Source organism: Astatotilapia calliptera, chromosome 23, assembly GCF_964374335.1.
Source record: "Astatotilapia calliptera chromosome 23, fAstCal68.1, whole genome shotgun sequence".
In the NCBI taxonomy this organism is placed as follows: domain Eukaryota; kingdom Metazoa; phylum Chordata; class Actinopteri; order Cichliformes; family Cichlidae; genus Astatotilapia; species Astatotilapia calliptera.
In genome coordinates this window covers 34,439,052-34,659,051 of record NC_137443.1, presented here as the reverse complement: position 1 = coordinate 34,659,051, position 220,000 = coordinate 34,439,052, and the positions used below count along the sequence as shown (strand labels likewise).

Genomic DNA, 220,000 nt, shown 5'->3' with positions numbered 1-220,000 from the left:
AAAAAGAAAAAAGTGTGCAGCTAACCTATCTGATGCTAAAAATAACAATTACAGTTTTAATTTTGTAATACAAATCCCTGTGTAAGAAAAAAAAAGACATAAGTGCTGATTATTTCTTTGTGCATCTAACAGTCTTTGGTATCACTCATATACAGGAAGCACAGATGGACCCCTGACACACCCTCATGTAAAGTGAACAACTGGCATAGAAAGCTACTGTGAGGAATTATCTGTAATTCAACAAATTAATATTATTGTACCAATTCAGATTTAAAATTCAGGTTTTGGCATACTTGGGCAAAAAAACAAAAACAAACAAAAAAAAAGACAACCACAGAACACCAGATAAAGAAAACTGAAGGTTAATCACAATTAAATCTTTGTCACAGCTGAATTAAATGAGCTAGTGGCTCCCTCTGCTGTTAAAAATGTAACAGCACACAACTTCAAACAACATTACCAAAGAAAAATGGAAAGAAAAGATAAATGAAAGTAGTCAGTAGCTTTTGTCTCTTCTTTGAGAATAATAATAATATCAGACTCATTGTTACCGTCTTCCCACCAAAGACTTCGCCAATATTTCCCCAAAATTTCACAGCTAATCACCACTGGCTTCTTGTCACATGTTCAAGTCCAAGGATTTTTAACAGCAGTAACATTATGAAGACTCAGTAACAACAACAGAATATAGCATTACCCACAGCTGTATTTATACCAGTGCACGGGATCTGCAGACCTGAGGCCTGTATTATTAAGCTAGTTTTCCACACCGGGGATGTCTTTTCATTATCTGGGTTCACTAAACCCGACCTCTGTAATCAGGCTTAGCAGTCACACAAACGTTGTTATCCACGGATTCCCAGTCTAGCTGTGAGCGGATTTTGGAACATAAGACCAATCACCAACGTGGACAGGAAGCAGAGCGGCATATTTTACAATCATAATACCAGACAATTAAAGAGAGGTTAAACATAATACAGGCTAAACTGTTAATGCAGTAGGGAGTGTGTGTAATAAGAAAAGTGCCATGTTTAGTTATGGTATAAAAAGTCCACTCTTGGCCATTTCCTGCATGTCACTACCACTCTGTCTCCCAGCTTTCCTTTCTAGTCTGCACCGTCCCTGGAAAATGTGACTCCTGGATTGAAACCGTTGGCAGCGACCCCGTTCTCACCACCAGCAATGATCTTCCAAGTTCAAATGGTTTGTTGACATCGTCGGAAAGGGACTCTTACAGCATGATCTGAAAGTAGCCAGGCTGGAAGCTGTGTGAACATGCTTGACATTATAATCTTTAAAGGAAAAAAAAAAAGATCTCTGGTAAGGTTCTGAGTCTGTTCGCTGAACTCTGAACTCCCTCATATGTTTCTGTCTTTAACCTTTATGTGCTCCCAAGAGCAAAGCCTGGGGAGCAGCTGAAAGACTAGCATGACATATTTATGTCTCATAACACAATCACGTGATAAACTGCACAATTGTACTCTCTTTGCATAATGATGGGGAAGTAAGTAACAGGCCTACTAAATTATACAGATTGCATTTCCTTCCAGGCTTTAGTTGAAGCAGCTTCTTGCTTGCTTTTAGCCTGGATTACATTTTTACATTCTTGTTTTGGGTTGCATTGTGGTCTGCTCTTGATAAATGTGTGGTTCTAAACCTGTTTGCGACACAGTTGGTTTACTCCAACAAGGGGTCGTCGTCATCATCATCATAGTCGACCTGCAGCCTCCGGAAAGGCCGAGGCCCTGATTGGCGGCGAGTGCTCAGAGACCTGAACAAAACTGAGGAGGAGAAAAAAGAAAACAAATCATAGCTTGTTCATCTAATGGAAAGGCTGAGAAAATGTTGGGGGGTTCCACAGGGTTCAAATCTGGGTCCCCTTTTTTCCCCCCACATCAACACAATACAACAAGAAGACACGTTATTCTTACTCACCAGTGATTGTAGTGAGTACCAGCAGGACACCCACCACCAGGCCGATAACCAGGGGAAGATCTACGCAGGCCTCAGCGGCCAACAGGCACCGAGCCTGGGTCAGGGTGCCATTGTTGGGCTGCGCAGGCACTGACAGCAGGCGGCACATGAGTGCATAAACATCCACAGTTTCTAAGCTGTTCAGCTGATAACCCTGACGGAAGCCAGGCCCAGTCGCTGCCAGGAAAGGATGCATGCTGGGAAGAGCATTGTCATAGCCATGATCGCCCACTAAAAGTAAACAGGAGTAACAGGAGGATTACCAGGCATTAATATTGTAGGCAGTTAATTCATTGTGCTTTGGCTTTTGTCTTTTAGTCTTAACATGTCAAAAACTCAACATTATTAAAAAAATAAATTAAAATAAAAAAGCACGTACATCTCGGCAACTTGTTCCCCTTCTTCACTATGGTCCAGCCTTCGTCAGCAATCAGTATGATTGGCTGGATGCGCACATTGTTCTGGTAGTGCAGCCTATCAGGAATGGACTTCTTCAAGTATGCCGTCATGTGGGGGTGGCACTTACTTAGCGCATTGAAGACAGCATCAGCTTGATCACCTGGGCAGCAGACACATGGAAAATTGCAACTGGGAGCTCAATGCACAGAATAACAGAGACAAGTTTCATTATGTAATATGAGATGAGCTTAGCACAGTTACTTTGATTTGGGAAGAGCGCCGCCACAGGTGTGAGGTCCACCAGTGTGTAGTTGTCTTCAGGGAGGCACTCGTCCAGCCGTATGAGGCGATCGGCTGAGCACTGGGCCATCCCGTGGTCGCTCGTTATCACCACGTTGATGCGACCCCAGAGGCCAGTCCGATTTAGCTCAGATATCAGCAGGCCGATGTTGTCGTCAACCTAATCGCACACAAGCAGACACAAATGTCTGCATCAAGTAAAAAAAAAAAAAAAAAAAAAAAGACTTGCACCACTGGAACTAGTCTTTCATTTTAGTGGAGAGACAGTATATCAGAATATTGGTCTGGAGCTCCAGGCAAGATGTGGTGAGGATGATCAAGAGAAAGGTCTCGGATCAGTCCAAAACTACATGGGAGGAGCTTGTTAATGATAACGCACCAGCCTGCATTTGATTGAAATCTTGTTGTGCCTCTGCTCAGAGAAGCCACATGTACAGCTCCGTCTGAAGTTTACCAGTGAACATTTCACTGATTTAGAGAAGGACTGGGAGAAAGCTGTGGTTAGACAAAACCAAAATCAAGCTCTTTGGCATCGACTCAATCCGCCGTGTTTAGAGTAAGAGAAATGTGACCCAATGAATACCAGCCCTACAGTAAAGCGCGGAAATGGAAACATTATGGATTGGGTCTGTTTTTCTGCTGAGAGTGCAGGATGGCTTCACTGCATGTAGGGGCCAATGAATGGGGCCATAAAAAGTGCATGAGTACCTCCTTCCCTCAGCCAGAACACAAAGGATAGGTCATGGATGGGTCTTCCAGCATGACAATGACCCAAAACATTACACCAAGGCCACAAAGGAGTGGCTAAAGAACCACATTAGGGTCATGGAGTGGCCTAGCTGGTCTCCAGACCTCAGTCGTGCTGCCACTTATAAACTTAAAACTAAAGCTTTAAGTTTATAAGTGGCAGCCAAGAAACCTAAAAGATTTAGAGAGTTTTTGGAAATAATGTGTGTACTCCTAATGTGTGTCCAAACATGGTGACCAACTACAAGAAACGTCTTACAGCTGTGCTTGCTAACAAGGGTTTCTCCTCCAATAATATCAAATTTTTCTGCTTGGTAGCCAATTATTTCACTCATCAGTTTATAACTTTTATGTATTAGGTTTCAGGATTTTTGGCTGATATTTTGTCTTTCTGCATTAAAATGAAACGACCACAAAAATTACAGACTCTTCATTTGTTTTTAAGTGAGCAAACTTACAAATTCAACAGAGGACCCAGTAATTATTTCCTCCACTGTACATGCAGGTTTGCTGTAGCAGTATGACAACCTAGTAAGCTTGTTTGAGCATTTGAATATAACCAAATGACTGTACCTCCTTCAGCGCTTTGCCCATGGCGGTGGTGTTGTCAGGGCCGAACGTGTGACCTGATTTGTCCGGCTCCTCCCAGTAGAGAGCTGCAAACTTCACTCGTTGTTCCTGGTGGGATTATAAAAATCATAAACAATGTCAAACCTTCCAGCTTTTCCAAATTAGACCATCTCCACAAAGCGCCACAAATAGGAACGTAGAGACATGATATTTCTACCGTTGCATTTCCTAACAGCCAGTTTGTCACATTCCCCAGTCGTTCCTGGAATGTTACATGGCGGTTGTAGGGAAAGAAGTGTGTAGGTGTGCGGTTCCTGATGGTCACGTCGGAGCCGGGCCACATCATGGCTGCAGTGCTGTAGCCGGAGTCCAGCGCGGTGATCCAGAGGGGCTCCGCCCCATTCCACCACAGCGGGTCGGTGTCGTTGCTAACGCTGAAGTGCTTCTTGCTGATGGGATCATACATTCTACTGGCCAGGATACCATGAGACTCTGCATAAAGCCCTGTAACCTGCAGAGGTAACAATAATAAAAACAATAATATTATACTGTCTATGTGATTTTGTTCTATTATCTAGCTTTAAGAGACTTGATTACTCAAGCATGAAAAGCAGCTTCCAAAATGTTAAAAGGTGAATGCAATGATGAAAGTTTTGGGAACCCAGTTAACTGAATTTTGATTTGATTTGAATGTCTGCACCATCAGAATGCAAAGAGCTTGTTCCTAGAAGTGGATCTTGATGCATTGCTTGGAAGTCTTTAGCAATAGGACAAGTGGTATAAACCAAGAACAAATCATATGCAAAGAATGATGTGCAGCCAAGCAACAAAACTGCACTGAAAATACAGTCCCCAGTTTAATTTAGCACTAGGTTTTTATACAGCTCCTTACCTGGATATGAAAGCAGTGTTATGCTTACTTCACAGTGCAATAAAAACATTTTTGTCCAAAAAAATAAATGAATGATCATGACAAATAGCCATCATCACAGTACTGATCAAAAACAATCGTGTAGCACTAATATCACACTTTGAAATTGATTTTTTTTTTTTATATTTCCTTTTAAATCTGACGGACAGTAACAAACTTCAATGACAATATCACATTTACAAGGCTTTTACGGGAAAATTGAAAATCTTGTGTGATTTAAAAAAAATAAATATATAAAAGACCCAGTGAAACATTTTGCAGCTAATGACATTAATTAATAATTAGAATAATTATTAAAAAAAAGACCCAACTCTTAAACCTGCGTTCTTGCTGTTGGCCACCTGGGGGCAACCCATATGGTAGAATAATAGCCCTCTTAATTGTGTTCTTTATTTGTAATCAGAAAGGCAGATTAAAAGGAGTTTACTCATCAGCTAATGACTTGTCAATCACAGGTGTTCAGCATCTCCCAACTCAAGTCACTATGTCCATCTTTTATATACAGTCTATGGTTCTGACCAAGTCAATGTTTTGGTGTAACTTTTCACTCTAGAGATACTCCAGCTCAACAAAAGCTCTGGGGCCCGTTCTTCGTACGTCGCTCACTACATCCAAGATCAAATGACACATCCAAGACCAAACCATCGCGCTAACCGTGAGCTCGCTAATCCGGTTCCCCGAACATACCTGTTGTTGACGATTAGTACAGCTGGACGCAGTAATGTGACATCACTGGGTGTCGTAAAAGGGGCTACGCATCGATAGTAGAAACATTGATCGGCAACCCGCTGATTGGTCGGCGAAAATGTCGAAGGGGCGCGCTCGGTATTTTCCGGCAGCAGAGCAAGAACTCTTGATTGAGGGATTTCAGGAGTTTCAGAGTTTAATTAAAACGCAAGGGAACACTGCAAAGGCTGCAAAAGCAAGGAGAGAGGGCTGGCAGAAAGTTGCTGACAAATCAAACTCATAAGTAATTCAATAATAACAATAATAATGGAGTGGATTTATATAGCGCTTTTCAAGGCACCCAAAGCGCATGACAATACCACTATTCAGTCACTTTATTATTTATTCATAGATTTATTATATTACACTATATTATCCAATATTATATTACATTATATTATATTGTTATATTATATCCTCTTTCACATTAGAGCCACAACAGGACCCACTAGAACATGGGAACAAGTAAAAGTGAAATATAAGAATATTCTACAGAATGGTAATATTTATCACTTATACTGCTTTTCGTCTCTTGGAAAGAGACCCTGGAATAATCTATTTGTTTGTTCATAAAAGCAACCAAGAAAAGGGCAGAGCAAAAAAAAGACAGGTGGTGGTCCTGCACCCCCTCGTCAACAAGTTGGTTAAGTGAATAATACCCTCACGGGAAAATCGATATCTCTCAATGAGCACACTGTCACGTTGAGCTAAAGGATCCTATCTGTCCCGCAATATATGCTGAATTCTGAGGACTCTCCTTATCAATCTTGCACCTTCCGCAATGGGTTGCTCGCGTATACGGACAGGATATGACTGCGACAGACTTCCCAAATCCACCTTCGCTTTTATAGCCGTGGTCTCTCATCTTGATTACACGAAGTAATTTACAATTACTACTCTGAAATATGAATTACATCTGTAATAATCACATACATGTAATAGAATGTTAATAGTACATTTCCCTTTTTTAGGAAATGACCTGTATGTATCTGTGTGACATCAATAAAAGGACCAAGTGCTGCATTATCTTTAGTTACATTGATGTTATTTATTTATGGTGAAACAGTGGTGGAATATCGCTGTTGCTTTCGTATAAATGAAGCGGACATACCTGCATGGCCGCGATCTAATCCTGTTTACATAAAGTAAGCCTGCTCCCGAGCAGGTTTACGCTTACGGCTCTGTTGCTATGACAGCAAGTCCCGGATGAGCTTCGGGGAACCGAACGATCCAAGATCACGCGAAATCGTCAACAATCTAATCCAGCTAACTTACTTAGCGAGGTACGAAGAACAGGCCCCTGGGCCCTATTTCAGGAAGCCGGTTTAGTGCAAACTCTGAGTAAGTATACCCTGAGTTAACGAAAACTCTGGGTTTTCGGTTTCACAAAGCGAGTTTAGATTAATTCTGAGCGAGTTACTATGACGACACACCCCGTGAAGCTAACCTGCCCCCTAGCAGGTTTACTTCAACTAACCCTAACTTTCTCCGCCTCTTTGTCGGAAACCTGACTGTAGGAAGTGTCGGACATGGCGTGTCCCGTCCTTGAAGAGCCAGTAGATGTTGAAGCCCAAATTCTCCGCAGAGCTCTCCGCCGGGAGAGAGTGATTAGAGCGCGTTCGGACATTTTATCATTTCCTGATGATTTCCTGTGTGAACGTTACCGTTTTTCAGCACAATCTATAATTTATTTGAATAACATCCTCAGGCCTAATATTGCTCATGTGACACATCGCGGACATTCTCTCAGTTCATTGCATATTATTTGTATCGCACTTCGGTTTTTTGCAAACGGGAGCTTTCTGTATAATATTGGTGACGCTGAGCACGTTTCCAAGGCTACCGTCTGTCGGGCAGTCAGGAATGTTACAGTTGCACTGAAACGTCTCCTGTACTCGTTTGTGGTGTTCCCCGGTCATAGACCCACAAGATTTATCAAAGAGGGATTCCACAAAATTGCAGGTAGCAGGATGAACGAAACTTAATTCATGATGTGGTGATACTTGAACTACTACTTAAATTTTACATTTATTCTCACGGTTCCCAGGCGTGATTGGCTGTATAGATGGCACTCACATTCCAATCATTGCTCCTTCAGTAAATGAAGGAGACTATGTGAACAGGAAGTCTTTCCACAGCATTAATGTGCAGGTACATAGTTCCCTGTAGCATTTCAAACTAACAAATTATTTCATTATAGTAATGGATGCTAATTTGTGTTCTCTGCACTGTGAAGATCATATGTGATGCTGCCAACATTATCACAAATGTGGAAGCCAACTGCTCAGCCTCTGTGAGTGGTGGTGGAGGAGGACCCCCACCTGTTTTTCAGGCCTCCGCTTTTTTTCTGTTGGCTATAACGGGTCGCATATGAGCATACAGAGTAAGCAAATATGTACTTGTAATGTGCTCAGATAATTTCAATAAGTGCTTACAGAGGGGAAATTAATGTAGCCTCTAACTGCAATCGATTTACATCGGACAAACAGACCAAGCACTATGGCTCATAATACAATTACACCTTACCTGTTTGGACTATATTTTTATATTTCATTTTTACTTGCTGCCAGGAACGTTTGGGGCCTGTTGGGTTGCACCTGCGCTCACATCACATCACAAAATAAAATGTATGAAATAAAAAATAAAATAAAATATAATAAAATAACGTGTTAAATGGGTGGAAATCCCTAGATCAATGTTTAAATTAACACTCACGCATTGACTCTGTCGGCTATGTTTTGCCATGCATGCTCCCTTTCTTTTGCAGCTGAGGCTGTGTTACTTTTTTTCCGCAAAATTTGCATGTTATCGCCCACCCCCGTGACATCACGCTCCAAAGCCCTATACTGCCATCAGAATTTCGGCCTCAAGCGCTGTAAAATACATTGACCGCGCCTTCTTTCCCTCCGTCTCCATGGTGACTCGCTTAATCTGTGCTCCACTAATCAGGGCTTTATGCATCCCCGTGCGCGCGCTTAACTTGGGGTTAAAGCAACTCCACGTTGATTGAACTAATTGTTATCAGCCTTTCTGAAACCGAATATTCCGAGTTGGACAGTTCGGGGTTACTCAACCCTGAGTATCGTTTTTCACTCTGAGTTTTCTAAACCGGCTTCCTGAAATAGGGCCCTGTTCTTTCTTTTTAATGCATGCTTACAGACTAAATAAACAGGAGGAAACGACTAGTGAATCTGATGAAAGATGAAAGCAGTGAGGCTTTTGGTTTTTTTCTTGGAAATCCTGAGTGCTGTCGCCTCTGGGTTAAACGGTAGCGAAAGAAAGGCTGTGGGTTTTGAGGCAACGTGTTTTTCAGAGAAGAACCTGCTTATTTCTTGCATCAAATTCAAAGGAAGGAAATGTTTTCAGACCAGAATTAGACACAGCTATCAGACAGATCATCTTCCAAACACACACGCACACAAACAAAAGCAGGCTTACCAGACTGTAATGGTTTGGAAACGTCTTGGTGATGAAGACATTAGTGAGCTGCTCCACCAGGACCCCCTGGCTGTACAGGAGCTTCAGGTTCGGCATGGGGAACCTCTTCAGGTAGTCAGCTCGAAACCCATCAAATGACACCAGCAGCAGCGGCGGCGGTTCCTGCTGGGTGGTGGTATTTTCTGTGGCCCAAACGCCAACACCACAAAGGAAAGCCAGCACCAATTGAAACAACATCCTGAAAATGTGTCAGACAAAAAACAGAAACCTGAAATACTCGAACCAAGCTGAGAGGGGTTTTAATTTCACATTGCTAAGCTAAAGGTTACAGTGTGCCAGCTTGAAAATCCCACCTGCAGGAAATTAATCTGCTTTCAGGATAAAGATACAAAAAAGGCTAAATAAATGAGATCGGCTTACACCGGGTATGATTTCCCTAGGTGTAAGTCTCACATAGATAAAGAAAATGAATATTCTCAAAATACCAGAATCATTCTTTGGCCCTTCACTTTTACTTTATAGGAAGTGAAACTTATAGTTGTTGGCTTTGCAGTCAAAGAAAGCCGGAAAACTCCAACCAGCTACAAATACCAGTCGCCAGAAACCGTAAGAATCTTTTAACACGCTGTGACCACGGTCTAAACCAGCTTTAAGCTGGAAGGTTTGTTCTTCCTGCAAGTTTGCACGCGGATAAACAGGATGTGTTTTGTGCAAACAAAGTCAATAAGTGGCTCAAGTGACATAAGAGTATGTCACAGTGGTGGAAGAACTGGCTTGAACAGAGGCTCAGAGTGAGCCAAGTGAGGGGTGAGGATTATTTCTGCATGTATACAGTTACATTGGTGGATGCTCATAATGGACAAGGCCAAATTTTTAATGAATGACGAGTAGAAGTGATCACTGAGAGTCAGAAGCTCAGGTTGTAGCCTGCCATAAGCTCTTCACTTTAGACAGTTTGTTTTGGGGGGTTTGCAACCCAATTTTGGTCTGTATGACATCAATAAGAGCAGATACCACAAATAAGGCCATCTTTCACACCACCCACCTGCTTCATCTGTTTAGGCACAGGTAACCATCAGAACATCGGCCTAAAGAACAGCTCGTTTCAGACAGAAGATAAACTGTCTGAAACAAGCTCAGAATCACACAAACAAGGATTATTTTGAACGGTTACTCATGAGTCTCCTCACTGGGACCAGTTTCTCCGGTGCTTTCTTCCTATTCACAACTTTGCCATTTACGTTCGATTTTATTTTATCAGTGCATGGAGTAGTGCGGCAAAGACAACACAATTAATAAATTTATAAAAATAAAATTATACCTTATTCATTAATTTAACTATTTATTTTAAAGACATTTTGTTTTATTCATACGCTACCTAGTTACATTTCATATACGTGTTGGAGGAAGTACTGAAGTGACACCAAGGACTTCCAGCGAAAAGCCTTGGCTTTCACAGTCTGAGAAATAAACACAACAAGGAAGTCGCCGTTCTTAAAGGGAAAATATCGACACAGCTCTACTTATAACACAGCGAATAAACACTGAAAATCATGCAAAAACTCGTGTTTTCTAGTGGCAGATTGGAAATACAAAAAGTCTTGGGTCACCCGACCAAGAAAATTTTTATTTTCACTTTCCGCAGGGCGCGTGTTAGCAGTTCGTATACCAAGTTAGCTTGCCAATGTCACAGCGTTCCCCCAACAACAGTCCGTTTAAACACGTTACCTGCCCTGGCAGAGCTGACGGATAATTGTGCTCCAAACAGCGCCTCTGAACACCTTTCCCCCTATCTTCGCAGCAACATCACCGGTGGACTTTCACAAAACACACAAACAAACGCTGCTGAGACGCTGTCTAGTTGGCTAATATCAATCTCACTCAGTTCCGGTGAGAAATTCCAAAATAAATCGCGGCTCTAACGGCGATATAAAAAAAAATGCAATTCTTTGGCGTCTGGTAGTTTCGTTTGCTATTTTAATGCCAACTTAATTGCTTTTTTATAATTAATAAATGCTATATTTGCACAAATTGGTTTATTCATAGAGCGTTAAAATGTAGTGCTTTAATTTTGAAATAAACCTTTCGCTATTTGCTTTTGTTGTAGCAAACTTGACGTACCGGTCGATTGATGCCATGACCAGGGAAAAATTACACATCTTCTCTTCTTTCGGCTACTACCTATAGGGATCGCTAAAGAGGAACATCTGCTTAGTGGCGTGCAATGCTGCAATTTTTGGTATCGATTCACTTTCAAATATTGCAGATACTAACACAGATACCAATATTTTAAAGGCAGCTTATGATAATATAGATCAATCAAGTGGACCAATATGGCATTGCCATAATTTCTCCACTTAAAAAATAAATCTGTTGGGCATCTTTCCTTCCCTTCTGACAACAGTTCTGATTGCTAAAGTACTGAACGGGACAGGCAAGAAAAATAAATAAATAAAATAAAAATAAAGGATATATGTAGGAAAGAGTGGTGTGTCATGACTTATGAGATGAATCTGAACACATTATATTGACCACTAAATTACTGTGAACTTTATTTTTTTCAGAATAAGTAGGTAACATGGTAAAACAAGTTCATGGTGTTGTCACAATAGAGAATTTCCTGCAGATCAAAAAGAAGAGTGGCCCAAGTTGTATGCAGTTTTTAGTAAATCTGTTTAAAAAAAACAACTGAGATAATATTTTCCAACATGATGCCCCTCAAGGTAACATTTTAGCCGTGCGTTGGAATTTCCCTTGACATTTCTGATGATGGAAATTCCCTGTTTGGACCGTTAAACCCACAAAGAAAGCCGTGTAGATTTGTATACACAAATTTGTGCATATCAGAGTGGAAAAAAGTAGGTTGTACACCAGTTTTAGTGAGATGAGAGTTTGAAAGTTAAACCAAAAAAAGTGTAATCTTTCATTTAACAGGTGAAATTATGAGAGTTTATAGGATCCAGTTTACTTTTTTGTCCTGCAGGTTTCACCTAAAATATTATTTGATATTAAATCTAAAACACACTTTTGCTTTAAGCAGCTGGGTAAAAAGTATTTTAAAATAAATAAAATTCAATTTTTTTCCATCACCAATGTGATCCATAAGCTGAAAATTTGGCCTATCTCAGCCCGGTGCGCAATGTGTCCTTAAGAAATTTAAGGAAACTAAGTGGATGAGAAAAGAAGAAGTGGCGGATCTATAAATGTATCTACAGCAAATGATGAGTATCTGACAGTCATATCCTTAAGACCCAACAAATGCATCTGGCCCTAGTTACTCTTCACCGAAGCCACATGAGAAATGTCTTCAGCAGTGTTACTTTAGATTAGTAACTTAGTTACATTACTAGTTACTTCTATCAAAAGTAACTCAGTTACTTCAAGTTACTCGTTACTTTCAGAGTAACTAGTTACTAGGGAAAGTAACTTTGGTTTAACTCAGAATTCTCTTGTTAATGTGTTGCTTCCGTAACTGGATACCCAGCAAGATTGCCAGTCTTCTAGCTTGCTTACTTGCCACAAGTGCACTGTGCCACCTACCAATAGAAAGGAAAAAATAATGTGCACATTTCCACGAGAGAAATCCCACGCCTGATTCTATCCTAGCCATTCTATCCTCGCTTTTTACATCCAACACAAAAACTGCAGTCGTGGTGCTTTCAATTGTACTCAGAACTCGGAAATTCTGCCTTCTGAATAGGAAGATGTAGGTAACACCAGACTGCAGATGAGCTGCTTACAGGGCTGGACAAGGACAAAAAAATCGTCCCGGGCATTTTGACTAGAGACCGGCTGCCATTATAGGAAAAATCATAAAGCCTTTGAATGAAAACAAACACAGTTGTGACAGTGATGTTCACTGTTCTGATGGTATATATGTATCAATCTATCAATCGTTTGTTGTAAGACTCAGATAATTATTTTTTTAAAAGCTAGATATTTTAAATGAGAATAAGAAAGTATTTCCTTGTGCCCCCCTTTCCCTTTTAATGCCCTACATGGTCCCCTGGCAACACTTTGCTAGATCCGCCCCTGCACAGTTAACAGCTGTCAGCTACTTAGAAAAAGGATCCTGGGGTTATTTGTCTCTCAGAAACAGTTCATAACTTCCCTTCAACTCATTCATGTCACCTAAAAGGTAAACCTGTTTCTCCATCACCTGTTCAGCTCTGATGATTCAGTAAGGACATCTCCTGGTTTCATCTTCATGTTTCCCTCTCATCACATATTCAAACCGATATCATGACCAGCAGCTTTACAGCTGTGGCTCCAGCAAACATCAGCTGATACTAGAAATTAATATTAAATACATTCTAACAACAGCTGATCAAGCTTAAACGTAGTGCTGTTGTTTAGCGCGACATCCGCTGGTTTCCTCTTTCTGGCGCAAAGTGAGCGATAAACAAACAAGAGAGAAAAGCCGATCAGCTGATCATTGATCAGTTTCATGATTGAAGTAGATACAGGAGAGGGAGGGGGAGAGAATGAGAGAAGAAGAGGCAGCTGTGCAGCGTAAACACAGAATAACTCCAGCTTTGTGCCTTTTTCATTGTAGCTGAAGTCCGGGACAAACTGTTCCTTTTCACCTAAATACGAAACGCGTAATATTTTCTCTGAATACGAGACGATTCCGTTTTTTACAGGACGGTTGGAAACTCTAATAATTAACCTTATGAACAAAATCAAGTTCAACATTAGTAACATAGCACCCACCCAGCTGTATAGAAACTCCGTCATGCTAGCTAGCACGCAGTAGAAAAAGTCAGCATAACTAAAATAAACTCCACCTAAACTTGGTTCATATCTGACCCAGATGGACTGCAGGTCATAACTTCTTGCCTGAAGTTCAGTTCACCTGACACTCTCGGACCAGCGGCCGCTTCGGGTCTCTCCTCTTGCCTCCCTTTTCCTTCATCCACCTGCTGGCCTCCACCACTTGCTAATGTTACTGAATCTGTGGAAGCTCCGCGATAGCCACAACACGAAGTAACGAATAACGAGCCTATCTAAATCCCAGTAACGAGTAACGCGTTCCCGGTTTTGGCATAATAACTAGTTACTGTGCTCGTTACCACAATAATAACGTAGTTACTGTAACGCGTTACTTAATAACGCGTTAGTCCCAACACTGGTCTTCAGTAGAAGGGTGGCTGCCAAGAAGCCATTTTTGGCATCATGGTGATCCACACCATAAAACAGAGTGGAGGCTCTGTTATGGTTACGGGCTCCTTTTTAACCAGCACTGTTGAGGATCTATCGATGGAATTATGAATACAGAAAAGGATCAACAGTGTTGGATCATGTGATACCGCTTGGCTTGACTTTTCGGCATGAAAATGATCCAGAGCAAACTGCCAATATAGTAAAAGCATATCAGGATAGAAAGCATACAATGGGACACTATCGGTCATGGATTGGTCTCCCCGGAGCACAGAACTCAACATTACCTAAGCAGCATGAGATCACCATGACAGAGAACAGAAGAAAAAGCAGACAACATCCTTAAAAGAGCCTTGGAATGTCCTCCAAGAAGCATTTAGAGTTATTCCTAAAGACTACTTAAGGAAATTACATAAAAGCTAACAGAGGTCGTGTTGTGTTGCGAAAATACAGTTGGTCCCATGGTTTTGAGGTGGTTTAGGGTTCCTTCGTTGCCTTCCTAGTGTTTTTCCCTTCAGGTGGCCATGAGTGGATTGTCTGCCCAATGTTTGAGCCATCTCAGTTGCCACTCCTCACCAAGGACTAGCTCAAGACACAACTGTCTGTCAGATCGACATGGTAATCAAGATCTCTGGTCTCTCTGTGGAGCCCTGGTCAGTCCATTCCTGTCCCACCATTGCTTCCCAAGAAACATCAAGGAAGAACTTAATCCAGTTAAGACACTCCATCCTCATAATAGCTCTAGCTTCCACTGACCTTTCTCTCCTTTCCTGACAGAATTTCTGCTTGAACCGAGTCCTGAAAAAACCATGGCGTTTGACCGCGGCATCAAGTCTTTGCTCCTTACTAAGAGAGCCTTGTGTTAATACAGTTTTTGAACAGCACTGTGTCACTTGTTGGGTTGTGCTTTAGAGTGTGAAACATTTTTAGCCAACTTTGATTTATGGCAGGCAGTCATACAAAATATTAACTTCTAAGCTCTCTAGAATTCTACAAGCTCTTTCTCTTATATGCTGGATTTCCATGTGTGTCTACACGTTCTTTTAAACCTTGACTTGTGCTTCAGTTGTGACAAAGCTATTATGACAAATTGTCCATGCTGATAACCCAACTGACAAAACATTTCTCTGTGCAATTTTAGTTTATATGTCTTGTTGCGTTCCCTACCTAGCTTTCTCCAAATCATAAAAAATGTAATAACCTCAACATTACCGTGGACAATTACAATCTGTCAAAAGAGTTCTGCCGCATCTGAAGTACAGTTTAGATATGTGTTCAGCTGACATAGACAGTGTGAACATAATTTTGGAATGAATGGACCCTCATATATATTTTTTAAACATGCTCATATTGTGTTTATAGACACTAAGACAGTAATAACATGCAGTATACTGACTTACTGCAGTTCCCCTTGGCCCAGCCTTTCGGCCATCCCTGTCCAAAGTCCTGATTGGGCATCTTCTGATAAGATAGGCCCTGTTGCGATTGCCCTCACTCTGCTTTACACCTTGGCACGCTCCACCATCTCTGTTTGATTTCTCCAACCAGGATGGATCATTCTGAGGGGAATGTGTACGAGAACCCAGAGCCGGCCTACCGGAACCAGTCGTCAGGTGAATATGAATTGCCCTACGAGGCCCCATACGAAGATCTTTCGCATCTGACTCCTGAGTATGAAAACACCAAAGTGGCCTCAAGAAGAATACCAGCTCCTCCTTCGATCCCGGCGCCTGAGCCTCCCGCAGAGGGGAGGCGAGGGAGCACGTCCTCTTCCTCATCCTCCTCATCGTCTTCTTCTTCTTCTCATGAGAAAGAAGAGGAGAAAGTGGAGCTGGCGAGTTCCAGTGGGGAGGAGGAGGTAGAGGAAGAAAAAGTAGAAAAAGAGGAAGAAGAGGAGAACACACAGATAGAGCCGTTGAATGAGTTAAACTGGGAGATGGAGGTGGACAAATCACGCAGATCCTCATCCTCATCATCATCTTCATCAGCCTCTGAGAAGGAAACAGCTAAGGAGAAGCCAGTGCCTGACAAAGATGGACCAAAGGTCGTACTCTTTGTTAAGGTAGGAAAGAGAAAGGCTCAGATCAGATGAATGTAAAATATATTGTGGCTCTACAGGACACGCACACACATACATACACGCCGTCTTCTCTTTCTTTGAACTAACTTATAGCGTCCATAAATTTCAGTCATGATTAGGTTCATATCATCGTGGTGTACAAGGTCGGTGACTATCTATAGTGTGTGAATTTATGTGGAATGTGATAAAGCCACATTTGAACCTTATGCCTCTTCAGTACAAACGTCCTTCTATTAATAGGCCATATTATTTAGTCATTTCTCTGCACATGTGTTGATGTGTGCTGGAGCGAGATACTCTGATTCTAAATATAAGCTCAGTTGAACTGACGGGAATGTTCGGAGTCAGTGCCGGGATAGTTGGGGACGGTCCCTGTCAAATGACCATGTGAAGAGTGGTATGTGCATGTGTGTTACGTATACAGTGAGAGTGTGTCCATGTTCATTCGTCTATCGAGCTTATATTAGCGATAAGCATTCTAAATCCACACATGTGCTATTACACAATCAGCACATTCCACACTAAAGTCCAGTATCACTCAAGTACACAGGGATCATAAATGTTACACATTGACACTAAAGCAGCACATAGCAATATAACCCAGAGGCCACTGCAGCAGAATTAGAGAGGCCAAAGTCTGCTGCAGGCAACAACAAAGAGCCCGCAAACTAATCCCAGGTTCTCTGAACTCTTTCATTGTGAATATCCTGATTCATTTAAACTCATCCGTTTAATGCCACTTTCTCTTAGACTCATTCTAAAACCTCTAAATTAAAACATCTGAAACACGTACCTCTGGTTAGATTCAGTTTTATAATCTTTTATCTTTTGCCTGCAAAGCAGTTTGAATAACTTCTAAGGTCTGATAAGGTGCTGTCTAAATTACCTTGCACTTACATTAGCCTTGCGTTATCTTGGGAACCAAACTTAAGTCACTAGATAGCTATACACATTTAATATACAGACACAGCTAGCTAACTCTGGTTACTGTGTACACTGCTATACTCTACATTCACTTAAACCTGACTAGCTAGCATCAGTTGCTATGATTTGACAGCTAGTAAGCTAAACATTCGATACTCATTTCTAAAGAGCACCTTTATAAAGATAACATGATAAATGATTTATTCCTTTTTTATTTTGGAAATTATTGGGTTACAGACTTTAGCATACTAATACTACTAATAATAAAAATAATAATAATAGAAGAAACTATTTTCAGTTGCTTCCTTATTCACAAAGGGTCACCACAGTGAGTGACTCCACATGTTTGATTTCCTGACAGGGGAAGCTCCCTTGTGAAATAATAATAATGATAATAGTAACAATAATAATAATATAGATGCTCATCTGTAATTAGCTATATTAAAGGCTACATCATTGCTTTGACAGAGCAGTGGAAGTACAACGAGATAGAGTTCTCTTTATCCTTTACCTCCTGGAACATGTCCACAGGTCGTTTGGAAAACTCTACATACTAATTACAAATGCTCATTTGGCAGAATAGTGTGAGGGTGTTTCCTTAATGATTTATTAGCCTGTATGATGTACAAACTTTCTGTGAGAGACCAGTCATATAGTAAAGAACGTAATGCTTAGTGTAGAAATACACTCATATTTGTCTTTCTTTTGTCAGCTGTACATTATGATTGTATACACCTTATTATTTGTGTAAAGTGCATAAGTACCAACTCCTTACAGGGTTGCCACTTATGCAAAATGTTCAAAACAGGATACACTAGTGTGACAAAAGTTTTGAATGTAAAAATAATTTACCGGTAGTTTGAAAATAAAATCTGAAATATGCCAAAAACTATTATTGTAAAAATGCCTTAAATTGGATAAAATATACATCTGGTGTTATTCAGGTTGCACTTCTTAGTTCTATAGACATATCAAATGAGAAATAATTTTTTTGTATGTTTTTCATTTTACACTGCTGCCTAAAAATATCCCCATAGCACCACTATGCTTCACTTTAGGGATGGTAATGGCCAGGTTATGAGCAGTGCCTTGTTTCCTCCAGACAAGACTTTTGGCATTTAGTCCAAAGAGTTCAGTCTTTTCTATTACAGTCCTTTAGGTGTCTTTTGACAAACTCTAGGCGGGCTATCATGTGCCTTTTACCAAGAAGTCTCACCATCTGCCATCAGGCCTGATTAGTCCAGCAGATATGGCTGTCCTCCTAGAAAGTTTCTCCTATCTCCACCCAGAAACCCTGGAGCTTTGTCAAAATGATTACCAGGTTCTCGGTCACCTCCCTTCTAGTCCCATTGCTCAGATTGCTCAGATAAAACCTGCAGGACACCAGCCCTCGAGGCCTGGACTTCCTGCTAAAATGGAGTTTTTCCTTCCCACTGTTGCCAAGTTGCTCATGGGGGGGGGGGAGTCATCTGATTGTTGTGGTTTTCTTTCTATTATGGTAAGATCTTTACCTTACAATATAAAGTGCACTGATGCAACTGGTGTTGTCATTCGGCACTACATAAATGAACTGAACTGGAATAGAAGTTTAAGCTTGTGTGCAGTCCCACTATAATGTAATATCATCTGTATTAAAGGGTTATATCACAGGGCAAAAAATACAATTATGCCTAATGTTTTCTACATCAACTTTGTACACTGTATTTAGTTATCATGTTTCTTGTTCCTGATCCCCTTTAAAACATCTTGGTCACAGGGATGAACAGCACTGATATAGGGTGCAAAACAAACCATGCACTGTGTGAGAAGCTCTCTGAATGTTTGACATCACCTTGCTGCCATGCTGACACAGACACCATGAGACCTATGGGTGGTGATGTCTGAGTCACCACAAGTCTGAGATGGTAACGATGACTCGTGGTGATTCAGAATCACCCAGCTGTTGTCCATCAAAACTGTAAGAGGTGCGAGGGGCCAGGGCACCCTTGCTCTGCTCTTTCCCTACTTACTGTATTAGTACTTTCACTAACACCCCCACCCCTCCACAGAGGGGTTATTTTTGCTCAGCAATGTCACGCCCCCACGGCTAAGAACTCAGGTAGAAAACTGAGCCCCTTACAAACACACACACCACCCCCTCCACCTTCTTCCCCTCTCTCTCTCTTCGTCACTCATCCTCAGCTGACACTCTGACAGAGCTGCTGTGGGACTGAGCTGACTTTACCGAATGGACCCGGAGGAGAATCTGCTGAAAACTGAGCTGGCTCACTAACATATACACACAAACAAATACAACTGCACTGTGGAAATAAAACACGCAAACAAAGCCAGTCTTTCTTGACCATGACGGATACTGCCACCGAGGAGGACAAAGACCCTGATATTGAGCTGTTTGTCAAGGTGGGGGTCTAAATGTGTGCATTTTGGTGTGAGTACATCAACATTTGACTAACATCAAACTAATATTCGATCATTTCTTGTCTCACTTCTGAATCTAATGTTGCTGCACATTTGTTTGCATGCTGTTGATAATGTTTTTTGTTTTTTGTATGACAAGTAACATTTAAGTTCAGTATGCACACATTATTATCACCTAAATAGCGAGTGTTTGGAATAGTGTTTGGTAAGGTGGGGGGTTAGCGGCTTCTTCAAGCGTGTGCATGCCATGTTGTTGTTGTTGTAGCGTGCTGATTTTCCGTGTGTTAACCTGACACCCACGTGCACAAACAATCTCTCTCTTGCTCTCTCCCACTGAATTATTACTGGGGTCCTTTCAGTATTGAGAGCAGCAGCTTTTAATAGCTGAAGGTTAAGCCACAATATCTGTTGGCATGTGGCGTAATACGCTAATGCATAACATGTATCCTTGCTAGGTATACTAAGTAATACACTTTCAGCCAGAAACCCTTTAACCAACTGAGATCAAAGTTGTTGACGACTACAAACCCTAACCATAACTCTAAAAGTAACCAATCAGAATATTTACATTTTACAGTCCTCACAATCAGCAGTCAAGGAAATTATGAATTATTAAACTGTTCATGAATTTGATTCTACCTAACAGAAATAAAAATATTTTAGTATTTTTTTTCCAAAAAGTCTGTTTTTCTATTCTTCAGAATAAGAGTCATCACTAGTGATGATGAGATGACTCTAAGGCAAATTCCTCCCACTTTACAAGTTACTGACATATCTGTAAAGAGAACATTCATTTCCTTTCTGAAATGAGACCATAACATGAATGTATAACCTTTCAAGTAGTTTTCATTGTGTTACTTTACTGTTTTTTATTCCTTTATTCTATTTTTGTGAACACTTGAACATATATGCCGAGTTAAGAATAATAGAAAAAAGGAGACATTAGCTAGCCATGTAAGCTAGCACATCTCTCATCATCTCTAGAGTCCACAAATTAACATATTCATTTCATTTGTTTGAATTAACCGAGTGTCATTGTTTCTTAATTTTGTTTGATTAGTCTCTATCCAAACTGAGTCTCTAACAGATCCAGACAAACTGTTTTCCTTATTTCTGGTCTTTATGCTAAAATGAACTGACTGGCTAACTAGTAAACTTTAAGCTATCTGGTTTAACTTTTAGCTTGTTTTGAGACTGTTAGTGGATTTAAAAAATAATAATTTTATATATATATATATATATATATATATATATATATATATATATATATATGTATATATATATATATATATTTTTTTTTTTTTTTTTTTTTTAAATTGAGGTTTTGCAGAACTGTGACGATTGACCACTTGGCGTTAATCATTTTTATTGTCAGTCGTGGTGCTGCTAAAGGATCAGTTGAAAAAGCAACCACCAGTCGTGAGGGGAAAAAAAGAGTATTCCCTAACTGGCTGTGAGTGTTCTCTGCAGCCGCTGAGAAATTTACCACTAAAGTCACAGTTAGGCAAGTCTACAGACTGGTCAGTGAACTTTCCCTTTGCTAGCTGCAGCAATCAACAAGGGCAGGAAGAGAATCCTGCTTTTTGTTACTTTCTTGCTGGTTTTGATAGAAGAAGAGGTTGGATTGGAGAAGTGAATCGGAAACAATGGTAGCTTACTGTATACAGTAGATGCAGTGAGCATTTAATTACCAATTACCACAAATCACATGCAAATATGATTTAAGTGGCATATAAGTCAGGTTCTTCACATTCCAACTGATTAAAATGTATATATTATGCAACATTCAGCGCTTCAGTGTCTTATGTACTGTACCTGAATGGATGGCAACAGCAATGAGAAAATTCTTGAAACACTATAAGCTTTATACAGTACATTTTTGGCTAAAATGGGTTTTCTTGTCTTAAAATAAGATTGAAAAATATTTTAGGTGAAGTATGAGTGTTTCCTCGGCTCGACAGTGACCGCTGTTGTATGATTTGATACACACTGCTGCAGTAGGTAGGGACCAGAAGTCCAAACAGGCAGTGAAGCATGTAATGGAAGCAGCGTGGATTATTCATGTTAGACCTGGTGTCTCGTTACAGTGTCCTGTTGCAGCTTTGCATTCACGCACACACTGAAGAACACATGTACACAAACATACACACTTTCTATTTTGATAATATACACACAAGCCCAACTGCAAAACCCCCGCTTCACACTATAAAGCACTGATTCTTTGTCTTTCACTGTGCCAGTGAGCTGATTAATTGATAGCTCATCGGGACTGCATGCATTGTGTGCAAGTGTGTGAATCAGTGTATGTGTGTAAATGTGTCTGTCAGTGGATTCTTGCATGCATTAAAAGAAGAGTAAGTCAGCATTCATCTCTATGTATTACAAATGCACATTCTGTTTTGTACTCAGCTCTAAACTATATTACAGGCTGGGAGTGATGGCGAGAGCATTGGAAACTGTCCTTTCTCCCAGCGCCTCTTCATGATCCTGTGGTTGAAAGGTGTTGTCTTCAACGTCACCACTGTTGACCTAAAGAGGTAATAACTAAATGTTATTGTGTTAAATGATAACACAGTGTTGTGCTGTCAAGTTACAGTTCACAATCAAGCCATTTACATATTATAAAGTATATAAAATATCTCAACTGGTGTTTTTTGTTGTTTGGGTTGGGGTTTTTTGTGCCTGTTTTTATTTGAGCCCCAAAATTCATATAAATTCTTCTCTTGGTTGCGTTACTTGTAAAAATAAATAAATAAATTAATTAATTAATAGATACACAATGTAATGCAAATAAAGCTTTGTCACAATATTAGTATTACGTTTAGATCTGTATTTTCAGCTGCACAGTTGTAGGAACAGGAATTCTGTCTGTTTTGCTCTTTGTTAAAGTAAGGCAAGGCAAGTTTATTTATATAGCACAATTCAACAACAATTGGTGATTTGGGTGTCCAAATTCATAGACTCTTCCAAATGGTCCTCCTTCTTCCCAGATTTGAAGCAGAGGTCGGGTGTATCCTTCGTGGCCCAACCTATCCCAGAATTCATAGCGTGGCCCAGCCAATTCCAGTTTCCAACAATACTTAGTTTTACTCTTATTACTCTTTCTGAGTCACAAAATAAACTTTTACGATATTTTCAGGCGAGAACGTAGCTGCGTAAACTTCAAATATCTGTTCGGTTTATCAAGGTATCACATATTTCCAAAAGTGCTCCGATGTTTTCGGAGACATTTGTTTCCCAGCTCGATAGCTAGCCAGCAAGAACACCGGACTCCAGGCACATTGTTTTCATACCGCCTGCGGTCTTTCGTTACTCAGGTTAAACATGATATATAAGGCTACGTCCACACGTTTGAAAACACAGATTTTTCTATGTGTTTGCACCTTTCGTCCAGACATAAACGGCGTTTTTGGTCACTGAAAACTGAGGCTACGTCCACACGTACCCTGGTATTTTTGAAAACGCAGATTTTTCTATGCGTTTGCACCTTTCGTCCACACGTAAACGGCGTTTTCAGTCACTGAAAACGGAGATTTCTAAAAACGCCAGCCAGGGTGGATATTTTCTAAAACTCCGTTTTTGCATTTACGTGTGGACGAGAAAAACGGAAGAAACGCAGCGTCAAAGGTGTGCGCCTTTTTTGACGTCACACTGTGCGCCACGTTATTGTTTCGATGAAATGAATTTCTACAATACTGTTACTGTTAATTCTACTCTCTGCAGTGTTTGAATGCTTACATATACACACAGTTACTGTCCCTCCACACATAGGACTCTGTTCTGCTTCTACGCCCCAGCTTTGTACTTTTTCCCACCGAGGCTTCTAGACTTCTGATTGGCCAACATTTCTGCACGGTTAGGAATCTAGCGCCCCCTGCTGCTTTGGCATGTTCATAGCAGTGTTTTCCTTCATTTCTGCCTTTACGTGTGGACAGGATTATTTTTTAAAATGAAAACGGAAAATCTCCGTTTTCAAAAATATCCGTGTATCTGTGGACGTAGCCTAAGTCACTTAGATAACTTAAACAGTTATTGTTTGGCTTTTTTCAGTGTTTTATTTGTTTGTGAGTAAATCAGTTTGGCTGAGATTAAAGTTATAGTTTCTACACAGCTGAAAAAACGTTAAACAGAAAAACTGATTAAACAGAAGTGTGAGATGGTCGAGAATTTACGGCAGTGTCCTGTTATATTTTAGATAGCAAGGAGCAGGCGGCTGAGTTTATTAAACTCCACAGAGACAGCGGTGATGCAAATCTGAAGGCTAGACCGTCCCATTTCACAGCTGCTCACTTCCAGCCTACACGGCCTTCGGAGGACCCGACCCACGTAGACCGCAAAAGCCGGGTCCTAAGGAGGATGCAGCCTCTGAATTTGGACACAGCTTAGATGTAGCGTTTTATTGAAACGTGTAAACATACTACGAAATGTATTACATTGTATATTGTATGACTATCTTTTTAACATTCTTTTATAAGCTTTATTGGAATTTCTTTAAGCAGTCTTTGAGAATAGTTCCTAGTTCTGTGACTCGAAACAGCCATAAAACAAACATTGTTAAATAAGAAAAACAAAAAAAAAAAGTTTGATATTGTTGCAGTATTACACAAACCTAATTAACATTTTCTTTTATCGACAAAAGTTAAAAAATGGCTTTCAGAGGTCTATTTAATTACGCTCTGGCTCCAAGTGCTGCTCTGAGATATACATGACGGTAATAAACAAAATCTCTGAGGGTCGCAATTAAGTTTTAAGAGCCTCATTACTACATTATCAGTGTTATTACATATTTGACATATTTATTGAAGAGGGTGTAAAAATGATTCCACTCTAATCAGGAAACCAGCTGATCTTCACAACCTGGCTCCTGGGACACACCCGCCCTTCCTCACTTTCGAAGGGGAAGTTTACTCTGATGTCAACAAAATAGAGGAATTCCTGGAGGGAAAGCTGGCTCCACCGAAGTAGGTCTCACACACAGACAAAAAGAGATTGGTAAATAGGCCAGGTAACAACCCGAAACAATGTTCTGCTGCTTTTTCAGGTACCCCAAACTTGCAGCAAAGAATCGTGAATCCAACACAGCAGGAAATGACATATTTGCCAGATTTTCAGCTTTTGTCAAAAACACAAAACCGGATAAAAATCGAGGTGAGCATGCAGCACCCAATATGTCTGTAATTGGGTTTGTCGTCTTTTAAAATCCTATGGTAATGCTTCCTGTGTGTTTTAGCTTTAGAGGCCAATCTAAACAAGGCCCTGGCTAAGCTGGACGAGTACCTGATTAGTCCTCTCCCTGATGAGGCAGATGAGGGAGAATCCACCCGCAAGTTCCTGGACGGAAATGAACTGACACTTGCTGACTGCAACCTTCTACCAAAGCTTCATGTCGTTAAGGTAGCCTCCGCCGGAGTGGTTTCTTTATCTTCAGCTACTTTAATCATTTAACTTTGGCTTTTAGCAGTGTCGAAATAACTTGCGCTTTTACAGGTGGTTGCAAAGAAATACAGAAACTATGAGATCCCGTCAGAGTTCAAAGGTTTGTGGCGGTACCTCGGAAATGCTTACAAACAGGACGAATTCATCAACACCTGTGCAGCTGATGTGGAAATCGAGCTAGCCTATAAGGATGTCGCCAGGAGGCTGGGGAAATGAATGCATCACAAGCACCCACGAACCTTTTTATCTTTTATTGAGAAATTTCTAATAAATCGCTTCTTTTTTTGAAAACCATTACATACACTTTTGGCACAGTGTGTGTCACTTGTAATAGTAATATAGTAAATATGTTTAACTGTAGCACACTGGTGTGATGTTTCAGAGAAGGTGCTAAAAATCATGAATAGTGTTTGTAATGGTACTGTGTAGCAGCAGATGTCTGACGCATCAAACGATGCTTGCAAACTAAAGAGGCTGAAAATAGTTTCATAATGATTACATTGCAATCATTTTTCAAAAAAGATTCAATGAGGAAAAATGTATGAAGTTTGCAGCTCAGTGTTTAGTATAGTAAATCCCTGCCTTAAGCAACAACTGTCCAGTCATCGGTGATTAATGAACTGACAGCAGGTGAACTAAGTAAAATTGCCTGGGGAGTGTAGTTCACACTACATTCAAACACAATGATCAAAGCGAAAATTTACAAGTAGGAAAAAACTGTAGCATTAAAATCAAATGCCAGCAAAAAAAATTTAAAAAAGAAAGACAAACAAACAAAAAACATTCCGTTAAATTTAGCGCAAATGAAAAAAAACAAATCCCTTTTTGTTTACAGGTCATGCAAATATAACACACCCTACTATTCGTAGTCAAGTGCAAGGAAGGACTGCTTTGCTTTGTACAGATAGTTTTGTGGTGGTATTGTACCAAGCAACATTACATCATTAGCCTCTAGAAACATTATGTGTTAATAAACACTAATAATTAAATAAGTAGCAATAGCTGACACCTCGCATACTCAATTTTACTTTTACAACTTCATATTAAACATATTAAAAACTACCGATAGGCAGATAGTTTCACAGCTGGGAAACCTTTTAAATCACAAAACCGTCCCAGTATTCTTTTATGGTTTACATGGGTCAGATTCTCTGCATATATTGGTCATTCTTTTAGCCTTTCTTGGGTAAATAAACAAATAATAATAAAATAATAATAATAGAATAATAAAAAAAAATAAAGAAACTGTTGTATTTGTTGTTTTTTGCTTTAACTTTTGCCAAGTTAGCCTTAATTTGCTAATTGGCTAGCTTTTTCTTCAAGGCTCATAGACAGGGGCGCCTCCGAGAGGGGGCCACTGAGAAGGGGGGGGGGGGGGCGGTGGTGTCAAGAGAAAGGAAGACCATACAATAATACAATAAGGTGAAACATTAACTTTTATTCCGGCATATATAATATTTGTCATTCGTATTTCCTGTTGTGACTCCCACCCCGCACAATATTTTTCAAGTAACCTATATTTGACAACAGCATAACAAAACGTAAGTTCGGTTTTTGGTGTGCCACCCCAATATTTTTAGTGGCCACCCCTACGGAAAAAAAATTCTGGAGGCGCCCCTGCTCATAGATGCAACATTTGGCAGCATAGCTGCCTAAGCAACACACACATTTAGCATAATTGCCTATGTTGCTTCAGCTAACGATGCTCTAAAGTTGATGTTAACAGTCATTCAAACCAAGGTGTCAAAAGTGTAGGAAAAATTTTTGTAAAAATTTGCACTCGACAGATCCCCAAACAGCCAGTGAGTGTTAGGAGGTTAAGATGTGTTTATCCCAATTTCTACTAAAGTATTATCTCCTTACTAATTAAAATCATATTTTTAGTGTCATAAATGTCTTGGATATTGGTTAATCTAACTGTTCTGTTTGTTTGTTTCTTTTTTTTCCCTGTTGATTTTGATATGATTTTGTGTTTTCCAGTTTTCCTGAGTGTTTGAGGAAAGCACTGCTAAAAACGTGTCTCAGCCAAAGCAGTTTGTCTTTTACTGGTGCAGCGTCAGCGCTGTGATGGCCTTCCTTTTTCTAACAAGGCAATTAACCATTTATTTGATCAGTTATATACAGAGTACAAGACAGATTTTCTTAAAAAGTTACAAATCTTTGTTTTTCTTTTGTTAATATAGTTTTCTTGTTATATTGCCTCACACTGTAGTTTACAGCAAATACTTACTCTGTAGCCCTTTTTTAATAGGTTACAGTCTTGTTTTCAACAATAACTTTCTTTTTCTAATTAACAAACAACAATGCTCTCAGTCTGGGAAATCAGCCTGTAATAAAAAGATCATACATGACAGTAACCACCTAAATAAACCAAATTTAGCTAGTTCTTTTATGCACACTGATGGTAGAGGATTTAATCACGGGTGCCTTAGTGAGAATCAAGTCACCTCAGCCTTCGGCTCTATGTCTGTACAGTAATTTATGCATGTTTGAATATGATAGGAATGTGAATTTTTCATGTCATCTCTGTAGAGCTGCTGGGAAAAAAACCTAAACTTCATATGTCTGTAAATGATCAACTACTATATTTGTCTTCTCTCTGATGATTGCAAGCCACTGTGTAGTCTGTCTTGCTTATTTGAATATTAAATCTATTTTCTCAGAGGCTGACCTTGGGGCTCGTGGTTTTTCACTGGAAACTGTTTCATCACGCATGCTGCGGTCTAGTCATACAAAAGATCAGTGAACAATTGACAGCACTGACGTTCCCAGTAAAACACAAAACAGGTTTTCTCTGATTTGTTTATGGAAATACATTTCGTCATATTCCACGACAGCACAACCACCCACTTTATTTCCACTCAGGCTGAAAATGCCTTTCTCTGGAGGTGATGAATACAGCTTTCTCGCAAGCTTTAGATCAAAATTCTCTGTTTTCATGGGTCAGTTAAAAGTGTAATTTATTTGCATTGCAGTATTTTTTAAATTTAAATTTCCTGAATTCTGATATCAGTATCTGCTCGAAGGTATGATCCCGGTTGAATGAGAAAATGCACTGTATATGTAACAGCAGGACAGATGTGCAAAAAGGACCGTGAAGGAGCAGCAATTGACAGTAATGATGACTGAGTGCTTTACAGTCCAGATATGAACAGTCTGTGGCATCTACCAGCCAGCAGATGGCAGCAAACACAAAGTTTTATTGCTCTGTAACAGAGCGTATATAAAGCAAAGGAGCATGCAGTTAGGGACCGTCTTAATATAGGTGTCTTCTTTCTGTTAAACAGTCACATTTAAAGGGAATTGCCACCTGTCATAAATGTCATTAAAAACAAACAAAAAAGATAATTGTGGTATAAAATCATATCATGTTTCTTTGAAGCAAGATCATCTGTTGTGCTAATCACTATCAGAAAAGATAGATAAAAAGCAGCATTGATGTGTATTGACATTTTGTTCACTATAGATCCTTCTCTGTATTATACGTAATATAATAATAATAATAATTATTATTATTATTATTAGTAGTAGTAGCGGTGGTGATGGTATTAGTATAAGTATTATTAGCATATTAGCAGTAGTATTATTATTAGCAGCAGTATTAATAGTAGCGATACAGTTTTATGGTTATGTGCGTTTTTCCGCGGACTGGTAACACGCGGACGGCCCCTGAGCGCTTATTCGCCTTGCAAGTGGGCAGAGCGAACACAGAGGCTCGTGCGCTGTGCCCAGAATCTCTCTGGTATATTCAACATAACGACGTCTCCGCACGCTCAATGTGGGGTCTCAAGCCTTAAAACCATCTCGTAGCATCACGGCGGGCTGCCGACAGAAACCACTGCAAAGGTGAGACCCGTCTTTCCCCACAGCAACGGCTTCGGGGCTCGCTTTCTGCCCCCCGTAGTTAGGGTTATATCGCTGGAAGAAGAGGCGCAGTGTTTTGCCTTGTGTGCTCGGGAGTGGGCGACTTGTCATTGCGGCTGTTTTGTTGTGAAATGTGTGGTGGTCGTAGCTAGGAAGCTAGACAGCTAGGCATCTCCCTATTCCAAAGCAAAGCTAGGATAGCCTGATAGCTGGCACGAAAGGCAGCTGGATGTGTAAAAGGCGAGCCCAGTGGTGGGTAACAGAGCTGAATAGCTAACGTGAACGCTAGCTGATTTTTCGAGCCAGTTGGGGAGTCAGGACGTTAATCGCCGCAGCGAGCAGGGGGTCCCATTGTTATTACACTGCCGGTTTAGCTAGCTTATAACTAAAACTACAGTAACGCGGTGTTACAGTGAAGGCGGCGATGGCTGCTCTTTTTGCCCGAATGGCATCACTACGGAGAACAGGCTGTTCAGGAATAACAAAAAGCCCAACTCTCAGGTCATTGTAACATGTCTCGGTCAAGGACAGTTTATTTAAGCAGCCTCGGAGCAGCTGTCTGCACTTCACCAGGAGAGCTCCGTGTTGATTCACTCCACGGAGCTGTTAACCGGACAAAGGTGAGTCGTTAACATTCCGCGGTGTGTGGCTGACAGACGACCTTGTTCTTCTCGCACTGTGTTGCACTTCCTCGTGTTTTTTAAGAGCACTTTCTTAACTCGGTGAAACAGTAACCAGGCATTCCAGCTTGTTAGACACGAGCGAGGGAGACGCGTCTGCTCCGAGGTGATGTTGCGTTTTGGTGACACAGGCTGATATAGCAGGCTGTGGAAGTTAATCGTGTTAATTCTTGCCCCGTGGGCCCCCCCGGCGTTTTCTCTGGAAGAACCTGCGTTTTTGATCAGCTGCCCGGAAAAGGACCGGTGTTTGAAAATGAAAGGAAATGCCTGGAAAAAATACCAGGGCAGGCAAAGCTGGTCATACCTGGTAACAAGGACATACAGAGAGTGAGAGATTCTTTGTGTGCTCATTGCTCAAGCACTCAGCTCGCCAGAGCAGGCCACTCATTTCAGCGTGCACCCATTAGTAGCCTCATGTAATCAGGTTATGACACACTGATTTGATCATATGAAATGCATCCTGCTTTATTATCATGCAGGCCCCAAATGTGATTGTATTGTCTACACAAAAGATGTAAAGATGTCTTTAAACATGTGTGGTGGTAAAAGTTTGGCGGTTTCCCCCCAGAATGGGAGGAAATCCTGTATTATTAGACGCGACCCAGCAAAACCTCACCTCCTTCCTGCTTATGATCTCGACTGTACGCTGTGAGCTAATGCTGGGAGTAGTGTCCATCCAGAGGTGAGCCACTGACTGCCCTCTGGCTTTATAAAGAGCTCTTTGAGTTGCTTTTTTTTGCTGCTGGAGCCTTTGGGATTATAAATCCTGAGGAAAAGGAGCTTTGCTTCAGTGGCATGCTTCACTGGCAAGAAATCGTTGGAGAGTGCGTGTGTGCAAGTGTGAGGGGAGGGTGTGCTCTGGTGGGCTCCAGTGGAGAGCCAGCAGAAGCAGCAGAGGGGTGAGGAAGGAGGGACTGAAGATGGAGGGATTGAGGCACTGTGGTGATGATGGAAACCACACAGGGAAAATAGAACACTTGGCTTTTCTGTGATTAAAAGGCTCCTGTTTCTCTTAGGACAAACACACCTGTGTTTCTGCTGTGTGCCAGCTTTCTGGCTACTGATCGCTGAGCTAAAAAAATCAGTATGGTAAAAGCCAGAGATCTCTGAAAGTGATTGGATTTACAACAGGGATGTACCAATATCCAGGATCGTTTTTGGCTGCTTGTGGCCCTTTTGACTGACATCGGTCAATGTTCAGTTAAGCTGTCAATAGACAAAATTGAAGTATTTCCATATATTTCAGTAAGACTTGAAAGCAATACATTTGTAGTAGGTTGCACCAATATACCCTGCATATATTCATATTGGTTGATGGCTCTGTGGTTGACTGACATCAGTTAATCACAAACACGGTATGAAAGATGGACCTAACTTCCAGGTTGGAAAAATAAAGCCAGCATGGAAGTGCCTTAAGCCTGAATTGTATTTGAAGGCCACCAGATGGCGATAGCAATTATTATTATTTGTAAATAATAGAAACCATCCATCCATTCGCTTCCGCTTATCCTTTTCAGGGTCGCTGGAGCCTATCCCAGCTGTCATAGGGCGAAAGGCGGGGTACACCCTGGACAGGTTGCCAGTCTGTCGCAGGGCTAACACACAGGGACAGACAACCATTCACACTCACACCTAGTGGCAATTTGGATTATCCAATTAACCTATCCTCACAAGCTGCATGTCTTTGGACGGTGGGAGGAAGCCGGAGTACCCGGAGAGAACCCACGCAAACACGGAGAGAACATGCAAACTCCACACAGAAAGACCCCGGCCTGATGGTAGAATTGAACTCAGGACCTTCTTGCTGTGCGGCAACAGTGCTAACCACCGTGCTAATAGAAACCTTGTCTATAAATTTCTTTGTTGCACTTTGTTGCATAGTTCAATGGCTACAAAGGTCGGGGCCACTTTGCATTGCTAATTGTTATTTACCAGTCACTGAGCTCATCAACTTTCTCTAGTCTCTTATCTCCTTTCCTCGGAACAAATGCGGCAATAATAAAACTGAAAATAGAAAAAAGAAAAAGAAAATTGGCATGGGCTGTTGGTCATATTGTTATGTTGTTTCGTTGTATTAGTATTGGCCCAGAATTTTGCGATCCCTAATTTCCAATTGTATTAAATGACATTTTCATATTATATTATCAGCTTTTTTGCTATTTCCTCTCTGAACTGGTTCTTTCCCACAGTGCAGTCACTTCTTTACAGGTGGTGAAAGGGCTGGTGTAAGCTCTGCTGATTCATAACCCTCCCCTGTTTTGTCAAACCTGGAATTATAAAAGTAGTGCACCATGGTCCAGAGAATCTGGTTTTACCTGTCTGTCAACATAAATGTCACTGCTGGAGCTTTAATGAGAGGAAGGGGGGACATTTTGCCACTTGTGACATCTTTAAAGGGTTTTAGAGGATTTGGCCGTGCATTAAGAGTGAAGAGCAGAAAAAGGATTAGTTTTATGTTGGGGAAAGTGAAGTGTTACGGTTTAGAGCTTTAATGTAGTCAGTGAAAGTCGGTACAGGCGTGTTAGTGTATGTATGTCATGCTGGAACATTGCCCTTAAATGCTGCACTTGATTTATAGAACAGCTAAGTCAGCTGAGGATAATTTGCCCATGTGTAAAATTTAAGGTGTGTGTTTCCATGTTTTTCTCACTTTAATGTTTTCGTGTGCCATGTTTTTGTAATCATTAACAACAACAAAAAAGCTTGTATGCATCACGAACAGGAAGAAGGAAGAGCTTTGTGTAGCTTCAGCACCCCACCTGTGGTTACCATACATGTAGGTCATGTTGTGGCCTGTTGAACCTGTCCTTCCTGGTCTGTAGTGCCCACAAAGAGCAGTTCCTGTAAAGTCAGCCCTGCAGGTTCTGGGTATTCACAGGTCGAGTTTGGGTTCTGGCATCATCTTTCTGCTGCTGTGTTTACCACGTACTTGTGGTGTTAGTGTTTTTTTTTTTCAGGTATTGTTAAACAATACTAGGGTTCGATGTAACCGCTGTCTCTATAGCCAAAAGTCTGTCGGGCAAGTTGATTGGTCGGCTGCTGGCTTGTTTGGGCCAGCAACAGTGTTTCCACCAAGCGCAGATATGACTTCACCTTTTTTGTTGTTGGTGATGTGGGGCTGGACGCAGAGAACAATTACTAAAAGAACATATGCAATGACTGTAAAATATATTTAGAGACACAGAGTACGCACACAAAGTGTGTGCATACAAAGTATTGCCAGATTTAGCCCGGTCAGCCTCCATTTTTGACATCGCAACAACAGCTAAGATGGTGCTGTTATGGTTTATGATGCAGCAAAAACACACAACAAGGTAACCCAGGTGTTTCCTGACCATGTTTCCTCACATACAAGGTCTTGAATAATCAGGCACCATCTTATCTTAAAGACTTCATACTACTGTATCACCCCAGTAGTGCACTGGGAGCACTCTCAGACTGCTGGTTAATTTGTCGTTTCTAGGATATTTAGAAGAAGAATGGGAGACGGAGCCTTCATCTTTCATGCCCCTCTTTGGATTCGGGATACAGACAGCCTCTTGGTCAGCCAAGCCACTGAAGAGATTTTTAATCTCAAGAGTTTCACTTCTTCGTTAAATAAAGTAAATAAATAAAACAGCCAAACTGGGTTTCTGCTGGGTTTTGCCACCGTATTACTACCATCCTGCTGATCTTAATTACTCTGACTTTTTTCCTCCTCTTTTTAAGCACATCTGTGGCTCACCACCTACTTCTTTTCCTTAAGTCTGTGTGAGAGCCACTGTGTTCCCTTTTGGGAGGCCAGTCTGATTCTCAGTCTCAGCTGACGGTCCTCCCAGCCGTCCATGCTGCCTATGATCACAGTTGATTGGATTTAGACTTCTGTGCTGGACCTAGATTTCTCAGTGTGGAGATAAAGGTTTAAGGTCAGGCACACTGTTCAAAGCTCTGAATAAATATGGCTGAGGGAGCTGTCACCAAGCTCGATCCCTTCCTGTAAAGATAACCCGATGGTGCTTAACGGCACTCTGGTGTTTCTTTTCAAACATTTTCTTGTTATTCAGCATTTCGTCTGTATCTTTATTGAATTCAAATTGTGTGTCATATTAGCAGATTGTGTAATTGTATCTATCGGTATCAACATCTTTGGCGATACCAATGGCTTGTTTTGTCTGATTAACAGAAAAATCCAAATATGTCTTATTTGTAAAGATGGAAAAGAGTGAAGAGCGGTACATGCTGACATAAGTAAGAACTCCAGCTTCTTCTGACAATCCACAGACATGCATGGATTAGGTAAAGTTGGTATTGTAAATTGGCCGTAGGTGTTCGCTGCAACCCCTGAATTGGATAAGTGGAAGAAAATGGGTGGATGGGAAATGATGGGTCAGCGGTGGTAGTGCTGGTAGACGAGCAGTTCGCCGGTAGCTACGGGCTGCCTGTCTGCTTACAGAGAGTGCTTGTCTGTTCTGTCTGGTCAACATGATGTCAGCTGATAAAAATGTTACACCTGGAACTCGTCTGTTTACAGCACCAACAAAATAAAGTACTGACAGTGTGGGTCGTTGTTACTGACAGACTGTTGTTTCATCTGGCTGAAAATAACGGGGTGTCTATAGAAGACCAGCAGTTTGAGAGGACTACTCAAGCTAAAGCCACGTTCGTAATGACTAGCTACCCCTGGCGGAGGTCAGGTGGGGCTTCTGTGCACACAGCCAAAGACGTGTTCTTGAGATGACCATAGTTGGGATACCTGCTCTCACTGTCATTGTACTCTTTACAGAGAGTAGGAAAAAACTGTCTGAGCTCATTATTTAAAACAGTTTCCAAGGTAAATATGAATATTCACTACGGTAACTTATTACATTTAAATATAATATATCAGAAGATAATGAAAAGCATAAACAGCTAATTTAAACTGAGCAAAAGAAATGTATCTAATTAGCATTTTTATTATTCACTTCTACAGTTTAGTCACTCATTCATGTGTAAATATGCAGATTAGAATAGGCCTACATTGCTGAAATTACTCATTGCACTTAGCTAGTAAATATGTGACTAATATCTTATTGTATATGTAGGTATGGGTAAATAATATTTCAAGCAATACTGAAAATAAAACAATGGAGATGGTTGTGTTCACACATCTTATCAGCAGATCCACTGGAAGCTCAATCAAATATGGAAAAATAATCACTTTCTCTTTTCTCTCTACTTCTATGGTGGCCTCACTGTCACCATCTCAAGCCTGTTGAAGTTTTGTCTTATTAAATCTGATCCTTGTTTATTCATGAAGGTGGGTTTTTTCTTCTAAAGAAAAAAAAGTGACTGAATGGAGATCTCATTAACATTGATCTGGGTGCCTAGATAAACTTCCCGCCCGACTCCCAAGCCCAGGATTGGCTGCTGATATCTGGTTCCAAGCTGGATTCACACCAGTAAGGTGACAAAGCCGCAGCATGGTCTGTTTCTCTGGAGGGCCCATATGAATAATTAAGAGGTGGAGCTTATGTGAAGGAGTCAGTTAAGATGCAGAGTCACAGTGGTCTCCATGGTAGCAGGATCATATTATCAGGATCACGTCTCCTTTGGCCAGGTGACAGTCGAAATAGGACTGTGTTAGGCTGAGAGAGATTGGCCTGGAAGGAGGATTTTTATTTCAACTGGATCGTTTCACAACATCCGTGAGTCAAAACTTTGGTTTAGATTCATTATTTTGTGGTCAAAGTTGTGCAGCTGTTCATATTTCATTACTTTTCCATGACTGGGTCCGTGGTGTTTTTCACCCAGCTGAAACCAAATAAGGAAACTGCAGGTGGAAGTGACCCTCAGGCTGGTGCTACGTTAGGTTCCAGCAGTTCCTGGCTGCATTAGAGCTGTCAGCAATAACTACACCCCCCCCCCCCCCCCCCCCCCAAGCAAAAAACAAAACAAAGACACAGGGTCAGATCATTCAAATATTGCATTATAATCCACAAGAGAACCAAAAATCATAATAACTGCTTTGATAAGTAGTTATAGTTCAGCATAAACATGTTTATACCTTACCTACACATTAGAAGGGCTGCAGTTCCCTGTTGTGGTCTGTGGCTTTGTAATATCCTGGCTGGCAACTGGCACTGTGCATTAAATACATTCATTTGACCGACTAGCCCAACCGATACAGGCTTTTTAAACTTGATACAGATACCAATATTTCATGCCTTTAAAGGCTGATATTCTGATACATGAGCCGATATTTCTTTTGTAATGGTTTTCTTTTTTCATTCCAAACATGTTTGTTGCTAACAATGGAGCTGCGTAGTGTGTTCTGGTAGAAATGCTTTGCATTTTCAGTCGCCATTGAGGACGTTTCTCTCAAGTTGAATCTACCCCCAGTGTCTTCAAAGGGAAACTCAACAACCCCACACTGCTTGCATCAGTACTGCTTTCCCTCATTTGTTTCATTTTCACTATTGAATGTTTTTTTCTTTCAACATTTAGTTATACAATTGAATTTGGCATATTTGTTGACAGTGCTCGTCTGCAGGAAGGAAAGGCTAGAAAGTCAAAGGGACAAGAAGAGCTTCAGCTAAGTTGTGTGTGTGCAGGTTTTTCTGGAATTTCAGTTAGTTTTTAGGTGCTTAATCATAATAAACACGAACACTAATTCTGTCTTTGGACGATAGCATTAATCCTAAAAGAATGTGTATCGCAAAAGTCAGACAAAGTAAGGCTGTTGGTTGTCACCACCTGAGAGCTCTGCGGTCACCTGGATGTGAGAAGTCAAGACCCTATTTATATTCACGGGGAAAATGGATCCTTTTTCAAAGCTGATCAATAATTGATGGCTGAGGCTACATCTAGAGCATATTTCACTACTTTTTGTGCTTATGCAACAAGCTCTTAGTGTATGCTTTTTTTTCAGTTCAGTTGAATTCTCTTTATTTTAGGCCTGAAGCAATGCAGTGGAATTAATCTAGATCTCCCTGAGTCTGCTTCACCTTTATGAAACATCCCCTAAACTGCACTTTAAAGGAAGTTATTTTCAGCTCTAATCTCAGATGTGGAGGAAATGGATGGAGCCTGTATCTCGCTTTGCAGCATGTCCTGTTCATAATCGTATGAGGGCAAAGGTTATGTGATTGGGACTCCTGTGGAAGGATAGTGAAGCCAGAGATGATTGACAATGATGAGATATAATTTTTTTTACTCTTAATCCCTGTGACTTTACAGAGAATGCAGGGAAAATAAACCTCCTGGCCATGATTGCACCAGGCTAGACTGATAGCACTGATTGTAAGCAATTGTATTTGATACTGCTATGACCTAGAGCCAGTGTTGGGAAGGTTACTTTTAAAATGTATTCCATTACAGATTACAGAATACATGCCCCAAAATGTAAATGGTAAATGGCCTGTATTTATATAGCGCTTTTTACTAGTCCCTAAGGACCCCAAAGCGCTTTACATATCCAGTCATCCACCCATTCACACACTGGTGATGGTAAGCTACATTGTAGCCACAGCCACCCTGGGGCGCACTGACAGAGGCGAGGCTGCCGGACACTGGCGCCACCGGGCCCTCTGACCACCACCAGTAGGCAACGGGTGAAGTGTCTTGCCCAAGGACACAACGACCGAGACTGTCCGAGCCGGGGCTCGAACCGGCAACCTTCCGATTACAAGGCGAACTCCCAACTCTTGAGCCACGATCGCCCCTCTTTTTGATACTTGTAAGGTTTAAGTTCGGGGCCATTGAAGCAGGGTTATTATAGTGAACTAGAACAAAAAGATTTTCTGAAAAGCTGAAACAAGAAAAAAACATTCTGAAAATGAACTGTAACTAAATTGAATTAAGACAAATATTGAAAATGAATCCCAAAATACAATTGAATAACAAAATGCTAAACTATAACAACTCTGGTTTGAAGTGTGTCCAAGATACATGCGGTCCAGGTTCTATTCCTCTGTTACTTAGCACTTGCTGTATATGCACATTACTAATTAAGCTTGCTAACATTAGCTGGGAACTGCCGAGCATCTCTAAATATGGCCATGGCCTCAAAAAAACATGACAGTTGACATAATGCTAACATTGAAACTTCAAGATCCGGAGTTTTGAAACCACTGGGTAAGGTAACAGTGGCTACACCTATCTTTTATTTACGGTTTTTACTCTGACAGTAAAACACACACACACACACCCTTAAGACATCTCCCTCAAAGAAAAACCTCATGGTCTGTGTTTGCCAGTGTTGTTGTTGTTGTTGTTGTTGTTGATCACTGTCTTTTTTTAGATTATAATCTTTCCTCACGACTTGAATTTCAGCAGTGGCCTTAAGGCTATTGGACAGAATTCAATGCATGCCTTCAGATGTAGTTGGAAATTCCCCGCATATTTACAGCGATCTAATTGTTTTTATAACAGTTGCACTACTGTGGAATTGGGGAAGAAGCGCTGCACACACAGACTGAATACTGACCTGGGCAGCATTTGATGCATAGCTAGACTCGTTTCAAACATATTTAAAGTATGTAAATGTGGCTCTGACGAAGAACACTTTCTGGGGGAAAGATGCCAAACAGCAGTTCCAGTTGATGTTAACACTGTTAATCTTCAGACAGAAAGCAGAAACCTTATCAAGTAAGGGGACAGAAATTATAAAACACAATCTATATTTATGTTTGCCTAATGCGTAAATGGTCCTGGGTTTGAGACTGGGAGGAAATACTCCTCCCTCAAGGGAGCGGCCAAAAAAGGCCTCTTTCTATCGTGGGAAATCCTATTTTTATGGAAATGTGAGTTTTAGTCCTCATCCTTTTAACACAAAGTTTTAATTCCAGCTAGACAACTAGAAGTTTGCCTTGGATGCTTGTTTTCTGTCATCGGCACCATCATACTCTTAGCTGTTACAGTTCACCCTCTCTGTCGATGTGAAACTTGCTGCTATTGTTGCAGCTATGCAGAAATGCCACCACAGAAACTGCATTTGAAAGTCTAATATTAGTGCCAGGTCTACCTGGAGCACATAGGGTTAATCCACACTGCTTTAAGCTCAACAGCTGAAGCTTAAATTTCACTGCTTTTGTCCCAGCAGGATAAAAAACTTTGCCACTGCTCTGGGAGGACACTGATTTCTGTCAGAACTGAATGATTCAGTTGTTTTTATCTTTACCGTCGCCTCTTGAACCTTCAGAGTTTGATGCACTGCCATTTCTTCCAACAATGAAATGGCCATTCAGCAGGTAGTTATGTCATCATCTCAAGTTGCCACGGATCATATTTTCTGCTACCGTAGCCGGCTGTCATCACACCGAGTTTCAGTAGGCTGTTGCTGGTGAGAGCCAGGGGGCTCCCTGCCAGACTAATTAAGATCCTGAATTAGAAACCAGAAGGCAACTGAGAGGCAATATATGCACCACTGGGGGCTGAATGGTTGCATTGCTCCTTTCTCTAGGGATCACAGGACATCAGAAAGCCTCCTAACAAAGGGGTTATGGATTTCAGAGTTAAATAAGATGGATAGATGCAGGAAATCAGGTCAGACGAGAGAGCTGGCACCAACTGGGACTATGTGTGTTTTCAGAAACCGAAGCGGTTGAGTCAGTGTTCTGTGTAGGTTTTGGCTCGTGCATCTTACAGCGATGTACCACGGGGTTGTCTGAGCAGCGTTCCTTTCTGATAAACAGCCCCAAAGCTTCCCATGCTTGTCAGCGCCCAACTAGAGAGCACTGCCAGCCTTTTTTCGTGCCCTCCTCCAACAGAGTCCCGAGCAGCGAGAGACATCCGATGTTATCAGCACTGCAGATTTGCCAGCGCTGCTGCCAAAGGCTTGTCTTATGAATTCACAGTGAAGTACTGAGATTTTTCTTTCTTGCCTTTTTTTTATTGTTGTTCCCGTTATGCACACATCACAAAGCAAATTGGACTAGTAAATGTCCGAAAGACAGAATACAAAATTGGCTTAATTTCTGACAATGTCATATTTGTACAAATGTATAAAACCATTTCTGTGCACGCAAAAAGCAAAAACAGGCCTTCGTCCTAAATGACTGAACATTTATGGTGTGTCATAACCTGCAGTGAGATTCCAGCCCTGCTGGAAGCTGCTCGCAGCTGTCTCTGACCTATTTATGAAGCTGATGGATGGAAGGTGAAAAGAGCCTTTGTGTGGCTGCCTTTTGTGTTTCTTGGGAAGGTGCTGATGATTTCCTTTCGGAACTTAATTGCTGGCGTATCCAACTTTGCTGTGCTTTAGATCCAGGACGAATATTCCTCTGTAAATGTTCAACAAATTCAGTAATTCTGATATAGGCAGGAGCATGTGGTGTTGTAGTTAAGAGTATTGGGGTTTTTCAAAGTGTTGCATTCATGCAAGCGGCTGTGGTTTTGACCTGGTTAGAGCTGCTCTAAAAGGGTCTAAGAAAGACGCAGTTCAGAAGCAAGGCTGCAGAAATCCTCTCCTCACACTTACCCTCGTTTACAGCAGCAGCGGCTGAATGCAGATGACATCACATCTTTTTTCTTTTGGCTTGACTGCGTGCTGTAAAGTTTTTTTTTTGTTTGCTTGTTTTGTTTGGGTTTTTTTTTATGTTGTTGTTGCTGTGGCATAATGCTTAAAGCCAGAGGCATTTATTTAGCTTAGCAGAAATTGCCTAGAGGTCGTCAGTTAATACTTGTTGAACTATTTAACAGCTCCAAAAAGTGCTGCAGGGCAGCCTCATTTTACATTATGGGCAAAAGCTTGATGGTTAAAGCCAAATTTGCTGATAATGGCGCAGTTATGTTCAGCTAGCTATAAAGCCAGGGAGTGCAGCAAATTAGAGTTGAATGTTTATGCTGATTAGCCTGGTGAGGTTTTCTCTACAAGAAGCTGATCGCACGGCAGAGAACAGAACAATGCGTTATAATCAGAAAAGGGATGTTTGTTTCGGTTTCATTCATGTGGTCAGGCATGCACGCAAATGCTGGTTAATAAGATATCTGGTAGCTGCTTGTTTACAGCACACACAGGCACCAGCATAGATTAATATTAATGATGTGTGTTTCTGATAAACGTTATTTCCTGTTGCTGTAAATAATAATCGGGGTATTCAGTACTCTCATCAAGTATATTCTGCTAAGATTAGCGCGGGAGTTGCAGGTTAAAGGTGACCTGTTATTCTTGTTATGGCTCCATTCTGTTATCTTTTCTTTAATATAACTCAGCATATGGCTTCGGTGTAGAGCTATTCAATATAACGATATATATCGGATGACGATATGAAAACGTCTATCGTTTCATCTTACGCTTTCGTTTGTTTCATGGTGTCGCAAAATAAACTGTTCACGGCAATATTTTTTCATGGTTTTGATGGTCGCTTTAGTGGCTATATTATTTCTTAAAGTTCTCCCTTTCTCTTATATTTAAAATATCTACACTACTGATGGTCAAGTGACTGTTTTTATGCATTGTCGTTAGCAACAATGACGGTAAAACCAGCGTGTGGCTCCGTCATCCGCTTGTTTATTTTCCACATAAACCTTTCACAATAAAGCTGAAGATCCTGTTGAGATTTTTTAAAATAAACTGAGATGATGGCAAACAGAAAGACCAGTCAAAACAAATCCAGGACCTTATTCCTAAACGAGGGGCTCCCTCTGTAGCATGGACATGGTTTGGTTATGAAAAGTCTGACACGGACCAGAAGATTGTACTATGGAAATTATGCAGGAAACTGGACCCCATATCAGACTCAAACACAGCAAACCTGTTCTACCACATACACAAGAATCACGTGAAAGAGTGTGGAGAGAGTTTACGGATGAGAAGCAAAGAAGAGTCGTCAGGTGCTCCAAATAAACCTTAGACTCAAACGTTAAAACAGGCTTTTCCCAGCAGCACGCCGCGTAATAAATAATCACAAAGAAAATGGCAGCCATTACAACTTGCATCTTAAAATGTATAGTTTTAAGCATCGCTCAAAACTAGACTCCAGGTACACGACGCCCAGGAAAACACGTCACGCAAGTCGAGTTGCCCGAGATTTACAGATTTGACAGAAAATGTAAAATTTTTGTGATATATATCATTGTCGGGCTGATAAATGTCTTATATCGGGATAACAGTCTTGTAACCTGCTTAGCTCGGAGGTTCCATGCGATTTAAATCTCACAAAATGAGCGATACTACAAGCACAGCAGAAGGGCGGTTTGATGCAAGAAGCATATACAGGCTGCTGACTGGACAGATTACACGTGCTATGTGCAAACCTGCATTCCAGCTATTCATCAAGGTACGATGCCACATGTGTACAACTTCTGCTGACTGGATTTCAGTGATGGGCTTTTGATATTCTTCATCGGGCATGCTCTAAAAACTTAAAACGAGAAGAAATAGTTCTAAAAACTCTCTTTTCCTGTGACTTGAAAAGATTCAAAGTCTGTGTCCCCCAAACTCCGGTGTGAATTTATTCTGAATAGTAGACTTTTTTCTTTCTTTTTTTTTTTTTAAACGAATATCAACAACTGAGCTTAAAAAAAAAGTGTAGTTCATTTAGTACAGCACCACAAACAGCTGCTGAAAAGGCAAGACTGTCTCAGACTGTTGGAAGTTGTAGACAATTATTAAACAACTGGTTGATTAATAATTTAAATGTTAGTGAAACCCAGGCCCCGTATTAACTGATGAATTAATTGTAGCTCAGCTTGTCTCGCCTTACTGTGTTTACCTGTACGCCTCAAACTCACGTACTGCTGTCCGACCCCACACGCAGACCAAGTCTGAGCCCCTCTCTAAACGTGTTGCGAACATGAGAGTGCAATGACAAAAAGTGAAAGGGTTTAAAATTCTGTTTGTGTTCAAGTCAAGTCAAGTCAAGTCAACTTTATTTGTCAATTCTGCCACATGTACAGGACATACACAGAATAGAAATTGCGTTACTCTCAAACCCTAGTGATTAGAAAAATGCAAATAAAATAATTAAAAAGTAAAAATTTAAATAAATACAATACAATTTTACGTATAACAAAAAAAAGCTATGCAATATACAATATACAATATTCAAGTAAGAAGGCATAGTGGTGCAAAATAGGCAAATAGTGCAAATGGGGATTTAGTAGTGTACGGTAAGAGATAGTGTAACAACAAAGTCTTATGAGGTCCAATGCTTAAGCAGTCCAATGCTCCACAAAGTGACTGGAGCAGGCCAGTGAGTGCGTCAGAGAGTGAGTGTGTGTGTGTGACAGAGTTCAGTGAGACCGTGGTGGAGAATGGCCTGGTAAATGGCCTGTATTTATATAGCGCTTTACTAGTCCCTAAGGACCCCAAAGTGCTTTACATATCCAGTCATCCACCCATTCACACACACATTCACACACTGGTGATGGCAGCTACATTGTAGCCACAGCCACCCTGGGGCGCACTGACAGAGGCGAGGCTGCCGGACACTGGCGCCACCGGGCCCTCTGACCACCACCAGTAGGCAACGGGTGAAGTGTCTTGCCCAAGGACACAACGACCGAGACTGTCCAAGCCGGGGCTCGAACCGGCAACCTTCCGATTACAAGGTGAACTCCTAACTCTTGAGCCACGATCGGGGGAGAGGGGAGAGGGGGGCAGAATCGGGAGGGAGTTTAGCTTCCTGACAGCCTGATGGATGAAGCTGTCCTTCAGTCTGCTGGTCCTGGCCTGGAGACTCCGCAGTCTCCTCCCTGACGGCAGCAGCTTGAAGAAGCTTTGCATTGGGTGCGTGGGATCAGCCGCTATGCAAAGGGCTTTTTTAGTGAGACGGGTGCTGTAAATGTCCTGGAGGGACATCACCTGTCAGCGAGGAAGATAAATTGTAAGCTATTCAAATGTTTTTATTTCAGGGACAGTATACACCCTTTTGCTTAAACATTCACACAGCAACATCAGTCACACACGATACTATCTGGATTAAACAAGACTGCTTCTGTTTCAAGAGTCGCAGAAGCATTAAAGTCATTTCTTTGTCTTCTTTTTTCCTTTTTTTTCTGTTGTTTTGTTTTTTTTTACTAGTCAAATTTGGTGTGTTACCATGCCACGTTAAATGAGCCTCCACACACTGAGCACAGCAGCCTTCAGCTGGGTGTGCTCCGGCTCCGTTGTGTGTGGCCTGCTGCAGTTAGAAACAGGTTGATCTTCTCAAACTAATAGTGGAGGAGAAGTACGCTTCACTAACATTAAGCACCTCCACCCAGTTACTCATTTTCAAGAATTTGTTCAACTAAATTGCATGCCTTAAACTTCATAGTTACCTCAAAACTCCAGGATGTTACTGAAACAACTGAAGTGGTCTGTTACTTGAATCAACTACAAATATTTAACTGAATAGGAGTTGCGGTGCACAAAAAAACAAATGTTGTGTTGTTGCATCATTTTTCACTAAGTTTTTAACTTTAACAAATAACAGGACATTGGCCATTTTCTCGTTTTCATCTCCACAGTTTTGCTCATTATCTGCTTTAATCTTTTCGCTGCTAATACCGAGGCTCATACTGAGGCTGCTGGCTCTGAGCTCGGGATAGGTTTAGCTAACACTTTAGCTACTTTGCCTTTGTTGGCTTTTTTAAAATCTTCATGTTTATCTGGGTGAGGGTGATTGAAGTAGTTTTGTTGTTTACTTTGGTAAACTTTGCATCTTCACTTACAGTGAAGTATTTCCATGCTAGTTACATATGGGCATGTGGCTGAGTGTGTGTATGTTGTGCATGCTTGTAATAGGACCCCACCTCAGTTTACTGTAAGTTATATCTCAAACTGCCAAACCTCTCTTGGTTATCAGTGTTTTAAATTAATCATGGTCATGTGGGATTGGGGTAGGGAAGGCAACTCCCTTGTTATCTGAGTTTAGCAAAGCAACTACCTAACTCCTGATCTCTCCTTCCTCTCTGTTTGTGTTTTCTGCAGCAGGTTGGACTCTGCCCCCTGAGATGTTACTGAGCGGTGAGGATGGATCAAAGAAGGAAATCATGACGGTGACGAGCTGCATGCCACCCTCCAAAAACTGCCGGAGTCGCTCCAACTGACACAGATATGCCTCGCCTGCCCTCCTGATTCCTCTTGCCCAACTCTTTATCTTTCCCCCTGTCCAGTCAAAGTCAGTCCAGCTCTTCCAAGTCTCTGTCCTGTCAGCATGGCTACACCTTTCCTGTGGAAACTGTCCTCTCAGAAGCTGGGCTTCTTCCTGGTCAGCTTCGGCTTCATCTGGGGCATGATGCTGCTGCATTTCACCATCCAGCAGCGAGCCAGCCACGAGAACAGTGCCGTGCTGCGTCAGCAGATCCTCGACCTTAGCAAGCGCTACATCAAAGCACTGGCTGAGGAGAACCAAAGTGTCATGGATGGTCCGTATGTTGGAACCATGACGGCTTACGGTGAGTAGTCGACTCGCTGACATGGCTGCTCTGATTTTAGCAAACAAGAGCAATCTTTCTACCTTTACTACAGAATCTTTGTCGCCAAATGTGCTCTTCAGCAAGGCCAGGATGCCATGTCTCAATCAGTCACAAAATTGTTTGACACATGCTTCCAGAGCTGAACATTTCTGGGACATACCTGACAGTGCATGTCATCAATCAGTGTTTGACCTCTGGAGTATGAATCTCTGTGAGACTGCTGTGATTTGCAAGTAGTCTGGGGCACTTAGTGCTCACAAGTGGTGGGCCTGTACTTGGCATTATACACACCCTTATTAAAGCAGCTTCCTTGCTTAGACCACAGAGTATTTGCAGAAGTGCAAATGCATATGAAACAGATCGTTTCCTGGTGCGTGGTATGTAAGAGCTGAAGAAAATCATTTGACCTGATTCTCTTGATAGTGCCCCCCATCTCCATCTTACTGATATCGCTCTCCAGGTTTAAGGTTGGGTATGGTTGGTTATTTTAGTGCTGTAAATGTGTCACTTTAAGTGTAAAAGGCCAGATACATGTACATGTTTAAGTGTGAAGCATAGCAAAATTCAAGACAGTTATTTTAGGCTGTTGGCCTCTGTTTCCACATCTTCTTTAAATTGGATGGAATAGTTCCACTTGTCTGCCTCCTGAACAGGTGCAGCATCGGCTCTATTTTAAAAAAAAAATGTTCGGGAGCTTTAACGTCAATACGGCTGCATTGGAGCATAATACTGTAATAGCACAGGTCCAGAAGAGCCATCAATAAGTTATTCATGCCATTAATAGACCTGTATGGCTCAATGGGAGGCTTCATTAGAAACCTGAGATTGGAATTGATTGTTCTCTAATGCCCAGAGAAACAACAGGATACAGTAGAGCTCCTGGAGATTAGGAACGTGAAGAAGGAGCCAGAGCGAGAAGAGAAGAGAAACAAGTGCGCTGGTAGCATAGGGTGTCAAATTTCTGCTTCCCCCCCTTTTCTGACACGCATTAAACTGCTTTTGTTTATTTCATGTATTTCAAGTGCATGCAGAATGTGGAAAAAATTCAGGTCCCTACGCAAAACGTCTTCCTTTCCAAATTACTGCCAGTAATCAGGCTCTGCTTAAAACATTTAACTCAGCAGTGTCATCTGAGCTGCTTGGAGGAAATAAACTTCAACATCTGCATTATTATATTAAGTCATTATTATTGCTTGTTTGTGCTGCTTTCATTGCCCAGACTTGAAGTACATTTGCATGGGACCTATCCTCCTGTAAACTCTGTGATTTGTTTGGGGTAAAGTGGTCTGAGCCCCATCCATAGATTTATTTGTAATACATCAGCCTGTCGTTCCAGGGAACAGATTCCTGTCCAGTTTGTTTTGTTCCCTTATATGATCGATTGATTTTCACACTGCTGTAGCAGTCTGCTGACCGGCGTCCAATATCCCATCACAGTCCATTTCAAGTCCTTGATTAGATAGCCGAGCACTGGGATCCTCTGTGCTTCCTGTGTTTGGCTTGATACAATTCGTAATGAGTTTACTGGGAAACATCGTTTCCTCCTTTACCACCCATAAATGACCCATGCCATCTTAATGCATGTGGTTTTAATACTGTAACTCCTGAAAGCTGATTTGGGCCACTTAGTTGCTTTTAATGGTCAGGATAATTTTAAGAAACCCACATGTTGAGAAGCATCTAATCAGTGAGTCCAAGCCTTTTTGTACACAGCCAGTCGCTGAAAGATTTCAGGTATTTCTTTCTCTCTGCGGGTGTTTAAAAACATCTTCAGGGTTATATTTAGATTTTTAAAAATCCTGTGCTACTATATGAACTGAATTCATCAACAGGTAAAAGTGTATTTTTAGGAAGATTGAATTAGTGGGGGAGTACTTAGAACCACTCGTAGCTGATTTCCCACATAGCAAGAAAGTCCTGGGTTCACATCATCAGCCGGCTGGGGCCTTTTGTGTGGAGATGTTCTTCGTGTGACTGCATGGGTTCTCTGTGGGTACTCCAGGTTCATCCCACAGTCCAAAAACATGCTTGTTAGATTAATTGGTGATTCTAAATTGGCCATAGGTGTGACTGTAAGCATGAATGATTGTCTGTGTCTCTGGATTGGCCTTGCATTGAACTGGCAGCTTGTTTAGGATGTAAAATACGTTTCACTGTATGAAAGCTGTGTTAGACTCGGCACCCTGTAACCTTAAATTGAATAAGTGAATGAGAAAGTGGATTTGTGAATTACATTTGAAATATATGGTTCTGATTGGTAGAAATCCCTTTAGTACAAGTATATTGAATTCCCTGTTTTGCTTCCTAACTATAATTTCTTTCAAGCTCATTTCTTCAAGCAACTTTAAAGTGGACATTGTGTTCCTGCTTTATTAAGTCTTCTGTTTTAGTTTTCAGTGTGTAAAATGTTTCAATTATATTTCAGTAGATTGCAGTCAACTGGCTTCGGTTATCTTACATCTCACACTTCAAGTGCATAACCCTAGCTACAGTGGCTGCTACAGGACAAACATGTTTTAGTTATCCAAGAGAGATCAAAACATTATAAACATGTCATACTCCATAGCGCCAGCTGGCGTGTTTCTGCTGCTGTTTGGCCTGGATCTGCCCCAGAGTCAGTCCACCGTTTACCTCAGGTGTCAATGCCAAGTGAGAATCGTCCAGCTTTATTTACTATGGAAGAAGCTTTAAAACTTAATGAAAGGAGTCTGATACAAGTTGAAAAGTTAGACAAGCTCACTTCTGATTTATGACACTGATACTCAAGTGAGTTGTTAAGGATAGGCTGAACTGTCAGTAGCGCTGCTGTTTTCTTTCAACTCATTCAATGTTTCAATTCAACAGCTTGGACAGTCTTGGTCGTTGTGTCCTTGGGCAAGACACTTCACCCGTTGCCTGCTGGTGGTGGTCAGAGGGCCCGGTGGCGCCAGTGTTCGGCAGCCTCGCCTCTGTCAGTGCGCCCCAGGGCAGCTGTGGCTACAATGCAGCTTGCCATCACCAGTGTGTGAATGTGTGGATGACTGAACGTGTAAAGCGCTTTGGGGTCCTTAGGGACTAAGTAAAGCGCTATACAAATACAGGCCATTTACCATTTTATTTACCATTTATGATCATGCTAGTAGAAAATGTTAGGTCACTGCAAGTGCAATGAAAGCTTCCCATCAAGTGAACATAACGTTATGAGGGATTGAGCAGCTGACAGGGAAAGCAGAGTTTTTCAGTCATGTCATCTCACTTGACCAGCCAGCGTCAGTTTTAAACCTGAATAAAAAGGCTGTTAGAAATGAATATGATTGGATATGAGCTTTACTCTTCCGCCTTTCCAAAACTGATCCATGGAACTGGTTGGAACGATCTGCTGTTACCACGTAGCTATCAAGCTATTGTGGATTTCTTTCATGGTTGGGAAACATATAAAGCTCTTGTGCTCTGTGCTTGGCCCGGCAGCCTCGGTATGTTGCTTTTCTTCGTCCTCTCCAGGATGGTAGGTCACCATGTGCTTCCCTGCTCTTTGCTACGGTCAGTCAGATGGAGCCCACTGCCTGGCTGGATTGAGCTTTTGGTTGTGGATGATAGGAAAGAACAGGGGTTGCTGATAAATGCTTTGGGCTTATGTTTCTGTGTAATCACTTCTTTTTAATATGTCTGTGAAGGTTCTCAGTCCTCCAGGTCATCACTTCACTTCTTTTTAATGCTCACGAGCTTAATGAAATGTCCCAGGTGATTGTGTAACCACATCATTGCCTAGTTTGACACTATTGTTTATAACAGAATGAATTTCACTATGTTTATTGCTGCAGGGTTTGTTTTTGCAAGTGCATCAGTAATAAGAAGGATGGAGGCCGGCAGAAATGTTTCCCTAGGTGTGCCATTACTCATCCAGCTTACCTGGCAGCACATTTAATGCACACAACGACAGGTCAAAGCATTATTCACAGCAACACACAGCCTGATGAAGGTTTTTGAATCACAATCTCACATTTAATTATAGTGAAGCCTCACGTTTAACTATAGTAATTATAGTGACAGATATTACTTCCTCACTTGATAAATACTCCTATCGATGCTACTCTCCACATTTTACTATAAAATAAAGACATGATGGTGGTTATAGTCACTGATGTTTTTCATTTCCTACTAAGCAGATGTGCTGGTGTTTATTAATGTTCCTCCAGGGTCAAGGGCTGGGATAATCCCCCTAAAGTTCTCAAAGTATTGCAATTTAACTTTCTCAGCTCATGCTATGATCCAACTCGCTAGTGCTGTGATCGAGATTCCTCAGAAATCGGATGTCGTAACCTTTAGTGCATTCCAGAAAATGTCCAAAAAACCCAAACAAACTGAATTTGTTATGGTTCTTACCTGCAGGTGTTGTTGCTCAACAGAGAGGGTATAGCTACTGCCTCTTCCAAATCTAATGATATATGGAAAGTGGCAATTTTTATGCATAGAGTCTGATTACATAGTCCACCGGCTTTGTGTAAGCTGGGGCTGTTGGTTTTCTGAAAAAAAACCCAAAACAAAACCAAAAAACAAAGGATAAGATCATTTGAATACGCTTTAAAAAAGGAATGTTAACTGTATCCTAACTTCATCAAAACAGTCTCATCTTGACTCGAGGTTGAAACAGTTGCTTTAACAGTTTGGCAAATCTCATCAGCATCAGACCTAAAGCAGCCAACTACACTGCACTGATTCAAATTTAGTTTAAAGTCAGATTTGTATATGTGTCAGGGTTTTTACAGAGCATCTAACCTTTTACATGCGGAATATCACACTGAGCTCCATTTTTCATTAAATACAGTAAAGTGAGCACAAACCTTTGAACATTTTGCTCTGTCAGCCATGACAGTAGAGCACAGAGAAACATGGCAACATCAAGAATAATCCCTTGACCCTAAGTGTCATTACCAGTGACACTTAGGAATTTTAAAATGTCAGCTATGTTGGTATCGCATATATTAACATTGCATAAATATCAATAGCTGTACCTTTTTGTCTAGGTGTCTGTGTGTGCCTATTTAATACTGGTTCCAGTACTCATGCTTAATGGTAATAAACACAATTGGTAAATTACCCTACTGGCTTGCTCAGGTAAGTCTGGTTTAACTGGAGTGACCATGGACAGTGTTTGGACTCTTGTTGTGAGGAACATTTAACATATGCACACTATAACTTCATACATCTGTCACATAAGCTAGAAGTTTCTATCTTTTGCTCTCCTATTGGAAAGACGTACCAAATGAAATTTGAAACAAGTCTAATGAATCTCTGTGTTATTCGGCCTGAAGTCAGGTTTCTGTTTCTGGGGTGAATATATTATGTTCGGCCCAATAGCTTGGCATGGCAAAGCTTTCCGTTTGGATTCTTCCTGGTGTCACCGAGCTGCTCTCTGTACATCTGCTCCTCCCAGCATACCTCGGCTCGTCCAAATCAGACAAATGCTCTGGCCTTTCCCTTCACACGAAACATACTGGTGGTGCTGTGCCAGGCCTCGTTGTCCTATTGCCAATCTGTCTGACGTGATGAAAAATGGCGTGTTAAATGCATCATGGCGCGGGAAAAAGTGGTGTTTACATGTGACAGACAAGCAGCAATTACCATCTTCTGAGTAAAGCAACCCTGAGTCATTTTGGATTAGTTCAGTAGATATTTAAGCCAATATACAAATAATATAACTGGCTATGGCTTTTAAGAGTATCTCAGACCTTTTCTCTCAATGAAAATTAGCAAGCGTAGGCGTTTTCTCTCTGTTAACTACATAACATGACATTTAAACTGTCGCTAATATTCATTTGTGTTCCTGATGTTGCTGCATTTAAGTTATCTTTATGTAACCTCTCTTAGCTTTGCTGGCTAATATAAATAACAACTGTTGGCTGTAGCTTCAATGCTATCATTGTTTGCATAGCTGTGTAATGGCCTTTGGCTCCATTGGTAGTCATTAGCATAACCTTTTTGAGTGGATGTATTCATAGAAGCGGACTTGCGTCTGTTACCTATGTACCCTTGCTTTCCAATGGTAGGGGATACTCTGTGCTCTGAGTAGCATTTCCAGCAGCTTTAACATTTCTCTGTAAATGCCAGTGCATTTGTTACAGGTTAAAGTATCAAGACAAGTACCTTGATAAATGGGTCCAAAAATACAGTATTTAAGCATTGTGACTGTGCAAATATAATCTAAATATGGCCTCATCTATCTGGCTACTGGTCAGGAACGTTCCTACATGTTCTGCATTTTGCCATGGTTGTGTTTTATGAAAGTAAATTTAGAAAAGATTTACGTGGAAATGCAAAGACCCTCACAAAACTGGAGGAACAGGAAGTCATTTGCAAAGACTCGGGTGCTCCCCATTAATAATTAAATGAGCCGGAAGCTGGTCCCTGAAGCCTCAAGAATGTGTTGTTGTAGGACCTGAGCTTGTCATTGAAGCTGAAGCTATTTATTGTCAGAGATAGCTGAGCAATTTTCCTCAGTCAGTTCCATGTGGGGACTTTTACAGAAAGGCAAGCTCTACTTGCCTTGCTTGTCCTGGCTGAATACCACTGCTCATACTACAGATGGCAGCTTTAATGGCACGTTTGTGTCAATTTCTAAAGAAATATCATAATTGACCAACCATATTTGAGCTGGTTTTTGCTGCAAACGAATAAACAGTGTTTGGAGTATGTGGAGAGCAAAAGAAAGAGAATGTAATCTTGAAACTACTATCCTTTCCGTTTTGTGGTAATTAAGCCGTAAAACATTGAACTTAACATGATACAGAAACACAAGGAAACAAAGAATGCTGGGTCAAAATGACCCAGGACCATGATACTTAAGCTGGAGATCCCAAATTTAAAACAAAAGCGTTAGGACTTTAGTCAAAATCCTTCTAGGAGCAACTTGTGCCACTTGGTGACTATCTCACACTCAGATGGCAGCTGGCGGTAGTAGTCCTTGTTCTGCTTCGTTGAGCTCCATGAAGCTACACGTGAACCACCTTGCACCAGAGCAGAAGAAGTACTACCATCTCACAGTGTTGCTAGCTACAGTCCAAAGTTACAGCTTCTCTTTCTCATTCCACAAGAGCACTGAGCAAATATCATATTTTATGGATTGAGCAAGTGAAAAAAAATCAAAGATACACTTGCCTACGTCTATCCCGTAGTACCAGTATGCCTGCCACTACACAGCTGAAACCTCAAGTGTGCAGTTGTACCATTAAAGTAACTGGTTTTCTGGAAACAGGGGCAAGATACGTGCCAACTTTGGTTTTATAAAATTCTCAGAAATTTCTAGCCTGGTTTTTATTCCTCTCCCTTAAAATGTTTGCTTTAGTCACACAACACTTTCAGCTTTTAGAAGAAATCCCCCATCGATGCCTTTCCCACCACTTTTTAGATTAAAGGTTGATTTTGACAACTTAAGCTCTTTGACAACTTAAGCACTCTACTCCAACTCATGGACCTGACACACCGCTTTTTTTTGCTGGAGAGAAATAAAATTTAACATTCTCATTTTGCAGACCTGAAGAAGACTCTCGCAGTCCTGCTGGATAACATCATGATGAGGCTGGGCAAGCTAGAGTCCAAGGTGGAGAACATCTACAATGGCACAGGGCCCAACCTGAGCAACGGCACCAGCACTATTACGCCCAGTGCTCCAAACTCAGAGAAAGTAAACGTGGCAGGTATGTGCGGCAGTCTTCTTTCGCTTTGGAATAGAGTGTTTGTGTGCATGCTGTGCCAAGGTGGGGGGCAGTCTAAAGGATTTATTTTGTATTTGGATTTGTAAATGTTATCAGTACAAGCTTAGAATCAGACACCTTCCTGGCTCCAGTGGTCATTGATCCTGTGCCACTTAGAAAGACTATAAATGTCTCTGTGCACTCATCCTTTTAGAAGTGTTTGATACATACACAGTACTGAGAAATGGGAATAAGCTGATTGTGGCTGTAGAAAAGTTCTTTAAAACTACTCTAGTCAATATCTTTCCTGCGGCATGCAGCTAGCTAAACTTTCCCAGTATTGCCACTGCACTTGATGGGTCCAGACCGCATCCTTGGACTTGATTCAAATAAGGCCTGTGTTCACGCTGCATGACCCTTTTATTAGTTTTCATTGATTTTCCTGCCAGCTTTCAGATGATGAATTCAGCCCAGCTGAGAGAATGAGGTGTTAGTTTTTCTGAGACCCCTCTGAGGGACTTGCTCTCAGTTGTTTGCGCAGCATTAAACAGTAGGAATGTGAAGCTGCACAGCAAAGCAGTATGTGCAGAATTGGATTAGACTGATTGAGATGTTCAAAGAAACACTGGCATTAGTGTAATTCTAATGAGAACTGCTGTGCTGTGCTGCCGCCATCATTTTGGAAGTGCTGATGAGGCCTTTGTGAATTTGTTATTTCACGTGACAAAGGACGGTAAGAATACGACAAAATTATGTAGAGTTGAATGAAAGTGTGAGTGTTTGTGATGAAAATACCTGTCAAGGATATAAACAGGCCACTCACTCTTATAGCAGTGAATTCAAAGAGATACAGTGTAGAACATTTGAAAGGCAACACCGAGTAAATTACATGACCAAAGTGTGTGAAATGAATGTATATTGTTTTCAGAGCTGCCCAAGGAAATTAAGTTCTAGTCATATATACGGGCAGGGCAGTTTCTATTAGAAAATTGAAGCCGTTGAAGTTTCCTCCAGGGAAGAGAACATAGATCACCTGCCCACAGATCTAAAAGAAAAGGCAGCGTCGCATTAAAAATCTTATGGCTGAGTAACTAAACAGATTAATTGTTTTTTATTTTGTTTAAAAACTGTTATTTCATCTTCTTTTTCTTTTTTTTGGCTTTAACTATATTCTATAACTATATATGTAACCACCCTGCACAGGCCTGTGGTGAGCCGCGGTAAACCTTGGATGCATCATTTTGAAACAAATGCAAATTAAAAAAAAGAAAATGTGATAATGAAAAAACAGTAATCAATATAGTAACGGTTCCAGACGGTGTCCGACTTTCAGAATTGCTCAGTAAAAAAAACAAATCCTCACTTTCTCTTCCTGTTTCTGTGATATTCAAAGCCTGCTTTGCAGTCATTCTAATGCCACATCCTTTCACCTACCTTGGTTTGTTTGCCTGGCACTAAAGCAATTTTCTGCTCTTCTTTAGCATCTTTGGAAGGTTGCCTTTGACTGTACCTCTATGAGTTCTCTGCTCTTTCACTAATAGAAACGTTTGTACAGTGAAATGACTCAAAATGATGTGTTCAAAAGCCAGAGTACTCTGGGCTTTAAAAAAAAAAGACAGGGATCGTTTTAAAAGAAGCTGTTATAATTGTTAGTGAAGCCGAAATGTTTGACTCACCGGTTGATTTAGTTGATAGTTGATATTCAGTCGATCAAGATTGTCAAGTTAGTGTTATGCATTGAATCGTCTGGACATCTTTCAGTTTCTTGACGACGTTTCACCTCTGATCAGAGAAGCTTCTTCAGTTCTGAAGCTTCTTGGATGAGATGTGAAAGATGTCCAGATGCTTTTCTTTCCAAGCTCCTTAGACCAGGAGTCATATTGTTTCTCATTCGGGAGCGGTTTTCAGTAAGCGTATTAAAACCATTGTGCATATTCTTTCTCATGTTCAAAATAACAACATTGTTTTTTTGTTGTTGTTTTTTTACTTGGGGTAACAATACTGCAGTCTGTTTGGGGTTGCATAAGGTTCTGATCTGCAGTTACTGTGTTACCTGTAGCTGATGGCAGTATTTACACCCCCCACCTGTACAGAAAATAAAGCCGTACTCTGCTGTGGGCACGGCTGGCAGCAAAATGAATTTTAGCCACCAAAAAGAAGGAATCAATATCTGTTTCAGTGGATTCTACATTTAGAACATTTTCACTGCTTCACCTGCTGTCAGACGGGCCTTTACGACGAGGAAGCAGAGCTGTTACGCTCCACCAGACTCCATTGACAAAATGAGGAAGTTCGCCTCATAAAAGATTTGAGCTGTCTGCTGCTGCTTTGATTGGTTATTTAGTGGTGTATTTGAATGTACTCGTCAAATCAACAGTGAAAGTATCGAGCAGCGCCAGATTTCTGTGAAATAATAAAAAAACCCAAAAAACTCAGCAGACTGTGGCGAAAGCCGCCACAGTCTGTGGCGAAAGCCGCCACGGTCTGTGTGCAATAGTTTCTGCAAATCAACAAACTTTGCACCTGTTGCCCCAGATTAAGATTACATAAATGTGTCCTGTCAAACTTTATTATATAAATTTATATCCATTGTTGAAAGAGCAGCACTGTCTTGCTCTGTGAAGTACAGATGGAGACGTAATACAACATCAAAGCATAACCATATCAACAATATTGTCCCATTCCATCTCCATTATGAAGATATATCTATGCATTAATATATGTCATTAAAAACAAACACACAAACAAAATGTAATATTATGACCCAGTCCTAAATTTGAGCATAAAACCTTGTCATTAATTACAGCTTAATTACATTTTTGCAAACCAAGGAATTAGCAGATTAATCAGTAGCTAATTGCAGCTGTAGTGAAGAAAAAGCTTACATGTAATTACATGGAAATGGAATAAAAAAAAAATAGATGTAATATTTGTAGAGGTTTATGGAAGGCTAGACTTCTTAGATGGAGCGGGTTTTGTGACATTAGGTGGCGGTTAATGAGCCCTGCCTTTGCAGGCAAGCGTGATAAAACATTGTCAGAGCACTCTTGGCTTGAACTGCCCTGTTCCACAGAAATCGTAGCTGGACCTGTGACTCATCTCAGTGAACTTGCAGTGGCCTGTTGGCCTAAAACAACCAGTGGCACCCTTCAGAGACATCTGGAGCCTGAATGTATGTCAAAGCTGACAAAGCTGCACCAATGTCTCTCTTGATAGTTGAACTAAAGGCCCCAGCACTCCAGAGCCTCCATTGGAGCATGTCCTCTGTCTTGGAGCAGGGGCAGTGCTGTTGCCAGCTCCACCGGCACTCCTCCCTGACTGGAACGCAATTACAGAGATAAGAATCTGGACAGTGAGTGCAACACGCCTGCCTTTCAGGGAGGCTGCTATCAAGATGGAGCTGAGCAGCAGCTCTGGGACTGCGCCGTTTCCAATGGAAAGAGGGAACAGAAAAGAGGCGCATAGAGAGACTACAAACCAAAACTACTGGAGTGAGGAGTCTTTAACTCCTCACGCCTTTAAATCTCACATTGCTGAAATAAAAATGAACCAGGTCTTTAGCCACATAAGGCCATGAATGATTTGCATACAATGCTGGTAGTTCCCTGCCAACTGTTTAGACATTGTGAAGAGCTCCTTCTGTCTTGAGATTGCAGCTGCCTTGCGTTGTGTGTTGTACAAGCTTCATTAGAGGTTGAGGAATTACATTAACATGGTACAATTTTTCTTCAGCCAAAGACAACGGGCACAGATGTCTGTTATGGTGGCCTTTAGATTGCTTCTTAGCAGTAAGCAGATGGGGCCTGGTCAAACTGCATGTGATGCCATGTCTCACCACGCTGTTGCTAATGTAGCTAATCAACCTCTCTAACCATGTTTCATCCAAAGTTCTGCCCCTGGCATGGAGTCTATGTAATCTCCTTCTTCTCACACACACACACACACACACACACACACACACACACACACACACACACACACACACACACACACACACACACACACACACACACACACACACACCAGGCATAGAGATAGATGTAACGAACGGTCAGGTGGTGATTTGCAGCATCTAACTCTCCCACGACTCTCACTTGTTCCGTTTCATTCCCCCTGCGATGTATTTCTCTTCCCTTTGCGAGTGTTTAAGGTTATCAATGTCTCTTCCGTCTCAGCCACACCACTGGTGATGTTTGGCTGATTTGCAGCTCGCTGTCTCTCAGACGCCGCCGGCCAAACAGAGATGCTTGCATTCACCGCTCGCGGCATCTTTGCCGCTTTGTCTCTTTCAGCTATCGATCGGCTTGATTTTCTGTTTAATGTTCTCAGTGAAAGATGAGATCCAATCCTCAGTATCAACAAAGGAAAGAGACGAGGATAGTGCTTCTGCTGGGAGTTGCTGGTGGCTCTCTCACTGTGCCTTATTTTCTCTTTATTCATCTGCTCGATATTCTTCATTTTCCAAAGCCACTTGTGTGTCCAATGTACCTCACAACAGGACGTCACTATTATCAGTTTAATAATAAATACATTTTTCTACTTGGGTTTAGATTAGACTGGATAGCATCTTGTTTTTGAAGGCCTGGATTCTCGGTGTACAGATGAAAACTAATAAAATACACATGCAATTCAATTCATTGCTAATAAGTTGCAGAGAGATGCTATCCACTCCCACACACTAAAATCCTCCCACGAATCCTGACTTTCATCACCCTAAAATCTTTGAATGTTGCATAGCAGCATAAAATAAACGAGAATTTGAACCATTGCTTTTACAGCTGTTGGATCTGTGTTGTATTTCTCAGTGTTTTAGTTTCGCCCTTCAGTGTTTCTTACAGATTTACTTTCTAGTTGTGGTTGTGGCTGTCAGTACTCTGCTCTAAAGCCTTGGTATAGCAGCACATTAAGCAGTAAGGGTGGCTTTGCAAGTTAGTATCTTATGTCTTACAGTGTCTCACAGGTTAGAGTGGACATCGATAAATCTTATAACAGAAGTGCTGAAGACTAAACTTTAGCGTTTAAAAACCTAGCATCATCGTCAAAGTCAAGTGGCAGTATTCTGGCTCTTTAAGGCAAAACGAATCTTGACCGTCTGCAGTCAGTCCAGAATGCTGCGGCAAGGCTTTTAACAAAGACACGAAAAAGAGAGCACAGTAGACCAGTTTTATGCTCATTACACTGGCTTTCAGTACATTTTAGAATTAATTTTAAAATCTTAGTACTGACTTTTAAAGCTTTGAATCATGACGCTTCTCTCTATATTTCTGATCTTTTAGGACCTCACACTCCCTCTCGCAGCCTGAGATCATCTAATCAAAGGCTGTTGGTAGTTAGTTAAAACCAGAGGTGATAGATCTCTTAGAGCTATGGCCCCCAGGCTGTGGGAGTCTCTCCCTCCATCTTTACGTTGCCTGGATTGTATTTATTCTTTTAAACATCATTTTAAGACTCATTTATTTAGATTAGCTTTTAATTAGATTTGTTCTGTATGTTTGATTTTACTGTTTTATGTTTATCTGTTATATATTATTGTGAAACACTTTGTGGTTTTTATCCTGTCAAGAGTGCTATATAAATCAATAAAGTAAAGTAAGTAAGGGTGTTGGCGATGACCCGATGCATGTTAAGAGTTCAGCTTTGATGTGGCATTCTTGGCAGAAAGTCTCACTCTCCTCTACTTCCTCCACATCTTGTGCGTACCTGCCTGTTTTAGTTTGACATGGACTGAGCCTCTCCAGGACTTTTCCCACTTGCACATGATTGCACGTCAAGCACAGCAAACTTCTTCCGCTGTGATTGTATTTGCCCCGTGTGCATACTTTCATTACCTTATAGTATCTATCGCAGCAAACTGTGTACTTAAGTCTGATTTTCAATGAATGGACATTCGAGTTTTGCCATACGATAGTCAAACTCATGCCATACTTTTGCAAGCATGCCTGGAGTCACTGTAGCTGTTGTGAAGCTACGGCAGCCACACAAAACTCACCAATCTGCTCTTTCTATCAGTTCATTCGATCATTAGCAGTTAACAGCTGCAAAATTAAAGCGCGTTGAAATCTGTGTCTCATGAATAAGATACTCCATGGATAACACATTTGACTCTATTAGATTAGATAAAAGGGAGTCATGATGGCCAGTTTTTTAAGTCCCCCGCCCCCCCCCCAAAAAAGTTCACAGTTATCAAACATCAACATACTAACCCATCTGAAGGCTCTTTACAGATACAGATATTTTTTTGTTGTTGTGAGGTCACATAGTGTAAATCCCCTCGTGTCGCTCCTTTCCCTCCACACTCTTATTTCTCTATTTCAGCCCTTTATCCCGCAGGCAGGCTTGTATGTACCCTTGAGGTCTTGACTGGGTTGAGTGGAAGGAACATCTGGGGATGATGCGCCATTGGCTGCGACACGTGCATCCAACTTTTTCTTCTTTGTTTTCGTCTCTCATCTTACGACTTCCCTCTTTTTCTTTTTTTTCTGCCCAGTGACTGTTTGCAGGGAATCTGCTAATTATGAAATCTGACAAACACTGAGAGTTTAACGGTGTTAGGTCCAAAACGCCATACCATATTTTTCTGCTTTTACCATTTCTAATTCTCGTCCCTCTTGTTTACCTTCAGTCTCTTCATGCTCCATGTTTTTTCTTTTCCCCTCTTTGTATGCTGCCCTCTCTCTTCCCCCCCTACATCCTCTTCCTCTGTGCCAGTTTTGCTGCTCTGCTGGTTCAAGCCGCTGCTCCGGCCCTATAGGAATATAATCGGCTTTGACTCCTTCCACCAAATATCAACCATTTCCCCAGGCATATTTTATATATTTTTTTTTATTTTTTTATTTTTTAATAGCCGGATAAACACACACACTCACTCCAGTTTTCATTCACTGCAGCTGCAGATTTTTCAGGATCCAGATGACAGAACAGGGCAGCAGGCGCACATGAACGCAGAGCTGATGCAATTAAGTCCTTTTACACGCAGAGACTGACGACTGCATTATCGCCCGTGCTTGTTCATATTCGGGTTGCATGTTTAGACACCCACCCACATACGAGAGGAAACCAAATTCTCTGCATATTTTCCTGCATCGTGCAACTGCCTTCCTCTAAAGCCGTATCTTGCATTGTAACACCGGTCGCAGAGAGTGCATGTGTCCAGCACTTGGTCAGAAACAATTCAAGGTTTCAGGCCTTGCAGAGGAAATGGAACATCTGCAATAAACTTGCTGCTATTTTTAGTCTAGTTTCTCAGGTCTGTTTAAAATCTGTCATCAAAACAGTGAATTCTTTGAAGACACAAGCCAGTCTTCACAGCCTTGCCCCTCTAACCACAATTGGTAGAAATCAGCAGTGGAACATTAGTCATAGCTCAGCAATGATGAGAGCTAATCACAGCTTTCTGGCAGCCCTGTGTCCTTGTGTCGCTTTTGGTGCAAAATCGGCATCGTCCTCTATTTTCGGAGGGAACAGCGAACCGATCAGATTGCTCGAGCACAAAAGAGGGATTGATTACAGACAGTTTCTGTTCTGTGCAACAGAGGAAGGGAGAGTAATATGAAACTTGGTGTGGGCTGGATGTTGGGGTTACGTGGGGAAATTTGGATTTGGTTTTTTAGCCTCCAGAACTTTGCAGTGGAACACTTGTGTGGACCAAAGGCAGAGAGACACATGTGTTTTGACCACTTCCAAACACGTGCCGCCTCGTATTGGGAAGCCCCTCTGGTGTGTGTGTGTTACCCTGCTGTGGTCCATTCAGGTGGCAGCCTGGCCTAAAGAAATGGCTTTCAGTAGCTTTTGGGAGTTTCATTTAAGGGGTGCAGGTCAAGTTTTACAATATATACAAACACTGTAAACGCAAAAGCTGTCCGTAATCCTTCTATAATCCTAATGTTTACATTTTTTACATTTTGGAGTGATGTAATTATTACTTCAGTTGTGTATTTAGTGTGTGAATGTTGTGGTTTCCAAAGTTTGTGTTGCTGAGAGTGTAAATGTTTCGCCAACATAGCTAGGGCTCATGTAGCAGTTAATTGCCTACCTCTCTGTGTTATTCTGGGTTATTAATAAGTTTTTAATAAAACGTAATTTCCTGTATGAGACATTGAAAAATTGAGCAAACACTGAGCTCGTTACACATGAAGAAAAGCTTGTGTACAACAAATGTAGGTAAATCTCTACCTACATTTGTTTAGCTTTTTTACTTAAGCAAGCAATCTCAAGATAATATTAAGCTGCCTTGTCCTACCTATGCGTTGATTATCATTGTATTTTCTGTCCATTTTTCTTTGAGGCAGTGAGTTTGCACAGTTTATAAAAAATGCATCAAATTTTACAGTGTACTCAAAAGTTAGGCTTAAACTTTTCTGTTTCTGGCATTTTCTGCTTTAATAATTAATACAACATTTTGTTTAATAATGTGAATGAATGTGTATTTGGTATATCCTGTACCAGAGGTTTTATTTTTTTAATGTTTTTTATTGCATTTAGATTTAGAATTCACTGAACACTGGTGTAGTCTCCGTAAACATACGCATCAACACATCTTTGTGCTTGTTGTCTTGGTAAATTTGACCATATTAAAAAAAACAAAAAAAAACTAACGACATTAGTATTATTATTTTGTACTGTTTCAGTCAGTGTTTATTTTTTCCTAAAGTTTACGTCTTTAATTTTAGTTTGTATTTCTTTTAACTAATTGTTTTCTCACAGTTTTGAGTTGATTATAATAATCTTGATATCTGCTCTCTTGCTGTGAGGCAATAGCAAGAATAGAATAGAATAGAATAGAATTCAACTTTATTGTCATTGCACATGCACAGGTACAGGGCAACGAAATGCAGTTTGCATCCATCCAGAAGTGCTTTAGTGATATAGATATATTACAATATATATTAGCAATAATATAGATATGTGAGTATATTACAGAAATGGGTCTATTATGGTATGTTATAATGTACACGGTATGAAGTATGTTGTGAATATTCTATAACTATAAGTATGTACAGGCTGTAGTGAGTACAAGCTATGTACAGGCTATGAACAGGATATAAATATGAAAAACTATACAGAATATGAAATAAAGAACTTTACAGAATCTGGGATATACAGTTATACAGAAATGGGAACTATGCAAGTTGTAAACAGTTGTAGGATTAAAGATTATCGAATGTACAGAATGATTATTTACACAGAGCTATACAGTAGTGCAGTTAAGATAAGTGAGGGTGTAGATAGTTTCTACAGAGGCTATATAAAGTGCTAGTGGTTGTGAGTGGTGGTTCAGTCCATGTTATTATTGTGTTTGAGGGTACAGTTGTCCATTGTGGGTGTGTGTATGTTCAGTCCATGAGTTAACGTGGGTCAGATGTCAGGAGGCAGAGTTCAGGAGTCTGACAGCTGTGGGGAAGAAGCTGTTCCGGTACCTGGTGGTCTTAGTCCGGAGGCTCCTGTGGCGCCTCCCAGAGGGCAGGAGGGTGAAGAGTCCATGTGATGGGTGACTGGGGTCTCTGATGATTTTCCCAGCCCTTTTCAGACACCGCTTCCTGTAGATGTCTTTTATGGCAGGAAGTGGTGCTCCGGCGATGCGCTGGGCAGTTTTCACGACCCTCTGCAACGCCTTCCGGTCCGAGGCAGAGCAGTTCCCGTACCAGACTGTTATACAGTTGGTCAGGATGCTCTCGATGGTGCAGCGATAGAAGTTCACCAGGATGTCTGAGGACACTTGAAGCTGCTCACACGCTCCACAGCCGTCCCCCTTAATGTGGATGGGTGGATGTGGGTCAGCATTCCTCCTGTAGTCCACGATGAGCTCCTTGGTCTTCTCGGTGTTAAGCAGCAGGTTGTTTCTGTCGCACCACTCAGCCAGACGATCCACCTCCTCCCTGTAGGCGGCCTCATCGTTGTCACTGATGAGGCCAATCACCGTGGTGTCATCTGCAAACTTAATGATGGTGTTGGAACCATCAGTAGGTCTGCAGTCGTGGGTGAAGAGGGAGTAGAGGAAAGGGCTCATCACACAGCCTTGTGGTACACCGGTGTTCATTGTGATGGTAGATGAGCAGCGGTTATCCAGCCGGACATGTTGGGGGCGGTTGGTCAGGAAGTCCAGTAACCATTTGCAGATGAGGGAACTGATACCCAGGTCTGTCAGTTTCCTGATGAGTTGTGAGGGGTGGATTGTATTGAATGCTGAACTGAAGTCTATAAACAGCATTCTGGCGTAGGTGTTGTTGTTGTCCAGGTGTGAGAGGACAGAGTGCATTGCGATGGAGACTGCATCCTCTGTGCTCCTGTTCCGGCGGTATGCGAATTGGTGGGGGTCCAGGGTGGGGGGGAGACAGGATTTGAAGTGTGCTAGGACCAGTCGCTCTAAGCACTTAGTGATGATGGGGGTGAGTGCTACTGGGCGGTAGTAGCAAAGAAAAGGAAGTAAGACAAAACCGTTAGCATGTTCCTTATTTATAGAAAAAAAAAACCTTTCCAACAGGTAGATATAATTGAGTTGACTTATTAGACAATTATTAATTTAACTGTAATGGAAAGGGACAGGTGCTATTAAAATGTTTTTAAAGGGGAAGCTTTGAATGAATCAGTGTGGCATTGATAGAGGATTCGATTTCACAGGTTTAATGTTTTATGTCGCATGTCACTTCCTCATATATAAGGTCACACAGTTTCCTCTCTTCTGAGTGAGCTCTGTCTGGAGCTTTCAAATACAGATCTAAAAGTCACAGGGAAGTAAATGAAAACAGCAGAAAGGAACATTAACTGTATCACGTCTTAACGTGTCTGATTCCTAGAAACCCTTAAGGTCAGCCGGTGGCATCCGTAGCGTTAACTTGAACTTTAACTCCGCACTTGAACCCAAGTAGACAGCTTACAGCTGAGTTAAAAGTGAAGAGCAGAAGCACTGTTAACAGGCTGAACAGGCTCATAGCCTAAGGAGGTGGTGGATAATCAGCTTTATGATAAGGTTTGTGTGAAGCCAGGCGAGCCAATGAGAGTCGAGCTAAGTTGAACTTGTTCGTAGCACTCCCTGATGACAGTCGCTGATCTCTCCACCTGCACAGCTGTCGAATCTCTTTGGTGACTGTGTTCGTCAGCCTTCCTCGTGTCTAATTGATGAGCTGCTGCTGAGATGTACCCTCGCTGATACCTCTGCTTCTTCTCGCAAAGTGCATCTAAAATTAGTGTTTCTAAGCAAATGGATCAGAGGACACGGCGACAGAGGATATGCTGCACTTCTCCCCTCTGTAATTTATTTTTTTCATTTTTATTTTTCAAGCTTTTATCTCAGTTGTCACCATAGTGACAGTTAACGCATCATGTGCTTTAAAATTGCTCATTGCTCCAGCGTCTTTGTTTAGCTAATTGTATTGTTGAGAGTTAGATTCTTACCATCTTGCACTTGCACAGCCCTTCTCTTTTGCATTCCAGTTAATTTGGTGACTTATTTGAGTCCCACTGACCAAATTATGCCATTAAAGCAGGGCCTTGGCACATGTCACGTTATCTGAGGGTTTTTAGTTAGGAACGCCTGAGAGGGAAATCATTGAGAGTGAGATGGATACAGAGAATAACAGAAACCACATATAACATAAACCAGATGTCTTCAATCCAGTTCTGGAGTTGTCAAATGTCAGATTACCTCATGGACTTGGACAAACACACATACACACTGGGACAGGGAATGGAAGAAAAACCCTCTGTGTGTGTTTGTGTGTAATATCACATATTGTTCAGAGATGATGCTATTTAAGGGCTCTCAGATGGCCAACACTGTGTGCTGGGAGCTGGCTAATGGTGACCTCAGTGCTGTGAGCTCTTGTGTATCTTATGCAAGTTGGAGTGATCTCATCTGTTTTCTTCCTCTGGTTTTCTGTATTTTTATTATTGTGAGAAAAAATCTAGATCGAATAAATCCTTTTTGGGATTCATTTTCACTACAAAGGGTACAAAAGTGTAACCTTTCTTTTGGCCTGACACACCCACCATTTCCTGCAAGGTTTAGCCAATCAGAAGAAAGCAGGCTTGGTTGGGAGGTATAGTCTTGTATGGGGGCGGAGTTAAAACTGCTGTCTATGAAATAAGGAATATTTTTGAACTGTGAATCATGCAAAGCAACTCTAGTAGAGTCTCTGTATAAAGAAAGGAGGTGAAAATGTACATAATATGCTCACGTTCAAGAAATTTTATTAACATTATACATAATTATGTTATGAATGACCAGAATACTTGATGACAGCTTTAACTGACTTTTTCTGGTTAACTCATGAACTATTTACATATCTAACATACCACTTTTATTTTAAAAGCAAAAGTAAAAATGATAGTATGTTTGTTTTTTAGTTTCTAGCAGTTCTACCATCAGCTCTCTGTTTGTATAGCCATCCCTCACAGGGTTGCTTGTTTCTGTTAGAAATAAGCCAGGTTGTTTCCTAGAAACAGCTTTGTGGGTTGTTCTTGGAATACTCTTTAAAGGAGTTTGTTGTTTTAAGCTCCATGCATGGTTTCCTCTTCCCTGCCTCTGTTTTGTGTACACTAGACTGAGGTGTGGTTTGCTGCTTGGCTTTTCACCTCAAATTGCCGCTTATAGACGTCAATCATGCTTCACATCATCTGATTCAGCATCAAGCTGCATGACAGCTAGGAACTGTGAGGCTTATTTCTACATGAGAATTTCTTTATTTCTTTTCTGGTCAGTAAAGGCCCTGCTGATGCACCTTGACACCATGCTGGGCGGGGTTGTTTCGGCCATGCTTTTCCCAGCTTTAATGTGCAGCAGTAGATGATTTGTGCTGAAAATGATCGTGGTTCTCTGTGAAGCAGGTCATTTTGTCCGACCTAAACATCCCTGGCGTAGCAGAGGTGAATAACTAGGAAATTGCTCCTTTTGAGGCAGCACCACCTCTTCTACGTTTGATCATGAAAGGAACTATATTTAGGTCGTCTTTGGAAACTGCTTCTTCCACTTCATTACAGCTAGGAGAGAAGATTTGCCTGGTGGCGTTGGCGCTTGCTGACCAACTGGCTGAATGACAGGCTGCCTCTTTGGCTGTTTGCTTGGTTGGTCTGTTGGGTTGGTTGGCAGACTGACTGGGTGGATGGAATGACAGGAACTTGCACAGAGCGAGTTCCTGTCATTCCACCCATCCATCTTGTGTGCTGCACAAGATGGCCCCGTCACCAAATAGCAAATCACAAGTCACATTTGTTTAGCTTATTCAATACACACAGTCAGCAGACTGTGATTTACAAAAGAGCAGGGAACTCAAAGGAAATAAAGAAGAACGATGAAAAGAACAAGATACATTTCAAACATAGCCCAGATGTTTTCACACAAGTGTGATCCTCCCCATGGGTTTGAGAGCTACAGCTCTCTTATTTTTCATTTTTCTCTTATTTGCTTTCCTCATGTTTTGCTTTGCTTTCATAAGATGTCATTAAGTTGTAACTCTGGTATGTGAAATAGTAAGGGGAATTAGTTTATAGTGACTGCATATTTTAATAAAAGTTATTTTTTTAAAAATAGAAATTTAGCTTCATTGTAAGGGCAAGCGCATCGCTATAGGACATGATGTAATATTAGCATTTGTTCCAGCCTTGAGATTTAAGTACTTTAAAACCAGGACTGATATTTGGTGATTACAAAATCTGATATTCCGATGGGTCAGCCAATAATTTTTTCTTTATTGTGACAAATTGAACATAAACAGATTTCCACAAAGTGCATAAATTTTCTTTTATGGGCCATTATGCTAATTATGCAAATGCTGATATCAGCCGATAAATCAGTGGCTCTCCAGTCCTACGCTGTCATTATGAAGAAAGCTTGATTCTCATGGTGAGTTTAGGCCAAAAGCAAAATAAACATCCTACATGATTCAGTGCAGTCAAGGAGACTCTTACAGCAACTGGAAGAACTACTTTGTTCCAAAGTACATCTGATAACTTATCAGTAACGTAACGCACAGTGCTATAACCTTAACTCATAACACACAAGCCTCTTACTGGCATATATCTTATATCTCTATCTCTGTGTTTTCTATGCCCATCTAATGTTTAATAGTTCAGACAGGTCCGGCCTCCATTATTCGTTTATAGAAGGCCAAACCTTACTCTGGCTGTTTGTTGCTCAGCTCCTGCTGTTCTCAGAAACAAGAAGAGGTTTTGATTGTGTCCATCTTTTGTGAGATACTAGAGTGGCTCTCAGGCCTCCCACAGCTTCCCTCAGTTTTCTGCAGAGCAGTAACTTCACATGAATTACCAAAAAAAATCTTGTGCATTGTGCTTCAAGATTACTGTAAGAAATAATGTGTTTGGTGTAATTAGTCGGCCCAAGACAAAGAACTGTTATTCCGACTGGTTTGCTGTTGTACCTCTGTAGGAATCGTGGTAATCATTTCCTTATCGGGGGTGGTAACGGAGTCCAAACAGTGAATCTGTTTGTGTGATAATCTCTCTGACTGCTGTTTTGGTGTCTCAGCCCCACTAACTTTCTCTAGGGGCGTCTATCTTTGGGTTCTGACACGTTCTTATGGAAAGCACCCAATTTCTGTCCCGCACTTCGGGTGTGTATGAAAGAAATGTCAAATCTTATCAGCAGAATGACATTTCATAAGATCAGAAGTTGTTTTGTGGTGTATTATCATTACCAACATTACTAATGTTGACATATCACAATCAGGTAGAGCTGGGCGATATAAGATTTTTTCATATCACGATATGTTTTTTTCATTTCAGGCGATAACGATATATATCACGATATCAGCCAAATAACTATATTTGTAAGATTTAAATGTGCCGTTGCTCACAAGTAAAATGTGAAATAATCAGCAGCTTGTTTTGATTTAAATATTTATTTCCCATAAGTCAACAGGGTAGATGTACTTAAGGAACATGAGACTTTTTCAGATAAATAAAGGCAAATATTGCAAACTACACAAAAGGCAGCCGCTAAAGCGTTTAAGTTTCAAAATAGAACAAACGAAACAGGCTACTAAATTGTCAATTCCACTTAGAAACAAAATATTAATTCTAAAAATAAATCTTAGTTTGTTTTACAGAAGAACAGACAAAATTGACTAACTTTTGTCAATATCAAATAAACTGAGAACTAAAAGGAAATTCTCAATCTCTCCTTGTTGTATAGCTGAGCTTTTCAAACAGTTTTAACAGTTACTTTAGTCTGACAAAAGCCGAATGACGAATTAGCGCTTCCAGTCAGAGACTGAGGCTACGTCCACACGTACACGGGTATTTTTGAAAACGAAGATTTTCCGTTTTCATTTTAAAAAATAATCCCGTCCACACATAAAGGCAGAAATGAAGGAAAACGCTGCTATGAACATGCCAAAGCAGCAGGTGGCGCTAGATTCCTAACCGTGCAGAAATGTTGGCCAATCAGAAGTCTAGAAGCCTCGGTGGGAAAAAGTAAACAAAGCTGGGGCATAGAAGCAGAACCGAGTCGTATGTGTGGAGGGACAGTAACTGTGTGTATATGTAAGCATTTAAACACTGCAGAGAGTAGAATTAACAGTAACAGTATTGTAGAAATTCATTTCACCGAAACAATAACGTGGCGCACAGTGTGACGTCAAAAAATGCGCACACCTTTGACGCTGCGTTTTCTCCGTTTTTCTAGTCCACACGTAAATGCAAAAACGGAGTTTTCAAAAATCTTCGTTTTCAGTGACCAAAAACGCCGCTTACGTGTGGACGAAAGGTGCAAACGGATAGAAAAATCTGCGTTTTCAAAAATACCCGGGTACGTGTGGACGTAGCGCATGCACCAGTTTATTGTATTTCCAGACTTGCTTTTGGCACAATTTACAGTGCACGCTACTCTGTTTTTTGTCAGACTTGAAATAGCCGAAATACCTTCACACTACGGAACTTCTATGGCTCTTCCGTTCGACAATCTCTCCGGCATTGGAACCATCATCTGTTTTCTCTTCGGTCATGCTCGGTTGATTTTTCTAGTCGGCACACTCATTTCCTCCATTACCCGGGCGGTACGGTGGCTGGCTGCTTCCCAAACAAATACACATGTGCGGCTTGGCACTTGTGCTGTACGTAACAAGTCACGTGACGTGACGCTGCGGCTGTGATTGGTTCGGCTCTGCGCTACTTAATTTGTATTGGCTGCTCTTTTTTTTCTTTTTTCTTTTTTAAGAGGACAAGAGCGGCGAGGTCTATCGCGATAGTTAAATTTTTCTATCGAGAAAAAGTTATATCGCGATACATATCGTTATCGTTCTATCGCCCAGCTCTACAATCAGGTATTTCTTCTTTTAAGCTTCTTGAAGGCTGAGTGTCTGTTCTGGCAGTAAATCAAGGCTATCATTGGCTGATGATGAACTTCAACATCGATGGATGTTGAATATGATATTTATTGTATGTGATTGTGTTGTGCTGTCCTAAACTGTGTGAGTGTTAAATCTGTTCCACTGCAAATGATTGCAGCTACTGCTACTGTACAGCATTGATCGTGTTGTTATTTTTGTGTGTGTGTAGATTACCCAAGTTAAAGTTTGACATTGATGAACCACAGTACTGAGGAGAAGGGACTTTGAGTCAAGTGACTCATCTGTGGCTTTTATTTCAAGTCAGGATTTGACAGGATAGTAAACTGGTTTGGATGCCAGAGTAATCTTGTCAGTTTTTACTTTCTATAGTTTTTCCCAGCACAACATTGCAAGAAAAGAAGCTAAAGGAAATCTGTCAATGAAAAAGGTTTATTCCATGACTGTTATGGTGAAAGTAAGACAAACATTTTGACATGAAAATATGTAGTTTCAATTTCACTTCTACCTGAGTATAGTTACTGTATATCGTTACCAGTTCAGTATTTGTCAGGGAGCGCTCTGGGTTATAATTATTATCTTTATTATAATTACTTTATACTTTATTTTAATACAGCATAACTAAGGGGGGGGACTTGAAGTTGACATCAAGCAAGGATGAGCCAATTGACCCACACTAGCATCTTGCTGTGTGTCGAGGTAAAATAGCATTATTTTACTATTTATACATTCATTACTGTGACATGTTTTTACCTATGAGCGCACTTGTTATCAAATGCCACAGTCTTATTGGTCAGATCTGCTTAAGCTGGGCACACACTGCGATTTTTTTTTTTTCTCAGTCCTATATTCAGCTCCTGCTCAAACTATACGGTTGAATAGCAGGGGTTAGAAGTTCGTAGGTCACGATGCAGGGTCTCACACTATACAGCCCCATGCTCTGATGCAACCTGAGTGCTCACACTGTGCGTCCACAACATGAAGTGGTATGGATGCACAGTGCAAGAGACAGATTTTATAACACAAAATCTGTCTCTTGCTCTCCCTCTCTGTCTTACACACACACACACACACACACACACACACACACACACACACACACACACCGAAAAGGCTTGCCAAAGTTCTACCAGATGGTCCTCCATCACTTGTGTCCAGATCAAACATTGCACTTCTGTGCTACTTTGTCTTTTTCATTTCCATCTTTGTGTTTGCACAAACAGGTTTGATTTTCTTGTGACCATACGATTGCTGATTGTTAACTTTTTTGAGATTTGACTTCTTTGCTGTATTTTAATAAATATTTTCCAGTATTGATATCAAGTTTAAAATTTCAGGATCATGACAACCCTGGTGTATACCTCTGCATCCAAACATATAGCAGCATGGCGGTGGATAGCTGCAACCAGTGTGTATATGTGGATGGTGAATTGGGACTGCAGTAAGAGAGGAAGTTTGCTTAAAGAGAGAAAATGGGGAATAATTAAAAACACACCACCTTTATAGCGACGCGCTCAGCTTTACTGCCAACAAGCGTTTTATTGGTTAATAGCTTACAGAAGATAAAACGCAAACCTGAAAAGAAGCTAATGGTATGTCATGCTGACTCGACCGGTTCAAATCAAATCTCGAAACCTCCTCTTTTGCATTCCTGGGTAATGACTAAGGCAACGAATGTAACGTTTCTGTAGATCTGCATCTAACTGTTGAGGTGTTCTTTGATATGATGACGCTCATTCCTCTGAAAACACACACTGAGCAACAGAAAGAGGTAGACAGAGAGAAAGTTATTGATAGCAGTTGTTTATTGCGGCAATTTGTCAGTGCAAATAAACTGAGCCTCTACTCCGCCTTCCCCCTTTCCACCCACAGAAGCCTGACCCACTGCTGGAGCTGCTGATTAGCTCCATGCATACGCCTCCATAACGGCACGCAGCCTCCTCTTAAAACACCACTCGCAAACTCATTACGTCAGCCTGGCATGCACCTCTGAGCTTTTTATCCATTTGCCTTCCATTATTTATATCCTGGCACTAAAGGTCAGGGCGGATGACGACTCTGAATGACGATATCAGAAAAGATGATTATAAGACTGGGAGCCGTGCAGGCCATGCACGTTAATCCTACAGGGACATTCAAATCAGTGTGGAGGAGATCTCACAGGAGCTCTCTCCTCCAACTGCAGCTTCTGGTTTTTATTCTTCTACTGTTTGCATCACTGCAGCTTCAGCTGGTGCAGCTCTTGCCCTTGTGTGGTTTTTCGTTTTTATGGAGTTAAGACTACAGAGCCGAAGGTGATGCTATCGGATGACCATCATCCCTGACCGCAGGGTAATGGCCAGTCTCCATTTGCAAATTCAAAAGACATCCAGACATAAAGTGCTGAGAGTGTTCTGCACTGGGATGATTGTGTAATTTTATTTCATTTCACACTGCGCAATAGGTCTAATGCAATTCTTGTCACATTGTCTGATGACTCATGTCATGGGCATAAATACTTGTGCAAAACTTCCAGTTTAGTTAAAGTAAAAATCAACCCTTGTGATCTCTTGTTTTATTTGGAGCAGGAGCGAGTACAACTTCATGTTGTGGCAAATTCTTTTAACGCACAGCCTCAAAGCACTTTCAGGTATTTTTCTTATTCGCTGGTCTGTCTTAATCAATTTCAAATGAAACGATGTGATGAGTTCCTACTTTGAAATTACAGACACAAAGACGAAGCTCTCGAGTCGTCAAACAGATGCTGTTGTCTTCGATTTGCAGAAAATAACTTTAAAGTACCTTTGTGGGCCCTCCTTTCCAGTTTGATGTTTACATTGGACTCTACAAAGGTACCTTTGCATAGACCATGGTTCATAATAATCCTAGTTTGTTATCCTGGGCCTTGTTGCAGACACTCAGCTTGAAACAAGCTCACTTTCAGCCATCTTTCTTCTGATTGGCCACCTTTTGTACAGAAAAGGCTTGAACAGCTGGTTACTGGCTTGTTACCACAAGCTTCACTCACAAAGTCACACACATTCTGCAGTCCTGTCTTTGTAATCACCTTAAGACGGGGCAGCTCAAGGGTTCAGCATGTTGCCCAAGGATGCTTTGACATGTAGGCTGGAGGATTCAGTGTTGTATAAATAAAATTGCCATTGCCCCTGTGTCTTCTCCCTCGCCACACCGCCAGCAGGTCGTAGCAGATGTTTGCCCCTCCCCGAGCCTGGTCCTGCTGGATGTTTCTTTCTGTTAAAAGGGAGTTTTTCACACACCCACCTCATTTTGGGCAGGTTTAATGATTGTTAACTACTGTATGTGACAGCAAATAAGGAGAAGCACAAGAGGTGACATTTAACCAAAGCAAAGCCTTTTGAATTTAAACATTGTTTGTTATTGCTTCCTTATTATATGATGCTTGCTGTCCATGGAGCATCACATCTAAACAATTCCTACACTCTTTTGTATCTTTACTGCTTTCTTTCTTGTATCACTTAGCATCCGTTTAAAGTTGTATCGTCACAGTTACCATCGTGTTCTGCAGAATAGCAGTAGCAGAAATTGTTGCATTGCCAGTTATTACAGCCTAAGGATAAGAAGTAGTGGATAAACATCAACAAGATCAAAAATAAAAACAGATTTTGTATTCACGTGTTTGCATTTAAAATTCTTTGTGTGTTGTAAAGACATCTGATAGGTCATTCAGAATGTAGGCAGTCGCACACAATAGCCCTAATGACCTACATAGTACATGTTTATTGTAAGTATTATAATGTAAACTAGTTAGCAGTCAACAGAAGGGGAAATAAAGAAGGTGTTGACAGTGTGATTGGAGCTAGAAAGATAAATGTGTGACACGGTTGTGTGTGGGCCTTGTGTACTCCACACATGCTTCATTTCCCCTCACAATTCAGACCATCAGTGTGAACTGCAGATGTTAATATTTTTGTCTCTATTATATCCACTGTAATAGTGATGTATCCAGTAAAACAAAACAAAAAACCCCACGCAGACAGATAAAGAATTCTGGAGCTGACTGACTCGACCTTATTGATTTAGTTTCTCTCTCTTTCTCTTTATCCAGACCTCCTAAACGGAGCCCAGGAGAAGTGCGAGCTGCCGCCTTTGGATGGTTTCCCTCACTGCGAGGGCAAGCTCAAGGTGAAGCAAACATGCAAACACACATTAAAAACAGGCCTCTCCATCCCACTCTCTGAGCACAGCTTTGAAAAGGAGGTTTGAAACATGTGAAAGACGAGTTACTGAAAGGAGAACTGCCTGCAGAAATTCATAGCGAACAGAAAAGAAAACAAATGACAGTGTAATCTACAAAACATAACCAGCATCTGGCTTATAGCTTTTACATGGACAGTGGACAAAAAGAGTTGATGCAAGGGCGTTAATTAGTTTATTAAATTGCATTAATATTCAAAATATAAAAATAAAAGGTGTAATTTTAGGGCCAATAAAACTCTGAGCTGCAGGTCTGAAGTTTGTTAGGTTGGACATTAATTAACATGCACACCATCATCACGCCTTATTTTCATCAGCACAAAAACTACGTAATCTTTATTAATGTTCCTGTAGTATTTTTTATTATTATTTAAAAGTAGCCTGTGGAGTATTCCTGTGAATACTCTCAGTGTTTCCTGCCAGATCATGGCCTTAAGAGGCACAGGTTACATTCTGCATACCTACCTGTGTGTTAATTTATGGGTGGCCCAGGTATTTGAGGTCAGTTAGTAATGATGCTGTTTTGATTGAAATGGTGATGCACTGAAGAACCATTTATGTAACCCACATGTCACACCGATCGCAACCGATTCCCTCAGCTTCTTTTCAGCACCACACAACATCAGTCATCTCATATATAATGAGCCTTGTAGTCTGTGCTCTACGTTTTTAATCTGTCATATGTTATAAACACGTTGCTGTTAACGAGGTAACGCTTCTGACTCGCTAACAAAAGGAGAGAAAACATACCTCAGAGCCTGTTTCTGTAAATTTGCCTGGATCACAAGATAGACTGGGATAACTGTTACTCAGGTCAACTCAGGTCTGGGAAACACTTTTGTTGCTCTGCATTTTTATTACAGGAAAAATCTGCAATGCAGCTTGAAGCTGGAAACACCCACACAGATTTAAAAGAGCACCACCGGCTCGTATTTCGAATAATTGTGAATGATTAATGAATGTTTTTTTAATAGTTGTTTGCATTAAATTACTCAGTGCATATATGTAGTCGTAATAAGATCTCTTATTACAAAAGTGCAGAGCCCCTAAAGTCCTGAAGGAGGATGCTTTTCATCTGGTGTGAACCTAATTATCTTGCCTGCACAGTCAGTGAAGCTAAAGCCTGATAAGCTGAGTTCTTTGCATTTTTTTGGTGACTGAGTGCAATTAAATCGGTTAATTAGTCAATTATCTGTTGTACACAGGACAGCTAAATATTATTTTCCAAGGCGTCCAACGACTTCAGACACATAACAAGTTTTAGTTTGAACTCAGGATGTTATGCAGTGAAGTTCATCTTTGTCTTAAATCCTTTGCACAAGCTAATTTATATGTTATCTTATATGACGTATATACAGTGTGTTTAGATACCGGGCATAACATTATGACTGACAGGTGACATGAATAACTGATTATCTCTTCATCATAGCACCTGTTCATGGGGGCGATGTATTAGGGAGTGTTAGAAGCACAAACAATGGGCAACTGTAAGCATTTGAGCCAGTTTGACAAGGAGCCAAACTGTGATGGGTAGACGACCAGGTCTCAAAATCTGCAGCTTTTGTGGGGTGTTCCCAGTAAGAAATGGTCAGTATCTATCAAAAGTGGTCCAAGGAAGGAAAAGTTGTGAAAAACTGACAGGGTCATGGTCGGATCAAGCAGACGAGTTACTGTCGCTCAAATTGCTAAAAAAAAAACCCTAACGGCGGTTCTGATAGAAGACAGTCCCTATTATGGAAACGGTAATCCATGATCTTTCAGGGGGATAATGGGCCCTGCCGCAGAGCAAAGATGGTTCATGATGGTTTTAGGAACACAACAATGTGTGAGTAAGCTGTGAGGTGTGTGAAGTCTTTTGGCTCAGACGTCACACAGTTTGACTATTTTTGTTCACTCTTGACTCTGTATGACAACACCAAGAGATGATATCCCTAATATGGTCATCTCAGACACTCAGCCCGACCTGAGCACATTTACCCCCACCCACCTGCTGTTCAGACCTGTTTGCAAGTGGCAACCAATCAGAAGAAAGTTTGTTTAAATGACTTGTTTTAAACAGTGGATGAAATGAGGGGGCTGGACCAAAGTCCATCATAAAGCAAAAAAGGATTATTTCGAAGCAGAACTCATGCATAGCTACTCTAGTACAGTCTGAGATTGAAGAGATGGAGCTGGGAATAGGAAAGTGCTTTCTATCTAGTTAATTCAGTCTGTGATGGCACACTGCTGCCTTCACTTTTAAACAACTAACACATCACTGTTGTTGTGAATGCATACTTCCCAAAACTCCTACATGACACTGCTGTACAGTACCTGCAGGCCGGATGAGCAGATGACAGCCAGGTTTAATTCTGGGGCAGACGGGTACTGGCAGACACAGGTGCATACACCCAAATAAAACACATACGCATGCTGTGTTATGTAAAACAAGACAATGCTTGTCCATTGTCTTGTTTGGTTTTTTGTCTGTGTGTTGGCGAGTCTGTGTCCCTCAAGCTGATGGGGGACTATCATACACACCATCTGCTCAGCCACTCCTAATCTTCCATTTGTACTGTTAGAATTTCCAACTTGGCCTGAGGAAATGCTAAAGCTTTCCTTACACATACACCATCTACACGAGTGCTGCACATGAACTCCTTTTTCCTTTCAGAAAAGGGATCAAAATTCAGTAAACTGGCATTTCACACGAGTAAAACATCTGAAAAATACATTTTCTCCTACTCACAGAACTCTTTTTGGTCATTGTTTAAAGTAACGCAATCTCTATGCATTTGCCTTCCAAACGACTCCGAGCCCATCTGCCAGTTCTCCCAACTATGAAGCGCTTTGAATAGTCGATTTTCTGTTTGCCAGTGCGCTGCTCCCTTAGGTTACTGCAAATCACCATGCATGACGTATTGGAGCCTACGAGCAGGATAGCTGTCAGTCCACATCTCAGCTCAGCAGCCCTTCCACTTCCACAGAAATGCCAGTGCCACAGAAATCTGCCCCCCGGACATCAAATTAGAAGAAGAGTTTCTCATCGCAGTCCGCATCCAGAGTCTCCATCAATCCCGGCTTTCCACACATTTTATTGAGGACATTCTACATTCTTCCATTTCAGTGAAGAATGACATTTTCACATTGAAGGATTTCCACTCAGTCACACATGAAGGTTGCCACTAGGGCTGCCACAAACGATTATTTTGATAGTCGACTAGTCACCGATTATTTTTGCGATTAGTCGACTTATCAGATCATCATCCATTGGACGTAAAACTTATTGCACCAGCATGCATCTGCTCTTATATAACTATCATTAGCTTACAGCTTTAAGTGTTTAAGGTGCTAACTAAAAATAAAGACAAGTTGATGGTTTATTAAATTTTAATGAAATTTGCAGATTGTTTCGGTGAAGTTTAATAAACTCCTTGCTATCTAAAATATAACAGGACACCGGAGTATATTCTCGAGCATCTCACACTTCTGATAATCAGTTGTCTGCTTGACGTTTATTCAGCTGTGTAAAAACTATAACTTTAATCTCAGCCAAACCGATTTACTCAGGAACAAATAAAATACTAAAAAAAAAAAGCCCAGCATAACATTTTTAAGTTATCTAAGTCACTTATATATGTTTAACCTGAGTAGCGAAAGACGGCGGTGGGTTTGAAGACGATTTGCCGGGAGTCCGGCGTTCTCACGGGCTCTAGTGAGCCTTGCCCCCGGCTAGCTATCGAGCTAGTGGGTGACAGACGTCTCTGAAAAAGTCGGAGCGCTTTTGAAAGTATTCTCGCCTGAAAATATGCTAAACGTTTATTTTGTGACCCAGAAAGAATAATAAAAGTAACATTAAGACTAACTAGCTGCCGCCATTGTTGGAAACTGAGCTGGACTGCGCTATGAATTCTGGGACACAGCTACTTCTTTGGGGTTTAACGGCACCTGGCATCCTTGTACATGCACTGCTGCCATCTTCTGTTTCAGTCTGTTATTACACTCTTAAATCCTACTACTTATTCCTGCGTCTTTTGTGATCTTACAAAGCTTCAAACGACTCGTCAACTATTAAATCAGTCGTCGACGATTTTGATAGTCGACGTAATCGTGACTAGTCGACTAATCGTGGCAGCCCTAGTTGCCACAAAGTTAGTAAGGCTGCTCTCAAACATATCACCCTCTCATTCAGATACGATCACTGTAGTTTCAGCAGTGGAGGTCTTTTATATACAGTCTGTGGCTCTTACAATATACGTGTGACATTAAAGTTTATGTTGGGTCAGTATGCCCGTCTCACATTTATCTTCTCCTCTTTCTCAGTGGATGAAGGAGATGTGGCGCTCTGACGGCTGCTACGCCAACTACGGCGTGGATGGATCCACCTGCTCCTTCTTCATCTACCTCAGCGAGGTAAATCCTTCTTTTTTGTGTTAATAAATGTAGATAAAAAAGACTGATTGTATTACATCGTCATGATTACTTTTCATGTGGTACAAAATCAACATCGCAAAAGCAGCACTGGTGTATGAGCGCCTGACCAGCATCTTAACAAGCTGGTTACTGTTTACCATTTATATACAGTGTGTCCGTCTAAGTGTCCGTCTCTGTGTGTCTGCATGTTTTCTCATTAGTTGGCTTTTATATATATCTGTCTCCTTTACTGGTTTCTTTTAATCTGCCTACCTTCAGATGTAAAAAGCAGAAATGAGTAGAAATCACCTTCATCCTCATATTATTTTATAAATGTTTGTCCACCGAGCAGAACAGTTTTAAATAAATACGCTGCTAAACATGGTGTAATTGTTTTAACTGGTTTCTTGTGTTAATTTTGGTCAGTTTTAAAGTTGAAGTAGATGCATATGAGCTGCATACTGTAATCATAATTGTTTCATTTCCTCATCGCCCAAGAGATTGTTACCTGGGTAAATAAAAAGAGTTTTCCTTTAAATGCAGTGCTTTTCTACCAACTATATAAAATGGTAAATTAGTTACTCATTTTCCTGTCTTTAAAAAATACGTGAACCTATTTCCAGCCTTCTGTTTTTATTATTGGACTGTACCAGCATAGCTTGGCATGATTGACAGATCAAAATAATCCTTATTTAGTTTACATTGGCTCATGGCACAACCCCCCCAGTTCTTCCCATCTGAAACGGCACTAAAAATGATTTTTTCAACCTCAGTAAACATGAAGCAATCATTTTTTTTGTAAAATGTAAATGAAATATATAAAATCAAAGGCTTATTTGTTCAAGTACCTAATCATTAAGGAAAATGTGCTTGTTGTAAACTGAATGTAAACCAATCAAGTAAGTTTTATTTTATATTGTGCTGGTATAACAAAATTAACTGAAATTAAAATAGAATTTATATTTGAAATGCTAGTTAAATTAGCATTCTGGGCAGATTTATTTTATTTATTTATTGATTTTATTTTATTTTGTGGGCGTGGCAAGCAACTGCAGAGCTACAGAGCTGAAAGTAAAGAAAGTTGCCTGAAACAGAGTCTCTAAAACACTCTGAGCGTTTGGCTCACTGGGGCTCCTTGTAGATGAGCCAGCTTCATTATTTACAGCCTGAAATGAAATATCTAATGTGGTTACTGACAAATAAAGCAAAACAAAAAATTTGTTTTCATTTGTTTCATGTTTGCTACATTCAGCATTTTTGTGCAACAAGTATTCCTTACTGTAGCAAGTGCTTGTGTCTTATTTGAATATTATAATATGTATTTAGGGGTGGGCGATATAAACGATATACGATAGAAATGATATAAATTTGGCCAACGATAGAGACTTTGACTATACCGCTCTATCGCGATAGCGCATGTTGATGATGTCATCAAGCTGCGCCTGTTTTGGTCGAAAGCATCGCAGCAGCTAAAACCATTATCATCTGCAAATTATGGCGGGCGACAGTCATAGCAAAGAGATGAAGCACTTTTGAAATATGGGGAAAGCCAAAAACTTCGCTTCCTCCACTTCCGTAACATTGATTCATTAATGTTGAATTCTCTCGCAGCTGTTCTATTCCCATGTTGTTGCACTATATTAATAACCAACCTCGTATTGTTGATGAATAATCTCAGTTGTTCTCCTGACTGAAGTTTGGCCCGTGTATAGCATCCTGCTATGCGATTGCATTTGTCCCTGACCACCAGAATCCCTCACGTTCACTTTTATCGAGTGGAAAAAAAGTTGGCGTTCGTCCTCCAGCTTCACTGTGCTAATGTTATGCTAACATAGCTGTGTCGCTAGCAATCACGTAGCACAACATTATATACCAGGTAGTCCAACTTCAGTAACCCTGCAAACGTTTCCAGCATTTATGTTGGAAGTGGTAGCAGAGCTGTACGTTTTAATTAGTTTCAAAAGTCTCAGTCAGAAGATGGTATGAAATGTTTAGGTGTAAACTAGCGAGCTAACTCCCTGCTAACTTCTAACTCCGTTAAATTTAATAAATTCTGTTTTCATGGATGTTAAACTTAATTGTTACACCCGATAAAGCAGCAACGCTGATGATTTTATTAAAGATGAAAGAATTTAGACCGTTTTTAACTCTTAGTGTTCGTTTGACTTTGGGACCTGAAGCAGACGGCGTTTTGGACCCAGATTACTCCGCGAAGCTCCTCACTACGGCAGCCGTAATGCTCTGACAATCCATCAAGCAGTGCGGCTTACCAAAGTTGTACTAAAACATTTTTTAACAGATTTCTGCACGCAGAAATCAGTTCGAAGTCAGTAAGTAAAATCAGAATTCATACATAAGGCACACTCTCGATTTTTGAGAAAATTAAAGGATTTTAAGTGTGCCTTATAGTGTGGAAAATACGTTATACAGAAGAAAAGAATATATCACGATATATATCGTTACCGCACGTGCTTCAAATTATATCGCGATATGAATCTTAGGCCATATCGCCCAGCCCTATATGTATTATTACTATTATTGTATATATGTCTCAAAAAGTCATAAAAATCACAATGATGTAGAGGTCTCAAAGCTCATGTATCAAATAGGATTTGCTTGGCATTGCATAAAATAAGGAAACGCATAACAGGTTCCCTTAAAAGCAGAGGAACGTTGTGATGAAACATTCTTGTTTTTTGCATATATTCGAAAAATGAAGAGTCTTACATTCTTTTCAGAAACCTGCAGTTGCTTGATCTATTTTCCCGCTGCTTGCATGGTCTCTTTCTGCGGTATATTTTTGGTTTGTGCTTTGGGTTTGTTCTCTTTGGATTCAATAAGTACGATAAGAGCTGCAAAAAACCTCAGACAACCAGTAAAAAATGGATACTGCATACCCAGAGTGGCCTGACAACATTCCTGCAAACTGAGAGTGATCACAAAAGAATGAAGTGCTAAAAATAAGTAGAGGTAAAAGGGGGATTTCATTTTTCATGAGAGCAAATTAGTGTGTTGAGGAGGACGGTGAGGGAGAACGAGGAGATGATTCAGTGGGGAGGGGGGTGATGTGGTAATGTGCGAGGCACTCCTTCAAGGGATGAGTTTGCAGCATATGAAAAGAGATTCAGAATGACTTCACTTCAGTCCCGGCAAATAGGGGGAAAAAGCCACGGTGGAGGGATTATTCATTATTGACGAGTTCCTTCAAGGGACACTTTCAGACCTTCAATTTTTTGCATGATTTATCTTTGCCCCAAACACGGACATGTACTCGTTTTGTAGCGACAGAGCTAATCTTTTCCTTAATTCTAATTAAAGTCTGCCCCCCCCAAAAAAAACCCTAAAAAACCCCCAGCTTTGCTTCACATTAAACTTCCGCTCTGATTTCTCATTTCAAAGATCTTCCGCAGATCACAGCAGCTGATTACGTTTGATCAGCGAGCCTTTCGTTTCTCTCGGACGAGTTTTCCTTAAATTTGTCTCATCAACTAATTCTAAAGTTGGAAATTGAGCTTCAACTAGAGAGCTCTTCCATGTTTGTTTTGTTTTGAGGCGTTATATTTTTGGGAAAAGTAGGATTTCAGATTCAGAGAGGTCAGCAGCCTCTTATGAATTTTGTATATGAGCTGAAAGCGGTCGACTGGTAAAGAAGGCAGAAAGCTGGCTTGGTCGGTATGGGAATAGAAGCGAGATGGACATTAGTGGAATCCATTAGGTTTGAGAGAAACCTCGTCTTTCTATTCATGGAAGCAGGAAGCAAACAGAAATATTTGTCAGAATTTATAAAGACTCTCTGCTAAGCTAACATCCTTCACTCTTCACCTCTAGTGTTACAGTTCTTCTTAGCTAAGAGGAAAAAAAAAATTCAAGCTCAGATCATACACCCTTTACCATGTATAATTCATACGTGTCAAGCGCTGCATTAACCTTGCAAAGGGGCAGCGCATCCGGATGGATGTCAGCGGGAGAAGGTCAGGGTTTAGCTAATGGTGGTGTGTTGCTGATTGACAGTAAACACTCGCAACTTGTACAGAGCCAAATTTTGCCAAGACAAGCAAAATGCATAATTAAACTTCAAAGGAGCTTGCAAAGAAAAGCGTCTGGACTTCTTTAAGTTGCTTGAAGACGTTTCACCTCTCATCCGAGAAGCTTCTTCAGTTCTAAGGTCAAATGGTGGAGAGTCCCAGATATAAACCTAGTGGGAGTGACCCCCCACAGAGGGACAAAAGGACCCCCTGATGATCCTCTAATCGCCTGAGCCAAGGTGGGAAACTGGGCGTGGGTCCCAATCAGCCAGAGTTTCGGGTGTGTTCATTGTGAACCTGGCCCCCCCTTATCATGCGAATTCCTGAGGTCAGATGGCCCAGGATGTGAGTGGGCGTTAAGGCGTCTGGGAAGGGATCTCTCCACCATTTGACCTTAGAACTGAAGAAGCTTCTCGGATGAGAGGTGAAACGTCTTCAAGCAACTTAAAGAAGTCCAGACGCTTTTCTTTGCAAGCTCCTTTGACTACGATGACCTGGATGACTGAGAACCTTCACAGACACAATTAAACTTCACTTCTCCATAAACATCTGTATGTACAAACGGATGAAGAGGAAGGAACTGCACAAGCAATTGCTGAGAAAGAAGAAGTGATTTAAATCAGGCGTACGAACAGGATGGAATATGGAGACTGCAGTCAGAGTGGCAGTTGTTCAGCATCAGGCAAATCCTCAGCTGTGTGGCTGTGTCCCACCTTCACCTACCTACAGACCCGTGTGTTGCTCTAGCGTTAACAGTTGGGTACTTTTCCCTCGTCTATGGAGGGCAGAGACACAGCACGAAAACCAGTCCTCTTCCCCAAACAGCCACAGGGACAACTCCTTGATATGTTGATATATGTTGTGTTTGTATGAAAGTAAATTTACAAAGCTGGAGGAGTTAAAAAGGAGATTGAAGTGGGCCAAAACAACAAACAAATCAATGGTCCATAAGGGTCATATGGGACGCACACGCACCCAAAAAAACAGTCATCCAACAAGTCGTAAATCTACATGATTAAAACACAATTCTAAATTTTAGAATCTTTTCTCATAAGCTTGTGAATTTGTTCTTGGAAAACAGGGATTTTCCTTTTTAAGTTTAAGATTTTTTTCCTTATAAAGTCTTGTTTTTTGTCCTCACAAGTTTGGCCATTAGTCTTTTACATTTATGGGTTTTTTCTTGCTTTTTTCCCCCTTAATTCATTATTTTTATTAATATTTTTAAACCTTCAATGGCCCTCATATATTATCAAGTACCAAACCAAAAAACTAGAACATATCTCCCTAGCTAAAATAAACAGGAAGACATCATTAAAAGTAAACAGTGGCTCACGAACACAGCGTACAGCAAGATGTGGCTGTTTTGGATGAAGAAGACCAAATCCCTGCCCTGAGGTGTTAACATATATATGTCATCAAACAGGAGCCACTCATCTGCGAGCTAGAATTTACCACCCAGATCACACCAGCGTACCTGCATATGAAGCAGTTGTATCTGCTTCATATGTTCAGACAGTTGTTGGCGTAAACACAGAAGCCACACCCACCTGCTGTTTAACCCTTTGTTTATTGAAGGACATGCTGTTTGAATGGGTGTGAATGCACTCTGAACCTTGTGAGACGTGTGGTTTCTAACAGAAAGTCAGACAAAATAATAGTTTCTTGCATTTTTCATTTTCTTTTTGGTCCAGTGCTTTTCTTCTTGTTGTTAGTTTGTTTCATGTATGAAATAAATAATTGGTGGGGACGAGGGGGAAGCTTGCTTAAATGGTTGAAGTAAAGTTTAGCACTGGTGTATAATCTGTGAAAAGCCAGATGAAAGCAGTAAGTGACACAGGCAGACGGAGAATTAAGGAAAACTACTTTTGTAATGGCAGGAATGGCCATAGCTTAAATGTACAGTGGAATTTTTTTTCCCTGAAGAAGTTGAGCTTGAAGGCCAAAGCTTCTACCTCTAAAAACGGAGGAACAGTAGCACAACCGTCGTGTCGAGAATGTAAAGCAGTAATGATGCTGGAAACATACAGCCAATCCATTAAATGCTTTCTAAGTAAGAGGAGTATTTTAAATTGTCTTGAGTTGCTGTCTAATGCAAAGAGCTGAAGAAAAGTGTTATATAATCACATATATATGAACTTGAGAGGATTCCTGCAGTTGCTTCTTGGAATTTAGTAGGCCAAGTTTAGCAACAGTGAACAGCAGCAGGGTCCATTTACATCTCTAGTAAAGTGAAGAGTTGTGCTAATGTACTCAAAGTTTGTATATTGACATTTCTGTGTGTGTGTGTGTGTGTGTGTGTGTGTGTGTGTGTGTGTGTGTGTGTGTGTGTGTGTGTGTGTGTGTGTGTGTGTGTGTGTGTGTGTGTGTGTGTGTCACGGTTCCGGTGGATGTCTGATAAAAGGTTAAAAAAAACAAAGCTGTAAACTGAACAGGTGTTTTGGGCTTCTTCCGTAGGTGGAGAACTGGTGTCCTCGTCTGCCCTGGCGAGCCAAGACCCTGAATGAAGAAATGGACCAGAGAGGCCAGGTGAGAGAAAAACAGCACACATCTCCTGTTAACTGTAAACTGAAAACACAATGGACCGTTGAACTACTTCAGCTGCCCTTCGAGATGAACCTTTCAGAGGCTCTCACATCACGAGCTACTGCTCAGACAGGAGAGATAATAGTCTCCCCTCGCTACTAACCCCTCGTGTTGTTATAAAAATAGGCTTGTGTGAGAGTAACCAGTTGCAGTTGCTCACTATTAAAAAAAATCTACTTGGTCGGCCTATATCTATTAGGCACCGTTATGCCGGGGTTGTTCGGGTGTCGCATTACAACACAGATGCCATAGCTGTGGTCCATTTAACTGAATGGATTTCATGGATACTTGTATGCGTGATGGCAAGTTTTATCATTAGGATTAATTTTCCTTACATGTTTAGACCTACTCCATTATGCTTCATTTATAGGATATTTCATATTAAGAAATAAGGGGTTTCTGTATGCAGGTAGAGCAGGTCATCGGTTAAACAGAACGTTGGCAGTTTGATCGCTGGCTGCTCCAGCATGGTTGCCGAAGTACTCTCAGGCAAGTTACTGAACCAATACTGATGATCTGTTCCTTTTAGCTGACCTCATTTTGTCAGATAGGCTCTATTGAAATGAATGGCTAGTAAAATTAAGCACACATGTGGTCAAATGTATAAGTGTGATACATATGCAAAAAACAGGAAATCGGGAAGCAGGCAAATGCTTTTTTTCTCTTCAGCACTGTATATCAGTTGCTTAGCGTTAGCCGCAGAGCAGACAGTAATATACATTAAAATACTAAGAACTGGTAGTCAGGTGAAAGCAAGTCTCATAACAATAAAAAACTGTCCACCAATAGCTAACATTTTAAAATGTTTGCTTTTCAAGCTGCCTTTACAACCAATCAAAGTAAAATCGAGCCAGCGAATGAGCAAACGGGCTGAGCTGAACTGTAAACATACCTCGATAGCTTATGATAGCTTATGCTATCGAGGTATGTTTAGCCTCTAGAAGACGAAAGCCGGAGTGATGGAACCATGGGTCAAATCTGAAATAATGATCTTGCATCTGTGCCAATGCGGTAGCTCAGTCAAATCCCACTTACAGAGCTTGCTTGCTGGCTTGTACAAAGTCTACTGTATCTTCCCCCTCCCCCTGCCTTTTCCTCTGCTTTGGGTGAATCGATATTAAGCGCTCTTCATCCCCCTCTCTGGAAGCATCAACAGCACTGACCCATCAGTAGCGGGGACATGCCATTTGACAGGCTTTGGAGTTTTTAATTCAGGCACAGATTTTAATAGCTTCAATCCGTGCAAGCGATTTCCTGTCGTGATGAGGAATGCTAATGCCTCGCTACAACCTTGTTTCAGCCACCTTAGCAGCTAGTAATGGCACTGTGGTTTCTCCTTAGCACTCTATCTTTCTCCCACTAGTGCCGCCTCACTCACAGCTTCACTTCTTTTCCTAAAAATTATATTCAGGTTTGTTTATATCGCACCTAATTATAACAACAGTCGCCTGAAGGCACTTTATACTGGAAGGGAAAGACCCTTCAGCGTTCTGGAGAAAACCAGCACTTGGCGACAGTGGGAAGGAAAAACTGGCTTCTAACAGGAAGAAACTTCCTGCAGATCCAGGCTCAGGGAGGGGCAGCCATCTGCTGTAACTGGTTGAGGGTTAAGAGGGAAAAGGGAAAGAAAGACGAGAGCGGAGGGAGATGTGACAAAGCACATTACTCTGCTCAGCGTCATATTCAGATGAGACGGGGTGATATTTGAATGTGTTTACACTATTTCCCTTTCCGTGGCCGTCTGTGACCTCACGTTTATTTCCATCCTTCAGCTTGACTAGCAGTTAGTCAGCAGTCTCACAACAGAGGCAAGATTACTAACATGCAGATAGACGTTTCACAGCATGAGCCGCTTTGCTTCACAACCTTTTTATTAAACATTTAGTTGATGACGATGTCCCGTCTCTTGAAATCTGTGCCCCCAGAAAAAAAGTAGCAGTGATCCTTCTTTGTGCTTTGTATGTCTCTTCTGTGGGAATCATCAAACCCTGCACAGCTAAGCCTTCTTCCTCTTCTCCCTTTAGACATTTGTTTGTAACAGGGAGCACTTGGCGCTCCAAATGTTTCAGCACCTGATGTTCCCGTAACCATAACTACAGTATAGTGCTTTCTCAATTCACTATATGTACTTATAACTCACTGTATAAGATTTTTGTTTCTTTTTTAAAAAAAAAAAAAAAAGGACAAATAGGGCACATTAAAGCCCAGATTCACCAGTCATTCATCCACCCCCCTATTCCGCAGACCAGCTCCGCCTTTCTGTCTCCATCCGTTTAATCCATCTGCCGATCCAAGGAGATACAATGCGAGACTCAGTCACTTTGGATAAACCTTTTAATCGTAGCTACACAGTGCTGGGGTTGAGCTGGGGATCTTGTATTAGTGGAGCTCACTCCAAGAAAACAAGGCTTTGGCAACTTGGAAGGCAATATTGCAAATTCTGAATTACATTAGATAAAATTTTAAAGATTGCTTTGGGATTTTCTTGCAGCAGGAGAACCAAGCAGCCATGAAGAAACACAAGTGAAGCAGATAACAAAGTGAACATAATCACTGTCTTGATGAGAGATTTTAAAGAAGTTGATATTCATGTTTTCTGTGGACCAACACGCGCACGTTATCAGATTACAGTCGCTGTACTTGTGTCCACGTTTCCACACAGGCGGAGATCCGGACCAGTTTCGAGGAGCTTTACCGGATGATGTCACAACGGGAGGAGTTCCGCTGGATGATGCTGAGAATCAAACGGATGGCCGAGCCGTGGGTCAGCGCCATCCGCTCGCTGGCTGCAAAGCAGAACCTGGGCAAGCGGCGGAAGAAGAAGGTGGGCATGACAGATGATGATGTAGTTTGCCGGAGCTTTTGTCCACTCAGGTTTTGTTTTCAGGGACGAAAAGAAGCTGTTTGTTTTTTGTGCTACAGTTGTTTTGTAAAGAGTAACTGCAGGCTCCGACATAAATGTGTCACTTCCTCTCTGCCAGGAAAGGCCCTCTAGACAGCGTTCAGAGTAATGGATGAAAAGCTTTTGTGAGCTCAGTGTCCTGTTTGTGTATTATATGTAGAAGATGGAGGCACAATACCAAAGTATGCAGTGAAACTCCCAAGTTTAGTCAGCTAAAAGGGAAGACTGGTGCTTTTCAGAAAAATATTCTAGCTGAATAAGTGAAATGTTAATATTTATCTACCTAAAAGTCAGCAGGATGCAGCTTTTTTTTTTAGCTTTCAACCAGCCAGTTGAAATGAATGCACCACCTTTATGTATACCAATACCGATATACACCCAAACACACTTTGACACACTTGTAGACCGCCTCACTTCTGCTCAGAGAAGAGCTGATGCTGGGAAAGGACTGACACAGATATTCCATTGTGTCCCAAGCTAGAAGCTGCTCCCAGCTCTGAATAACTGCACACTTCCCTTGGCCCTTCTGAATAATTCACATCGTGCTCCCTTGATACCGTGGTGCTGAAGTGAGGCAGCGTCCCCTTCATGTGAAACTCAAGAGTACAAGAAACAAGAAATCTCACGATCTTACCCGGCCGTTGCTTTTTTCCACCCACTTTGTTGAATCTGTTCAGTCTCTAATGAGACAAAGAACAGTTTCTCGTGATAATTTCAGCTTCTGATTTGTTCAGGAATTCACACTGTCAGCAGTGAAATGTGTGTTGGTCACTTCAAACAAAGCCTTCTATTACTTTCAGCTCCCACTGTGGAACACTATGTTCCCGCTCGGCAGCTGAAAACCATCCTGTGTGTTCATGTTTTACTTAAGTTGTGTGCGTTTTCTCAGCATGTGACACTGCTCACCTGTCAGCATAGGAAAAACTAGAACTGCTTTTACAGCAAAACCTCTTATTATAATGAGCACTGTAAACATTTTGCACTCTTAATAATCTAACCAGTTATTTTAGATAGGAAACCAGTAACGTGTCTTTTATTTGTCCACTCTTCTTGTGGGCTACGGTGGCTCAAAACAGTCAAAACAAGAAAGAAAGAAATGGCTCAGTCACTGCTGTCTAGGGCTGGGCCATATTATACCGTTCACGGTAATACCGGTATAATGTTAGGCAACGATAGGAAAATGAAATATCGCGATAGAATATGAGTAACACGCGCATGCGCAGTGCCTTTGTTTTCATACGCACATGGCCAATTGTTGAGTGAAACAGATGAACCAGAATTGGTTTGTAAAAATGGTCCAACTTCAGTGATGTGGAACTGGTTTGGTGTTTGTCCATCAGATACACAACAAAGCACATTTTTTTGCAGAACATGCAAGCGGCCGTTGTTATTGTCGTATTTGTCGGACTAAGATGCTCTTAAATCTGGGAGTAATCTGGGTCCTAAACTCCGTATGCTTCTGGTCAAACGAACACTGCAGCATCACTGAGAGTTAAAAACTTCTTTCATCTTTAATAAAACGATCAGCATTGCTGCTTTACCAGGTGTAACTATGAAGTTTAACTTCCAGGCATCCATGAAAACAAAATTTATTACATTTAACGGAGTTAGAAGTTAGCAGGAAACTAGCGGAAGTTAGCTCGTTAGTTTCGCTAGTTACCTAAGCATGATATAGCATGTTCTGACTGAGAGATTTCTGAAAAAACTCGAACGTACAGCTCTGCTATCACTTCCAACATAAATGAAGACAGGAAACTAAACAGCAGTGACGTTTGTAGGGTTACTGAAGTTGGGCTAGCTGGTATATAATGATGTGCTACGTGATCGCTAGCGACACAGCTATGTTAGCATAACATAAACAGTGAAGCTGGAGGACGAACACTAACACTTTTCCACTTATAAAAGTTAACGTTAAGGTTCCTGATAGTTAGAGACAAATGCAATCGCATGGCAGGATGCTGTAAACGGACCAAACTTCAGTCAGGAGAACAACTGAGATAATCCATCCACAATATGAGGTTAGTCATTAATATACTGCAACAACATGGGAATAGAGCAGCTGCCAGAGAATTCAACATTAATGAATCAATGGTACAGAAGTGGAGGAAGCAAGAAGAATGAGTTTAATAAAGTTTGATTTATCTGACTGCTTTGTTTCGCTTAATGTGCCTTATAATCCCGTGCACCTTATGGTCCGAAAAATACGTACTGCACACTGCAGTTTAATGTTGCAAAGCACCTCTTTTTAACTTCAGTGGATATTATACATGGTTATGCTCAGGATATGTCAGCCCATTTCTACTGGAAATGTCTTTTGGTTAAACTTTCAGCAAGGAATTTGCATTTGCACTGTTACATTTTTATAAAGCTTTAATGTACATAAAAACCAGCTTCTTGTTTAAGTGAAAATAAATGGAAGGTTGTCTTTTTGCGCTAGTAATGTTGTGGAGTTGTATTTTGTCTCGCATCAATTATATCGTCGGTTATATCGTTATCGCAAATTTTCAAATATATATCGTGATAAGTATTTTTGGCCATATCGCCCTGCTCTACTGCTGTCTTTCATAAACTTTATGATCGCCCTTTTATTCCACATTCACAAACATTAAAAAGTATTCTCATCTTCTAAATGAAAAGCTGCGCTACATTAGTTCCTGCACTTACTTTTTATTTTCCTATTTTCTCCTCCATCAGATCCTGGTCCATCTTGGTCTGCTGACCAAGGAGTCAGGCTTCAAGATTGCAGAAAATGCTTTCAGTGGGGGCCCACTGGGGGAGCTGGTCCAGTGGAGTGACCTCATAACCACATTGTACCTGCTGGGCCACAACATTCGCATCTCTGCTTCCCTCAATGAGCTCAAAGAGTAAGATTATTATTATTATTAAACTGTCTATTTAAGGTGGACTGATGTTAAGAACACTCGTGTGGAGGATGATCGTTCATAAATAATTGAGTAAAAGGCAGCTATATGGGTATAATTCTCTGTATAGTCAAACCAACACCTTTAACATTAGTATTAATCTTATTTACAAAGTGTAAACTTATTTAAAACTCCTGTAGTAGCTCACATTATGAACTGTCAGCAGTCTGACTAAACAAAGTTGTTTGTCTTTTTCTATTATAATGATGATGATGATGATGATGATGATGATGATGATGATGGTAAGACAAAATTTCCAAACCAAATCACAATCCTTAATCCTGAGTTTGACAGATTCCTTTCTCTGTTGTATACGTGCTTGGCTTTGATCAATGGCCTGCCTAGTAAAATTAAATGCAGTGGCTGCCTGCTGACTAGTTTGACATGTGGATCAATTTGCTGAATCAGAGTTGTTGTTTTTCTTTTTTCTACAGGATCATGCGAAAGGTTATGGGAAACAAATCCAGCTGCCCCACGCAGGGCGATAAAGTGGTAGAGCTTATATACATCGACATCGTGGGTCTGACCCAGTTTAAGAAGACTCTGGGGCCTTCCTGGGTCCACTACCAGTAAGTATATTTGTATTTTACATTTGAAGGCCATTAAACTTCATTTTCTACATCACCTTGTGTTGACTGTCAGGTTTCTACATGAACGTAAACACTGTGGGATTTGGATCCAGGATTTACATCCATATGGCTCGTTCCATCCTTGGCTACAAAGGCCGAAGTGTTTTGCACCACCATGTCGCAAACATGCTTTTTAATCCAGTAAAGCTGGGCCTTTTAACCAACCTCAAGTGGACATTAGAGGAACTGCAGCAGTTTTGGGCACTTCCAAGTTAGAGGTTGCCTTTGGCGTACACCTAGGCAGATTGATAATCTTGGAGGTGCCAGAAGGAAGAAGATTATTTCCTTTTAAAATTTCTTGACTTGCTAAGCTCCAGAAGTTTAGAAGCTGCTAGCTTGCTAGCTTCCTAAGTAGTGTTTTCCAGTAATGCATTATAATTTGTAAAAAAAAAAAATCATTCCAGAGTATACATATGTGTTATATGTTGTGAATGGTAAGACTATTTCAAACACGACTAGAAATCTTGGAGAAAAACATGTATTACAGTAGAATATTTAGTGTACAAATTTAAAAGCTGCTAGCTTACTACCTTGCTAGCTTGTGTCCTTAAATAATATATTGTGATTTCTAAAAATCATTCATAAGTAGGGATGGGTATCGTTTAGGTTTTATCTGATACCGGTGCCAAACCGGTACTTTTGAAACGGTGCCGGTGCTTAAACAGTGCTCGAACCGGTGCTTAAAGAATGGAGAAGACAAACTTTGTCCAAAAACCTCTTATGTTTTTATTTTTTAGCAGTCTCTTTTTTCTGCAAAATGATAACCAAGTTAGCCTTTTCTGTTGATACAACATGAAGGGAGTATCTGCCATCAAACAAGAAGACAGCCGCATGTAACTACAACAGTGTTTGCTAGTTCACCTTACATGCATTAATGTAATAACGTGGTTAGCCTACTCAACGTAAATTACACACGAACAACATTAAGCTACTCGCCCAGAAAAGAACGGCTGCTGCTGCCATCATCATCCGTCATCATTTCTGCTACACTGACAGGGCTAGGGGCCAGGACTCTCCTCTTCGGGTTCTTGGGGGATGTTGCTAACTCGGGTCCGATAACAGGCAACCCACCCACAGTAGATGTGCTCGGTGTGAGGTCTTGCAGCAAGCTATCAAATACGGTGCATTTCTCGGCTTTTAAAAAAACGCTATGCGTCAGCAGGTGTTTCTTCAGATTCGAGGAGTTACCTCCTTTGCACAGTATCAGCTTAAAGCACTTGTTGCAGGCTGCTGAGTTTGCATCTTTTGCTGTGAAGTACAGCCAGACTTTTGACCGCTTCGCCATGGGCATTTTTAATCTGTAGCTCTGCTCTAAAAGAACGTACATATCTGGGCCCGCTTACTATCCTTGGAAAGGTAAAATGATTGGCTAGAATCCAAAGTGTATGACTTCTCTAGAAAAAAAACACTGAAATAAAGCACCAGAATGTGCGCTGCTTTTCGGTCTGGTTACTACCGTTTATGTCAGAACCGGTGCAATTACGGCACCGAATATCGGTACCGATCCTTCATAAGTAGAGATGTCTGATGTATTACAGTTAAATATTTACTTTCAGAAGTTTAAAAGTTGCTAGCTTGCTAACTTATATTATGATTTCTAACAATCATCCCAAAGTAAGACATAAAACAGCATGCTTGTGTGTTGGCTCAGCGGGCTTAATATTAATGAGAAAATAAAATCGGTCACATTAAACAGCTAGATTTCATGTCATTTACTTTGTTATAGCTATCAGTTAAATATCATGTATAGCTATCGAGGGCTCTCATATCATTTCTCTTTCCTCATGTAAAAATCTGGACACCACTGCTGCCAACTGTGGCTGCCAGCAGCTTCCCTCACGTAGGCACATGTCGCTGGGTCGAGGTTTGTCTGGCACTCGTTGTGACAAAGAGTCTATTTTCTGCTCATACATTGCCACAATTTCCCAAAAGGCCCAAGGAGCTGTTGTTCATGATGTTGTGACCAATTCTATTCTGTCTCCCCAACTGCTCCACTGAGGACTGTAGATTAGGCCTTCCCGGTTTGTTTTGAAAAGAGCCTCCTGTCAGCGCCGACTGACAGGAAAAAAGAAGGAACAATAACTCTGGGGCAGTAATAGCTCTGTCGGTTCCTCCTGCTTGTCACCAGGTTTTGTTTGTGTGAGACTGAACACTTTAACCTGCATCCGCTCACTTTATGCCCTGAGGAAATTGGCTTAGCCTCAGGTATAATTAAGGTCCAGATGATGTTATTGGTGTTAATTCTCCCACCATTATTGAACAGTTATGTCAAAGCGCTTTGTGTCACTGTATAGTGTAACCTTAGAGTCTGGGAAATAATATCTCTTCCTTTTAAGGCCTGAGAATCCCACAATCCCTTTTATTTTCTTTATATTCATGCAGGGAGGTACCCGATGTACAGAAGAAGCCAGATTTGTTTTTTGTTTTTCATTTAAGACCCCAAATTCTTAAAAGCAATAAACTCTAATAATAACACATATTTTTTTTGTGTGATGGGACAAAGCAAACAAGTCTGTCCAAGCTGTTTGTGATTGCTGTTTTGTTATTCCTGCCATCAGTCTTTATGTTTCATACTACTCTGTAATGAAAATACTCCAAGTTGTTATTTTCTTGGTAAAAACTAGAACAGGTGTTTGCCTATCGTTCAATTTAATTTAATACTTTCATCGCCTTGCTTAATCAGACACGCTTCCAGGGATCTAGTGGTTAACACGTTCGCTCCAGGTCACTGGTTTAGTTCCAGCTAGAGACATGGTTCCTCACTGGGGTTGTGTCACGAAGGGAGTCCAGCTTAAATCTCTGACAAATTAGACATGCAGAGCCACCTGCTGTAGTGAGCCCTGTGGCGAGGGAGCAGCCTGTTTATTCAAGCACAATATCTAATTCAATTTCATTTATAATGCAGCAAAACACAACAATAGTCGCTTCAAGGCACTTTATGTTGTAAGGTAAATACCTTTCAATAATAAAGAAAAAACCGCAGCGATCAGACTACCTGCTGTTAGCAAGCAGCTGGCAACAGTGCGAAGGAAAAACTCCCGTTTAACAGGAAGAAACAGCAGTCATCTGCCACAACTGTTTGGGGTTGAGGTGAAAGACATGGGACAAAAGACTCAAGTCTTGATACAAGTATTTCCTGTTTCTTCCTTTGTTCAATTTATTTTGCCGTTTCTATTGTTTTGACAACTTTTTTTTTGTAGGCAAGTTTGTTTTTTTTGTGACTCATGCTGTTGTTTACCTTCTCTACTGTGTCAGTGCAGAGGTATGACTTGCAAGTCCTTAAATAGAAACATGTAGGTAATAGACGTTGACATTTTTGGCGTGCCATCGTAGCATTGTTCACACACAGCCACTGTCAAGAATTTGTGGTATCTATGGAAACATCTAGTCTTTAAATCGAGACTTAACAGGTTTTTCACATTTACTTCAGTTAACATTTGAAATGTAGACCTTACTGAGTCAAACTAACTCAACTTTGTGTTGAGTGAGACAATAAAGGCTGAGTCTAACAAAATATACCTTACAAGAATTTACCAAGACTGGCTGCAGGTCATAATCTTATCTCAGGACTGGGTTGCTAATGTTATCCTAATCTGATAACACTGTGTAACATCGAGGGACACAATCATAGACTGGGCGACAGCGTTGCATTTTGGTTTTTCTATCCTGATATCATTTGTAATGTTGTGTGTACAGCTTCAACACAGGTAGCTAAATTAAACTAAAATCAAACTAGTTGTCTTTCTTCTTACTAGGTCAGTTTGTAGCTTGTTTAGCATGTCAGAAATGTTATAGCGATTACTTTATGGCCTAATATTTAATGGATACAGTGAACTAAAGGATGAACTGAGCCTATGTTATTATAAAGGAACATTAATGGTTCACAGCCAGTGGGACCCCAAAATAATAACAATTAGTTAAGAGTGTTACAATTTTCACGTTTTTATTAGACAAACCATTAACTCATATCTCTGTTTATCATTCAGCTCTTGTGTTTAGCTTCAGGCATGTGCAGACCTGTAACAGACCGTCAGATAGATCAGCTGAAGACCAAATGTTTCACTGACTGTGTTTGTTGGATGTGTTTGTGTCGCATCTGAGATAACCATGATATGAGAGGAAACTGACATTTACTATAGCGATCATCATAATTTATTTATTTGGCTGGTGTTTATGGGGAAATCGGACTCATACTGTAAAAAACAAAAACAATAATAGCCCAGCTTGAAATAAAGCAGCGAGTATCACCAAGTACATACTTCTTCAGCTAAACAGCCTCATCTCCTGCCACATTATGACGCCCACAACTCACGGGCCACCGTTTTACAGCTCCAGCAGCACTACCCCATCTGTTAAGGGTATATCTACCAGGGACGGATGAGGGTTGTTTTCCTCTGGAGTGACTAGAGATAGCATGTGGGCATGTTGTTGTGCTGCTTTCATTTTAAAGTTTCCTCTTGGCGAATCTGTTTCCAACCTCCTCACTCTCCCAGGGTGTTTCACAGTTCACACAGCCAGCTGCACAGCGTCTGGGTGGGCGGAGAGGCAATCAGTGACTGAATCAAAGTCTGTGTGTGTGTGTGTGTGGTTGTGTGTCTTCCATATATGCACCTGGCTTCTTGTTATCATAGTTATTAATGCTGAGTTTTGTACCATGACCAAAAAGTGAAAGTCACTTAACTTTAGTTACCTCTGAGAAAATCCACCAGAACATAGCAGTCTAAAGAGGAAGGGGGGTTTAGTCAGTGGGGACAAGATTAGCAGCTTGATATTAATTTTTATGTTTTTCAATGATTTTTTTATGCCTAACTAATGAAAAATGAACCCAAATAATAGAGGTGGAAATACCCCACAATGCAATGTTACTATAATTTTTAACATTTTGCATTATTGTTAGTATTGCGGTAACTGCGGTAACACCAGTTTGTTGCCGGGCTAACACAGATACCACTTGCACTCACATTCACACCTATGGGCAATTTAGAAATACCAATTAACCTAACCCCAGTAACTCTGTGTCTTTGGACTGTGTGAGGAAGCTAGAGTACCCAAAGAGAACACACATGGACACGGGGAGAACCGTGCTGCCCTAATATAAAGTTAAGTTCTCAGTTAAGTTGTTTTTTTCCTGCAAAATTGTCTGGCATACCAACACTGTCACTAAATGTGACATAAGTGTTCCTATAAGACAGAGTCAGTCTGCTTTCAATCTGCCGTTGAATTGCGATTAGATGCAACATGTTTCTGATAATATAACAATTAACTGTGATACATCATCAACAATCACATATCTGTTGCTGTCTGCATAGACAGAAATTCACATTTAACTCAGATTCACATGGCTATTACAATTACATCTGGACTGATAGTTACATGTTGGAATTATGTCTGCATTCATAAAAAAACGTCTCTGGAGCGATTGCAGAAAGGTTGTTTCCTTTCAGGCAACCTGTGAAATCGCAATTAAAAGTGGCGAAAGTGTGCAATGCTATCAAGCTCTGGGCAACCATGTAGTCACCACAAGTTACAATCAGTCATAGAATGTGAAAAAATTCAATACAGTCAGCATGTAGCCACCAGTTGTTGTTTTTTTTAATGCTTTTGTTTTTGTTTGTTCATTTTTGTTGATACGAGGAAGCTGCTGTCCTATTTTTACTCGCGTGGTTGACCCGTTAGCTTTCTCTGAATTAGCAAGTAGCTTTGTCAAGCTGAGTGCGTCCAATATGTTTATGTTTAGCTCTAAAAAAATAAATAAATAAATAAATGACATGGCATTTGCTGAAATGCCAACTCGGGCTTAAAAACCAATGAATAACATCACATTGGCCACATCCATCTTTTCTATACAGTCTGTATCATTGACTCGATTTAGCCTCTGGGACCAATGATCGCTGTTTTGGAAACTTCTGTGTAGCTACCCGATATTGAAATAATGTATACGTGATATCTAAACCAACACTTCTTCTTTCATGTACCAGGCATTGTTTATAATGAGAACACTGAAGCAAATACATTTAAAAGAAGGTAATAAAAGCAGTGAGCCCCCCTCTTTTGCTTTCCACACAGACTGTTTACTTGCATGCAGGTGTAGTCTGCTGAGTCGTGACTCACACTACAACTGGAAACCAGAAAGCTTCTAGGGCCAAAACTGTTTCTTTCCTACAGATTCTCCATATTTATATGCAGATATCTGTTTGTGGAGATTAACTCCGTGCTGTGCATTCACTAAAGGTCAGGAAGTGCTTTACAATTCCCTCCCCTGGTTTTTGGTCTAATTAATCCCACACTGTGACCTTTAAGTCAGCCATGATGTTCCCTCACAGCCACACCTTCAGAACAAACCTCAGTATCATAGTCTGAGGATTTATATTTGTGATTTCATTTTCTTACATGGATGATATGTGTCTCAAGCGCTGACATGACAAAGACTGTTTTTAGCTTTTTAAAGCTCCAAATTTAAATATAGTGTCATTCAAAAGCTAACACAAAAACTTCAGCATTTATTTCTTGAGCTAAACACTACTATTAGTAAAGCCTTCTGTTTCTTCAGTAAGGTGGCTTAAATGGAAAGATTAGGAGTTCAAATGTTGACAAATTTTGAATCATGCTCTTTCTCAGTAGAGTAGCTTAACATGTCCCCTTTCAAATAAATAATTATGAGCTTGTTTCTGTGTGCTTCACTAAAAACAATGGGCAGGAACACAAATTGGTAATTTTAATTGCGTGCACTGTGCTGTTAGTGTATTGTTCTCTGGAAGATCAAGGGTGGATTTATGTGATTGATATTGTTTAATGTTACACAACGTGTGTGCATGCATACATCTGTGCATCTGACCGTCATTAAAACTTGTGTGTTTTTGTTTTGTTTTTCCACAGGTGCATGTTGCGGGTGCTGGATTCATTTGGGACTGAGCCAGAGTTCAACCACGCTCACTATGCCCAGTCCAAGGGCCACAAGACGCCCTGGGGGAAGTGGAACCTCAACCCGCAGCAGTTCAACACCATGTTTCGTAAGTCGGCAGATTTTAAGCACACCCGCTCTCTGCAAAGCCGACTGTTAACGGTCGCTGAGAGGACTAGAAAGCTGTAGCCATTTGATTGAATGCAGGATTTATAAAATAGTTAATGTAATGAAACCCATCATCTCTGAGCCAGCAGGATAATCATGTGCATCTAAGAATGTTAGTGTTTGAGAATAACACTGGTCTTCTTTACACTAAGACATGAAAGATTTCATCACCTCTCCAAGTGACCCACACTGCTGTTTAAATAAAGTCAAGCTGCCGTAGGAGGCCGCTTGCAACATAAATCAGTTTAACTGCTCAGCACTCCTGGCTGTGTCTACAGGTCAGTTAGATGTTGAAGTTTCTGTAAAAAGAAGAGGCATAAAACACGCTCTGAGCATCCAGGACAGTGCGAGTTAATGGAATCTCATCAAGCAGATTAGTAAGTAAGAGGTCAGGCACTCAGCTCTCCATTTTGCTGTGATTATGAATGTAGGACGTAGTGTGTGGATGCTATGGGTGTGTGTGTGTGTGTGTGTGTGTGTGTGTGTGTGTGTGTGTGTGTGTGTGTGTGTGTGTGTGTGTGTGTGTGTGTGTGTGTGTGTGTGTGTGTGTGTGTGTGTGTGTGTGTGTGGGTGGGCGCATCGCTCCTGCTGTGGGATCACTGTGTAACTGGAATCAGCCGCATTTGTTGAGACGGATGAGCGGCGGCAGGAAAGGGAGCCAGCATCCCCGGAGTACTGACCTTTTCCCCATAGCTAAGAGAAAGTGAAATGTTACCCCTACAAATCCTCCGTTTGCGAGGTGAGGCCTGGAGCTATCCAGAATGCCACTGCACCTGAATAGCTCATTGTGCACTGAATAGGGTATGTCTTTCTCATAAAACACTGGAGCCTTTGCACAAAATCCAGTCGAGAGTCGCTGGGTTAGATGATATCGCTGGTGAAACAAGTGCACAGCAGTTGGGCTGAGTGTTAAAACCACAGAATTGCCTCACTTCTAGACATGAGAGACAAGAACAACAACCCCCCCCCCCCCCCCCCCCCCCCCCCGCATTGTGCTGCATTACACCGGCTTTCAGGCTGAAGTCTGCTGTTTGAAACTTTGAACATTTAATATTTTCACATTATGCACACATTGTTTTTGCATATGGAGCTGCTGTTGCTCATCACGTTGTTTTAGCTTTACAGTTAGTGGCGTCGTCAGCTTCACATCGTTTCAGTGACTTTCTCAGCGTTCCTTTGGGTTATTATTTTTAGTTTATTTCTTTAAACCTTGAATTAAAATGAAGAAAGGTTCTAAAAAGTCTTATAGTTGCCCACATTTTCCTGTTGATATTAATTTCAGTTTTCCTGCATGAAAAGAAAGTAATGTAGGCTTAATACTAACTTGAAAGCCAAAACATTTGTGACCTTATTTTGACTTTTTCATTGTCTTAAAATGCTCTCTAAGAAGTACTGATTTTCACTGCTAAACATAATCTGTAACCATGGTGATTCAGATTAGCTCTTCAGAGTGTGAACACAGCTTCATAGCCCAACAGTCAGAACTCCTCTGAAATGGATTACTCGCATTTCTTGCTGTATCAAACTGTTTTTCCGTGTCACATATTGAAGGGAGATGTAACAGCGGAGTAATTGAGTTCGGCTCGATAATTTATGCTAGATTCGGATTGGTTCATTTATAAGGATAAATCATTGGCTAGGGGGGGATTGGGAGTGTGTGGCCTGTGGTCAATAAGACAAGACCAAATGAACTCATTAATCTATTTCAGAGTTGGGAAAGCAGAGAGAGTTTTCTAGTGTACAAATTGTATTCATATAGGCTGTGTATCCTAACACGAGTCATTAATAATCGGAAGATCTGAAGATTTGACGGAATAATTATGTAGATCAATGCAGCGCAAAAGAGTGACATTTGATTTGATTTCACTTTGTCAGGGAAAACTTGTGAAATTTGTCTCGCATCCCAGGATGTGCACCGTCTCACATAAATAACAAAAACACAACAGCTGCTGTGTTCAGCTAGCCAGGTAGCGGAGCAGCCTGTTATTAGGTGGGCGGGGCTTTGTCGCTCTATTAAAGAATAGAGAAAAAAGATGGAGGATGAAGTAATGAGATGAGCTGCGTTTGCTGTTTGGAAGTCTTTAGGTTTTAAAAAGACAGAGAGATGGGGAGGTTTTTTGTTTTTTCTGAAAGGCCTAACCAGCTTCTCCACAAGTAGCAACAGTGAGCCAAGTGAGGTGGTGATCCAGTGTTACGCAACGCCAACAGGTGTGTCCCCCCATGACGTATTCCCAGCTCTGCAGTGGAAAATGTAGCCAAAAGGAGTGTCATGTTTAAGTGCAGTGAGAGGAAAAAGTGGCAATACAACTTATCTGAATTCATGTTTGCAGGATTAGTGTCTTTCACGTGTAATTTATTCATGGATTCATCAGCTTAGAAATCCACATTTTTGTAAGTTACATAGGCCTGAAGTGACTGCAGATAGATTGAGTATAGCCAGGCTTTAGATCTCTTTTTTTCTGGGCTTAAATCACTTAACATTGCTGACGCTACTGGGGATTTTATTAATTGGTTAAACATTGCAAGGATAAGTAATTTGCATTGTTGAGCACATTTCTTGTTCTTGCTTAACAAAGCAAAAAGAAAGCCTTCAGATGCAGCGAGGTTCATCTATTCCTGTGTTGTGGTGATCCCTCAGATTTGCATTCACTATAATAGGTTCTTATCCACCGTATGTTCATGCCCAGTTTCCTTTGTGTTGCTCTGCTACCGAATGTTTAATCCTTCATGGAAATCATGATTAATACTGGTCAGAGGTCAAATGTAGCAGATGATAGCATTTATCTCTGAACCTCTGCCAACTACGTAATTGACCCTGATGTCTGCTTGGCCGGGAGTGCCCTGAGAGCATTGATTGATAATGGCGCTGCCACACATGTTGTCTTAAGTATTTCTTTTAATCTATTGTTTGCTCTCTGACTTTCCCTCTCAGCACGCCTACTTTACATGGCATCAAAAGTACAAGAGCATCTGTTTACAACAATGAAACGAGAGCCCTCGGTCAAACCAGCGCACCTGCTTTTCCAGTCAGTCAGTATCAGAAGGGAGGATTATCCGGGGTTAGCTGATTGGCTCATTGGCTAACAACTTGTCAATCACAAGCCGTTAGCTGATGACGTGCAGTTTATCAGTCAAAGCCACTCCTTGCTCATTACATTCATTTTCAAAATACCAAGATGATGAGAGGAAAAACTCTCAGCTTCATAGCTGGACTCCTCTAATCAGCGGTTAGGCCATAGTGGCTGTGCAGTAGATGAATCAAATCGTCCTGTTTATGAGGGGAAGCACATCAGAAAAAAAACATTCAGTGACAAAAGCTGAACTTTTTGTGTCCCGTTACATCTGGTGTAAAACTAACCCAGGATTTCATAAATAGAACATCATACCAACATGGTGGTGGTAGTGTGATTGTCTGGGCCTGCTTAGCTGTTTTACCACCTGGACCACTTACAATGTGTCCGGCCTTCAGTTCACCGTCTGAAAATTTAAGAGCACTTGGGTTACGCAGGACGATGATATGAAACACACCAGGCATCCACATCTGAATTGCCCAAAAAACACCAAAATGAAGGTTTTAAAGTGGACTAATCAAAGCCTGGACTTGGCACGACCTTTAACAGGCAATTCATGCTAAATTAAAACAATTCTGCAAATAAGATGTGAAAGACTCATCACCAGTTATCATAAAAACACTTGATTGCAGTTTTTGCTACCAAGGGTGGCACAACCAGTTATTAGGGTTAGGGGACAATTACTTTTCCACACAGGGCCAGGTAGATTTGGACAATTTTTTTCCCTAATTAATGAAAAAATCATTTAAAAACAGCATGATTGGAATTACTCAGGTTGTCTTTGTGTAAAATTACAATTTGTTTGGTAAAATAAAACAATAACAAACCAGGAAGAGGGCTAAATACTTTATCACACCACGTCACTATGTCAAAATAGATTTGGATAGAACAGAATAGAATAGACCTTTATTGTCATTAGACATGTACAACGAAATTTGCATTACTTTGAAATGTTTGTCCCTGACAAGAAAATGTAATTCCTGACAAGTAGAATCCGTGTGCCTGTTTCTGTTTAGCAATGCTCGCAGTGAAGGGGACACTGAGGGTGTTATTTTGATGTAATTCAGCGCCTCACAGTGTGTTCTTACCCTGCTTCATTTGAAACCTTTACAGATGATCATTTAGATTGATTGTAGTGGATTTCTATAATATCAGTGGAGGAGAAGCTTCAGACAATATAGGAATGCTGCCGAGAAACGCAAATATGGCTATTTCGTTCTGTTCTGCCTATACTGTAAGTGGTTGGTAGTTAAAGAACACCTAACTAAGAAGCAGAGATTTACTTTGCAGACCTGCTGTATCAATTTATACCAATGGTTTCCTAATGTTATCCTTCCTTTCAATCACACTAAATAGAATATGCTGAGAAAGAAAGGCTGTTAGGGACCCTTTCAGTTTTCCTCACTGAATTCAAAAAGATCCAAACTCTACTCGAGATTTAAAATCTCAAACTTGCAGATGTAGCTTGTTTATTTTCCCCCTTCAGGGCCATTCAGAGATGCTGTAAGACCCTGAAGTCTTTGATGTAGGTTTTTCAAAGCGTCTGAGATTTAAGCGCTGATGTTGCATTTTTGCAGTTCTGTCTGGCCAGCAGAATAAAAGTTTCTTGTTGGGCCAACACTAATCACATAATCCCTAGTTTATAATTTGGGATTACATTTGTCTGATATTTTTTGTGCAGGAGCCATTGTACGATGACGAATAGTCAGAATTTACTGAGATCTTACTGCTTCTTTAGGCAATAAATATCCCAGAAAGATATCTTTCTCCTCAGAGTCCTATATTGACTGCTAATCTAACAGAGTAAGTCTAGGCTTCCTTAGAAAGCAAATTTGCTCCCTCACCTCTGGCGCTCAGAGCAAGTGCTTCTCCGACAGCGCTGTCCTCCCAGGCTGTTTGTTAGCTAATAGCGAATGATGCTGTGGCAAGTTGAGTGACATTTTGAGTAGCAGCCCTTGTGGGACAAGAAGCATCTGTTACCAAGTGCATCAAGAAGGCTGAACACTAATTAATAGCCTGTCCTGTTTACACAGTTTGATGGAAGAGTGTTAGTTCAGTCTCCTCCAAGTTCTCAGGACACCTCCGCCTCTTTGGCATTAGAAAACCATCATAGTCTCTTGTTATCATCTGAGTGAGCATCTTTTTGGATCTGACTATGTAAAAATACATTATATTAAAATACGTATTTAAATATAATGTTAAATATGAGATTTGTCGTCAATCAGCTCTTGGAGTAATTATGAAGACTGACCTCTGCTCCAAGGTTTTCTCCAATCTAGCTTTTACCAAGCTTTGTTATCCTTTCTACACTAACAGCTGTCAATGACTTTAAATATATGTTTCTGCTTTCTCAAAAAATCTTTTACTGTCACGACGGTAACAATGTTTTTAAAGTAGCTCCAAATACAGAGAAGATGTTCAGCAGCCAACAGGACACCAGATCACAGCCCGACTAAATATACTTTCAATTTAATTTAATTTATATTGTGCAAAATCACAACAACAGTCACTCAAGGCCCTTTGTATTGTAGGGTAAAGGCCCTACAATAGGACAAAGAAAACCTTGGGAATCAAGTCAATCCTCTATTAGCAAGCACTTGGTGACAGTGGGAAGGAAAAACTCCATTTTAACAATATGAGGCTCAAGGAGGTCTGCCACGACCAGTTGGGGATAAGGGGAGCGAGTGTATAAACAAACAGAGTGAAAAGACGTGAGTTAAGTGGCAAATCAGTTGAATTAAACACTCCAGGGACATGGATAGTAAGGCACATGTAAATTTAGTCAAAACATTACTGAGGGCAGGAAAAACACAAAGGAGGGAAGTATAAACAGAGAGAGTGAGCAGCTGACTTGCAAAAAAAAGTAGGAAGTAAAGTAAAAGAAGGATTGGAGGGACTATACAGGGTGGGCCATTTATATGGATACACCGTAATAACATGGGAATGGTTGGTGATATTAAAGTCCTGTTTGTGGCACATTAGTATATGTGAGGGGGCAAACTCCTCAAGATGGGTGGTGACCATTTAGAAGTCGGCCATCTTGGATACAACTTTTGTTTTTTCAATAGGAAGAGGGCCATGTGACACATCAAACTTATTGGTAATGTCACAAGAAAAACAATGGTGTGCTTGGTTTCAACGTAACTTTATTCTTTCATGAGTTATTTACAAGTTTCTGACCACTTATAAAATGTGTTCAATGTGCTGCCCATTGTGTTGGATTGTCAATGCAACCCTCTTCTCCCATTCTTCACACACTGATAGCAACACCGCAGGAGAAATGCCAGCACAGGCATCCAGTATCCGTAGTTTCAGGTGCTGCACATCTCGTATCTTCACACCATAGACAATTGCCTTCAGATGAGCCCAAAGATAAAAGTCTAAGGGGGTCAGATCGGGAGACCTTGGGGGCCGTTCAACTGGCCCACGACGACCAATCCACTTTCCAGGAAACTGTTCATCTAGGAATGTTCGGACCTGGCACCCATAATGTGGTGGTGCACCATCTTGCTGGAAAAACTCAGGGAACGTGCCAGCTTCAGTGCATAAAGAGGGAAACGCATCATCATGTAGCGATTTCAAATATCCAGTGGCCTTGAGGTTTCCATTGATGAAGAATGGACCCACTATCGTTGTACCCCACATACCACACCAAACCATCACTTTTGTTGTTCCAACAGTCTTGGAGGGATCCATCCAATGTGGGTCAGTGTCAGACCAATAGCGGTGGTTTTGTTTGTTAACTTCACCATTCACATAAAAGTGAAGCCTCATCACTGAACAAAATCTTCTGCGTGAACTGAGGGTCCTGTTCCAATTTTTGTTTTGCCCATTCTGCAAATTCTGTGCGCCGATCTGGGTCATCCTCGTTGAGATGCTGCAGTAGCTGGAGTTTGTAAGGGTGCCATTTGTGAGTAGCTAATATCAACCGAAGGGATGTTTGACTAATGCCACTCTCCAATGACATGCGGCGAGTGCTACGCTGTGGGCTCTTGCTGAATGAAGCTAGGACAGCCACTGATGTTTCTTCATTACTGACAGTTTTCTTGCGTCCACATTTTGGCAAATCCAACACTGAACCAGTTTCACAAAACTTAGCAAGCAGTTTGCTAACTGTAGCATGGGAGATGGGTGGTCTCGTAGGGTGTCTTGCACTGAAATCTGCTGCAATGACCCGGTTACTGCGTTCACCAGATATCAACACAATTTCGATCCGCTCCTCACGTGTTAACCTCTTCGACATGTCAATGGCTGTGAACAAAGAGAAACTTGTAAATAACTCATGACAGAATAAAGTTACATTGAAACCAAGCACACCATTGTTTTTCTTGTGACATTACCAATAAGTTTGATGTGTCACATGGCCCTCTTCTTATTGAAAAAACAAAAGTTGTATCCAAGATGGCCGACTTCTAAATGGCCACCATGGTCACCACCCACCTTCAGGAGTTTGCCCCCTCACATATACTAATGTGCCACAAACAGGACTTTAATATCACCAACCATTCCCATGTTATTACGGTGTATCCATATAAATGGCCCACCCTGTATATGGGCTCAAAATGTGGTCATAAATATTTTGTACTTGTAAATCAGGATTTGTATGTGTAAAAAAGATTTGTGTGTGGACTGCAAGTTACTAATGCCAAATTTTGTACGAATTTTGACCCTATTTTTCTTCCTTTCATCTGATTGTTCAATGGTCATGTCAATCACAAATGTAACAATCCAATCAGAGAACAGATGGGTTTGGCTGTCGGAGGGGCGCTTTTTTTGAACTGCAGGTCTTTGAAGGGAATAAATGCCCTTTTACATGCCAACCCAGCGTTTTCCTTCATCACCACGAAGGAAAACAGTCTGTGGTCGTCCGAGGTTGGTGGTGTGTCACAGGTCTACGTGTTTAATACAGGGACTTCCACAGCCTTTTCAACAGCACTGCTTTCTTTGTTATGAATTAGCATACATGTTTTTATTGAACATTTGAAGAACTAGCAAAAAAAACCCAGAAACTCTTGTAGAGGACATAAAGTCAGAGATAGAAAAGACAAGCAGCAGGTGCATCTAGTACAGGTAGAGCTGCTGCAAAAACCCACAGAGCTCAGCAGCCAGCGCAACAAATTCTGGATCCTTTGCTTTTAGTTAGCATTAGCAGCACATCCTGCGTCCGATGTGAAAGGACTTTTATGCTGCCCACTGTGACTCACAGCCATGGTCCCGGGTCAGCCCTGACTTTGTGTTAAACTAATCCTAAAGTAATAATGGTATTTCTAACCACTGATATAACACAACGTTATCCTTTCAACAACTGCTGAAAGTTACGGGACCTAGCTTCTATCATTTACACAGAGATCCTCCAGCTTCAAACTGTCCACACAGTCCACACACAAATCTTTTTTACACACATACAAATTCTTTTTACACATACAAATCTTTTTTACAAGTACAAAATATTTATGACCACATTTTGAGCCCATAAATATAGGAGGACATTAAAAAGGAAGGGACTCAGGAAACATAAATGCAAAGGATTAAAGGATTACACCAATAAACAAGGAGCAGTACAATGACCGTAACACAGTAACGATGATCAAAAATATACATTTTATTCTCTGATTCTTTCCCTCCCACAGACGACAGTTAGCTGAGTAAAAGAGATTAAAGGGATAATCCACAGATAATGTTGACTGACTCACAAATGAACACACAAAAAGGTCACAACTGAAGTAACAGGATGTGAAATCCTGAATTTTAAGTCTTTGGGATGTGGCAGTTTCCATCTATTGTCAAATTTCCTTTAAATGTCACAGGGAAGGGCTCTCATGCTTAAAGAGATCGGTGCTTATCAGCAATTTTATGTTGACCTTACACTGTGTATTGTGGGAGTGGCGCTTGACTCCTTCCCACACTGACACCTCGTACAGACGTGGCAATATCTCCACAACAGCTACTCCCACGTTATTGCACTCTCCCACACTCCTCACACAAAGTGAATCACCTGTAATGTTGGGTCAAAGGTTCCTTTGTGTTTTCATGTTAGGAAGTGAAGAGCAATAGTTTTGACTGTAATAGACAGGAATTGAAATCGCATGATAGTGTTCTACCCTCGCCAAGCAGCACTTTGCCCAAAGAATAAGCTGCTTATCTGTGCATCTCCCCAAAGTGAAGAGTTTGACGTGTAACGGGTGAGGCGCGTGTGATGACTGTCCCAAATGAAATATTTCAGCACAGTCATGGAAACTTTGAAATCTGTATTTGCTTTATGTTCACATTGCAGAAAAGGATGTGACTGCATATTTTTGCCATCGTTCAGGAGTTGCGTGGACTGTTGCTTTACTCTGCATAGCCATTCCCTTTTCTTTTTTTTGTTTGCCTAAACGTATTAAGCGTGAGCCAATATGTGACCTGCCCGGTGAGATGGCAAAAGCAAACACTGTCTCTTTCTTAAGCGGGATGCTGTACCAATCCACCCATCACCATGACAAAGAACACGTCAGTTTTACTTGTAGAACTGAGAAAAGTCATGCTTTCTGTATTCCTGCCATCACGTGTCAAAAGTCACAATATATTCCTTCATGTTACATAAAGTATTATTAATCCACAGTTTAATTGCAGCGCTTGAACTTGAGTTGTTTAAGTGCTGGCAGGTAGTTGAATTCCTCTCTCAATCTTTCCCTTATTTACTGCCCTGAAGCTCATTCCGTCTCCCCTGACTGACTGACCTCAGTTTGCCTTTGTAGTAATAAGCTTGCGGTAAGAACAAGCTCTGACCGCAGTGGCTCCCCGGAGCTCCAGCTCAAACCACAAATGCACAGCCAACCGCCTCCCCAACACAACCTCGCTCCGTTCGCTTCCAGAGGTGAAGGCACGGGCTGCTTTGTAGTGCTCCGTTATTTCGTTTTAAATGATGTTATTAGGCCATTTAATTCCTGACTGAGCCTTTCCTGTCCGCACTCCAAACCCTTGTCTTCACACTTGTTTTACAAGGCAGATGCTAGTGAGGTAAAACGCTGCCAGCTTCAGGCTCCGCACTCAACGCTGAGTAGAAGTGGAATGAAAGGAACCAGGATGCAGTGTTCGCTGGTCTCTCTCCCGGCAGAGCTCACCTCTGATCAATTTAAGTGTGTTTTATTTTTAGAGAAATTAAAACATTTATCGTCCTCCTTGTTTGTTTGTTTGTTTGTTTGTTTGTTTGTTTTTCATATTCAAGCCCTGATGCAGTGACATCATCAGAGTCTTCTAAATAAAATTTATTGTTTAGTTATTGTTAGGTGCACGTGGTCTTTCAGTCAGTCAGTCTCAGGTTTTCAGGACAGTTAACAATGAAGTCTCATGGTTAATGTTGAACGATGCCACGTGGTGTGCTGACAAAGATAGATGTCACATGGCACCAAAAAAGCTTTACACGTAAATGCAAAGCTGACCTTTGTCAGGTACAAATGACACCAATTCTGTAGAATTGCTCACATATTCTTTCCCCCGTTCTGTCGCAGCTCACACCCCAGACAACAGTTTCCTGGGCTTTGTTGTGGAGCAGCACCTCAACGCCAGTGACATCAAGCACATCGATGACGTTAAGAGACAGAATCAGTCACTAGTCTATGGCAAGGTGGACAACTTCTGGAAGGTAACATCATCTTTAAATGCTCTTATATTAAACTTAAATTCATTTATATTGTTACTTATATGTGCCTTTATGTTTTTCTTTGCACATGTTTATGATCTACATTCACTGCTTGCAGTCACTGTGTCTATACACCTCCAGATTCCACCTTTTTAACAGTTACAAATGGGCACAAAGTTAGATATGTATGTCCTCCCTGTGAAGATGACAGGGACAGACTTCACTAAGCATGCCAGAGAAGCCCAATGCACCAAGGATAACCCATTGTCAGCCCTCTGAGAGCTCTGCAGTGAAACTCTTTGAACAACCTTGGGTGAAACTTTCACAGGAAACTTAATAGCAGTCTGGTTTAGGAGCTCAAATTCAGCTTATCACCTCCTTGGTGGAGGTTTTAATATATTCAAATGCATGCTCACTCTGCAGCACAGAGACCAAGGGATTACTGTATCCTAGACAAAAATGGCTTGGAGACTTTGGGGAGATTTGAACATTGTTTGGCTCGACATGGATGGCTGGATTAGTACCCAGGCCTTGATGAGCTTTCAGCTGACACCACGTATGCTTCTGAGTGGGTTGCTCCAGATCCAACTGACTCTATAGATGTCTGAACTCGATGGGATAATAATAGATGCTACAAAGAGAACTGTCGTCGTGTAGGAGGCAGTGTGATAAAGATGTGGAGGATTAAATAATAAGCCCAACCTAACCGATTAATGATCTTACTCTGGAAATAATACTGTTCTTGTGGATTGTTCCACTTGCTTTTATCTAACTTTACTTGCTGCCTTTAAGCTCATTTAAAATATGCGTACTGTTTTTTGTTCTTTTTATTCATACCTTTACTGTGTCTCGGAAAATCTGAGAGAACAGTTCTCAGCAGCTCTTACTGCGTCGGCAGACTTCAGCTTTGGAATAAAACAGAGCGCAGACAGCCTTCACTTGACAGAGAGTGACCCTGTCTGCAAGCATACACTTTGCACTGTGTGCAGAGGATATTGATGGAAAGGATTTTGTTCCTAAGAACAGCAACACGATGTGTCGTTATGCACCACAATGAAAACTGTGATTATTAATTTGAAGTTAATATTTGTGGTGAAATATTAAATCAGCTAAATTAATACTTCTTAGCTACCTAACTCATGGACAAGCTGCTGTCTAGTCCCTAAATTAACTTGCAATAATCAACTAAGTGTTGCATTAGTTAAATATTACTTTAGCTGCTCTAGCAAAGGCAGCATAATATCCCCCAAAGTTATCATCACAAATAGATTACGCACAAAATATAACACCGCAATCCAAATAAAGTACAGTAATCGGTAACTGACAGTCCTCGTTTTCCACACAGTGGTGCTCTAGCAGAGCACGCTGGCCTATTCTTGCTACACAGTCAACTGGTTAGTAATGACATGTTCACGCTGTCATGTTTTCATACGAAGAAACTTGTGTTTGTTTGAATTCGTGCTACATCCGGTGGTAGAATGTGACGTTGTTAGCATGCTCATTTCTGTTAAATGCATCTAGCTAACAATTTTAGCCGTTTGTATTGATGTAATTACCTGTTTGCACTTACAGTTTTAATTACACTTTGAGCTTCATCTTAGTACTGACGTTATCTATCTATCTAGTTATTGTTATCATTATTATTATTATTCCCTGCTGGCTTGCTGAGGGTGTTAGTAGCTGACTGGCTTATTATTATGCCAACCACTGAGGTGATTCATCCTCAGAGAGGATAGTGAGAAGAAGTTCAAAAAAAAGAGCCCTCCTAATGTAAAACATATTCAACACTTACACTTCCAAGCCACTTTATAAGTCTGTAAATCCCGAGGCGTTACAGTTTTTAATCCAGAGGTGTACTGCTGCGGTTGATGGCTTCTTCTGGTGAGTCACTACACACACAGTATTGTGCCATTCAGTCCGGCTTTAAAAGGGCAGACGGGGAAGCCCATCAGCTCCCAGCAAGGGGCATTAGCTGCTAATCAGACTCCCGAGCGCGTTCATTACCTCCTGCTTTTAATTAAAGGGCCGTTTTAGGGCTGACTGATAACGAGTTGACTGGCTTACTGCGTTTCCCTTCCTTGTTCGCTTAAACCGTGCGGTGCTGCCATCTCCTTCTATGTACTCGAGAGGTTTCATTTCAAAATGACGTATCGTCTTTTTAAAGTAGAAAGTGAGACCTGCTGTAAGAAGAGGCATAATGATTTCTGGCGTTAAATTACAATTCCCAATAAGAGCTGTCTACTTTTTGTTATCATTACGATTCCTTTCTTCAGTGTTTCTCATTATTATTATTACCTGTTATGTATGATTTATGAGTTTGAGTCAAATTAAAGGTAAATTCAACCTGTGAAAAACACGATTTTATTTAACTAACAGTGAAATAATTCAGACTGCAACTAAAGGAAAGGGTTTGATGATAAACTGTATATAAAAGATGTACTTCTTGCACTCAGTATTTTCTACTTTTTAATTGTTTTTTTATGAAAAAATTATTTTGTTGCAGAATTAATTTGTAGTATAAAACAACCCATCATAATATACTGTTATAGATTACGTTGGCCCACTAAATCACTGGTGGAAAATGTTGCCATAGAAGCATAAGGAGTATAATGATGCTGTTAATGGAGACGGGAAGAGGAAGTGGTGAAATTCTGCTTCTGTTCTCGCATCCCCTTTAACCCATGTCCACACTAGTTCAGAGCTCACACTGCTTTAAAAAGAAAAGCTTCTTATGCGTCATCTGAACAGCAGCGCTTTGTACATTCACGTTTATTTTATTTATTTGTTGCTCTCAGTGAGCGTAAAGCTGATCTCTAGACAAGTCTTATCAAATGTTTTTGTTTTATTGAGCCAAAACAGCAAAGGAGCGTGAAGAAAGTGGACACTGAGGATGAAAATGTGTGGCCCAAACAGGAGCCAGCCTCCTGCACAGGCAGGTTTAATGTGGGGTTTTGGTGGGTAATAGACTTTATGTAAAACAGAGCTGTTTGAAAGTATGGTCACTTTCATCCCACAGGTGTGTGATGGGAAGCAGTGTGTGGAGTAGATCGATCACAGGGACGCACGCTCTCTCTTATATAACGTTTGTGTAGATTATTTGAATGTTATACGTACTTTTGTTTTTCTTTTGTCTTTTTTTTTTTTTTACATAATTTGAGCTATTTTCCAAAAAATCTTGCAAGATACACGTTATTAAACCTTTCACGTGGGCAAGAGCGATACCCATGTGCCATATTTGTACCTCCAAACGGGAATCTGGTGGGAACACGGGGTACAGAACAAAAAAATGCAGTCTTTCTGAAACCCCGCAGAGATTTAATTAGAAAAAAACACACATGCTGGGAGCTTACAGAGGGGGAGGTGTTCCATGTTCATTACATCCTTCTCCAGAGAGGATGTATACTCAGAGCCTGAACACTGGTGTCAGAAGCGATTCCCTGTGTCATGAAAAATTCATGCGTGATAAGGTCTGTCTGGCTGAAATGTTGCAAATAGAAATAACTGTGAGCTCATTAAGTGCAGACAGTGACCGAGACGGTTACAGCAAAGGTCCCTTAAAAGAAACCAATCATTATATCTCCTCATTTTCTATCTTATGTGTTCTGTTGGACATGTTGGATGTTTATATTAAGCATGGCCAACACGTTAAATAAGAAGGTCAGTTTATATACGCATATACTCCTCTAAATGCTCCATTTCACACTGTATTTTTCTACTCTTGGCTCTACGTGACATTAGTAATATCAAATACAGAAGCCCCATTCACCCACTGTTCAAACCAACTCTTTACATGTTAGAAGAAATTTGTCTCAAAGAGAGGAAAGTGAGCAAAAACGAAAAAGGTGGAGATGAACTGGAAGGGTGGCACCAAGGCATATACATATACAATTATGCTCCTATTAGCTGTTTGCCAGACGACACCCCTGGGCAACAGAAATATGAAGTCTTGTGTAAAACTAAAACATGTCACAGGTTATTTGGGAGCAGTTTAGAGTCGGGGGAGCTGTGAGTGCTGCACCTAGTGTTGACCAGGATTATGAAAACTGCGGTGGAAATGAGTAGATCTCTTTAATAAAAATCTTACTCTAGGGATCGTAGCTGATCGTATGTCTGTTAATCAACATGCATGAAACGTACTAGGTACCAGGATTATCAGCATCTGTATAGCTTTATGGATTTGTTTGATAACACTTAAATGTGTTGTTTTAACACATGAGCGAACTAAACAAGTTCTTTTATATTGCATTGAGTCCTTGGCTCTGTAACAGTGATGAGTAGCAAGCCTCTACTCATTAATAGTAAACTGGCTGTTTTTCATTTGGCTGTGTGTGACCTCTGAAAAGCACACGGTAGCAGGTGGCTCATCTGACCTCGAGGTCGAGCACGGCTGGACGTGAAACGGCGAGGGAGGTCCTGGTTTTTGAGACCTGAAATAAGATGGCTAGACTTCCTTTGAGAGAGCTGTTTCTATAGCAACCCATAGCTGGAGGAGTAGAAATGCAGACCCAAGCAGCTGAGAGTGACCAAATGCCCCCCCCCCCCCCCCCCCCTTAATCTTTTCCCATTCATTCACATACACACACACATTATACAATCGAGCTGTGTGTCGGTGGCTCCTGGCAGGTCAATGTTAAGAATGTAATGGCAATACAGTTTCACCAAGGGGCAATGAACAGGCAGTGATGATACCATTAATGTTCAGTAACTCAATATTAATTGTAACTGTAATAATAAAAGTAAAAATGATACATTTAGAAGATTTATAATATATTAAAGAGGAAGGATTCTTCTCTAACGCGTCTAGGTTTAATTAAAAACATCAACGAGTGATTATTGCTTTTACCTTGACTTACAGCAGCAGCGTGCTACATTAGTCGGTTTTCCTATTTCACAGCATTCAGCGTGTACGAGAGCATTTGATGAGACAGAAGGGAACATGGAGAAAGGTGAGAATGAGTGGGCTGTACAGGGAGGAGAGCTGCAGGCCCTTGGCGGCATATCAGAGGACATGGTGAAGAAAGACGAATCGCACCGCGCTGACAGGGAGAGAGACACAAACGCACACACGGAGCTCACACAAGCAGCACAGTCAGAGCACTCTAACCCTTGTAGGCTCATAAGCAGACAGCATTGTGATTCCCCTTCTATGATAATCCAGTTGAGTCGAACATTAAAGCTCAATATGAAGTTTGAGGGAAGAGATGGGCTGGGTTGGAAACATTTTTTATTGCGGTTATTAAATTGACTTCTCCTGTCACAGATGTTTTATTAAATTAGGCTCAAGACATTTCCAGAAGGTGGGAGCTGTTATTGCTTTTCTTTGTTGATCTGCAGTGTTAAATATTCAGTTTGCCATTTGTAGTATTTTGCAACTGGAAAAGCAGGACATCCTGAAAAGAAACAATACTTAGCAGCGAAATTCATGCATTTGGTGCTGAAATGTACAAAAATTCATAAAATTTTGGTACACATGATGAAATACTTTAACTAAGCCTGGGTCTGTATTTCGAAAAAACAAAAACTTAGAAATTACTCAGTTTTCTGATAAACGTTTTTTATACTTTTTATACAGTATATATAATTATATCTTAAATACAGATATAACAGATATAATAGACAACAGTGTTAGTATTCAAATACAAGTATATGATACAGTTCATGCATGAATTAACTTTAGTACCACTGCAATGAATGAAGGCTAGACTACAATTTTATTTATTTTTTTATGAACACATTTTTCCACCTCCGGCCTTCAGGCCCCATGTGTGATACTTATCTACTTATATATTGCAAAGTAAAGACCCTACAATAATATAGAGAAAACCCCAACAATCAGATGACCCTCTACATTAGGCGACAGCGAGAAGGAAAGACGTCCTTTTAACAGGTAGAAACCTCCTACAGGACGAGGGATATGGGACAAGGAAGAATACCCATTTCGGTTCAAAGTAAAAATTTAACCTGACCATCAGCTGGACGTGCTCTGTTGGTAGTGTAGCAAAGAGGCTAATAAAACCAATAAAAACCATGGGTGTGTACCTACAACGCTGAACTAACACACACACACTGTGCATACAGTCTTATATTTGAGGAGCACACAGACAATTAGAACGCAGTCTTTAGTAATTCTTAATGTTTGTCTACCCTAGATTGAAATTTGATTTCAATCACTGAAATTGTGAAACAGTGGCAATTGATAATTCAACCAGTGAGAAGAGTTGAACTGTCATCTCTGTGATTTAAAGAGACAAGTGAAGCTGGCAGGGTCATTTGTCATTGTATGTCCTGGTTTTAAAAAAGTAAAGAGGAAACACGCATTGAATATTGACACGCTCTGCTTCCACAAACATTTACAGGAGAGGTGTTTAATTTAGACAGCACAAGGACAGAGCAGGAGAACACACAGAAACCATAAATAAATCAGTAAATTGTAGTAGCTCCATTTGGTTAACAAGGAGAAATGTATTACCCAGCACCATATCCATTCTGAATGTGAGTACCTTTCTTAGCCAGGAATTAGCTTAAACTCCTCCCAGTAGCACCTATTTTGTTCCCTGCACATTTTTGTCCTTTAAATGTGTGGAAAAATGGTATTCCCCTGTGCCTTGAGCTACCATATACAAGCCTTTAATAGCACCCATTGAAGCGTGTGACAGATACAGGTGTTTCTATCACAGCAAGGATATTATAGCTCCGGTTTCTCTGTTTCTGTTTGCTTTTTATATGATTATGATTATTAGTCCTCCTCTACAGGACTTGAAATTCAACTCTTTGTCACACACCAGTCCAGGCTGAAACACTTGGATGATTAACGCAGAGCCTATACACACAGCTGGGGTGGCAGTCATGTAGCACCTCCTCTACTGTCTCACAATCAAAAACATGCTCCGTGTGGTGGAACTACCAGATTCCTCCAGTAGATTAGAGACTGCTCTGCCTAATGGGGCATTGCAGGGTATTGAAGTGTAATGACCTTTCCTGACTGCACCCCAAGCATCTCTGGATGCAGATTTATCACCAGCATTCCTGTGGCTATTCCTTCAGCATCTGTCAAGCTAGCTATTGAATTTTCCAGATTGTCCATGAAGGTAGCAGCGCCAAATGAGCCAACACACTGGTGATCAAGCCTTCCGATAAAAGTGTTCCAGTATTTATAGTGTGCTTTAATATTTGTCACAGCAATGGTTTAAAAGCATTTAAAGGTTATGAAATCATCACAAGAGAAGCAGTGTTTGCAAGCTTTGCACCTGCCGTTGTTGTTAACCACACATGCATCTACAATAGGAAACAACAGCAGGCCAATTTGAAATACTAATAGAAGCAGAGGGAGCAGCAACGGTGAGCTGTTAAATTAATAACTCATCAGGGGTTTGGTATGTACACTATAAGCTAGAAGTACTCACTGGTCTGCTTTCACACTCATATGAACCTGAGTGACATCATATTCTTAATCTGTAGGGTTTAATATGATGTGGGCCCCGCCCTTTGCAACTGTAAAAGCTTCAATTCTTCAGGGAAGTGTGTTTATAGGAATGCTCCCAGAAGCACATTCGTGAGGTCAGGAAATGACATTGACATTGACATTGGACTCTGTGCAGGCCAGTCAAGTGCTTCCACACCAAACTCTCATCCATGTCTTTGTGGACCTTGCTTTTTGTACTGGTGCACAGTCATGTTGGAACAGGAAGCAGCCATACTCACAGAGCTGGAATGCTGAACCATTAGGAGTTCCTTTCAGTGGAACTAAGGCAGAGAGGTTGCGCAGGTCATCTGCTAATCGGAAGGTTGGTGGTTCAGTTCCTGGTTGCTCCCAGTCTGCATGCCAAATATCCTTTGGGAAGATATTAACCCCAAGTTCTACAAATGTTAGATAAAAAAGCACTCACTTAGAAAAAGCATAGAAAAAAGTGCTTGTGTGAATGGTACCTGGTGACTAAAGTCATTGTGTCGGCCACTACATCTGCTTTACATATCTGTGTATGTGATGTTTTCTTTTGGGATGTGTGAAAGGGAATCATTGAGCCATCAGCAGATGTGGTGCTGAGCTTGACTCTGTGTCCTCCCTGAAGTGACTCCATGGTTGATTTTTAAAACATACAGCGACAGAGATAAACCTCTCTGCAGCACCGTGTACACATCACACTTAAACTGCAGCCTTTCTCCAAGGCTCAGTATATCACTGCAGTATGTGTGTTGAATGGGTCTGAGTGTTGTGGAGGGAAATGATTTTTCCCGTCTCTCTGAAGAATGGCTGAAGTGATTTTTTTTAAAACTTCATTTTATTCTTTGCTTTGATTGACAAGCTTGCAGTTTTGGGGCCCCCAGAGTCTCTCAGTTGGAAATAATTTCAGATTGGGGAGGGGGCCTATCTGAGGTGCGTTTGATGTTCGATGTTGAAGGCGGTTTGATGGTCATGTAAGTCGAAGCGCATGCATCTGTCTGCATTCTGATGAGGCTCAAGCTCCCCACACCTCTTCAGGTTACTGCTCGACTCAACAGTCTGCTCTCTTTTCTTTAACTTGAGGCCTGAGAACAAAATCAAGTTTAGGAGGACTGTATACAGTTGTGTACATGTATTTCAATGATTTTCTTTTTTAAACATGTCAGACCCCTGTATGGAGCTCAGTGTTTTACCAGTTGAAATAATCCTTCTTTTTATCCTATACCTGTCTGGAAAAAAAGCAATTTAACTTCTACCTTTAAGAAAACCTCTTCTGATTGGCTGCCTCTTTGTAAATAGGTTTGTAGAGATGTTGCGAGCCAAGAGTAGAAAAAAACCCTGAGCCTGAGCTTTTTGGCTTACAGAGATCACTTGTACTTACACTGGCCTTATTTTTTTATCCATGTTTAATATAAGCCACTGTTCTAACTGTGCATGTGTATGAAAGGAAATAGATAAAAGCATAATAGATTCCCTTTAAACCAAAAATGTGTGTGGGTCTGCTGTTCTCCGATTCTGTGTTGCTCACGCTGTCTGCTTCCATCCCTGGACACTCATCCCTCAGCCCGACAGAAAGCAGCAGCCTCCTCTCCTGTTTCCTCTTTGAGCCAAGGTTTACAAATTCACTCTGATTTACAAGGTCATAAAACGCACCTCCTCCTCCTCCCCCTGCTTCAATCAGCCTCGCCAGCTCAGGCAGTTATTTTATAACTCCCCGAGCACGTGCTCCTGTTCAAGGCCGCCGCAATCGATGTGCTCCCTGGTTTCACGTTGCATATCACACGCGCTCTGAAACCTACACATATACGTACAGTACGGACGGGCGCCCATCACCCTGCTCGCCCAAATGCACGCAGGCTGTCAGAGGGGGAAGACTTTGAGCCTGCTCTAAAGTCATAACTTCTTTGTAATTCACAGCGTGCTGACAGCTGAGATAGGATCATGAATAGAAGTTGACATAACATCATTACAGGAAAGCAAAGCCAAGGAAATCCACGATAAATCAAAAAAAATGTTGATCCACTTTGCAGTCACGCTCCTCTAGCTCGTCGTTGTTTTTGTAATGTTCTTCATGCTCTAGAAGACATCTGGATAGTAAGTACAAAGCTGAGTGTGGCCTGAAGGGCCGCAGCAGTCGACTGAGTATTCATCCTCCGCATACAATCAGGGTTACTGGAGCAGTCCCCATTTATTAAAAAGAAAGAAGCTCACATCCTGCTGCCTTCAGACTTCTTCCTTTTATTGTGTGTGGATTTTTTTTTTTAGTTGCATATTTGCAAATCACTCTTACAGATGACGCAACCTGTCGCACACTTATTTTACAGCACGTATACTCACCCATGCTTCCTGGAATGGCAAACAGCGAAGTAACCGCTGGGACATCACATATCAGTTTGGTGTTTTGAAGCTGAGCATGATGTGACTGTGAAGACCAGGGACAGTGCGCGACTGTAAGCTGACAGCTTGGCGTTAACACTTTAATACTGTAGGCTTGCACTACAGGATTTTTCCTGGTTTTTAACTCTAATGGGGACCATCAGCTACAAAATTTAGACAAACTGAATTGATTATGCACTTATCAAGAACGTGAGAGCCATTGCGTCACCCCCTGCTAGCCGTTAGAAACAATGCACGGTTAAGGCAGTTAGCTTTGGTTTCACAGTTCATACAGACAGTTAAACCATGATTTAGTCACGCAGGAGCTATCACTGTTGCACATTGACTTGCTGAACACACTGTGACACTTGGTGCATTTGAGGGTTTTTTGAATTTTATTGTGTTTTACAGTCTTGCTGTTGTGTAAAAGTTGCAAGAGTCGTTTTTTTATTATAGGGTTTGTTGGTCATAAAAAAAGACGTGACTGCCAACCGACTGCAGTAATATTCAGAGTATTAGTTTATGAACATAACATCAAAAACTCTGCTTTTAAAGTAATCCCAGCTCTTTTAGTCAGTCAGTGCACCATAAACTGATGTAAAAGTAAAAAATATGTTGCATATGTACATAATTAAAATATTGATGTGAATCACCAGACTGCATTAGACGTATTTCGGTTATTGCTTTAAATAAGACAAACTTGTAAAATATCAGAGTTATAGACCAGCAGTTTATTTGCTCGTCTTTTTTTCCTTAGCGTCTTCTGAGCTCCTGCAGCATCGCGTTAGAGTTTCAACGCTGTTCTGCTTTCTCTTCAGATACCTACCAGTAACCTTGATTAGTAAAGACCTTCTCACTCACTCCCTCTCACACTCACACAGGCACGCACACAAATCCTGGCTCAGCCCTCCTGAGTGAGGAGATTACAGGATAGTGATTTCACCTTCTAATTAGGACTTCATCTCACACACACACACACACACACACACACACAGAGGCTGCTTTAGTTACAGCAGGCTGGCTGGAGGCATCTGATAGCCAGGCCTCCAGGGACCCTGACGAGCGACTACCTGAAATTTAACCCCCAAAAGGAAGTACTGTGGGAGAGACACACACACACACACACACACACACACACACACACACACACACACACACACACACACACACACACACACACAACAGCACAGAGCAGGAACAGATCCTGGAGGTAGAACAGATTCAAAGGCAGGCTCGTGTGTAGGACATCTGATTTATACTTTTAACAACAGTGAAGCCTTGCCTCTCTATGAGTGTTAAAGCTCTTGTAAACAATAATGTTCCATTATAGAAGTGTGTGTGTGTGTGTGTGTGTGTGTGTGTGTGTGTGTGTGTGTGTGTGTGTGTGTGTGTGTGTGTGTGTGTGTGTGTGTGTGTGTGTGTGTGTGTGTGTGTGTGTGTATGCACACATACATACTGGTAATTGTGGCTTCACATCACGATGGAGAAGAGTGGCAGCTTTCATCTTACTGCCTCCCTGAAGGGTTCTACCTTAAGAGTGCTCAGCTGCACTGTACCCCGCTCCCACAGGGCTCAGTGCTTAGAAGGCACAGGATACAGTTAAAAACATATTTTGCACTTCAGTTCAGCATTTTATGTTTGAGTGTTGCTGGGTTATACAACAGTTATGTCCTTGTTTTTAAAAGTCGAACACCTGCTGCGGGTTTCTCTGTGGGAGAAACTTAAATATGATAGCCTAAATAAGGAATAATGTGCAGAACCATGTCAAAAGCAAGTCCAGAAAACTTTTGACTGGGAGTTTTTAAAGAGCCCATTTTTCTAATTCACATGTTGCCGTGTCTTCTGTTCATCATTAGCTAACACATGTCCTTTTGAGACCTTTTGCATATCTAAATCTGCAAACAACAATCTGATGTGGCTTAGTGACAGTTGGGAGGAAGAGCTTCCTTTTTAACAGGAAGAGATCTTTAACAAGGCTTAGGGATGATCTACCACGACACCTTTGTGGGCTGCATGTCCCTCTACTTGACATTAGTTTGTAGAGAGGCATGCATCTGATGTCAGCTGGTAGACTTCTATTGCTCTGAATGAACTGAGAAAATTCAGTTCAGTTTTATTAATGTAGCACTGAATCACAGCAACAGTATGCTTTACACTGAAAGGTAAAGAGCCTGCAGTAGTCCAGAGAAAACCCCAACAATCAGACAAGCCCCCCCACCCCCAAACAAGCACTTGGCTACACTGGGAAGGAAAAACTCCCTTTTAACATGAAGAGGCTCCGAAGAGAGGCAGTAACTGATTAAATGCAAAGTAATGTATAAACACAGAGAGTGAAAACCACTTTGAATGCTGTTTATTGTGAGGCGGCACTGCTTCCTGTCATATCCGTCCTCTCTTCAAACCTGTGTGAAATACCTCCAAACCGCAAACTCTTTGTGCTGTCTGTTTGATTCAAAATAACAGGTGTGAAATGTCACCAACCAAACAGTTAAACCTCGTTCCAGTGTGGAGAATCTGCAGTTCAGGCTTGCTTTAACATCTGCAAGTATGGCTGCAAGTTGCTTAACTAATTACCGAAAAAGGAGCTGATATATCTCAACTTGCAGTGCCTAGTATTTGTCTCAAGTTAAAATCAAAAAATTGTCCTACATTTACCACAATGCAATTGGATAGCTGTAGCTGTTTGTCTTTAAAACTCCTTTCCCCCATTGTAAAATTGCTAAAAAGAAGAGAAAAAAAAGTAACAACACTGGCAAAAACACAGGGGAACTATGTGTTTGTCTGTTAGCAGTAGACGCCCCTTTAAATTAGATTAGATTGTTTTTCTATCCATGTTTCACATTTGACCTGATAATCAGTTTGTCAGCATTCCTGTGCAGTAGAAACAGGCCAGGCATGACTTTAAGTGTAAAAGTAGCAGGATTACTTGGTTTTGGGTCTTCTTCTTTAGGAGCATAACAGATCAGGTAGACTTTACTAACAACAGATACTGTGTGCACCGATGCTCCTTTTACAGTGCTATTTTTAGCTGAGCCCACCACTCAAGCCAGATGGTCTGTCGAGTAGCCTGAACAAAAGTTCACCAGGACACGAAATGAAATACTGATACTGATCCCCTCAAACAGAAATTGCTATTCAAAGAGCTTTTGCAGGAGAGGAGATTTTGTCTCTAAATTATACCAGTTTAACCTAAAAAGGTTGACGTTTGAATGCTGCTTTGAACCTAATTTAAATTGATCTGCTTCATTTCCTCCCCATTTGTTTTTTAGGACAAGAAGAAGTACCTGGACATCATTCACAGCTACATGGAGGTTCACGGCACAGTACACGGCACCAGCACCGTGCACCTCCCGGGCTACGTTAAGAACCACGGCATCCTTAGCGGCCGAGACCTTCAATTCCTCCTGAGAGAAACGAAGGTGAGAGATCCTCACTTTAAATTGTCTAACATGGAAAAATGAGCCTTGAGGGAAATAAAAGTACATGGCTGCAGTTCTTACTAGGTGGCTGTAAAAGCCACAGATCAACTCCCACACTTTGCCACACTGACATTTTTTAAAATAATGAAGAAATTGTAGCGAGGCTTACCTGCAGTATATCGAAGAAACGCTGTATCTTTATTAACTAACCTTGGACTTTTTGATGCGCCGTGACTACAAAATCACCTCTGAATGTTTTTCTTCTTGCTTTATATTTAGTCTGCTTGTCAAAAGAAATTGAAAAAAGAAATATTGAAGCACATATCAGTGCTACAAAAATAAATCTACAGGCAAGTTGGAGTAAATATGTGATTCTTCTGAGACTTATTGGAGGTTTGGGTGGAAAAAATGTCTTTATGTGAATAGAGGTCTTCTTCTGAAAGAGCCTTGAGCCAAGTGGCTGTGCTTTCTCTGAGCCTGGCCGTTCACAGAGGTACTTCCCCATTCATACTCCAACCACTCGCACTGACAAAGACAACTACATGGCAATGTGTTGTGTAGAGCAAGCTCTTCAGAGGCAGTGACGTATGAGAGGCAGGTTTCTAGGTTTTTACGAATGTATGCATGGCTGCTAAACATACAACACTTTGTTTTACACCTATTAAAACAAACACTTGTAGGCAAAAATAATAAATAATTCCCAGAAGCTGCAGTCCCCTCTTGTTGTAAAAGCAGTTGCTTTATATCTATAATTAGCTGTCCGCTTTAGTTCTTTCAAGGCTTAAAGTTAAACATTATTAGAGTTATTGCAGCTTTGTGCAGGTTCATCTTTGATATACAATGTATGTTTTAAACTAGACAGTTTTACCACCGGATTGATTTATCTTGGGACACATTCATTACACAAACATACCTGTTGCCCTAGAAGTCTGCTAAAGGTCAGGACACTGCTTCTCACTTGAGCCTAAACCCTGATAGTGTCCATAACTGCCACACAGAACAGAAATACAAGGAGAAGAAGCAGAAATCGATTTCCTGTGAGGTCTGCCATGACCTGTCATGGTTTTGCTAAGACTGCACGGTCATGAGGGGAGGTGTTCTGAACGGTCTGTGGACCCACTTTGAAAACGTATCCAAAAAATTCCCACCGAGCTGCAAACTTCTAAAGAGCTACAGAATGAAAATGACAAGATCCTCACATAGCTGACAGCAACATCCGCTGGAGGTGCAAACTGGCACTAATTCAGCTAAGAATCTCTCTGGCTTCAGTCTTCATCCCTTTCAGGAAAAAATGAGGTGAGGGGAGGCTTCGATTTTCTTTAGCCTCTGAAACTAGATACTTTCAGGCAAGGGAGGGACATCAGAGCGAGACGGCCACAGCTCACGATACAGTCAGTTATAGAAAAAAAGATGGATATATATCTAAACCTCTTTGTCCTTAGCAGAGCTGCAGAGTTGCTTTAGCCATAAAACATTAGTGATTCTGTCCTGAGCACCTGAAACCAAGGATCCGGTGATGTTCGAGGCACCGAGGCACAGAAAGACAACGATGCATTCTGCAGTGGAGCGGATCATTAAAGACTGAAGGCAAACAATGCTCCACCAACAGTGCAGTGAATTATGATTTGCTGGAGCGAGAGCTTTATTAGCAAAGTCTGGCAGGTAAACACACAACAGAACCGGGATATAATATAAACCTCCATATCTTCTCATTACATGCGTTCCTGGCTGGAAACCCATCGGGGAACGGCCAATTAAATCGCACAAAACCAGACATTTCTCCGGCATTCTTGTTTAAGAGTTTACAAGCAAAACAAGGGGCGTTATAGGCACTCGTCCTTTCGTCGCTTAAACAACACGTTTACTCTTACCTGCGAGCAGACTGCCTCAGCTAATTGGCCTCGTGAGGTTTAGCTTTAAAAGTGCTCCCGCGTTGAGGCGCTTTTGCGAATATGTTGCCTTGTGACATTTGAAGGAAGGGGGGAGGTTGTTCAAGCTCCAAATTCCCTGAAATAAACTGTGACGTGCTGCGCTCTATCAGGTGAATAGCGTGGATGATCAAACCGCTGACATGCAGCAAAACGTTGCTGCGTCATGTTGCAGACTGACAGAGTCAGAGGTTTTTGATGTTTTTCTCTCTGCCTTCTCACATCCGTCTCACAGGCCTGTCTAACTCAACCTGTTAGATTCTCTTGCTTCTGTTTTTCCACCTTCTGCACACACCATGCTTTCAACAACCAATTTATGCTACTGTATGCAGTGTGTGCAAAATAAGAAATGGTGTTAGTATGGTAATGGTGTTTGTCTTGCTCCACCGTTAATGCCGCTGTAATCAGCATAAAGGGAAAACTCAAACATCCCATGGCAGGTGCTGGGATTAGAAATATCATGAACAAACAGCCTAATTAACTCGCTGGGTCATTACACTCAGAAGCCACTGTGTTTTTAAGCCCTGCGTGGCAATGGCAGAAATCTGATGTTGTTCCAGCACGTTTTGCATGACAACTTTCACTCCAGATACCTCGTTAGCTTAAATTTACATGCTAGACAAAGGTGCAGCTAGCAGCTTCTTCTCCTTTGTATATGATCTTGATCTGGCGTTGAGTTCTGCAAGTTACTAAGAGATTGTGGAAGTTGTAGCACCTGTGAGTGTTCAGGTCTTTTGGCTAATAGCTGCTCACTGTTCCAGGGAAAGACAGTCGAAATAATCAGAAATGCAAAACACCTGCTGCTACTGTGGCTAAGAACTAAGACGCTATTGTTGCATGAGATAATGTTGGAAAGTTCAGGTGATGTCTGACCTTTGACAGACACCGTAATGTAAAGAAGAACACATTAAACATCATTTATAGAGCACTTTGGTTTCCACGGACAAATTTCACCTCTTGTATTTTTCTGATTTTGTTTTTTATGCAAATTAACCGATCTGACCACCAACAATACTGAATATACAATGAATATACAGTGATATAAAGATGGTAGAATAATACTGTTTCACCTCAGACACACAGCTAGATGCAGTTTCGAGTCGAATGACTGACCCAATCTCTCTGAATTGATCACCTCGGATGTGATCCTTACTCTGCCAGAAAGAGTTCAAACTGCCCCACAGACGAATATCCTGAAATTCGTACAAAAGCGTGCGAGACAGCATCAACTCCTGGATCAAACTATGAAATTCTCCCTACTGTCGCCGTCTCCTGAGGACCCCAAAGTGCTTTACACACCCAGTCATCTACCCATTCACACACTGGTGGAGGCAAGCTACAGTTGTAGCCACAGCTGCAGACTGACAGAAGCGAGGCTGCCATATCACGCCATCGGCCCTTCTGGCCATCACCAGTAGGCGGTAGGTGAAGTGTCTTGCCCAAGGACACAACGACCGAGACTGTCCGAGCCGGGGCTCGAACCGGCACCCTTCCGATTACAAGGCGAACTCCCAACTCTTCAGCCAGATTAGTGTTTAGAAGCATCAGGACCAGCTCACCATCGCTTGATGTTGACTCCAGTTTAATCATAGTGCATTTTTGGGTGGATTTTGGCAAAACTTTAGTAAAATCACAACTGTTTCGATGTTATACGACAAATTTGCATCAAAAATCTTCAATGTGCTCAGTGCATAAAGGTGTTAGCCGAAAGCTCAGGCTGATCTAAAGTGTCCGTTAGTCTCCATTTCATCCACTATGTTTCTGTGTGATGTCAAAGAGAGCAGATACTTTAATTCCTGACTAAATTCTAAGAGTAGAACATTTATTTGATCATAAGAGTTTAACTTTTAGTGTGTGAGCGCGTCACATTTATTAGTAAAAAAAAATCCCCTCCCTCCGCCCTCAAACCACATCTGCAAGGTGATACATGATATTTTCATATCTATATAACTTCTTATATGCACAGTCTCACTTTCACTCACCCGTTCAAACTGTTTTTCTGATCATTTTGTCAAGGCTTGCAAAAAACCCTGAGGACGTTTATGCTGCTGCTTCTGAAAGTGTTTAAAACAAACAAGCCAAAAAAAAAAAAAAACTGGTAAAGGAAGTGATCTTTGATATTTAATAACTACAGGTAACTTGTACTACAGTAACTGCTGTTCTTCCCTACAACATTTAAGTGCTTTCAGAGACGGCTACTGGTATTTAAAAAAAACTATTCTTGGCCCTCATTAATATTTTTAGTAAAATGCAGCTGACATATATGAAATCCAAGGTTTATTTATTTAAGGAAAATATGCATATGTATACCAATGAAATCCATTAAATTTGACCAGATTCTAGTTGAATCTAAAGTTTTTGAATGTACTTGCGTTTACAGAACATTTACATGTAGTCAGGTTGCTTAAAGGCAAAGTTTTGAGGCTCCAGTGATTACACTACAGGATGTTCACACAACAAAAACACATTTTTCATTAACAGCATACACACAAAAAATACACAATTATTGTAAAAAAAAAAAAATCAACAGAAATCAATCATATTTTATCCATTCAATATCAATATTTTATCATGAGCGCATAGTTACTGAGCAATCATTTCTTTTAAGTAAGAAAGTACTCATGGTAAAATGTGATTGATTTCTGTTGATTATTTTTACAATAATTGTATATTTTGTACAGTTGCTGTTACAGACTCCCGCATTGCCCTCATGCATATTTGACTGTTAGCACTGATGCTACTTTTTTCCTTCAGATGTTCTGCAGATAATCATTAGTTGCATCCCTCGACTTTAACGCTGAGCGATGAGAGCAGAAATGAAATCTTCTCGTGTCGTAGGTGTGTGTCCTTTGCATGAGTAAGGCAGGATGTTTCCTCAGGGGTCCAAATCGATAGCAGCTTTCATGTGGAGAGCTGCATGGTGTTGAAGTCAGCCTGTCCATGACCACGGGACTCCAGAGCCGTTGTAAACTAATGATGAGATTGTGGGTCAGTGCTATAAACTTGTTTTTGTTTTTTAAATCCATTCACATCTAGCTACAATCAATTTGCAAGCGTTAGTCATAAACTCCCACCTGAGTTATTCAGTGTGTTTATCTCAGCTTTTCTCCCCTCTGGGTCCTCTCCCTACAAGTACCAGCTGACTGGTTTGCAGCTTTCAGGAGCCTTTGCATGCATGCGATTAAAGAACGCACGTGCTTTGCTGCCACCTGTTGGCAGAAATATTTCAGTAACACTCACAGCTGAAAGAGCAGAATTCACTCCACAGGTCTGATTATTCATGTGACTACAGGCATACCTCATGACACAGCGCTGCATTGTGCACTTAAAGAAAGCGTGTGTATGTAACACCGACTCAAACACACAGATAAGCCATTGTGTCAGCCAGCTGGCTCCACTCAATAAGCCACTCAGCTGGCACCCGGCCTCCCCTCTCAGTTTCTCGATTGCTGTCTCACTACTCATGCAGGCGAGCTCCACAAATATTTGCTTTCTTTCCACTCAGGAGAAGAAAAGTTGCTTCTAGAACCCTCCACCCGTTTTCACTGTTTACTGAAATAAATGTTTGGGATTCTGGCTAAGCACAAACAGTGGAGACACTATACCGTAGCATAAACACCCAGAAACTTCCAGAGTCCCGGTCGGCCGTCAGGTTTTGTGGAATGTCACAGTTTTACTTTCAGTGCTGAGAAGCCACTCGTTCCTTGTACAGAGCCTTCTTTTTTGTTTAATATGGAAAACTACATGTTTACTACATGGTGGTGGAAAATTGTCAGACGCCACCTTTGAGCAAGCACATGGCGACAGCAGGAAGGAAAACCGCTTTTTTAACAGAAAGAAACCTCCAGCAGAACCAGGCTTAGAGGTTTGAGTAGAAAAATTACGTATTTCTGTGTTAGTAATGGCTAATGTGGTGCCAAACAAGCCGAAGAAACACCTAAAAGACATAAACCTTGGTTTAAATGAGTCGTTTCAGAGCTGAAAGGCGGTTCTAAGGTGTCTTTGCCAGTTTCCATGATCGTTTACTATCTGATTTGATTGCTGAGCTGTTATGTACCTCCACGCCTAAGATATCAAACTCCTTCAGCCCCGTGGGAGGAGTAAACGTAAAAGTGATGTCTTCATATTATCGGGCTTGTTTTCCCTCCCTTGTTTCATGGCGAAAATGTGCTGCCTCCGTCACAATTTGTGCTGATAACAGGGGAGATTTGTTTCTACAAGGCACTATTGGCGACTCCTCAACACAGCCAGTAAACTTCGGCGCCCCTCTGCCTCCTCCCACCGGCACCTTTAGTTGTGCTTATTTCAGGACCTGCACACTGCTGTTCACACATGCCTCCTCCTTACTGACTTGTGTGTGTTGATATCCAGCCTATGGAGCCTGACAGCCGTGTGTGTTCTCTCCTCTGCAGTTGTTTGTGGGTCTTTCCTTCCCCTACGAGGGTCCCGCCCCCCTGGAGGCCATTGCCAACGGCTGTGCCTTCCTCAACCCCAAGTTCAACCCTTCGAAGAGCAGCAAGAACACAGACTTCTTCAAGGGCAAACCCACCCTGAGAGAGGTGAGAGGAGTGCAGGATTTGTCCCCCGCAGCTCGACCCATAACTTTTAAATCGTTTGATTTTCCTAACCCCTCCCCCCTACCCCTCTCATTTCTGCTTTGCTGCCTGCAGCTGACCTCTCAGCACCCATACGCCGAGGTGTACATCGGTCGGCCCCACGTGTGGACGGTGGATATCGAGAATTCTGCCGAAGTAGAGAGGGCCATCCGCTCCATCCTCAGCCAAAAGGTAACCGCGGGCGACTGAAAGAAGCTAAAATTTGGTGCAATTTCACAAATGTTATTGCATATTTGTTTCTACAACAAGGGCAGAAGCCCCTTAGGTGCTGTACAGACACACAAGCTTTCGGCCCTACTGCTGCATAGCTGCAAACATCTTTTAACTAAATGCGCTGCACATTCAGCAAGCTTTAACTGACAGACTTTAATACCTTAAATGAACTTAAATACAAACACAACAAGTCATCTTCAAATTCCCTTTTATGCCCCTTTCATCCTCACTGGGTTTCAGCACTTTTCACCTTCATTTCTTGCCAGTGCCTGGCTCCTGGGTGTTCAGTCAGTAATTGCAGTGAGTCTCTCATCATGAGCTGACAGATCTGACGCGCCTTCTTCTCAACCTGCTTCCTTCTTTATTTTTTCTTTCAGTTACTCTTTTTTTTACCCCCCTTATCAAGTTAAATGTCAGACCTTTTCTCTTTTTTTTTCTCCATCCGAGCCGCTGTCTGAATCTCAGAGGACACAACATTCACCTGATCTGTATTGCAGCGCAGGCACTTCCCAAAGGTGTGCTTTTTCCAGCTTCATCCTCTGACACTATTCTTTCAATTTCTTCACTTGTGAAATTCTTGTGCTTTTTTTTTAAGCTGCCAGTCTTCTCTCTTAAGCATCACCACTTTTTCCACAATAGGGAGGGGCGGGGCCATCTGCCGCGACCGGTTGGGGGTTAATGAATAAAGAAGTTAAATGAGCTTCAGTGTACACTTGTTTGTTGTACAGACCTTCTTGCTGCTCTACATAAACATGATTGATTCCAGCAGTGTCACTGTTAGTGAAATGGACCTGTGTTGATGTGTCAAGTGATTGTGACATAAAACCTCCTGTGTCTGGGAGGTCCAGTCTCTTTTTTAGTATTCCTGCTACAATTGCAACATGAGGACAAAAGAGTGCTCTAAGCCACTCAGAGAACAGATTGAAAAGTAAAAGTCAGGACATGGTTACAAAAAGATTTCCAACTGCTGGGATGATTTGTCCAGTTGAGGTTCTTTGGCCTGATGAGACAGAATTTGAGCTTGTTGTCCATTAGACTAGATGCTGTAGCATCTAGTCTAATGGACAACCCCACAAATACACCATCTCCACTGTGAAGCATGGTGGAGGCAGCATCATGCTCTGGGGGTGCTTCTCAGCAGTGAGCCCTGGAAGGCCTGTAAAGGCAGAGAAGGACATGAATGCAGACAAATATGCACCAAAGCAGAGAAATGATACACAGACAACAAGGTGAATGTTCTGGATTGGCCCAGATCTCAGTCTGATCGAGAACTTGTGGCTGGACTTGAAAAGAGTGTGAGTTAGCTTTTTTTTAACTAACATTAATGCCTCCATTCCCTTTGCTGTAGTATTTGGTGTGAAGAGGGAATGAATTTGTTTACTGAATAAAAATGTGGACAGCTGCTTTCATAGATTTCTTATATGATGAGCTGCAGTGAATGAATCTGAAAAATTCAAATCTTCAAATCTTCTTCTTCTAAGTTAAAAAGCAAGTGTGCCTCACATGTCTTAACACGGAGCAAAAAAGAGGGTGTGATTGTGTAAATGGCGTCCTGGCTGGTTAGTCGTTAAGGAAAACCTTGTTGGAGCCGCAGGAGGATTGATGGAGATATCGTGTTCCGTCTCCTGGTCCGGGCCCATGCATATTTAAAACTGGACTCAGGACCTCGTTGTGTTGTTGTACTCCGCCGAGCTGGTCAGAACAATGCCTGTGTTCACTGGACGAGCCCACAGAGCCTCATATGCGCCGTGATCCGTGGCGAGACGCAGCCTACCAGGCTCCGGCTCTCCTCCTGCTCCCCCCCTCCCTTCCCCTCTCCTCATCCTTGCTTCCTCCCAGCAGCCAAAAGCTCAGATGGAGCACGGAGCGACTCAGTTCAGCAACAAAGGCTGCAGTTGTTGGTTGTCCCCCGTTTGAAGTTTCCTTCAGCGGCGCAAAGATCAGACAGCAAGCTAACGCTTCACCGGGAGGAGCTCTCTGAGCGTCATCATATAGAAACACTGTCGAGCACAAGAGTTTACAAGCTCCCTCGCCCTGCACGTGTTTTAACAGTCTGTGTTTTGTGTTATTCAGATTGAGCCCTACCTGCCCTATGAGTTCACCTGCGAGGGGATGCTGCAGAGAGTGAACGCCTTCATCGAGAACCAGGTACTGCCTCTGCAGAGCGCCTCTCCATCTTTTCCACGTGCACACAAGTCAGAATGAAATCATGTCGGGCTTTAATTCATGCCACCCTCAGCTGTGGTTGGCGTCCCCAGGGCCGTATAGATTTTCAAAACCAGCAAGTTCAGCTGCCGCTGATTAAAATTCAAAGATTAAAGCCTGTCGAAATAACTCAACATAAGCATTTACAGCAAGTAGACATCAAAGCAAAATGAAATATGAGAGGAAGCAGAAGCTATAAGAGCGATCAAAACATCCCATGAAATGAACAAAATCTACAATAAAGATGAATTTAATGGAGTTTGACAGGTAGGCCAACACCTTTCTGTCATCTCCCTGATCATTTCCTGTTATCTTCAAATTAAAGGTATAACATGCCAACAAAATGCTTTTATTCAGATTAATTTTGCTCTTATTTTCTGTCATATTGTGTTACAGTGTTGGAAGATCATATTAAAGACGGACATGTTTTTTAAATAATGAGGTCGGCACGTGTACGAAGAATACTACACGTTTCATTTCTGTCAGCTTTTAAGCTCTTGGATCTCTGTAATCTCCGAGCACAGAAGCCCCGCCCACCTCCCGTTTAAACCTCCTGCTTGCATGTGGCAACCAATTATATGAAAGTTAGTTTAAAGAGCGGCAGAGCTAACTTATTTTTACTTTCTTTACATAAAGCATACAGGTATTACAGAGTTACGTTTTTTTTTTTCCTTTTCTTTTTTCCTCCTTTTTGCACTCCTGTTGTTTAACATCATGTTGTGTCCTCAGGACTTCTGTCACGGTCAGGTCATGTGGCCTCCCCTCAGCGCCCTGCAAGTGAAGCTGGCAGAGCCCGGGCACTCCTGCAAGCAGGTCTGTCAGGAGGAGCAGCTCATCTGTGAGCCCTCCTTCTTCCAGCACCTTAACAAGGACAAAGACCTGGCCAGGTGGGACACATACTTTGCCTCAATACTAGTGGCCACCAGGTGGCAGCACGACACAGGCTTAAGCTCATGTGAGCATTTATCATTCTCTGATGAGCTGCTGAAACCTGCAGTTATAGTTATGACCACTAGTGGGCTGAGTTTAGTTACAGAAGAAAAATGGATTATCAAGCCTGCAGCTCAAAGACACCAGTGTGTGCATGTGTTTTCTCTTCTTGTCTCTCCTTCACATTAAAAAAAGTGTTTAAAAATAAAATCTAAAGCGGTCCGTCTCTCCGTCAGGTTTGGCATGGACTGTCAAACGGTGGAGTCGAGCGCCGACACCGTTGTGCCCGCATACAGCGAGACTCGCCATCACTGCATCTTCCAGTCGGACCTGCTGCTGTTCAGCTGCGCCGGCGCCCACTCGACACTGCAGCGCATCTGTCCCTGCCGTGACTACATGAAGGGCCAGGTGGCGCTGTGCAAAGACTGCCTATAGCAGCAGCACCCAGGCTGACAGAGGGTCAGGAATCAGATGGGATTGCGGTGATCGGGGAGGGGGCGGTGGTGGGCGGATGTACAGCAGCTTCAAGGAGTGTGCTTGAGGGAGACGCACATTCCCGAGCAGTCATGCAGCTATCAAACACACAAACCAGACTCCTTTGTGACAACAACAGGACAAAAAGAACAATCACAGGACTGAGCTCGCTCTTCATATTTATTGTTTTCCTCCGGTAGCTGGAGGAGGAGCACTCCTGCAGCTGACCGGAGCATCTGCCAACTCTCACCTTCATCAGCAGGTGGCGCTATGAGGCCTGGAAGTGGCGTGGATTTACTTGAATCAACAAAGGGAGTCGTACGAAGTCGCAGCAGATGAGGTGGACTGCACATATCGGTGACCCTCCACCCCTCCACTCCACCCTTCCGTCCATCTCACCCCTGCTCTAATCTGAAACTGTTATTTTTAGGTAGGTTTGCACTGGACCGGCACCGCTGAAGGCCCACATCCCCCAGCATACACACACACACACACACACATAGAAACACACACAAACACAGTGGGCTGTAATCAGATTTACACTGTAACCAACCCATTCATCTCTTGACTAGATTGGACAAGTAAAAGTAGAAATCTAGATTTTTATCCTGGCAGTTTCGATCGTTTCCTGACGCATCCTCACCAGACTCCGTGATCTTCATCCCCACCCTTAAAAGAGAGGAAATTCAAGACTGTCGTGTTCGGTTTTCATACATTTAAGTTGCACACGTGTTTTAAAACGTTGTAAAGATGAGGGACTGTGTGTGTCTGTGAGTGTTTCTGCAAAAGGCCAGTAGAGAATTGTAATTTTTTTTTGTTTGTCTGCCTGTTTTAAGCACACCATCCGGCACTAGGCACGCACCAAAATGACATCGCTCGTTCTCTGTGTTGTGACGTCGAGTCGTAGACGATAGCCGTCATCAGTAGCAGCGGTAACACCTTGCAGCAAAAGGCTGGGAAGCCTTACTGTCAACACGTTGTTCCGAAGACTCGTAGAGAAACACAAAATCCTTACTTACAGAGATGTTCGTCCATGTCTTTGTGTAGTAAACTGTTTTTAAAAAAAGACTAAGAAAAAAAAAAAGACAAAACAGATTCACACTCGTCTCCCATCTTCCACACGACCGCTGTAAATCCTTTGCAGCATACTGTACGCACCACAGACATGTCAACAAAGAGCTCCGCGGCGGGCGCTACGCCTTGCATCTCCTCCTTTTCTTTGGATAATCGTTAGGATCTTAATTTGCCTGTTTATTTGCTAAAAAAATATAAATAAGGAAAAAAAGATGAGATTTGTATTTCTTGTGGTGAATGGAAAAAATGCACTAAGTTAATCAGAGGTTTAACATGATATTAGTAACACTGTATATTGTTCATATGAGTTTTAAAGGTTTTCTTTTGTATTTATTTTGTATACAGATCTTTATCGCTGTGTTCGGCTGGAAATCTTTTTCTTTTTTTATTTATAGGATGGGTGTCTTTTCTTTTGTTTCCCTTTTTATTGACTTTTATTTATGGAGGGTAATTTAAATGTAATTAAAAAAAGCATATTTGTCTCTAGGTGTATGAATAAAGAGAAAGAGACTTTGTCTTCTGCTGTCCTGCTTTCAGCTGTGATATGAGACCAAAAAAAGCAAGAAAAATAAAATATTGGAGCATTTTTATTTTGCACCAGAATTTGGTCTCAAATGGATTTACGTACCTAAGCCAGGCCTGTGTCTGTCTGGCTGGCTGCTTTGTGATCATTCTAGAAAGTATAGTATAGAAAATATCTTATCAAATGTTTGATTATTTATTCCTTAAAGAGCTTAAATGACACAAAGATTGGTTTAAACTTTCCAGTCTAAACGTAACTCTCATCGCGCTCTCTGTAAGGCAGACAGTAGTGGACAAACATGCTTGTTTTGTGGGGAAATGAGCCTCGTACACTTTGTGCTTTGCTTTCATTTCACTGTTGTTTCTGTTTGCACATGTTTCAGTTCAGCCTGAATGGCGCCTTTTTCTTCTTCTTTTTTCTTACCCTGTTAAGCAGGTCACCGATCTGCCGCCAAGTTAAGTGTTTCAAAAAACATGACGTGCCTTTTTGTGGTTTAACTTCAGTTCTGCTTTTGTTTGACGACTGTTGGTGAGCTATTTGTGGCAGGGTGACGTTACTCTGTTATACATGTTTACTTCTGCAACATCAGAGTCAGGTTGGGTTTTTTTGTTTGTTTTTTGATTTATATTCATTTTAAGAAATTTAAATTGGCTGTCCACATCTTAAGATTGTTTTGATGAAGATATTTGGGAAAGTGATAAAACTGATAGGCTCTTTGTTTTTCAGAACTAAAGTCAAAAAGAAAGAAAGCAGTGTCAGCTCATCATGTTTACCAGTCAAGCTCTGCAGTGGATTCACATGTGTGATAGTAATGCGATTAACCAGTTGAGTAGTCAGTAATAAGAGGAATCAGATGATCACAGCACATGTAGAATAAATGGGATGTCTGATTTTGAATGCCTTAAACTGATTACTCATAGTTGTCTGGTCCTTTCTAAACGTGACCTGCAGCACATGTGATGGATACACAAGTGGCTTCAAGCTTGAAGAAAGAAAAAAAAAAGAGTGGTTTTTAAACTTTCACGAAAAGCATCTGGTGGTGCTTCAAAACAAATCCCATAAAAAAAACCAAAACCAACAGTGCATTAGTGCAAATCGCTAGTTTCCACATTGGTTCCTGTTAAAAATGTAAAACTGGAGTCCAGTAATCAGTTTCAGGGGCATACATTTAAAAGGGGGCATACCTACAGTTTGATCAGTGAATTGTGAAACGTCACAGCATGTGCTGTTCTACAATAAATAATGAAGCAATAATCAGCTGCCTCTCCAGTGACTCTGTCATCGAGCAGACGACTCAGTTTGTGTCAAACCACAGCTGGTACTTCTTTACTTCTACTTGAAATGAAAGTCCAAGAGGAGTTAGAGTACATCTGACTGAGTCAAGAAGCAGCTGACCATTATCGAGCCTGCTAGGAAAGACGAGCCAGGAGCCATTTGTCATGCTTGCCCATGGGGGGCCGTGCTTGCCCATGGGGGGCCGTGCTTGCCCATGGGGGGCCGTGCTTGCCCATGGGAAGTTGTTGGGGTTCTCTGTGTTGTAGCACCTTGAGGTCACTGTTGTTGTGATTTGGTTATATAACTGAAACTGAATTGAAGTAACTTTCAGAATAAAAGATTGTCAGCTAATAGATCAGCCTGGATGGTGACATTTTGGGTTTTTTTAGAATTCAAAAAGAAAATCAGGGCTGTAAGTGAAGCCTTGTATTTTAGTAGCACTGAATATGTCAATGTTTAGACCAGTGTGATCACACACATCGTTTAAATCAACCGTGCACCCGTGGTTCTTCATCTTTAATGCACATTTAAACGGCGTCAAAATAGTCTCACTAGTATCTCCAGGACCACATTTCACACTTGATGACAAGTGCACACAAGCACTGAGTGACTCACAGGATGATTACTGGACTGTAGCGCTTAGCAGCCATTCTTAAAACATGAGGACAGAGTAGCAGATGGGACTGAGTCAAACTAAACGGCACATGCATAAGAGAGTTGCTGGAGCAAACTGTTCATTGATGGTTTTGGTCTTTTTATGGAACTTGGTCATGATTTATTTTTTTATTTTTTAAAGGTAGAATATCACCAGCGTTTAAAGCTCGTACATATCCAAGGTGGGAATGCTTGAGTTCGTGCTAAACCAACAGTGATACCCAGCACGATTCCTTTTTCAGCGAATAAGCAAATATTTTGAACCCTTCACAGTCGCTTCTTAATAACCATGACTCTGAGGCCTGCTTAAGTGATTAGCTAAACCCCTTCTGCTGCAGCCAGAGCCTTATTTCTTTTCTGTTAGCTGGGCTTGTTCAGAGCACATCTTTGATCAGATCATAGGATGTTTGGTTTCTGGAGGAATCTGCTCAGAGCGCCAAGCCATCAGCAAAGTTTGGACAGAATAAATCAGCGTATCTCATCTGTTTTGACCTCAGCATTGAATGTCTCCATTGTATGAACTCTGCTACACACACACCAACATGGATGAAGATTTGTTTTGCTCTCAGTTAAAAGTCAGAAACCCCAGGACAGCAGTGAAAAGTGGTAACACAATGGTTTTGTTTTCACTGTTCTTGACGAGTAAGAGGGATACAACTTTATTTTTAAATAAACCTTTTTTCTGTGACAAATGGCTCAGACTCTGGTTTTACATTACAGCTATACAGATTATTTACACGAGCAAAGAAGTGTACAGTCAGCAGGCTGAGGAGCGCCTCAAACTCTGTGTCACAGAGTTTAAGAAAACCGAGCTGATATGAAGTTAAATGTGTCTCTCGGTGTTTACGACATGTCCAAGACAGGAAATTAGTGATTACAAGCTGTTTGTATTTTTGTTGTGATCTTTTCTTAATATTATGGCCTTCCAAAATAATTTTCTGTTATCTGCATGTTTTGTTTCTCACACCGATTTTAGGCACACATGTATCTCCACAAGCTCAGGAACAGAATCGATCCCTTACTTGTATTTAAATAAATAAAACCAAACAGCACAGTCACAGATTTTTCATAAAAACTAGTATCACAGCACAGCATGTACATTCAGTTACGGTCACAGCAGCAAGCACAGACTGAGGAAAATGTGGGAGATATGAAAACTAACAAAGAAAAACCCTGATCAAGTTGCACAAACACCTTAAAAATTAAGGCTTTGGGATAGAGAGGAGCTCTATTGTACAAAGGAAGTCCTTCAATACGACGATGAGGAGGAGGAGGAGGAGGACAGCTAGAAAGTGAAAGCTTCTTTAAATTAAAACCAAAAAGGACTTTGCCTGAAAATGTAGCTGCGACCCTTCTAAATGGCCCAAAACCAAACAGCAGCTTCACATATGAGAGGAAACGCGTTGACTCCTGATAAACAGCGACTCACTTAATGTCCACAATCATCACTGCATTGAATTTCATTAAAATATTTCCCTGTTGGGGCGTCGCCATTGACCCAAAACCGTATGGCAGCCTCTACAGTGTATGTCTGTAGTACTGTGAGCTCTGAGTGCAGGACAGACACTGTTTTCATTTCACCAGCCAGTAGGTAACAAACACATGTGTAAAGGTGGTAACAAGGAGAGCTGCTACAAAGGCCCTAACTGACCCCAGTAACTACTCCCAGTCCTGCTCCTCATTTTCACTGGTGCTGGAGACCTCCTCTTAAACACAGGAAACACGTGAACCCACCGGCTGCTGTCCAAAGTTCAGCACCTCAAACTCACAGAGAGCAGCAACCCGTCAGATCCATTTAGGGTGAATGCAAACAAACAGGGAACAGAAGCTGTTGATCTTCCAGCGTACACGAAACAAAACCCACTTGAGTCTGTGATTAATAGACTAATAATCCAGCTGCTTTTGTGTCAGAGGTGGTGGTTGCACCAACTACGATAACATTAAAGAAGTCTCCAAAGGAAGCACATACAGGAGAATCAGACAGATTATAATTGTTACTTCAATAAATTCATTTTGTAAGTTTATTCTTTCAGCCACGCTCTATTTATGGTTAAGGATAAATATAAAAAGCAGAATACAAATGTAGACTTTGTGTATGTGCTGATTTTAGAATCTTATATAAATCCTTAGAGCTCAATAAAACTGAAAAATCAACAACTAAAGTTCTGTCTACTAATCTACATTAATTACTGACGTCCTTCAGGAAAACACAAAGACTTTAGATGCTCTTTAAAGACTTTTCCATTACTGTCCATGCACTGCAGTCCCAGGGATGCTCCAGGAATGGTGACGCTATTTTCCAGCCAATTGTCAGGGAGTAGTGATTTCATACTTGCAGCTCCAGAGCACGTTAGGTCTGCAGCATTAGTTATCCCAGTAAGAAGTAAACCACCTTCGTAATACAGAAAAGTCAGGTTAACCCTGGAGTTACCTGGATAAACTCAAACCTGAACCAGCTCAACCTCTGATTCTTTTAAAGAACTTCACAGTTTCTAAGATTTGCTCCTCCAGCAGCAGTAACCTCACGTGTCTAAAGGTCTAGTCTGTTTGTAACACGCACATTTGACAAATACTGAGATTCATTGTCCACGTGTACACTGATGTCTGTTTGTGTGTGTTTTTATATACCTGCCCACATTAACGTGCAAAAACACAACTGTGGCCCAAACCAACAGAACTCCTACTTCATGCACAGGTTGGCTCGTCAGAGCGCTGACACGACAATGTTACAAACATAAGAGCAGAGAGCATGCATGAACTGAACCCAGGAGGAAAAATCCAGACAGGTTTGGTTCATGTTCTCTCAGGTTTTCCGATCTTATAATGCTCGACTTTGACGTATCTGAAGAATCCATCCAATTACCCCTGACAGTTAAAAACCTGCACACTGCGCTACAATCACCTTCTGATTACATGTTCCTGAAAATCTCTCTGCAGCTTTTGGACCAGCACCTGTTAACAGACAAACTGAAACAGATCACTTCCCTGGCAGAGGTAAGAACTCAGCTCTTGCTGCCCACTCATAAAAACAGCACAGTTTGTGAACAGCTTCTGTCTGGAACTCTTTCATAGTCTTCAGCTCCTAAAACTGCATCAGGGTAAAGAACAAGCTGAGCTTACTGATACCTGTGTACGTGTGGGGCCTTTAGCTTCAGCCATAAATCTGTTTTTGTGTCACTGGTCAGTATGAAAGCTGTATCTGCATTGAGTTCAGTGCCAACAGTGTGGAAGCATTTAGTGTGACGGTCATTTTCTTTGACCTTTACATGCGTCTCATGTGGGGAATTTTGTCTCAGGGTCAGGCTTCAAACACTCAGCTACAGTTGGTGGTCACAAGTTTATGTAGATTTACACAAGTTGGGCTGGTCTCTCGGAGGCATTTCTAAACAACTTCAGACGGCAAGATCATCGGTTCAAAGAATCGTAGTTATTCACGTAGTTATTCAGACGTGTCACCACTTTTCCAAGGTCTGGAAGAAAACCCCAACTCTTACCCTCGGGAAAGAGGAAATTGGTTGAGATGTTAAGGATCACTGAAACAAGAAAGAACCTCCTGGTAAAAAAGTCGACACCTTCAAGCACAAGTGAAATGTGTGACTGCCAACATGGACGAGCCAAATACCTCCTGGAGGAATATTTTATGGTCAGAGAGACACAGATTGAGCTGTTTGGCCACAATGACAAGACGTATGTTTGGAGGAGTAAAGGTGAGGCTTTCAAACCGAAGAACACTGTACCCACCGTCAACCATGGTGGTGGTAACATCATGCTCTCAGGCTGTTTTACTGGGATACACGTGCACTGCACAAAGCGGATAAAATAATAGTGTAAATTCAAATTCTGCGGCTCGAGGTGCAACTTGCACATATTTGATCCTCTGTAGACTTTTGCGTGGAGTAAAGAAAATCTGAAATATACTGAAACCTCTGCAGCCTGTTCTTGTTTTTGTTTTTGAATTATTGCACATGTATCCTGAACAATCATTCCACCCTAGTTCAAAATGCCAAATTACCATGACAGACCCATGATGACTGTGTGTAAACTTCTGAGCACAACTGCATATTAGATAACCGTTCTCATGTAATGACCTACATTTTGTAGTCCTTTCTTTTGGTCAGTAGATGGCGCGAGTTAATTGTATAAATGCTTTTCCTGGGAGGCAGCGCAGCCGTTTTGTTTTCCTTCTGTTAGAGTTACAGTGGAAAAGGGTCAGATCCCGACTCTCAGTGCCAAGAAAGATTATTTTTTTGCTCCAGGATTGTAAGCTGGCACTAAAAGGACGTTGCTGCAGCAGTCTGGATAAATATTATAAACGGCTAATCACACGTCACTGAGCCTGTCATGTGTGTGCTTATGTACCTGCTCCTTGTGCCAAATGGACTTTTTATTGATATTTATCTTCTCTCTAGTCATAAAAAGGTAAACACCATTAATACTCCACCGCTACATCAGCTGCATCAATCACTCTGACCTGCTGTGCTGCAAAGCTTTATAGCACAGCTGAGCAAAGGCCTCGTGGAACCATGGGAAAAAACAAGCTGCTCTGTCGTGACGGGGTGATGACATGTAACTGAGGTATTGAACATCCGTAACACTGCAGTCTGAGCTGTGTACAACTTTTGAAAAATTACATTAACCCCCTCCCCCACAGTCTTATCTCTGTTACCTTCTTTAAATATGGATGAAATAAACATGAAAAAGCAGACTGTGCCTTTGACTTCTGAAAAACAGGTGAACATTTCATATGTACATTAAACTGTAAAACATTAAAAATATGCCACTGACGCCATCTTCCACTCCAGCTCTGAATGGGAGAACTGCACAGACAGCGACGCCTTCGCTGGCACCGCGAGGACTGATTGTGATTGTCTGTGGAGGGCCTCTACAGTCCCCATCCTGCCAGTCACTCCCAAACCCGCCCTCTGTGATCCGTCACTCAAAGCGCTCGTAGTTCCTGGTTTGTCGGACGCGGGGGACCATGTCCAGGAGCAGTCTGCGGCACAGAAAAAAAACAGGCAAAGAGATCAACCTCTGATCCACCTAATGATACATCTGAGCATCTCGGCTCAATATTGCACTTAAACATTAAGGTCGCTTTGGGGGATTTGAAAATGGAGATGACAGCAACCTTCAGACCCCTACCAGCTGTTAGAATACAAATTTTCTAGCCTCGAGATTTCAACCTTTAAAGGTGTCACTATTTTATTTTTTCATCATTCCCGTGTACAAAATATAACTTGCAATGCTTTTATATGAATCCAGTGACAAAACTGCACACACTGAAATTGGTTTTCCACACAGAACTAACACAGTGTAATTACACCAAATCACTTTGTAAGCTTTGGTTTTATGAATACTGACTCCAGATGGAGGTATTCTGACTTCATTGTGCTTTTATTATCTTAAAACACCACAGAGTATTTATTCGGGTAGTTAGTTTATACCATTTCCTCACTAAATGTCCAAACCAATGCTCTGCAAGCTGCTTTGCAACCCACCTCCACCCCAGCTCCTCTATTCATTCTGTGGATATGTTCTGCTGCAATATCAACAATTATCTCATGACACCAAATAAAAGGTACGCCATTTTTTTTTACCAAGTACTAGCCACTTACCTAACTCCATAGGCGAGGATGATCAGACCTATCAGGACACCTATTGTTCCATCCAGGTACCACACCTTGGGCTCGTTCTTGTAGACTTCAGCACTGATCAGGATGGAGAAGCCCATGATCCCCCCCAGCAGTGAGTTGAATCCTGGAAAGAGACGACAAATGTCAGTCAAAGTCGGCTTTGAGGGTTCAGAGGTCAGCTCCCAGAAACCTGCTAGTGTCACTGTGATATTCACCACTGTTTTCACCAAGAACCCAGTAGTGTGACAGATGTTTAAGCTGGCTCCATGCACCTGTAATCTCATCAACTATGAGGCAACTTTAGGAAACCAATTGGAGCTGACAGACATGTCAGAGTGACAAACCCATGATTTTTACGATTGTGATGGCATCACTACGGAAAGCTGAGAAAGTTTACAAGTTCTAAAAAGCTATGATCTCTCTGCACGTGCACACCTACCATCAGTGAGGAGAGCTCGGCTTGTCAGTACTTTGCCGAGCATGAACTTGATTACAGCCAATATGATGCACATCAAACCGCTGACAATGGACACGCTGAACAGGAAATCGTCCTGTGAGAAACAAAAACAACAGACCAAGAGTGGGATTCAATCTCCTTGTTAAAAGTCCAGCATTGGTTCAAAACACTTCAAGACTTGTTTTAGACAGTGATTACTATCAGCTCACAACAGGAAATTTTACCAAACAGCAACTTGTACAGGGTTGAATGTTTTTTGTTTTTTTTTTGGAAGTGACATCAGAAACAGCAGCATGTGACATCATGTGATGGCGGAGCTTCAGTTCATCCTTTGTCATCCTTTTTTTTTTTTTTTTTAGGACAGGGGGAAAGAATGAAAGAAAGAGGGGGAGAGAAAGAAAGAAAACCAAAGGGGAGAAGAGACGGTGAGAAGGGGGGGAAGAGATAAAAAAAAAAACAAACAACAAAAAAAAAAAAAAAAAAAACTCCTGGGTCACCTGTATGGAGAGAAAGAAAAACAAAAAAAAACAGGGGAGACAGCAAACAACAAAGAGCAACATAATAATAGAAAAAAAAAAAGCACCATCACAATAAACTAGCTAGTCGTAGATATCAATAGTTACTAAATAATAAACGATATTGTGCAGCACGCAAGATAGACAGCGCACAGTGTGCTTTGAGGCAGCAGCCAAGAAAGCTGTAGTCCGCATCTGTGAATACCCATGTGTACACCTGTGTGCATACCTGTGTGGATCAGCATGCTTGCATTCCAAAGGTTTCTCCATGTAATGATCTGCTAGAGAGTGTGGGGGGGCCACAGCCCTGTCCTCTATGGTATCAAGCAGGTATGGAGGAAATCAAAACTCCAGACATCCAGAGGCCCCCAGAACACAAGAGACCAAGGAAGACCCACAGAGGGGCAGCCGCGCCACTGTCCCAGTAAGAGCTGAGGAGAGTCCCAGATGAGGGCTCATTCAGCAGCCGCGGAGCAGAAGCCAGGGGGAGTTGCAGTGACGCGCCCGTGAGCTCCGCCGGCAGCCAGCTGTGCCTGAGTGACCGAGCCCCAGGCCGAGAGGCCGGGGGCACCCCACCTCCGAGGTGGCCCGAGCGAGCCCCAATAAGCGGCCGCCAAGGAGTGAGCCGGTGTGTACCCGGACGCCCACCCCCAGATACAAAGAACCACCAACGCACCGATACCTGAGGGAGTCCGCCACCGGCAGGGGAAGTGGTGGTGGGTGGAGATAGGCCTCCAAACCTTGGAGGGCCCGAGATGTCCCCAGAGAGGTGGCGTCTGATACCCAACCTGACATATAGACACAGACATACAGGCACACACAGACACAAACATCCATTCCCACCCTCATGCTCTCATATGCACTTACTCCACACTCAACCGACGTGGAGACAGACATAAAGGGACGCTGTATATACGATCACACTCCCCAAGCGTACTCTACTAACCGGGTCTAGGTACCCTTGCCCCTGGAGGGGGGAACTGCACCCAGACCCAGGTGGTGTTACCCTTTTCCCTGCGGTGGGGAGAGGCAGACCGCCCCGACTCCGCAGCAGCAGGGAGGCCCCAGACCGCAGTCGGACAGCCCACTCCTCCTAGCCCCCCCGCTCCATTAGGCCGCAGAGAATGGGGGTGAGAGAAGACTCCAAACCTCCCTCCACCCGCTCATTGTAGTGTTGATGCATGTGTGTTCTAAGGTGCAATTAAAACCCAGGAGGGCATGGAGCTACCTGCCAGAGAGCAGCAGGTAAGCGCATAGTCCCTCCTGCTAGCCCTCAATGTCTACATGTATTTAAAATTGAGAGGTGGGCAACGACGCCAGGGGTGAGGCGTACACCCTGATGGTAACTTGGACTCCGTGTATCGTGCCCACCCCCAAGATCCTATATGTATGTGTAATGAGGGTGTGAGTAATGTGAATGTCTAAGTTGTGGGATAAAATTGAGGCAGAGGCAGCCAGAAGGGGACAGAGGGGGGGGTAGCCTCCTCTGCATCCTGGTGACATACCCCTACTCCAAGGCCCTGCATGTGTGGGTGGTTGTGGTGGAGCAGGAGGAGGGAGGCAGCTGGAGATGGGGAGGGAAGGAAGGGAGGGGCAGGTGACCCCTCCCTGGGGCCAGCTCCCCCGCTGACCCCAGTAGGCACTCCCACACTCCGCGACCCGGGTTGAATGTTTTTAGACAAAGTTAGCTGCTAGCATTGCTAGCATTAGCTGATTACTTAGGAGTCCACCATCTGGTCTTCCTAGAGCACATTCTAGGTCAATAAAAATAAAAAATAAAAACTACCCACCCACCCACACAGGAGCAACAGGCAAAAGTCTAGCATTGATACTTTATAATGTAAAGGTCACAAAACCAATGGCTATGTCCATCCTTTATATACAGTCTATGGCCTTGACTGCTGAGGTTTCTTTTACTACTCAGTGAGTCAGCTCATGCAGGGTAATATCTGTATTTATAGACACAACCAGTACTTCACTGTGTACCAAACCCTATCTATCAGACTTTTCGTTCAAATTCAAAGACAAGGTCTCTTTTCAATACACCTACAATCACAAGGCAGCACACAGCTCGGGACTGTAGCTGTCTTTTAGCAAACTTAACCTTCCAATCCCTACAGGTTATTCAGAAAAGCAACATTTTAGCACAACGTCACATTTACCAAGCTCACCAACACTGTGAGTCTAATAACAACTACATCAGTAACAAGTTTTTTCACACTGAACTGATGAATCCAGCTGCTCTGCCTCCTTGTCAAAACAGCACAGACACTATCTCTGACAACCCTGACACCCCCACAATCATCACCACCTCCCCTCAGTATCGTTTACCTCCAGTAATGGTCCAACAATATTCTCCACTGCTCCCCGTAGCTCTTATGTAATTGCTCTTCCTGATAAGTCTTTTTTTTATTAGTGTTGGGCCACAGATTCGCTTCCTGCGCTTTATCCGTTTGGTTTTCAACAATTTAAACATGACTTTGTTGTTACATGTTTAAATTGTTAGCTTCTGTGAAGCACTTTGTGATTTTTATCTTGAAAGGTGCTATATAAATAAAATTTTACTTACTTTTACTTACTTACATCTGTTTTGAGGGCCACATCACTAAATGCCTGAGATGTAAATGCACAGAGGACGGCTGGAGGAGGAGAGATGGATTAGAGAAGAGAAAGCGAGCTGCAGAGCACTCAGAGCCTCTGCAGCAACATTAATATTGTACTATGGCCTCGGAGCCATGAAAAGCTACTTTGGCAAGCTCGCGCACATCAAAGAGGAGATGGAAAGAAAACCTCAGCGTGCTGCATAGACCTGAGTCAATGCTGTGACTCAGGTTTGAAACTAAAATTTTAATTGTTTATCTACAAAGCATTGACCATTCTTCAGCAACAGGAAACGTATTCAAACCAGACATAGCTCATTTTGGTTCATTAGACATCCTCATAAGGTGAGTTACTTTTAAAAGAAATGCTTCTTAATGTGAACTTTTAACAACAATTCTTAAAGTCTTTCAAAGCAAAAAATAAGCAAACAAAAAAGGCGCTACACACAGGCTGTAAGTCAACGATGGACATAGCCACTGTGCCTTCAGCCAATTGTTAGCAAAGTCCTGTTGTGAAGCTTTGAACCGAGTGTTTTAACCATCGCCGTCCAGGTGCTTTGAAACGGTGTGGTGGGTGAGGTGCAGACATGACTGCGAAACCTTGTCAGTCACAAGGTAAGCCCACCCTAAAGCAGTGTTAAATTAACTGACCAATTATTTTTTTCTCTCAACAACCTTTTTTTTCTGACAAAAACGAGACGATAATTTAGTAAAAAACAAACAAAACAAAACTAACCCACAAGGACAAAAACTACAAACTATTAAACGTATCCATATTTTTGTCAGTGAATAAAAACTAGATAAAAACGTTCTGGAGAGACGAGATCAGAACTTAGTTGTGTAGAAAGGCGGGAAGAGTTTGGAAGTGATCCAATCACAAGTAATCTTGTGCAGCAAGGTCAGATGTGCACACTTGAACTGCCTCCAGGATACAGTACAACTAGCTCCCGTGCTCCCTTTATCTCATGAAAATTCGACAAAATGTCAAAGTTTGGGAGGAAAAGAGGAGCAAACGACACATGGATACATTTCACATTTGACGTCAAGGAAGAGACACTTCTGACCCTAACCGATGCCCGCCCCTCCCTGAGCCTGGTTCTGCTGGAGGTTTCTTCCTGTTAAAAGGGAGTTTTTCCTTCCCACTGTTGCCAAAGTGCTTGCTCACAGGGGTCATATGATTGTTTTTCTCTGTATGTATTATTGTAGGGTCTACCTTACAATATAAAGTATAAATAAAATTGAATTGAATTAAAAACCAATTCAATTGGTTTTATATTGTAGTCAGCTACAATATAAAATGTAGCTGATTACATTTTATGTTTTAGTCAACTAAAACTAGACTAAAAAAATGTTTAGATGCCTCAAGTATGACTAAAATGAAATGACATTTTATTTACAAGTCTAGGACTTTTGACTAAAATCAGAAGCTACTTCCATCTTTTATATAGTCTATGACAGTGCATTATATCTATCACTGCAATAAAAAACACACATTTAGGTATAGATGTAGCTAGGGTCAAGAGCTGAGAAGAGTGAATGTACTAACAGAGGCACACACTGTCGATCATTTATTTGGTTATTTTGGAAAGTTTTGTTTCCAGTCAGCTGAAATGAAGGATTGCATGCTGCGACTCACTCTGTTATCACAGGGAATCCCCCAGTGACCTTATAATCAATTTTCCCATGACTGTTGCAGGCTGGCATTTTGACCAATGGCAGAGGGAACCACACACACACACACACACACACACACACACACACACACACACACACACACACACACACACACACACACACACACACACACACACACACACACACACACACACACACACACAGAGAGAGAGAAAAGCCTCTGCCCATAATATGAATGCAGCAGTTGACATTTGCGTGTAACTACTATAGATCTCTGTGCAGAATCTGCCAGCCTGCACCTCTGAGGCTCAATGTCAGCATGTAGCTTGTCATAAAACTACAACTAAATTTGTGTGTGGATTAAAACAAACACGATAGAAAGTGTTAATATTCAGCTGATGAACAATTAGATTTTTATTGGGTGCCAAATCTGACTGCACTGGTTGCTTTTGCTTTTAACTTCGTAACTAAGGCAGTTTGTCTTTGTGCTGTATTTAAACGTCATTCTGTGGCCTTGCAAAGGATTACATAAACCTCAAGAATGTAAGACTCTCTCAGCTGTCAGAGGTCAGAATTAATTTGCAATATGAAAAGCCCTGCTGGGAGTTAAAAGGTTTTCACAGAATCTGTGTCATGCAGAGAATGGTTTGTTTTTGGATGCTAACTGACATTAATTGGGCACAAAGGACCTGCAGAGCAGGAACAGTCAGGTGTCAAACCAAACATCCTCCTCCACACACCTCACACCTCCCACTCTGTCCAACCCTGGCGTACCTGAGCAGCTGCTTTCCTTATTAACATTTTCTAGAGAGGAAGGAAGTGAAAATAAATCTTATTTTTTCAACACTGGCACAAGGTGGGAGGCTGCGAGGCACAAACTTTAGACCTCCAACTGTGATGCACCAGAAGTCAGTCTGGTAGAAACCAAGTGTGCGACAGCAGAGGAGCGGGTCTGTCTCGGCACTCTCACATTCTGCCTTTGTTTCCACTTTAGTGCTCGCGACAGGCCATTCTCTCCCTCGCCGCAGCCACACATGAATAGAAGGAAAACACAGTTAGGTCAATAAAGCTGTAAAGGGCTTCAAAAACGAATTGGATTTTGAGACTGAGTCAGTTGTGGAGATTATCTGAAAATCTTTCTTTTGCTCAGCAGCTGATCCAACAATGTGATTCGTCTCATTGAAAAGCATCCAGCTCGGTTAGCTTCACATGTGGAACAACAATGTGAGGAGCACACAGAGGAGTTAGTGAGTAAGTAAGCTGGTAAAGATGTCACCATGACAGGCAACCTGCATTTATGTTAACATCATATACACGCGTATACGCTCATTGACCACTATTATTAGGTACACGTGCTATATAACAAATACTGTGGTCATAAAGTTATGGATATGATCAGCAACAGCACTATGCTCAGCTGGTACTAAGAGGCCGAATGTATGCCAAGAAAATCCCCCACAACTCTACACCACCACCAGAAGTCTGAACCATTAATAAAACTCCCATTCAAATGTTGCAGTAGAAATCAAGACACATCAGCTCAGGCAACATTTGGGTCCTACGGTCTGAACTTTAGCCTCAGTTTCCTGTTCTTAGCTGACAGGAGCAGCATGCGGCTCGTCTGCTGCTCGTCCATCTGCTTCAACGTTCCATGTGCTGTGCATTCAGAGATGCTCTTCTTCATACCTTGGTTGTAACAAGAGCTTGCTTTTTCTTCTTTTTTTAGTTACTGTTGCCTTCCTGGCAGCTTAAAGCAGTCTGTCAGCGAGGCCTTTTCACCCAGAGAGCTGCTGCTCACTGGATATTTTCTCTTTTTCGCACTGTTGTCTTTAAACCTTCGCGTGGCTGCGCGGGAAAATCCGAGTAGATCTATCTGGCTCCAACAGCCACCCCACTTTCAAAGTCAACTAAATCACCTTTCATCCCCATTCTCATGCTTAGTTTGATCTTCAGCAGGTCATCTTAACCATGACTACATGTCTAAATGCACTGAGTTGCTGCCAATGTATTATCTAAATAGATATGTGTTAATGAGCACATCAACAAGTGTACCTAATGAAGTGGCTACACAGTGGCTACGGTACATAACAGCATTACACATTTTATTAATTCAGAATTTAAGAGGATGGATTAAACTCGTGTCCATAAGTTTATTCTTAATCTCTTCTACTTTTAATATTTCTTATTTATCTCATACCAGCCACGAGTTACTGCTGCGTCTGAGATCCACCACAGACAAAGCTGAATGAACATGACTTAGGCAGGAAAAATAATAAACAGCAGCTGATGGATGATACTGACTGGCAACTAGGTGAAAACGCTATTTGCAGAAGTGTGAAAGCTTGTGAGTCTTCACACGTGAGGTTTGTGAGCGTCACTATTACACTTGGTTTACTCACACTCTCTCTCTCTCTCACACACACACACACACACACTTACAGACAGTAATAACAGGGGGGGAAAAAATCTAATTCTGATTCTGAAATATTTTTGTGAGAATAAAGTAAAGTGACTACCAAAAGTGCACATTTAGAGTCACATTAGTCTTGAATATTTTAACCATAAAAATGATCTCACTTCAGATGCACACAGTGTGGACTGCAGTGAAATATACTTTTTTAACATTCACTATCACCTACCTACATAAATTATTTCATGTTTGCCAAAATACACAAAACTACTTCAGCAGCATTGCACGATTCCTACATTAGAATCTGTCATCACAACATTCGTGTGTAAAAGGTGCTGAAAGGACATAAAAGAGAAAACACACGCATCTCCTCCTCCTTTCTTTAGAACAGGTATTTGTTACATTGTTACCTTGCAATTGCACAGGTGATATAGAGTAACAGGAAAGTAATACATTAATAAAGGTAAGTCTATTTTTAACCTGATCATTGGAAATAAAAGACAATCATAAATCAGAGCTGTAGACTTGGCAACACACGGTGTCCGACTGCATCGTCTACATGACCACACAGCATCTACTGCAACACTGAAGCAAAGAAAATATTTAAAACCAAACGATCTTAATACATTTTTGAGTCCCTAACATTTCATCTTCAATAGCATCTCTGTGTTCATAACACCCTCCTCTTTGTGTCTTGGTCTCATCATCCTGAGCTACCAACCAAAGATGAAAGTATGCCGTCCAATCAGATCCACTACTCAAAGATGGAGTCAGAGTCAGCCATGCTACACACGGCTTCATGCAAATAAACATCCTGCATGTTGTTTGTAAAGATATTATTAGATATGGGAGCAAAGTCAGCTGGCCTTTTCTTAGCTTCTAAATGAAATCCCCGTCTCTGGCTCGCTGTCTGTATTACACCAGGGACAGCAGAGCCCTGGTCCTGGCCAGACACAGGAACGGTTACTATCTGCCAAAGCTTTAAAAATAACTGCAAATTCCACAGAAAAATCTGATTACACACTAAACCTTTGGCAGCCTGAGTTCAGGGAGATGAACGTGGCTGTGGGTTATACAGCTGCCATGGTGTGCAGTATGTTAGTATGTTTAGGGGGTTTCCCCTGAATGTTAAATGGAGAACATTATGCATCCCATATGGAAGCCGCTTAATCCAAAGCTCTCGTCCATCTTCTGTCTGAATCCAGTTTTGACCCCTGCATCTCAGCCAGAGCCATTTCCTGCCTGCCATGTAGGAAAATCAGCATGTGGTAGTAAACTAATCTACTATTATCCTGTCTCATCCGCTGCTTTTTGTGCAATAAGTGTAACAATTAAAGCATGGTGCTCTGCAGAATTGGTCTCTTTTCACAGTCCGATTATAATCCTCACAAATCTGTCTAAAAGCAAACACAGAACAGTGTGATGGATGAATTCTTACCACTTCTGGTAGCAGTTTGGTGGCCAGATCGTGGATGGCTTTACCCATAATGCATAAGGAGGACAGGATGAAAACCACACCCAGGATAACACAAGCTCTGCAGAGGAAAGGAAAGAAGACACAGGCGATCAGTAACCAACAAACAGAGTGTTTTTAGTTTCTTCATTCTTTCTTTCTGAGCAGATCCTGATGCAACGGCCAACCCAAACAATAAAAGTGGTGCCGCATGGCTGCAGGGCTCGAGCCACGATTTCACAAACAATGAGGTATTAAATTCAAATTTCTCCAGGAGACCTCCAATCGATCATCATCATCATCATCATCATCATCGTTTATTTGTATAGCACTTTAAGAACACACCCGGCAGACCAAAGTGCTGAACAACACAGATCAAAACAACTACCAAATTAAAAATACCATAAAATCGATGACTCGCTTATAATTTTGACTTGCTAAAAAACCCAGAATCTAACATCTCATCTAAAGAGCTGTAGTCTGAGGACTTTGTGTGTAGTTTGCGTGTTGTTCCTGGGTGCATGTGGGCTCTCCTCTACAGTCAAAGACAGGCAGGGCTCTCTGGGTTGGCCTTGCCTCTAACTCCGTAACAGCTCAGGATTCAGTATGCCTGCAACCCTGAACTGGATAAGTGGGAAATAATGGCTGGACTGATCTCATCTAAAGACATTTTTAGCTGGAGTTTCTGTATATCAGATGGAGAAAAGTGATTTTGCAATTTTACACGGTTCATCCATTCAAGCTTCTCCTCCTCCCTGACTTTGCATGCATTCCAAGTATGAAAACGGTATCCCTGATTAGAGCCATACTACCAAATACTGGTCCTGACTAAAACTAAAGTCCAAGTATAAGTAGTAGATGTTTTTCTGAACATGGAAGCATCAACTTCTATGATAACTGTAGAGTGTTAGATAAAGCTACAGCTTCCTGCTACCCTAAACGATCCTCAATGACAGATAACATTTATTCAGAGTGATCCGGAGGATTCATTTGGAAGCAGCAGATGTCCTTTAAGCACCTTTACCCAATTAACAAAGTCTAGAGGGACACAAAAACCAATCGGAGCATATGTCCTGGTCATGGATGAATACCCAAGTGTATGTGTTCAAATCTGACGGCTGCTCTTGAGCCACACTTAGCATCCTGGGTTTTGACCGGATGAGGTAACCAAGGCAACCCAACATCACTCCGGGAAGTCCACAGCAGGGTGCACGAACACACGTAGACACACACAATGGAGCGCCGTATCCACCACTACAGCCCTCTATCGCTTCCTGTGGTTGGAAAATGACATCATCGCTCCGAGCTGGTGTTTACTCCACAGCAGAACAACCGAACAGCAAAAAGACCAGCAAAGTGTTCGGCTGCATGCAGCTTCTGTTTTAATGCACAGACGTGGATCACTTATTAATATCAACACGCTCACAACAACAGCATCTCTAACCTTGGTGATTTCAATGGAGGTATTTGTGTTTTCACGTGGAAAACAAAAGTCCCCAATTTGTCTTACTTTGACACCTAAAGCTTGTTACCTTGGCAACCACTCGTTACTTGGGCATTGCTGTTCAACCGCACCTTCTCTATCATTCCCAGACAGATCAAAAAACTAAGAAAAAGAACACAGAGGCTCTCGTTGTGCATCAGTAGCCCTCTCACTCAGTCTGCTCAAAGCCGCTGGCTATCTAACAAACAAACACTGCAGCAGGAGGAAGACGCCAGGCTACAGTTAAGGTGTAAATACATGGATCCATATTTTATGCATCTGTACAAGTACTATAGTGGCAAGCAAGTCACAGGTTTAATTCCAGCCAGAGCCACAAATCCCTGTTGGGGTTGTGTCAAGAAGGCCAATCAGTGTACAAAACTCCCAAATCAAACACGCTGTGGTGGCTATGTATAAGACAGCAACAGAAAATAGCTTTATATTTAGATTTTGTTGCTCTCGGATGATTCTCATTTTACTGTTTCAGAGTATGTCTGCAGAAACATGTCTGTGTGTGTGTGTGTGTGTGTGGGTGTGTTTGTGTATAGCTGTCATAGACTGTGTGAGTGTGCGTGTGATCAAGAGGAAGCTGTCTTCTCAGCGAAGCCAATTACTGGCTGAGCAGCTCCTCAACTTTGTCCAGATTCTCCATTTAGCAGTGCTGAAATGACACAATGAAGACCGCTTTCAAGTGGATTTGTGTAGATGTTTTCACATGATGGTTTAGCAAGCTGTCAAATATTTATATTAAAAATACAGTTGGAATTAATCAGACAGGTCTTTAGTCGCACACTTCCTGTTACTCTGATCATTTTATGTTGTCTGTCTGGTAAATTTAGCAGTTCTTTCTGATAAACTCACAAAACCCTCAACCATAAAATTTTTAAATTTTATCTGCAAACAACTTTGGTGAAAATTGAAAATTGTGTGTTGGTGTTTAGCAAACTGTACAGCTTTTTTGGCAGAGAGTCGTCGAGGCGAACAATGTCGCTAGCTAGGAGCTAGTTAGCTTAGCATAAAGGGTACAAATGGACATAGCTAACATAGCTCTTTAAGTTAAAAGTGTATCTAAGAGCTGAAACTCACTCATTACCGCAACATATTTTCATTAACTAATATGCACACACACAAGCAGTTTGTATGGATAGCAAAAACAGCTGTTAGTTAAAGAGCAACACAAAGACAGCTTGGTTGGCTATGATACGCTCAGACTCTGGGGATTAAGGAAGACGCCATTTTTGTTTCCATTTATCATGTAAATGGATGCACACGGGACAAAGCAGAGCTAAGAGACTATTGGAGAACACTTAGATTCATGTCCTAATTTCTTTTCAATTCGCAACACATTTATATCTCCTCCTATGAAGTATTTTTATTTAAATATTTAAATAGATCTTTAAAAAGATGGGTGTGGTCTGAGAACTCACTGACACTACAACTAGAATATATAATTATTAAAGTATAACAATTTTATTATTTATCATTTTATTAGCTTCCTCATGGCTTTCATGTTAAAGCAGATGCTTTGCTGTTGAATCTTTTTCCATGCACTTCAGTGTCTGGTCTCCAGAGGATATGAGCTCATCTGTCGTCTCTAAGGCAATTAGCAACTCCTGTGAGACCGTGACACAACTCCACTGTTAAGTGTGAGTCTGTGTGTACGCAGGGAGTGAAAGTTTCACTTAATCGCCAGTACGGACAAACCTAAAGATTTTACTTGCTTTGCTTTGCTTGCAACCCATCCTATGCTGGATGAACTGGTGCAACACCGTTCAACTATTTCAGAGCAGAAGTAAAGTGATGACTGGCTCGTCTCTCTCTTTCAGTCTCCTGCTGGCTGCCAGCACTCTGACCATTCAACAGGCTCTGAAAGGGCAGCCTCCTCTCACACACACTCTATTCTCAGCCAGGTAGAGATAAGATGTGAGGCGCTTGTCTGTGATCGGTCCCACTGGGCTGAGCTTGACGGAGCTGAAGAGGCATGCTGTCTGACACACTTCTCTGCTGGACAGAGCAGACCACACAATCTCTCCCCTCGCTCACACAGGCCATTGTAGACACACTGAAATAAATTTCATCACATTGCTGGACTTCTTTTGTCTTATTGGTCGTATATATGAGACCATACCGAGGCTTCTGCAGTGTAGCTACACCTATGGTAGGGTGACCATATTTTTGATTTCCAAAAAAGAGGACACTTGGCCCAGTCATGAAGAACTTGCTTAAAGAAACATATTTAACATATTTAAACGATGCCTTCTCTGTGCGGTTAATGAATGGTGAAACAAAAATGTCATATAGGCTTTTACAAGTCAACAAGTGCAAACAAATAACTTAAAAGCCTCTGGAATTAAATAATGGTACAGAAATAAGGCCTCATCTGCATAAGAAAAATTACCAGTACTGGGTCGGTACGAGGGAAATTTCTTTTGCAGTTCATCTGAAAAGATGCACTTGCGCTTTGGGATCTTTCAAACATCATTAGGTGTGTTGCTGCGCGCTCTGTCCCGTCTGTGAGCGCAGAACAACAACTCACAAAGCAGCAGTTCAGGGATGACGTCACACACATGGGTCCTCTGTCGGAAAACCTGGACATTTTTATCAGTCTCGAAAATCACCCCGGACGTCCCGAACGAAATGTGAAAAGTGGACATGTCCGGGGAAAAGAGGACGGTTGGTCACCCTAACCTATAGTATCAATTTGAAAACCGTAGGTGGGTTCCTTGGAGCTATCGCATTCACAGGACCTCTGAGTCAAACTTGAGTGTGACAATACTTCATCAGCCTTTTGATGCCTGAGGGGTAAAGAAAACTATATATAGAAGCAAAGCTGTCAAAGCTGTATTTGGGTTTGAACTTTAATTTTAAGTATACATGAATTCATGTTGTTGCTGTTTATGGGCTGGAAGTACCCGAGCTAAGTATATAAAAATAAGATTAATCATATCTGGTCAAAACAACTTTACTTGTGCAGCCAATCTGATATTTATACAGTGCAGCACTTTACAGTGAATTGCTGGTTATTGCATCAACAGTTGTTCAGACTGAGTATATGAAAATGTTTCTGCTAAGACCTTCTGACTGCTTCAGACCATTCGCTACAAATAAATTTGGTGGTGAAGGAAAAATGTACGAGGAGCAGCCTGGCAGATGATTCCTCGATCACAAACAAATGTTAGCGTTGCTAAGGAGACTGATAAAGCACATGTCAGTAATAAAAACTACTAAAAACTTAATTGATCTAATTTCCTCCAGCAAAAAAAGCATTAAAATCTCAGGCTGGGGAAAATTTTCTGCCTGGGATATGTATGCTTTCTTTGATGGAGGAAGTTTTCATTTTAAATCAAAGTACCGTGTATGCCACAGACAGTACAAACGATTGATGTCGCTACCGTGATGCCGTCCGTTTGCTCTCTGAAGTTCTGTTTTGATTGTGTTTGGTGATGCGAGGGGGCAGAGACCTAATGCCTTTTTGCAGCAACACCTGTAGCCATATGGTGGCTAAGACACACTGGCTTCATTTTTCTGACCCAGAAGCTACGTCCATGTTTTATACCGTCTGTGGCTTATGCAGAGCATTATAAATAAAGGGGATTTTAGCCCGGGTCAGAGTGGATCGGGGTGAAAGGTGATCATACTTACATGTACTCGCGGTGCGCCGAGTGGACAGCTGCGGCGTTGCTGTATCGCCACAATACAATCACAGATGACAACACATCCAGCGTGGCATCAAACTGCAAAGTGTAAACATTGGTAATTGGGAATTCTATCACTACAATTTCTACTTTTAATGAAGTAGAGTGTTTACTCTGGACTTACGGCAAATCCAAAAGCTGAAGCACTGTGGCGCATCATAGAAACAGCTAAAGAGAAAAGAGAAAAACTTTTACTGCACTGTTCACGTTCATCTTCACATCAGAAATAATCATTTGAGTGCCTGTAGCTGCTGTAAGCACAGAGTCAGTCTGTGATCGTTTCATTTAAAGTAAACAGAGATATCTGATTTTTGCTCCAGTCTATTTATTATTATTATAATAATTTCTAGTTTCTGCAGAGAACCTGCTGGATTGAAAAACAAGCACCGTTTTTGACTGGTTAATTTAACATCTGCCTTTTTATTTGGATTAACTAAGCTGTAGAAATGGTCAAAACAAACACTAAACAGCACAGTTATATGCATCCACACACACCTGCAACGGGAGTGAATGAGGAGAGAAGGAAGAAGAGACAAAGGAGAGAAAGATGCACAGAGATAGACAGGAGGATTCCTCTCCTCCCACGTTTATTTTTAGCAAGACTCACAGGGGGCTAGCAGCTCGCCTCAGCCCTGCATGCAGAAACACAGCGCTGTGTGGTATCACTTTCTCTCTTTTCCCCTTTAGCAACACATTCTAGTTGCTGCAAAAACAGCAAAAATCTTTTCTTTCTCCTATCCCTTTTTGCAGTCTGAGCTCCCTTTATTTTCCCCTCCAGCCTCCCAAGCTCCCCTCTCATCCATCTTCACTTTTCCTCTTATTGTTTCATCTACATTCGGTTGTTCTCTCTAGGCTGAAGGCACAATCACCCGCTCGCTTGCAACAGCTCAGACTGAAACGAGAACAGAAACAGATGCTGCATCCACATTCTCCTGCACGCAGTTAAGCAAACATCGCCAACCCTTGAATACAAATGATTGGAAGGGATACTGTTCTGACACAGAGATGCAGAGTATCAGCAGCAGACCTGTTGTCATTCCTTCTTGGTGTGTAACTTTATGCTCACCAAAAAATACTGAACATGGCTCACACATTAAAAGTATGGCCTCCAAACTGCATTATAACTAATGCAGTTTGGCATGTATTTACTGATGATGCCCTCAGTTGAAGCAAATGCTCCCTGACAGGTTATATAACCTTACATATGCTTGCCACACTCCCATTTTATGGATTTACTATACATCAAATGACCAGAGCACTTTACAAAAGCAAGCACATCAAAATGATTAAATGCATCTTAGTAATCAAATTAAAATAAATTTAAGCAGTAATAAAAATATAGAAAAAAGAAATCTGCAATCTCCTTTGCAACCCACCTGCACCCCAGGTCCTCCTTTCATGCTTTCATATCTGTTGCTCACTAGAACTTGGCCTTCCTCACAAATATAAATTAATGCAGATGGAAATATCAATTTTCTTTGGAGTCAAATGGTCCAGACTGAAATTTTAAGCTCCATATTTCCTGCAATAATTGAAGATTTGACGCTTTTAGTTGCTCTTTTTTAGTTTTATTTCACTTAAAGCAGCTGTTTTTACACAAAGGACACTTAAAGGTTGTCTCTCAGTGGCTCCCATTATTTCACCTCTCTATACTTTAATCATTTCATTAGGATGAAAATAAAAAAATAAAGTGTAGCTTTAATTTTGGAAAGCCACATCCAAGCTAGCAGATTTCAGTACAAGCCTCTTTGCAACCCACATCGACGCCGTTTCCTCCATTAATTCTACTTCTAACTTAATCATTGTTAAATCGATGTCTGCTGTGTTCTATGCTGGCTTTGCAAAGCAGGTCCAGAACAGAACCATACCACCAAAAACAAACACAGTCTCTGACTCAGCTAATACAGCATTCGCATGTTTTTAAAACATCCAGGGTGGGGAGATATATTTAAAGTCAGAGCTTGTGGGCCTCATCTCTCCATGTGTCAACAATACACGATCTAGCAAACAGAACCTGGCAGCTGTTGAAAGCTGCTTAAGGTAAATAAAAAGGGAGGGGCACCGAGTATCAGTCATCGGCCAGAATTGACATAACGAGGCAAAAGTAGGAGGTAAACACTCCTTACACGTAAATGACTTGTAGTGACAGAAGTGAGCATGTACAGTGGGGCAAAAAAGTATTTAGTCAGCCACCGATTGTGCAAGTTCCCCCACTTAAAATGATGACAGAGGTCAGTAATTTGCACCAGAGGTACACTTCAACTGTGAGAGACAGAATGTGAAAAAAAAATCCATGAATCCACATGGTAGGATTTGTAAAGAATTTATTCGTAAATCAGGGTGGAAAATAATAATAATAATAATAATAATAATAATAATAATGGATTGGATTTATATAGCGCTTTTCAAGGCACCCAAAGCGCTTTACAATGCCACTATTCATTCACTCTCGCATTCATACACTGGTGGAGGCAAACTACGGTTGTAGCCACAGCTGCCCTGGGGCAGACTGACAGAAGCGAGGCTGCCATTTCGCGCCATCGGCCCCTCTGGCCAACACCAGTAGGCAAATAAGTATTTGGTCACCTCAAACAAGGAAAATCTCTGGCTCTCACAGACCTGTAACGTCTTCTGTAAGAAGCTTTTCTGTCCCCCACTCGTTACCTGTATGAATGGCACCTGTTTGAACTCATCATCTGTATAAAAGACACCTGTCCACAGCCTCAAACAGTCAGACTCCAAACGCCGCCATGGCCAAGACCGAAGAGCTTTCGAAGGACACCAGGAAAAGTATTTTAGACCTGCACCAGACTGGGAAGAGTGAATCTACAATAGGCAAGCAGCTTGGTGTGAAAAAATCAACTGTGGGAGCAATCATCAGAAAATGGAAGACATACAAGACCACTGATAATCTCCCTCGATCTGGGGCTCCACGCAAGATCTCATCCCGTGGGGTCAAAATGATCATGAGAACGGTGAGCAAAGATCCCAGAACCACACGGGGGGACCTGGTGAATGACCTGCAGAGAGCTGGGACCAAAGTAACAAAGGTCACCATCAGTAACACACGACAACGGCAGGGAATCAAATCCCGCAGTGCCAGACGTGTTCCGCTGCTGAAGCCAGTGCATGTCCAGGCCCGTCTGAAGTTTGCCAGAGAGCACATGGATGATACAGCAGAGGATTGGGAGAATGTCATGTGGTCAGATGAAACCAAAGTAGAACTTTTTGGTATAAACTCAACTCGTCGTGTTTGGAGGAAGAAGAATACTGAGTTGCATCCCAAGAACACCATACCTACTGTGAAGCATGGGGGTGGAAACATCATGCTATGGGGCTGTTTTTCTGCCAAGGGGACAGGACGACTGATCCGTGTTAAGGACAGAATGAATGGGGCCATGTATCGTGAGATTTTGAGCCAAAACCTCCTTCCATCAGTGAGAACTTTGAAGATGAAACGAGGCTGGGTCTTCCAACATGACAATGATCCAAAACACACCGCCCGGGCAACAAAGGAGTGGCTCCGTAAGAAGCATTTGAAAGTCCTGGAGTGGCCTAGCCAGTCTCCAGACCTCAACCCCATAGAAAATCTGTGGCGGGAGTTGAAAGTCCGTGTTGCTCGGCGACAGCCCCAAAACATCACTGCTCTCGAGAAGATCTGCATGGAGGAATGGGCCAAAATACCAGCTACTGTGTGTGCAAACCTGGTAAAGACCTATAGTAAACGTTTGACCTCTGTTATTGCCAACAAAGGTTATGTTACAAAGTATTGAGTTGTATTTTTGTTATTGACCAAATACTTATTTTCCACCCTGATTTACCAATAAATTCTTTACAAATCCTACCATGTGGATTCATGGATTTTTTTTTCACATTCTGTCTCTCACAGTTGAAGTGTACCTCTGGTGCAAATTACTGACCTCTGTCATCATTTTAAGTGGGGGAACTTGCACAATCGGTGGCTGACTAAATACTTTTTTGCCCCACTGTATGTGAGAGTACAAAAAGATAGAAACAAAGGCAAGGATTACACAGAAGTGCCTTAGTTTAGCTGTCAAATGCATTCCTGCACACTCAAGCTTGATCCAAAACCATTTGCTGCAACATCAAGGGAGCAGATTTGTATCTAGGACTACGAAACAGAGCTGACAGCATCTATTTTTCAAGTTAAATTCTCCAGATAGCTGAAAAGACTTCACGTTCCTTCATCGTGCAGCCTCCTCTCATTCTACCATGTCAGTTTAAAGATTTCTTTTGTGATAATGACCCCACACATCTGACTGTAATATATATCGTCTGCTCCTCTTCCCTTCTCCTCTCTGTCCTCCCTTCCTCTCTTTCTGGCACCTTCATTAGCCGCAGAGAGAACAAGTTGTGTATAAATGAATCTGCTGCGGTTCTGCGGTCGTCAAAGCCGAGCCCAGCGATGACTAATTGGCTCCCAAGAAAGCTGGGTGGGTGTCAGCCGGGACGGACCTGCAAGCACGTCAGGCTATCACACACATACACACACATGTACGCACAGTGCTACTCTACTCTCCCTCTTCCTTACTTCTTGTCACATCTAACAAGACGAGCAGGGGAAGAAAGGATAAAACGCTATCCGAGCTCTTTATGCATATCAATGAAACGCTTCACTGTCAAGTTGTTTTTTCTAGTTGGTGCAGTGATGGCGCTCGTCTGATTGTCCCGTGTGTACCAATGCATAGGCCTTGTCATTAAAGCAGCAGCAAGTGGCTCAGTTACAAGTTTCTTCTTGATAATAAAACATGAGCTGGAGATCTAAAAGCAAACCCTGACAAACATGCAGTTCACTTTCAAATAAACTCTCACTTTTGTATTTTATATAATGCGCTAAATCACATCAAAAGAAAGAATTTGCACCGCTGTCATCTGTTACTTCACACTTCATTGGACTTTTTTATTTTGTGTTAGCCGGTTGTGAGCAGTTCTCTTTATGTTAATGTGGCAGGATGAATGTTATCCCTCAGTCCAACCCACTTTCAGCCTGGCCCATTAGGGGGCGCTGGTATAAATAGTGGCCATTTGAGTGTCTCTGGATCGCTTGCCTGTGATCTCCTTTTTGGTCACCTGACTTCCTCGGTGTGGTAGAGATCGTTTGCGGGTTATTCTTCTGAAGCCTCCATCGCGGCTGGTCGTAGCTATAGAAGCCTCCTCTGAGCTATTCTGCTTACGTTCTGTGACCCGGCTTACTTGGTACGTAATCAACTTTTGTTACGCTCTCTGCCTTCTATTGTTCTTTTATAGTAATTATTTATTATGTTTCGCAGGAAGTGTGGACCTTAGTTTTGCGCCAAGCTACGCGAACTGAAGTGCTGCTGTTTTGCCTTGCTGTGCTTTTACCGTCTGTTCCCGTTGTGAGAATTCTTCCCTGCTGCTGTCAGCTTTTACAGTGGACGTCGGCGTGGACAACGGCCATATGCATGCCGGTTATCGGAGTCAGCTGGCGTGCATATTGATTGACTGTTAACTTATCGTCGTGTGGACGGCAAGTTGGAGCAGTACGGCGATTCCGTTTGCTCCAGATTTTAGAGTTTTATTCAGATTGTATGTTGTTTTATTGCTTGTGATTTGTAGTTTGGATTTTTGTTACACCACTGGTGGGAGGCCCTTTTTCTAGCTGTGGATCACCAGTGTGGTCCTGCAGTTGGGTTATCCCCCGGTGCTACACATTAGTTTGTTGTAATATATTAACATTTTCTTTGTTTCTTTTATTCAGATGCGGAGTGCCGACGTGGAGGAGACTAGGGTGCCTTGGTGGTGGGATCCCTTGAGTGTACACACCTGCCTTGTCTAGTTTATTAGTGTGAGTGTGTGTGATAGTCTGTTGCACTTGTGTTTTGGGTGTGTTTTCTTTCTTTAGTTTGTGTGTGGCATCCCTGCCCCTCCACTGGTAAGCCTCAGCTCTGAATACCTTTTTAAGCATATTTGTATTTGAATATTTATGATTGTGCTTTTATATGGTGTTTTAAATAATTATTAATAAATTGTGAATTTGTTGATCATTGAACCTCGTCTCTGGATTGAGTATAACGAACCTAAGTGCCTTTTTGGTGATTTAGTGTCATTTCCAGTATTCTCTGGGTGAAATTCCCAGGGTGGCGTTGTCGTTCTTTAAAACTGAAGAGTATTTACTTTATATCCCATCCTCGTCTCGCCACAAACTTGGCGTTGTTGTCGACAGGATATACTCTTTAAAACAGAGACGTGTGTTCTTCTTTTTTTGTTTGGTGTAACGTAAATTGTTTTTTTATATTATTTTGTACAGAATAAAGGCAAAGCAGCAGCTACTTTGGTGTGGGATTTCACAGCTGTGTTACAGAGATGGAGGAAGAGTTACAGGAACTCAGGGACTTGATCGCGCAGCTGAAAGCAGACAATGAGAGGCTGCGTCAGGAGAGGGCTGTTGGGTCAGGTACTAGTGCTACACCTTCTACTTCAACTGCATCATCTGTTAACCCCCCAACGGCTGGTGTCTCTGTAGCAGAGAGACTAGTTTTTGTGCCCCGTGACAGAAAGTGCCCTATGTTTAGAGGAAAATCAGGTATAGGGTTGAATGAATGGTTGGAGGAAATAGAAGGTTGTGCTAGAGCACGTCATTTGTCTTTGGCTGATAAAGCATTTTTCCTGTTTGACCACCTAGAAGGGGAAGCACGTGAGGAGATCAAATATCGCTCTAGTGCAGAGAGGACTGATCCTGCTAGGATAATCACTATATTGCAAGAACTGTATGGCTGTTCAGACTCCTATGTAGCATTGCAGGAAGCTTTCTTCTCTAGAAAACAGCAGGAAAGTGAGACGCTGCAAGAGTTTTCCCTCGCTCTCTTGGGTCTTATGGAAAAAGTTAAATCGAGTGCCCCCAATGGCATGCCCAATGCTGACGTTTTATTAAGAGATCAATTTGTTGAACAGGTCTTAGATAGTACCTTGCGGCGGGAGTTAAAGCAGCTAGTAAGGAGGCAGCCAACACTGACATTGCTGGAGATTAGAGGGGAAGCTATTAGGTGGGAACGTGAAGGGTTGCCTAGTGGCGTTAGGCATAGAAGCAGTTCTGTCCCTTCTGTTTATGGCATTCAGTATGGGGTCCATAGCGGTCCCTCAGGAATAGCTCAGTCTACCCATTTGTCTGAGATGAGCGAGATGAAGGAATTGTTAAAGCGCCAGCAGGAGCAACTTAATCAGCTCACTCAGAGCATTGCTCGATTGCAGGGCCCCCATCGAATGCCTCGCTCAGGACGGGGCGACTCCATTATATGCCGTCGTTGTCAGCAACCTGGACATTTTGCTCGGGAGTGTGATGGGGAACGCGTTCCTCGTTCCCGGCCTCCTTCGCAGGCCCCTCTGCATAATCGCAGGCACTCTCCTTTAAATACGGCTTCGGAAAACTAGCACCCTCCGTATTGCCGAGCCACAGTTCGGGTGGGGTGTCTATTGGCTCAAGGGTTGTTTCTAATGGTCCAGAGGCAGTCTCGAAATTAATTTCATCCTGTCCTCATATAGATGTGGACATGGGCGGTATAAAAGTACCTTGTTTGGTTGATACAGGGTCCATGGTCTCTACCATTACTGAAAGTTTTTTCCGCCAGCATTTTGAGTCCTGGGGTCAAGAGCGTCTCCAAGCTTGTCATTGGTTGCAGCTTAAAGCGGCTAATGGGTTGTCCATCCCTTACCTTGGCTACATCGAGCTAAGTGTAGAGCTCTGTGACAAGTTCCTTCCACAGTGTGGCGTGCTGATCGTTAAAGATCCTCCAGGTGCAGGACCTTCCACGGTTCCGGGTGTATTGGGGATGAATGTCATTCGGAAGTGTTACCACGAGCTTTTTGGGCAACACGGTGAAGCATTGTTTAGTTTGGGCTTTGCCACAGAGGTCCCTAAACCCCTTGTGCAGGCACTGCAAGAGTGCCATGACGTTAGTATAAGAGCCCCACTGGATTTGTCTGGCCATGTGAGAGTGAGGGGTAAGCGAGCATGTTGCATTCCGGGTGGTGTAATGAAAGTAGTGGCCGCCACCTGTTCTGAGCAATATTCAGGTGCCACTGTGTTATTTGAACCTACTGATGTTAACTTGCCGGCTGGACTTTTAGCGTCCCCTGCATTGGTTCGAGTGGTTCGAGGTACTGCATACATACCAGTTGTTAATGTAGGGACTTCGGCGGTCTTGCTTTACCCTAGGACCGTTATAGGGACCCTGGAAGATGTTCATGTGGTCAGTTTGCCCGCTGGTGTGACAGAAGTACTCCCTAACGTAGCCACAATGGCATCTCACACCGCCACTCCTACTGTGCAGGATCAGATGGAAGGGATTGATTTGTCTAAACTGTCAGCAGAGGAACAGGGACAGGTGAGGTCTCTCCTTAAGAAATACAGCTCTGTCTTTTCTGCTCATGACACTGATTTGGGTTGCACTAACTTGATCTCCCATGACATTCCAGTCTTAGACGATATCCCCGTGCGGCAGCGTTATAGGCGCATCCCCCCTTCAGAGTACGAGGTTGTGAAAGAGCATATTAACCAGTTGTTAGGGGCCGAGGTGATTAGAGAGAGTAGCAGCCCCTATGCTTCTCCCATTGTGCTCGTTAAGAAGAAGGATGGCAGCCCGCGCATGTGTGTTGATTATCGGCAACTGAACAACAAGACGAGGAAAGATGCATTCCCCCTGCCGCGCATTGAAGAATCCTTAGATGCGCTGACTGGTGCCCGTTGGTTTTCCACCATGGATTTAGCAAGTGGCTATAATCAGGTCCCAGTTACGGAAGAGGATAGGCCCAAGACTGCCTTCTGTACTCCTTTCGGCCTATTTGAGTGGAACCGAATGCCATTTGGGCTCTGTAATGCCCCTAGCACCTTCCAGAGACTAATGCAACGCCTTTTCGGTGATCAACAGTGCCAGTCTCTGCTTCTCTATCTTGATGACATTGTAATCTTTTCATCAACAGTACAGCAACATCTTGAGCGGCTGGATGTGGTGCTAGGTCGGCTTCAGCAGGAAGGTTTAAAAGCCAAGCTTGCCAAATGTGCCTTTTTCCAGCAGGAGGTTCGCTACCTAGGCCATGTCATCTCCGATCAAGGTGTCTCTACGGACCCTAGCAAGGTGGAAGTGGTGGCTAACTGGCAGCCTCCTAAGACTGTCTCGGAACTACGCTCCTTTCTTGGGTTTGCCAGCTATTATCGCCGTTTTGTAGAGGGTTTTGCCAAGTTGGCGGCACCTCTGCATAGACTGGTGGCAGAGTGGGGAGGCAGAAAATCAAAGAAGAGGTCAGAGCATGGTGTCGTGGAGAACTGGACTGCAGAGTGTGCTCAAAGTTTTGAGGCATTAAAGACTAAACTGACAACAGCACCAGTGCTCGCTTATGCAGATTTCTCTTTGCCTTTTATTTTAGAAGTGGATGCCAGCCATGCCGGCCTAGGGGCAGTGCTTTCCCAGGAGCAGGGAGGTAAAGTGAGGCCAATAGCCTATGCCAGTCGGGGTTTGAGGCCCCCTGAGCGCAATATGCTAAATTATAGCTCCATGAAGCTGGAGTTTTTGGCACTTAAGTGGGCCATGACTGAGAAATTTAGAGAGTACTTGTTGGGCCACAAGTGTATTGTTTACACCGACAACAATCCTCTTAGTCACTTGTCTTCTGCTAAACTTGGGGCTACTGAACAGCGCTGGGCAGCTCAGCTCGCTTCGTTTGACTTTGACTTAAAGTACAGGTCAGGAAGGAGTAATAAGAATGCAGACGCTTTATCTCGCCAGCATCCACCTGATCCTCAGGAGATTAAAGCCATGGTTCCTGGTACAGCCTTGCCTGGACCTCTTCAACAAGCCTTGCGGCTGGGACCAGCTGAGGTATCACAAGCTGCCATTACAGTTTTGCCCCATCTCACTACTCCTGATCTTCATACCCTCCAACAGGTCGACCCAGTGATAAAAGAGATCTTGGTGTTCTGGAGACGGAAGCAGCGACCCAGCTTTGAGGAGCGGCAGCAGCTTGCTCCACTTGCTCTGGTGCTGCTACGACAATGGGATCGTCTGATTGAAAGGGAAGGAGTTCTGTATCGTCAGGTTCATCGCCCTGACGGTGCCGAGGTGGTACTTCAGCTTTTGCTGCCTAGTGCACTAATTGAGCAGGTGTTGACTCATGTTCATCAGGAGCATGGCCATCAAGGTGTGGAAAGGACCCTAGCGCTTCTCCGCTCACGGTGCTACTGGCCAGGTATGTCTGCTGAGGTAGCTCGTTGGTGTCAGAGATGCGAACGTTGCCAAGTTGCAAAAGACACCCAACCAGCAGCTCAAAGTTTCATGGGACATTTGTTGGCTTCTCGACCAAATGAAATCTTGGCCATTGATTACACCTTGCTCGAACCTTCCCGGAATGGGCTGGAGAACGTTTTGGTGATGACTGATGTTTTCAGCAAGTATACATTGGCTGTCCCCACTCGTGACCAATGTGCGGCTACAGTGGCCCAGGTTCTCGTGACTGAGTGGTTTTCGAAGTTTGGTGTACCAGCGCGTATCCATTCTGATCAGGGTCGTAACTTTGAAAGCTCCCTGATCCAGCAGCTCTGCAGGTTTTATGGTATCGAGAAGTCCCACACTACTCCTTATCATCCGGCTGGAAATGGTCAGTGTGAACGTTTTAATAGGACTTTGCACAATTTGTTGCGGACCCTGCCAGTATCCAGAAAAAGAGACTGGAATGTATGTTTGCCCCAGTTACTCTACTGTTATAATACCACTCCCCATCAGGCTACTGGGGAAACCCCATTCTTATTGATGTTTGGGCAAGAACCCAGGTTGCCAGTGGACTTTCTGTTGGGCAGAGTACCGGACCCCATCAGTGGAGATGTGCACGAGTGGATTCAGGAGCATCAAGCCCGGCTACAGGTTGTACACGAAGGAGCCAAGGAACGATTGCAATTGGCTGCCGACCGCAGAAAGAGGCACCATGACAAAAAGGTGAAAGAGGCACCATTGAACGACGGCCAGTTGGTGTTCCTGCGCGATTTGAGTGGAAGAGGGAGGTGTAAAATCCAAGATCGATGGAAACCCGTGGTATATAGAATCCTGAAGGCACCTAAAGGAGGTGGGGCAGTATATACCATTGCACCTGCAGATGATCCCAGCAGTGTGAAGCATGTTCATCGTACCTTGTTGAAGGCTGTGGTAACGGCAGCTACACCATCAGAAGGGCCTGCTCCAAGCAGTAGCTCACATGGCCCAGAAATATCCTCTCCAGAACCAGGACATGACTCATCACGTGACAGTGACCTGTTATTCCTGAGCATAGGAGCTCCTCAAGTAAATGTTTCACTATCTTACAGCCCAGTGGCAGTGATTCCAAGTAGCCCTGAGTTGTTGCTTCCACCAGAAGACCGAACTTCCGATGTTCCAGCCACTTGTACAGTTACTCCGAGTGTAGCACCAGTTCCATCTAGCTCTCTTCCTGCTCCCTCTACGAGTTCTGATACAAGAAATGTGGTGGTGCGAAAAACAACCCGGCCCACAGCTGGCCAGCATTCAAACATCCATCATCTCCCAAGACCAACAGGGGAGGTGGCACAAGGGGCTGCTAACTCTATTTCTGAGCCTAGGGTACATGCTGTCTCTGCATTTTTTAGGCCTTGGGACTAATCTGGGTGTTTTTGTAATTCATCGTCGGGGCGACGATGCAAGAAGGAGGGGTAGAATGTGGCAGGATGAATGTTATCCCTCAGTCCAACCCACTTTCAGCCTGGCCCATTAGGGGGCGCTGGTATAAATAGTGGCCATTTGAGTGTCTCTGGATCGCTTGCCTGTGATCTCCTTTTTGGTCACCTGACTTCCTCGGTGTGGTAGAGATCGTTTGTGGGTTATTCTTCTGAAGCCTCCATCGCGGCTGGTCGTAGCTATAGAAGCCTCCTCTGAGCTATTCTGCTTACGTTCTGTGACCCGGCTTACTTGGTACGTAATCAACTTTTGTTACGCTCTCTGCCTTCTATTGTTCTTTTATAGTAATTATTTATTATGTTTCGCAGGAAGTGTGGACCTTAGTTTTGCGCCAAGCTACGCGAACTGAAGTGCTGCTGTTTTGCCTTGCTGTGCTTTTACCGTCTGTTCCCGTTGTGAGAATTCTTCCCTGCTGCTGTCAGCTTTTACAGTGGACGTCGGCGTGGACAACGGCCATATGCATGCCGGTTATCGGAGTCAGCTGGCGTGCATATTGATTGACTGTTAACTTATCGTCGTGTGGACGGCAAGTTGGAGCAGTACGGCGATTCCGTTTGCTCCAGATTTTAGAGTTTTATTCAGATTGTATGTTGTTTTATTGCTTGTGATTTGTAGTTTGGATTTTTGTTACACCACTGGTGGGAGGCCCTTTTTCTAGCTGTGGATCACCAGTGTGGTCCTGCAGTTGGGTTATCCCCCGGTGCTACACATTAGTTTGTTGTAATATATTAACATTTTCTTTGTTTCTTTTATTCAGATGCGGAGTGCCGACGTGGAGGAGACTAGGGTGCCTTGGTGGTGGGATCCCTTGAGTGTACACACCTGCCTTGTCTAGTTTATTAGTGTGAGTGTGTGTGATAGTCTGTTGCACTTGTGTTTTGGGTGTGTTTTCTTTCTTTAGTTTGTGTGTGGCATCCCTGCCCCTCCACTGGTAAGCCTCAGCTCTGAATACCTTTTTAAGCATATTTGTATTTGAATATTTATGATTGTGCTTTTATATGGTGTTTTAAATAATTATTAATAAATTGTGAATTTGTTGATCATTGAACCTCATCTCTGGATTGAGTATAACGAACCTAAGTGCCTTTTTGGTGATTTAGTGTCATTTCCAGTATTCTCTGGGTGAAATTCCCAGGGTGGCGTTGTCGTTCTTTAAAACTGAAGAGTATTTACTTTATATCCCATCCTCGTCTCGCCACATTAATATTCATCTTCAGTAATGATTTTCAATCCCTGGAGTCCTCATACACACAGTCTCCTCCCAGCAGCTGATGTTGACACGTGTCCACTCGTTGAACTCATGCAGGCTCTAATCTGATGTTCTATTGACTTCTGGCTCTAGCAAATTGAGGGAACTCTTCAGCCAATCCTCACAACACCAGTTCAACCAAACCAATTGATATTTTTTGCCACTGTGAATTTGTAACTACAGCCAGGTGCCAAACTGCTATGAACCCAGTCTAACGTTAACCTTTCCTTCACTCAGTGTAGTAAAGCTTTTAAGCTGAGAACTGTCCCGTGACATTTTCCCCACTGAGATGTTCTTTTCTGTAAACTAAAAAGCCGCACCTGCCTGCCTACAATAAAGGTCACACGCACTTGGTCTTTTCCATGTTTGAGTAATGCTAATGTTTTACAGCATCTATGTTACCCAGAGACTGTTTCATTCTGTCATCATGTAGAGCTCACAGAGAACAGCAGCAGGTGGTGAGGAGTGGACTGACTCCTCGCAGAGCTCTGATAAGTCTGTGAAACACTGTTGGACCTCAGGGTTTGAATCCTAATGAAGCCCTTCGCACTGACGTACAACTACTGTTCTTTTGGGTCTTTTTTAACCTCTTAATGTTTGTAATAATCCGAACTTTCAGACAGAATTTAGTTAAATCTCTTAACCAACTAAACTGTGACTTTGTCTAACCTAATACTAATAATTTAAAGAACCACTTTCTGTCCATTCATCAGTTTTTCACCTGTTCCAGAAACAATTTAACCAATCTGATTGAAACCTGCAGATATATGGCTGGTGACCTGAGTAAGCAACCCTGCTGTTGGGGTTTAGTTGGGGTTTTTCCACGCCTTCTCTCTGTGTGTTTTGTGCATCACAAGTCCTTTAGCCTCTTCCTTTTAACAGTGTTTTCTTTGGTGTGGTTTAGGTATGCTGCCCTATGCAGGAAGCTCCTTTATAAAAACAGATCTTTCCAGGGAATGTAAACATGTGGCCAAACATACAGGGAGTGCAGAATTATTAGGCAAATGAGTATTTTGTCCACATCATCCTCTTCATGCATGTTGTCTTACTCCAAGCTGTATAGGCTCGAAAGCCTACTACCAATTAAGCATATTAGGTGATGTGCATCTCTGTAATGAGAAGGGGTGTGGTCTAATGACATCAACACATATATCAGGTGTGCATAATTATTAGGCAACGTCCTTTCCTTTGGCAAAATGGGTCAAAAGAAGGACTTGCCAGGCTCAGAAAAGTCAAAAATAGTGAGATATCTTGGAGAGGGATGCAGCAGTCTCAAAATTGCAAAGCTTCTGAAGCGTGATCATCGAACAATCAAGCGTTTCATTCAAAATAGTCAACAGGGTCGCAAGAAGCGTGTGGAAAAACCAAGGCGCAAAATAACTGCCCATGAACTGAGAAAAGTCAAGCGTGCAGCTGCCAAGATGCCACTTGCCACCAGTTTGGCCATATTTCAGAGCTGCAACATCACTGGAGTGCCCAAAAGCACAAGGTGTGCAATACTCAGAGACATGGCCAAGGTAAGAAAGGCTGAAAGACGACCACCACTGAACAAGACACACAAGCTGAAACGTCAAGACTGGTTTTTCTAAGGTTTTATGGACTGATGAAATGAGAGTGAGTCTTGATGGGCAAGATGGATGGGCCCGTGGCTGGATTGGTAAAGGGCAGAGAGCTCCAGTCTGACTCAGACGCCAGCAAGGTGGAGGTGGAGTACTGGTTTGGGCTGGTATCATCAAAGATGAGCTTGTGGGGCCTTTTCGGGTTGAGGATGGAGTCAAGCTCAACTCCCAGTCCTACTGCCAGTTTCTGGAAGACACCTTCTTCAAGCAGTGGTACAGGAAGAAGTCTGCATCCTTCAAGAAAAACATGATTTTCATGCAGGACAATGCTCCATCACACGCGTCCAAGTACTCCACAGCGTGGCTGGCAAGAAAGGGTATAAAAGAAGAAAAACTAATGACATGGCCTCCTTGTTCACCTGATCTGAACCCCATTGAGAACCTGTGGTTCATCATCAAATGTGAGATTTACAAGGAGGGACAACAGTACACCTCTCTGAACAGTGTCTGGGAGGCTGTGGTTGCTGCTGCACGCAATGTTGATGGTGAACAGATCAAAACACTGACAGAATCCATGGATGGCAGGCTTTTGAGTGTCCTTGCAAAGAAAGGTGGCTATATTGGTCGCTGATTTGTTTTTGTTTTGTTTTTGAATGTCAGAAATGTATATTTGTGAATGTGGAGATGTTATATTGGTTTCACTGGTAAAAATAAATAATTGGAATGGGTATATATTTGTTTTTTGTTAAGTTGCCTAATAATTATGCACAGTAATAGTCACCTGCACACACAGATATCACCCTAAAATAGCTAAAACTAAAAACAAACTAAAAACTACTTCCAAGAACATTCAGCTTTGATATTAATGAGTTTTTTGGGTTCATTGAGAACATGGTTGTTGTTCAATAATAAAATTATTCCTCAAAAATACAACTTGCCTAATAATTCTGCACTCCCTGTAAAAGAAGATGGAATTTGCTTATTAAGGGTGCAATGCTCACACAGTCTGTGTGCATTAAAATGTTTAAGTGTGCAGTTGAGCTCACTGCTAAGAATATACAGTGATCAGTCACGTTAGCACCAGAGCTTGTTCTTCGGGACCTGGTAAGTTTGGAAACCAGATCAGCGTCTTTGTCTCTTTCAAAACCCTGCTGAGGAAGGTCCCAGGGTTAGACAGATACTTCCTCCTCAATAATGTTTGGCTGGTGGCACGTAACAATGCCAGAACTGCTGGCTTCTCGGCTGAGCATTGGATTTGAATATGAATAACATTTTTGTCTGCCTGTCAGTAGTTTTAATGTGGCTGATTTCAGTGTACTCTGGTTACTTAGTGTTTAATGAGTGGTCACAAAACTGAAGCAGTGGATCGTTACCTAACAGATGTTCTTTACAGTACCGATCAAACAGACTCTGCAGAGCACGAATAAGACCAGAGTGAATCGAATCCATGCTGCTCTACAGATGTGGTAATCAACCGCCAGAGATGGGCAGTAGGGTGTTACTGTAATCCGATTACTTTTTTCAAGTAATGAGTAAAGTAAGGGATTACTATTCCAAAAAAAAGTAATTAGATTACTGTTCCTTTCCCGTAAGCACGCTGCGTTACTAAACCGTGACTTTTGTTTGTGAGAGGGTCTCATGACAATGACGTACGAGAGTGCAATGTCCGTGGCTGCAGCAGACGTGTGCAGATCAACAGTGTGGGAGAGAGTACGACCATGCAGCATTTAAAGCATGGACGTACTGACATTACTGAGCTTGATTCCGTGAAAAGTGACAAAAACAGTATACACTATACACTCTGCATTGGAAGAAAACTTCTTTCTACAGCAAAAAATTAAACTTCAAACCTGAGCAAGTACCAAGCACACTGCCACAGGAATGTGGAATTCACAGAGAAACCCCCGGATCCTCCCACTGACATGACCGCTGCTCCACCGGGCAAACCTCCACCTGCTCCACTCCTGCTAAACAGGTGACAATAGATTTAAGAGCGACAGGACTCAGTCCTGCTGAGTCTTTGATTTTTTTTTCTGTCTTTTACTTGCATCTATTTGAAAGAGTGAGCGTAAACACACATACTTATTTTATTTTATATGCTGGAATATGCAGAAAATAGGTTTAAATGTTAAACAAATTTCTTCCAGTCAAAGACAGCTGCATATAATTTATTTTTTGCTTGATGTAATGTGCATAAAGTTAAAAGATTAAAACTAATAAAACAAGTTTTAAAACGAGACTTTTTCATTTAATTCAATTTTATATGACGGATTAAGCAGAAAAAATTAAATTGGGCTGAAAGGTCTGTTGCTTTGTTCAGGTTGTGTATCGTGTTTTCAAAAGTTTTTAAAAGTAACTAAGCAATAAAGTAACTAATTACTTTTGAGAATAAGTAATCAGTAAAATAACAGGATTACTTCCTTGGAGAAGTAATCAGTAATTAGTAACTAATTACTTTTTTCAAGTAACTTGACCAACACTGTCAACCGCTATCTGAAATCACTGATTTAGCGTTTTCATAACTTCACAAATAACAAACGAAACTGTAAAACTCACAACTTAAATTAATCAATTTCAAGTTAAGTGAACGAGAGAGCTCTCTGACCAGTGATATAATTTGTAATTCACCAGCAGGAACCACATCCTCATTTCAGGTTTGATAGCATTTCTAGTAGATAATGGAAGATGGATTGAGAATGAATTGAAGCTGCAGTTTATGGAAGGCCTCAGAGGGGACTGGCGGCGGCTCCTGGGCAGAGCCCCGTGTACTAATGAGAAGTGAATGAACTGAAAAATGGAGGGAGGGTGGGGCACAAAAAAGAGAACAGTTTGTAGAGCCGGAGAGTGGAGTGGGGCGGGGGGTCATATATAGGGGTGTGTATCGAGGTGTGGTTGTGAAATCCAATTTATTATGTTAAACTACAAGACTCATTGTTTTGGAGACTACATCCTTAAATCTGCAATGACTATGCCTCGTTCAGAGAGGAATATATCAAACCCACAGCAACACCAGCATAGTGAAGTCTGCTCACAGACTATATAAAAGACAGACAGAGGCCCCGTGCCATCACCTTTTGATTAAAGAGGCTGTCATGAAGCCCAACAGGAGTCCACTGGCATCTTGATGTTTAGAAAATGCACTTCAAAAAACTTTTATATTCAATTTTATATTTTTTGTGCTTTTAATTCTTTTTTCTATCCACCCATCAAGCAGATGACAGAAGAACTTGTGAAGGAATATAATTACTGATTTTAACAGCGTAATGTGTTACATCATTGTGTTACTGAAAAATGTCATGTTGGGAAACTTAGTGTAAAAAGTTAACATGGAATATGTTACTGGTAGACGAGTAGTCTAATGTTTGTTTCTCTTGTGTAAATGCCCAATAAATTGATCACCGGGAACACCCCTACACTCTACTAATGTTAAGTAATTTCATTACATTTTCCATGTATTTTTATCACATGAGTAGAATGTAAAATGTTACATTTATTGGAATCTGATCAAATGAAACGTACTGGTTTACATTCAGTTTATACCGAGCACATTTTCTGAATAAATAAACCTTTGATTTTATGTATTGTGTCATGCTTATTGAGGGTGAAGAATCATTGTTGCAGTGCATACTGCCACAGATAATTAGAGAGGCAAACAAATATTCATACTCCCATCCTCGTACCCAACCACCAAGAATCACCAATTATCCGAACAAGCTTGGACTGCGGGAGGATGCCGGAGTACCCAGAGGATCATCATCATCATCATTAAAATAAAAAAATTAAAAAAAAAAATCAAGATATTTAATGTTACTCTGTAATCTCAAATACCAGCACATCACCAAACCACAGCGTTTTCTTCTGTTTGTGTGTCGTGATTCTCGTTGTCAGATCACTGGTCGCAGGAATCCGTCTGCTACGCCGGCCTCGTTCGTGTCTTCCTGTGCTCATTTCTGCAGCTGATTTGAGGGTGGCGCCATGTTTATTTATGCGTGAGAGCAGGCAATATGAGAAAAGTCCCACAGCAGGACTGCAGAAATGTGACAAACATGTCTAATGAAGACAATACAAGAAAAATATTCAGTGAAGAAAAAGCTTAATGAACACAAGAACCCTGAAAAACAAGGTGAAGGAGGCTGTTATCCTCACCCTCATCAGTATTACAGGAAACTCATATCTCTACATACAAACCAGTGTGGAGGTGATAAGGATCACAGATGCAAAAAGCTTGTTTCTTTACTTAAGTTAAGCACCAAAATGCATTTACTGCAGAGGGGGAGGAGTAAACTGAACATCAGGTGACAGATCTGTCCAATAAAAAATGTCAATCAAACACTTGAAGCAAACATCATATTCTGGCACACACAGGCGCAGTCTGTCAAATCTAAACAGCTTTCTAAAGCGGGCTTTAAATACAGTTTTTCCTATTGAAAGATAAAGTGTCTCACTACTACAACAAATAAGATCCCGGACAAACAAAAAGAGACACAGGAGGAGTTATTTATCCAGCCAGCAGTCTCGTCCTTGACACACTCGGGATAAATGAAAAGAGAAACCCAAAGGTTTAGCACAAAGTGTTGGGTGATTAAATATGTTCTGCCTCAAAAGAAGCAAAACTTCAATAAATGCAGCAAGCGTGAAGGTCGACTTCACAAAGGTGCTGACGGCAAAAATGCTCCACGTTGCTTTTGTAACCGGGAGAAACAAGAGCCGTGGAAGGCTAAAGTTTGAACGAAACAGGATCCTGGCACGAGTTAGCATGCTAAAGTGCTTTTTCTACATGTTGCCTTTGATTTTGAGAACAAATGTTTAATCTGTTGGGTGTCACATTTACCAGCAGGGTGTTGCAGTAATTAGCAATGCTGTCCTTCGACTGACAAACCAAACAGCAAGCTCTCTTTTGACTCATCTTTAGATCTTTCGCACGCACAAGAAATGTGGCATCAAAGGAAAAGACGGGAATGTGTTACTCACTGAACGCAGCAATGGCCAGGATGATGGTGACCACGATGGACGCCCAGGACACCCACAGAGCCTTCTTGCGGTAACTCTGTGCTTCGTGAGGCTTCAGACGCATACTGCTCTCCAGGAGACCTGCAGACAGTGGGCACAGTGACCCACAGTATTCAAACAGGGTTTGGAGTTGCTTTTAAAGTGGAACTTTAATCCATTTCGAAATGTTGTGCCACATATACACTGTTACTCAGTGTAACAGTGTATATACTGTGTTACTGTTACATATTTCCCACGCGTGGGACTAATAAAGGTTATCTTATCTTACAATGACAGCTGCTCGTGTTAGTTTTAAAACAAATGAGGTGTGTGCAAGTAATCACACTGCTCTGAGCGCTCTGTTTCAAACTGATTTTTGTACTCTTGGATGTCACCGAGAGAGAGACTCCTGGGTATAAACTACCTGCGACTCAAAAAAACGCTGCAATTATTCAGAAATAATTTAGTTTAAAGGAAGAATAAACTTTAACGAGAAGGAGCGAAAACGGCTTGTTTGAGACTGACTGAATTAAGGTCCAGTATAAGATTAATCTGGACTATTTTGAATTTAACTCAATGCAAAGCTACACTTGTAGAGTCCAATCATAAAAACATAAAACTGAACATAAGCATAACAGGACTGTCTATCACAGGGCTAACACTTACACCAATTTACCTAAAGAGAAGAGGATCCAGAGAGGACTCCCACAGACAGGTCCCAGGCAGATGGGGGATTGAACTCAGACCCTTCTTGCTGGGATTCAGCAGTGCTCATGATTGCGCCACCACTTAAATTATATACTGACAAAGCAACTTTTGTTTTTGTCATCATCTTATGAACTTATCTTGTGAACACTTTGACTGTGTGTGTCTGCTGTTTGGTATGAAACAGGTGATGTGCAGTGGAGCTTTTTTCAAGACTGAATCGAAATATGGTGGAAAATCTAATCTGAGCCTGGAGCCTAATAAAGGGAGTTTTTCCTTCCCACTTTCACCAAAGGCGTTCCCAGAGGAGATCACCTGCTTGTTGATTTTCTCTGTATTATTGCAGACAGTATTGTAAACAGCCATGTTAGAGGCTGGAAAAGTAAAGCACCGAGTTGATAGATGCTACAAAGCCTTGCTGATAAACTGATGATGATGATGATATGAAACTGACTGATAAACTCATGATGATGTGTATCATGTGATCACTGATCAGTGTTCGCAGGCTAATACAATCTATCCATCTAAACAACCAAGTTTGAATTTTGTTTTGTTTTTAAAACAAATATTAGATACATAACCTCAGACATAAAGGGTACAGATAAATACTTACTTGGTGTCCTGCTGGCTGAAAGTGAAAAGGCACTGACCAAAAGATGGCTAACACAGGATCCACCAACCTTAAACAGCTGGATTAATGTAACACTAGAGATTTATAAGATGGAAAAGATTACTTTTTTTAGTGAATTTAGAGTATGAGAAATGTATAAACCCCTGGGGAAAATGGCTCTACTATGCGGGATCTATAAGGCCAGATATCGCTGCTATCCACCATTAGAGTGGCTTAATTTGCAAAGTAACATGTACTAATGCTATTTATGCCCTCATCTGCTACTGATGGTGTTGTTACTCGAATGTCCTCTCTCTGGATGCATACAGTTACAAACTATGTCTATCTGTAAATATGTTTTGTTTTTGTTTCACACTCTTGTGAAGGAAAAAGTTGTTCTTCACTTGAAGTGATGGCACACACCCAGACTTCTATGCTCTCCTGTACAGTGGGGCAAAAAAAGTATTTAGTCAGCCACCGATTGTGCAAGTTCCCCCACTTAAAATGATGACAGAGGTCAGTAATTTGCACCAGAGGTACACTTCAACTGTGAGAGACAGAATGTGAAAAAAAAATCCATGAATCCACATGGTAGGATTTGTAAAGAATTTATTGGTAAATCAGGGTGGAAAATAAGTATTTGGTCAATAACAAAAATACAACTCAATACTTTGTAACATAACCTTTGTTGGCAATAACAGAGGTCAAACGTTTACTATAGGTCTTTACCAGGTTTGCACACACAGTAGCTGGTATTTTGGCCCATTCCTCCATGCAGATCTTCTCGAGAGCAGTGATGTTTTGGGGCTGTCGCCGAGCAACACGGACTTTCAACTCCCGCCACAGATTTTCTATGGGGTTGAGGTCTGGAGACTGGCTAGGCCACTCCAGGACTTTCAAATGCTTCTTACGGAGCCACTCCTTTGTTGCCCGGGCGGTGTGTTTTGGATCATTGTCATGTTGGAAGACCCAGCCTCGTTTCATCTTCAAAGTTCTCACTGATGGAAGGAGGTTTTGGCTCAAAATCTCACGATACATGGCCCCATTCATTCTGTCCTTAACACGGATCAGTCGTCCTGTCCCCTTGGCAGAAAAACAGCCCCATAGCATGATGTTTCCACCCCCATGCTTCACAGTAGGTATGGTGTTCTTGGGACGCAACTCAGTATTCTTCTTCCTCCAAACACGACGAGTTGAGTTTATACCAAAAAGTTCTACTTTGGTTTCATCTGACCACATGACATTCTCCCAATCCTCTGCTGTATCATCCATGTGCTCTCTGGCAAACTTCAGATGTGCCTGGACATGCACTGGCTTCAGCAGCGGAACACGTCTGGCACTGCGGGATTTGATTCCCTGCCGTTGTAGTGTGTTACTGATGGTGACCTTTGTTACTTTGGTCCCGGCTCTCTGCAGGTCATTCACCAGGTCCCCCCGTGTGGTTCTGGGATCTTTGCTCACCGTTCTCATGATCATTTTGACCCCACGGGATGAGATCTTGCGTGGAGCCCCAGATCGAGGGAGATTATCAGTGGTCTTGTATGTCTTCCATTTTCTGATGATTGCTCCCACAGTTGATTTTTTCACACCAAGCTGCTTGCCTATTGTAGATTCACTCTTCCCAGTCTGGTGCAGGTCTACAATACTTTTCCTGGTGTCCTTCGAAAGCTCTTTGGTCTTGGCCATGGCGGAGTTTGGAGTCTGACTGTTTGAGGCTGTGGACAGGTGTCTTTTATACAGATGATGCGTTCAAACAGGTGCCATTCATACAGGTAACGAGTGGGGGACAGAAAAGCTTCTTACAGAAGACGTTACAGGTCTGTGAGAGCCAGAGATTTTCCTTGTTTGAGGTGACCAAATACTTATTTTCCACCCTAATTTACGAATAAATTCTTTACAAATCCTACCATGTGGATTCATGGATTTTTTTTTCACATTCTGTCTCTCACAGTTGAAGTGTACCTCTGGTGCAAATTACTGACCTCTGTCATCATTTTAAGTGGGGGAACTTGCACAATCGGTGGCTGACTAAATACTTTTTTGCCCCACTGTATATGAGTCTTAAAATTAAGATACGTGTCAAGTGATGTACATTTTATTTTATGTATAACATAAAAAAACCCTAATATTAAAGGATTCTCCAATAGTTATCATTCCTGGACTGTGTTGTGATCACTGAGGAGGACAGAAGCCTCAACACTGAAAGCCATTCACACAAACCAGCACCTACTCTTTTACTCCCACCAACCACTTGAACACCAACTTGGAGTGAACAGGACAAGACTCAGTTGTACACCTGCACTTAAAAGAGAAAGAATGATCTTTCGAAGATGACAATGTTCGAATTTTATGTTTGAGAGAGGAGTAAAGGAGGCCATCTACATCCGCTGTGACTGAGCAGTGTAGAACAGAGGTGGTGGCTTATGCAGTCTTGAGATTTCTTCCCAGGCATTTCAATCCCCCCCTCACACCTTGCCTCAGTAGCTCACATGATGATGGGGTGATGGTGTCTCACTTAGTTGGCCCCAGTGAGAGTACGGACCCACACCTTTTTAATAACACGTTGACTCACATGACACGTCACATGACCTATAGTAGGTTAAAGAGCTTTGAGATCACTTCCAAAGGGGACAGCTATATCTAGGGGGTGTTACCCGAGGCTCTCCGCTGGTTGTTTTAGAAGTGATGAAGCCTCTATTAATGAGATGCAAAACGTCTTCACAAACCTGGTGAAAGTGAATGTCAGAAAATGCACAGGAAAAGCTACAGTGTGCTGGTTTAAGCTGTGAAACACCTGCTACTGTTTAAATGCTGCCTGTGGTCATCAGCCTTCCCAAAGACAAGCCTCCACTGATTCATTTACAGAATCTGCAGGCACCACTATTTCACGTAAGATGTCTGCACACTCTGTTTGCACATTCTGCACTGCATTACTACGCAGATCTGTGAATAATTTAGCATGCATATTGGTCACCACACAGTCCAGTTATGAAGCAGCCTTTTCCCTCAGAAATCATACATGATTCACGGACAGTGTGGAACATCTGGGGGCAAAATTTAGGGAAATGTTTTGAGCAGGCTACAGTTGAATGAATTAAAGTGTATTTCCAGTGCGTGTACAGTAAAACAAGCACCGGTCTACACGGCATTACGCACGGTGTGTGTCTTGGCCACGGGGCATCCAGAGAAACTTTAAACAAAATTCAAGCCGCCTACCTCTGTCGTCTATGCTGTCATTTATCTTCATCTCTTGGTCCATTTTAAAGCCCTCTGCGTGATTTTCTGTGTTGGGCTGCTGCTGTATAGAGTCCGCCTGCTCGCACCGTCCGTTTACCGCCGTGGGGTCCACAACTACAGCCGGGTCCGGGACAGTGGTGGAGTCTGGCGGTGTGGGCTCTGTCATCTTCTCGGTGGGGGGTCGCGGTTCCATTGAGGCACTCCACAAATGTCTCACCTGGGTGAGAAGCGCAGGCTTGCAAACAGACAGAGACCCAGAGACAGACAAGGAGGGAGGGAGACTTCTCACAGGGTGCCGAGCCAGTTGCGCCAAGTTACATACAATCAGGCGAAATCGTACCGGAAATTAGAAGTTGTACATTTCAAAACAAAAGCATTTTTTGAACCGTATTGGAGAAAAAAAAATTTTTTTTTGGTTTAAAAATAGACAGTAACGTTGAATATTTCATATACTCTTTTATTTGATATCAATTAACTATCATCATGCTATTGTTTTAGACTACAGTCTGCTCCACAAATGATTTGCTACTTTTTGAAGCATCCTTTTTTTTATTTCCTGGCTGTGCTTTTCACTATTTCGACAGCATCTCTGAGGGTAATATTGTACTTCTTTTTACTTCACTTTTTTTAATATGATAAGTAGCAGTTGCTAGCTACTGTAGCACTTCAGATTAAAGCATTAAAGCCACTGAACCTACGCTATAACACATTGTTATAAACTGACCTATACTGGGGGGATGAAATGGTTAACGTTAACCCGCCCTCGCCTAGAAGCACTTAAATACTGTTTTTCCTTTTTCCTATACATTGGCTACAATAGGCTGTGTAATAATAATATGTAGCTTTAGCCCCTTAGTTTGCTGACATGATTTAACAAGCCATGTTTAGGTAGGTAGTTTTAACCGAGCAACAGTAGGTATTTGCTAATTGATTCAGCCTTATAAGTTAGTTCCCAAACAAGAGATGAGATTTATTTCGAAAGTGTTTGCCGGAAGTGGTTTGTGTCAGAGCTGACACACTTGACAGAAAGATGTTGCGCACAGTCTGGACGAGACGTAGGAGACGGAATATTCACATCAGGCTCCGATTCGCGACTTTGTGACAGATAGCCGCACCTGGACTCTAATTACTAGTCTAGTGGAGGTCACGAGACCAGTGCTCGTGCTGCAGCTCAAAAGTGCACTTACCGCCGCGCTCTGCACTGCGCGTTCGCGAGGAAAACATCTGTCCCATGTGGATTCAACGAGCTGACGGATGTGAGCGCGTGCAGATAGTGGTGCCCCTGTCACACACCTGTCACGTACACTACATAGAAAAGAAAATAATAACACAAGCTTGCTTTTCCATATTGTTTTTTTATTTGTAACCGAGAACTGGGAAAAGAATGTGCGTATTTATATATTCATATTCAAAATGATAACGGGAATGCCTCTAATGCGTTCATGCTCAGGAAAAAGCAGAAATATGTAATACAATATGTTTATAGAGCAGTTCCCACCGTGTGAGCTCTTTCGGCCACTCACACGTAAGAAATATTTAGGTATGGGTCAGAAGTAGTCAGTTAGCCTGTTTGTGTAAGATTGGATTTCACATTTAACTTAAGTAGAAATATAATCATCAAATACATATTCTCGTCAGGGTAATCTGACCACTAAGTACTTGTTTGCCATTGTGAATGTGTGACAATCATGGTGACATTTTTCTTTAGCAACCACTGGCTCTTAAATAAATAGTTATTTTACTTTCATTGAAATTATTTTTCTTTTTGATTAGTTTTGATCTTATCAAGATGTTTGTTTGGTCATACTTTCTTTTATTTTATTGAACTTATTTAACATATAGGCTATTGCGAGTTTAGCACATGTACAACATAAAAGACTTATTATAGTAAAGTTGTTGGACTTTTATTTTGAAAGAAAAAAAGAATCGCTGCAGCATGTTTGGATGAACATTACAGTTTTATCTATTTGTTTTTATTTTTGTTAACTTTTTACTAAAACAAGACTATGCATTCTGTGAGCTAAATGCTATTCCTAACAATATTTGTAAATCTATTAATATTTCCATTTTTATTATATATTTCTCTCAGTCTAATCTGCTTAACTAACATCAACGATATAACCTATTTAAGTTGACAGAAGAGTCAACACGCCTGAGCTTTCAGTTCTATCTCTTGGTCTCTGCTTCCCTTTAGTGGAGGATGTAGAGTAATACAGCTTGTGTTCTACTGAGTGTGATATATATTTATCTATATCTATATATACATATACATATATAGATATATAGATATATAAAATTTTGGGTCTGCCTGGACTTATATGAAAACCATAGCAGGGTTTCAAAATCCCCAGAGCAGCAGTCAGATCATTTTAGATGGTTTTAATTCAGACAGAGATTTTGCAAATGCTTTAAATATGTTTTATGCTCGTTTTAGTTCTTCTGATTTTAGCGAGGATATTTTGGAACTGAAACAGAAACTGAGAGATACTCAGCACTTTATCATTGAACTCAGTGATGTCCTGATAATATTAGTGGCCGCCTAATTAAATCTTGTCCTGACGAACTCAGTCCTATATTTCAGGTTATTTTTAATAAATCCTTGCAAACACAACATGTGCCCTCTCTTTGGAAAGAAGCAGTCGTGGTTCCTATCCCTAAATCTAGTCGTCCAAAAATTCTAAATGACTTCAGGCCTGTTGCCCTCACTTCAGTTGTAATGAAAGTCTTTGAAAAAATCATCAGAAATGTGATTATGAAAGAGACTGAACATCAGCTGGATCCAATGCAGTTTGCATATAGGCCCAATAGAGGAGTGGAAGACGCACTTTTGACTTTACTAAATCTGATTCTTAAAAATGTAGAGAGTAAAGGGACTTTTGCAAGTCTTCTTTTCATTGATTTGTCTTCAGCTTTTAATACAATACAGCCCCATATTTTAATTAAAAGACTTTTAGAACAGTTTGACATCAGGAAAAACCTGGTGGGCTGGATTTTTGATTTTTTAACTGACAGGTCAAGAGTGAGAATAAATGGGATTCTGTCTGACCCAGTGTTCTCCTCTACAGGTTCTCCTTAAGGGTGCGTCTTGTCGCCCTTATTATTCATTCTCTATACAAATATGTGTCAGAGCAGACATGAAAACAGGGTCATTATTAAATATGCAGATGACTCTGTTACTGTCAGCTTACTGAAAGAGGGTGAAACTAACCACGGTCCAGTCATTGTTGACTTTGTTCAGTGGTGTGAGGAGTCTTATCTCCAGCTGAACATATCTAAAACAAAAGATATGGTGATTGATTTTAGGAAACAACAAAATGGGGACGTAGTCACTTTAATTAAAGGTCAGAAAATAGAGCAAGTACAATCATATAAATATCTTGGGACCATAACCAATGAAAAACTGAACTTTGATCAAAATTGAAAATCAGTTTGTAAAAAGGGTCACCAGCACCTTTATTGCCTTAGGACACTTGCTCATTTCCACACTGACCAAAAAATGTTAACTTTGTTTTATCGTTCTTTTATTGAGTCTGTTTTATCCTTTTGTTTGGTGGCATGGTTTGGTCAGACCTCTGTCACAGAGAAAAACTCTAAATCAGATAGTGAGATGGTCCAGTCGTCTGATAGGTGAGCCACAGTCTTGTTTAGCCTCCCTGTACTCTAAGCAGGTACAGAGGATGGCTTTATCAATCCTTAAAAATGGTTCCCATCGTCTAAGGGGTGAATTTCAGCTTCTTCCCTCAGAACGGAGGTTTCTATTTCCCGAGATGCAGGACAAAGCGTTATAAAAATAGCTTTGTCCCCGTTGCTGTCACTGAATTAAATAAGAACTGTTTTTGATTCGAAATATTAAAATGACTATATATGTGCCACAGTGAGGTTTATATCTTTACTAGGTATGTGTGTTTTAAAAGGATGCCAAATGCTGTCATTTGTTAAGCCGCCCTCGCCGGGTCCATCAGGTCCTCCAGAAGCGTGAGCAGTTTGGTGAGTTTCACCATTTGGTCCAGGAGCTGCGCCTGGATGACGGCCGCTTTCAGCGGTACCACCGTCTTTCCCTCGCCCAATTTGAGGACCTGCTGTCCCGCATTGGTTCAAGCATCGCCCGCTTAGACACCAACTACAGGCGCTCAATCCCTGTCGCCTATCCATCTGCCTGCGGTTAGTAAAAGTGTTTAATACGGTAGTCCTTTATTGATGCCTGTGCTAATGTATGCTAAACTATCGTTTATACACTGCTAACATGGATGTGCTATGCTAACAGTGAATGCTGTCGGTGTTTACTGATAGCAAACTGTGGTATGGAGACGACTGTTTATAATATTTCTAGTGATACTCAGGTCTCATCAAGACCTGATTTAATTCGATTTATGCTGTTATCAGTGTTTGCATTGATAGCATGGCTGTGGTGTCGTATCAGTGTATGCTCTCGGTGTTTGCTGATATCAAACTGTGGTATGAGGACCACTGTGGGTTAATCTTTGTAGTGATACTCACTCCTTTTTTTTTATTTAGACCTGGTTTAATTCTGGTATAGTTGAATATTTGTATATAATCCCTGCAGCTGTCAGACTCTATAACAGGGGTCACCAGCCTTTCTTAAAACTGAGAGTTAGATAAAACTGTGAACAGTTTGGTTCATCTTTAGTTATATGGTTCTATCCAGCATATTCTATCTTGATATGCTGTCTTATCACAGGTTAATTTTTCAAAAATATTAGCAATGATTTATGCAAGGAAAAGGCTACGTACAACTCTTTATTTCTATTAATGTCTTACTTCATTCCTACCTGATTGACATGTTTAGGAATTATGAGTGATTGGCTCACTGTAGTGGTAAAAGTTGCTACCAATCAAATTATGATATGGTAAAGTTAAAACAAAACACAACTGACTGTTTTATATTAAATCTAATATATATTATGTAATTATCCTTATAATTACAAAATGTTTTATGTAAGATTTATGTTTTGTAATTTAAATCTGACATCACAAAAGTATTTTGGAGGTTGAATAATGTATTTTGTAACTGCAGTACACATAATACTAATTTTGAACAATTTTGTCCAGGTTCCTTGCCACCAGGGACTCCTTCAGGACCATCGCGTTCAGTTACAGAGTCGGTGTGTCCACGGTGAGCCAGATCATCCCCCAGGTAGCGACGGCCATCTGGGACTGTCTAGTGGATGACTTCATGGCTGTGCCTTCACCTGGAGACTCAAAGAGAAAGTATATACAGTGGTCCCTCATTTATTGCAGTAGGGTTTCTCAGAATAACTAGCCCCTCGCCACACACTTTATACACTTTATTCACTTTATTCATTTATTTTTTTTACACACACACATGAAGATTAGTCACAGTTCTCACAAGTTGATTCTCACAGTGCAAACCTTTGTAGATTTCAAAACATAAAAGTATCATTATGCTGTTTTTTCTTCGTCTGCCTGCCACTTTTGTGCGCCTTTTTCCCTCCAGGAGTGATGATGTCATGATCACTCCATAAACCAATGAGATTATCACATGACATTTTTGAACGGGGATATTTCTTTTTAACTGTTTTCAATTTAACATAATATTTAAGTGTTTCTTAGTTTTAGACTAGTTGGTTAGTCTATTTCAATGTTTAAAACCATATCCCAGGGTTTTTACTTCACCATTTATGGAGTTTTAACAAGCAAATAAAAGACAGAGCTTAATTCTGTAAAGATTAGATGAAAAATACTCAAAGGATAAATTCAATTGGTTTATTATTTTGTTACATAAGTTGAAAAAAGTAAAGAAAAAATTAAAACAAGTAAATGAAGGGGGGGGGAGAAAACCCCAACAATCCCCTCTGAGCAAGCACTAGGCGACAGTGGGGAGGAAAAACTGCCTTTTAACGGACAGAAGCCTCCAGCAGAACCAGGCTCAGGAGGGGGCAGTCAACTGCTGGGACTGGTTGGGGGGTGAGGGTGAAAAAAAGATTAAGAAGGTAGGGAATATGTGTTAGGAGAGAAAGGGAGAGGGAGGACAGGAGAGGTGAAAATTAAGATGGATCACAGGTGGAGGAGGACGAGGCTAAATCATCTGAATAACCAGCAGAAGCCTCTTTTCTTCGTTTCCAGGTATTTTTCCATGAGCGCTTTTTTCTCCAGGATAAGGGTTCTCAACTGATCGTTTGTTTCTGCATTTTGCTTCTCGAGTTGCTCGCATCTTTGCTCCATTTCTTTTAATCCTGCTTGTTCTTTTCTAGGCTTTTCTTTCGGGTCTTTGTACAGGGAGTGCAGAATTATTAGGCAAGTTGTATTTTTGAGGAATAATTTTATTATTGAACAACAACCATGTTCTCAATGAACCCAAAAAACTCATTAATATCAAAGCTGAATGTTTGTGGAAGTAGTTTTTAGTTTGTTTTTAGTTTTAGCTATTTTAGGGGGATATCTGTGTGTGCAGGTGACTATTACTGTGCATAATTATTAGGCAACTTAACAAAAAACAAATATATACCCATTCCAATTATTTATTTTTACCAGTGACACCAATATAACATCTCCACATACACAAATATACATTTCTGACATTCAAAAACAAAACAAAAACAAATCAGCGACCAATATAGCCACCTTTCTTTGCAAGGACACTCAAAAGCCTGCCATCCATGGATTCTGTCAGTGTTTTGATCTGTTCACCATCAACATTGCGTGCAGCAGCAACCACAGCCTCCCAGACACTGTTCAGAGAGGTGTACTGTTTTCCCTCCTTGTAAATCTCACATTTGATGATGGACCACAGGTTCTCAATGGAGTTCAGATCAGGTGAACAAGGTGGCCATGTCATTAGTTTTTCTTCTTTTATACCCTTTCTTGCCAGCCACGCTGTGGAGTACTTGGACGCGTGTGATGGAGCATTGTCCTGCATGAAAATCATGTTTTTCTTGAAGGATGCAGACTTCTTCCTGTACCACTGCTTGAAGAAGGTGTCTTCCAGAAACTGGCAGTAAGACTGGGAGTTGAGCTTGACTCCATCCTCAACCCGAAAAGGCCCCACAAGCTCATCTTTGATGATACGAGCCCAAACCAGTACTCCACCTCCACCTTGCTCGGCGTCTGAGTCGGACTGGAGCTCTCTGCCCTTTACCAATCCAGCCACGGGCCCATCCATCTGGCCCATCAAGACTCACTCTCATTTCATCAGTCCATAAAACCTTAGAAAAATCAGTCTTGAGATATTTCTTGGCCCAGTCTTGACGTTTCAGCTTGTGTGTCTTGTTCAGTGGTGGTCGTCTTTCAGCCTTTCTTACCTTGGCCATGTCTCTGAGTATTGCACACCTTGTGCTTTTGGGCACTCCAGTGATGTTGCAGCTCTGAAATATGGCCAAACTGGTGGCAAGTGGCATCTTGGCAGCTGCACGCTTGACTTTTCTCAGTTCATGGGCAGTTATTTTGCGCCTTGGTTTTTCCACACGCTTCTTGCGACCCTGTTGACTATTTTGAATGAAGCACTTGATTGTTCGATAATCACGCTTCAGAAGCTTTGCAATTTTGAGACTGCTGCATCCCTCTGCAAGATATCTCACTATTTTTGACTTTTCTGAGCCTGTCAAGTCCTTCTTTTGACCCATTTTGCCAAAGGAAAGGACGTTGCCTAATAATTATGCACACCTGATATAAGGTGTTGATGTCATTAGACCACACCCCTTCTCATTACAGAGATGCACATCCCCTAATATGCTTAATTGGTAGTAGGCTTTCGAGCCTATACAGCTTTGAGTAAGACAACACGCATGAAGAGGATGAAGTGGACAAAATACTCATTTGCCTAATAATTCTGCACTCCCTGTATATGATAGGGCAACACCCCCACTTGCTCTTAACACTGTACATTACACATTTACATGATATACATATTTACATGATATTCACATATCAACATTTATGTTCCAAACAAAATATGCGTAAATTTATCTATTTCCACTTTACTTACAGACTTAGTCATGATGTCTGCTACCATGTTTTCTGTTGCACAATATTTAACTTGTACTTCCTTCTCAGTTATGGCAGACCTAATAAAATGATACTTGACGTCGATGTGTTTACATCTTTGACGGTTTATAGGATTTTTGGACAATGCAATTGCACCTTGATTGTCTGCAAGAATGGTAACTGGTGAATATTGCCTTTTAATGTCCATGCCATTAAGTAGCTGTGAGAGGTATAAGCTTTCTTCTACTGTGGCGGCCATCGCCATGTACTCTGCCTCGCACGTTGACAAAGCTACTGTAGCTTGCTTCCTGGTTTTCCAGCAGATCACTGGCCCATTTTTGGATAGTACAAAACAATAACCCGTTGTACTTCTCCTGTCACTCAAATCTGTGGCCCAATCTGCATCGCTGTATGCTATAAGATTTAGGTTTCCTTCTGTCCTTTTATAGCACAGCTCTTTGTTTAGTGTCCCCTTAAGGTAACGTAATACATGTTTTGCTGCTGTTCAATGATGCTCTTTTGGCTCAGATAGGGATTGTGACAGTTTGCTCACTATCCAACTCAAATCTGGTCTTGTACATGTCATTAGGTAAATCAAACTGCCCACTAATTCTCTATATTTTCCTGAATCAGCTGATTCACCATGTGCATCCAAGTCATTTTTGAGTTCACAAGGAGTAGAACGTGGCTTACAGTCAGACATTTTGAACCTTTCCAGGATTTTTGTGACGTACCGTGTCTGGTTTAGTCTTATCTCATGGTTCTCTTGTATACAGTCAATACCCAGAAATGTTTGAGCTCACCAAGATCCTTCATTTTAAATTTCTCATTCAACATTTGTTTCACGTTTCTGATAGCGTCTTCACTGTTGGCAGCTATGATTACATCATCAACCCAGATGATAAGAATCACTGTCTCACTCGCTGTCTGTCTGGAATATACACAATGGTCTACAGGATTTTGTTTGTAACCTTTTTCACATAAATGGTCATGTAACATCTTATTCCAGTTCCTGCCAGATTGTTTCAAACCATATAGTGATTTGTTTAGTTTGCAGACCAGTTTTTCACCTGTGTCTGATTTTACTTCAAAACCTTCTGGTTGCTGCATATACACCTCAAAATCGATTGGGGCGTGCAAATAAGCAGTCTTCACGTCCATTTGATGAGAGTTTAAAGTTGTACTGTACTGCTAATTGCATCAGAGTACGCACTGATGTCATATCTGCAGTCGGCGAAAAGGTTTCTTTGTAATCAATGCCTTGAACTTGGCTATAGCCTTTAGCAACATATCTTGCTTTAAACGTTTTAGTCCGATTCGGGTTCTCTTTTATCACATACACCCATCTCCCTCCCACTGCATTTTTACCTTCTGGCAGCGTGGTTAGAGTAAACGTATTATTGTCTTTCAAGGATCTCATTTCATCTTCCATAGCATCTGACCAACACTTAGAGTTCGATGACTGCATAGCTTCTTCAAATGTCTTTGGTATGTTATACATCACCCTGTAACAGTAATCTACAGTCAGCGATGTTTGGTCGTCTTCTGCAGTTTGGACATAGTCTTTCAGGTAATCTGGCCTTCTCCTGTTTCGTTTAGGATATCGTTCAGACTCTGTTCTGTCACTCTGTTTGTCTGAGTTTTGTGTGTCATTTATGACATTGTCCTGAATGTCACTTTCAGGTTCCAGGATCATACTTTCATTTGATCTCTGGTCATTCCCTGTTTTGTCCATTCTAGCGGGGTACTTCAAGATGTCCCCTGGAGTCAAATCATCATCTCCATCGTCATCATCCTGAGTGGTCTGGGTTTGGTGCTCAACTACACCTTTAGTGAGGAACTTAACCAACCTATGTTTAAGAACTCGTCCTGTTTTAGGGTAGTAGACTAGATATGACGGACTGTTTTTATCGTAACCCACAAAAACTCCTTCGTCACATCTCGCATCTAACTTCTTTTTGTTGTGTCCGTAACCGTAGCAAACTGATCCAAAAATCCCCATCCTCGACATGTCTGGCTTCTTTCCTGTCAGCATGTAATAAGGGGTTTGCTTTGTGCGTCTGTTGTAACACCTATTACGAATTACTGCGGCAGTCATAACAGCATAAGTCCATAATCTCTTTGGCAGGTTACTTTCGATCAACATACACCGTGCCATTTCAAAAAGTGTTCGCCATTGTCTCTCAGCAGTCCCATTCTGATGAGGTGAATACGGCGCTGATGTCTCATGCTTTATCGTGTTTTTATTTAACAATGTCTGAAACTCTTTAGATGTAAATTCAGTTCCATTGTCTGACCTGATTCTCTTTACTTGCCCATAAGGGGCGACGTCTGCCAAGAATCTTTCAGTTGCTTTTACGGTGTCACTTTTAGCCTTTAAAAAGTACACAAACATTGTGCCTGAGTAATCATCAGTAAATGCTAACGTGTACCTGAACCCGTCTTTAGCTTCTGGTTCTATCGGTCCAGCTAAGTCAGTGTGCACTAGCTCTAATGCTTCTTCTGCTCTTTCGTCAGGCTCTCTATTCCTGGTTTGGATAAATTTCCCTTTTATACACACTTCACAATCTTGGTAATGTTTAGCTTTACCTTTTTATTTTCATACCCTCGGTAATGTTCTCTAGTTTAACCAAGTCTTCATAGTTACAGTGGCCGAGGATTTTGTGCCAAGTTTCTACATCATGACAGCCATTGCATTCGTCGTTGTCAACATAATGATCAGATGTAACACTGTTCAAATAGTATAGGCGTTCATATTCACTTATCTTAAACCTTGTCCCGTTCTTATGGATAAGCTGGTTGCAGCCCTTCTTGAAGGTTACTGAGGCTCCTTTAGCCGTCGCCGCCTGGACCAAGAAGATATCTTGCAGGTAAGAGGGAATGTAAAGGGCTCCCTCCAGTGTCGCCTTCACCTTTCGTCCCTCGCTGTCTTGTAGATAGACCTCCACATCTCCCCTCTTCAGTGCGACCCCACTCGTCCTCGTCCCGTCAGCTAACTCCATGAAGTGTCTTCCAGGTGCGAATGTCTCATCAAAACTTTTGAATCTCTGAATGTCCGTAATAATGTGAGAAGTGGCCCCTGTATCAACCATTAGGCCTCTCTGTTTCAGCCCTTGATTTCCACAGTCTTTAGCTTTGAACGCGAAACTATGATCTTCTGCATCGGTTACGTGTTTAGCAGTAATCTTCTTTCGTCGGCGACAGTCGCTGTCCTTATGCGTTGAGCTTTTGCAGTAACCGCACCACTGCTTCTCTTTTTGTTCTTTCCTTTCGGCCTTTGTGTAACACTCACGTGCTATATGACCCTTTTTTCCACAGTTGTAACATATGATTTCTGCATTGTCTCTCTCTTTCTTCCAGTTATTTGCCTTCATCACATTGTCTTCAGAACATGTGGCCTTTTCGGTGCTCTCGTAGCTTCTTAATTTAGCTTTGAATTCACTAAATGTCATTGCTTTGTCACTGTGGGTTACATGTATGGCAAACGGCTTGAAAGATTCAGGCAACCCTTTTAACACCATTGCAATAAGCAGTCCATCACTTAATGTCTCTTCTGCATTCCTCAGAGCTGTAATGGCAGTCTCAGCCCTTATCATATAGTCTGTGACGCTCTCGCTGGGCGTTTTCTGTAGCGACGTTAGCTCCGTATACAGGCTAATCACACGTTGTTTCCCCTTACCGGCGTAGTGCTCTCTCAGAATTCCCAACGCTTTCCGTCCGTCATCCTTGGCATCTCTCATCACGAGTGAAAGACTTCTATCATCCAATACTTGGATTAGCTCTGCATAAGCTACTTCATTCTTTTCATCCAAGGCTACGTTCACACTGCAGGTCTTAATGCTCAATTCCGATTTTTTTGATCAAATCCGATTTTTTTGTCTGCTCGTTCACACTACAAATAAAATGCGACAGCAAACGCTCTCTAGTGTGAACACTCAAAGCGGCCCGCATGCGCAAAAGAAGACGTCATACACAACGCGCTCTGTTTAGACCCAGAACAAACTATATTGTTTGACTGATGGCCTTAATATAAAGACTTCGGACTTCATGTTTCCCGATTTTTGCTTTAAGTTATTTTGTTATTTACATAATAATGTAGATAACCTAATAATTATCCTCATTGCTGTTTTAGAGGAGCGGTGCTTCAAAGGATAGTTGCAGATTTCTGTCAGAATCTGCAGGTTATGCAGTACAAATAAAATGTTAACTTTTCTCCAACGTTGTCTTCCCAGCAGTTTCACCGGATGGCCAGGAAGCGTTCGCGATGTCTTCTCTGGCGCTGATAATTGGCGTCTGTCTTGTATCAGTGACGTAAAAGACGGATTTAATGCGGCTTGACCGTTCACACAGCAGTCGCTTTCTGAGACATCGGATCGGATTCAGTATGTGGTACTGATCAGATTCAGTACCACATACGAAAGTGACCCAGATCGGATTTGAAAATATCGGATTTGTGCCGTTCACACTGTCACACCATGATCGGATATGGGTCGCATAGGGTCAAAAAAATCTGATTTGATGCGCTTTCGCCTGCAGTGTGAACGTAGCCCAAGTCCTTGTCTTCTTCCTCCGACTCGCCGGGCTCGTCCAAAATGGCGGCCTTTAGCCCAAGTAGCCGCATGTATCCCAGGAACTTTGTTTCCCACAATTCGTAGTTTCTCTCATCTCCGTCGAAGCACAGACGGTTCCACCGGCTTCCCACATCCCTTCTGGGCCCATAACCTGTTGGATGTTCCATTTTCTAGGGCAGAAATACCGTGGTAACTCGCACATCTCATGGAGGAATAAACCACATACACCTTGTTAGAGTTTTACATCAGAGGCACACGCCTTCCTCTGCGCCAACATTTATTGAACACACACTTCCGTATTTATACCTTTCAGATTAAGAGCACATACATATATGATAGGGCAACACTGAAGTTGGATTATCTGGTATATAATGATGTGCTATGTGATTGCTAGCGACACAGCTATGTTAGCATAACATTAGCATAGTGAAGCTGGAGGATGAACGCCAACTTTTTTTCCACTCATTAAAAGTTAACGTGAGGGATTCTGGTGGTCAGGGACAAATGCAATCGCATAGCAAGATGCTATACACGGGCCAAACTTCAGTCAGGAGAACAACTGATTATTACTCATCCACAATACGAGGTTAGTTATTAATATACTGCAACAACATGGGAATAGAACAGTTGCGAGAGAATTCAACATTAATGAATCAATGTTACGGAAATGGAGGAAGCGTAGTTTTTGGCTTTCCCCATATTTCAAAAGTGCTTCATCTCTTTGCTATGACTGTCGCATGCCATAATTTGCAGATGATAATGGTTTTAGCTGCTGCGATGCTTTCACCAAAACAGGCGCAGCTTGATGACATCATCAACATGCGCTAACTACTTTAATGCACAGTGATCATTTTTTGGATGTGTAAACATCCATAACAGTAAAATTGTTAATAAATAAACAAACAAACAAACAGAACTAACCCGCATGCCTGCTTTCATAAGTCTTTTGTACTTTATGTTTGATTTTAATAAAAATCGGCACAAAGGTAAAGCAGTCAAAGGGCACTTGCATCATTATATACACTTATACATATAATACATATAATAGCAGCAATGCCCAAAGTACAGTTGTGACCTGTAGTGGGTAATATTTAATAATATAAATATTTTCGTTTTTATTTTTTAAATCGAGTCCGTACTCCCGTTCTCGCTAGTCTTAATTTAAATGGTTACTGCGAAACTACACAGACAAGCTGTTAGTGTTTCTGGGCTAAATAAAGCAACCTACTGGAGTAATTACATAATTCAGCTTTAGTTTTTGGGTTTGTTTGTTTTTTATTTGTAAACAAAATCGGGTTGGAACACCAGTAACGCATTGTCTACACGGCGTGCGATTTGCACCACCGACCGTCGGGGCGCTATTCACAGAATATATTACCGGTTTCGTGTCGGTTTACGCGTCTTCTCTCTTCCTTCCGGTGCCCCGCTTGCCCCACTCCCTCCCGGTGCTAGACCGTCGGGCTTGGCAGTGGGAGCGTAATGGCGGTCCACCGGGGACCCTCTACGAAATGGCTCTTCACCCGGGAGCAGCTCGAAAATACGCCGTCTCGACGCTGTGGAATAGAAGCAGACAAAGAGCTCGCTTACCGACAGCAGGCTGCCAACTTAATCCAAGAAATTGGCCAGAGACTCAACGTGTATCCTTTCTGAAACGCTGAGTCTTGCCGGACGGCAGGCGGGCTGTCTGTAGTTAGCATTAGCATAGAGTGCGGCTCGAAATGAAATGCTTGTTATATTTTATCCTGTGATTGTGTAAACAGGTGTCCAATGGTTCGGTGTTGTATACATAGGCCTCTCTGATAAGATGAGCCATTTTAACTCCTCTCACAGGACGTTTGTGACCCGCCGGAGGTGATGAGGCCCGCTAGCTAGCTTAGCCATTGTTTGGCTCGTCAGTCTGTTGTTTCTATTGTTAGCTTTTGTCTACTAAAAGCAGAGATACTGATATTAGTCGTATGTGTGTTGTAAACATTTTGCCACTCTATACACGATTCCAGCCCACATTGGAAATGTGGGCTTTGTGTAATTATGAGTGTGTTGACAGGGTTTTAACCCGCGGCCTCACGTTTTGCGATCTCCAAGGCCTTAACTCAGTACTAAGCTTTCTAATCTAATGGCGTTGTTTATTTGCCTGTGAACCATCCATGTGATTTCCTTAACCGTTCACTCAGCTCTCAATTAATTATCAACACTGCTATAGTTTATATGCACAGGTTTTATATGATCCACTCCTTCACCAAATTCAATAGAAATGTAAGTATCGCTGCGTTGTTCGCTGATATCACGATCACCTTTGCCGCAGACTAGCAAAACTGTGTTTTTCCTTTCCTCCCTTGTATAGATAATTTCCCAGACTACGTTGTTCCTGGCAGCTAAAGTTGAGGAGCAGCCCAGGAAGCTGGAGCACGTCATTAAAATAGCCCATGCCTGGATTAACCCACAAGATCCTCCCCTGGACACTAAAAGCAACGTGAGTAAACTGTGACTGCTCTGGAGCTTATGTTTTTCCATACTTTGTAAGTTAATGTTTCACAGACCTTACAGTGTGGTTTTTAGAGGTTACATATGGATTGTACTGATGCTGCGACTAGTAGAAACGTGAAGCCAAGGTTTTTGGTCTATTTGTTTTTCTTTTCGATATGTGTCCTGCTGATCTATTTTATTTCAGATCTCTTATTTAGCTCTGGAAAACTTTAACACATGTTGATCACTAGTTCTGAGGTTTTACGATCCCTCGGTTTATGCCAGTATATAATCTTCTAAACCAACTTTGTGCCATGAGCTGAAAGGAAACAGTCTTAAAGGTTGAGCACCTTTTTCCATGGTCTGATTATCCTATCATTACCTTGTGAGATTGGAAATAACAATACCACTACTAGGAGTGAGCCTGGGTCATTTGGGGGTTATGTGACCGTTAAGGTAGTGCTAGCTATCCTTTATAGTGCATACTACGTGGCCCCAAGCACAAAAAACGGTGCTGTTCCTAGAGAAAGGAGAGGCGGAGACATACCTGGAAGTTATCTCACTCCCAGTGTGAAGTGAATGTTTGCTGGAAAGCCTTGCTCACATATGGTTGGTGACTAATTCCAAAGCGTAGGATGACATCAGCTAAATAGACAAAATGGCTCTTAACATTTGTCTTTTGGACCTTTCACCCTTTTTAAATGTATAAAAAAAACTTGCCCGTCCTTCTTCTCTTCATCGGGTTCTAACCATGTTTATACTAGAGCAGGGGTGGGTGAACTTTTTGATTCGTGGGCCACATTGAGTTCTAACATTTGAAAAAGGGGCCGGAACAGGAGCAGATAGATGGCATGCTTTGAAAACATCACGTCATTGGGGGGGAAAATACACATCTTGGGATATGGAGAAAACATGTGCTTTAATTTCCAATGAAAATGAAGAAGAACATTACAATAAAATCTCTGACTTCGAAATGAGTCTTTAAACACTGAAAATCAAATAAATGAACATTTTATTTTAAAGCACTGAAAGTTCTGTTATCCTTCAGGATATCACATCACTCTCCTCCTGACTCTTTTTTTTTTTTTTTTCCAAAAACGGTAGGAGATGCAGATGTACTTGTCCTGTTCCTTTTATTCAATTTGTTTCCCCGGTGCCAAAAGTCAACAACGACCAGTGCAAGAACGAAACAGTTGCAGCAAGTCAGTCTGTGAAGCGTTATATTTGATCTGCGCACACTGTTCATTTTAACAACGTGCGTATCACGGAGACACACATTTTAATGGGAGCAGTGTTGTTGGTCTCCTTTTTTAGGCAGCGCATCAAAGTCTGGAGTTAGTTTTGTTGTGGCGATTCTCAGGATGGATCTGAGGTGTAGGTCTGTTAACTTGGATCTGTGGCTGGCTTTGTTGATGTTCATGACGCTGAATGTCTGTTCACACACGAAGGTAGAGCCGAACAAAGCCAACATCATCTGCGCTTTTCGTCTTAGATTTGGAAACGCGGCATCATTGAGTGAAGCATAGAAGTCATTTAGTTTCAGAGAGCTGAACTTCTCTTTTAAGGCAGGGTTGGACTGAAGGTCGATGAGTTCGAGCTGAAGCTCCTCTGGAGCTGTTTCAGGGTCTTGTGACAGAGGAAAGGCCAGTGATTGTCAATTTTATCGAAATCCAAAAACCGACGGCAGAATTCTCCGTGCAGTGCATCCAGTGACTCACTGTATTTCTTTACTTTTGCTCCGGCCTCTTTCAGCGTGCCTAGTGTAGGAAAATGAGTGAATGACGTGTTCAAAATCTGCCTGGAGAATAAAGCCAGCTTGGATTTGAAGGCTTTCACGTTTGTGTGCATGTCATGCTCAAAGTGCTCCTTCCCCTGCAGTTTCACGTTGAGCTCATTCAAGTGTGAAAATACGTCCGTAGCAAACGCAAAGTCACACATCCAGCTCTTGTTGCTCAGCTCAGGAAATTCCTCAGTCTTCCCCTGCCGCTCCAAAAACACGCCAATCTCCTCTTTGAGCTCCCACACTCGTTGAAACACTTTGCCCAAACTCAACCAGCGGACACGGGAGTGATAAAGCAGGTCCTGGTGATCCGCATCAGTTTCCTCCAAGAATGCAATGAACTGACGGTGCTGAAGTCCCCGTGCGCGTATGAAGTTGACAAGTTTCACCTCAGGATTCACAACATGATTCAGCTGTAACACCGATTTACATAGAGATTCCTGGTGGAGGATGCAGTGGAGAAAAATGACATCCTGGTCAGGGTTTTCATCTTTCACTTTATTCTGGATTCTCCTCAGCAGGCCAACGTTTTTTCCCGTTAAATTCAGAGATCCATCTGTGGTGACGTTAACAAGCTTACTCCGGGGAAGCTTTTCAAGTTTGGCGGGCCGGATCAAAACGTTTGATGGGCCGTAGTTTGCCCATGCCTGTACTAGAGTCTTTCATTGGTTTGGCACAACTGTTCCCCACAACCACATTTATATAAAAGAGGGCAGATGCATAACCATTATTTTCCTTTGCATGTGAAGGCCCACTCCTGTGTGTCAGAAGTGCCAGATGTCGACATGGCTGAGTAGATCGGGATAATAATAATTTAATGTGAAAATGAGCTGGAAAGGCCTTGATTAACAAAGTGATTACTTTGAGCTCTGCTGTCTGGTGAAAAGCAGGCGACACTCATGAGATGTGTACTGGAGTCTGTGTGGATCGCACCATTTGTTAGGTTTGACCTCTGACTGGAGGCAGCGATGGCAGGCAGCAAACTGCAGCTTTTTGTCTGTAAAGTAATCGCAGCTGCAGTTTGATGTCTAGAATAAACGTATCTGTTGTCACAGCTGACTCTGAAGTCAGAGACTGATGTGAGTTAATTACTGAATTTGCTTAATTTAATCAAATGCTTTTCACAGAAGTAGCCTCTGTTACAGTTCGCTGAGTGTCATCATAGATAATGTTGAGTATCAGAGACTGTTAAACGTGAGTTGCATGCTGAATTTTCTTAATTTAATCAAAAGTCTTTCAGTCTTAGTTTGTTGTACAAGAAAGGACAAAGATAATTTGGTTACATCCAAATTTTTTCATGTTTTGCAGCATGGCTGTTTCTTTTGTTTTTCCTCTGTCATAAGCCATATTGGCTTTTTTGAGGTTTTAAACTTCCATTTACTTAAAAGAAAATGTAATTGTTAATGATGATTGGGTGGGCTTAATTCAGTCTTGACTGTTAGCACAAGGTGACCGCCACAAGTATACAGAAAAAATTCCACCCATCCAAAACGGAGACGGACACACATCAACCTTTTCAGTTTTTGTATAAACGTGTCTGTGTATGTCAGCGTGTGTGTGTCCACCAAATTAAACCAATTATATCCAGTAGAGTTCACAAAGAAATGATACTTGGTTATAATTTATACTAAAATTCCTACTGAATTACGAAACTTCTTTACAACAGCATCGATACCAACAGTGCTGTCTTTTGCCTCAGCCTTCGACACACAACTTCACACAGCTCCTCCTCTCACTAACAGCTGAAGTAGTTAACCTTCATAACACTGAAGAAGAGTTCATGAGGAATTTCAGAGGTCAGGAAAGTTTCCATTTCAACAGCATTAAAGTATTAAACAGTTTTCATGAATGTTAACCTGGAAGGCGCACACGTTAGCATTAGCCATTTACCTTTTAGCAGTTATCTGATAGCCACATTAGCCATCTGTTAGCATTAAAGTAACAGCTGGTAGACTGCAGGTCGTGCTGGAGTACTGAGCCGTGGCAGAGTAGATTACAAACACTGACGGGTCGCTGGCTTTATGAACTAGCAGGCGATCCGTAGCTGAACTGAGTAGAGTTCAGCGTGTGGAGAACTAATCCGAGCAAATAATGAGTGAAATCCAGAGCAGAGCAGGAATCAGATGGGTTTCAGGTCTGATGAGCAGAACTGGGGATGTAAACAGCTGCAGCAGAAATGAATTCTGCGCCATTGCTCCTGTTGTTGCAGCATGGTGTCGACACCTTTCCATGGCATTGAAAATGGTATTGAGTTTGAAATTCGAGTTTTGTGACATCCCTAATGTATAATGCTAACAGGCTTGCTCCATTAACATTCCTGTCCACTGATTGTATTTTTGTTTTGTGTGTGCGCTTATAAAAATGGATTTGTTTGTGGTTGTCGAGGGTCGTTTTTAATTCTTCACATCTGTTTCAGGCATTCCAGCAGCAGGCACAAGAGCTTGTAGCACTGGAAACAATCGTGCTACAAACTCTGGGTGAGTACAGGCTGCGCTGCACAGACTGCACACACTTTCTGCTGTCCTTGGTTTTCCTGGTTTCTACAATAGACCAGTGTAACACCAAGAGGGGGGTTACACACAGAAGAAAATGACTAAAGTACCACACATGCATGCTGACACTTTTTCACATATTCTGATGCAGCGTTTTTCCTCCCGTTCTGTTGAGCAAATGTAAAAAAAACCCCAAAACATTATCTCACTGATGTTCTGCTTCTGTATTTGCACCTCTGCCTGACAATCTTCCTTCCTGGTTGCAGGTTTTGAAATAACAGTTGATCATCCGCACACAGATGTTGTGCGATGTTCCCAGCTAGTGCGAGGTATTACCTTTTTCCTCACCTGTTACTTTTCAAGAACTACTGCTGTGTGTTATCAGCTTTGCTCTAAAACCAGTTTTTTCTCTTGTTTTACAGCAAGCAAGGATTTGGCACAGACTTCCTATTATATGGCTACCAACAGGTTGTTATCCTGTTCCCATTATTGCACTGTAATGGCACACTATAGCTTCCTGCACTGCAGGGTACCCCTTCCTGTGTCCAACGCCCTGTTTGCACTTGGATCCTGGGAACCCCCAATGGGGAAGTACCGACCAGGCTGCTGTGTGCGGTGTATTGTACAAGGGCTCTGTGTTGGCACATAGGGGTTGAATGCACAATGTGGAGTGTAGTGTTGCTGTTTACCTCTCGAAGTTGTTTGGTACCGAGTGCACATGTCTTTAAAAAAAAAAGTCTCAAACGGTAGCCTGAATATAGATTGCCACTAAAGATTCTTAAACTTTTAGAGTTTCTTGGTAAGTACGGTTACTGTTCTTTTTAAATGTTTCTTTTTGATCTTTTTTTAAATCCAGAGGAGCTAACAATGAAACGCCAAACTATACTGCAAACTGAATGCTTTTGTTCTAGAGGACTCCAGAGGGTCACTACGGAGTACTGTGAGGAATATTAGCTAGCTCAACAAAACCTAAATCCCTTCTTCCTTCAGACTCTGTTCGTGCTCACATAACAAGGGGCACTTCATGCGTTACGTGAATCTTTTTCCACACAAGATATTTGTGAGTCTTGTCTTCTCCATTCAGTCTTAATCAGATGAAGGGTTCGCTTTAAACTGGATTTACCTAAGCATTAAAACTGTCCCATACTCTTAATTTTGGAGACATGGATGTTGTTTTGGTTTGTACATATCAAAGTGAAAATCATGTTGATTGGGGGAGAAAGTATATTACAAAGGGCATTTAAGCTGATTTCAAACTAAACCTCTGAACGTAAGTCTCCTGGTTTTATGTTACCATGGTGATTTAGCCTGGTAAAAAGACAGCCACTGTTGTGACATAGGAAGCTCGACATAGCAAACGTTTAGTTATTCAAGTTTTTTTGTTTTACAGATGAATAATAGACACATCTTTTACTTACTTTCTCCTAAAGTTTTAGACTAAGGCTAATAGAGTTGAAACATATAATAAAGTGCAAATATATATTGTCTGTGGGCTTCAAATGCAACAATAGGCCTCTATTTTTTTTAAGCAGACACTCTGTATATAAAAGATGGACATTGCTACTGTGACATAACCCATTTCTTTGCAACCCCATATTTAAACGCTTCTGTTAGTTGGGCCTGTGTGTTCTGCTTGGAAGAATATAGACGTCATTGTTCATTTAGCTTCCAGTGATTCAAAGACATTTGATGAATGACTTGTTAAGCTTGTTGGTACTTAGTACTGTTGGTGTGTAGCTAGCTGTGTACACACAGGGGTACATAAACTAGCTTTGACACATTCTTCCAACAAAAACAACGACTTGTAGCTCAGTGTGGACTACTTATTGGCCTGAACTTTTAAGGGAGCGACAGCTGAGGTCACCACGAAAGAGGTGTGAAACATCATCAGGGGAAACGGCATGAAAAGCGCAGACAGTGGGCTTTGCGCTTCTCTGCAGCCGGCTGAAGGACACGTAAGAGCACAAGCAAGAGTGGCCCACAGACTGGTTGTGACATTAAACTGCTGTGACATGATGACTTCAAAGCTGCCCACAGGCTTTGTGGGGCAGTTTGCAGTGTAGTTTGGGTGTTAGGGTGTGGGAGAAATTAACTGTAGAAAACTGAAAGCGTAATCACTTGTCTTGGCTATCAACATCAGTGTTTCTCAGTCTCAGCGTGGCTACATTTGAATCGTCACTAATTTTATACTGTATATAAGCGCTGTGTAAAAATATCAAAACTGAAACTCTTTATTTTTCTTAAGAGATTAAGAAACGCTGTTGTTTTGTAATTTCCATCATTTTTACATTAACACAAAACAAATAATAAAAATCAGTACGTCTATATTTATGTAATCATTTGAGACATTTAGGAACACAACCTAACAGATATAGGTTTTAGACAGGGGAGTCCTGTGAGGTAAGGATATGTGTATGTGATACGAAGATAACTGAATCTGACAGTCACCACTGTTTGTCTGTTAAACAGTAAAATATATAGTAGATCATGCAAGTTGGTGCGCAGATCCGTCAGCTGACAGTCGTCTTTTGCGTTTCTTGTCTCCTGCAGTTTGCACCTCACCACCTTCTGCCTACAGTACAGGCCCACAGTCGTCGCATGTGTCTGCATCCACCTGGCCTGCAAGTGGTCCAAATGGGAGATCCCTGTGTCTACAGATGGCAAACACTGGTGGGAGTATGTGGACCGCACAGTAACGTTACAGCTGCTTAACGGTAAGAGCATATTTTGAGTTGTAGAAATTCACATCCCAGCAAAGTCACACAGTTCGTACAAGGAAAGTGTCTTCTCAGCATTTCATAAAGCACAAAAAAGTTACAAACTCTTCTTTCTGATCAAGCATCTTTAAATGTGTTTAAAAAAGCAACATAAACTTCAAACACAATGTGTTCACCTTCCAACAGTGTGGTCTCTCTTCATCCACAGCTGCTGTGTTTTAGACAGATGGTGAATAAGCTGGGTCTCACTTTTAGCCCAGGCTCTCCCAGAGCTTCCAGCAGTAGTATATTACGGCATTGCCAACACTAAATTGGGTGTGACACAAGTGTTTGCTTTGTGTGGGCCACAAAGTTTTAGCACCAGCACATTTCCATGTCTTGTGTATCAGAGGAACTGAGGAATCTGTTTCTGTGCAGACTGTAGATCAGATCACGATAAACACTTTTCTCTTTTTATTGTCAGACTGCTGCACGAGTACGTAACAGTGACCTCACCCACAAAGACTAACACAAATCAGGCTTTGCTTTTCAGTAATTTATTTGTCCTGATTTTACAGCACAGAGGTCATCTGATAAAAATCCCCAAACACACATTAAAATGTTGGCTGTGCTGCGATTTCTGCTTTGTTAACATATAAAATCGCCCCTCAACCAAAGGTCCATTCTGAGCCAGGAAAACCCTGCATATGTACTACTTTCTAGTATGAGGTTTGACTTTATTTCACAGGGAACACTGAGGCTTTATGGAGCTGCAGCTCTATCTGGTGGCAGATGGCTGCATAACATTTAGGACACAACACCAGCACTGGGTATCAATTAAAATGTTTAATTATTAACATTTAGATTAAATGACAAGTACATCTGGTACCCAGGATTGAGAATAGTGACTGTTTTTGTCTAGTAGTCGCACACACCTGTAATTCACCTTTAATCTGAAAATGTGTTGCCCTAGTTCTTCATAGTCTGAAGGCTCCGACTTTAAATTTTAGCAACGTTACCTGTTTCCTTCCTTATCCCTCGTCTAGAACAGAGTTGACACTGGACCATCGTCTTACTCGTACTTTAAACGTTTCTTCTAAACAGCGAGCTCTGATCTGAATGGCCACGTTACTGCTGTCCTTAGAATAGTTCATCTGCTTATTCGGTGCATCTAGTGTCGTATGTTCAAACTGCAGTTATACAGTCTTTCACTGCAAATGGTGACACTGGTCGTCTTCCTTCTCTGGGTCCTGGAGTCCATCTGCAAGAGCTCTGTAGAGCCAGCTGATGGTTTTGTTTTGATAATTATAGCGAGTCCCGCTCAGTGGATTTGTCCACCTTGTGTGTTACAATTGAGCCCTTGTTAGAGAGCTGGTAGAGCTGAGGCTGCCTTGTTTGTTTTCAGAGCTCACCCATGAGTTTCTTCAAATCCTGGAGAAGACACCCAGCAAGCTGAAGAGGATACGAAACTGGAGGGTAGGTGAAAAACATCAGACAGCCCAGAACATAGGGCACAGCTGGTACTGTGGAGATTTGTATTGTTCGTATGTCATGCTGAGTTTGCCTTTTCTGTCTGCAGGCGATTCAAGCTGCTAAGAAGCCAAAGACAGATGGTTCAACTGGGGACACTGCCTTCCAGGGAACATCCTTAGAAAGCCTTCCTGGTGTCACCAACTCCTTTTTCCCCTCAGCATCAGACTCTACAGATATGCCCAACCTAAATACCATCACAACCCCGTTCGCCTCATACCAGCCACTAAACGACCAATCAAAGGCTTGCGGGTACGACCAGTTCTCCCAGCCCGCCCACTCAGACTTCACCCTGGTGAAGCCCAAACACAAAGCTGCAGGCGGGACTAGCAGCGAGCTCGCTGTGAACACCGCCGCTTTTTCGCGGCCACAGAAAGTCTTGACTCTGGAAAAGTACAGAGAGAAACACGCGGCCGAGCTGGCCTTGCAGAACGGCGTTAAGGAGGAGCCAAGCACAGATGTCTACACTCCTCCGCCGTTGTCCTCTCACCACCACAAGAAACGTTCTCAGCCGCAGCAGGCCAGCCAGCCGGGTGACAGGAAAGAAAAGCCCAGCTCTAAAAAACCTCGCCTCGCAGCCTCATACGCAGAAAACGGCTCGGCCACTAGCGAGGAGCTCAAAATGCGGATCAAAGTTTCATCGGAGCGCCACGGCAGCTCGGAGCAGGGTGGGGCTCTGCCAGGCAAAGACAAACACAGAGAGCACAGCAGCCACCGCCACTCGAAACACAGCCACTCGCACTCGTACTCCCTCAGTGCAAACAACAGAGGGGCAATAGACAACTCTTCCTTATCTGCCCGTACTCCCGGCAACCACTGCATCGAGGGCAGCTCCTCTGGCTCGTCTCGTAAGAGACCCCACCCTGATGCCGGCAGCCACAATCACCACCATCACCACCACCACCACCACCACCACTCGTCTAAGAGCAGCAGGACCTCCAAAGGAAGCCTGAGCTCGTCTCACTACTCAGACAGCAACCAGAGGATGATGGAGCACCACGGCCATGACGGAACCAACGGCATGCTGACATCTAACGGGCAGCACACTGACTACAAAGACACTTTTGACATGCTGGACTCTTTACTAAGTGCCCAAGGGATGAACTTGTAACCCAGAGAGTCCCCAGTGTTGTCTACAATAAGGTATTACCATGTTTATTAAAATTTTAAAAATGATTTTATTTGTCTTAAGTTATCTGAATTCTGCATCACCCTCAGTCGTGTCTACACACTGATCATTGATGATTCTTGTCAAACTGTCAAATGTCATAGAGCTGTGTACTACTAGCTTGCAGCGCACACTCAAAAATTGGATGTTTTTGAAATGCGGCTGAAAAAAGAGGTTTTTAAATGTTCTCTTAACTTGAGCTGACATCTATTTTTAACACGGATGTTTTTAGTCACAAAAGGGAAGGCGCAACGCAACCATTGTGACAGTTTACAGTTCATGTTTTTTTGTTTGTTTGTTTTTTCTTCCGTTTTTGTATGTTAAGACATTTTGTTTCACTAAAAATCTCAGGTCTTGAATTTTTGATAAAAGAACGAATCTTCCTCTGTTTGGGTTTATTACCTGTATCTGTGGAGATGTATCACCTCGTCGGTTTGCTGACGAAAACAAAAGCAAAACTTTGGCGTCTCTCTTAGGAAACACGGTCTGCATATATTTAAAAGAGCGCATCAACAGTTCCGAACAAATAAAAATGTGAGGGGAACTCCATTTGCCTATCGGGCCGTGCCTGAAGTTTTGTGCAGATTCACTATAGAGCTAAAATGAAGTTTACTTTACATCTGCTGTGAAAGTGCATTTAAGATATAGCGGCTGAAAGCGCAAAAAAAAAAAAGGCCGTGTGATTGTACCTTGTCAATTACTATTCAGTATGATAAATGTTATTAACTACAAGAAAATACAGATCTCTGAAATAAGATTGTGTATATAGGACTGTAGTTCAGAATTAAACTGTTATTGGTTTATTGCATCAGTCCAGACCTCCTTCCATTCAATGTATCATGAGATCTAAAGCAGACTCTGTATTGATGAACATATCCTTGATTTGTGTATTGGGAGCCCAAATAAAGGTGTAAAAGATAACATGCTGAATTATGGAAGTGTTTGACATTTTGTTTGTTACAATGTTGTTACGATGGGACTAAATTTTGTTACTGTGGGACAGTGAGTTTGTGACCACTCCAAAATGGCATAGCTGCGACAAACCAGTGGCCCAAACTGGAGTACCAGTTCTGAGCAAAAGTTTAAGTATGACCAACTTGAAAATTTTAAGCATGCCAAAGAATACGAGTACACCCTTTTGAGCTATCTGTGTGATGTACTGCACTCCCCAGCCTACATTTATATAGCAGACGCCTCCAAAGAGCCGTGCTCTGCGGGGGAGGCAAGCGGCTACAAGTCTAAGTACGGAAAACTGCTATGTTAGAGTTTGCCACAATGCATTTTCATCAAAACTGATTTGTAGCATGAAAACGGCATACTCTTGCACTCTGAAACACTGGAATAAGCTACGCACATGTTGGAACACAGACTGTAGAGTGCGCTCTGCATGAAAGAGATTCAGCCTCTGATACAAATCGAAATGTAGATCCTACAAGCAGCCTGCACCCACCAACCTCACATCAGTGCAGGAACACTAAACCAAAGCTGCATCCTAACAGTCCAAAAATGCAAAGGAAGCTAAGCTACACGACCTCGAGTCTGCACTCTTTTAAGGTAACCGCTAATCGCAGTCACTAGTTTCAATCATTTCAAATGTGTCGTCTGCACACCCATAATGTGAATGTCCCAGTCCACCGCACACAGAAGGAGCTCTATTGGTTTGAGTACAATGAACTCACTGACATGTTGAAGAAATGTCTTTGAGATGATGTGAGCTCTGTGACATGGCACGTTTTCCTGCTGGAAGCAGCCATCACAAGATGTGTACACTGTAGTTTTAAAGGGATGGACATAAACAATACTCAGGTTAGGCTGTGGTGTTTAAACAATGTTCAGTTGGTAGCAAGAAGCCATAGTGTGCCAAGAAAATGTCCCCCACACCATTACACCATCAGCCTGACCCATTGATACAAGGCAGGATGACTCCATGCATCGATAATGTTATTGTCCAATGTTGGTGAGTCTGCAAATTCAGTTTGCTGTTCTTAGCTGACAGTAGTGGCACCCACTGTGGTCTTCTGCTGCTGTAAGCCCATCTGCTTAAAGATCTGATGTGTTCTGCACTCAGAGATGCTCTTCTTGACTGTTGCCTTCCTATCAGCTTGAAGCAGAACTGCCCCTTACTGGGTATTTTTCTCTTTTTGTGATGATCCACTGTAAATCTTAGAGATGGTTGTGTGAGAAAACTCCAGCAGCTGAACAGTTTCTCATAGCAGCCTGTCTAACACCAGCCTGATCTATTGTGCATTCTTGATGTTTTTCACTCTCACAAGGCTCCATTCAATTCAATTCAATTTTATTTATATAGCGCCAAATCACAACATAAGTCGCCTCAAGGCGCTTCATAGATACAGAGAAAAACCCAACAATCATATGACCCCCTATGAGCAAGCACTTTGGCAACAGTGGGAAGGAAAAACTCCCTTTTAACAGGAAGAAACCTCCAGCAGAACCAGGCTCAGGGAGGGGCGGGGTAGGGGTGGGTTTTTATAATCGATTCATCGATTAAAATCGATTCTGGCTTGGATAACGTAAAATCGATTCATTAAAATCCTAAATCGATTTTTTAATATAAATTTATTTTGTCCGAAATGCCAGAATCTCTGGTGACATCTCACAAAATTTCAAGAACCACCAAACAGTAAATGAGAGCAGGTACAGGGATTCTGCACATAGACTTAAACACACAGCGGATCAGAATCAGTTAGATGTCGCCTTTCTCACAGTCGGGGCTGAAAGCCGACAGCTCGCTGATCCGGTTCCGCGCTTTGTGTTCACGCCCTTTATGCGCTGATTCTAAAGCTGTTAGTTTGATCTCTCTCCAAACAATATTGACCGAACCAGCAGCAAAAGAAGATCCAAACGCTTCACATAAACATCGTCATGAATTCTTTTACTGTTTTGCTTCCATTGCGATGCGCAGCTCTCTCTCTCTCCCTCTCTCCCTCCCCCTCTCTCTCTCTCTCTCTCTCTCGAACAGTTTCGCTTTCTTCATTATTCGCTTGCTTGTTACACAAGTCTACTGTTGTTTACAGCGCTGTCGGCCGCTGTTTTTTTCCCTTTTACATTCTTCCGAAAAGAAAACCTCATTTCTGCTGTTCAATACTGAACAAATAGAAACTTTTTAAAATTATTCAAAATGCAAAACGCTTAACCGTGTCTCTAATAAAACCGCTGTAACGTCAGAGGTAATGTTCATTAATTAATGGTTTTCTTTCGTTTTTGATGTACTGCAGAATATTTTTATAAAATCCCAGGCCAGGAAAATCACCTACATGTTTTTCTGTGTTTTATCTTCAGCTACTTTGACACAAAGGCATCTGCTGTGATGCTCACACCTTGGATAAAGTCTTGCGAGTGTCAGCTTCCTTTTTATAGATACAAAAATATGTAAATGTTCTGATCTGAATTATATTTCTGACTGTCAAAATTTCCCAGATTTAAATCGAATCGAATTGAATCGAATTAAATCGAATCGTGGATCGAATCGATTCGGGACCTTGTGAATCGGAATTGAATCGATTCTAGAAATCAGTGACGATACCCAGCCCTAGGGCGGGGCCATCTGCTGCGACCGGTTGGGGTGAGAGAAGGAAGACAGGATAAAAGACATGCTGTGGAAGAGAGACAGAGGTTAATAACAGATATGATTCAATGCAGAGAGGTCTGTTAATACATAGTGAGCGAGAAAGGTGACTGGAAAGGAAAAACTCAATGCATCATGGGAATCCCCCGGAAGCCTACGTCTATTGCAGCATAACTAAGGGAGGATTCAGGGTCACCTGGTCCAGCCCTAACTATATGCTTTAGCAAAAAGGAAAGTTTTAAGCCTAATCTTAAAAGTAGAGATAGTGTCTGTCTCCTGAATCCAAACTAGAAGCTGGTTCCACAGAAGAGGGGCCTGAAAACTGAAGGCTCTCCCTCCCATTCTACTTTTAAATACTCTAGGAACAACAAGTAGGCCTGCAGAGCGAGAGCGAAGTGCTCTAATAGGGTGATATGGTACTACAAGGTCATTAAGATAAGATGGGGCCTGATTATTTAAGACCTTGTATGTGAGGAGCAGGATTTTGAATTCAATTCTGGATTTAACAGGAAGCCAATGAAGGGAAGCCAAAACAGGAGAAATATGCTCTCTCTTTCTAGTCCCTGTCAGTACTCTTGCTGCAGCATTTTGGATTAGCTGAAGGCTTTTCAGTGAGTTTTTTGGACATCCTGATAATAATGAATTACAGTAGTCCAGCCTGGAAGTAATAAATGCATGAACTAGTTTTTCAGCGTCACTCTGAGACAGGATATTTCTAACTTTAGAGATGTTGCACAAATGGAAGAACACAGTCTTACATATTTGTTTAATATGTGCATTGAAGGACATGTCCTGGTCAAAGATGAGTCCAAGGTTCCTCACAGCGTTACTGGAGGCCAAGGTAATGCCATCCAGAGTAAGAATCTGGTTAGATACCATATTTCTAGGCTTTTCAGGGCCGAGTACAATAACCTCAGTTTTATCTGAATTAAGAAGCAGAAAGTTAGCGGCCATCCAGGTCTTTATGTCTTTAAGACATTCCTGCAGTTTAACTAATTGGTGTGTGTTATCTGGCTTCATGGACAGATAGAGCTGGGTGTCATCTGCATAGCAGTGAAAATGTATGCTATGTCTTCTAATGATACTGCCTAAGGGAAGCATGTATAATGTAAACAGAACTGGTCCTAGCACTGAACCCTGTGGAACTCCATAATTAACCTCAGTGTGTGAAGAGGACTCCCCATTTACTAGGGGTGCAACGATATTCGTATCGATATTGAACCGTTCGATACAGTGCTTTCGGTTCGGTACGCATATGTATCGAACAATACAACATTTGTAATTTATTTTATCAACTTTCCTTCTGACGATGCTGTCTGTGTTGAGCGCTCAGTGAATCTGCGTTCGACTACTCCGCCTAGGCTGCACTGTCGAGCGCAGATCCACTGAGCGCTCAACACAGACAGCATAGTCAGAAGGAAGAGCGCAGGGCAAGCTAGCGAGAGAGAAGTTAAGCTCTCCTTGCAACATGGACCTCCCCCACCCTCATTCAGATCTGGCATTTGGAATTATTTTGGTTTTCATGTGACGTATGACCCTGAAGGTAAGCGAGTCATGGACTAAAGTAAAACAGTATGTTGGATGTGCCATGCAATGCTCAATTACATGGGTGGGAGCTAGTGTGTTAGCGCAGTTAGCTCGTTAACGTGTTGGCCGGCTAGCCCCATGCACGGGGCGATCGGCGGTAGCTCGTTAACGGAGATTTGCCGTGTTGTGGCGTTAAGGTCATTTCAACGAGATTAACCTGAAAGCACTAGTGGGAACACAACGAATATGACTGCACATTTACGCCGACATCATCCTAGTGCAAAGACCAAAACAACAAGCATGCTACTAACTTTAGCTGAGTCATTTAGACAGCTGTTAGCACATGATTCTCCTTATGCTGCTGAGAATATAGCCCAGAAGAAGCGGATAGTATAGCTTTTATTTTGGAAAGAGCCATTTCTCTGTAATAAACTCTCTTTTCCAAAGATGAGTGATTCCTCAATCAGATACAGGGCTTGCAATATCGCTAGCCCAACGTCCCGGGGCTAGCGATTTTTTCAGTCGGGCTACCAAAATCTATCTCTTCCCTGCCCGTCAGGCTATTGTAGGAAGGAAAAATATATGTCAATGCTTTTGCATTCTTGTAGCTGGGTAATTATGTCATTGGCATCGGTGAGCCACTGTCAATATGTGACATATTGAAATCGCGTTTGAATTTGCGCTTGTTTTTTTGCTTTCACTTTGCAATCCTGCGAACTGTGTATAGAGAGCGACAGCACTGTTTGGTGAGTGATGATAATTTGTGCACCAATTCCTCTGACATCGTCTTATCAATCGTTAGCTTACTATGCAAACATGACAAGTGAAATCTCCCGCAGCTTACACATGTGAGAGGTTGATCGCGCAGAGAATCGCTGAGCTTATGTGTGTGTGTGTGTGTAAAAGCAGCAGGATATATATTTTAGTTCTGCTGAGCCAAATAAGACAGGTCAGGGTGAAGAAGTGACAGCCAAAGAAAAGCTTACCACAAAACGGAGAAGTTATGACAAATCAGACTATAAGGCAAAAAGAAAGTGCAGCTTTATGGTTTCATGGACAAAAGAATTTCTGTGGCTGGATATGATGAGCTAAATAACCAGGGCTGCACATAAGTGGTCTGCAGGTGCGCATTCGCTGTCAAAATAAAAAACACGCACAAGGGTTAGGGTTAAATTTAAAACTGTACTTTTGAGTTAAAATATATATTTATAATTTTAATAAATGACAAATTAAAAAGGCATGAACATTTTTTTGTATCGAAAAAATATCGAACCGTGACACCAAAGTATCGAACCGAACCGTGAATTTTGTGTATCGTTGCACCCCTACCATTTACATGAACAAATTGGAGTCTATTAGATAGATATGATACAAACCACTGCAGTGCAGTACCTGTAATACCTACAGCATGTTCTAATCGCTCTAATAGGATATTATGGTCGACAGTATCGAATGCTGCACTGAGGTCTAGCAGGACAAGCACAGAGATGAGTCCACTGTCAGAGCCCATAAGAAGATCATTTGTAACCTTCACTAAAGCTGTTTCTGTGCTGTGATGAGCTCTGAAACCTGACTGAAACTCTTCAAATAAACCATTCCTCTGCAGATGATCTCTTAGCTGTTTGACAACTACTCTTTCAAGGATTTTTGATATGAAAGGAAGGTTGGAGATTGGCCTATAATTAGCTAAGACTGCTGGGTCTAGAGATGCTTTTTGAGTAAAGGTTTAACTACAGCCAGCTTGAAGGCCTGTGGTACATAGCCGATCATTAGAGATAGGTTGATCATATTTAAGATCGAAGAATTAATTAATAGCAGGACTTCTTTGAGCAGTTCAAAATGTAGATGTCAGTGTTTCTAAATAAATGATGTTATAAGTGACCAAGAGGTATACCATCATGTCTCAGGTTCAGGCCAGGGAGGGTAAAGTCTATTATCCAATCCTAAGAAGGACCCCAAACCCACAAAAGAAGTTAATTCTGGTGAGGTTCCCATTCCAGCGGCTCCTGCTGCTACTGCTTTAAACAGTGCTGGAACTGCAGAAGAACCAGCGAGTCCAGGAAAAGACTTTGATGTGGTCACACCAGCCTGTGTAAAAGACATCAGGGTCACCACAGTACAAAACACTGCTGTGGCTCTATATTCACCATCTCTTTTTGGCCCTTCTGTTGGACCATTTATCAATATTACAGAGTTTTCCAAAGACCGTCAAACCAAGAGAAAACAAAAAATGACTTCAGAATCAGAAGAATCAGAATCAGAAAGGGGTTTATTGCCAAATGTTGAGCAGGTTTACAACGTTAGGAAATTGCTGCGGTGCTTCAGTGCAAACATAGTGTCATAAATAGCACTTAAATAGACATGAAAAAATAAAAGTAGGGATAAGAATTAAAAGTGCTACGTAGAAAGATATGTGCATGAGCTATACATGAGATATATACATGAGAATAAGAATTAAGAGTGCTACGTTGAAAGATATATACATGAGTGCAGGTGGTGATCAGTGCCAAACATGAAATGATGCAGTGACACAGTGTAGGGTCATGTGTTAGTGGTGGGAACAGTCATATGGTTATTGTTCATGTGTCCAACAGCAGAGGGGAAGAAACTGTTCTTATGGCGAGAGGTTCTGGTGCGAATGGACCGGAGCCGCCTGCCTGAGGGGAGCAGGTCAAACAGACTGTGTCCAGGGTGAGAAGGGTCAGCTGAGATCCGAGCTGCACGCCACAATGTCCTGGAGGTGTACAGGTCCTGCAAAGATGGGAGTCTGCAGCCAATCACCTTCTCAGCAGAGCGCACAACACGCTGCAGTCTCTGTTTGTCCCTGATAGTGGCTCCAGCGTACCACACGGTGATGGAGGAGGTGAGGATGGACTCGATGATTGCAGTGTAGAACTGCATCATCGTCCGTGTTGGCAGGTTGAATTTCTTCAGCTGCCTCAGGAAGTACATCCTCTGCTGGGCTTTCTTGATGACGGAGGTGATGGTGGGCTCCCACTTCAGGTCCTGGGTGATGGTGGTACCCAGGAAGCGGAATGAGTCCACAGAGGTGATGGGGGTGTCAGTCAGGATGATGGGGGGGAGTGGGGCTGTGTGCTTCCTGAAGTCCACAATAATCTCCACTGTCTTCTGGGCATTCAGCACCAGGTTGTTGTGGCTGCACCAGGACACCAGACGTTCAGCCTCCCTCCTGTAGGCAGACTCATCCCCGTCCGAGATGAGTCCAATAACTTCTAAAAATGTCTCAAAACTTATCAGGCTCACAGATACTAATGTATTATATTTAAGAAATAGCTAAATACATTCTAAATAAAAATATCAGTTAAATTTTGATCACAGCAAATACGAGAATATTTAACCTCAAGTACAGACAGCACATTCAGATTGAGCTGTTGTACTAAGTAAAATTACAGAAAAGCAAAACCTAAAGTAACAGTAGTAGTTGTGCAGGGAAGCATCCCGTTCTTTAGGATGACTTCTCATCTTATAGGATTTTAAATCCCTGTTAAACAATCATGGGAGACGGCTTGCTCCTCCATGAGCTCGAATCTGGAGGTTTCTTCCTATTAAAAGCCAATTCTTCCTTCCCATTGTCACCAAGTGCTTGCTCGAGGAGGGCTTTCTAATTGTTGGGGTTTTTCTAACATTGTGGGGTCTTTACCCTATAAAGCACCTTGAGATGATCGTTTCTCTGAATTGGAATTGTAAATGCAAACTGGGATTTGAAATGTCCCAGAGCAATCTGTAGTTTCAGGGTTTCAGGGTTACTAATTGCTGCATTTTGCCTGGACCTAACAAGTGTGCTTACAAACATATTCCGACAAATGTTTGTTTCTGCAAGCCGGACTCAGTTGAAGCTGTGGTGAGGTGGTGTTCTGTTGGATTAAGATCAGGTGATTGTAGTGTCCATTTGAGTGGCGTTGTTGTTGTCATGCTCAAGAACCCAGTTTGAGATGATGCGATGGCACCACAGTGATGACAACTCGTTATTTCAACAAACTGTAAAACCAAAGATGGATGGAGCTCCCGGGTCTGAAAAGTGAAGTTAATCTCTTCCTGGAAGGCCAGCAGGGGGCGACTGCTTCACTTGACTCTTTGGCTCTGTAAACACTTTCCTGATCAGTTCATGGCCTTAGTTGCTCCTTTCGAGTCTGTTTGTAGGTAGCCTGGCTCCTATTAGTTTCAGAAAAGGCTGATAACGCTCTACCTCACCAACCTCCTGGATCTGTTTTTATCTTCAGTTTTGTAGGCAGTGCTGAAACACCAGTCTAAGTCTACATTGGAGAGACCAAACAGCCACTTCACAAGCGCATGGCACAACACAGAAGAGCCACCTCCACAGGACAAGACTCAGCAGTCCATCTGCATCTTAAGGATAAAGGACACTCTTTCGAGGATGCCAATGTTCACATTTTGGACAGAGAGGACAGATGGTTTGAAAGAGGAGTGAAAGAAGCCATCTATGTCCACTGTGAGCGACCATCTTTGAACAGAGGCGGGGGTTTACGACACCAACTCTCTGCCATCTATAATCCAGTTTTGAGATCCCTTCCCAGACGCCTTAACGCCCACTCACATCCTGGGCCATCTGACCTCAGGAATTCGCATGATAAGGTGGGGCCAGGTTTCACAATGAACACACCCGAAACTCTGGCTGATTGGGACCCACACCCAGTTTCACACCTTGGCTCAGGCGATTAGAGGATCATCAGGGGGTCCTTTTGTCCCTCTATGGGGGGTTTCTCCCACTAGGTTATACCTGGGACTCTCCACCATTTGACCTTAGAACTGAAGAAGCTTCTCGGATGAGAGGTGAAACGTCTTCAAGTAACTTAAAGAAGTCCAGACGCTTTTCTTTGCAAGCTCCTTTGACCAGTCTAAGTCCACCTTTTTTCCTTTTACCCATCAAAGTGTTTGAAAGAACACCAAACAGCCCTAAAACCTCGTCTGATGTTATTAAATCAACACGAAGCACTCGGGATGGCCTTGACTCACTGTTGAATTACAAAAAATAAATAGTAATGCAGTTTTTTTAAAGCGTTCAAGCCTTTAATTTTGGCCTCTAAAGCACACATAGCATGGAAAATGAAAAGAACTGCCAAATCATGCAGATGGTTTAATCCCAGCCTCATAACATTGGATTTATTCCCCATTGAATTTAAGCCTTCACTGCATTTGAAGATAAAACAGTCATTTGTCAAATGCCGCCAAAGAAAATTCTCGTCAAAACGGGAGCACATAATGACCGTGTCCTGCTGTCTGTCTGCTTATATGTGGCAGAGTGATTAATTGATTGTTATAGGCTAACAAACAAACAACACTGATTACATTAACTGACCACAGTTTTGTCTTTTAGTACAGGCTCTAACAGAGTGCTGAAGTGATTAGTAGTTGGGCTGCTCAGCTGCTGAATTAGTAATGTTAATGGGAGTAATGAGACACGGAAACGCACTCAGCGTGCGTTTCCGTGTCTCGGTGCACGAGCAGAGTCGCTCTTTGTGTGTTAATTGTCGTCTTTCTTGCCGTTCCGCTTTTGCTTTTCTTGCACCGGGAACAAACAGAAAAGCCCGCATTTGACAGTGAAACCTGCCATTTTCGGTCCCTTCAAACAAACCTCCAGGGCTCGTTTTGAGGTTTAGCTCCGGCTGCCCTCACAACACAGCTTCAGCGGCTCATTTGTGGGTGGAACATAAATCCAGTTCTTGATAATTAACCAGCACCCTCGGAGCAGACGCAGCGTTTTCACCAAGTATTACCTTCTAATTTTAGCGTGGAAGACAATGGGGAAATTCAGCGGGAGGACGTCAGTGAAAATTCAACCATCTGGACATTCTCGCATACTGGTGGGAGGGTGATGATTTATTTTCAGCAACCTCTCGAGCTGAATAAGAGACGCCTACCGCTTGAAAATCCGCAGAGAGGAAGAGATATGAGAGCAGCTTTTGTGAGCAACAAATCCCTGAATTAAGAGCCATCTGAAAGGAAAACACCATCCAAGCTCTTAATTACAAGTCAAAGAAGAGGAACACACTGTATATAGCTGCCCACGGGCAAAGGTCCCACACATACCTTTTTTTAAATCACTTTGATTGTTTCGGCAGCTCAGAAAGCAGATTAAAAGTTAATGGATGATTAAGGTTTCCCTTTCATCTTATGCTCCTTCATGATCTACCGCTGAAGCGCATGTGGCTAAATAAAGATATCAGGGAGAAAACCATCAGTCATGACTGTTGTGATATTTTGATACCATAGTAGCGTCATGACAGTCACTTCTTATATGACAGATGTAGAGGTGAACCGTCCCTCTTCACGTTATGAGGCACGCCCGATTCATCGCTGCTGCTTTATTGCTTCTGATCCTCTAGATGGCAATATTACCTTTGGCTTTGAATGCCAGCAGGGGCAGCTCAGCAGCACAAACATATCCAGCGTCGTTTTATTCGATTTTAGAGGAATTACATGTATTCGGGGGGAGAAAAAGCAAACAAGATGCAGTGTTGAATAACCTTGAGAAAAGGACACAGGTTTTCACGGCATAAATCCGAGGAGTATTTCTGCACACTTTCTGATCTTCAGTCCAAAGCAATCACACACACACGCACACAAACACACACATGTGTGAGCTCGTACTGCTACAAACTTTGGACTCGATCCATCTCATTAACAGATTCAGATAACCGTCGGACGGCGGGGGCTCGGAGACATTCCCGGAAATGCCAAGGCACTTGGTAATTTGAGCGGCGGAGTTGATCAAAAAGGCCTTCGCGCAGCAGCATGTGGTGCACTTATACCCATATGAGTATTAATGCAAATGATGCCCGGGAAATTGTGCAGGAAAGTGGCATGATTATAAGCCATTGAAAGTCCATTGTCATTTCTGTCTGAGAGGTCTCTCTTGAAAAATCAGGAGCTGATGGAAACCCCTCTAAGTACCTGAGATAGAGCCGGAGGGGGAAAATGAGTGGGCCCGGGCTGCCATTATACCATGGTAGCGCAATTATATCCGGTGATTGGCAGGAGCATAAATTAGCCCCTGTCTTCATAGTGTGGTTTTCTTTGTGTTCCCAACCCTTGCTAAGGTATTTTTTCTTTCACAAAAATATCTGTAGTGCTCTCTTCAGCCAGCTGTTCTCAGTGAAAAACAAGACATTATTTTAGAGTTTTCCTTTGTAATTATTCCCCTTACTACCCTAGTTTATCTCTCAGCCGGATGCAAATGCATCCTCTCGTGGCCTGAACACCAGAGATTTGTGTTTGTGGCGGGAACCGCACAGCACCAGCTGTCCTTTAAAAAGGGAGGCTAAAAGAAGAAAAAAACAGTTGATGTGAAATGTCTTCCTCCCTACTCGTCCCCAATCATCAATAATTCACCCGCTTCGACATTTGAACTAATTATGGTGCACCAATGGCCTATTTGAGCAGGGTCCTGTCAGATGAAAGCTTCTAGGTCCTTCCTGTCAGCAGCGGACGTAGCAGAATGAGGCGACAGCAGTGGAGGCTGAAGCCATTAAAATGAATGGAGAGCTCCTCTAACAATCATACAGCCCTGACACACACACATACACACAGTTACAAGTGTACCACACACACACACACACACACACACACACACACACACACACACACACACACACACACACACACACACACACACACACACACACACACACACACACAAATAAAAAAGGGGAAAACTGAATTGCTACCTCATGCAAACACACAATCACACAGACATGCATAAACATTACGTGCTACAGCAGCTCACACACACACGAACACACAGAGAGTGACGTTCCCGCCACCTGTGTGGGTTGTTTGGCCTCCTCATCCAGACCTCTCTGGTTTTAATTAGCCTGCTGCTGAAGTGTTTTCCTTTTTATATTCTCTGAAGGGCGATGATAACGGCTACAGCCGAGATGGAGGCTCTCCGCTGGTTTGTTTCATTAGGGAGAGCATAATGACCCTGCAATCACAACACCAAGAAAATACCTACCCTAATAAATATTTTCCTCCTAATGGTTCAGTTTATACTCTGTTGTGACTTTGTCATCAGCGCCACAGCAGTGGAAGGAATTAATAATGCTAATGATAATAATCACATGCAATTCCTTGTTTTGTCTTTCATTTGAGTCAAATTGAATTAATCCAATGCTAAAAATGTAACAAGAATATTAATGCCAAATATCACTGAGGTCTTTGAGTGGAGTGTTACGATGTAAGTTAAAAGGAAAGTTTTAAGTGTATTTTTCCTGAGAAGATCAATTCCACAATTGCAAATCTAGGCTTACTAAATATTTTGATTAGCTTAGGTTAGCTTAGTTTAGCACAGCGTAGCTTGGAAGCAGGGAAAACAGGATGTCCCCGCAAAAAATCACTTATTTGCTTCCCTGAAGTGCAATAATTGACACAGTGTAACTTATTCACGTTATGTAAGACACCATTCACTAGATATTTTCCCCCTTTAGCTTTTACACTAGCCGAAATTATCACTTGACTTATTTTAGCTTAATATTTAGCGCACATGTGGAATCTTCTTTCTGCACAAGACGACGGATTTAAGTACTTCCAAAAATGTTTACTTTTCTTTTAAGAAGGAAACTCAAAAGGAGAACTATAAGGAAACTGAAAGAAGCATCAATGTTGACACCATCTACAGTAATAATGAAACACAAACATATTACAGATTTTTAAAAAAGAGAGAAAGAAGACATGCTACCATAACATAGACTGCATATAAAAGGTGGACCTGCCCGTCTGGGTGGAAGTGCCCTAAATGTGCATACTTTCTCATAACCAGCAGGGGGCAACTTTCTCAAAGTGTGTGATAAAAATGATACTTTTTTCACTTGATTTATAAAAACAACAACAACAACAACATTTTCCTAAAGTCTTTTTAGACTAAGTATGATTTTTTTTGTTTTCAAATTTTTATTCAGTTACATTCAGTTTTATTTATATAACACCAAAGCACAACAACATTCGCCTGAAAGCACTAAGGTTAGTAAAGACGCTACAATAATACAGAGAAAACCCCAACAGTCAACCCTTGTGAGCAAGTACTTGGTGACTGTGGGAAGGAAAAACTCCTTCTGGCAAAACAGTCTATGTGAGGGTTATATATATATATATATATATATATATATATATATATATATATATAGTGCTGTCAAAATTATCGCGTTAATTGTTAAGATCAACGCGAAATGTTTAATGCATTAAAAAAATTTAACGCTGATTTTGTTTTTTTTATTAATTTCCTGTAATCTAAGACCTTTAAATTCATGAGCACCTCTGGAGGAGGGGGCAACAGTGTGCTATGCTGGCGTTTGGCCTGACAGAAATGATTAGAAGAAGAAGAAGAAGAAGTGACACCATGCTACTATCTAGCTAACACTAGCTAACACACGCAAGCATGGACGAGGGCGGACTTTTGGGTGGAAAGTTTCTCTTTAAGAAGTTGCCTGATGGCTTGTTGGACAAAACGAGAGTAAGATGCACAATTTGCAACGCTGAATTCAAGTACCACAGAAGCAGTTCATCACTGGCGTATCACCTGAGAGCAAAACACCCAACTGAATCCACCTCTACGGGACCTCGCCAGTCTACGCTTCAGGAGTATGGTGCTTGTGGACGAATAACAAAAAATGTGAGAGAAAAGGTAACCAATTCCTTGGTTGTTTGGATAGCTAAAAACTGCCGACCAGTTAGCATAGTAGAAGATGATGGACTGAGAGAAGTCATTCGTGCTGCATCAGGAGATGAGTGTTACAATCTGCCCTCGAGAGGAACCATTGTGTCGAGACTGCACACTTTGTATGGGGACCAGAGGGCTCAGCAGTCCAGCAAGCTTGTGCAAGTAAGGAATGTCGCTCTCACCGGAGACCACTGGACTTCGGTGAACAACGATAATTACTTAAAATATAAAGAATAAAAAAATGTAATTGGAGCCAGGCTATTAATAAAGTAATTGAGATTAATCGCAATTAATAACAGAAAATTGTGAGATTAGTTAGTTAATTTTTTTAATCTATTGACAGCACTAATATATATATATATATATATATATATATATATATATATATATATATATATTTATTTATTTATTTAATTATTTATTAGGGGTGCAACGATATTCGTATCGATATTGAACCGTTCGATACAGCGCTTTCGGTTCGGTACGCATATGTATCGAACAATACAACATTTGTAATTTATTTTATCAATTTTCCTTCTGACGATGCTGTCTGTGTTGAGCGCTCAGTGAATCTGTGTTCGACTACTCCGCCTAGGCTGCACTGTCGAGCGCAGATCCACTGAGCGCTCAACACAGACAGCATAGTCAGAAGGAAGAGCGCAGGGCAAGCTAGCGAGACAGAAGTTAAGCTCTACTTGCAACAGGCAAATTGAACCTCATTCAGATCTGGCGTTTGGAATTATTTTGGTTTTCATGTGACGTATGACCCTGAAGGTAAGCGAGTCATGGACTAAAGTAAAACAGTATGTTGGATGTGCCATGCAATGCTCAATTACATTGGTGTGAACTAGTGTGTTAGCGCAGTTAGCTCGTTAACGTGTTGGCCGTCTAGCCCCATGCACGGAGCGATCGGCGGTAGCTCGTTAACGGAGATTTGCCGTGTTGTGGCGTTAAGGTCATTTCAACGAGATTAACCTGAAAGTAGAGCTGGGCGATATATCGAGTTTTTAAAAAATATCGATATATTTTTATACGAGATATAAGATGTGACCATAT

The 220,000-nt window shown here is 41.7% G+C and overlaps 6 protein-coding genes and 1 long non-coding RNA gene across 12 annotated transcripts; 4 read left to right on the top strand and 3 right to left on the bottom strand.

Annotated features, from left to right (window-relative positions):
• Positions 1-1,216: 1,216 nt before the first annotated feature.
• On the bottom strand, positions 1,217-10,952 carry enpp4 (ectonucleotide pyrophosphatase/phosphodiesterase 4). The gene is made up of 8 exons (XM_026158726.2): positions 10,814-10,952; positions 9,086-9,323; positions 4,208-4,501; positions 3,994-4,098; positions 2,635-2,833; positions 2,354-2,533; positions 1,936-2,205; positions 1,217-1,781 (listed from the first exon to the last, which is right to left on the bottom strand). Exons 2-8 carry the CDS (start codon positions 9,320-9,322, stop codon positions 1,678-1,680), a joined length of 1,389 nt encoding a protein of 462 aa, XP_026014511.1. The 5' UTR covers position 9,323; positions 10,814-10,952; the 3' UTR covers positions 1,217-1,677.
• A 4,792-nt stretch (positions 10,953-15,744) lies between these two features.
• clic5a (chloride intracellular channel 5a) lies at positions 15,745-25,400 on the top strand. The gene is made up of 6 exons (XM_080297436.1): positions 15,745-16,307; positions 22,095-22,204; positions 24,503-24,628; positions 24,709-24,815; positions 24,898-25,061; positions 25,155-25,400. The coding sequence occupies exons 1-6, from the start codon at positions 15,795-15,797 to the stop codon at positions 25,317-25,319; spliced, it is 1,185 nt and encodes a 394-aa protein (XP_080153562.1). The 5' UTR covers positions 15,745-15,794; the 3' UTR covers positions 25,320-25,400.
• Positions 25,401-28,793: 3,393 nt separating this feature from the next.
• mgat5 (alpha-1,6-mannosylglycoprotein 6-beta-N-acetylglucosaminyltransferase) lies at positions 28,794-136,223 on the top strand. Of its 3 annotated transcripts, none has more exons than XM_026157599.2 (17): positions 28,794-28,949; positions 44,523-44,986; positions 52,516-52,680; positions 73,042-73,118; positions 77,493-77,582; positions 84,062-84,133; positions 86,853-87,014; positions 89,787-89,956; positions 90,448-90,582; positions 97,519-97,652; positions 108,273-108,406; positions 121,490-121,639; positions 127,980-128,126; positions 128,238-128,354; positions 130,470-130,544; positions 131,331-131,488; positions 131,768-136,223. In XM_026157599.2, the coding sequence occupies exons 2-17, from the start codon at positions 44,746-44,748 to the stop codon at positions 131,964-131,966; spliced, it is 2,226 nt and encodes a 741-aa protein (XP_026013384.1). In that variant the 5' UTR covers positions 28,794-28,949; positions 44,523-44,745; the 3' UTR covers positions 131,967-136,223. The 3 variants fall into 3 exon arrangements, with proteins under 3 accessions (XP_026013384.1, XP_080154007.1, XP_080154008.1); XM_080297881.1 differs by having other exon boundaries at positions 44,520-44,986; XM_080297882.1 differs by lacking the exon at positions 28,794-28,949 and adding an exon at positions 29,289-29,587 and having other exon boundaries at positions 44,520-44,986.
• Positions 136,150-179,788, bottom strand: LOC113016349 (transmembrane protein 163a). Its single transcript, XM_026159119.2, has 8 exons — positions 179,455-179,788; positions 174,906-175,025; positions 155,537-155,580; positions 155,360-155,451; positions 150,220-150,316; positions 141,604-141,715; positions 141,147-141,288; positions 136,150-140,524 (listed from the first exon to the last, which is right to left on the bottom strand). The coding sequence occupies exons 1-8, from the start codon at positions 179,666-179,668 to the stop codon at positions 140,464-140,466; spliced, it is 882 nt and encodes a 293-aa protein (XP_026014904.1). The 5' UTR covers positions 179,669-179,788; the 3' UTR covers positions 136,150-140,463.
• LOC145424453 (uncharacterized) lies at positions 160,486-168,174 on the top strand. Of its 4 annotated transcripts, none has more exons than XR_013905531.1 (4): positions 160,486-160,629; positions 160,704-160,980; positions 161,153-161,848; positions 167,884-168,174. It is a non-coding gene; the product is annotated as an uncharacterized LOC145424453 (long non-coding RNA). The 4 variants fall into 4 exon arrangements; XR_013905532.1 differs by lacking the exon at positions 167,884-168,174 and adding an exon at positions 163,607-164,034; XR_013905533.1 differs by lacking the exons at positions 160,486-160,629; positions 160,704-160,980; positions 161,153-161,848 and adding exons at positions 167,202-167,360; positions 167,435-167,665.
• A 3,601-nt stretch (positions 179,789-183,389) lies between the features above and the next one.
• On the top strand, positions 183,390-205,067 carry ccnt2b (cyclin T2b). The gene is made up of 11 exons (XM_080297880.1): positions 183,390-183,636; positions 184,546-184,704; positions 193,461-193,645; positions 194,180-194,261; positions 194,350-194,478; positions 198,668-198,728; positions 199,010-199,072; positions 199,166-199,211; positions 201,294-201,457; positions 202,845-202,915; positions 203,019-205,067. Exons 3-11 carry the CDS (start codon positions 193,488-193,490, stop codon positions 204,078-204,080), a joined length of 1,836 nt encoding a protein of 611 aa, XP_080154006.1. The 5' UTR covers positions 183,390-183,636; positions 184,546-184,704; positions 193,461-193,487; the 3' UTR covers positions 204,081-205,067.
• LOC145424142 (general transcription factor II-I repeat domain-containing protein 2-like) lies at positions 195,572-198,137 on the bottom strand. The gene is made up of 2 exons (XM_080297046.1): positions 198,108-198,137; positions 195,572-196,910 (listed from the first exon to the last, which is right to left on the bottom strand). The coding sequence occupies exons 1-2, from the start codon at positions 198,135-198,137 to the stop codon at positions 196,032-196,034; spliced, it is 909 nt and encodes a 302-aa protein (XP_080153172.1). The 3' UTR covers positions 195,572-196,031.
• Positions 205,068-220,000: the final 14,933 nt, after the last annotated feature.

Excerpts from the sequence above, each read along its gene's own strand:
- enpp4 (XM_026158726.2), bottom strand. The coding sequence starts at position 9,322 with ATGTTGTTTCAATTGGTGCTGGCTTTCCTTTGTGGTGTTGGCGTTTGG. Across the intron at positions 2,834-3,993 it reads TGGGCAAAGCGCTGAAGGAG|GTTGACGACAACATCGGCCT; the intron begins GTACAGTCATTT and ends GTGTGCGATTAG. Across the intron at positions 2,206-2,353 it reads GGGGAACAAGTTGCCGAGAT|TGGGCGATCATGGCTATGAC; the intron begins GTACGTGCTTTT and ends GTTTACTTTTAG.
- LOC113016349 (XM_026159119.2), bottom strand. The coding sequence starts at position 179,668 with ATGGAACCGCGACCCCCCACCGAGAAGATGACAGAGCCCACACCGCCA. Across the intron at positions 175,026-179,454 it reads TGACAGCATAGACGACAGAG|GTCTCCTGGAGAGCAGTATG; the intron begins GTAGGCGGCTTG and ends CACTGTCTGCAG. Across the intron at positions 141,716-150,219 it reads CCAAACTGCTACCAGAAGTG|GACGATTTCCTGTTCAGCGT; the intron begins GTAAGAATTCAT and ends TGTTTCTCACAG.
- LOC145424142 (XM_080297046.1), bottom strand. The coding sequence starts at position 198,137 with ATGGCTAATGCTAACGTGTGCGCCTTCCAG. Across the intron at positions 196,911-198,107 it reads CTAACGTGTGCGCCTTCCAG|ACTCTAGTACAGGCATGGGC; the intron begins GTTAACATTCAT and ends AACCAATGAAAG.
- mgat5 (XM_026157599.2), top strand. The coding sequence starts at position 44,746 with ATGGCTACACCTTTCCTGTGGAAACTGTCCTCTCAGAAGCTGGGCTTC. Across the intron at positions 44,987-52,515 it reads TGGAACCATGACGGCTTACG|ACCTGAAGAAGACTCTCGCA; the intron begins GTGAGTAGTCGA and ends CTCATTTTGCAG. Across the intron at positions 131,489-131,767 it reads AAGGACAAAGACCTGGCCAG|GTTTGGCATGGACTGTCAAA; the intron begins GTGGGACACATA and ends TCTCTCCGTCAG.
- clic5a (XM_080297436.1), top strand. The coding sequence starts at position 15,795 with ATGGATCATTCTGAGGGGAATGTGTACGAGAACCCAGAGCCGGCCTAC. Across the intron at positions 24,629-24,708 it reads GGAAAGCTGGCTCCACCGAA|GTACCCCAAACTTGCAGCAA; the intron begins GTAGGTCTCACA and ends CTGCTTTTTCAG. Across the intron at positions 24,816-24,897 it reads AAAACCGGATAAAAATCGAG|CTTTAGAGGCCAATCTAAAC; the intron begins GTGAGCATGCAG and ends TGTGTGTTTTAG.
- ccnt2b (XM_080297880.1), top strand. The coding sequence starts at position 193,488 with ATGGCGGTCCACCGGGGACCCTCTACGAAATGGCTCTTCACCCGGGAG. Across the intron at positions 194,262-194,349 it reads TCACCAAATTCAATAGAAAT|ATAATTTCCCAGACTACGTT; the intron begins GTAAGTATCGCT and ends TCCCTTGTATAG. Across the intron at positions 199,212-201,293 it reads TATTATATGGCTACCAACAG|TTTGCACCTCACCACCTTCT; the intron begins GTTGTTATCCTG and ends TGTCTCCTGCAG.